Raw genomic sequence first — 211,953 nt, 5'->3', positions numbered from 1 at the left:
TTTTCTTTTATTCATTTTTATCGGTGATATTCTATATTGTTTTATCCTGCCAATAATTACCATGGCAACAAAAGTGATGAAAAAACCACATACACACACACACACAACATGAACAAGTTATTAACATCACATAGTGAATAAATAATTCTCTATTTTAAAAATTTAATAAAATTCTGATAAAACTGTGTTTTATTATTATACTAATAAGTAACTACTTATTTCAAAACCGATTACATCATTGGATAATCATCATCATCATCATAATAATATGGCTTACATTCCATTTTGTTTTATAAAGCAATTCTGTACATTTAGTGTCTTGTTTTTTTCAGTGTAAGTATTGTACTAAAAAAAAACAAAGAAGGTGTAATTTGTGATATGAAATAATAAAAAAAATTAATTTTCCTCTTCTAAACATTCAAAAGAAGTTTTCTTGAAAATCCATAATCAATAAAGTCTGATTTCTTTTTCTTTTTTTCTTTTTTTTTGAGCAAAGAATTGATGAGACAATAATAACTATTGTATACTTTTCTTCACTTTATTTCTTTTTTTAAAGTATTTTTCTCTTTTTTTTGTTTCACGTATGTCAGTGTTTGTTTGTTTATTTGTTTTCTTTTTTGTTGTCAAGTTTTCATATCAATGTACGCTTACTGAGTTCATGAATTAATCATACATGGGAAGCCTATAATAATAATAATAATAATAATAACAACACTACAAGCTTAAAACTTGTCGATTATATATATTATCTTTTACTGTTCAATGCCAAGAAAAAGAAAATAAAAAAGAAAAGGAAAAAAGGAAAAAAGAAATGAAAAAAAACATTCATTTGTTTCATTTATCATTTCACTGCTTTTTCTATTATCTAAATTTGATGCCAAATTTTCTTCCTTTTTTCTTTTATGATTTTATGTGTCATTTGCTTTAAATTATTAAAAAAAATAAACATTTTTTTAAATATTGAAAATTGAATTGTATAATTTTCTTTTGTGTATTATTTGCATAATATTAATAATAATCATCATAATAATATCTGCTAAAAATCGATTAATTTCGGGAAATATATTCCTCCTTTTTTTGTTTCTAACTAATTTTATTTGCCGATACCATTTGATCGATTCATAATGTTTTTTTCATAATTTTACTATTATGTGTGAATTGTGTTTTGTGTAATTGTGTACGTTTACAATTTCTTGTCAAGCAACAATAACAAAAATTAGATACCAATAAAATATTTAAAAACAAAAAGAAAAAGTTTATGTTATAAAGGTGTGTTAATTAAAAATAAATAAATAAGCAACAACAAGTGTTGAGATTTAGATGGTAGTTGGAGGTAGTCAACAGGAAACCCTGGACCCGGGTTTCGTGCTACTTGGCACTCGTCAGCAAGGTGTACCTGTAATCTTGAGGGAACTGGTGCTCCCTGGCGGATTCGATCTCGTGTCACCCAGCTTCACGGTCAGATACGTTACCACTGAGCTATCCGAGTCGTGACTAACCTCCTGTAGGACTGAGATGTAATCACAATTGATTGATCACTGGGTGGTGATCAATGTCGTGTCACGAGATCGAATCCGCCAGGGAGCACCAGTTCCCTCAAGATTACAGGTACACCTTGCTGACGAGTGCCAAGCAGCACGAAACCCAGGTCCAGGGTTTCTTGTTGACTACCTCCAACCACCATCTAATCTCAATACATAGTGCCCGCAGTGTCGAGTCACCTAGACTGGTGGCCACATTGCAACATGATCGATAGCATTTGATCTGCACTAATAAGGACTAGACACGCATGACATTGATCACCACCCAGTGATCAATCAATTGTGACAACAACAAGTGTGTTATACTGTGACTGCAGATTAGAGGACGGTGACTTATCGATCGGATCAATGACGCGTAAACACGCATGAGCAGTCTAGAGTCCTGGTTGACCCTGCTTTCCGCCTAGCTTAGCCAGATAAGTCCAGAATACAAGTCTCAACCTCTGCGATATGAATCGTTATATTTCAAACATACTTTGTTTATATATCAATCAAGCAAACCACATCGTACCATAAAATAGAAAATAAAATTGTACAACATTTGGCCAACAGGAGAATGACACATGAAATAAGTATTGACCAATAGGAAAATGATACCATCTCAAGTCCAAGGATAGCGTTAGACTTAACAAAATAATTTTTGGGATATTTTTCTGAATATCCCAACAAACTGAATAGTTTTCTTAATTTGAAAATAAAAAACTAAAAAATTGAAATGGGATTGTGGAAATTGTTGAATTTTATTTCAATTATGAAAACCCAGAGGTATTGGATAGTTATTTGATCGTTGCATGGAACTTAACTATTAAGGATTGAAATCAGGAACTTTGGATTTTATGAAGACTACTTAATCTATAATTCACTGAGCTAGTAACCAGTGGTTTGAATTTTTAAGTACAATCAATTATTATTTATTCTCATTGGTGGGTGATTGTCTCACAATTGGCATTATTGTGGGTTATTTTAGGTAGATCAATTAATATTGGATATAATTTTTGCCTCACAGTAACATCATTTGTGGAATAATCAAATATTATTTACGTACAATTGAATTGATGAGTGACTGATCAACAAAACTTATATCCACTGATCTCAAATGTCATCTAATTATATTTTCTTTTGTATATAAATATGCCGATTACTAAATGGAAGAAACATATTCACCTAGACAGCTCGCGTGACTTAAGATATCGGTTTAATGGAGGGAGACGGAAAGAAAGTTGATCGACAATTCGATCTCATGAAGAGTTATCACTCGATCACATCCTATCATTAAATATATTTCATTGATCAAAATTCGTTATTCAATTGACTATCGCTTCCAAATCCTTATTCGTAACCGTGACGTCACGGACAGAGATCATTCACTAAAATGATAATCATGTTGAATGATTAGTTTAGATAATTATTCAGTCAATTCAAGTAATTACAACTCAAATTTATTAATGTGCTTCTCATTTGTTCAGAAACTAAACAAAGCTCATTAATTATTGAGGTAGATTTAATGCTTCCTTGATGTCAAGTATAGTTCGTGCTACATTGTAAAATGCTATAGATTTCGAAGGAAATTAGAGTTAATAAATGAGTATTGAGGTCTTTTCCGATATAATTTCAGCCTCAAACTTCACAATTTGAATTTTTATTAGAAAATCTTTTTAACGCAAACTTCAATATTCAGTTAAGTTCATAGTAATATTCAATGAATCAGACCCTATGAATCATATGTCACCTATTTATCTGTATTGTATTCACACTGTTTAACACATTATATTATGCATTCATTCAACATTACATAAAGTAAATAATGACAGCCATCATTAAAAGTGAAAATTAAATATTTAAGTGTATATCTATTTTACCTTCAATTCATTACTTCCCATGTATGTGCTTAGAAAAGATCAGATTATCTAGTTCTTTTTGTTTCAAACGATAACGTCATTGATATCTTCACAAATTATAACTCCTAACTGGCTGTCATCGATTTTAGTTTGTTAACTCAATTATGTTCCAAGATTATTGCATAATAATATAAAAATAGAGTTACTTCATTTCAATCTTGAACTTCTGTATGGAATATAAAATTATCCTAAAAGTCTTATCTTACCTATTCACATGTGGATTCTTATCATTCAATCTATTGAAATTCCTTTTGGCTGTAACATATTAGAAGTATCAATATTTCATAAATAACATTTATTGTGAGACGGTGGAAAAGATTTGTAGCCCAGGTGGATGATTTTGGTGGAGTTTTGTTCTCTGAGCTAGATGGTTTGGTCGTGAGCTTTCATCGTTCTTCTAAACGACATCATCAGCACAAACTTCAGATAGAAGTGAAGTGTTCGAATTTCTCCATATGTGTTTCACAGCTTGTTCTGTGCACCTCGATATTGGTTGGTTCTTATTGACCTAAACTTTGTCATTGTTTACTTCTTTGTTTTGGTTGTGTCTCCCATTGGTTTGATTTTTGTTCCTATATTTGTGTATGATTTTCCTGATTTTTGACTGCGGCTGTGAAACATATATAGAGAAATTCGAACACTTCACTTCTATTTGAAGTTTGTGCTGATGATGTCGTTCAGAAGAACGATGAAAGCTCCAAGACCAAACCATCCAGCTCAAAGAACAAAACTCCACCAAAAACATTTACTGTAGACTAGCTGATAACCTGAATACTTTAATCATTCCTTTTTAAGATATAACAATGTATACCATAGAAATAAACCTTATCTACTCATTACTAATAGATGTTTATTAATTACTAAAATAAAAGCAAATCAAAGAAATAATTAACATGATCAGATCATTATTATGAACCTCAATGACTACTTAAATCTTTATCATTCAGTATATATATATAAAATTAAAATTTTCAATATGATCAAAAATATATAATGAGTAGAGTGAAAAACATTTCACTTTTATAGCATAACAAAGCAAGTACATATCAAACATTTATTTAGTATATGTACTGACAAGCTAACCATAGTGATATTTAATAAAAGTCAATGTCATGAGTAACCAAGGGTAGATATTTGGACCTATATATATATATATATATATATATATATATATATATATATATATATATATATATATATATGAGTGGTATACAGTTGAGTATCTATATAGTAGTCGCAAACCTTGAAAAAATAAAATATCAATAACCAGGAAAATAATCCGACAAAATTATTGTAATTCCACAATTCCATAAATAAACTAACTATTATTTGTTATGCTTTAGTCGGTTGTCTATAATGAAACTAACTAATGTTCATGATTTGCAAACAAACAAAAAAAACGAAGAAAATAAAAAAAATAGGTACATTAAAAACAATTCAATGCAATGAATAATTTGAACAAAAAGACATAAGTCAGTTGAAGCTAGACAACCATGGAAAACCTGGAAGCACTGAACGGCCGTTTTTGTAGTATGGAACTCCTCAGCAGTGCACATCCACGATCTCGCCCCCGCGAGATTCGAACACAGGACCTATCAGTCTCGTACCAGGCGCTTAACCAACAAGACCACTGAGCCGGCATCCAATGGTGTTATTGTCTAATTTCAACCAATCCACGAAGTTGCACCACCGTACACCATTGTCTTCAGTGAGTTCCTATCTCACAACGGCCGTCCAGTGCTTCTAGGTTTTCCATAATGGTCTAGCTTCAATTGACTCATGATTTCAACCAGTGAAATTTCTAAAAAATCTCCACGAAACCCATTCTGATAAAAATGACATAAATAAATATTTAATAAAGTTGTCTATGTTTAATTCATATGGAAAATTAAGTTTCTTTTTTAAAAAAAGAGAGAAGAACATTATAAGATAAAAGGATAAAAATATTGATGAGCAGAAAAATGTTGCGAACGGGATAATAAACCGCCAGTAACACTGGCTGCAGCCAGGTACTACAATATATACGGATGATTGGAGAGCATACCGATGCCTACATAGACTTGGCTATGTGCATCGTGTCGTAATCCACAAGTGGCATTTTGTGGACCCGACAACCGGAGTGCACAAAAGCAGTAATGAAGCCATCTAGTTGAGGCTGAAAGAGTTTTTGCGACCTTATCATGGCCCCAGAGGGCGACTATTATGGAGCTATATTGATGATTTCCTCTACCGTATGTATTACGACTTTAGAACCTCTGAAACTTTTTAACATTGACAAGTTTTTGAACCATGTGAAAGAAGCATATCCATTTTAATTCTTTGATATTGTATAATTTTATTATATACTGACTGTTTACTGATTGGCTAATGTTTCTCAAGGTCAGTCAAGACTCGTTCAAAGGTCGTCCATAAGTTATAGTCCCACCTTAATTCGATTTGAAAGTACTTTTTCACATTAAAGGACTAGACAATTTTTTCGATCACTTCATACTAATTTTCATTTGTTTTTCATCTAATGTTATATTAAAATAACTATCACAATCTCGTGAATTGAAAAAATACTAGTGCGATCAGCAACGAACTTTCAAGATGAATTGTTCTAAGTTGTAGAGAGGTATCATAGTTGATGTTACTTGCTTACGCCTGTTACTCCCAATCGAGCATAGGCCATCGACCAGCATTCTACAACCCACTCTGCTCAGGGTCTTCCTCTCTAGTTCTATCCATTTACTGTTCATTCTTCCATATCTGTCTCCATTTCTCAGCGTAATGTGTTCTTTGGTCTTCTTCTTTTCCTTTAGCCTTGAGGATTCCATGTGAGGGCTTGTCTTGTGACACAGTTGGTTGCTTTCTTCAATGTGTGTCCTATCCATTTTCACCACTTCTTCCTCCGCTGGGATCTGGTCTGTTCTCTCTCACAGTACGTTGTTGCTAATAGTGTCCGGCCAACGGATCCGAAGTATTTTGCATAGACAACTGTTAATAAACACCTGTATTTTCTGAATGATGGCTTTTGTAGTTCTCCAGGTTTCTGCCCCATACAATAAAACTGTCTTGACATTTGTATTGAGAATTCTGACTATGATGATGGTTGAGAGTTGTTTTGAGTTCCAAATGTTCTTCGATTGTAGATATGGTGCTCTTGCTTTGCCGATCTGCGACTTCACATCTGCATCAGACCCACCATGTTCATCAATGATGCTGCCAAAATATGTAAAAGTTTTCACATCTTCCAAATCTTCTCCGTCAAGTGCGGTTCGGTTGTTGCATGCTGTGTTGTATCGGAGAATGTTCTTTTCTCTTTGTGTATGTTGAGACCTACTGCTTCTGAAGCTGCTGCTACCCTGGTCGTTTTCTCCTGCATTTGTTGTTGCGTGTGCGATAGAAAGGCCAGATCATCTGTAAAGTCTAGGCCGTCCAGCTGCATCGTAGCTGTCCACTGTATCCCGTGTTTCCCTTCAGATGTTGACGTCTTCATGATCCAGTCGATCACTAGCAGAAAGAGAATGGGTGAGAGTAAATGACAACTAAAAAGGATGAATATATTTATAATATATCAGTGTATAAATTAGAAGTAAATTTAATGTTTCGCTTGGTAATTATAATTAATAAATTTTGATGTTTCATTATATTGCCTTGAAAAAAGCCTGGATCAAATTACCAGGTGGAACATTGGATTTAGCTCACAACGACATTCTTCATTCTTATTGTCCCAAATACTATGAGACTATTCGATTGCATCTAGATGAATGTTCTTATAAATATAATAATTTTTTATGAGTAGACAAAGTCTAAAAATCTATTACATTTTAGATATAATGTACTATCTTAATTAGTTTTTACAGTTAATACACACTACATCATTTTACTTGGATACTAGTTACGGTTATAAAAAAACTCGTAAATGCCCTTAAAAGAGTAAATGCATCATATGACCACAGAGCTCACCATAGTTACAGATGGAAACAATGGCTTCAATAAAATAGTAATAAGAACAAATGTGATTCGAATAAATCAACTGAATGATTCAGTGCTTAAATTGCTTCATATTTCTTCTATAACAAGAATGGATTGTCTACCGTACGAAAATGTAAGTGATTATATAACTTTATGGTTAGTTAATCTACTATCAGATGGTGTTTTTTAGATTGTATTAATTTACTAGTTGAATTCATGAGTTAATTAAAGTTAGACCACTATGGAAAAACTGGAAGCACTGGACGGTCATTTTACCATTGTATGAGACTCCTCAGAAGTTCGCATCCATGTTCTCGCCCTCGCTCACGAAAGCTTAAGCTTTATACCAGTGAGACGGCATCCAACTGTATTAATGTCTAACTTCAACCAATCCATGAAATTGCACCACCGTCCACCAATGTCTTCAGTGAGTCATTATTCAATCTATGTTATTTAACACTTCCATGTAAATTTATCTCTCTTAAGTCTATATCTAATCTAGTGTTTATTCATTCAATAATGGTATACTATTGAATTATTTCACTTCTGGTTATTCGTTCAGCATATATTTCATGTTTTACAATATTTCGACGTAAATGGTCATTTTAAAGTAGCCTGAAAATCACTAATTTTTTTAATAACTTACATTCTTCATTTTTTACTAATTGATTTAGGCCAGAAAACAGTTTTGAATTTGTGCATTAGTAAATTGTTGTTCTATCCTAGTTTTCAAGTTGTTCATAGGTTGTTAAAACATAATGTTGAAGATGTATTCTGTAGTATGACGTAGTGTTATATCCATGTCACTTATCACTTATACTTGAAAAAAAAACGACGAGTAACCATTGCAATTCCTACGACACGAAGTAAGAACATGAAAACTGATACAACTGAAGATTTATTAACTTGAAAACACGATGACGACCCTAGTCGAAAATATACCTAATATGTATTGACTGTACCCCGATTTTGATCCTTAATTAGGATGAAATCATATATACGAAAAAAATACTCAAAGTTATAACAAATCGCACCCTGTATGTCATGCTGAGAATAGTCACATTAACTTAATACAAGAATATCGTATTTTGAATAAACATAACACTCAAATAAATTGATGTTATACTGAGTAAACTATCCCACTGGAAAACAAAACAAATACCACACTGAAGCAAGATTGGATCAGATTAAAAACAGTTCTAAATACAAAAAGACGGATGATCTTAAGCATAAACGATAGAAAACACCTTACTGTCGAACAACTCAAAATAAACTTGTCAAACCTAGCTTATAAAATCATGCAAAATAGGCTAAACCTATGGTAGACTGCACATAAAAGAGCAAATAGCCTAATGATGAGGTCTCCAAATAGTAACTTTGAAAACCCACGCAACAATAGGATAGCACATACCAAAGACTGATTAAGACAACTACACCAAGACATTGACGAAATGGACGAACGACTACCTAGGAACTGAATAAACCAACCCAATAAGGTTAAACTCAATGCATATCAAGAATATTTCCCCAAGATAATGTAAAAGCACTCACTAAATCATGTATGTGAAAATGAAAGTTGCACTGGAATGTTTGCGACAATTAAAGAAATAAACAAGCATTATAGAAATTACCATCAAAACAAACCTAGTACCAAATCACTTTATAAATGTCCCTTAGCTGACTGTAATACGACATATGACTCAGGGCTGTCTTAATAAGCATATCCAGTCGTGTCACCCCACAAAACAATCTACCTAAAACTGAAACTAAAACCAGCGTAAATAAAAATAACTCCTTAAATAACCTAAATAAATGTTATTATCCTGGCTGTAATAAGAGCCTACCAACTAAGAAAGGTATAATCACCGGACAGGAAGTAAAATCAAAGACAAAAAACTTGCAAAAACAACTATTGAGCCCGGTAGTTGTGTTTTGCTACGGTGTAGTCTCTTCTTCAAAAGTGCCCACTAGGCTTCACCAACTAGTTCGGCTGGAACGAGCACCATACTGAATAATCAACATGGAAGTAATGTTGAGCAGAAATTACAATCAGTAAAATAATATCATTTTGGTTCTTAATCCCATTATATATATCACCTATCATGAAGAGATGTATGCTTCTATGAAACACATTTTTTAACATTCAATATACTATACTACTCAATTTCGTTTCCATATATATATATATATATATATATATATATATATATATATATATATATATATATATATATATATATATATATATAGTTTTCTTGGAATGATTATTATATTGCATAATTTGTTTTTTCTTATTTTCCCCCATAGTTTTCACTGTGAAACAGTTAAATACTACTCATTTCATGGATTATTCTCATTCTCTTTTTTGTTTCTTTTTTTTTGGTTACAATAATGAGTAGTTATTGAATAAATCATAATACAATATAATTGTAATGTATATTTTAATGAAAGGTATATTCTTCTTTCAATAAAATAGAAGAGCTTCAAGGGAAGAAAATGAACTATCATTTATTATGATAGAATTAATTATAGGTTATAAAGTAGAAAATATTAAGTTTTGTGTATATTATCGTATGAATTAAAAAGATGAAAGTGATGTGTAAGTACGGTAAAATGAAAAATCATTAATGACTATTTGTAACTAAGTAGGCATATACTATTTTTGAAGCGATTACGAGTTCACTTAGTCTGAGAATGGAACAAAGACTCCGTGACCAAAGACTAATAAGCTAGCGATTGTGATATGTCCCAGTCCCTCTAACCAGAGAAAGAAGTTCAAGTTCGAACGGGGAGATACATTTCGCAAGCAGCTAGAAGCACGAGCGAAAACAATAGGCACAAACTAAACGTATATATATATACAGAAGAGAGAGAGGGCAATAAATTGTCATTGGGAAACGTTACAAAATAGCATACTAAAAGATACAACTCACCAATAGCGTTTAAGATTCTCCCAAGTGGGAAAATACGACATGAAGGTGAAAATGAGCGCTTTTGGCGTGAGAACAAGAAAATTCAAAATTTTAAAATAAAATTATAAAAATAGTTTATTTACCAAGTGAGTTCTGGGGATCTAACATCTCTAACAATATAAAAATATGTAAACTCTTGACGATAGGACTTAGCTTAGTAGAAACACAACAATTGAATTCAAAACATTATCTCTTTTAGATCGGTACTTTAGTTTGTATATGATATTTTGTATAAAAGATATTTATTATAAAGACACTTTACGTTATGAATGATAACTGACTTAATGAATATGAGAAATATGTAGCCTAATCGATTTTAACATGATGAAAGAGTGATAATATGGATGTGTTGTATACTGAGAGTGATAAATGTTCTAATTGAACGCTAGATTCAATCCCTAAGCTCTTACTAGTAACCCTAAGGCCAAACTTAAACAGCGACTTGAACGCGAGAGAAAAGGCGCGAAATATAGAAAAACGTTTTATTCTAAGGTTCGTTTCTGTACAGTAAATCTAGGGTATTTATAGTATTTTACATGGCCTTCAGCTTCCGAAAATTTCTGGGACGCTGCTAAACATAATAGTAGTATAGATAATCATCCAATCAGAAACGCGGCATATTACGTTTCAATTTCTAGATGTTTCTGGTAAAACTTCTATTGAATACTGATTGGATAAGATGTTTTTCAGCGTTTTCAGAGCCTTTTCTGGCTTTCTTTTTTGAAGGATTTTCCTGACCTCCTCAAAAGCAAGGTTTCAAGTTTTATAGCTTGCGGCTTGATAGACGTTGTGGCAAAACGTCACAGAATAAGCTACAACAGCTGTTTATTGGTCCAACTACTACTGCTACTAATTATTAGTAAATATTATGTTGATTTCAGTGTTGTATTGATCTGTCGAGTGAATGTACAGTGAATATACAGATTTGAGTTTTAATTTGATACGATGTCTATTTAAGTCGCTACTTATTATCTTTTATTCACTTCCCAGCAATAATATATTACTTTTCAGTCTATAAGATATTCATATATATTTAGTATTTGAACACCACATAAAATAAAGCAGTTACGGAACTCGTATTTGGGCTACTATAGTACGATGTCTCATTTCAGCCTTAATTTAATTGTCTAGATAGGTAATTACGTAACAACCCGTTTTAGAAATATCCATGGTTTAATACACATAAATAAACAGAGATTGGATACCAGAAATCTCCTAGAAAAATATGAGCACTAATACTGTCCACATTAATAACAGTGATATTTGTTGTTTTAAAACTTGAAAATACTAGGTAGCCTTTTTGCCCTAGTATAAAACTCATCACCAGTGAAGATCCACGATCTTAGCACTGGGGATCGGAGCCAGAATCTTTAGTTTGATACATAAATGTTTAATCTGTAGACGACTGACCCAGAATTCAACATCGTATATGTTTAAATTTAATCAATTCACAATACTATTTCATAGTTTTCTGTTGCTTATAATGGATACCTCTCTGACACCCAGCACACCTGAACTCCACCTGCTTCATTGTGTTTTCGTACTAGTTAGTCATATGACTTCCGGTGTTCTAAGTAGAAACAATGAATTTCTATACTTTTTGGTTAAATTAATTCATTTTGATGATATCAATGTATAAATGGACAGGCAATTATTATTCAGCATTACTTAAACTAAAGATCTAAGTGCCTAAATATTATTCATATACACGTGTGCTTATTAAATGATAAACATTATTCTTTAATGCAGAATGATTAAAAAAAACGGTGTAACGACAATTTAATGCATTTTGTTTAGTAGATATATGCACTAAATGATATACAGATACATAAATGCTTATTTAGCCAAACATTCATATGCTAAAGAACAAGATGTATTTGTATGACTAATGGGATATTGGGTTTTTTTTTTCTTTCGAAGAGGTTCGATTATTATACGGTCAAATAGATGAATGTGTATCATTATTAGCATAATTATTTGACTAGATACATGATATTAATTAGAATTTGATTACTATTTAAGACACGTGTCGTTAACATATACTTGAATGTTCTCCTTAGCATTCTGTATATATATATCTGTTTTGTACTATACTTAAGCATAAGTAAGTTTTACTTGTACCTTCCCATTGTTATTTAGGACTGCAATTGAGTCCCGGAGTGAACATCAACTCTGGGATGCAATTACATCCAGCTGACGAGTCCCAAATAGGACGAAATACCCGTCTTGGATTCCACTGCTAGCCACTATCCATTTTTACTTGAATAAGTAACAAACGTTGTTTAAAGACTTTTGTTTTAGAGCCCAGATTAAACTGAATAACTCAATAGGTAGGTTTGTTTGAATCCAACAGGATGTGTTCATTTCTTTTTTTCATAAAGATTAAAGATATGCCTTGATAATAGATGCTTACTAATTTAAATTTAAGGTCTACAACTTCCTGCATAGTGTCTCCAATCGCTTAACATCCAAATATAGTCCACCACGATATCAAGATACTCAGATAAATTAATAAAATTGTAACTTAATAAATAGAGATTTTGATAATCTCTAAGGTCTATAAATGATATTAACTCCTATTTACAGATGGACTTGTGTAAAGTTTTGCCACTGTGAATATGGATTCGAATACCTTAGAGTGCGTTAACTATCTAATGTACATGATATTTGTCGGATTACTTAAATATAATTGTTTGTTAATACTCTCTTTATAAAACATGGTTAAATAATTGCATTTTAAAAATATGATCTAGTTATCTAATTAGGCGAGGATTGGCAAAGCATGGGCCGCATTCCTGCAATTGAAGGACATATGGAACTCAAAACAACTCTCAACCATCATCATAGTCACAATCTTCAATACGAACGTCAAGACAGTTCTACTGTATGGAGCTGAAAATTGGAGAACTACTACAATCATCATCAAGAAGGTACAAGTATTTATAAATGGTTGTCTACGCAAGATACTCAACATACATTGGCCGGATACCATCAGTAACAGCCTTCTCTGTGAGAGAACAAACCAGCTTCCAGCTGAAGAGGAATTAGGAAAAGACGATGGAAATAGATAGGATATACATTACGCAAACCATCAAACTGCATCACGAGGCAAGCCCTAACTTGGAATCCTGAAGGAAAGTGGAAAAGAGGAAGGCCTAAGAACACATTACGTCGGATAATAGAAGCAGATATGAACAGGATGAATAACAACTGGAAGGAGCTAGAAAGGATTGTCCGGGACAGGGTTGGGTGGAGTTTGCTGTTGAGCGGCCTACGCTCCTTCACGAGGAGTAACAGGCGTAAGTAAGTGAGTAATCTAATTACTAGATTTGAGATCTCGTAAGGACATTAGGTAAACCTATAGTGTGAATAATATTATAGGCGGCCTGCTTGAGCATCCGTGCTACCTGTTCCTGCCATCTAGATATTTCAGCAAGTTATCTATTTTTGTTTGTTTTAATATATCATTATGTCTATTAATCGCATAACCTATCCTGGTGTATTTCTGAAAAGTGTACAACCTTTCGTTGTCAACTTTACAAAAAGCCCAATGAGAGATAATGTGGTCTCTGGCAATATGCAGAGAAAAGTATATACATTATTCAGATGTTCATTTACTGGACTGCTAACATCTAACTGGCGATCACTCAATATCGACCAAGAAGTAAGAAACGGAAACTTGTTGAAATACTTTGTGCTGAGAATTCTATATTGTACCAAAAATATAATATTGAATAAAGCTTATAATGATGAAAAAAAAACAAAAAAAGATTAAGATTTAGCTAGTAACTGACAGTTAATATGTACTCAAATAACTGTTTATATAATTTTTGAAATCCTACTTATTATTGTCTTCAAAATATGTTGTATGCGGAAGGAGTTAAATGACTGATGACATATTTTAAAAACGGATGGTAGCTAATGATTATTCAGATACCAAGTTAAACGAACGAATGTATGTTTTCAAAGTTATTGTTGAACAGTTAAGTTTGCGTAAGAGAAAATATTTATGGTGTTTGAATATGTTCTTATGAAATGTGGAGTCGAGATAGAAGATAATTAACAGGCTATAGACTTTTTTTTTAAAAATATTCCCATATTGTAAATTTAGAACAACATATATAAGCGAACAATATTGTTTTCAATTAGATCCTCATCAGGCTTTACTCTAATATACAGTAATATTTATATGCATATATGAGATTATTAAACCAATCAAGGTAGTTTATGAGTCAATGATAACAATCAAAGGGTTGTAGGTAGACCTATTATCCTGTACTTAAAAGGGATTTACACCAAACATGATGTTACAGAAGGATGAGAATCCTATCTCATATATCTAATCTTCTATAACATTCAAATTCATAATATAGTATCTGTCAAGCAAAAATGTAATGACTGAAGTTTTAATACATATGTGTGATAACTGTGTTAGATTTTGAATTATGCTCCATGGGATTACATTCCATTTGGTACCTTCTAAACTATAATAAGAGTACGTTAAATAGAAATGTGTTTATTTCAATTTTCACTGTGCAAAATTGTGCTCTAATAGTCACCTTATTTCTTTTATTTCCTAAATGAACTGACATATTCCATGTAGTAACTCAACAAGAACACATAAAAGAGGTCAATTAACTTGGTATTATTTGAATAAATAATCCGAAAAATGATTTCGTAATTCTGAAGTTACTTTTTTAGATTAAGTTCAGCATAGTAGAAGAATTTCGTTGTACTTGATCATCTAAGTGCATTGTAGCAAACCAAACTAACTTTACTCATGTGTTATTTACAAATGGATACCCATAACAAGTTGAAAAACTATTCGCTTTCACTTAAGCCTTTCGGTCATTTGATATTTTTTTCTAAATACAACCATACTAAATTCACATTGGCTATTGATCTAAACCAGAAATTAATGAGCAACGTTATAAGGATATGAGTATTTTTATCAGTTTCTAATGATTTCGTCCTAAACTAATTGATGGACTATATCGACTAGTTTATGAGGATGGTGATGGTTACATGGTAGATGATATGGAAATTAAAGATTGCAGCAAGAAATCACTAAGTTTTTAAATTATAGTTAGGTGGAATAGTCTGTCTAGTAAATTGCGAGTTAACAACTGCTCAGTGCTGAAATAGGCAAACTTGAGAATGGTATTAAGTCTATGAAATGCGATTTACACAAGCTAATTTACATCCAGTTCTTACTCGCATGCGGAAATCAGATGACTGAGAAATAAAACCATTCTTATCAGGTGATATAATAATCAAGTATGGAATGAATATGTGTATTAATCTAAGATAATGCAGTCAAATACCAAGTTCTGAAACTGTCTGAATTTTAAATGACATAAAATTACTGAATTAAAGAGATCTGGAACTTTAAGAAACTAAGTCGTTAAAATGCGCAAAAATGTGAGGGCAGTAGTACTCCCATACAACGCCATATGAGTGTTGTAACAAAGACTTCAATATGATCTCCCCAAGAAACTTCAATGCATTGGAATAAATAGATATGTGATACAGACGTGGTAGTTTCGCATTGTCACTATAACATGAACTGTAACTACGTATTATGTGATCAACAAACAAGTTAGTAAGCACAGCTGTTCAGATCTGTGTACATGACATGTATCCACCTATATCTACATTCTCTAAACATGTTACAAATACAGTTACCAACCTGTACAAAGATTAATGGCGACTAACTACCATTGACAGAAAATACCTATTTCGGATTTTAAAATTTATTCACTACACTCTATTGCATGACAACAGTACGTCCTATTAACCGATGACACAGAAGTATTTCAAACTGAAATCAGCTGTAATTAATAAAAATCAAAGAATTGCTCCTTGTGGTGTCAAAGTTATACACATTTACATACTAAAAACAAAGTTTAGTGATAAACACTGTAATATGTTTTTTGTTTCTACGAAAATAAATAAAGGTTTGTTTAATTGGATAACGGCATTTTCTTGATTCATTGGAAGTGGATATTATCATTTCTGAACAATATTTTACACTTTACACAATTTTCTTTTCAACACATCCAAGGGAATAGAGGCTAGATTATCTCGATCGTCAACAGCTGGATGCAGAAATCAATCAACTATTATTAAATAGCCTCTGATTTTCCTGGAAGTCCTAGAATCCACTTGGAATTGACTAGTCAGGACAGTTAAAGCACTTTGACGCTATACAACTTACTAAAACTTACTAGGACTTTCTTATGAGCTAGAGTAATTTCATGTATGTTTAACATATTTGACTACAAGCTTTGATGTAATCTAGATTTCCTTTTAGACTGAAACCACTATAACACCGCACAAACTGCTTGATAATCACATGTCAACATGAAGCGGCGCAGTTTAGTGATGGAACGGGGAATAGTCATGACTTAAACATGACACGACATTATGAAAAGCCAATGTTTTGGACAATGAATTTATTCTTTGACATTCAGAAAATGGTAATCTACAGCGCAATTAATTCACCACACTTCTCCATTGTCGAAAGTGATAAAGAACTTAATCCAGCTCACATAAACTAAAATAAACAACACAAATTTAGTTAAAAGAAACAATTCCAGGTTATTTCAAACAACAGCAACTTCAATGAAACTGTAAGCTAGATGAAGCAAAACTCAGAACAAAACACGACAGCCATACAGTGGCCTCAGAAATGACTCGCATCCCACTATTAGCGCAAGAGTTTGATTGGGTGCCAAGATGAATGGTTGGAAATATGTGATATACTACCACTCATTTTATGTCAATTGGATCTGTGCTCAACATCTAATAAGGTCATTCAAAAGTTAATTGATTCATGTTCGGTTGATGCCTACTCTTAAGCCAGTCGCGTCTAGTGACTCTTTCCTTTATTGATATCCATTAATTTAAAATTGTGACCTCTTTCAATATCTTTTATTTAAATAAACCTCATTATCAATATAGGATAGATGGAATATTATAAGCAGTGAAATCCCGCATAAGCGTTTCGTCTTACTTCAAGTTCATCAAATCTAATTATTTACTATCTGTAGACAATGATTTTTATTCTAAGATTATACTGGTAAAGATATTATCCGGTTTTGAAGATTATTTGCACGAAGTATTACATTGGCATTATAATATAAATCACTAGCGATTGACATTCATAAATGATACAACAGACAATTACATTCAGATGAAATCAAGCATAAACTTTATTCCTGAAATCGTCAGAAATTACTATTATGAAAAGTTCAGTAGCAAAACTCAAATCACATCACTGTAATAACATTCAGTAAATAATAAAACGTGAAACATCGAGGCAGTCAAAGAATCTCATTCTTGAGGACTTTTATTGATTTGACTAAAGTAAGAACAATTATTGTAGCAGAATGAAATGAATTCATCATATTTCGCGGTTTCTTATCATCTGCTTACAAACTAAGCATAATAATATTAGATTCACCAAGCATTATTTACTTGAAACTTCCCGTTCATGCTTAGGACTGTAATTATTCAGTTTGTTATTGGCATATGTGCATACTGTATTATTGGCCGGATACCATCAATAACAATTTACTGTGGGAGAGAACAAATCAACCTCCATCTGAAGAGGAAATTAGGAAAAAGCGATGGAAATGAATAGGATATGCATTACGCAAACCATCAAACTGCATCACGAGGCAAGCCCTAACTTGGAATCCTGAAGGGAAGTGGAAAAGAGGAAGGTCCAAGAACACATTAAGTCGGGAAATAGAATCAGATATGAAAAGGATGAATAACAACTGTAAGGAGCTTGAAAGGATTGTCCAGGACAGGGTTGGATGGAGATTGCTGTTGAGCGACCTATGCTCCTTCACGAGGAGTAACATGCGTAAGTAAGGAAGTAACTATTCTTGCCTTCGTCAACTTTATTATTATTATTAGCTTTATTCAAGATTAGATTTTTGATACAATATAGAATTCTCAGTATAAAGTATTTCAACAAGTTTTCGTTTCTTATTTCTTGATCGATCCTGACGATAACATATTGAGTGATCACCAATTAGATATTAGCAGTCCAGTCAATTAATATCGATATAATAAGGTAAATTCTTTTCAATGTATATTGCCACCAATCACCATATCTCTAATTTTGCTCTTTCCTAACTGAATAGGTTATGCAATTCATTAACATAATAATCTGTTAAAATAAACCAAGAAACAGATAATTTGTTGAATTATCTAGATGATAGGAGCTGGTAGCCTATTATATTCAAGGAGGCTGCCAATTGACAAGTTATAACAAATGTATGAAACTTTTATAGATAATTTACATAATGGAATAACATTTTAATAACCTCATTTTGAGTATCTATTGTAAAGTATAGTAAAGATATTTGTAACAGTCTATCAAGTTATGGTATTTCATAAAACTTCATTGGATATAATTATCAAATTATAAAACCATTTTATAAAGTAATGTATCATAAAGTAAATATCTATCGTTTGTTACAAATATCCAATTGTCTTAGAATTCAAGACAGATAAACCCCTAGATGTATTCCATTTACATTACATAATGCATAAATTCATAACATTTACAATAACAAAACAAAACAATTCATGTTCTCTTAAGAAATATATAAGTAGTATAGTTAATTGGAATATAGGGGTAAATCAAAACCATAGATATATGATAATTTAAGACAAAAAATAATAATAACTAATGACTATTCAACTAAAATATAAACTTTTATAGATAACACAGCTGAAATCAATTACTGTTCATAGAACCATGACTAAATACTTGTAATGAAAGAATTAATGCCCTAAAGCAAAATATATTCATTGAATTAGTTCACTGTAGATGGTTATTATTTTGAGTTAAGTAGATTTTCATAAAATAATTTAATAGTTGATCTCATAAATCTATTAAAGGTAGATCATCATGGAAAACCTGAAAGTACTGGATGGCCGTTTCTTCCTAGTATGGGACTCCTCAGAAGTGTATACCCACTATTTCGTACATGGGATTCAAATATGGGACCTCTTATCTTGCGAGCGAACGCCTGACCTCTAGACCAATGAGCCGGGATTCAATGATGTTAATGTCTAACTTCAGACAATCCATGATCTTGTGCAACCCTCCATTCATTGTATGAGGTAGATAACTATCTCACACTCGACACGGAATGGACTCCCACTGGTTACGGCTTCTCATTAGAACTCCAGGAAATAACTCGTCAAGCCAGTCACTAGTGAGCACATGATGATTATTACCAGAATGGGGGTTGGTGGAGATTGTAGCAATTTAATAGTTGAATTCATAAGGAATCTTATACTAGAACGAAACGGCCATCCAGTGATTCCAGGTTTTCCATGGTGGTCTAGTTTTAACTGACTCATGAATTCAACTATTAACTTACTACAATCTCCACAAACCCTCATTCTGATCATAAAGTAGTCTCGTAAAACAAAACAGATAAATGTAATTACCACTATTCATTATTACAGAATATTTCAACATAAAATGATGAATTGACTATATCTGTACATAAACTACACTGTAACTGAAATAAACACAGAAATAAAAAACATTCGCTTTAGTATAGTTGTAGTTGTTTGAATTAGAAGTTGTGTGAGATGCGAATGTAATTCTACTTTAAGAAAAATGGATCATACTGAAATATTCATATAAATGTTCGTGACATGATCTAGAAATAAATGGTCTGAAGCATTCGATAAATTACATTTGAAGCATTTAAAGTTTATTGGTGATCATGAATAATTTCACTGATAAATTAATGTATACAGGACTGGATGGAATGTCAAAGGATAAAGTGTTATATCCTCTGTTTGATAACCAGTAATGATTTTGATCTGGTGAAGGTATTTTGAACAGATTTTATAGCTAATACAACAGCATTAGTTAAACATGTAGACGAACAAAGAGTTAGACTAACAGAATAATATTCGATCCATTTGTTTGTATATAACATAAAATAACCTCTTTTGGTATGTAGTGCAAACGCTTATCATCGAACACTTACAAAAAAGCACAACCGTTATATATTAATGACAGTGACACATCTGAGTTACGTTTTGCTTGAATTTCGACACTTATCATTTAGATCTAGATGTTTAGTATTGATCAGCAACTAGCGTAGAATAGAATTGCTGAAGTTCCAATGGGAATAGTGAATTGTGAAATTAAACAATATATTTGAAGTGGCACAGATATCACTGGTAGTATGGGATGATGGTGTAATGAACTCTGTTCACATGTTTGTTTGTATGTGCGGTGTGTACTACTTTTACGGACTGATATAAGTAGTATGTATCACGAATTGAAAGTGGAATTCCCACAGATGAAAGTGAAAAATGGAGAGAGAAAAACAGCAAACAATTAAAATAGCAATAAGAATGAAAAAACGACAGAGTTTGTAAGGGACAACTCAAGAAAAATGGGCAAATAATATATTTAATATATTGTTTTCATATTCTGCACATTACATTGAACTGGCTCAATCTAGGTTTTCGTTCACTACAATGTAAACATTATATTTATTAAGTAGTACGATTTATTGATGAGAACCTATAAATATCGAATTAGTGGTCTGAATTTATGATGAATGGTACTAAACCTTGAGATTTATTATTTGATTTTGGTTGGATTATGTGTATGAATTCCTGAGAAGTAATGTAATGTGTGTGAACAGCTCTCTAGTGCAATGTGACTCTCAAAAATCCTCCAAATAGCTTTAGGTTGTTACTGAAAAACAACTGTAAGCATAGAATGATGGTGAAAACTTGAAGATCAAGGAGATGTCTCTAATGGAGTTAATTTCTCTGAGTTAAACGATCAGATAGCGAAACTCTTATTTTCATCTTTGACAACATCATCAGCACCTACTTTACGTCAAGGTAAATTAATGAGTAACTAATGACGTTTTTCAGGATAACAATGAAAGGTGTGGTATTAAACTATCTAGCTCACAGACTAGAACATCACTAAAAATTCTCTGACTATTACTGAAGCTTTGATTCTCTTAAAACAGTTTTTATATTCATTCTGATATGAATGAATTGAATTACAATTTTTTAACTAATAATCTGCTTTTTAATTAAGATTAAATCCCTTTTGGGATAAAGGAAAAATGAAAAAAGAAGAAAACTTTATCAGCGTTCAAAACATCTATAAGCATAGTGACAAATCACCTAATCGAAGATGAATTAATTAAATCTACCCCCCCCCGCCAAAAAACACTACATATGAACATGTTGTGAAATCGGCTGTTTTTTTATATATTTTGTAAAAAAATAGGATAGAACTTTTAGGTTACCATTAAGTTGATCAGGCAGAATAGTTCAACATGCTACCGACTATTGTTACTATTGTAATGATTAAGTGCTCACGCGCGAAACCAGTAGCTCCTGGGTTCGAATCTCTCAGGGGGCGAGGTTGTGGATGCGCACTGCTGAGGAGTCACACAATAGCACGAAACGGCCGTTTAGTGCTTTCAGGTTTTCCACGGTGGTCTAGCTTCAACTGACTCATGATGTTAACCATTGAAATTACTATAATATCAACAAAACCCATCTAATACTATTGTAATGGTTATATGGTTAAGAGGAAGAATAAATAAACTCCGAATCATTCAGCTCAGAGAACAAAACTCCATCAAAATCATCCACCTGAGCTATAAATCCTGTTCACCATCATAAATAAACTTCACAAAATATTTCACATTATTGAATATTAAGTAAATAAACATGAATAAGAATGAATGTTTTGTTTTTCTTTAAAAGATAACACATTCCTATAACGTTTAAATACTTTACTTAATGAATATAATAAAAATTAAAAGTGTATAGAGTAAATATAATTCAATAGAGGGAAAACACAACAACCTCCAGAAAGTAAACCTCGAATATTGAATAAACAAAAATAGGAAAATGTATAAATCATGTTTCACTTGTCCTTAGATTTTTTTGTTGTCGTTGAGGTCATACTTATCATCATCATCATCATCATTTGGAGCAGTAGTGGCATTAATTGAAATATTTTCATTGTTCATATATTATTCTCACCATCATTTTGAAATGATACCTTCATTAACACATGAAAGGTTTCTTGAATAACTAAATAAATAGGTTAGCTATTGACCCTGACAGGTTTTTCTCATTACTTTTCCTTTGCTTTGTTTTTCTCTTTAAAGTTTCAATCTATAACTTGTGACATCAATAATGAGATATTAATTAAAATAATTTTTTAATCAAATTTTAATCCACCTTGTGTTGTTGTTGTTTTTTTTTCGAAAAATTTTAATTTTCACTTTGGAAAAAAAAGAAAAGAAAAAGAAGAAAAAAAGAAAGAAACGAAATGTTTTCATCTAACTAAACTGAATACGAAAGAGAATTAAATGAAGTAGATTTCATGTTTAGAACAGATAAACATAGATATATTCAGACTTATATACATTAGGATAATGATATGGGACTTAACAGCTGAACAGATGTCAAATGCATCGTTTGTATTCTGCTTAATAGATAAATAAATAGAAATAATTTTAGCTGATAAATGACTCATATTATAGATTTATAATTGTCTAATAGGAATTGAAAGTTTATGAATATATTATTGTTACTTATTTCTTACTTATGCCTGTTACTCATCGTGAAGGAGCATAGGCCACTCACCACCATTCTCCATCCATCCCTGTCCTGGGCAGTCCTTTCAAGCTCCTTACAGTTGTTATTCATCCTTTTCATATCTGATTCTATTTCCCGACGTAATGTGTTCTTTGGCCTTCCTCTTTTCCACTTCCCTTCACGATTCCAAGTTAGTGCTTGCTTCATGATGTAGTTCGATCATTTCTGTTATGTATTTCCTATCCATATCCTATGTTTCTTCTTAATTTCCTCTTCAACTGGAGGTTGATTTGTTCTCGTTCATAGTAGATTGTTATTTATGATATCCGGCCAATGGATGTTGGGTATTTTGCGTAGACAACTATTTATAAATCCTTGTACCTTCTTGATGATGATTGTAGTAGTTCTCCAAGTTTCAACTCCGTACAGTAGGACTGTCTAACCAGAAAAATAAATATATTATTAGTAGTATGTTAATAGTTGATAAAATAATCTTGATTAAAATAATAAATGATAAAAAGTCGTAAATAATGATATGAGATTGTTAGTCATTTTAAAATGTGATAAATTATATGAAATATGCCGACGATTTGATAGATAATTATCTTTATTCACTATTATCCATTCGTCGACTTCTGACAATAAATAAGCTAACTATGAGTGCATCTATTCAATAGGGCATGAGTAGAAGGTGGCTATTAAAACGGAGTGTGACAAAGAGCGCATATTATTAATAAACGTTGAGCATTGGAAATTGGAATAATATTTTTTTAGTAATGTAAAATGTGTTCGATTCACCTTCTGTCCCTATGCCCTATGACTAATAAGAAAAGTAGTTTTCTAACCGTTTACTGAAGAGTCTACTTTGAGAAGTATTGTAATTTTTCAAATTTGGCAACTAATTTTTATTTTTGTTACCCCATCACGTTATCTCGTACGTCTATTTTGAACATCTAAAGGGTAAATTATTAGGATGAATCTTTCTAAAATGCTTCAGAAAAGTTCAGTGAATTTTACTTTGAATAAGTTTTGAATACTAAAAACAAGACTTTTTTTTAAAGTTCAAAATTAATGTGCTTTTCCATATATATAGTCTTATGTCGATCTGTTTTCGTAATTTACGACCAGTTTGGTACTGATACCACCTTACCCTTCCTTTTTAAGTATTGTTGTTGGATTCCTACAACATGTTCGATTTTTAATTCATTTAAAATCTGTTTCTTTTTCAGAGCATTAATTAATTTCCAGAAGCATGGATGAGCGGTGTCAATAAGTTGACTAAAGCCTCTACGCAACCCCTTCACCTCATTGTTTGTTTTTAGAAGAACCTCCATAAGAGAGAGAAAGTCGAACATTTCAAATAACATAAAAAATGTTATTCCCCCTTTCAATGCTCATCTTTAATAATGTGCTCCCTTTTTCACTCACCCTTTTGTTCACATCCTTGTTAGTGTAAACCAAACACTAACCAGTATGTTAGTTCCACTTGAATTTAACATTATTTAACCTCAGGGTGAATTTTAAATACTTTATAAAAGCATGAGAATAAATTACATAGTCCAACTGAATAATTAGTCATTTAAAACAAATCTGAAACAAAAATACATTGATTGTAGTACAACCACAATTGAATAATCGGTTAACAGAGTGCCGACTCAGTTCATATTCTAATAATCTATTTAGGTAGATTAAGGTTATTTAAATACGTTCTAGAGATTAAGCGTTTGTATGCGCCAGACTGATAGGTCCTGAGTTCGAATCCCACGAGCGGGATTGTGGATGCACACTGCTGAGGAATTTCATATAAGTACGAAACGACCGTCCAATACTTTCAGGTTCTCCATGGTGGTTTACCTTTAAGTGACTCATGAATTCAATTACTAAATTACTAAAGTTATCACAAAACCTTCTGAAAATACTATCTTATCAATTAATCCTTTCACAGTATATTGACTCATCTGATAAATTGACATTTGATAGAAAATTTTTGGAAAACATGGAAGTTTTCATTGAATGTATATACTCTACAGAAATTCACTATTTAGTTGAATAGTACTATTACTGACAAGATGACGCAATATGAAATCATTGACGTTGGATGAATTTAAATGTCGAATTAGAAATAGTTTAAAGTTTTATTCATTTTGGAGCTAGTGTTGAACTGAAATATACAAATATGTGCTGTATTTTAAAACGTAATTGATCATTATCGAGTTATTTTTCCTCTGGCAGTCATTTACTTGATGTTTTTTTTGAGATAATGTAATTAGTTACTTCATTTTCAATACAAATGTCAAGACAGTTCTACTGTATGGGGCAGAAACCTGGAGAACTACAAAAGCCATCATCCAGAAAATACAGGTGTTTATTAACAATTGTCTACGCAAAATACTTCAGATCCATTGGCCGGACACTATTAGCAACAACGTACTGTGGGAGAGAACAAACCAGATCCCAGTGGAGGAAGAAATCAGGAAGAAGCACTGGAAGTGGATAGGACACACATTGAGGAAAGCACACAAATGCGTCACAAGGCAATCCATCACATGGAATCCTGAAGGCCGAGGGAAAAGAGGAAGACCAAAGAACACATTACGCCGGGAAATGGAGATAGACATGAGAAAAATGAACAAGGATTGGATGGAACTAGAAAAGAAGGCCCAGGATAGAGTGGGTTGGAGAATGCTGGTCAGCGGCCTATGCTCCATTGGGAGTAACAGGCGTAAGTAAGTAAGTAAGTAATTAGTTACTTCATAGATATCATATGGTTGTTCAGTTGAAAAAGTGAAAATTCCCATGTTATGCTCTGGTGTTTAGTACATTTGTGAGAATTGCTCAAATTTTGGTAATCATCATGTGACTTGAGTTAATCTATAGGAGACCCTGGACTTAGGTTTTGTCTTACCTCGAAGGAATTACTGTCCCTCAGTGGATTTAATCCCATGTCACTTAACTTCACAGTCCGAGATGTTATCACTGAGCTTTTCAAGCCTCGACTAACCTCTATCGAATTTTGAAATTCCGAAATCGATTTCCTACTGAGTAGTGACTAATGTCTTATTTGTATAGTCCTTTAAGTAATGATCGAATTCGATCAGTCAAATGATAATCTGGTCACTAGTTTAATTGGTTTAAAATTGAGATGCTAATACCGAATAACCAAGAGTAATATTCACATTGTAACTTTATCGATTGGATTCGATGAACACTAAGCTGATCGAGACAAACACAACAAGAGTCATTATTCAGTGAACAATCAATATTCATAGCGGTTAGTTAAATTTCAAATTAAAATTTCATCTTTACATTTTCAAAGAATTAACTTTCAAAATGATAGTTTTTTACATTTATGAATTGAAATAAGTAAACACGTCAACTCTTTGTCGTATTTAATATTCTGGTAAAGAGAAATAACTTCGAATGGTCTGAAAATAACATAGAGATTAGTTTGTAACCTTGTTATCGGTTCATTGACTACATCTTTTTAATGATGATTTCATTGTTTAAATACTTTTTGTTCTATTCAAACATTATCGAATTAAGCAAAGATGGATGGTGGCTAGCAGTGGAATCCAGGACGCGCGTTTCGTCCTGTTTGGGACTCGTCAGCTGGATGTACCTGCATCTCAGAGTTGATGTTCACTCTGGGACTCGAACTCAGTACCGTTCGCTTCAAACGCCATCGCATTATCCACTTAACTACTGAGTCCTGATAGCCACTTGCTTGTGCAATTGGGTGAAGTTTAATTCATTTGATATCATCAATGGGAAGATTCAAGTAAAACAATATCAAATGAATTATCGAAATAAGTTTTGAATGAAATTAAAACAAGTATTTCACCATTTATGAAAGTGTTAAACTATTTGATCCTCAAATCTGTTTGTAGAACATGCTGACAAAGACATTTATGGAGATTATATAGTTGTTCTACAGTGGAAGTTTCCACTCAAATCTATTTGTATACCTATGCATAAAACCTTATTGAACAGTTTAATTTAAATGTGCTTATAATTAGAATCAAATGAAAAAGAGAAGTGAATTAATTATCTTGTTAATTAAGATTATACGGAGTTGCAATTTCTATATATTTACCAAGAAAATCAGATAAGCAATAATAGTCATATCTTAATAGGTCTTATACATGAATATTCTGGTTAGCAATGACCTATGCTCCTCCACAAGTGGTAACAGACGTAAGTAAATAAGTAAGTAAGCATACATGAATATGTATTATTATCACATGTAAGTGTTATAAGTTATAAATACTAAGAGATCAGAGTGTTAATCTCTCTAATCCAAGACGTTTTGTCTTTAGCTAACAAACTTAAAATGAAAAATTCTTTCTAGAAAACCATTTAACTTTCTTTAATCATTCAGTTTATAGTTAAAGTATGTCTTAACCAGATACTGTGTTATATAAAATGTGTGAACAATTCAAATAACGGAAGTAAAACATTGTGTCATAAAGAAAGAATTAAGACAATTCAGTGATGAAGATTATCTTTTGAATGATATCATTTACTCAAGTTATACAATCGTATTTATAGTTTACTTACAAATGAAACAGTCTATTGGAAGATAGATAAAAGATTACATAATATTTTAAGTTAAATCATGTTGCTTAATAATCAAAAATTGTAATCAAATGTATAAAAGACAATTGCTTAGACTGACAAGTATGGGAAGAGTGAAGAATAAATCGGAGACTGATAGGTCCTGGGTTCGAATCTCACGAAGCGAGATCGTGGATGTGCACTGCTGAGGAGTCCCACAGTAGGACGAAATGGCCGTCCATTGCTTCCAGGTTTTCCGTGCTGGTCTAGCTTCCATTGATTCACGATGTCAACTATTAAAATAAATTAGAAATATCAAGATGATGATAATAACTAATAATTAAAATTAAAATTAGGAAGATTAAAAACATTAGAAAGATTACCGTTCTTGAAAATTAAGTGTTAGGGTCATAGAAGAATGATGACCTGAACATATCTCTTTTATATACAAAGTTTAAGTTTTGGAATGATGGATTACTATGTGAACATTCAATACAATAGTTGTTGTATTTTAGATTTCCAGGTCACTAACAGTTTTCTATGAAAAACTAATTGGAATAAATTAAATCACTGTGATACTTAAATTCCAAACATTTTCTTATTCATATTACTACTGTGGTGTGTGAAATGCCTGGAGTCAGAAGGTCAAGAAGATGAAAGAAAACAGAACGATTACAAAGAATGATTGGTGTGGAAACGAAAGAATAATGAATTATGAGATGATTGATTGACATTTTGCAAATGAAGTATTTATTGTATGGTTCTCAGAAATTACTAAGAAGTTCTGTAAATTTGAATTCATTCGTAAACGTTTGAATACATCCAATTGTCCCCAATTGTGTTCTCGTTCACTACATTTGATGTCGCTGCTAACCAGGAGAGGTGGAGAGGGTTCTGTTCTGTGAACTCCGTTGCGGACCTGGACCTGAGGTGTCAGTTGGAGCTATCTTGTGCGGGAAGGTGACGTCGAGCGGAGTGTTTTGGCGGGGTGGCTTTATCTATACAGAATGCTATCAACGGAGAGGAGCAGTGGGATGTGAGACTTCTGGACAGACACTGGATGTAGATGAATCAGCAGATTTTCGAAGAACTGGTGTTGAGCGTCTCGGGTGCTGGGTGTACGTCGGATTTTGATGGCCCGGTAGGTCGACGGAGCTACGAAGGTCAACGCACTGCACGTGGCACAGACTGCAGAGAAGAAGAAAGTGGCACCGCGAGCAGAACCACCACAAGAACGACTATTTTAAGGGAGGGGATGAGTGATGTAGTGTGGAATGCCTGGCGGCAGAAGGCTAAAAAGATCGAAGGAAACAGAACGAGGACAGAGAATTATTAGTGTGAAAATGAAGGGACAGTGAAGTTTAAGACGATTGGCGTTTTGCAAATGAATTGTTTATTGTATATCTATCAGATTTTAATAAGATATTCTGTAATTTTGTATTCAAATACATTTGATTGTCCCCACTTATTTTCTCGTTCACTACACTATAGGATATTCAGTTTATAGGATTTAATAGTTGATAAAACTAAAGAATACTTCGAAATTTTGAATTTCAATCCCATTTTTTCTGTTTTGTCTGGTCATTGAAAAGTAAACTATTGTATTGATTTCGTAATAGGATATAAGAATCAATAACAAGGAAGTAATGAAAACACTCAAAAATTCAAATAAGTTAACATGCAAGGTTCATCATATTCAAGAAAATAATAAGTAGTGGAATACAAGAGGAACTTTTAATTCCATTCATGACTTGTTGAATTGATCTAAAATTCAGTGTTTCTAATAAAGAGTAACCCACATCGATATTACTTTAAATGCCTAAATATCCACTCGTGATAACAGTCACCCCCTATTTAATAGGCATGATATACAAGGAATCGTAAATGATTGACATTTTCTGTCTATGGTCTTGAAAACAATACACTAGTCTTTAATGCTACATATAATTTTCTAAAACAGTATCATGAGAATTGAACATTAAATTATTACATCCTACTTGTCAATATACTCTCATTGAACAACATATATAAACGAATAATATTCTTTTCATCAGATTCTACATTATTATGCCCATAATTACTTACTTACTTACACCTGTTACTCGTATTCGAGCATTCTCCAACCCACTATGTCCTGAACCTTCTTTTCTAGTTCCATCCAATTCTTGTTCAGTTTTCTCATGTCTATCTCTATTTCCCGGCGTAATGTGTTTTTTGGTCTTCATCTCCTCATTTGGCCTTGAGGATTCCATGTGAGGGCTTGTCTTGTGACGCATTTGTGTGCTTTCCTCAATGTGTATCCTATCCACTTCCAGTGCTTCTTCCTGATTTCTTCCTCCACTGGGATCTGGTTTGTTCTCTCCCACAGTCGTATGATGCCCATAATAATGTTTCAAATAGATAGTTAAGTTTAACAGAAATATATCTCTTAAGATTACTAAGCACCAAATGTAGAATTGTTGGTAGAATTCAGTGGGATGATATAATCACTGCTATATTATTTTCATTTATTACTGAAATAAAAATATGAAGAAAATGATTGTCAAGCAATAAATCATATTCATCATTAAATCTTAAAGTAATTTTAACAGTTTACTAAACTGAATTGTATATCATCTAGTTCACAGTAGTTCTCTAAATTTATAATAAGAAAGGGATTTGTCGATATTATAGTAATTTAAGAGTTGAATTCATGAGTCAATTAAAGCTAAACCATCATTGAAAACCTACAAGCACTGGACGACTGTTTCGTCTTATTGTTGAACTCCTCAACAATGTTCATCCACAATGCCGCCTCGCGAGATTCGAACTTAGGACCTATCGATTTTCCATGGTGATCTACCTTTAATTAACTGATGAATTCAACTATTAAACTGACTATTGCTTACAAGTCAACTAGTTGAAATAACTAAATCTATATATGTATTTTTAAAGAACTCTTAATTTCCGCTTGTTTGTTTCTTTATCTTTATTATTATGATTGTAGTATGTCACTTGATTGACATTGGAGCAACATAAAACCATTCAATTCATTTGTTGATTAAAAACTAAGGTCATTAATTTTTTTGGTGTGGCTTTTTTTCCCATTGAAATGAAACAAAAAATGGTTATTGTTATAGAGAAATGATTTTTTCTTCTTTTTATTCGAATGTCATTATTAGGTTTTCAATTTTTTTGTCTTTTTATAAACCAAAATAAATAACGATAATTATCAGAAAGGGGGGTTTGTGGAGATTGTAGTAATTTAATAGTTGAAAACATAAGTCAATCAAAGCTAAGCCACCATGGAAAACCTGGAATCACTGGATGACCGTTTCGTCTTAGTATGGGACTCTTCAGCAGTGTGCATTCATGATCACGCCTAGCAGGATTCGAACTCAAGGCATTCGGTCTTGAGCGCGAACGCTTAAAGTGTAGACCACTGATCTAGCATCCAATGGTGTTAATGTGTAACTTTGACCAATCCATGAAATTACTCGACTGGCAACCATCGTCTTCAGTAAGTAACTGTTTCACAACAGACACAGTTGAACTCCATTGGTCACTGCTTTTCACTAGAACTCCAGGAAATACCTTATGAAGCCAGTCACTAATGAGCAGATGATGATTATTATCAGGAAGGGAGTTTTGTGGCTACGAAATGCCCATCCAGTGATTCCAGGTTTTCCATGGTGGTCAAGCTTAAAGTGACTCATGAATTCAACTATTAAAATAACGATAAATTATTAGTTTTCTCTTTACTCAACTTTTTGTTACCTTTAACTTTGAAATTTATTTATAGTAAGAAAAAACACCAAAAAATTTAAGGTGAACATGTTTACAGATTTTATTCATTGAACTGCAAACACTGAAACAATTTACTTATGACATAATTAAAACTCATAAATATTCCTAACAGAATAGTGAATAGAGAAAGATTATTAATAGGGTGGTGAACAAGAACACAAGTGGGGACAATTGAATGTATTAGAATACAAAATTACAGAACATCTTAATGAAATCTGAGAACCATACAATCTATACTTCATTTACAAAATGTCAATCAATTATCTCAGAATTCATTGTTCTTTCATTTTCACACCAAGCATTCTCTGTTCTCGTTGTCTTCTTTTCGATTTTCTTAACCTTCTGCCACCAGATATTTCACTTTCTATTGATGATACATACTATTTATATCTGTCGACATCAGTCGCACACACCACAGTAGGTATTTTCGGTCGAATTAAAATACAGATTAAAAAAACACATGGTTTGTTCACTAGGATAAATTAGTTGTGACTAGCAATTGGATCTAGTACTCTTATTTAGGTTAATTTGGAACTCATCAGTTGAACATATCCTATATCCCAAAGTTTAGATTCCCATTAAGAATCGAATCCAAAAACATTTGCTTCAAGTGTCATTATGTTATTCTCCGAGCTAGTGAACAGTTACTAATTTCTTTAACGTATATGAATGTATTAATTTATAATTAATCAGAGTTCGAACTGTCTAAATGCTGATATATAGAACTGAGTATTTACTTGGAAAAGAACTCGTGTACTGTATTTCACTGTTAGCCATAATCTATATATTCTATAAAATTTATAGAGAAATTACTGTATTAAGAAACTACGTACAAGATACACATGCTAACACACAGCGATTAAAATTCAGTCCTCACTAACAACAATAGGATAGATCAAATTCTTACTAATAATGGTATAATCACATAAGTTGTAATTGGGTTAGTCAAAGTATTCTAATTTTATATTCAACTGCTGGTAGGATGGTTTAATATTTTAGCATTAAAAACTGATTTGGAATCGGCGAGACTATAATTTATGAATAAACCAATCACATATAAGATAACATGTATTGGATTTTGGCGCAAAATTCATCCATACATTAGGCTAAATAGCGTTTTGGAATTATAGCTAATGTCATTTCGTGTTGAAAACCCTAAATCTAATTCCTAACCCAAACCATCAACTGTAAATCATAATCTGAATTCCTCACACTGGTTTATAACCATCACTTAGTTCTAGTCAGTAGGTGGACATTCTTAAGGTCACTTTAGCGTCGTTCAAATGTCGTCTATAGATTATAATCTCGCCTTAGAATTCACCGCATTATGGTCATAGCGATTATTCAAATAAAAGCTTGTAAAACATATATGATATCGGATAAAGATCATTCTGAAACAAACATTGTCTGGAGTTAACGCTAAGAATCATATTATGCCAACTCAATGATCGAACGTAAACATTTTGGTTGAGAGTTGTATATTTCACTGATTGAAATCATGAGTCAATTGAAGCTAGACAACCATGGAAAACCTGGAAGCACTGGACGGCCGTTTTTTTGTAGTATGGAACTTCTCAGCAGTGCACATCCACAATCCCGCCCCCCGCGAGATTCGAACCCAGGACCTATCAGTCTCCCACCAGGCGCTTAACCAACTAGACTAATGAGCCGGCATCCAATGGTGTTATTGTCTAAGTTCAACCAATCCACGAAGTTGCGCCACCGTACACCATTGTCTTCAGTGAGTTGCTATCTCACAACAGACCTTGTTGAACTCCACTGGTATATATTGTATATATTATAATATTAATACATAGGACATGTCATTTGCTAACAAATTAATGGGATAAGACAACTGGACGAATATTTTATAGTTTGAATTAATATTACATTTACATTCAGCTTTTATTCGCTTGTAGGCTGCTGAGAACAATAAGAATACATCTACAACTACTATTTATGTTTCATACAAATGAATACTTAAACATGGAGCCATGAAATAAAACATTAACTGAACTTATTTATACAAACATTAAAATACATTTGACAGTTTATTTTTTCAGGATTATACCGAGGAGGGGCAGCAAGTTGTTTTACTGAAGAATTTATGTTCCATCGAAAAAATTTTTTTGTATAACTAGAATTCCCATATTAATCTTGATGTGAATAATTTTAAAAGAAGAGATTAATTATTACTTACTTCACATTAAATAAATGACTGTCCTTATTTTTGGTATCATCAATTATCAATTGTATTGAACATTCACTTAGTGTTGTTTGTTTGTATCATTCTATTGTTATTTAGGACTGTAAGTGATCAATCTCTTATTGGCATATATGCATCCTCTGTAAATTGCCTTGATATTGTCTTAAGTTACAAGCTTTTGAATACATATGAGAACAGATGTGTTTGTTTTTGTTAAAGGTACCTCTAAAATGTTTATTTACTGTAATTTCATTTTATATTTTTGTTGGCAAATTCATCATTACATTTATTATAATAATCAATCTAGGGGTATTTTTACTGTTTCACATGGATTTCAAATACTGCTAATAGTAAATAATAGTTGATAAGAAATAATTTGTAAAATACGTCTAACTAATGACAAAAAATTCACTCGAGTCTTCCATATTGATGTTAAGGACTGCAATTGATCAGTGCCTTATCGGCACATGCGTATTCTGTTCTGATTGTCTTGATATTACCTTAATTCACAAGCATTATAGGTAAAGATGAGATATAGGTACATAAAGATGACGAGTCGTAAATAGGGCGAAACATGCGTCCTGGATTCCACTGCTAGACACTATCCATCTTTGCTTATAATAATGAAAAAGTTTAAAAAAGTTTTATTAATTAGCTCATATCGAAAATTTCTTGCTGATTGTACATTGATTTCTTGATTATCTAATTCTATATCTGGTGAAGATTCGCTTAGTGACTGGTATAAACTGTAAAGCATTCGGAAATCATCAAACACTAAACAACCGGTAAGTTGCGATGCGAGACTTCGTAATCTTTGGTTCCCACCCACTGATGAATAAGGGAATAAACTCATGAATTTTTCGGATAAACCTTAGTAGAGATAGAGCATTCAGTGGATATCCGACGATCCAAATTTGCAAACTCAGTCAATTCACTGAAGTACCCAAAATGTATATATTGAATTCATTATCCTATGTTGACTAGTTGATAATTTTGTTATGCCGAGTGGATTAAACATTTGAAATATTGGTTTTCTGCTTGATTTATAGAATTTTTCAAAGGTAAGTCACATATTTTATAGGTTTCAGAGAATTCTAAGCATAGTTATAGATACTCTCTAACATAATCCATCTTGGGATAAGTGAACCAATTCAGCTTCCAATCACTTTTGGTTTGGATTCTGTGAGCTTACAAACCACATTCCATAGGTATAGCAAATATGTAACCCAACCCTGTGAAGTTATTACTTAGAGAACTAGTTGGGATGAAATCGAAACATTTACTGAGATAATTTTAGAAGATGGAAAATATAATATTGTTAAACACTGAATTATACAAGCTGCTTAGATTTCCTCTTTACATACAATAAGATTTTATTGAACTTGTATTAATAACCAACAATGGTAGATTGATGACTGTTATTTGAACTAAAAGTTGTCTTCATCAAGAGAAAAAACAGTATCGTTTGGAAGAGAACAGTAACTGATTTTTGATTATGGAAGAAACAGTTTTCTTTAAAAATATTTATGTACGACATTTTATGTTGGCAAATATCTCTTGTTGGATATCGATGACAGACATTCAATGCTTGAGGGGAAGTCACGAGGAAAAAAGAGAAAATCCAATAGAAAAATTTAAAACAGAAAAAATTCTCATCTTAAATAAAAATTAAATTTTAAAAATCACAATAAGCTAGTAGATATGTTGATTATGAAATGATGGAGAAGATTTGTAACACAGGTGGATGATTTTAATGGAGTTTTGTCCTCTGAGCTAGATGGTTTCGTCGTGAAAGTTTCATTGTTCTCCTGAATAACATCATCAGCATAAACTTCTGATAGAAGTGGATTGCTCTCTAAATATGAGAGATAAAACCAAAATAAAGAAGTAATCAATGACAGGTTTAAGCTCAACAAGAATCAATCAAAATCAAGTTCTATAGGACAAATCATATGTGAAGAAATCTGAATACTTCATTTCTATCTGAAGTTTGTGCCGATGATGTTGTTCAAAAGAATGATGGAAGCTCCACAACCAAATCACTCATCTCAGAGAGCAAAACTTGATCAAAATATCTTGATTATTTTTCTTCGGTCTAAAATTATTTTAATAAACATCAATATACTACTTAAATAATAATGAGTATGTTTCATTCATAAATTTACCAAGTTCTAATGTTGAATAACTTGTAAATTTGTTCAACTTATTTAATGGATGAATAAATAGGTTTGTTACAAATAAAACAGACTATACAGATTAATGATTTTCAAATGATAACTTCATATGATTCAATGTTTGTTTGTTTGTTCTTCATTTGAGATTATAATGTAACGTATAATTTTCGATATTTTCATGTTTATATTATGAGAATTTTCAATGTTCATTATGTTGATTTACGAAAAGTTAAGTGTACTTAATACAATTGAACAATTTTTATTGTATTAAAACGTCCTATACATATACAAGATGATAATAATAATAAATTCTACTAAGATTTTAATAAGTAGTCATGAGGTTTGTATTTAAAAGTTTTTTAAAATACAACAAGATTCTATTTAAATTTGGGATATTTTTTTAAAACAAAATAAATTTATTGGTTCATTTTTCTTGTTTTTTGTTTTTCCATTTAAGTGGTTTGATCAGTTTCTAACGAACAATTAAAAAAATGATTGTTTTATATTCATTTCATGATTGATAGATTAAGAGTAATTTATTTATATTGTTTAAAGATCCCCCCACCTCCATCATATTAAAACACTAATACATTGAACGATGAATATTCTTTTTCGATAAATTCTCTTCCGAAAAATGTCCAGGTTAAGCGTAAAGTACATCGGTTGAAGCATGTGAATTTAGGATTGTCAAACAATCTCACGACGCGGGATTGTGGATTCGCACTACTGAGGAGTCACACAATAGGACGAAACGGCCGTCTAGTGCTTCCGGGTTCTCTATGGTTGTCCAACTTCAATTGACTCATGATCTTAACCATTTAAATTACTATAATATCACAAAACCCCCTTCTGATATTAATCAACATATGCTCACTAGTGACTGGCTTCAAGATGTATATCCTGGAGTTCTAGTGAGAAGCAGTGACCAGTGGAGTTCGACTGGGTCTGTTGTGAGATAGTAACTCACTGATGACCATAGTGGATGTGTCGCTCAATTTCGTGGATTGGTTGATGTTAGGCATTACCACCTCTGGATGCCGGTCGGCTCAGTGGTCTAGTGCTTAAGTGCTCACGAGCGACACCGAAGGTCCTGAGTCTGAGTTCTGCGTGCGGGATCGTGGATGAACACTGCTAAGGAGTTCCATACTACAACGAAACGGTCGTCTAGTGCTTCCAGGTTTTCCATAGTGGTCTAGCTTTCATTGATTCATGAATTCGGCTATTAAATCAGTGTTTGGTCAAAATGCTAAACACATGTAGAGGGACAATTTAAATATTTATTATTTTAAGCGTTATAATCCATTTTTCTTACCACTGTTATGACTATATAAATTCCAAATCGTTGAATGTTTTACCTAAATACTGTTTTTATTAGCTAAAACATCTAGACTACTGTCTATATTGCAACTTGATTGATAGGATCTAATTAACTCAAGTGTCTAGGGAAACATAACATCGACTATCACTTAATAATCAATCAGTATAGATTTACAAAATATGCTGGAAATGATATAGTTCATAGAAAAATGATAATAAACCAATGATCATACTCTGTATTCAGTAATGGAATGAATATTATCACAAGTTTCACAGTCATCATTAATAAACACTATGATAAGATATTAATCAATATAAGTATATCAGTGTTAACAGTCAGTTGATCATTATTGTAGTCCTGTTCAAAGATTATTTATCTACCTGATTGATTAATCTAATCTTTCATAGCTTCTAGTATATATTGATCTACCGTACTTTCTTTTTTAGAAATCAAAAAGCTTCTTGACCAATTCGTCTCCAAATAAAATTGATAAGATTTATTCTAGAATTGACATTCAAATTAATTACCTCAGAACAATAATAAAAAAACACTTTCACATTTACATCCAATGCTAACATTTATTGAATACTATAGGCTACTAAAATAGATTTACATTTTTTAAAATAAAAAATACCCCTGTGGTGCGTGCCACTTATATTGATATAAGTAGTATATGACGCGAGTCAGGAATGTAATGTCTGGCAGCAGAAGATGGGAGAAGATTAAGAAAGGAAGAGCGGGAATAGAAAGTATTTAGTATGGGAATGCAAGAACAATGAGGTTCGAGACAATTATCGAACATTTTGCAAATTAAGTATTATAGTATGGTTTTTCTATTTTACCCAAAAATGATTTGGTTTATTTCAAATTAACTGCAAAGTATTATCCGTCACGATAGTATAACATGAAATTTAGATAGCTACTAGCTTGCTTTAATGATATTTCATCAAGATATACATATATTCAACTATTATCTGTTGCTTAGTGACATATTTGACTTTCAGTTTCACCAAATATGTCAGCATTTCATGACTACTGAGTGAGTGTTTTCTTTTTCTTTGTTTTTAGTAAGAAATTTGATGACATCACAGTAGGGTGTTAGAAAGTTTAAATTAGAAAAACTATCCATTACATAATGTTTAATTTACTAAATAGTGTGCGCATGTTTTAAAGTTTTGGATTAAACATTGTAAAATTGTGATAAATTTTTCTGATATTTCTGTTTTTTATAAGATTTCATGGATTTTTATTTGTATGACAAAGTCAGATGAATGTGTAACTGAACTATGATGGAAGAGTTTTTGTTTCATGATTGGTTTTTCCACGTATCAATGCATTCACTTATATAATGCTAGGTTTGAAGCGGTTACGAGTTCATTTAGACTGTGAACGGAACAAAGACTCGGTGATCAAGAAACCAATAAACTAGCTATTCGATGCGTCCCAGCACCGCTAACTAGAGGAAGAAGTTCAAGCTTGGAATGGGGAAGTATATTCCACAAACTGCCAGAAGTACGAGCGATAACAACAAACGCAAATCAAAATGTATACATACAGCACAAAACCGTCCCTGGGAAGCTCCACAAAATAGCATACTAAAAGACACAACGGGCCAACGGCATTTCAGATTCTCTCAAGTAGGAAATACGACATGAAGGTGAGAAGAGCGCTTTTGGAGCGAAACAAAGAAATTCAAATGTTCAAAATAAAATGACAAAATTAGGACCTTTTCCAAGTTAATTCTGTGGATCTAACGTTCCCAACATATAATACTTGGCTCATTACTTTGAGAATACAATTTCCTACTCAGTTTGTCTTCTGCCTTTATCTAGTCTAATCTACCGTAAGTGTTTAGAAGAATCTTTAGATGGTGAACTAAACCATAAATAAACTTTTTTCATTAGATTGAAATGACTTATTCTATAATATGTTATAATAATAAGCAAAGATGAATAGTGGCTAGCGGGGGAATCCAGGATACGCATTTCGTTCTATTTGGGACTCGTCAGCTTGGTATATCGAGGTAATCCGCACAAGACGCACATATACCTACAAGAGACTGATCAATTGCAGTCCTAAATAACAATGGCAAGATACTTGTAAAACAACGCCAAGTGGATGTTTTATTAATAGTTATTTTCAGCAGTATGACATAGTTATTACATTTAAAATACATATGCTGTAATTTATCAGCTAACTACTTTGTATGATAATTAGATTAAAACATTTGGAAAAGAATCATTACATCTTCTATCTGATTTTCCAAAACATACAAATACAACTGAGTAAAGGTTTTCTTTTCCAACTATATTAATCCTAATTGATTAAGTGAGATTCAAATGAGATGAAGGAATTTTTTACGAAAAATATTTTTGTTTTAGCGTTGATCAAGAAGAAAAATATCGGATCATTTAAGTTGACTATTGAAAGCTATCAGATCAGATCAAATTAGATTTAATCAACATTATAATAAAAGAATTTGAAAATATGCTGCTTATATTAAAAAGTATTTGATCACTTGAAAATTATTTTTGATTGGAATCATAAACCGATTGATGTTAGACAACCTACAACGACTGGACGGCCGTTTCGTTTTATTGTAGAACTCCTCAGCAATGTGTATCCACGACCTAGCTCGCGTGATTCGAACCCAGGGCATTCGGTCTTGTGAGCGAATGCCTAACCTCTAAACCACTGAGCCGGCATCCAATTGTGTTAATGTCTATTGTCTGAGGTAGATACTTGTCTCTACCCAACATTCATTAGCTCCACTGGTCACGGCTACTAAATAAAACTCCGAGAATTCCCTCACGATGATAGTCTCTAGTAAGCACATGGTAATTATCAGTATGAGTTTGTGGATATTGTTAAGTTTTTGATTGAGATCATGAACCGATTGATGTTAGAGAAGCCGTGACCAGTGGAGTTCAATCTTTGTCGGGTAGAGACAGAGACATTAACACCTTTGGATGCTGACTGAGTGGTCCATAGGTTAAGCTGGGTTTGGATCCTGCGAGCGAGATCGTGCATGCACACTGCTGAGGAGTCCCACAATGAAATGAAATGACCGTTCAGTGCTTTCAGGTTTTCAATGATGGTCTAACATCAATCAATTCATGATCCCAAACAGAAACTTAATGATCTCTACAACCCCATACTGATAAAAATTATTTGTATATTACGGAAAAACTCAAAGAAAAAATAAAAGATTACAATAATCACAGACAATAAATGATTGTTATGAATACGTTTATATTCGCCTTAAGACTCTCTTTAACTACTCATAGCAGACTGAAATTACAATATATTACTTATAAGTATTAAATAAATCAAATATGATTTAAGTAGTTTGATGACAAGTTTATGGTTTTATTTCTTTTAAGACAAAATAAAGATAAATAAACAATAATCAAATAAGCTGAGAAAGATTGAAAAAAGAGAAAACAATGAATCATTATGAAAACTTGATGATAATTTATGCTCATTTAGATTGATTATCAAGAAGTGTACCGTAATAAATAAATAAAAATGTTATTAACCTAAGAGATTACGTTAATAAAGGGAAATGGAATTAGTTTAGAAAACTTATAATGAAGAAAAAACAAACACACTAGGCAATAAATTCAATATAGTTAAATGAATGATAGTCCGTGAAATATAATTTGACCTACATGTTTCAACGGTAATAAATGTTTAATGCATTATGATATAGTCTAGTGTTAGGTGGTGGTTGGAGGTAGTCAACAGGAAACTCTGGATCCAGGTTTCGTGCTACTTGGCACTCGTCAGCAAGGTGTACCTGTAATCTTGAGGGAACTTGATCGATAGCATTCGACATGTGGTAAGAAGGACTTGACACACACACACTTGACACACGCCACCGCGTTATCCACTTAGCTACTGAGTCCTGATAGCCACTTGCTTGTGCAATGGGGTGAAGTTTAATTCACTTGATATTGTTTTACTTGAATCTTCCCACTGATGTTTTAGGACTGAAATTGATCAGTTTGACAGTTTGAAGCGAACGCTACTGAGTTCGAGTCCCAGAAAGAACATCAACTCTTGGATTCAGGTACATCCAGCTGACGAGTCCCAAACAGGACGAAACGCGCGTCCTGGATTCCACTGCTAGCCACTATTCATCTTTGCTTATAATGCTTGTAAATTAAGGCAATATCGAGACATACGCACAGTATGCACATATGCCAATAAGAGACTGATCAATTCCAGTCCTAAAACATCAATGGGAAGATTCAAGTAAAATAATATCAAGTGAATTAACTAGTCCTATTGTTTCCATAATATAAGTAACCTGTTTATAAATGTGCACTGACGTGTATTCATTAGTTAACTTCATAATGTAGTATTATTCACACCTATTAATGGAAAATGTATGTTCATTTGACAATAATTGTTAGTTCAATATTCTACAATTTGTTATGTATATTTACATTATCTTTAATAATTATGCTTTCTATATTCTTGCATGAACATACATTTTACTTGACTCGTATTAATAATAACAATACTATTAATAGTAATACTAATAATAACAATAATGGTGAACGTTTCATTCAGTAACACATGTATGATTATGGTGGATACTTCTCACCATGTAGATACAATAATGCGACAGATTTTTGCTTAATATTTGATAATCACTATAGGGATTTATGGAGATTGTAGTGTTTTCATAATTAAAATCACTAGTCGATATAATCTAGACCGCCATTAAATACATGGAAGCATAGAATAATCATAAAACATTAAAAGAATTATACTTTACAACGACAATTATCAGTCATTCGTTTTGATTTGCCCTAAACGTTATTTCACCAGTTTTCTCTCATCTAACGTCGTTTTTCATTCCATTTTGTACTTGTTGTATAAATTGTTCAAGTAACGCCTGTTGTTAACTTCAAATATAATAGAAAGATGATAATGCTAATGAAATATATAACCTATTTAACTTTATAAATCTTCTGGTGTTTATTCACATTAGTAAAACATACAAATGAAAAGTTAAATAGAAGTTGTATTTAGGACATGTACATTTCAGACATTCATGTGAGCAGGCAAACAGAATAAGTGAATAGAAAAAATTTTGATGCATTCAGACATAAATAACTGTAAAAACTTATTCAATGAAGAGAATGAATGATTTAGTTTTCATATAAGATGAATAATGTATGAATTATCGATAAATAATCATAGTACAGATATCAGATATATATACGGCAAGTGGGGTATGGCAACTTGGAACGATACATATATGTGCCTGGTCCTAAGTTGTAATTGATTGACTGACTGATACGGTAAGCACAATGAGAATATGTTCAATGTTAACAATGAATAATTAACAAGAGCATATATATATATATATATATATATATATATATATATATATATATATATATATATATATATATGAAAATAGACAAAGAATAATATAAGTAAATGAGGATAGACATTCATAAATACAATAATTATTAATAAGGTTATAATTTAACATCCAAAGGTAAAAAAAAGATGTCATACAACAGTTTATATCAGGTTGTCATATGAATGCATAATACTACTGGAAATATGATTGTTTATGATTAAAGTGATAGAGGATCATTTTCAAATGAAAATATATACCAACTACTGTAATATTTTCTGTTTAATTAAGTAGTGATTACCTTTACGATAATATAATAAGCCTTTTTATGAAGCATATATGTTTCTACATGATATTAACATAAAGAATTAGTTAGTTTAAACAGATCTAAACAAGGAAACATAATGCAATAGTTAGAAAGTTGGAGAATAGATGACTCAAAAGTATATATAAAGTTACATGGACATTCATACTGAAACAACTAAATAACAATGTCTGTATAAGTAGTGAATACACATTTTTCACGTACAACCATTTAACACTGTATTCCTCTTATTATATCAAGACATCAATATGAATTCGGAGAGGCTATAATTTATGGACAAGATAATCAGAAGCGTTTGATAGATTTCAAGGTGATGGCACCAATTTCAGTACTTGATGCTAACGTACGATCGGTTCACAGAGGATTTTAGAGAAAATATGATAATTGAGCGGCTACAACAAGCGGGACTACTAAGAAATTTATTTATTTATTTGTGATTGTGGTAATCAAATGATTTGTGGACCTTGTCCAGACTACCATGATGATGTTGTTTTCCATGTAATATGTGTTGGAGGAAGAATTTTACTAGAATAGGATTTTTTCGCCTGATCCAGATTCGGACTAAGGCAAATTATGAAAATTGTTGCGAACGGGATAACAAACAGCCAGTAACACTGGCTGCAGCCAGGTACTACAATATATACGGATGATTGGAGAGCATACCGATGCCTACATAGACTTGGCTATATGCATCGTGTCGTAATCCACAAGTGGCACTTTGTGGACCCGACAACCGGAGTGCACAAAAGCAATAATGAAGCCATCTAGTTGAGGCTGAAAGAGTTTTTGCGACCTTATCATGGCCCCAGAGGGCGACTATTATGGAGCTATATTGATGATTTCCTCTACCGTATGTATTACGACTTTAGAACCTCTGAAACTTTTTAACATTGACAAGTTTTTGAACCATGTGAAAGAAGCATATCCATTTTAATTCTTTGATATTGTATAATTTTATTATATACTGACTGTTTACTGATTGGCTAATGTTTCTCAAGGTCAGTCAAGACTCGTTCAAAGGTCGTCCATAAGTTATAGTCCCACCTTAATTCGATTTGAAAGTACTTTTTCACATTGAAGGACTAGACAATTGTTTCGATCACTTCATACTAATTTTCATTTGTTTTTCATCTAATGTTATATTAAAATAACTATCACAATCTCGTGAATTGAAAAAATACTAGTGCGATCAGCAACGAACTTTCAAGATGAATTGTTCTAAGTTGTAGAGAGGTATCATAGTTGATGTTACTTGCTTACGCCTGTTACTCCCAATCGAGCATAGGCCATCGACCAGTATTCTCCAGATCAATCGGTCCTGAGCCTTCCTCTCTAGTTCTATCTATTTGTTGTTCATTCTTTCCATATCTGTCTCCATTTCCCGGCGTAATGTGTTCTTTGGTCTTCCTCTTTTCCTTTAGCCTTGAGGATTCCATGTGAGGGATTGCCCTGTGACGCAGTTCAGTGCTTTCCTCAACGTGTATCCTATCCACTTCCAGTGTTTCTTACTGATTTCTTCCTCCTCTGGGATCTGTTTTGTTCTTTCACACAGTACGTTGTTGCTGATAGTGTCTGACCAACGGATCTGAAGTATTTTGCGTAGACATTTGCTAACAAATATTTGTATCTTCTGGATGATGGCTTTCGGAATTCTCCAGGTTTCTGCCCCGTATAGTAGAACTGTCTTGACATTTGTATTGAAAATCCTGACCTTGATGTTGGTTGACTGTTGTTTTGAGTTCCATATGTTCTTCAGTTGTAGATATGCTGCTCTTGCCTTGCCGATCCGCGCCTTCACATCTGCATCAGATCCACCATCTTCATCAATGATACTGCCCAAATATGTAAAGGATTTACATCTTCCAAATCTTCTCCTTCAAGTGCGGTTCGTTTGTTGCATGCTGTGTTGTATCAGAGAATCTTGCTTTTCCCTTTGTGTATATTGAGACCTACTGCTGCTGAGGCTGCTGCTACACTGGTCGTTTTCTCCTGCATTTGTTGTTGCGTTTCGGATAGAAGGGCCAGATCATCTGAGAAGTCTAGATCGTCCAGCTGCATCGTAGCTGACCACTGTATCCCGTGCTTCACTTCAAATGTTGACGTCTTCATGATCCAGTCGATCACCAGGAGAAAGAGAAAGGGTGAGAGTAAACAACCTTGCCTGACACCGGTCTTTACTTCGAACGAGTTTGTCAACTGTCCTCCATGCACGATTTTGCAATTTAATCCATCATATGAATTCTGTATGATATTGACTATCTTCTGAGACACGCCGTAGTGTCGAAGAAGTTTCCATAATATTGTTCTGTCCATGCTATCAAATGCCTTTTCGTAGTCAATGAAGTTGATGTAGAGTGATGAATTCCATTCAGTTGATTGATCCACAATGATCCGTAGTGTCTATTCACCCATAACTTTTTGATGATTGTTTCTCTATTTTAAGAACTTACTAAAGTTTTAAATGTGAAGCGATTGATTACAATTAAGCAGTCGAAGTGTAATGTACTTGCTGAAATAGATTATTATTATTATCATTAATGGCTTTCTCCAATACTATATTTTTGGTACAATACAGAATTCTCAGAGCAAAATATTTCAACAAGTTTTCTTTTCTTATTGCTTGATCGATCTTGACAATAAATATTGAAATCTTGTAGAAATACTGAGAAATCGTCTTGCAAATCATTTAACCAGGATTGTTGAATTGTGACTGGACCACACTTAGTAGGATTTGAAGACAGTTTACCTTGCCAATCAGTGGTCAGCACATAGATGCCAGCAGTTCAGGAATGGACATATGAATAATGTTCATTCTTTTCAATATATATTGCCAGCCACCAAGATGTCTCTGATGGTACTTTTTTGTAATTTGCATGATGAAAGGTCGTACATTTTCCACAAACGCACCTGAATAGGTGCTGTGTTAAAACAAACAAAAACTGATAACTTGTTGAAATATTTAGATGGTAGGAACAGGTAACCCAGATATTCAAACAGACAGCCAGATGAATATTATGAATGTGATTCTCTGCATGTTTATGAAGCACAATTAGATAAAATCCACAAAGTAGGTCAAATCAACAGATTCAAGTTTTGTAATCTCCATTAGTTCTCCAGTTTCTAACTAGAATTACATCAACAAAACTTGATTTGATCAAATAAATTCTCAAATTGAGTTTCTGTGTCGATTCTGTCGGCATGTGTTTTGGGGATATGAAATGTAAATTCAGGCGATAAGGCTTCTGTTTCTATCTGATTTAACTTCAATGTTGATAGATTATAGAGAAACGTTTCGGGATTTTCCGGGATGCCAGAGCATAAGTGTTGCTTTGACAGAGTCTTTGACAAAGTTACTTGAAAATTCTTGCATATTTTGCTTTGCAGATTTTGTATAAAGTTGATAAATTCTATGCAACATACGATACTTAGATTGTTGACTAATTCATCAAAGGTATTAGTTTCTGCCCTCAAACATTCAATCAGTAACTTTGTTGATTCAATGTGAGATTTTGTGATGCGTCGAAGATTTTTAAGAAAATGCGGAAGTTTACATGAACGTAAAGATTTTAAGAATTGACGTGGGAAACGGCATGTTTTAAGACATTCATCAAAAAACTTAAGTCGAGTTATTTCTCTCGATATTCTGCAGCGTATTGTCACCAGGCGATTCAGTGACTTGAATGACTGTGTATGGAGACAAATTTTAGGAAATTTCATACACATAGTTCCCTTTATTATCTTAACTTGATTTCTTCCATATTTTATTCATTTATTACACAACTCATTAAGTATTTAAGTACTGCTAAGATTTAGTAGAATATAATATGAGTATTTAGAAGAAAACGAAAGAACAAAAAGTAAATGAATAAAATATGATAAATAACTCTAATATCATTCTTTTCTTCAAATTCTTTGTGTCATGAATTATTTAGTAAATGATACCAGAGAGAATCCTAATGTTTATTAATCAAAGTATTAGTTAATGGAATACCATTATTTATTCATTATGATATCATACTTTACCGTGTTACTATGTGTACGTTTCCCATTTAATTGTCATTTATATCAAATTGACAATTGAACGTTTGTCAGAATATTTCAATGAATAAATTAGATTTTTGATAGCACTGTGATTATACTCTAAAATAAAAGTGATTGGTCATTGGCATAAGATTTAAAAACAAAAGCTCAACTTTAATATGTGCCATTAGAAATAGGAAATTGAGGATGAAATTATCTGGGGTTCTTAAATAGGGACTATAAGTGATTAGAATAATTATGTACCTGTAATGTCTCAATGAGTAGAAAATGAAATTTCCAACGTTTTTCGACCCAATGTAAAGTCACTTCTTTAGATATAAAGTAATTTATTTCTAAAAGTAATTAACATAGTCAATATAATTCAACTCTATTCTTTACTATTTTAGCTAATACATGTTATGTCATTATACAAAAGCATTGTTGATGTTAGATATCTCTATTTTGTTGACAATTTCATTAGCATTCAGTGAGATATTATACGAATAAACAAGTGGAAAGGCAATTGAATCCATCGTATACTTGATTAAAACAACATATATAAGCGTACAATATTGTTGTCAATTAGATTGTCATAAGGCTTAACTCGAATATACATAAATATCCGTATGAAACTATTAAACCAATCAAGACAATTTATAGATGAACGGAATCACAATGAAATAGATCATATCACAAATTTTTTCTAAAACATATAACCTAGGATTATATGTTCTGATCTCTATAGCTTCATCTATGTGTAGAAGATGCGATCAAAATCTATTGGGGAATAATGAAGGTATACGATAAACCACTTGAAATGATTTCGTTTTCTTTACCATATTCCAACTCTTAACTAGGTGTGGTAAGATAGAGCTGCAAATTGTCTTTGTTTGACTTTTCTCAAATCAACTTGAGAGATGTTCACTCATCCATTGATTAAGTTGTTTGGTAGCATGCCCAATATACCTATCTCTGCTAAAGTACAATCAGTTTCTACTTTTTTGTATTAGGTGTAATTATGCAATCTATCTTATTGTGATTCCATTCACCCATAAATTGTCTTAATTGGTTTAATATTTTCATACGGACATTCATGTATAAGAGAGTAAAGCCTGATGACGATCTAATTGAAACACAGTTTGTACGTTTTGTTCTAATTTTCACAATCGGAATCTTTAGTGTTCCTGATTGTTACTAACCTAATCATTTATCATAGAGAGTCATACAATTTATCCCAGTCCTCTCAGAATTTGGTTTAGGTATCCAAAGAATACTATTTTATTGCTACAAATAGAACATATTACAAACTTATAAATACATCTTCCATTCGTTTAACACAGTGATCAAGATGTTCAGTCACTTAGACTAGTGAGCATATTGTAACTTGATTAATATAATTCGACTAGACAAACATGACACTGCTCACTGCTCAGTAATCAACCAACTGTTGAAAAAAATAACCTATAAAAAACGAAAATAAGCATAAAAAGCTACTATTATAGTGAATGAGAACACAAGAGGAATACAACCAAATGTATTTGAACACAAAATTACAGAATTTCTTAGCAAAATCTGAGATTCATACAGTAAACACTTCACTTGCAAAATGTCAATCAATTGTCTCAAACTTGAATGTTCCTTCGTTTCTACACCAATCAATCTCTGTTCTTGTTCTCTTCTCTTCGATCTTCTTAACCTTTTGCCGCCAAACATTACAGTTTCGATTGACCATATATACTACTTATATCTGTCGACATCAGTAGCACACACTACACTATTTCTAAACTGTCTTGGTAAAAATTAAAATAAAACTCTTATTCGATCATAAACTGGGATATTTGAATTAATATATAGGTTTTCAGTCTTTACGTTCTTTCAGTGCTAAACTTTCTATTAGTATTGATTCATTCAGGAGAGCTAATATACAAATTATGTTGTAGTATCGGTTACTATGTTAAGCCCATATAACTTATGCTAGCTTCTGGACAGGCCAATTTATCCATTCTTCTTGAGTCACTTTTTCAATACAGATATTTTGTACAATTGTTGATCGAGACGAACGGTCGAATAAATGAAGCGAAGAGAATAGAATAAAACGAAGTGACGTGCAGTAGAGATGGCGTGTGAGCCAACTCCATTTAATCAAGCGTTATAGTTGCATAAAAATAAGCTACAGATATGTGATGAGTAGAATAAGATCTACACACACATACGCTCATATAAAAACAATCAAGGTTGATAAGTGGATAATCACAACGGTCAAAACAGAACTCAAGAAGAATGAATAACTTAGCCTGTCCATAGGCTAGAATAAGTTATATGGCTTTAACATAGTAACCGAAACTACAATGTAAGAATACAACAATCATCTGATAATCTAACAATTTCCCTATGAATACAATGAAAAATGTAATAAAATTTATTGAACTGTTTATAAATAAAAAAAGTTCACATTTATATCATCTGCTACCCCCCATAACGTTATCGCTACCTCCTATAAAAGACAAAACTATATTTATAACAGTATAGAACTGTTTTAACATGTTAGATTTTGTTAATTGTAATGCGTTTTATATTCATAAGTCATTGTTAAATTTTTATTGACCCTAAGATATACTTCAACCATGTACGTTAAATCTTTGTAGTGATTCATTTAAACATTTAATTCCTTAAGTATACACGTTGTTCTGGACATCATCATTAAAATAGTATTCAACAGATTATGACATTAAAACTTTCCCCAAGAAGCTTCATTTAATAACCTAGATTCCCATTTATTTTATTACTAAGTTAAAACTATAATTTGGTTGTTTAGATTGAAATGAGTATCAAAATAGTTAAGATTTGGAAATTCCATGTGTATGCTACATTGATGTATTAAGGTTTATCAATAAACCAAGTGCTGAGTCACTTAGACTACTAATAACATTACATGTTGGTCATTGGTTAACGTCACGAAACAGATACATCAATAGTTACTAATTAGTAATTGTTTACTGTAGATTATTCAATATTTTTTTTATGTTACACAGTAACTAATCCAACTCTCTGTGGGTTTAACTGAAACCAGCTAATTTCTGAAGTCTTTTTTTTTAACAATTTTATTCACGAGTCAATTTTAGATAGACCACCATTAAAAACATAGAATCACTGGACGACCGTTCCGTCTTAGTATGAAACTCCTCAGGAGTGTACACCCACTATCCTGCATGCGGGACTTGAAACCAGAACCCTTAGTCTTGTGCGCAAACGCTTAACTTGTAGACCACCAAACTGACATCCAACAGTGTTAGTGTCTAACTACAATCGATCCATGATCACTTTTTTTGAAAAAAACAAACAAACTATAGGCTACAAAATCTTTATAACATCAAAAATCCCACACATTCATTTTACAAATAGACAGAATAATACTTATTACTTTATTAGTAGACAGCAGCTGTTTATCCGGTTAACAAAAACCATCATTCTTACTTTTCATATTTGAATGTATTTTGTAATAAATTCCTTTATGCAATAGATATATCTTCAAGCATATATATATATACAGTTATATAGTTAATGACTGTAGCAACACTATAAACATAAATATACAAACTTTCACTATAGAAAAGAAATTCTTGTAACGAAACTTGCATTCATGAATTCAAATAGAGACTATTTATTTGAATCAGATAAACCAGATAGAAAATTAAAACAATAGGAAGAAACGGCCGTCCAGTGCTTCCAGGTTTTCAATGGTGGTTTAACATCAATCGGTTCATCATCTCAATCAAAAACTTAACAATCTCCACAACCACTATACTGATAATTTTAAGAAGTTTTCACTTAATTATTGATAACAATAATTGACAATTTAAATGAAATTTTTTTTAAAAAATACAACAAACTAATTTCTAAGTAATAAACGAATGTTAATCGTCACGAAACAAGTGACTTAAGGGAAAAAAAACACAATATAATGAGAACACAGTATGCTTTATTTATTTGAATATATAAATATTGGTACAAAGGGGCACTGAATACATATGCGCCATATAAGTCAGTTGATTTGTGTGTGTGCTGTGATACTGCCCGGATGCACAAACTGAAGCAGGTGGTTTTTTCAGTGGACTACACCCGGAGCCTTCAATCAAAAGGTCTCAGCCACAAGCCAGTGAAGAAACGTCAGGAGATCCAGTCCCATGATAGCCGGTGGTCAATAAGTTCATATGTTATTCGTTCCTCCAGGATTTTGAAACCTGTGTGCACTATTGGTTTGGAATCACGGCTCTTCAACTCACCAATATGAACTGTTCGTATCCACCAACCCATTTAAAGTGCCGAATATTTGCCTCTCATCCTCTCAATTTCGTTATTATTATTGCTCCCACTGTGAGAAGGCAGTGAGTAGGTCTTCTCCAACAGTGGCTGTATACGCGTTGCCATGTGAGAGCATTTCGAGAGGGATTGTGGACTTTCCTCACACTCGGCCGTGCCACGGCTTTGAATCTTAATCTCAGAAAGGGGTTTTGTGGAGATTGTTGTAGTTTTAGTTGACTCATGTATTCAACTATTAAAAATCTTATTTGTATAAAGTAAGAAATGAAAATAATTGAAGACTGGAAAAATTAATTGGAATGTCGAGAGTGAGATAGTCGCTCTCATAGCGCATTAGAAGATGGTTGCCCGACATTATGAATCGATGGAAGTTAAAAGTGTACATTATTGAATACTGCTGACTCAATGATCCAGAGACAAGACGCTAGCGCAAGTTCAAGTCCTCATCATGGAGACGTGAATGGAGACTACTGAGAAGTCCCAGACTAGGAACAACTAATCTCCTTTTTTTTCCTAAATTAGAATGATTGTTTATTTAGTTACTTTCTGTGGCGCAGTTAAATACAATTGAAATATAGTCGAAATAATAGTCATATCTTGACTTCTCATAATTATCTCACAGAAATCTAAAGACATTGACTATATTTTTATTGTCACATTTCTACAGATTTCATATTGAGAACTGATTTCATCTTCAGATGAATCTTACAATATATAAAGGAATTTCTGATAATCATATATGACCTAACTATTGTCTATTCCATGCATAATCAGATAAGTTTCTTTTTAATAAATAACACGCAACCCAGCTAAGGTAGATCTTCTCGATGATTTCATTCTCAAACTATACAATCCTATATATTCATTCAAAATTAAAGACTGGGTTTTCTTTGGAAATATGTTTTACAAAGCTTTATATTTTCTATCCGCTAGTAACCAGGATTTAGTGTGATCGATTTCCTTCGATAGTATGAACTCAATGATATTGTTCATATTTACGAATTGACAGTATTTTGATACACAGACAACAATAGTGTCAGATACCAGTATTTTATCCAATTTAAAAATATGTTATTACAATTTACTTACATCTTACTGTTCATAATAACAATGAGAATTGAATTTAGTACTTATCGATTAAAACGTTAGTGTGTTATCTTCCAAAAATGACAAAATAACATTGTCTACTCACTTGTACAGTAGATTATGTTGTTGAATTACTATTTGTATTAGTTTGTTCGATAAATAGGACTAAATTTATTTATGAAGGATTGCATTTTTCACTTGTTAACATTATGGACAACAATTGATCAGTCTCTAAAAGACTGAATTTAATCAACGTCTACTGGCATAAGCGCTGTTCAAATAGACGCTTTGAGATTATATACATATTACTTACTGGGTTACCTACGCCTGTTACTCTCAATCCAGTGTAGGCCACCGACCAGTATTCTCCAACTCAACCCAATCTGTCCTGAGCCTTCCTCTCTAGTTCTATCCATTTGTTATTCATTCTTCCCATATCTGTCTCCATTTCTCGACGTAATGTGTTCTTTTGGTCTTCCTCTCCTCCTTCGATCTTGAGGAATCCATGTGAGGGCTTGACTTGTGACACAGTTGGGTGCTTTACTCAATGTGTGTCCTATCCACTTCCAGCGCTTCTTGCTGATTTCTTCCTCCATTGGGATCTGTTTTGTTCTTTCACACAGTAGGCTGTTGCTGGTAGTGTCTGGAATACTATTTCCCTTTTCTAAGCTTCAACAATTCAAACAGTATTCCAACTAACATTATTCAGAAAAATTTGAAATCGTGTGATTATGACATTAAAAAAAAATCTAATATTAGTAACTATGCAGGTATGTGTGTGTGCTCAATTGAGTTTATTTTTAAAAATAATTTACATAGACTCAATCAATCAAAATTAAAAATAATGAATGTGAATTCAATTTGTAACTGATATTATAGTAAAACGAATTGATTGTTAAATGAAAACATTGCTGTTACTATTAGTATCACAAAGATGTTATAGCATTTTGTGTTCACATTATTTAACACTAATATAATCTTTATCATCCTTATCACCATCACCATCATCATCATCAATGTCATGTCAAGTTTGAATACAGGAAATAGAAAGAAACTAAACGGTAAGAGATAAACACTGACTTAAAAAGATAATTTGCTTTCATGTTGAAACAATACAAAGTGAAGTTATATTTTTTCAATGTTGGTTTTGTTTCTTTACCGTTCTGTTATACTCTGAATGATTGATTTATCACTGATTATTATTATTATTATTACTAGTGTGAATAATGGTGACAGAAGTTACTAAGCTAAAATTGACCGAAAAGTATAACAGAAAAAAATCGACAAAGAAATTATTGAAGTAGATAAATAGAAAATTAATTTCAAGTTAATTTTCAAAGTTGAAATAAAGAAATGGAATGATTCTTTCCAAAAACATCGATAGATCAGTTATGTTTTAATGAAGATAATTTGCTTGGTTGGTTGGTTGATTGGTTGGAGTAAAGAATAGAAAGCCACTAAAAATAATTTATTTGTTATGTTATTTAATAATAATTAGTAAGTTTAAAATGTTGTTTAAATAATTTCAGTTGGGGACGTTAGATCCACAGAACTCACTTGGAAAAGGTCCTAATTTTGTAATTTTATTTTGAACATTTGAATTTCTTTGTTTCGCTCCAAAAGCGCTCTTTTCACCTTCAGGTCGTATTTTCCACTGGAGAGAATCTTAAATGCCATTGGTCTGTTGTGTCTTTTAGTATGCTATATTGTGAAGTTTCCCAGGGGCGGTTTTGTGCTATCTATCTATCTATCTATCTATCTATATATATATATATATATATATTGATTTTTGTTTGTTGCTATCGCTTGTGCTTCTGGCAGTTTGTGCAATATACTTCCCCACTCCAAGCTTGAACTTCTTCCTCTAGTTAACGGGGCTGGGACACATCGAATAGCTAGCCTATTGGTCTTTAATCACCGAATCTTTGTTCCGTTCGCAGACTAAGTGAACTCGTAATTGTTTCAAACCTAGCAACTTCGTGATGATTTTGGTTTAATTAAACAGTTCTGTAGTAATATCTAACCAGTTGCTAAGTTAATGAGTTTATAGATGTCAATGTCAAGGTTAGACTTAATAGTTTCAAATAAATTGAGCATTGAATAGAAAGTTAATAATGAATATATTTTTCTTCTTTGTTATATCTTATTGAGTAGAAAAATTGTATTCCTGACATCTTGTGACTTAATGTAAGCCATTTCTTAAGAGTAGATGTCCTAGCCCTGCTATCGCATACACATGAGCAAATGCAGATAAAGACAACCAGTGTAGCAGCAGCCTCTGAATCAGTAGGCCTCAACATACACAAAGAGAAAACCAAGGTCCTCAAATACAACACGGAAAACACCAATCCAATCACACTTGATGGAGAAACTCTGGAAGATGTATAGTCCTTCACATACCTAGGAAGCATCATCGATGAACAAGGAGGATCAGATGCAGACGTAAAGGCGAGGATTGGAAAAGCAAGGGTCGCATTCCTACAATTGAAGAACATATGGAAATCAAAACAACCTTCAGCAAATATCAAAGCTACAATCTCGAATACGAACGTCAAGGCAGTTCTACTGTACGGAGCTGAAACTTGGAGGTACAAGTATTTATAAACGGTTGTCTACGCAAAATACTCAACATCCATTGGCCGGATACCATCAGTAACAGCCTACTGTGGGAGAGAACAAATCAGCTTCCAGCTGAAGAGAAAAGTAGGAAAAGACGATGGAAATGGATAGGACATACATTACGCAAATCGTCAAACTGCATCACGAGGCAAGCCCTAACTTGAAATCTTGGGGGGAAGCGAAAAAGAGGAAGGCCAAAGAACACATTACATCGGGAAATAGAATCATATATGAAAAGGATGAATAACAACTGTGAGGAGCTCTAAAGGATTACCCAGGACAGGACTGGATGGAGAGTGGTGGTGAGCGGCCTTTGTTCGATTGATAGTAACTGGCGTAAGTAAGTATTTTTTAAGAGTAAACAAGTCTGAAGAGGTGAGCTCCATTAAATCACGAAACATTAGAAATATAGTTGCTCAGTTAGTTATTATTATCCTTTTTTAATGTACATAGGAAAGCAGCTTATACAATATCATTATTCTTCATCCAATTTCTGAGTTAGTAAATATTTTACGATGTGGGAGTTATTGCAATGAAATTCGTAAAACGTATCCAAACCACTGATGTTAATGTTTTAATATAGTAACGCTCATTGAATTATTGTGACTTCGTCCAAATACACACTGTCGAACCTCAATATTACTAACATGTTGATACCAAAGGATGTCGGTAAGCCTTTGGGGTATGTTTTGGTCTAACATAATGAGTCATTGAATATCCCCAATTGGTGTCAGATTTTGAAAGAATCGAGCAAAACTCCTCTAACTGATGGGGTGTAAATTCAACGTTTTCTAAGCGGACTAACATCAAAATGGCTCCAAAGGTGGTCTAGAATGTCATAAACCTTTCTGACTTTCACCATACATAAATTAATCTCATCTGTCATGTATTCATTACCACCTACGTAACTGCACAGATACATGAACGTTTAGACTACTTCTAATGGACTCTCGAAAGAGTGAGTACAGTCACAAACTACTAATAATTTTGTTAAAGTCCTTTGGATTTAAGTGGTCCATAATATATGATAAGTGAATAGGTGGGATTTGGATAGCTTGTGTATTATTCCACAGTTAGGCACCGAAACCTAGATACTCGTGGTAGAATAACCTTTCTCGAGGACACAGAGACTTTTTAGATAAATCAAAATACTGGATAGCCATTTTTCTCATTTGACGATCAATGAAATACAATTTAGACTTGGTTTAATTCGGAACTATACTACTGAGATCAAGTTTGGATATGTAAACCAACATCTGCAACAACAAGTTATTATTATCCTTCAGGGCCCCAACCACGAAGTCTGAGCTAGAATAAATAGGTTAGAGTAAACAGTCTTTACCGAATGATTCTATGATTCGCTATTAATTTTTTGCAAATTTTATTAGCTTATAGTAACTTTGATGACCGAAAATAAATCACCTTTTCAATCCAGAACTCTATTAGTTATATTCATTTTGTATTGTTTGTTTGTATCTTCCCATTGATGTTTAAAGCTGCAGTTGATTAGTCTCTTACTGGGTTCGAGTCCCGGAGTGCATATCAACTCTGGGATGCAGGTACATCAAGCTGACGAGCTTCAAATACGACGCAACACGCATCCTAGATTCCACTACTAGCCACCATCTATCTCTGCTTCTAACAGTTAAAAAACTTCTTGGTTATTGAATATATTCATAATGAGTTACAGATTATCCTTCCCAAAATTTCTATCCTATTTCTAAAGCTTATATATAGCAAATTATAAATCGAATTAATATCAGTAAGCAAGATGTTCACACGCATACTGGAATTGTTAATAGTTGAAATTTCAAGACTTTCATCAACTTTTGATAATGAAGAATCATTATTCAATGTTATAATGTTTATTTATTCTACTCTTTCAATTTCGATAAGTATTTCATTGATTTTCTTAATATATACCACTCAACAATTAAGATCACGAGGCAATCGAAGCTAGACCACCATGAAAAACCTGGAAGCACTGGACGGCCGTTTCGTCGTATTGTGAGACTTCTCAGCAGTGCACATTCACGATCCCGCCTCGCGGGATTCGAATCCAGGACTCATGATCCCAACCATTGGACTTACTACAATCTCCACAAAACCCCCTACTGATACTAATCAACATATGTTCACTAGTGACTGGCTTCAAGATGTATATCCTGGAGTTGTAGTGAGAAGCAGTGACCAGTGGATTTCGACCGGGTCTGGTGTGAGATGGTAACTCACTGATGACAATTGTGGATGTGTCAATTTCGTGGATTAGTTGAAGTTAGACACTAACACCGTTGGATGCCGGCCGGCTCAGTGGTCTGGTTGGTTAAGCGCCTGGCGCAAGAATGATATGTCCTGGGTTCGAGTCCCACGAGGCGTGATCGTGAATGCTCACCGCTGAGGAGTCTCACAATGGGATGATATGACCGTCCAGTGCTTCCAGGTTTTCCATAGTGGTCTAGCTTCAATTGATTCATGATCTCAACTGTTGAAATTACTACAATCTCCACAAAACCCCTTCTGATATATCATTCAATCTATCTAAATCAAAACTGTATTTACATTAACTATTGTACTCTAATCTAACATTTCTCTATAATAAATTTATATTCATCAACATTGACCAAGTTAATTATTGTTTTAATTAGTTTTAGGGTTAACAACTTTTTTAAATTAAAAGAAAAGAAAGAAATTTGTTGGCATTTTAGTTTCTTTCTGTCTATTTTTCTTTTCTCTTATGAAATTTAAATCCTTAAAGCTTTTCAAACGTTATAAGGATATTAAAGATTATTCAAGACATATGAAAACAGTAGAAAATTCTGTTCATTTAATCTTTTTCTTTTTTTTCTTTCTTTATTTTTCTTTTCTTTTTTAAAAAAAATTTACCAGTTGATTCAATGTAATAATGGAAAATATCCCATTTTCTTATACACACCACCAATATTTACTTAAAATAATCTCTTTAATTCAGTATTAATAATAATACCGATGATGATTCATAGGGGTATCTCTTTAAAAATAAAAAAAATATATAAAAAACAATAATAATTCAAGGTGTAGTTAACTTAACTCTCACACATCGAATTTATTGAACAATAAAAACATCCCCACCTCATCTCACCTCACCCCACTTCGCACCCCTCCCCCTCCGCTTAATTTTATCATAATGTTGTTTTTTTCAAAACTAAAAAGACCTAAACCTAAATTACTTTACTAAAATAAAAGTCATTTGTAGTTTCATAAAGAAAACACGAATATGTAAGTTTTATTCATTTGTAAAGCAGAACGCATTAAAAGTGAAGTAGAATAATGATGAATCATACAAATTATATCTGTATATTAGAAGAGTTAAGCGAATAATCCTTAATTCTGATTGTCGCCAAGATATAATACTGAATAGAAAGATAGAATTGTTTGTTTGTTGTTTTGTTTCTCTTACTCAATAGAAAAAAAGGAAGAAGAGAAAAACTAAACGTTGGAGAAGGCAACTTTGCGTGCTACATAAAAGTTAACTTCTTGTTTTCCTTTCTTTATTACATATGATTGTTAAATTTATTCACACTTAGTTTGTATTCATTTATTAAAGATGAAATTGTAAACTACGTTGATTTTTTTAAAATATCATTATCTAAGTATACATTTGAATAGGAAACATTGTTGAATGGTGTCAATTAACAGTGATTGTTTTAAAACACACACACACACAAAGGAGAGATTGTTTACACATATACAAGAAGTATTCGAATATTTTATTGTTTCAGTCCATAGTTTCTTTTTTCTTTTATCTGCGTGTATACACTTAATATTACTAATTGTCTTTTAATTACTATCTCACATCTAGTATGCATTGGAACACACGTTTACAAATGATTAATTCATTTAGGATACCATTTTCAATATTGATCGTTTCATATCTAATGAAAACAAAACTCTATATTATAAATACAAATATATTATACTACATTATTAACTATTCATTTATTCTGCTATAATAATCTATAAAACATTGATAGTGAAAGCTTTTAGGACCACCAGAAACTATACATAGAATGATTTGTTTATGTTTTGTTTTTGTTAAAGCAACTATAATCATTGATCTTTTAATTGAGATAATGATTTAAATGAATCAAATGATAGTGTAGTGTTTGGCAGCTAGTTTGCAAGTTTTATGGCTGGAAACGTAGACTTTAGAACAGCATGAGCGAGAAAAAAAAATCTGGAACAAAGGAACAAGAGAAATAATAAGTTAATGACTCAATAACCAAATAGAATTCATGTACATTTATTAATGAAGACAATCGATAACAGTCAAAAATAACGTGAGATGAAGATGATTCGACGATGAGCAGTAAAAGTGCAAGCATACGGTTTCAAATCTGTTACAAGTAGACTTATCTGATTAGTATAACAAAATGAATTTCTAATAAAGAATGCTGGCTGCAACAAAATCTGTTGTGTAATTAGTAATATATATATATATATATATATATATAATAGCAATAGTCAGAAAGATTTCCTCACTTCATATCATATATTACATGTAAAGTGTAACTGGTTCAGCTTGAAAGCATCTTGAAAAAACACTTACGCAAAGAGAATAAAGAATGAATAGGTGCTTACTTACTTACTTACGCCTGTTACTCCCAATCGAGCATAGGCCGCCGACCAGCATTCTCCAACTCACTCTGTCCCACTCTGCCTTCTTTTCTAGTTCCATCCAATTCTCGTTCATTTTTCTCATGTCTATTCCCATTTCTCGACGTGATGTGTACTTTGGTCTTCCACTTTTCCTTTAGCCTTGAGGATTCCATGTGAGTGCTTGCCCTGTGACGCAGTTCGGTGCTTTACTCAATGTGTATCCTATCCACTTCCAGTGATTCTTCCTTATTTCTTCCTCCATTGGGATCTGTTATGTTCTTTCACACAGTACGTTGTTGCTAATAGTGTCCGGCCAACGGATCTGAAGTATTTTGCGTAGACAATTGTTAATAAACACCTGTATCTTCTGGATGATGGCTTTCGTAGTTCTCCAGGTTTCTGCCCCATACAGTCGAACTGTCTTGACATTTGTATTGAAAATCCTGACTTTGGTGTTGGTTGACAGTTGTTTTGAGTTCCAGATGTTCCTCAGTTGTAAATATGCTGCTCTTGCCTTGCCGATCCGCGCCTTCACATCTGCATCAGATCCACCATGTTCATCAATGATGCTGCCCAAATATGTAAAGGTTTTTACATCTTCCAAATCTTCTCCGTCAATTGTGACTAGATTGGTGCATTCTGTATTGTATCGGAGAATCCTGCTTTTCCCTTTGTGTATATTGAGACCTATTGCTGCTGAGGCTGCTGCCACACTGTTCGTCTTCTCCTGCATCTGTTGTTGCGTTTGGGATAGAAGGGCCAGATCGTCTGCGAAGTCTAGATCATCCAACTGCATCTTAGTTGTCCATTGTATCCCGCGCTTTCCTTCGGACGTTGACGTCTTCATGATCCAGTCGATCACCAGGAGAAAGAGAAAGGGTGAGAGTAGGCAACCTTGCCTAACACCGGTCTTCACTTCAAACGACTTTGTCAACTGTCCTCCATGCACAATTTTGCAGTGTAATCCATCATATGAGTTCTGTATGATATTGACTATCTTCTGAGGCACACCGTAGTGTCGAAGAAGTTTCCATAGTGTTGTTCTGTCCACGCTATCAAATGCCTTTTCGTAGTCAATGAAGTTGATGTAGAGTGATGAATTCCATTCAATTGATTGTTCCACAATGATCCGTAGAGTTGCGATTTGGTCTGTACACGATCTATCCTTACGGAATCCTGCCTGTTGGTCACGAAGTTGGGCGTCTACGCAGTCCTTCATCCTGTTTAACAATACCCTGTTGAAGACTTTTCCCGGTATTGAAAGAAGAGTGATGCCCCTGTGGTTATCACAGTTGCCGAGATCGCCTTTCTTCGGTATTTTGATCAGAAGTCCTTCTTTCCAGTCTTTTGGTACTTGTTCCTCATCCCAAATCTTATTGAAGAGAATGTGGAGTATCCTTGCAGTTGCCGCTACGTCTGCTTTTAGTGCCTCTGCTGGGATGTTGTCTGGTCCTGCTGCTTTGCCACTCTTGATTTGTCTGATGGCCATGCTGATTTCTTCAATTGTTGGTGGGCCAACATTGATTGGGAGGTCCGTGGGTGCTGCTTCGATGTTGGGTGGGTTCAGTGGAGCTGGTCGATTCAAGAGTTCTTTGAAGTGTTCTACCCACCTGTTTTGTTGCTCTTCAATGTTGGTGATTACCTCGCCTTCTTTGCTTTTCACTGGTCATTCTGGTTTGCGGCGATTTCCAGAGAATTTCTTTGTCGTGTCATACAGTTGTCTCATGTTTCCTTCTCTTGCAGCCTTTTCCGCCGTCGTTGCTAAATCTTCCACATATTTACGTTTGTCGGTTCTGATGCTCCTCTTCACTTGTTTGTTTACTTCGTGTATTCAGCTTGTGCCTTGGCTTTTTCTGCTCTTGTTCGGCTGGTATTGATTGCTGCTTTCTTGTTCCTCCTTTCTTGAATCTTATCCAGTGTATCAACAGTGATCCATTCCTTGTGATGGTGCTTCTTGTGACCCAGGACCTCATGACATGTTGAAGTGATTGCCTCTTTATCCCCTTCCAGTTGCTCTCCACAGTAGTTCCTTCTCCATTGAGTAGATCATGAAAGGCCTGGAACTTGTTGCTGAGGACATCTTGAATTTGTTGAGTTTGTTAGTATCCTGAAGAAAGGCCGTATTGAACTTTTGTGATATTGTCTGCCCCATTGTCCAGTGTTTCTTGAGTTTCAATTTCATCTTGGCGACCAGCAAGTGATGATCTGATGCTATATCAGCTCCCTCTTGGTTCTCACGTCCTCTATAGTCCTCCTGAACGTTTTGTTGATGCAAATATGGTCGATTTGGTTTTGCGTGGTGTGATCCGGTGAAGTCCATGTTATTTTGTGTATGCGTTTATGTGGAAATATGGTGCCACCTATGACCAGTTTATTCACAGCACATAGATTTGCAAATCTCTCACCATTTTCGTTCCTTTCTCCCAGTCAGTGTCGTCCCATGATTTCTTCATATCCAGTGTTGTCCGTTCCAACCTTGGCATTTAAATCTCCCAGCAGAATGGTCAGGTCCTTTGTTGGGCACTTCTCGATGATTGACTGCAGCCTATTGTAGAATTGATCTTTAGCGTCTTCATTGTAGTCGTTGGTAGGCGCATAGCATTGGATGATGTTCATTGAAATGCCCTCTTTCTTTGTTTTGAAGGAGGCTTTGATGATCCTTGGTCCATGAGATTCCCGTCCTATAAGTGCCTTTTGTGCTTGTTCGGACAGCATCAATGCAACTCCTTGTGTATGTGGTGCATTTTCTTCTTCATGGACGGAGTATAACAGAAGCTCCCCTGAAGCTAGTCGTTGTTGTCCAACTTGCGTCCAATGTGTTTCACTGATCCCAAGCAACTCGAGGTTGTATCTCCTCATTTCTGCAGCTATTTGGAAGGCTCTTCCGGTGTCCCACATTGTACGAGTATTCCATGTACCTAAATAAATGGTTGCTCTGGTTGTCAGAAGGGGCATTGGCCTAGTGACCTCCGAAGGAATTCGGCTTTCATCACGAGGCATCATAGTTCTTCTGAATGAAGGCCTTCTGACTCCCGGGGCAGAGTTGAAAAGGTTTGAATAATTTTTTCTGGTTAGCGTTTTTTTAGCGAGTTAGTTTTCTACGGGATGGGGACGCTAACCCCATGCCCAACCCTCCTCCTTTATCCGGGCTTGGGACCGTCGGTAGCCCCCGGAGGGACTTCAGGCGGAGTTGAATAGGTGCTTTTTGTTCGTTAATAGTTTGTGTTATTTAAACTCTAATGTAGTTAAAGTTAAATCTAGTGATATCTTAACCAATAGACTAACGAGAGATGTTTTATTCAATCAGCATCAGTTTATCAAATTTTCAGTCCATCTATAGCAATAGTCGTTCCGATGAAGTATAATTGATCACTAATATCACGATATCATTATAAAATTACTGATTCAGATGCTCTATCGGTAACTGTTATTACGCAGCTTGCCCAGCAACTGAACTAGTAAAAACAAAAATAGAGAAAAGAAAGTTTCTTTTCAGTAAGTTGTTGAATATGGCGCTAGACAACTATATATAGTGTATATAGCTCTCAGATGCCATGGTGTGGCTGAGGGTGAGGAGAGTCCACAATCCCTCTCGAAATGCTCTCACATGGCAACGCGTATACAGCCACTGTTAGCGAAGTCCTAACCATTGTCTTCCCGCGATGGGAGCATTGTTTACGAAATTGAAAGGATGAGAAGCGAATATCCGGCACTTTAAATGCGTTGGTGGATAAAGACAGTTCATATTGGTGAGTTGAAGAGCCGTGATTCCAAACCAATAGTGCACATAGGCTACAGAATGCTGGAGGAACAAATAGCACATAAACTTATTGGTCACTGGCTATCATGGGACTGTGTCTCCTAACGTTACTCCACTTCGCTGTGGACTATATATATATATATTGCAACAATAAAATAATACTAGGAAGAAACGCTTGTCCTGGATCCCATTGTAGCCACTATTCAACTTTATTTAAAAATGCTTCTAGATTTATGTTTTATCGCTAAAGAACTAGTAGACAATCGCTTACAAAGAAGTATACTCACAGTCTGATATACGAATAAACAATGAATTCTTATTTTAATGCATCTGTGCTTCTTAGTGTTTTTCTACTTGTATTCTTTGCTAATTAGTTATAATATTATGCAGAAATATTTCTTCTGTCATGATACTTTACGATAAATTACTGCTTTAAATTAATGCCTTTAGGCGTTTATTTTGTCCACTAATTTCCTTCATCGTTTTGCTTTTCATTATTACTACTAAGTAAGATGTATTTTTACTGAAATTCACCTTAATTCTGTTATTTAACATAAAGAAGAAATTTGTTATGTAGCTTGACAATCATCTTATACTATTGATGGTGATTGTCTCATTTCAAAAAAATGGCAAAATTCCACCGATTACAACTTCTTAATAGAACTACGTGAACCCATACTGAAGTAAGCCACTAATGATCATATGGTTATATTCTGTATAAGAGATTTCGTTTAGACAAGTACAAATTAACATTAACTACTTCTACCTGAAGCTTTTGCTGATGATATCTTTCAGAAAAACGATGAAAGCTCAACGACCAAACCATCCAGCTCAGAGAAAAAATCTCCATCAAAAACATTAACCAACGCTTTAAATGAAATAAGAATTTTAATAAACACTTGCTGATGACATTAGGTGGAATCATGTCACAAATTACAAGTAAACTGAAGTTCAACTGATAAACCATCATTAGTTGTTGTTTATTGTCCAAATAAATACTCAAAGGTTCTAAATATGATCATACATAAGGTAATTGGTATACACAACTGAAAGGTACCAAAATCAGGACAACTCTAAGGATTCTATAATCTTCATAGGTTGATCATTGTTACATACAACATTTTCTTTCTTAAGGAATAATGGATAATCGCTAGCAATGGAATCTAGGATGAGCGTTTCATCCTATCTGGGACTCGTCAGCTAGATGTGCCTGCATCTAAGACTTAATGTTTACTCTGGGAAGATACAAGTAAAACAACAAATGAATTTTCTTTCTTATTCTTAACTAACTAAATTTTATACAAATGTATAGGCTTTTTTTGAATTATAATATAATATTCCTTTAATGTCATTTTTTAATTTCTAAATAATTGTCACTAAACCTCAGGAAACTCTGTATAAATGATAAAATCAAAACAAGGAAAACAAAGGTAAAGTTTCAGAAATGCTTCTATGTTTGTATGTATGTATGTATGTATGTATGTATGTATGTACATGGGTGTGTGCGTGTGTGTGTGTGTGTGGGTGTGTGTGTACACATATATACATACTCATTATAACATAACTTGAAGAGAATATAACTTCCTGAATCTATGTATATTTCTTATTTACCCTTTTGATTAAATTGTATCAAAACTTAAAAATTTCTTTCAATAATAAAACAATCTATTCCTTAATTCTTCTATCAGATAATTTACATTGTGTTTCGCTTTTTCTCTTTCATCATTGAATAATATATTTACGTAAATTAAAATTGTTTTATTGAATAAGATATATTTATAATAAGAATATTAGATTATTGGATTACTAGTAAACTACATAGACATTTGAAAATAATGAATAGTTGTTTCATTTTAGTAATACTGTGGTGTGTGCTGCTTATATTGATATAAGTAGTATATGACGCGAGTTATAAAACGTAATTTCTGGCAGCAGAAGATGGGGGGAAGTTCAAGAAAGGAAGTGCAGGAACACAATGCAATTTATAAGAAAACGTATGAACAATGAAATGTGAGACAATGGATTGATCTTTGCAACAGGAACAGTCCAGGTTGATATGATGGATTAATATTTTGCAAATTAACGATTTGCTATATGGTTTTTCTAGTTTACCAAGTAACTCTGTGATTTTGTGATAAATACATTCGGTTATCCTCACTCGTATTCTGTTCACTACAATACAACGTTTCGATTGCATACATGAATGATATCATTAAGGATAGAGGCTAGAACCATTGTGTAATATTGTGGTGTGTGCTACTTATATTGACATAAGTAGTATGTGATTATAGTCGTAAACAGAAGGTCTGGAAGCAGAGAGACAAGAGGATCGGACAGTAAAGAATGGAAACAGAATGCAATTTGTATAAAACTGCAAGAACAATGAAGTCTGAGTCATTTTGAGACAATTAGTGGACATTTTGCAAATTAAGCGTTTACTTTATGATTGTTAGGTTTTATTAAATACATTCGGTTGTCCTAACCTGTGTTCTTCTTCACTACAATATCAGTTTACTTTTTGAATTACAATGAAATGATTGTATAATAATAATGATGATTGTTTTAAATCTTATGATAGTGAGTTCTGTACTTTATTTAGTCTTTTTTTCATCTAAGGATTACTTATGAGGCTCCGTGGTGTGTGCTACTGATGGCAACAGGTATAAGTGTAGTGAAAAAGAACACAAGTGGGGACAATCGCATGTAACTGAACACGAAATTTCAGAATACCACTAAAATCTGAGAACCATATAGTAAATAGTTCATTTGCACAATATCAATCCATCGTCTCAAATTTGATTGTTCCTTTTGCAAATATCAGTCCATTGTCTCAGATTTCATTGTCCATGCATTTTCGTACCAATTGCTTTCTGTTTTCGTACTTTCCTTCTCGATCTTCTATTGAAATACATTCTATTCCTGACTATCGTTAAATACTACACATGTGGATATAAGTAACCCACACCACATAAGTAGTATGTGTCGTCAGTCGAAAGTGAAATGCCTCGTGTCAGAAGTTTATGAAGATCTAACCAAAGCGATTAGTATAGGAATGAAGAACAATCAAGTTTAATATTTTGTAAATGAAGTATTTACTGTCTGGTTCTCAGATTTTACCAAGAGTTTCTGCAATTTTGTATTCAAATATATTTGATTGTCCCCACTTGTGTTCTCGTTCACCAAAATATTAGTATATATTTTTTATTCTAAATTAAATATAACTTTGACACTAAACGCAATGATTTTAATCTATCATCAGATTTTAAATCTGGGTTTTAAATCTCAGTTTAATAACTGCTTTTTTAATGTTTATCTATGCAGTTTTTGATGGAAGATTTTATCCTGTAATACTCAGTATAATCTGTATTCAAAACTTGATGTTGGTATTCTTAGTATACTTGAACTTAACTAGTCAGTGTTATGTGTCTGAAGATTGAAACCACTCGGTATTGCTTAGGTCACTTATTTTTTACGTTTCAATATTTACTACTGGACTTGAAAATGTACGTTTGTTTATCTGGAATTCCAATCTTAATCAACATCCGTTTTTGTATTAGGTTCATAATCATATGGTTTCTTATACATCTTAACCATTGACCTTTGAGATTATAATGATTTCAGATAGATTAGCAGTGTTTGTGTAGTTATCATAGTTCCTGAATCCTATCACCACCTAAACAAGAACACATTAATAGTCAAAGCCTCCAGTTACAAATATGGTGGTATCCGACTGTTTGAAGTTAGTTATCTTGTTTTACGTAGTAATGAGAATCAAACAAAAGAGAATTTAAAAGTATACAGTATCAAGTAAGCCTATAGAATACACTTGGTATGATCTTCGTCACTGAGTATAGTAAAAAGATTGGTTTTTAACTAGAAGATTCTACCTTGCTTCTCTCTTTGTGTACCATTAAGAACGTATTTGATTGTCAATCGGAAGTTAGTGAACTTCAGAGATCGAGGAGTTGAAAACGGAAGGAATAAGAGAAACTAAATTGTTATAACTCTACGATGCTTATGGACTACAAGTCCCTGAAGTTCTTTTTCAGTCCACTATCAATAAATACTCACCTTTTGTATTATAATACTTAGACCAGCCATCACATTCCCGAATACGTTTTTAGGACAAACAGTATCATCTGGGATGCGTATGAGTCCGTCAACTAGTTAACTTGTATCGAGATGTATTTAACCATAACTAAAAACTAAAAATGCATGAGACGAGCGGATGCGTTGCTTTCTAATGTAAGAACTCTAGAGATATTGTTATTCATAGAAAGCGATTTTCTTTACTTATAACTGGATACATTCAAGGGTACAGATTCATCTTCAGACTTGAAGTGAGGAAATGCAAGTAGTTAAATGTTCAAATGTTGAATAGATCATCAAAGGAAAGTTATACGGGAACTATGTGCTTCAGATAAAATAATAAAATTAAGGTTTTAGTAACTAGTTCGAGTAGGGAAATAACACACAGTTGTTTCGATAATTACTATCAGGAATTTAAGTAACAAATTACGAACCTTTTTTAGGATGAAACAGTCGGGAAACTGAGCACAAAAAATTCACATGCAGTATAAACATTAATAAAGTAAGAGACAGAAAAGTAATAATAGGTAGACAAAATTTGAGATTGGCACATGATTGAAGCTGGTTTATACTAATCACTGTGTACGGACAAAATAAATTCTAGGAATAGACTCGGACTATTTACTACTAATAAAGTAGTCTGAGTAAAATATTAGAATCGTAAAATAGGACGAAATTGATAATGACCGGAGTAAACACATGGTTTCTGCAAATAGATCTTTCACTTTAAGGTTGAAGAAGAGTTGATCTGCTGATCAACTAAATCAAAATCTAGCTCATATACTGCATATTGGAACAAAATTGCTTCGACAGAGAAAAAATAGAAATGAATTCATTCTGTTCCTCAGCTTCTCGTCATCTTGAAGTCGGAAATTTCAGTTATTAATATGATTAAAATAACAAACCCAAATCCAGAACGCAACATATTTTGATGATAAGTCTACCATCCGTAATGACATGGAACATAATTTCTGCTTAACTTATCTTTCATTGATGCTCGTCCAAGAATGATATTTTGCAATGGGATGTGAACGAGGTAACAAATTTAGGTTCTTATATCTTACTGTAAGACAAAGAAAAGATGGTACTATATAAAAGAGTATACACAAGACAGAAATGTGTCAACTACGTCAACTTTTATCCCGCCAGCTGCAAACGATATCTTGTCAAAAACGCACCTTAATAGGGCTAGAATGTTGTACTCAAACGATAGAATAAATAAGAAATTGGCTTTAAAGAATAAACTTGATGAAGATGTATACTCGAAGATATTTATTGTGAAATTTGGAAAGTAATATCCTAAATATAAAAAAAATCAACTAATGGCGAAAAACCTATATTCGTCCTTCTCTATTTCAAGTGAGATAAGATATGAGAAGGAATCAATGAAATAATCAAGACGGAAATGGAAAGAAACTTCCCGTTACTCAGCTGATTACATCCTATAATACCAAGCATACTTTATGCTGTTTAATGTGGATTAGTAAACTTTTATTGTCTTGTAGTGTGATATCGAGTCGCGGTTGACTGTGACTACCACTACAAGAAAGTTGCGTACCAGATATCCGAAGGCGATTGGAGGTTGTTGCGATATATATTTGTTGGCAATCTCGTGGTATCGAAAGAATACCGAGATCGTGCCAAAGGAGTACAAGCGGAATCACTGAGCAAACCTAAGTGCGTGCAGGGTCACACACAAAGGAAGAAAGTATGTCTTTAGTACAGTTAAACAAACAAGTACAGTAAAACAAGCACTGGTACAATTGATTATAATAATAATTGTTTCCATTAAACCAATCGCGTTCTCTTGATAAAAGTAGGTCACTGCAGTCTCCCCCAATCGTATCTAATTAATTAATGTTAAATAATGCTGAGTTCATATTTTAAAAATATGGATGTTAAGTTGACAACAAATAAATAATATAAAGATTCGTGTGTTCAGATATTAGCTCAACTTATTTTTGGAGTCAAATAAATACATACCACTAATCTTTTTGCTTCTAATAAGTCATCTATTCGAGTTCTTCTGTACCAAGCACAAGTCAACTAAGTATTCCACAAATATAACGGCGACAAGCAAAATACTTTGTTGCTGAAGACATTAGAAATAGATTTTGTTTCATGACTACTTTATTGTAAACATTATGCAGTTGAAAAAATGCTTGATCAACTTGTATGTGGCTTCAAATTTGTTCGTTTTGAAACAAGCTTTAATCTGGTTACTCAGAGAGAATACGGTTCATGAACGACGCTAAAGTGACCTTTTTGGTACCCACAATTTGCGCAAGATAATGGATTGATTGGAGTTAGGCACTAACACTGTTGGATACTGGCTCAGTTGTTCAAAGGTTAAGCTTTCGCACGCAAGGCCGAATGTCCTGGGCTCGAGTCCCGCATACAGAGTCGTAGATACACACTCCTGAAGAGCCCCATACTAGGCCGAAACGGCCATCCAGTGCTTCCAGATTTTCGTTGGTGGTCTAGCTTAGATCGACCCGAGAATTTAACTGTCAAAATATCCACAATTTGTTTGCAAATACCAAGTAGATACATGTAGGGAAAATCATTGGGACGATTGGAGGATAGAAAAAAGTTTTTAGCTTAATTCTGTTAGCTGCTAGTCTATCAATGCTTATTGAATTTGAAGAGCATTAAGAACTTTGAACGCTTCTTTGGTTATTGATTTGTCATTTTTCATAATTACATTGGTCAAGCTAGTGAGTTATTAGTATTTTCAAAGAACTGCAACTTTTAGCTTCTGTTAACCACTTACAAAGCTAAAACCTTAACATTCAAGTCTTGACTGATGAACAGCTTCATGAATTGTTGCATATGGGGAACTATGTCAAATAACAATGTATAAAATGGCTCTGTGTTTAATATTAACCACTTGCAAATTTATTCATCTAATGAATTATTTATTAATAAACTTAACAGATATGCAATGTTTTAAGTTCGTATTACTTAGCACCACAAGGCATGCTAGTAGTCACTCGAATAACGTGTCACAGTTAAGCAACTTATATATTTGGTGTAACATTTTCGGCAGAACTTGTGGGATGATGAAGTGCTTCCGTTGCTTGATAATAGTTTGAAAATATTTGTAATTATTTAGTCTCACAATACTATGAACATCTGCATATGTACGTTGCAATCAATTAGTAAATAGTAACTATCCCCAATCTCCCTATTTCGGGGAAAATTTTGGGAAAATGGCACAAAAACTCTGACATTTCCCCTAAATTGGGAGACTGGGGACTGACCAGGGACACTTTGAGGAAAGCACACAACTGCGTCACAAGGCGAGCCTTCACACGGGATCCTCAAGGCCAACCAAGGAGAGGAAGATCAAAGAACACATTACGCCGAGGAATGGAGACAGATCTGAGAAGAATGAACAAAGAATAGATAGAACTAGAGAGGAAGGCACAGGAAAGAGTGGGTTGGAGAATGCTGGTCGGTGGCCTATGCAAGTAAGTAAGTAAGTAACTTAACAGAATACTCAGTTACCTTTAAGCCCCAGCTCGGACCATCGCGACAAAAACTTACCTCAAGGAAATTGTCACATAACGTACCAGTTAAAATCGCACGACAGTAACTTCACAACCACAAGGAATTGCGCACGTTGGTCTGTCATGCCATATTTGTCGGGGTCAGATTTTTCTTATCATGACCAGGCGTCTATGCTTTCAGGCCAGAATAGCACAAGCTGTAAAATGGGGTTGTTAAAGCCTCAATCTTGAACAGATCGAGTGTCTGTTTTATCACAATGAGGATAAAATATATAAGTAGACGAAAAAATCTGGGAGCACATTAATAATATTACGACATATAACAAAAGTTAGATATAATGTTACAACAACAGACCGACTCCCATTTTGTGATTTGATGTGCCAGGCTACGTCGAGCTCAGCGCCAATGATGGCTTAGACATTCATAATTTAATAACACTCTTGTCTGCGATACCCTTATGATCCAAGGATACCTACCCGGCCAAGTCAGATGTCAGGGATTTCGTGACCGTATATCTGACTCCAGTTAGATAGGACACGTGATCGCCATCGAATGATCCATAGAAACGATTGAAGAAACGAAGCGAAATGGCACGCGATGAAGAAAACGTGTAAGCCTATTCGATTTAACCAAACGTGAATCAATATTTATAGTCAGTCAAAAATAATTTCAAGACATGTGATGAATCGGATAAGAAGTGCACACGCATACGCTCGTATAAAAGTCAAGTTTTGTAGGCGAATAAGTGGAAAGGTCAAATGTGATTCGAGAAGAATGAATATATTAGTCTGTTGAGAAACTAGAACAACCTATGTGGGATCGACGTAGGACCAGTCACTACAGGTTTGAACGAGTTTGCGGATATATTTGGAAGGTTGTCGAAAGTTGGGGAGAATTCGAAAGTTGAATTATTTTTCTAAAGTGCTCTCAATGAATTCTAACACACAACAGGAGGATAATATTATCTCTTCTCGGACTACGCACACACTGAATTCATGTCGAGTATAGTGTTTCGAACGGCAGGCAATTTAAATACATGTTTGTGTTGTTTCGGTGTACGTTTTGTCGTGATCGTAAACCACGATGTTTAAGATTGGATGAAAGACCGTTAGAACCTCATATTATACGGGCCATTTTGAGCCAAAGTTTCTCAACTTCTAGACAATATTTTATGCAGCTTTTTGACGGGAAGAGTATGTCATGCAGGATGTTTCACAATCATCCTTATGATAGCTCACGGGTGACTTGTAATTCAAGAACTAGGAGATTGTCCTCAGAAAACAAAGGGAATCCGGAGTCGGTGCCGCTACGATAACCGTCAGTAGATGAAGTGATATAATTGTTAAGGAACGAGTTCGGAAGCAGATCACGGCTGTATTTGTGAAGACGATGAAACCTCAGATCTCCACAGGTAGGCGTATATAATTATCTTTAGATTGTGTCACGTGAATGCAGTTACTGAGTATCAGTCGGCTAGTATCGAGTGTATAACCTGGCACTTATGCACATCGCTCCAAGTTACAACGCATAATAGGTAAATAGAGATGAAGTTCACAAGTTAAATCCCTGAGTAGTAAAGGCAGCAACAGTAGCGATAGGACTAGAAGATAGCACGACTAGAAGACGTGACGCAAGAAAATATAAATGAGTGTGCTTTATGACTTACGGTCCAGTCAAATATCACGTGAATAAATCCCCGATCAGAATAATGATTTTTATGACTTTGTTTTTGTGAAAAACCAATAATGCGTTAACGAGCACTGACAACCTTGCATCAACTCTGAAACCTTAGCGGTCCTCAAGATAGTAAACTTTCGCCTAGTCCTGCCCGTTGATTCCAGTACAAGAGTATCAGCTTCCACTGAGTGAGTCGTCTATTTCACACATGCGTGGTTTATTTACAAGCAAACCAGATAGCATCACACTACAAAATAATAAAATCATACCGATACCTCGTCAAGGAGCATAGGCTGCCCACCGGCATTTTCCATCGAACTCTGTCCTGCGTAATCTTTTTCACCTAGCTAGCTCTTCTAACCTAAACAAAGCAACAAATGCAGATGAAGGCAGCCAACGTAGCAGCAGCCTACACAACAGGAGGCTTAGACATACAAGAGGAAAACAGCGAGATTCCGAAACGCAACACGGGGAACACCAACCTAATCACAACTGATGGAGAAGCTCTTAAAGTGGTGGGGAGCCTATACATATTGGTTGCATGATCGGATGAAAAGGAGGATCTGATGCAGATGTAAAGGCAAGGATTGTCAAACCAAGGACAGAATTTCTACAGGTGAAGAATATATGAAACTCAAAACAACTGTCAGCCAACGTTAAAGTCAGATGGTCTTATTTCGCGGGGCTGAAACTTGGGGGACGTCTAAAGCCATCAAGAAAGTACAGGAATTTGTAGACAGTTATTTGTAAAAAAATACTGAATGTCGGTTGGCCGGATACCACCAGTAACGGCCTATTGTGGGAAAGAACAAGCCAGCTGAGGAAGACTGTCTCAAACAGTTTGTTGGAGAATCCTAATGTCCATCCTATGCTTCTCCGCGGTGGTTAACATGCGCCCACTCGTGCCATTGTGTTGCACAATCTCTATGACCCCAAACAGGGAGTCCTGAAGGAACGACAAATTTAAGTCATGTACAGTTCTATTTTATATCACCTTCCCACCTTCTTCAATCAGTCCAGAGGTAAGCAACTAAGGCGCGACTGGAATACACTGGGGCGACATTTGTAGTACATGTCCAAAGCACGTAATTGACTTTCAGAATTATGGGATCAACTGAAGTATCGTCACCCTGCCTGAACAAACGTCGTCGAAAGTCGGCATTACTGGCGTGATTTCGCTACTGAATTTCACTAATCCTTAGGAGACAAACATCACTGAATACCCAGAGTTGACTAACATCCTCAATGTCCGGAGACAGACTGGATGAATTTCTGAGTATCTATAAGTTCAGTAGATTCGGCGGAAATCTACTGACTTCTCCTAGCCTTTCGATTTGAGTTACCGGTAGATATCACTGCTTTTCCACAGCTTTTTGGATATCATGCCAAGCTACCTCGAGGTGCGTATAACCTTCGTAGTTGACCAACTCCTCCAGTGGTTTGCGGAGTAAACTCTTAACCTTTTCATCATAAAACTGAACTTTAAGGTGTTTGTTTGCTGTAACTTTCCTACGTCCAGACAAATACGTGCTTGGACTAGAAAATGATTCGTGCTTAAAAGTCTGCTCCAGAATGAGTGACAGTTTTCTATAGAGCCTCTCCTGTGATGGCTAATATTAATGTGGTCTATTCGAGTCAATTGTTGAGTCGACTGTAGAGGTCGTCGTGTTGTACGATGTCTTTTTCTATGCTTAAAGTTAGTGCTTTCTCTAAATGGACGGCTATCTTATTATAGTTGCGGCAGACAATCGCCGTTATCTGTTTGCTGAGCCGCGGCACCGCAAGATTTGCCTAAGTGCCTTTCAGTTTGGTTTAGTCTACCTATTTGTGGTTTTAAATCATAGACGTCGCAAATTCAAGAGGCTAGGTTCATTGAGTGTGAAGATGGCACAATTATTCAGTGTTTGACAACACTTTTACCAGTGACACCTTCTAATATAACTCGTACCCACCAAGAGAAATCAAAAGACAGAATCGAGGTGATCAGAAGTTGTATTTGACGATTGCCAATATATCGGAGTTGTCTGATCTAGTCTGGCTAGCGATTGCAGTAGATGTTGAGCACGGCGTTTCCACACGTGATCTGGTGCGGATGCATGACCCAGCGCCTTCAGCTAAGTGAGTCCATTAAAACATGTGGTCAGCATCCAATGTCGAAAACTTACAGAGCTATTTATTTTGGGGATTTATTTACCGCTACAAGTGGAATCTGGAGTGTTCGGGCGCGTTCCTCTCTTTGAGGAGAGTGCTTTTATACCTAACGTTGTCATGTCAACCTAATGTCTCGCAAACCGGAATTATGGCCAATGTGCGTTCATGTAGTTATATGACTTGTCATATTATGATGTAAAGTTCACTAAATAACTAGATTATGTCGTGAATTTTGGTATGGCTATAACTTTTATTTGCCACGTCTAACTGAGTTACGCTGGACATGCTGGAATGATATCCCAAGTCATAGTAAGCTCAATCAAATCGTTTTTTAAATAGGCCGTCAATGAATAATGCTACTGGAGAAAGGTTTGTTGCACTGCAAACTGTTTTTTTTGCGTGAATGACTGTTGTCTTCAGTCTCAAAATATCGTTTGTCTCTGTTAGGTGGGTCTTACCGGCCTATAATTCATGTTTTTGTTTACAGGCTTAATTATCTACATCAACGTCTATTTTGATTAACATGTCTGTGCAAATGAATTAATAATGATGACACCTTAGTTTAGTATTCTTGGCTGTCGTATAATACAATTAGTCGATATAAGTATAGTGCTTGAAGTATATAATGGAGCAGCTCAGTTTAGTAAGTAGAGCTGCTCACTCATTTCTTTTAGTGTGCTTGAAGGTCAGAACTAGAAAACGATCAGTGTGAGATTATGTATGCGTTACAGCGTATAATGCTCCAGGAAGTTGAAAGCTTAGAATTTGTATAAAACAGGACGAATCACGAGGATGTTAGGTTGACGTATCATGTTTATCATATTCCCACTAACTGACTGTGGACAAACAGAAAAAATCATTTTGGCAACTGGGAATTTTAGTTTATCAGACGCCAACTCTTCTTATCTATCTTCCCGTTAAAACAGACGCAGATGCATTAGAATACTTAAATGAGGGCAAAACAATATGGTATCTTCCTAATAACAAACCTTCATCAGATCGATAGCATCCCTGAACTGTTCTCAGGTTGTCAGGTGCCTGGGTTTCATAATTCTTCCGAAAACAACACTGTGTCTACAACTACTGGACACTCAGTATTAGTTTGACTAGTTGATGGGATAGGGTTATCCATAATACTAAAGGACACAACAAACGGGAAGTCGTTTTCTTTCAATGCTCTAGATAACATCATAAACGAAAGTTGGGAACGAACATGTGAGCAGTCAGAGTCCCAGCGGTAGCAATATATATTTTAGCTAAAAAAAACTAAATTTGGTTCTCGATATCTACAAAATAATACTAAAAACACAACAGACTAACATTTTATAACACAAAAAAGCGAGCTTGACTGAGGAAATACACTGCAGTAGCAGCAAAAAAACCGAGGAAACAAAGTTGACCCAAAATAAATTTGCTCCAACGCCTTGGGTATCACATTAACTTCGGAATTTGAGCACATTGAAACATTAATTTGTGCAGCCACACAAAAAGCGGCGGAAAAATACACAGACGAGTCAAGCCGACGGCCATTGATTACAAAGATGGTGGCAATGATAATTCTCGCTTCATCCTGATTGGTCACTTAGGCGACTGTCAAAATGGCGAGACCATAATTTGTGGAAGAACCAATCAGATTTACGATAACAAGTCTTGTATCTTGGCGCGAAATTCATTCACCCGTTTGGCTAAATAGAATCCTGGTATTATAGCTGTTGTTAGTTCGTGATAAAAACCTTATATCTGATTCCTAACCCAAACCATCAACTGTAAATCATAATCCTTATCCTTCAAACTGCTTTAAGTAGGTAGACACTCTCAAGGTCACTTTAGCGTCGCTCAATGTCGTCCCTACGACCTACCAATTGCTTGATGAATCCATCGTCCAATCAGATTAAAGCGGCATTTTCGACGTTCCGGCAAGTCAGTTATTCTGTGGTTTCATTTATTTCAGTTGTGAATCAACTTCTGAATTGCTTCTTCTTTTCTGGTTCCAACAATGCAGGAGGATCAGCCGTTCAAAGTTGGTAAGTTTTAAATTTGGTCAAGTACTTGACATAAACGTTTATGTCGTGTCATTTTTAAATTAATTTTCTTGTAAATATCACTTAATACAATCATGCGAATAATTCTGGATTTAGTAGAATGTTTATTAAGCTGGCCTCATGTCAAACATCAAACCATTATGCTTTCATCACAATTTCAGATTCATATTTGTGTAGTAACCCAATCTCCCAATTTAGGGGAATCCGCTATAGAAAATTTTGGGGAAATGACACCAAACCCACAAAATTTCCCCGGAATCTTATTGCACTTTGGGAAAACCGACCTATATTTATCATAAAACCCCCAAAATCGTGCGTAGGTTTCGCGTTTTTCCCCAAAATTTCAGTTCTTAAGGACTGAAGGTTTACGACTCATGTTATTCCTTTTCTAGTGTGCTTTTATAAGTGTCTAGTCTTCTGTTGAATCAGTCAATTGAAGGTGCGGATACCACTGCTTCGGGTAACAGGTTCCAAGAATTAATGACACGGCACGAAAACCTGTATACCACGGGTATTTCGTTCGTTCTTGGCTTCTCTGCTCGCGTGTTATGTCCTGTGAGATGTCCCAATCTAGTGAGAAGAAAAAGATAATACATTAGGTCCAAAATGATTTCTCAATATTCTATGTATTAAAATCAGATCACCTTAATCCTCAATAGGACAGAGTAAAGAGGTCCTGCTTTTCAAGCCGCATTTTGTATGGTAAACCCCGTTTTCGAATTGCATGGTAGCTGCCCTCTGTGATTTTCTCAGGATATTTGAGTCATCTATTAAACAAGCACTTGCAGCCTGAACGCAGTTTTTAAGCTTAGTTCTCACTAAGGTTGTGTATACTGTAGTGAACATGGTAGTATCTAACTTTGTGAATATCCATCTTAAAGCACACAGGGTTCTAAACCCCTTAGCTACAACCTCCCGGCAGTGGGCCGTGGTCTTAATATCATGACTCACTGTCACCCAAAGATCCTTGTGAGACCGGACCGCAGGTACAAGTGCTTTCCATATGCTGTACCTATTTACCTTTATATCCTCAAAGAGCATGTGGACACACTTTGCGGCGTTGATAGGCATCAGCCACTATTTAGACCAGCTAATCACAATATTTAAGTCTACCTAAAGTGTGTATGCATATGTGTCTCTTGTTATTTCTCACCAGATTTTTACATCAGTGTATAGTAACATTGGGGACTCAACCATACTTGGGAGATCATGTACATACAGTATAAAAATTAAAGGACCTAGGACGGAACCTTGCGGTACTCCACTAAGCACTGGTCTTCAGGTGGAGCACTTCGAATTCACTCTTACTTTCTGTCTACGACCTACTACACCTTGGCCAAATGACATTGAATATCATAATTATTGGGGCCACCATATGTTGTGCGATTTGTACCAAGATTTTGGGATGTAGTTCATCCGGTCCTGCTGACTTATCCATGTCTAAAGTGCCAAGAGATTGTGCTAACTGCATTTAATATTTTCTATGAGCTTCCCGGATTTTAATTATGCACTTATTTCTTACCAACCTATAGCGTTCCATAGTAATTGCTGTGCCAAAGCTGATGGCACCGTCTCAACATTTCTTTTGCCTTAGTAAATCTCGAATATCTTGGCCTGTTTAAGGATAGAAGTGCTTTTTTGGGACTGTCCAGGGTATATGTGGTTGAACTACCTGATTGTATAACTGCCGGAAATGAGTTCATGTATCTTCCACTGATGTCCCTGAGTCGATTGGTCATTCGGCTCTCTCACATTGTCCGGACATTCTATGTACCTATATTAATTGTTGTTCTGGTTGTCAGAAGAGGCAACGGCCTCAAGATTTTCGAGGAATCTCGGCATTCATCATGAGGCGTCATGATGATGCACACTGACCATGTTTCTAGTTGTTTTCGCGATAGACCAGTCAGTTAGGCCCAAATAACGTAGAACCTGGCACAAATTTCCATCGAACCAAGCTGGAAAATCACGTTAACACAACGGCATGAAATTCTCAAGATGAATACCAAAACAATATCTAATGATAAAAATAATCACGCATAGAAAATTTGATTGGAGATGAAAGAATTAATTGAGTGAAAAACCTAAAGTAATTTTTAAACGTGAACCCCAAGGTTAAATAAAGTCTAAGTAGATATACACTGTTGCGATCGATTTTTAGCGTTGTTGCCCACGTTTTTTGACAGTTAGTAGTAATAATCGGTTCACATTAATCATGGCGCGCATTAATAAAAGGTGAACATTAAAAGTGCAAACAACGTTTTTAGTAGTGTGAAGTACATTCGAATTACCCTCTGTCCCTTTACTTTACGACCAATCAAAAAGGTAGTCTTCTGAACGTACGTTGAAGAGTCTAATTTCTCGAATTCGGTAAAAAAAAGTGCTGTTGTTATTACCCCAGTTGTGTTATTTCGTACGCTTGTTTTGAAGAGCGAGAATATAATCTGTTCAAAGGGATATTTGTGTGTTGGATTCCTAACAGATCAAGAGTTTGTTAGACAGTTCCAGGTAACCGAAAATTTAACAGTAATGGACCTAATTACGATTATGTATTCGAAGTGAAAATGTTTAGGTCGCATTGTCATGTGATGTATGAATTTATCACAAAACAGCTGACGAAACACAATCATGTTCCTTATAAGTCCAAGACAGATGCGAAAAAGACAATCAACATGATGAAAGATCGAACAGCTTTCTCAACAGACGCGGCACATCAAATCGTGGTTACAGTGTCAACTGGTTTGTCGTACGTGGTATTAGCTCAATTTCCAGCTGATAATGTAATGAAACAGATCTTTCGACGTGTACAGCATGATAGTCAAGCTTCCTTTCCAAATCCAGGTTCTTTGAATGTACTAAATTTACCCTCTGAATAATGTAAGGAGAGAGATTTTCTTACTTCATGATGGTAAGGCGGGCGACAAAAGAATTTCAATATTTTCCATATAACGGGTGTTTAAAATATTTTTTTCTCATGTATATTACGATACGTTAATAGGACTAGTCACGTTATATCAGAATTAGAATTCACGATCCATAATAGAGGTCCAGATTAACACTAGATAATACTTTATTCAATACAACTAACAAGTAGTCACACTCAGTGGGTCCGGAGTAAAAATCAATGACGGAAAGGGGAATCACATATTTGATAGTCCGTAGGCTGTGGCTGTTTGTCCATGCTCAACGATCAATCATTTTACTTTCACTGGTTAGCGTTTTTTAGCGAGTTAGTTTTCTACGGGATGGGGTCGCTAACCCCATGCCTAACCCTCCTCCTCTACCCGGGCTTTGGACCGGCAGTAGCTCTAGGAGAGTTACAGGCGGAGTTTTTTTACTTCCGCTACCACACATCAGTTTCCTACATTTAGGAATACTGAATTTTTAAGCAGTGTCGTCATTAGTACGTTGACAGGACATTCAAGACCTCGCTATCTTTGTTTAGTCACCTATACACAATTCATGCTATGAGATTCTGCATGATTTTTCCATTGGTTTACATTCTAATGAATGACGAAAGTAGGAATTCGTATGTCTACACACTTAATAAATCAAACGAATTGTACCAAACTTTAAATCCATCAGGTATCATGACTGGCCTTGAACACTCAGCACCATCAGCATTTCGTTAAGTATATCTGAATACAGTACAAGAAGGTCGTCTGTTCCATCCGAGCCAGTGTATATGGCGGATACTTCAACAATAAGCGAACCTTCAGCAACTTTATATGACAAAAGAAAATTTTCCTTCCCATATTCGTCATTTGGCAGCATTAGCTTTCGTACTGGTCACAGCTGCATTTTAGAGTCTAATAGTCATCATTTTACATATAGAATGAAAAAATCAAGGGGTTAACAAATCATTTAGATCGGGAAACCAGCAGAACGTAATGGTCGCAGTAAATGTCGTGGATCGATGCCACGTTTTGGTTGTTACTAGCTTTATTCCGACTTACTACGCTAACCAATATCATACGTCTAGGTAGTCGGTTGTCGTGTATACGTAAGCCACCTAAATTAATGAAGATTCACAACATTGCCAACTGATTTTCCTTCTTTTTCATACCTTCGGTGACTTAGTTCGAATTAAATAAAGATCAGCGATAGGTGAACTCTTCGTTTTAGTTTCATTTTTGCTAGGCTTATTGATTCAGTAGTAAGAATGGATGTTGTTTCAATTTATCTTTCAAGTGGGTAACAATTTTCCTTACTGTTGTTTGATTTCAGCCGTTGTTGGTGGAGGAATAGGTGGTGCAAGTTCGGCTTATTTTTTACGAAAAATGTTTGGCAATAAAGTTTCTATTACCCTTTTTGAAAAATCCGGACGAATCGGTGGTCGTATCAAAGCGGTACCTTTTTGTGGAGAAACTTGCGAATCTGGAGCTAGCGCTATTCATTCTAGTAATTATTACATGACTTCGTTTGCAAATCAATTCAGTAAGTTAGTTTATATATTTCCTGAATATTTTGTGAACACCATCTTTTAACAGTGTAATTGGATTCACGATCAAGTTGTTAAAATTAACTTATTGTTTCCAAACAACAATGTTCATCAGATTTGTAAAGTTTCTAATTCTTAACTGCCACATTGTTCTACTTGATTTTTTCTTAATACATTGTCTCAATCAGACATCGCACAAATGATAAGTGCATGTGATTAGTCAAGAAATGGTTTTTATTTTTCCTCAGTAGTTAGGCTCGTTTATATGAAGATTATGAAACAATATCAATTTCTGAACGCCGCACATCAGATCATTTTTCATCGAGAGTAAAATCTTCACTATACCAATAATGTATCCCTTTGACGGTGAAAACAATACTGCAGTTAGTATACAACTTTAAACCTTCAGTATACATTCATTTAAGATGAGTTTACACGTATAATTTTTTTCAATATTCTGATTACTAGACATAAAATTACAAATTAATTATCATGAATTATACATTTTCCAAAATCAGTAAAGTGTTTTTCAAACTTAATCTACCTTTTAATTTTCTCATTCAGTATCATATCTAAGTAGTACATTTAGAGCATAAATCTCTTACAGTAACGCATTGAGGAGAAATTCCTACTCTCTAAAGTATTTATTTTGCTAATGTAAGGGTATACGCATTTATTTCAGTGATATGTTACATGAATACGACTATCCACTACAATGTTCAGATTGACAAAAGTTTGAGTTGTTTTATTGATCACATTTTCAGTAATTTTATTTTCAAGTTTTCTTCCTAAAATTTGTTATCAAGTCCGGTAAAATTCAATTTCTATTCTAATGTTGATCTAACTTCATTGAATTAATTATTGTGAACAAAATAGTTTGAGACTTTTCAGTGTTTATTTTTTGTTGTTGTTTAGATAGAGGTATTGATGCTTGTATTAATACATTTTATGTTTTTGCTTTGTAGAAATACCTTTGGTTCCTTTAAAAAGTGTTGATCATCGCTTACTTCTTTTTGAAGAAGGTTATAAACCAGTATTTTCAAATATTACTGATCAGACAGCATTTCTAACTCCGATTCACTTATTTTGGCGTTACGGCCTCAACTTGCTTCGTGCAAAGTTTTATCTAATGGCTAGAATTCGAGAATTCACTCAGTAAGGATGTTTAAATGATAAATTTTATGACATTTGTCAACTGATGTAATATTAAGGATGAGATATTAGGTGTATACTACGCTACTATATATATATATATATATATATATATATATATATATATATATATATATATATATATATATATATATATATATATATATATATATATATATATATATTATTTATTTATTTATTTATTTATTTATTTATTTATTTATTTATTTATTTATATAGGTTACGATACGCTTCACATATATACCTAATTAAATGTTGACTCGTTATGATTAATGCAATCCACCTTTCAATGTGTGCCTTAAAATTTGAGTTATGTTTATTGAATAAGGTTGAAAATACTACTGGTTTACCCATATCAAAGTACCTGGAGTATAGTGGAAAACTGTGGTTTAATGGTTTATTATTGAATGTTCAACATTGGGCTATAAGAACACTTGTTCTATAGACAGTTAATATGTCAAGTATACTGCATTTTGTTTATTCGCATTATGTACTGATACACTGAAGTCACAGCCACACCCATTATGACTTATGAATACAACTTGGTATGGAGATTAACAAGATTGAGAACATGTCGGAACCCTTTTTGCTACTGGTTGAATGAATGTGTATATGAATTATGTATATGAACCTATCTATGTAATGTGCAGTAAGTTTGAGTAGGTGCGTATTTCGCTTACAATAAATAACCCATACCTTCATTCCTCACTTGTCCTGGCCTCGTAGTGGCATGTGACCTGGATTCGTCTAATTCATCAGTATTACATCATATTATAGATTCTTTTAAAATGTTATTTGATGTTTTTCTAAGTGAACCTCAGTCGATCGCTTTACCGCACTTGCTGTCTTTTTCTGTGTTCCTCTAAATCCTGGGCTTTTACCATTCCATGCTTTCCATTCTTTAATCTTAGTCATTTTTTCTAAATGACATTTCTTATAATTGGCTTTCACTACGGTGGATATTATTTTTATTATTGTTTTCCTGTTTATAATTTTCATTTTTCTTATTTTGTCTGGGTGTTAAAGTAGGATATGACCAACCTACACTGATAAATATTCGTGCCAGAACATACATTGTCTATGATTAACTGACATCTTCCTCCTTATTTTAAAGACCTTATTATTCCGCTTTTGCTCAATTATTTATTTCATCATTTGTATTTTTCCTGTATATTTTATAGCTTTCAAAATTTCAGTCAGTTTTTTTGCATGTTTCTGTGACAACCATATTCCGAAGGTTTAGTTTTCTTATTATTGCTCCTACATTATTTCAACCTCTTGTGATTTTCATCTAGTCGTGCTAATCCGGAATGGGAACTTGATTCGACAGATATCTATTTCAGGCTCTCTGTTGATGATGTCTGTCTCTGTAATAATCTATATGTTAATCAGATAACATGATATGATGTTTTCTAAGCTGGAAGACCTAGCAATGACAGCAGAGAATGGATCTCTATCGAATTCCTAGACAAGATTCAAGAAAGGAGTAACAAGAAAACCTCAATTAACAACAGTCGAACAAGAGCAGAAAAAGCAGATGCACAGACCGAATGCACAGAAGCAAACAAGCGAGTGAAGAGAAGCACTAGAACCGACGAATGGGAATACGTGAAAGACCTAGCAATGACATTGGAGAAAGCTGCAAGAGAAGACAATCTGAGACGACTATATGATACGACGAAGAAATTAACAGGGAACTATAGTAGACCATAGAAACTAGTCAAGAACACAGAAGGCAAGAGAATCACTAAGATTGAAGAACAGTGGGACTGGTGGGTAGAGGACTTTGGAGGACTGGATTGTTGAATAGACTAACCCCACTGAATCCACTACATATCGAAGCAGCACCTACTAACCTTCCTATGGGTTTCATATCATCAACAGTGGAAGGAATGAAGATGGCCATCAGACAAATGAAGAATGGGAAAGCATCAGGACCAGACAACAAACCGGCTGACACACTGAAATCAGACATGGAGGTAACTGCAAAGGTGCTCCACATGTTATTCAGAAGAATTTGGGAGAAGAAACAAGTGCCACTAACGGACTGGAAAGAAGGATACTTTATGAAGGTACAAAAAAAGCAGATTTGAGCAAGTGTGAGAACTCAGCTACAGAGGCATCACATTACTATGAGTACCAGGGAAAGTTTTCAACAGAGTGTTGTTGAACCTGATTGAAGATTATTCACTCGACTCTCAACTTCGATATCTACAGACGAAACCGCAACACTACAGATCATTTTTGAGCAATGAAGTGAATGGAATTCGTCACTATACATGAACATCATTGACTATGAGAAATCGTTTGGTAGTGTGGATAAAAGAACCTTATGGAGCCTTCTTCGGAACTGTGGTGTATCTGAGAAGATTGTCAACATCATACGAAAGTACAGTTATTTGTAGAAGATACTGAATTTCGGTTGGCCGGACACCACTAGTAACAGCCTACTATGGGAGAGAACAAACGAGGTTTTAGATGAATAGGAAATTAGAGAGAGACACTTGAGGTAGGTGTGAAGAATATTGTGGAAATCATCAAACTGCATTATGAGGCAAGTGCTTATTTGGAATTTTGAAAAGAAGAGGAGAAGAGGAATATCAAGGAGCAGATTTCGTTGTGAACTGGAAGCAGACATCATAGGGAGGAATATCAGATGGGAAGGACTATCCCTCACAGTGTTTGTTGGAGAATCCTAGTGGGCAGCCTATGTTCCTCTACGAGGGGTAACAGGCGTTGGTTGGTATGTAATATTTTGTTGGAATGGTCAATAAACATTCGTTTGTATTGGTCATATACAGGGGGATCGATCTGATATTTGTTCAAACGTTATGTGCTCGTGAGTACCCTTAATTTGCATTCTTTTTCTAAGGAATTAAATACACACTACTCTATGAAATCAATGACAATACTTCAACTTTGTAAGGGCGGTTGTTTGTGGTTTATATGACTAAAAGATTACATAATTAAATACTGACATAGCAATAACTATCTGTATCTAACAAATGTGATTCTAATTATATCTTGTTAATTGTTTATTTATAGAATTTATACTTTGCAAGAATGTGGTGAATGTTTCACTTCACCCGGTTTACTATTAAAAAAATTATCTAAACATTTCCCTGAAATGACAAAGTGTACTTTTGCTGAATGGATGCGTAAAGAAATTGGATTAGACGAGAAATATATAAATGAATTAGGGTTTGGAATATTTTCGAGTAATTATTGTCAGAATTCAGTAGATGCTCATGCATTTGTCGGTGAGTTAATGTAGAGTTGATTCATTTTCTAAATCTATGAAATTATTCAAATTTTACTTTGATGTCCTTTTGTTTATATTCTTGACTACCTGACTACTTTATTACTTTAATGTCTATTTATGTATACTTGACCTACTTCTTATGTAGAACTATTGATTAAAACGTTAACTATTTTACAATTTCTTTTCACTCCTAAGTATACCTGTCAACTTTCAATTTCTTACTTCTTACCTATTATATGTAGTTATGCAATCCATTTCATGGACGTTATGGATGTGAAACATAGAGAATATTCATAAATTACTGGTGTTCGATCCTTAGATGTCTACGGTGCATTGTTTGTTTATTTTGGGACCACGTGGTAAGCAATGTCTGAATGAGGAATAGAGTACTACGTAAAGATAGGAAATCGATTGATGAGGTAGTAAATCTTCATCAACCGAGGTGTTTGGGACATTTGTTGCATATTCCCAACCACCGCCTACTACGATAGTCGATGTTGTCTAGTGGAGGAGTAGTCTGGAAGAAATCTAGGGTCTGCCAAACTAAAAACATGGCATCAGTTCACGAAGTTACTGATAATCGGACTTAGCCATGTTAATTTGTGTAGACTAGCTGGTTGAAGTTCGCGTGATTATCATGATTAATGGCATGGCTCAAAATCGTTTACAATGGCTCAGGCGCATCCATTCTTTGTTTTCTCCCAAATCCTGAGATTATTGATTCTTCATAACTTTTATTTCACTAATTTATATTTTCTTTTCGAATCGTATATTCGATGCCTAATTTTCCCTATTTTTACTGATACTGCTACTGCTTTTACTATTCTGGGATTTGGCCTGACAACTTCATCAACTAATGAGGTATGGTAATCTGAACCGATGTACTTACGTACAGGTTCTACGTTGTGGCTGACTGACTGCATGTAATTTGTTTCAACGTTTACTCATAGTCTAACAGATAGATATTGTTTTTAAATATTTGGTTTTGAGGCTATTAGATCTCGGACTGGGTGAAATATACCAGTAGAACTTACTTTCAGCTGATTGTTCTAAGCAACAACCATATTCTTGTTTAACCTTTTGTACAAAAGTGTCTGGTTTTGCGTCCCATATCTGAATTTAGTATTGAAGAGAGATTATATTATGTAGTATTTTACTCGGTAGTAATTCACGAATATCTTCTTCATTATGAAATCTTTCAAGTTGGTCGTAAAGGATTAAAGTCCTGTTGTATCCTGTCGTATCCTCGACACAGGTGAACGTACAAATCGCAATACGCCAATAAAGTAATATTTAGTTATATTATAAGCGTTTTGTCAATTCATAATATGGACTTCGTCGAATTAGTGCATTTATTCAACCTTGTAGTGTCGGCTTCTATGTTAAGCCCAAATAACCTATTCCAGCTTCTAAACAAACCAACTTATCCATTCTCCTCAAGCTACATTTTGATCTTGTCAATTATTCGCTTATCGACTTTGACTTTTTATATGAGCGTATATGTGTGCACTTCTTATCCTATTCATCACATGTCTGTAACTTATTTTTGTTCGACTATAAATATCGATTCACGCTTGGCAAAACTGAGTTGGTTCACTCGCCTTTTCCACTGTGCGTCATTTAGTTTCACTTCTCTCTCTTCTTCGCTCCGTCATCCTGATTGTCTGCTCAGATCAACGATTGTATAAAATATACGCATTCAAACTTTATTCTCCCATTATAATTATAATTATGGATTTCTACATCATTATTCTTACTATACATTACATACACAATTTGCTCACCTATCAGTTTTCCTTTACAAACTTCATCATTCCTTCGTTCCTGTCGTTATTACAATTACTCTCTGTTTACATTCCTGTTCTTTTCAATTCAATTGTCTTAGCCTGCTGCAGCCAGGAATTCCACTTGTGATTGGTGTTACATACTACTTATATTTGTCAGCATAAGTAGCATACACCATAGTATATTATCTGTATTTTTCCAAGTTATCAGTTATACTGTTCACATCCATTTTTTATTTGTAGATAATGTAATATTAAAGCAAAGCATTGACATAACCTTGATTTTAATCTTGATCATTTTGTTTTTATTATCAATTATAGGAGTGATTTCTTCAGCTTGTACAGTATCTGATGTATATACTATTGAAAATGGAGCTGAACAAATCCCGCAAAAGTTAGTTGAAGTTGCATTGGCCGGCAATCCTTCTGGTGCTCCAAAAGAGTTTATACACGCTACGGTGAAGAAGATTACACGAACCGATAATGATAGGTAATCCTGTGTTTCTAATGAGATGTTTTTCGTCAGTAAAATAGTCATTGCTGTGCTGCTACATAAGACTCCAATAAGACTGTGTATTATGTTAAAGCCAGTCAAGTTTTAGATAAAAATAAACTTGTCTATAAATCCAACTGTTTGACTAAAATGTAGCATTTTAATTCAGTTTATCATGCATGGAAGAAGGTTTTGAATTAAAACTATAAACAAACTACTGTATTTCTTCAATAATTGTGCAGAAGATGTTTTATCATAAAGATTTTGAATTTTAGAGAAAACTGTTCAATCCATGAGGTATAAACTCGAAACCTTTTTGTTCTCTTTCCAACATAGTAGAACTTCAGTAAGAACTATTTTAGCTTATAATTGCCCAATCAGGTTATTGTAGTAATAACATACGATCGTCACTACGAAGTAGTACATGTAAAACAAAAAATGTCCTTAAACTTATAGATGTTAATGTTATATCTGAGCGAAGATTAAATCACGAGTAATTTCTGAGACATAATTATTGACTAATATTATCTATATATTCTTATGGTGTAACTATTCAATAGTTAGATTATGTATATTTATATTCCTCTTATTATAAGCTTTATTTTGACCTATAATTTATTATTGTACAAATTACGGTTCTTAAGCTATGTTCGGTTTATTGACTACTGCCTCCTACGTTCACAGCCACATTCGGCCAAATATTGTACAAATGTTATTTTCTATTTTATGGTACGTTGTGGTCTGTCTGGTTGATATATAAACCGAGTATGTCTGAAATAAACGATTCGATTCGATTCATATTGCGGAAGCTAGTATTTTTGTTCTGGCCTCAAATGGACGGGCTAGGCGGACATAGGACCAATAAGGACGCTAGGCTGCTCATACCGGCTGAACGTCATTGGTTCTGGCACAGTGCTAAGACTGTATAAGTCGTATTTTGATTGGTGGAGAAATCACGTGATAAAAAGCCGGACATCAAGTCATAACAGTTAATTATGAGTATTTTGTATTTTCCTAAGTGTAGGTACATTTAATTATGCTCTTCACCACATTCTGAATTCGAAGTTGGTTTTCATTGTTAGGTTTTAATCATTTAGTGGGATAATTTAATTAACTTATCCAACAGTGTTTTTTTTTCTGCAAAATCTCCATATTTCAACATTTACTCGTGTGAATAAAACTAAATTCTCAATTGTTACAAGTAGAATATATTAGCATTAGAGCCATTGGATCTGATCCCAATAATTAACTGATTGGATTTTTTTAACTAAAGCATGAACAACAAGCTTACTAGAATAAGGTGAATTCATTTATTTCGTGGATTCTCAGTTAACTAGCCTGACGTCTACAGTAATAAGCACTAGACTTTCCAAGTTTAGTATTTAATCTATTGCGATCAGTTTTTGATGAATGCTACCTACACATTAAACTAACCTTCACAATATACTAGCCAAGCTTACCATTGAGTTACTACAAGATGTGCTTGAAATTCTAATAAGAAGTTGTGACTGGTGGAGTTTATACATATCGGAAGGGAAACAGTTGTCACTAATAATGGCATTGGATGATTTCTGCTTTTCATCGAAAATTAAATAAATTTGAGATTGTATCATTGGGAACCGGCCCAGTGGTCCTAATGACTAGGCGTTTGCGAAACCTGAAGATCTTGGTTTCAATCCCTAGTGAGGTCTTGGGTGCACACTTCTAGGTTGAAACAGCTCTCCAGTGGCATGTGGTTCTCACTAGTACTCGAAATGAGATCGATCAGTTAGTCAAACGCCACCTACAATCTGGCACATATATGTACATCAGTTCAAGTTGCCATTATCCATTAGCTCAGTGAGATGAAATTGTCAGGGTAAACCCGAGATTAGTAGGGGTAGTAACAGCTTTAGCGATGACAGAAAAGATAATACATTGGAGATACGTTGTGAGAAAGTGTAAATTGTTAACAGATTAATGGAAAATACTTCTTTTATCAATCTTTAGAAATATTATTGGTTGTTTTGTTTACACATGTACATTTTACGTGATTATTTTGATTTTACCTTAATTATTTGTTTCAGATTACGCTTATCCTATGATCTAGCCGATAATAATAAAACTGGAGAGGGACTTTTCGATTACGTCATATTGTCATTACCACTACATCAAGAGTCCAATATTTCCACTTCAGATGATATTAAACTGCCCAGCTTACGTTATCATGAGATGTGTCGTACATTTTTATCCGGTCAAATCAATTATTCATTATTTGATCTACCGTTAAGTAAGTAGTCACAGTTTGTTTCACTTACGTAGTTCATATTTATTACTGTTGTGGCTTTGGGAACTGATTATATTAATGTTTGCAACCCATTCCGTGTTAATTTATTTATATATATATAACCTTTACTTCATTAACTTTTCAGTTGATATCTTTTTATGTTTCCAATCTTCTAGAACATCTGAAACGCACTCAGTGGGCAACTTTTCTCCCAACCTCAAGTTACTACTCAAATGAAAAGCATCCTGTATGTTCTATAACGCGCTTACCAGTTAAATCACAAGACTCAGATTTGAAAGATGGTGTTTGGAGTATATTTTCTGAATCAAAATACATACTAGACCCAAAGACTGCTTTATCGAAATTGATTTTAAAAGATCCAGATGACGATCACAATCAAATTGATGTTGTACGTTGGCTGGCATATCCAACCTATCATCCTGTTGTAAGTGAATTCAATATATGTATCTGTATGTATTTTGTATTACCTGCTTGTCTAGTAATAGTTGTATGTTTTAGATCTGAAGTGAAGAATATTTCCTCAAACATATGTGTCATGATTGATGGTTGTTATATATTTCAAATAGTCTTTGTATGACTCATTCTAAGTTATCAGTATAGGATTGTGGAGATTGCTGGTTTTTTAAATTGGGATCACGAATTGATCAGTGTTAGACCACCATTAAAAACCTGGAAGCACTGGACGGCTGTTTCGTCCTATTATGGGACTCCTCAGTAGTGCACACCCATGATCTAAATTGTCTTTAATTACACCTGTGTTGGACTGTTTAGTGATTATGTTTTCCGGTTTGGTGTCCGTCAGTGTGACAGTTTGATGTAGTACATTTTCTCCCAGTTAACGTTACTTTGACTACTGTCTTATGAATAACTGATTGAAAAATGTTATGTTACTCATGAAAATAATAATATAGGTCATCGGATAATCCGTTTAATGTACATTCAAGGATCCAAGAATCAGATATCATTTAAGCATTGCTTGCAGGTTCATCCTTACACTAACTGTTGATTAGTAAAAGTTCACACTTGCTTTGTTTTATTAGGACTGACCCATTTGTACTACTCATTTTGGAATCAGGAGCAGTAGCTCAGTGGTTCAGACGTTGTAAATTCAACTACTCTGTCGCAGGTTCGAACCCTATCCCACCTACTTCGGTTTGAGTGACCCGATAGTATTACTAGCTCTCATAATTACACTGTATCTTGAAGTCATATGTAGAAACCAACACATTAAGAGAGACTAAGATGCTTATCTCTGTGATTTCACTTGAATAACGACCCGTCATGTTGCGTTGGTAGTTAGGATCTCTATATCTCTAAATATGCGTTTTCCGCATATAGATAAATATTTTGAAAAAACACAATATTAATCAAATGTTTCAGTATTTAGAAAAAGGTGAGAATACAAATGAAACTTCGGGTATGTTTTATTGTATCTTGATGTCGAGATTCAGTACATGGTAAGCGTAATTGACATTTACGGTATTATTGTCAGTCAACAACGTAGGACCAGGTACATATATGCATCGGTCCAAGTTTCCACACCTCATTAGTACAACAAGATGAACACCAAATTCATAGAAGTAGTTACTTCAATGGTAATAATATATAAAAAAAGGTTGCATATAAGGATATAATACAAGAAGAAAGAATTCGTTGGTAGGATGTAAGATATAAAGCAATTTTAATCTCACAGTTTAATGGCAGATAAAGAGTGTATGCGCCTACACCATTGTGATCGATTCTGAGCCATGTCACCCAAAGTCTCCAACAGTTGGTTACGATAGTACGGTATTATTGAACTTATTCTAATACGAGCGGGCTCTATTACATCTCGATCATTGTTAAAATGCTGTTCCTAATGGAGCAGCGTATAAAGCCTATATTTTATCAATGTCTGAATTCTGATGATCATGATATCATGAAATGTTACTCAATGATCATCTTATTAATTTAAGAGCATATATAGTTTTTGTGTGATGTTTAACATAATTATTGTTCACCTACTTGTCGGTGCTCCTATCATTATAGTTTCAGAATGATCAACAGTTAAAAGTCAATAAATTCTACACTAATTGTATTATTTTCATATGCTATTTTGTAATCATCGTAGAATGATCCAGATACTGATTTGGGCCAGTTCAAATTAGCACCAAGAGTTTACTATCCAAATGCAATTGAATTAACTGCTTCATGTATGGAAATGGCTATAATCGGTGGACGTAATGTGGCGTTATTAATTGCAAATGAAATGAAACATTTAAAACAGGATCAAAATTCAATGTTTACAACGTTAACAAATTTCATAAAAGGAGAAGCAAACTGAAATTCACAATGTTCACAGTTTACTTTGTGATTTCGTTTTTTTCTATTTAGTGTTCATTTGTTATGACTATCTTGCTTTATGTTTCCTTTTTCTAAAATATGATAAAAAGTTCATTTACCCTGTATTTTTGCTAAGAGTATTCGGTTTCGTATTAAACTCATTCGATGAGTTGAGTAGCATTGAATTAATTTCGAGATATTTTCTAATGAGTATGTATTCTTTGCTTGTGATGTCATTTATGAAGTATCGTGGTGTATACTACTGGTGTTGACATATATAAGTAGTATGTATCACCAGTCGAAAGTGGAATGCCTAGTGACAGGAGGTTGAGAAGATCGAAGAGAAGAGAACGAGAACAGAGAGTGATTGCTATGGAAACGAAGGAACGATAATGTCTGGGACAATTGATGGATATTTTGCAAATGAAGTATTTACTGTATGGTTCTCAGATTCTACTAAGAGATTCTGTAATTTTGTAGTCGAATACACTTGTGTTCTCGTTCACTACAGCATAATATATGGATAAAATAGTCTTTTATCGTGAAATTAATTATATCGGTTTTCTTGATACATTATTACATGAGATCATTGTCAAGCTTTGATCGAACTTATTTTCACTAAACTTATAAAACGTGTAGGCAAATGATTGTGATTAGGTTTGCTTGTTAAGATTATCAGTAGTTTAATTCTGTTGAGTGTATGCGATTTAGCTTATAAATAGCCTTCACTTATGTTGTATAACTAATAGTTTGTATATTGTTTATTGTAAAGTGATTGATTGGTAGTTGAGTTGTCGTTTTTTGGAATACAGAACATCAGTTCTATGTATCTTCATATCACTGGATTGCGTGTAATATCATAATATGATTTCATGAAGAAAATTACTTGACTCCATGTGATTTGCTTTCTGATTGTCGGAGGAGATAAGTATTCTGTCTGTCATTAACTTATTTCGCTTATATTCTTGTACAACCAGTGACCGTGGGATGACGATCGAGATAAATACTTACACACCTATCAATCCACGATAAATTTTCCCTTTCTACCTTGATAGCCAGACGGAACGCGAACAAATTAGGCAGATAACGATTCTGGTGTACCATATTCATTCGTGACTCGAAACGCGTACAAGCACCTGATAAGCAGGCAACATAAACAAGAAACTTGACTGTTGTCGAAATAAGTGCAACGCATTTGACCCAAACTGGACACTAAAGATTAGATTCGGGAGAGATGCTGTCACTCACTGATCATAAAGAAGAAAATGCTACGCATACACAACGATTTGCACTGATCCTACCTAAAGAAGCACGGAAAGCACTTACAGGATAGGAATCTCATGCATCCAGTATCATCAAGGCATCCTTCAGTGCTATGCAATTACTGATGATAGAAATGAAGACAATAAGGATAAGTTCTTTGAGATTCTGCAATTGATCATAGAGAAGCCTCCAGGAAAGGACCTGGCCATTCTGATGGAAAATCTAAACGCCAAAGTCGGAATGGACAGCACTGGGTGAGAAGATATCATGCGAACACATGGACTGGTTATGTGAAGGGAACGAGAATGGTGAGAGCTTTCCAAATGTATATGCCTTCAACGAAATGGTTGTGGGTAGCAATATATTCTCAAACAAACGCAGACAAATCTACATGGGTCTCACCGGATCACACTATAGAGAACCAGATCGATCATATTTGAATGACCAAAAAATTCAAAAGGTCAGTAGAAGATGTGAGAACAAAGAAAGGAGCTGATACAACTTCAGATCACCACCTGATGATTGCCAAGACGAAACTGAAGCTAAAGAAGCACTAGACAAACAGCGTTTCAAAACTTCAATGCAACGTTCCTTCGAGATAATGAAAAACTTAACCAATTCAAGATAGCTCTCAGCAACAAAGTTTCAAGCCTTAAATGCTCTTCGATAATGCAATGAGAAGGGACTAATTGTTTTAAATTTCTGAAAAGAAGACTTACATTCTCTATTTAAAGAGAAAATTTCTATGGAGAACAATTGGAGATGAATCAAATAGGCTCCAGTTTCAATGTGCATTAGGTGCTGGACTGCGAGAAACATCGTCAGAAATGGATCTTTATCGAATTCCTAGACAAGATTCAAGAAAGGAGTAACAAGAAAACCTCAATTAACAACAGTCGAACAAGAGCAGAAAAAGCAGATGCACAGACCGAATACACAGAAGCAAACAAGCGAGTGAAGAGAAGCACTAGAACCGACGAATGGGAATACGTGAAAGACCTAGCAATGACATTGGAGAAAGCTGCAAGAGAAGACAATCTGAGACGACTATATGATACGACGAAGAAATTAACAGGGAACTATAGTAGACCATAGAAACTAGTCAAGAACACAGAAGGCAAGAGAATCACTAAGATTGAAGAACAGTGGGACTGGTGGGTAGAGGACTTTGGAGGACTGGATTGTTGAATAGACTAACCCCACTGAATCCACTACATATCGAAGCAGCACCTACTAACCTTCCTATGGGTTTCATATCATCGACAGTGGAAGGAATGAGGAACTCACTTTCCGTTAAGTTTTAGATTTTTCTGCTCAATATAACATTACTTCGATTAGTAGTTTGGAGGTTATGTGACATGACTCATAATCGGTCTTAGTGCGGCAAATGCCTTAACCCTTTATCTTGAGTTGCAGTATTCCTCAATACTTGCCTTTTCATTCCATCTTTTCGAACCGTATTTTTATTGTTTAGTCTTTCTCATAATAATTAATACTACATTATTTCCATTCATTTTGATACTTTTCAACATATAAGTCACCAGATATGATCATAAAATTAGTCGTTCACCACTTATGAACTTTATTAATTAAACGTTAACAAATTGAGCATCTCCAAAGCCTAAAAACTCATCTATTTATACTTTTCCACTGAACTCCAATTGATAATTAACTTCAGAATTACCGAATGATTTCAATATAAAGTTTACTGAAGTGGAAGTTCTGATGTTGACAATATATCTAATGCTAAGCAGTTGGTCGTTTTCGTATTTAGTTTGCTATATTTACTATATGTCAAAATGTTAGAGTTGTTCTATTACAACCCCGACTAATCATATTAAATTGATCTCTTTATTTTAGTTCTCTCTTTAATGGTGTTTAGGGGATTAATGTTAATTTTCTAAGAAGAATCTTTCTATTGTACATCATTCGGAATTACTATAAACTATCTTGAGACAGAACAGACAGTAAAAGAATATGCATACATTCCTCATCATATATTTAATACAATAGACGAATTTTTTTTGTTTTTAATAATATGTAACGAATTCTTTGTTTTCGTTTTCATATATACAATGTTCTTTCTATTGTGATACTAATAGACATAAATGAAATCATTATGCAAGGAATTTGTCTGAGGAAAAGTGAAACTTTTTTATACTACTGATTTACACATTAAAATATAGAATATTCTAATTTTTAAGTTCCAAGTAGTTAGCAGCTTATTGTTTGTTTGTTTGTTTGTTCAAGAAGAAAATGAACTATTGAATTGATTCTGTTTGGTAGACTTGTATATGAAATTTTTAAAATAAATTTACAAAGCCTTAGATTGGATTGCTTTCAATTGTTTGCAAGATAAATGATAGATGCATGTGATACGATTAGCGGATTCTTCACATATATTTACTCTTTCATGAAGACAAACCTTAAGAAAGTTAAGACTTTATTTTAACATTGTTCAATTAAATCCAATTGAGATTTTATTGATTATATCATGGTAAACTGATTGAATTTCAGTTCCAAAAAGAAAAAATCAATTATAATCTAATCCAATTAATCAATAATATTGAATTGAATGATTCAACGATGCTTTCACTTTAAATCATTATAATCTCTTGGGTTTTTTTTTAAATATCATATTTCTTACAAGTCTATGACCAACTGAATTGATAATAGAAACTTGATTTCACTATAAACTTGTACCATTAATTGTTATTAGCCTGAAAATTAATGGATGAATACAATACATGATTAGTTCAAAGTCAGTCGTGTGCTGTTATGGGTAGGAAGGATTTGAATGTGACCAACTTGGTCTCGAAAGTTGATTGATGTGAATTTCATATTACAATGTTTTTTCAAATCAGAATCATGATAATATAATGATATATTTTTTTTACTAGAAAGTTATTATTCACAATTTCTGTTGTGGTTAGATATCCATCCATCCATCCATCCATTGAAGCTTTAGATTTTTAATGAATATATAAAAATAAGTTTTGTTGTTGAGTTCTTTTCATGAACATTCCATAAACCATCTAAATGTCGGTGATAATTTCAAAGCTGTACGAATTACATCACATTCTTCTATACTATGTAGTAGAACATTATTATGCGTTATAATATTAGCATAATCGAATCCAGGACAGATTAGCTAGATTAAAAATAAAGAAAAGATAACAATGTTTGTTTTAAATTTGATTAATTTTGTGAAGAAATTTAAAAGGTTTAACTATGTTTTCAACCTACATAATGTCATAAGAATACAGTGCTTATCAGAATTTTGTTACATATTAAACTGAAACGTTTCAAATAGTGTCATATATTTTTAGTCTAAATCACGAGCTGATTTTGTCTATACTACCATTGAAAATAGGTTATGAATGGATTGCCGTTTATGATTGCACCATATCGTGAATTGGTTCAATTTAGACATTAATACAGTTGGATGCAGCAGTGGTCTAGTAAGATCAATCTTACAATCACAAATGTCCCTAAACTAATAACCTCAGATTTATTGAAACATTGGCCGTACGAAAACTCAAACCTTCAATGTGTTCGAGAAGAAAATTTGTATTAATTTTGTTTTAGCATCCAAAGTGACTTGATCTATGTTCTTTCACCTGACATTTTTATTTTTATTTTTTGGCTAATTTGACCTGTATTTCTGATATGATAATCTTAAAGTGTTGATGTGTGACCAGTTTGGCGTGGTATATTGTGAAACAAGAGTCAAAGAGAAAACTTTGTAATTGTTGTTCATTTAAAATTTTATCTGTTTCCATTAAAGGTCCTTCGGAGATTAAATTTGTTGATAGTGTGAATGTATCCCTATTACTCATGTATCTGTTCATAAATCTCATAGATGATCTTGTTTATCATAACACTAAGAAAGTGGGACCTATGCAGTAATTACTATATTAACCAATACAGAGAAAATATTAAAAGTTTGCGCAATATAATTTCTCTTAAAATGCATAATGTGTGGGACGCAGTAATTCAGATTTTTGATAAATGCTATTTTCAGATAGGGGTTTTGTGGATATTATAGTAATTTAATAGTTGAATTCATGAGTCAATTGAAGCTAGATCAACACGGAAGACCGTCCAACGCTTCCATGTTTACTGAACTACTGTTAAATATTGACAGCGTTATTATTAATAAATAATATAATTTGTCTATCTTACATCATGGTTGCATTGTCTAATCTTTAAAATATCGACATATGTTCAGAGAAGAGTTCATGCAAATATTACGTCATAAAACAATAAATTTAGTGAAGGAATTCATTTTCATCAATTACTTGATATAATTACATAAAGTCAACAAATAAGGCTATAGAAAGTATTTCAACGTATTTTATAGGCCTGGATCCTGTTATTAATTAAGAATCAATTCATTGATTGATAGCCTACGTTTTCAACTTAACGTAACAATGATAAAACTACTTTATTGTCCATTAGGTAACAAATTCATTTTCTCGCTATGTAAAATGATATCACCCAACATGTTTCTTAAATGTACTAAATAGCCATATGATATGTAGTAGTGAACGTAAAATATAATTGGTTATCGATCATGGAAAACAGGCATATGGTCTACCGATTGTGTAATATATTTCTTTCTGCTCGTAATTGTATGGAATGAAGTGCTGTCTAGATTATACTCTGGTTCTCTATTCTGAGTCTTGGATCCTTGATCTGATAGAATGTGAATGAAGTATACCTGAGAGGTAAAAATATACATAACTATCCGTTATACCACTATAAAACTGCTAAAATGTATCTTTGTGTAATATTGAACAGCTCTCACGTACAACTTAGTTCATTATCAGTAAGATTTTATAATTTCCTGTTGTTTATATTCAGGTTTGGGATTGATCAGTTCCTGTTACCATATGTGGATCCTGAGAGGATTGGCTCGGTACAACTGTGTCATAAACGTTAGTATATTTGATATTTGGTTTGCCATGGGATCCAGGACTAGTGTTTCGTTCTATTTTGGATTCGTCAGCTGGAAGTCTTTTGATTTTAATATTTATGTTCAGTCGTAGTCTTGGATATCAACGTAATAATTTAGTAATACATTAGTAATACATCCAGCTGATGATTTTCAAATAAGAAGAGAGGCTTTTCATAACTTCCATTGTTGGCCATATATTAAAACTACGTTATAACTTCAAAATCCTATTTCAAAGTTATTGAGCAATCAGAATACGATTGACTTTGTATTAGAATAATGTATAGATAGCATTACTTACTTACTTACACCCGCTACTCCCAATGGAGCATAGGCCGCTGGCCAGCATTCTCCAGCCCACTCTGCCCTGGGCCTTTCTCTCTAGTTCTATCCAATTGTTGCTCATTCTTCTCATGTCTGTTTGTCTCCATTTCTCGGTATAATGTGTTCTTTGATCTTCCTCTTTTCCTTTGGCCTTGAGGATTCCATGTGAGGGCTTGCCTTGTGACGCATTTGGGTGTTTCCCTCAATGTGTGTCCTATTCATTTCCAGCGCTTCCTGATTTCTTCACCCGTTAGGATCTGGTTTATTCTCTCCCACAGTAGGTTGTTGCTGATAGTGTCTGGTGAACGGATCTGAAATATTTTGCGTAGATAGCTGTTAATAAACACCTGTATCTTCTGGATGATAGTCTTCGTAGTTCTCCAGGTTTCCGCCAAGTGTGATTCGATTGATGCATGTTGTGTTGTATCGGCGAATCTTGCTTTTCCGTTTTTGTATATTGAGACCTACTGCTGCTACACTGATCGTTTTCTCCTGCATTTGTTGTTGCGTGTGCGATAGAAGAGCCAGATCGTTTGTGAGGTCTAGATCGTCCAGCTGCATCCTAGCTGTCCACTGTATTCCGTACTTTTGATTTTGACGTCTTCATGATCCAGTCGATTACCAGGAGAAAGAGAAAGGGTGAGACCACGCATTCTTGCCTGACATCGATCTTTACTTCGAACGGTATAGATTGTATAGGAAATTTGAAATCGTCATTACGTATATTTTGCTATTCTTTTTAATATTTGAATTCATAGTCGTCGGTTGACGTCTTAGACAGATGGATTTCGTCAATTCACATTGAAATATAATTTGCCAAATCGCATCGAAAGTTTAGTCTTTTTGTTGTCATTAACATTTATTAATACGATAGGTAAACAGTATCAGGAATCCTAATTTTCTTCCAAACACTGAAATTTAGATCAGTTCAACTTTTTTTCGGTTCATTTTTTTGAAAACATTAACATATTCTTACCTATATCACTGTTTTATAGTTGGTTAGTAATACTAAATTGATTTAAATGAGAACAACAGTAGATATTAGTAAAACATGGAGATTGTTTTACATATCAGATATGAATGGAATGAATTTGATACAAAGAATTTTGGTCACTTTGTTCACTCAATGATATACTTACTTGAAATATCCACTGGTAAAATAATTCTTTATGTGTAAGAAATATTCCTGGTAAATTAGAATCTGGTTGATTATGATTGATTGATAAATAATCTTTGTATATTCGACCTGTGATCTCAATAGCTAAAATTGATTGAAAGACTTTTGGTGTTTTAGACCATGTTAGCCATTGATCCTTAAAACAAAACAGAATTCAAAGTGTACATGTGTGATGATATAATTGCATTATGTATATAATTATGAATAAGTGAATAATGAATTAAGGTTGGATTTTTGTTAGGATAGTCGGAAAAATATACCAATAATTATCGTGTTAAGTCTATGGTGTCCTTGGACCTTAAATGTACATTTCCTATTGGTCGATGTTTATTTCACTTGTTAAATATTTTGTAAATGTTGTTTCCTATTTCATGGTACGATGTGGTATGCTTGATTGGTATATAAACAAAGTATGTTTGAAATATAATGATTCATAACTCAGAGGCTGTGACTTGCGTCCTTCACTCAACTGGCTGGGACAGACTGCGAAGCAGGGCCAATCAGGGCACTAGGTCGTCCTTACGTGTATTACGTGTCCACTGTCACAGAAGCGATCGATAAATACGCTGCTTATCAAAAACCTGCAGTCTCACACACACTCGCGTTACAACAATTTTAAAAGTACTCAATAATCTTGACCGTCTGTAATTGTAATTATATTGATGTCTAAAAAGAAATATATCCATCATCCTCTACTGCTAAACATATAATTGAAACAGGCCATAAGATTGATCTTAACTCGGCTTTTGTGGTGTTGTATAAAAGTGTAAAAGGGCGTATACTAAGGTTTATTGAAGCCTTAGCCATACGAAAATTCAAACCCTCTTTGTGTATTCAAAAACAATTTGTTCTCACCTTAAACCTACCCAGGTAACATTGACTTATTATCCAGAGTGATTAGGTTCCAAATTGTGTTCACATTATTATTATTACTTTTATTATTATTATTATTGTATCCTCTTACCCCATTTCCAGTCTAGTTGACCTTTTATTTTTATATAAAAATGTTCTTAACAAGTACATTATGTGTGTGATCAGATTGTTCAAAATGTATTGCGCTAATATATCACATAGTTCTGATAATCTTCGTCTTCTAATTACATTATCGAAATATATCTTGGTTATTTCTTTTACAGTTTGTAAGATTTGTTTGTTTATTCTATGTTTTCTATATTTCGGGTTGAGGTTATCAGTAAAGTTTTCATTTTTATCGGGTATGTGGTACTGAACGTTCCTAGCTATTTCGTCATTTGTTTATTTGATAAATGTTACATATAGTGGTGTAGTCCATATTCAAGATTTTATTTCCAATATTAACTTTGACTGAATTTGTACTTTTTGTGTCGAGCTGAGCCACACTAGAGATTCTAGTATTAGAGAGTTGTGAATAACCTCAATGGTATTTCGTTGCTTACTAGTAAATTGACTGCTCTTTATTAGTTATTACGCTTTCAGTCTATCCTGCCATATGGAACTGATCTCCTTTATGATTCTCTGTACTAACAATTGACTGTTGTTGTTGTTGTTGTTATTAAGCTTATCTCCTTGAATAGGAACTATTTTGTAACCTAAGTTAATGATTATTTTTTTGTAAAACTTTGTGTTATTATGATATAAAATTATTTTACGTACATTATTCTAGTGAATCTGATATAGTTTACTTATGTAATCTTAAATATAAATAAGATGGAATGCGTCTCTTTGTAATGTAAAGTGAATAAATATTATGCCTCTGAATATAGTGCAGATAAACAAACCACACAACAAAGTTAATTTGTTTGGGATACTTATTCTGTATGTTTATTCGATGAAATTGTGTACTTCGAACTGAATATCTAAACTATAAGGCTTTATTTCTATCAGCTGTTAAATCTAAAAATTCTTTTCAATAATTTTATTAGGTTCCAGTAATTATTCTGTGTCAGAGTATAAAGAATTATGTAATAGGAATTTTTAACTTAAAATAAAGACAATGTAACAAAACAAATAATAACTCACCATGAACTTTGAATCCAGGAGGAATTTCCGTACATATTGGTCATATTCATCATGTTCACCTTGATAGAAAATGCTTACATCCAAGCATCCTTAAAACGAATACCAATGAATTAATTTATGAATATGATATATATATATATATATATATATATATATATATATATATTCAACAGTTGAGATCACGAGTCAATTGAAGCTAGACCACTATGGGAAACCTGGAAGCACTAGACTGCCGTTTCGTCCTATTGTGGGACTCCTCAGAAGTGCGCATCCACGACCCCGCCCCACGGGATTCGAACCCAGGACCTATCAGTCTTGCGCCTAGGCGCTTAACCAACTAGACCACTGAGCCAGTCGGCATCCAATGGTGTTAATGTCTAACTTCAACTAATCCGCGAAATTGAGCGACACATCCACCATTGTCATCAGTGAGTTACTACCTCACAACAGACCCGGTTGAACTCCACCGGTCACTGCTTCTCACTAGAATTCCAAGATATATCTCTTGAAGCCAGTCACTAGTGAGAATATGTTGATTAGTATCGGAAGGGTGGTCTAGCTTCAGTTGACTCATGATCTCAACTGTTGAAATTACTACAATCTCGACAAAACCCCTTCTGATACATACATGAATTTAAGGCCTTCAGTTGGATGTACATCTGTTAGCTTAGGATAGTTGTAAGAATCTTTATAAATCACTTATGCACAACCGTTGTTTACGTTTACATGCAATGATGATTGAAACAGTTATAAGTTGGGAAAAAAACTAGAGGAGGCTCTAATCAAGGAGTGGAACTAGTCCTTTGAATCATTATTTGTTGGCCTGAGCCATGTTTGTTGAGGTCAATCAACTGGTTAGGGGCAGAGTGATTCATCTAATTAGTAGTTAGAGAAGTTGAGTCACATAACTCACAATCATCCAAAGTGAGTTACATGTACTAACCCTTTATATAAGTCTGAATCTTGAGTTCAAGCATTCATTTATAACTATCTCTTCATTTTGTCTTCACGAGCCACAGTCCTTCTCACTATCATTATGATTATAATTACAGTGTCCACTTTTCTATTGTCCTAATGATTTCATGTGATTGGATTAATTTAGTATCGTAAATGACCCTAATGGTCATATGTATTGGGCTTTAAGTAGATTATAACTGACAAATGGTATAAGGGTCAGTAAATAACTATATGTAAGTTATGCAAAAACTTTCATGTATTCTTTTTATACCATAAGATTAAATAAATCTAAGCAAGAGTGTATTCCCATTCATCCTGGTATTTTTATGAAAACCATATAAATACAGTTAGTTACTTCTAGAGAGCACACAGGAATTTCGGGAAAAAGAATTCCGAATTTCATTAGTCAGTGTTTACGCTCAAATATTTCCCCTTGAGATGCATTCAGCTTGAATTCCTGATGAGTTATGTTCGACACCCAAGAAACTTATATTTGTAAGCTTTGTTAAAATGGTCGTAGAAATTTCTTAGTTGCATACATTTGATCCATTCATGACTATTTGTAAAACATATTATATACATAGGCTTGTGATTTATTTTCGATAGTTTTAATCTGCTAAATATCTTACAATTAGCTTCACATACAAATAATTTTTTACTATCTCATATGCTTCATTTATTTGTTTTAGTTCTATTCGGGCTGCCTTGGTCGATATGCATTAGTAAAATGAAGTGGGAGATTTTTTATAAATAATATCAGAAAATACCTAGTAAATAGTTCACACTACTGATTTCAAAACGTGACTAAATTGTTTTATGGATCTCAAAGTATTTGTAATGTTTTGTTTGACTGATCGGTATCAAAAACTGAATAATACGAATCCCTGTAACTGATTTACATCACTTAAAAATTTAAAACTGTCAGGTAGTTGAATAAACTTACTTAAAGTAATGAAAAATTGAATTTTTTTTTCAGGAGGAAACACACTGAACATACCACCTTTGATATAAAGACCTAAAGTCAATACTACCAAGGTGAGTTTAATGTAAGAACTCACTGTTTTCTGAATACACAACAGACGTTTACATTTTTATATGGTTAGCAATTTATCATTCTCAAACACTCGGTTTTGAACTGTAGATAATTTAAAGACCACATTTATTACAAACTAATTTAAACTGGGGGAATAGAGTATTGAACAGATGACTTTTTCTTGCGCGTAGCGTTCATGGTCGGGTGCATATGCAATCAAAACTAGGACCTTCAAATGACTCTGTACAAATATTTTATACGAATTGTGAAATAATAACCTATTGGCCGAGATATTCAAATCTAGTATAATCCATATTAAATGAAACAGTCATCCATTGAGATTGTTAAATAATGTTTCTACAGATGACATAGGTGAGATCCACCAAATACTACTAAGTAGTTTAGATTATTTAAAAACTACAGTAGACCTGTTGAACATGACTTTAATCTCTAGAAATCCGTATCTACATAAGAAAATAGTCTTTTAACTATAAATAGAGTTTAAACTTTACAATCATGATGATTTCTAAAAAAAATATTTTTATACTTACTCTCATTGGTGAGTAAAACTGATATAATTTTTGTCACTGAATACCATAAATATCCAAAATTTAAATATCTAATGTGAGGACAAAAAGACATTTACAGTAATAGAATGTTGAATTGTTCATCAATATTGAATGTTAGTGTAGTTCAATATTTTACTGTAAAAACGTTTTAACATAGGGCTCTCCTAAATACCAATATACATCCTATTGAGGAACTAGCTGGGTCATAATAAGAAAAAAACAGTGATCCGATTTGGGGACTTTTCGAGTGAATTGGTGTCCATGATTACTAAGCAATTGGAATAGCTGGGTCATAATAAGAAAAAATTATAACACATTTTGTACTTGTTTCATACATAAAATACTGTATTCATGATACTGATGTATGAATAAGCATGAAATCTGGATGCATAGCTTCTTATTAAAGCATATATATATATATATATATATATATATATATATATATATATATATACTTTAATAAGAAGCTATGCATGTGTTATAATTTTTTCGTATTATGACCCAGCTATTCCTATAGCTTAGTAATCATGTTCACCAATCCACTCGACAAGTCCCCAAATCGGAACACTGTTGAACAGGAAAGAAATTATAACCCAAATAACAAGGGTAGATGGAAATAAGAAGTACAATAAGAGAAACGTTAGTATATCTATAGTTTTCACATGAGAAGATTCTAGAGTCTGCTCCAAGTATCGACTAGCGCGGATTGGATAAGAAATAGCCAATCAGCGTTCACCAACACAATCATGCATGAAACATGCTTTAATTCAGTCTATGTCCCGCTAACACAATGTAATCGTTTTTGGTTATCTATATAACTATATTAAAAGAATTCGGTCAATATTCAAATCATAGACAACTCATTTATCAAGCATAGTTTTATGTACTGAACTTTGAGGTACATTGTTAGTGATAAAACTCGATTGTTGAGATCTATATAGGTGGTATGGTGTTCTAGTTTATAATCAAAGCGTTGGAACCAATTAATTGAATTACCAGTATCATAGTTTTATATAACATTTATCAATCGCTAGTAAACAAGTAGGTTAATTTTAGTTATGTTTCCCTACATATTCTGTCGTTCAATAACAGCATAAACTGAATTCAAACTTTTAAATTCCTGTGCCAATTTTTGAGTTTTTCTAAGTTGTCAGAGACAGATTTGTAGTTGTGTTTTTTTGTAGTAAGGGATTCATTATTTTGAATAAGATCAGTTATATTGTAGTTATCTGTAATGTAAAATCTGATTGGTTATTTTAAAGAATGTTAAGAATCTTGTATTGTTTTAGTTATCTTCTGTTATTGATATTTTGTTTAATGTATGACAATGTAATGCTTTCATAAATAACTGAACTTTGATTAGAGGGTTTCAATCATCTTGTTATTGATATTCAAGACTGAATTTTTATCTAGTGTATAACACAATTTGGTTTGAAGTGAAATGTACTTAGTTCAGGTATCAATCTAAGCATTAATTACGAGATTTAGGTATATCCAAGTTATGAGTCCCATGTATAACAAAATGTTAGTCATAGATTCCATTAGAAATCACAATTCATTCGATACATGAAAGTGAGTCCTCACTTTTTATCATAAAGAAAAATTGATAATAACATAAAAATGGTTTTATGTAATACTAAATATATATTTAATAGATCTAATCAAAAGTCTACGTCAAATCATTACGAAGACCTAAGTCTTTGCTATACAGAAACATACTTAAAACAACATTCTCTTTACATATTCAAGACAAATTGAATGCATATTCAGTATAATATTATTATTACCGTTGTTACTTTGAGATGGTGGAAAGAATTTGTAACTCAGGCGGGTGATTTGGGTGGAGTTTTATTCTCTGAGCTTGATGGTTTGGTCATGGAGCTTTCAGTGTTCTTCTGAACGACATCATCAGCAAAAACTTCAGATACAAGTGAATTGTTCGAACTTCTTCACATACGGGAGATGCAACCAAAATAAAAAAAGTAAACAATGATAGATTTAAGGTCCACACTAACGAATTAACATCGAGGTCTACACGACAAGCTATGAGCCGTATGTGAAGAAATTCGAACACTTCACTTCTACATGAAGTTTGTGCTGATGATGTCGTTCAGAAGAACGATGAACGCTCCACAATCGGACTATCCAGCTCAGAGAACACAGCTCCACCAAAATCTATGATACTAGACAGTTAGATAAACTATATGAAACTCATGATAAAAACAGTTTTATTTTTTAATAAAACACATTTTAATGCATAAAAAGCTGTTAGAAAAAAGAAAATAGTTTCTTTTATGAATTGGAAACAAAATACTCATGTTCATTTACTCGCTTACCTGGGTATTGATAAATCTGGCATAAAATAAGGCCATTGTAATAATAGAAGTGAGATTTCTTTTTTGCAGAAACATACAAGTAAGAAAACAAAACATATTGTAATATATAATGAAGAAATAACTAGATATTTTAATGGTTGAGATTATGAGTCAATTGAAGCTAGACCATTATGGAAAACCTGGAAGCACTGGACGGCCGTTTCGTCCTAGTATGAGACGCTTCAGCAGTGCGCATCTACGATCACACAACGCGAGATTCCAACACAGGACTTATCAGTCTCGTGCGCGAACACTTAACTCTTAGACCACTGAGACAGTCGGCATCCAACGGTGTTAATGCTTAACTTCAGCCAATCCACGAAGTTGCACCACCGTCCAACATTATCATCAGTGAGTTATTATCTCACAACAGATCCGGTTGAACTCCACTGGTCACAGCTTCTCACTAGAATCTCTTAGAGACCGTCACTAGTGAGCATATGTTGATTGATATCAGAGGGGTTTTTGTGGATATTATAGTGATTTTAATAGTTGAGGTCATGAGTCAATTAGTTTCCAATTCATTAGTTTCAGATGGGTTTTGTGGATATTATAGTAATTTCAATGCTTAATATCATGAGCCAGTTGAAGCCAGACCACTATGGAAAACCTGGAAGCACTTGACGGCCATTTCGTCCCATTGTGAGACTCCTTAGGAGTGCGCATCCATGACCTCGCCCTCTGCTAGATTCTAACCCAGGACCTGCTGGTTTCGCGCACGAGCACTTAACCACTAGACCACTGAGCCGTCCAGTGCTTCCAGGTTTTCCATGGTGGTCTAGCTTCAACTGACTTATGATCTTAACCACTGAAATTAACTAGTTGCCAAAACGACGTTTTCTTATGATACAGAATAGTCCAATGAAATAACAATTAATGTTTTATGAGACATAAATGAAACTTCCTAAAACGCCATTGAAAACTGCTAATCATAAATAATAATGATGATTATTTTAAGTATTACTTTGAAATGACCTAGACGTTTGTTTTATTTCTTGAAGTAACACACATACTGTTCATTAAACTATTACTTTACGAGTTCGTCTTTTGCAAATTGCTGAAGCCATTGCAATCCATGTTCACAAACTAAACATCTGCAGCCAAATGAAGTTTGTACAACTACTTTCACTAACATGGCCATCGGTATAAGAGAGTTTGTAGCAGAATTTTGATAAACTATTTTCGTATTTCTTCCATTTCTTGCACTTTTGTATTTTACTTATTCTCAACATTTATCTGTTGATTCCTACATAATTACTATACTACTGACCATTCATAAAAATATCTTGTTAGTTTCTTCTTATTTTATTTATTATGCAACGTAGCAACTGCTTGATTTTCGAATAATTACTATGATTATTATAATCCTCTTTCTTCCAATTACTCAATGTTAGTTTATAATCGATATGTCATTATATAGTTATTACGTAACGTATCTTCTACTCGATGTGTATCATTCCATTATTGTTTACTACTCTTGGATAGTTCAGTATACTACAGTTAATCAATGAGTAATTTTTATTTAAAAGGCACTTTATAAATGAAATTGTAGTACATAAATACAAAGATTTTAATACAAATTTGAGACAAATATTTGGCTGAAACTAGTTAATAAACAACTGTACTCTATATGGACTATTATTACCCTTGAAATTTCTTGGAACTACATCACTAAGGTCTACACAGAATGGGTCAAGTTGAATGGTCATATAGTTTTAGTCACTCAGACAGTACGATTAGTCTACTATCACATTGAATATCACAAGTATCAACCTTCAAGAAATATCCTATTTTTCGAACTTCCTATATTATCGAACTTCTAGCATAGAATATAACAACTATTATAATCATCCTATTTAGCAAATTACAGAGTTAGTTAAGGTAAAGGTAACTAACTAATTATTTATTCAAAAGTAAATAATTCAGGAAAAACTTAAGCATACTATAAAATGGGTATATATATTTATGGTATAGACTTACCCAATATATTAGAATTGTGGATATATTGAAAAAGTTTACTACCTCCGGAACTAAGACTGAAACATAAAAAGATCAGTAAAAAGTAAGTTAACCCTTTTGTATAACATTTTGATTATGTAGGTCAGTCCGAATGAATCTAGTCATTTTTGTATAGACTGTGTTTAATTAGAATTATTTATATAATAGGTCATCATACCCATACTTTATTCAATGAAGAATTTTATCGATGCTTAAATGAATTAGAATAGTTTAAATAAACATAAACACAGATTATATTTGGAGTGTATTAGTATGCGAATACAGAACATCAATTTCGTCTTATTCAAAACTCGGCAGCGAGATTTATTTACATCTCAATGTAGAGTGTTAAATCATGAGTAATATAAGTCCTGCATTCAATCGCTATTCGCTATCAATTATAATCTAGTTAAAACAAACAGAAATTTAGAAAGCTTATATAATTACTACGCTTACTTGTACTATTTTGCATCTCACTATGGTAATATAATGCAGTAATTCAAACCGACCTACATATATTCTGGGTTGTACGTTGCTGATGACTGACTGAATGGTGAAGTATTTTTAATATCCATAAATTTTTTATTGTGAATTTACCATCTTTATTGCTTTGATAGAGAATAATATATACTGAACTAATGTAAATTCATAATTTTATTTACACTTGGACCTAAACATCAAAATCTTACTCAAACTAAGTTACGTTTTTGAAGTACAATTGATTACAACTAATTGGTGCAAACACTTTGCCTTTTGCCTCTCTAAAGTTACATTGGTCTTAAGGTCAGTTTGTGTACAAAGTCAGCAGCCCGACTTCTCAGAAAAATAATCTCACGACAAAAGTAGTAACTGGAAACATCTGTGTTAAATGTGTTTTGAAGCACTTTATTGTTTTTCTTTCTATATATCCCCACACTTCGTATTACATAGATAAAATGAAAGGGTTACAAATACTACGGTAGCAAGGCATTGTCATTTATAGTATTTATCAAGATAAAGGTCAGTAAAAGCTTGTAATGAAATATTATTATTTAGGTTTTCGGTTTTTCAATCGTTCACTAGTAACGTGACATATTGATAAAGACTTAAATATCTTGAAGATTTTTCAATAACTTATATTCTTGTTAATGTGTTTGGAAGTTTTGAGGTGCTCAAAAGGAAACCCTGAATCTAGGTTTTGTGCTAATCGTCATCCTTCACTAAGGCGTACCTGTAATTTTGAGGAGACTGATACTCGCAGTGGAATTTGATACCACATCACCCAGTTTCTGCGTCCGAGCCATTACTACTGTGTTATTTGAGCTGCTTCTGATATTCTATAGAAGTGACTAATCATTTGATAAGGATTAAGCAACTGCTTTTGTAAATATGTTATATAATCATGTGATTTAGGACTATATAAACTAATGTGTACTTTTTTAAAGACAGCTACATGAAGGTTTGAAGACGGATTATTATTCCAATCTACCATCAACCAGAGAAAAGTTGAAAATAGTGAAATTTTGTGCACCCATTTTCTTTTAGACAGAAATTTTCTAATGATATACACTCACGAGATTTCCTGAAGTTCATTGTGGAATCATTATATCAGTTGGTAAACATGATCTATTTAAAAGAACTGAATAAAAATTGAACTTCATTTTATTTGCTATATGATGTAGTAATCATCGATTGTCATTTGTACGTGACTCTCCAGTTTCCATACGTCTGAATTCTGTTAGTCAATCCCTCCCATTCTTCTCAAATTCTCGTTCTAGTCATGGAATCTAACTTTTTTATATTCAGTCTTGTACAGAGTCATATATGTATTTTGCTGATTAGTTACGAAACATAATAAAACAACAGCCTAATACTTTCTAATTTACAATGTTTTTTTTCTTATAAACATAAATCCACAACTAATATTAATCTCTTGGTAAGCAATGATGGATAGTGGCTAGCAGTGGAATCCAGGACGCGCGTTCCGTCCTATTTGGGACTCGTCAGCTGGATGTACCTGCATCTCAGAGTTCGTGTTCACTTTGAACTACTCTAGGATTCGAACCCAGTACCATTGGCTCCAAACGCCATCGCGTTATCCACTCAGCTACTGAGTCCTGATAGCCACTTGCTTGTGCAATGGGGTGAATTTGAATTCACTTGGTATTGTTTGGCTTGTATCTTCCCATTGAGGTTTAAGACTGCAATTGATCAGTCTGTTATCGGCATATGTGCATACTGTGCATATGCCTCGATATTGCCTTAATTCACAAGCTTTTTGTAAGCAATGATGGATAGTGGCTAGCAGTGGAATCCAATGGGAAGATACAAGCCAAATAATACTAAGTGAATTTAATATTATTCTCTGCCTTTTATTTGAGAAATGACAGGTTTCTTATTACAGCAGTAAGACGAAATGTTTTTTGTTTACGTTTCGTGTAAACCTTTGTAAACAATCAATAATAATAATACTATTATTATTAATATTGGTGTTCTTGTTTTCATTAAGGATCTAACATATATCATTATTACTGTTATTATTATTATTAGTAGTAGTATCACTATTATTAACGGATAAGGTTCACTAATAGTAAGTTCACTAACAATGTTGCTATTATTAATTATTTATTCACTTTTTAGTGAACATAATAATAATAATAGTAATAATAATAATAATAATAATAATAATAATAATAATAATTAGTAGTAGTAGTAGTAGTAGTAGTAGTAGTAGTAGTAGTAGTAAATAAACATGTTTATCTTTACTGTTTAGTTGAATGATTTGTGTAACTAATATGTAATTTAAATGTGAGTCTTTATTACGGGCTAACAGACTATTACCATACTCAATTACAAAAAATGTACTTTTAGAAATATCTAAAAATCTCAGAATGTTTACATTTAGGAGTTAAACTTTATGCTTATAAAGATGAATTCGAATAATAAAAAAAAGAGAAGCCACTTAGTTTTTACAGAAAGTTAACAGATGAGGTGGAAATATCGATCGACTAAGATGGTTGAGACATGTATTAGATACCCTCAACCATCAACTACTGTGACGATTAACATTTGCCAGTATGGAGTCAAGTTGGTAGAGAAATAACAGCGGTCAAATCTAGACGTAAGATCTGTCCATGAATTCGTTGTCCGTTAGTCTAAAACATGTTGTTAGTTAAGAAATACCTGGTTGGGGCCCGCCCAGTAAAGTTATGTTAGATAACACGGGTCAGAAATAATTATAGTGTGGTAAGTCCATTTATGACGCCTCATGATGAAAGCCGAATTCCTTCGGAAGTTACGAGGCCGATGCCCCTTCTGACAACCAGAGCGACCATCTATTTAGGTACATGGAATGTTCGTACAATGTGGGACACCGGGAGAGCCTTCCAAATTGCCGCAGAAATGAGAAGATACAACCTGGAGGTACTTGGGATCAGTGAAACACATTGGACACAAGTTGGACAACAACGACTAACTACAGGAGAGCTCCTGTTATACTCCGGCCATGAAGAAGAAAATGCACCACATACACAAGGAGTTGCATTGATGCTGTCCGAACAAGCACAAAAGGCACTTATAGGATGGGAATCTCATGGACCAAGGATCATCAAAGCCTCCCTCAAAACAAAGAAAGAGGGCATTTCAATGAACATCATCCAATGCTATGCGCCTACCAACGACTACAATGAGGACGCTAAAGATCAATTCTACAATAGGCTGCAGTCAATCGTCGAGAAGTGCCCAACAAAGGACCTGACCATTCTGCTGGGAGATTTAAATGCCAAGGTTGGAACGGACAACACTGGACATGAAGACATCATGGGACGACACTGACTGGGAGAAAGAAACGAAAACGGTGAGAGATTTGCAAATCTATGTGCCTTCAATAAGCTGGTCATAGGCGGCACCATATTCCCACATAAACGCATACACAAAATAACATGGACTTCACCGGATCACACCACGCAAAACCAAATCGACCATATTTGCATCAACAAAACGTTCAGGAGGACTATAGAGGACGTGAGAACCAAGAGAGGAGCTGATATAGCATCAGATCATCACTTGCTGGTCGCCAAGATGAAATTGAAACTCAAGAAACACTGGACAATGGGGCAGACAATATCACAAAAGTTCAATACGGCCTTTCTTCAGGATACTAACAAACTCAACAAATTCAAGATAGTCCTCAGCAACAAGTTCCAGGCCTTTCATGATCTACTCAATGGAGAAGGAACTACTGTGGAGAGCAACTGGAAGGGGATCAAAGAGGCAATCACTTCAACATGTCATGAGGTCCTGGGTCACAAGAAGCACCACCACAAGGAATGGATCACTGTTGATACACTGGATAAGATTCAAGAAAGGAGGAACAAGAAAGCAGCAATCAATACCAGCCGAACAAGAGCAGAAAAAGCCAAGGCACAAGCTGAATACACGGAAGTAAACAAACAAGTGAAGAGGAGCATGAGAACCGACAAACGTAAATATGTGGAAGATTTAGCAACGACGGCGGAAAAGGCTGCAAGAGAAGGAAACATGAGACAACTGTATGACACGACAAAGAAACTCTCTGGAAATCGCCGCAAACCAGAATGACCAGTGAAAAGCAAAGAAGGCGAGGTAATCACCAACATTGAAGAGCAACAAAACAGGTGGGTAGAACACTTCAAAGAACTCTTGAATCGACCAGCTCCACTGAACCCACCCAACATCGAAGCAGCACCCACGGACCTCCCAATCAATGTTGGCCCACCAACAATTGAAGAAATCAGCATGGCCATCAGACAAATCAAGAGTGGCAAAGCAGCAGGACCAGACAACATCCCAGCAGAGGCACTAAAAGCAGACGTAGCGGCAACTGCAAGGATACTCCACATTCCCTTCAATAAGATTTGGGATGAGGAACAAGTACCAAAAGACTGGAAAGAAGGACTTCTGATCAAAATACCGAAGAAAGGCGATCTCAGCAAGTGTGATAACCACAGGGGCATCACTCTTCTCTCAATACCGGGAAAAGTCTTCAACAGGGTATTGTTAAACAGGATGAAGGACTGCGTAGACGCCCAACTTCGTGACCAACAGGCAGGATTCCGTAAGGATAGATCGTGTACAGACCAAATCGCAACTCTACGGATCATTGTGGAACAATCAATTGAATGGAATTCATCACTCTACATCAACTTCATTGACTACGAAAAGGCATTTGATAGCGTGGACAGAACAACACTATGGAAACTTCTTCGACACTACGGTGTGCCTCAGAAGATAGTCAATATCATACAGAACTCATATGATGGATTACACTGCAAAATTGTGCATGGAGGACAGTTGACAAAGTCGTTTGAAGTGAAGACCGGTGTTAGGCAAGGTTGCCTACTCTCACCCTTTCTCTTTCTCCTGGTGATCGACTGGATCATGAAGACGTCAACGTCTGAAGGGAAGCGCGGGATACAATGGACAACTAAGATGCAGTTGGATGATCTAGACTTCGCAGACGATCTGGCCCTTCTATCCCAAACGCAACAACAGATGCAGGAGAAGACGAACAGTGTGGCAGCAGCCTCAGCAGCAATAGGTCTCAATATACACAAAGGGAAAAGCAGGATTCTCCGATACAATACAGAATGCACCAATCTAGTCACAATTGACGGAGAAGATTTGGAAGATGTAAAAACCTTTACATATTTGGGCAGCATCATTGATGAACATGGTGGATCTGATGCAGATGTGAAGGCGCGGATCGGCAAGGCAAGAGCAGCATATTTACAACTGAGGAACATCTGGAACTCAAAACAACTGTCAACCAACACCAAAGTCAGGATTTTCAATACAAATGTCAAGACAGTTCGACTGTATGGGGCAGAAACCTGGAGAACTACAAAAGCCGTCATCCAGAAAATACAGGTGTTTATTAACAATTATCTACGCAAAATACTTCAGATCCATTGGCCGGACACTATCAGCAACAACGTACTGTGGAAGAGAACAAACTAGATCCCAGCGGATGAAAAAATCAGGAAGAAGCGCTGGAAGTGGATAGGACACATTGACGAAAGCACCCAACTGCGTCACAAGACAAGCCTTTGTATGGAATCCTCAAGGCCAAAGGAAAAGAGGAAGACCAAAGTACACATTACGCCGAGAAATAGAGATAGACATGAGAAAAATGAACAAGGATTGGATGGAACTAGAAAAGAAGACCCAGGACAGAGTGGGTTGGAGAATGCTGGTCAGCAGCCTATGTTCCATTGGGAGTAACAGGAGTAAGTAAGTCCATTTACTCTCTATCTTGATCCAGACCTTGAGTTTTAACGTTCATTCACATATACCTATTCTTCCTATCTTTTTGAACCATATTCTCAGTGTTTAATCCTTCTGATCTCAGTTGTTACTAAATTATTTCAGTACACTTTGCTAATTTAATCTTGTCGTGTTTATATAGGATGCTAGTTTGATCTAACCTATATTAATGCCAAACTCAACAGTGATCATAAATGACTGACTAAAGAAGGTATGTCACTATTTGAAAATTGAAAATTTAACGAACCAACTTCAGTTTAGTGAATTACGTAATTACAAATCACTTTTTGTCTTTGGAGATAATCTTATTCCTACAAACACGTTGTTGTTTGACATTTTTATTCACTAAAGATATTTTATATAATAGGAAAAACATAACAACCGAAAATGCCACTATAAGGTTCTGGAGATTATTACGTTTTTGAATGACATCATGAACCGTTTGATGTTAGACCGCCATTGAAAACCTGGGAGCACTGGATGGCCGTTCCATCCTAGTATGGGACTTCTCAGCAGTGCGCACTCCCGATCTCGCTTGCGGAATCAGAACCCAGGACCTTGGGTCTCACACGCTAACGCTTAACCTTTAGACCATTGAGCCAGTCGGTATCCAACAGTGCTAATGTTTAATCTCAATCAGTTCACCATCTTCCATTGTACTAAGATAGATACTTGTCTCTACCCGACACAGATTGAACTCCACTGATCACGACTTCTCACTAGAACTTCAAGAATTCCCTTACGAAGCTAATCACTAGTGAACAACATGAAAATGTTCAATTTCATTTCTGATTATTAAACAAAAGTGAAGTAATACAGGTTCTTCAACTAATCATAAATCAAGAAATTAACTATTCAGTTTTACAAAGAAAAAAAGGGTTGAAAAACAAACACCCATTTCAAATAACTAACTATCTACTCAAAGCACAAATAAATTTTACTCAAATTTTTTTTGTAATTTTATTTTACAATTTATGATTATAAATCATATCTTCAGTTTTCATGACCATTATGAGAATTGACCAACCCTACCCCTACCCCCACCCCCAACCTACTTATGTTATCAACTAAATTGAAAATTGTTTTCTTTTTTTTTAAAGCATGTTCAACAATACAGAGTCTAACATGTTAATAGAATAGTTATGAACAATTATTAAAAGATAATTCATACACAAAAGGTAGACATGTAACTTACCCAAGATCTGGAATTAATGCAGACAAATCAGTAGATATTGCTTTTTGTGATAAAAAATTATTAAATTGAACTAATTGTATTAAAAGACTTTGTTTAGATTGAATTTTTAACTAAATAAATAAAGAAAAAATAAAAATAAAAAAGAATGAAAGAAAAAAGAAAAGAAAAGAAAGATAAACAATATACAGCAATCTTAATAAAGGGAAACAAATATACATAGAAATATAAGACAATTGGAATTATTTCAATTTAGATGAGTAGATTGGGATGAAATAGAATTTTTACAAGAATTTGATCAGATATGAAATTTTAACAAATAAATTAAATTATATGTGAATTATGATTAAAAAAGAGAAAAAAATTAAAGAGAGAAAAGTAGTTTTAATTAATCCGATAAGGGTTTTGTGGATATGATAGTAATTTACTCATTGGATTCATGAGATGGTCTCCATGAGGTACGTTTTGGAGTTCTAGTAAGAAGCAATGATCAGTGGAGTTCAAACGGGTCTGTTGTGAGATAGTAACTCACTGATGATAATGTTGAGCAGTGGCGCAACTTCGTGGATTGGTTGAATTTAGACATTAACACTGTTGGATGCCAACTGGCTCAGTGGTCTAAGGGTTAAGTGTTCGCGCACAAGACCGATAAGTCGTGGGTTGGAATCTCGCGTGGCGGGATCGTGAGTGTGCACTGCTGAGGATTCCCATCATAGGACAGAACGTCCATCCAGTGTTTCCAGGTCTTCCATGGTGGTTTAGATTCAACTGACTCATGAATTCAACTCTTAAGTCTTAATTAAGTTTACTAGATTATCATTAATTCAAGATGATGCTTTTAAACGTAACTAACTTCTAGTTATCATGATAATTAGTTTGTCTTCATGTCAGTTCTGTCCTTATCTCCCCTATTTTTTTGGGGAGGGGCATTTCTCCAAAATTTTGACAAAACGGCTAAAATTTTCCACAAAACAGGGAGATTGGATTGTTATTGCTAATTTTTGTCGATTGTTTTCGTTGTCAAATGTAAGTGTATACGATATGGTTATTTGTACATTAGTTCACGTTTTACTTACATTTTTCATTTTTTCCTGATTTTCTCACTTACATATTGCTCACCATATTCCTCCCAATAACACAAATTACTTTCAAATTACACACACTTATTTGTATCTCATCAAATGAATTGATTTTTAGGCAATAATTGTAATGGGAATTTAATGAACACATAAAATGATAATTGTTCATAGAAAGATTATACCTGTTTAAAATGTCCATTGCAATTATGATTGTACGTATAATCAGCATCCAACATGATTATATTAGTTATATCGAGTTTTTCTATCCGTAAATGTACACCATTTCAAAAAAACAGTTAATTTAAATCCTTATTAGAATGAGAGAATATGTTACTGGACCTGAACAGATAACTAGATATGTAGGGAATAAATTCTGGAATATAATTGCAAATGAAATGTGCATATACAGGAGAAATGAAAGGGATTTCTTCAGAGAATAAGCCATAATTTGTATATATTTAATATTTTTGTGGTTTAAATTTTGAATATGCATCATAACTGTGTGTTAATAAATGTTAAACACTTTAATTTGCAGATTATCTTGAGTTTAATCTGATTAAGAAGCTTGGGTATACTCAGTTTATCCTTAGTTTACTCACAGATATGTTTAGTTGACTTCACAACGACTGGACGCTGTGTAGTAAGCAATGTCCTACTTGTCTATTCTTCAGTGCTAATCGAATTCTATTGACTAAGTTATGATATAGACTCCAGGATAGGTGATATGACGTCGCTTGTACCATGTTTAAATGATAGGTAGTTGAAAGTGACTGAAAAGCCTGTCGACTGCCTTCAACCAACAAACGTTAGATTATTAAGCTTCATTTAGTCATTTAACAACTGATTGCATTTTAAGTATTTGTTGTTGTTTAAGACAATATAATATCACCAAGTCTTGTTTTTAACCATATTTCGTTTTTTTTTAAAAAACAGGGAAATTCTTACCTCGGAATAAAAATCTCCCATCGAATCATGACCATTGTATGACATGAGTTGAATTTTCATACTACTTATCTGAAAGTAAGTAGGCAAAAATTGTTTGAATCAGTGTGTATTCTGGTTTATTTTTTGTATACATTAAACCCTAACTTAAGAACCGTTGGGAAAATTTAGAAGTTTACATACAGAGTTAGATTAAAAATATATTGAGGATAAACTATGTTGTTATCTTACTTAAAATAATACTAATTCAGTTTAAATGTATTGAAAAGCAAATACGACTGGTCAGCTACTTAAAAAATATATAACTGGGATACTTCAGAAGGTCATGTTAACACATATACACACTCAATCAAACATAAAACCTTCAGATTTTAATATGAATTCGTTTAATTTAAATCACTGATGTGGAACTCAATAGTTCGAACGTTAGTTCATTTAAAACATTGCGACAACAACCGACAACATTAAGAACAGTTTCTGTCCGAACCTTATTGAATTGTTCCCTTCATCGTTTCCACTAGAACATTTCAGATACAGTGGCACTTTAGTTGACGTCATTATTGAAAACTAAACCGAAGTCAACTTCATAAAATTATCATGTCAATCTGGGTACTTGTTGAATCTATATCCATTAATTTAGATACATTAAATATCAACGTTAATTTTAAACTTTGGTGTGTCATTATTTAGGTATTTAATTCATATAGAATAGGTTTGAACAATCTTCATAAAAACTATACTGAATTAAGTTGATTTCACTGTTTCTTATGAATGTATACATATTTTCATGCAATTTCTTCATTTAAATTCAGACCTGATTAAAAGAGTAGGCGACGAAAATTAGTCAGACTGATGTTTAAGCATAACAGTTAGTGTTTAATGTCTTTATCAAGTTGATAAACATAGTTATTGTTCAAAAACAATTCACAGAACGAACTGATCTCAGTTAAAAAAAATCACTGGAAACCGGGTGGTCAGTTGGTAACTGTTTTGTCTTAACATGAACTTTCCTTGACTTTTGTATGCCAATGTAAATATTTCCAAAATGTTATTCAACAAACCAGTGATTAATTGTAATTGACAAAACAATAATTTATAAGAAAGCGATTACTTTTACTGTTCAACACGAGTGATTTAGTGTAATAAGGTATAGTTACCATAGCTATACGGATATTGATATAATATCTTCGTTTAATATAGTTCTCTCACAAATGGCCTGGCACGGACGAGAGTGGGGAGAGTCCGCTCTCCCTCTCGAAATGCTCTCACAAGGCCACGCGTATGCAACCACTGCCAGGGAAGTCCTACTAAATACCTTCACGCGGAGGGGGTGTTGTTTACGAAATTGAGAGGACGGAAAGTGAATGTCCGACACCTTAACCGATTTAGTGGATTGGGAGGATTCGTTTAGGGGAGTTGGAAAACTTTAGTTCTAAACCAATGGTGAATATGGGTTCCGGTATTCTGAAGGAACAAATGGAGTGTGAACCAATGGTTGGTCACCGGCTACCATGGGATTGCATCTCCTTACGATGCTCCGCTGCCTTGTGGATCAGACCTTTAGCTGGAAGTCTCCGGGTGTGGCTCCCTAAGAAAACCACCTGCTTCGGTCTGGGCACCCGGGAAGTAGCTCAGCCCACACACAAATCAAGTGACTTATGTGGCGCATATGTATTCGGTGCCCCTTTGTTAAAATATTTGTGTTCAAATAAATAATAGTAAATACAATATAGTTTTTTACTGGATATGAAAACAATTCGCTTAAATAATCTACGGCTTTTTCCAGTTAAAAATCATTTCGCTCACCTTATTTAATAACTGATAACATTTTGTTGTTCCAGGCATTGATCTATTTAACAACTTAATGATTATCGATTGTACAGGAGTTAAAATTTCATTCTGAAACTAGAATTTAAAAAAAAATAATTTAATGATGTAACTAATGTGAAAATATTCACTTGAGGTTGTTTGCTTGTATCTTCCCATTGTTATTTAGGACTGCAATTGATCAGTCTTATTGGGATATGTACATCATGTGCGGACTGCTTCGATATTGCCTGAAGTCACAAACTTTATAAGCAAAGAAGGATAGTGACTAGCAGTGGAATGTAGAAATCTCGTTTCGTCCAATTTGGGACGCCTCAGCTGGATCTACCTGCATCTTAGAGTTGGTGTTCACTCTGGAACTCGAATCCAAGTGAATTTAAATTTTTCTCCATTGCACAAGCAAGTGGCTATCTGGACTCAATAGCTAAGTGGATAGCGGGATGACGTTTGAAGCAAACAGTACTGGGTCCAAAATAGGACGAAACGCGCGTTCTGGATTCCACTGCTAATATGAAAATAGTTTTAAAAGTGATGGATCACAGTAAAATAATTGATCAAATGCAATCCAATTTATTAGTTAATAAATTTACAACAAAAAAAACTATTTACAATGATCTGTCATTGAATAGTAAATAGTATCGTTTTATTCAGTAGTAAATTTTTAATTGAACATCTTAATTTTACAGAACAATAGCCATGGACTGAATTACTCTGTGCTAATTAGTCTTTGATTCTAATAAATAGTAATGAATTTCTGAATCTCTGAATAAGCATTCAGTACCCTGAAGATTTTGGAATACCTTTCTACTGATGAATTGTATTCATTAAGAAATCAATGTTTGTGGCATTCTGTCCATTGACTTTAACTTTCTAAAAATATGATATACAGTATAAATAAGAAATGGAACTTCTCTATTGTTCTGACCTATCTTTAGACGTGAATTTTATTGAGTCTTCTATTTAATTCACATTAAAATATACAACTAACATAATCGAACAATTCAACTGAGTGATTATTTAGTAGTGGCCAGTGTTTTATTTGTTTAATTCTTTAGTAGTAAGTAAATGCTGTCGACCAAGTTACAGTGTAGCCACCACTTTAAGACACTGAATACCGTATACAATATTTCAAGATGTTAGGTGACTTGAGATAGTCGTAAGGAAGATCCACTCGACATAGGTTTCGTTCTGTGTGATATTAATAGGCAATGTAAGCTGCGATATTAGGGAAATTAGTTTGGCCTATGGGGTTTAAACACACATCACCCAGATTCACAGTCAGGTTGGAATTGACCATTAACAATTTATTACTTGTTACCGACAAAATCGTTGACATGTAATAAAGTACTTATATTTAAAAATCATAATATTAAGAAACTGATCAAGTTAATTTTGTAAAATGATTCAATGTGTTATGTCTACGATTAGAAATATAGAAATTAGGTATTATTTTTAATTATCTACTTGTTTAATTCCATGACTGAGTTGAATGGAACTCCATTGACTTTGAAGAATTTGTTGTAATCCTGGTGAAGCTAAATCTAACAAAAATGGCCAATAAGAAACTTGATCAATTCCAAGGCTTTCTAAAATGAAAAAAAAATTTAACAAAAAAAATTGTGTGTACACTGGCTATTTTCCAAGCTTACAGTTACTTTTTGGAATAGAAGTGAAGATTATCTTAGCGACTGAATATACATTAGACCCGGTGATAATCTCTCTCTATCTCTATCTATCTATCTATCTATCTATCTATCTATATATATATATATATATATATATATATATATATATATATATATATATATATATATATATATATATATAATAAATTTTCATGAAGACTTTAATTTGTGACATTTTTAACTGGCGACTCTTTGAAGTCATTTATTGTAAAGAATGTTCCGAAGTATAATTCCACCGATTTATTTCATTTAATGTTTTGTGTAAGAACCAGTATTTCATAATTCAAATCGGTCTATAAATTTTAGAAAAAAATTATTGTTTGTTGTTGAGACTAGTGAATAGTTAGTGCATCATATACTTGATTCATCTCAATTGGAATCGAGATATGAGGACCTCGTTATAAAGATGATAGAATGAAGCATACAAAAAATTGTATTCTATTGATTCACATGACTGTTAAGCGTAATATTAACTGACTTAAATACAATTCATAGTAATCAGTATACTGTGTTCGATAATTCATTTTTAATTAAGATCATGAACCGATTGATGTTAGACCACCGTTGGAAACCTGGAAGCACTGGATGGCCGCTTCGTCCCATTGTGCGGCTCCTCAGCAGTGCGCATCCACTATCCCGCTCGCAGGATTCGAACCCATGGCCTTTGGTCTTGCGCGCGAACGTTTAACCTACTAGACCACTGAGCTGGCATCCAATGGTGATAGTGTCTAACTGCTGAGGAGTCCCACAATAGGATGAAACGGCCGTCCAGTGCTTCCAAGTTTCCAAAGGTGGTCTAACATCAATCGGTTCATGATCTCAATCAAAAAACTTAATAATCTCCACAACCCCTATACTAGTAATTCATTTTTAAATGAACCAAACTATTAGTTTGAAGACCTTTAACCCTAAATTATACTGGATCGGTAAAATGGGATTTATTTTGACTTAAAACTTTAATAGAAATAGTAAATCAACAATATTTTCTGATAAGTACCTGCATATGGTTTTAGAAATTTATTCTTTAATTGTGCAGTTTCTTGATCAACGTATCCTCCATATTTGTGAAGTATTGCAAATGTAATGTAGTCTTGTAACTCGCTAAGTAAAGAGAATAAAAGACACAAACTGTTCAGAAAAAAAATACTGACCATCAATTATGGCAATTAAACAAAATCCTCTAAAAAGATATCTGTTGCATGAATGACATTGAGCTTTGATTGAAAAGTATAACTTATGTAATCAACTATATTGAAGTTGAAAATAAATATTTATGAATAATGTTGACTAGTTAATTGAGGTGGAAATATTAGGACTTGGACTTACGGAGAATCGGTAACTCCTGAAAGTATTGAATTCTACATGTAACAAGTTCAAGATATGAAAGAGAAATATGTCAAGAACCTTTTGAATTCCATTGATCATCTAACTTAGTCTCACCAGTATTCCTACCAGTTTCCGTGATTGGTTGACATATTAATAGAAATACCTTGTCGTTCGTTGATATCGCAACTTTAAAACTGATTATTTTTCTAAAACGTTTTTCACATTTATCATTGTTTTTACGATAAACTAATTGTTGGATTATGTTTACATAAAAGTGACTAGGTTATTCATTCTACATTTTGACCATAATTTGAAGCCAAGAAATACTAGTATACTCAAAAAAGACTTATTCGTACTCATAAAACTTGAATCAGTAACTAATCCGCTTCATGTATGAAACATTTCTATAAATGTCTTTGAATTAACCGTTATCATATATATATGGTTGTCATTTTGATCAGTATAAGATTAAATAATCATGTAAACGGTTGCTCTTTTGGTATAACCTTCTAAAAAATTTAACAAACATTTCTACATGGTTTGTTTTGAAGTTTGATTACGAAGTTAATGGATCTTTATCCAAAAGTTTACCTTTATATCATTGATGAATTAACATATTGTATATGTCGCAGATCGATATCAGAATACCACTGAAAACCAAAAAAACACATCGGATAAACATCCGGGTATGAGACCCTTCAGTAGGGCATACTCACGATTCATCAATGAATTAAAGACGATTATCTTTCCCCTGTGGTTTTATGATGAGTAAATTTGTTGTTATAACTCCGCCTGTAGCTCTTATAGGGTTGCTGCCGATCCCAAGCCCGGGTAAAGGAGGAGGGTTGGGCATGGGGTTAGCGTCCCCATCCCGTAGAAAACTAACTCGCCAAAAAAACGCTTACCAGAAAAAATAATCCAAACCATTTTAACTCTGCCCTGGGAGTTAGAAGGTCTTCATTTAGAAGAATTATGACGCTTCATGGTGAAAGCCGAATTCCTTCGGAAGCCACGAGGCCGATGCCCCTTCTAACAACCAGAGCAAAAATCTTCATAGGTACATGGAACGTTCGAACAATGTGGGAAACCGGGAAGACCAGTCAAATATCAATGGAAATGAGGAGATACAATTTGGCAGTACTGGGAATCAGCGAAACCCACTGGACCCAAGCTGGACAGAAAAGGCTAGCTACGGGGAGATGCTGCTATACTCCGGTCACGAAGAGGACAATGCTCCACACACTCAGGGAGTTGCCGCAATGCTGACCAAATAGCACGAAATGCACTTGTAGGATGGGAATCTCACGGATCCAGAATTATCAAAGCATCATTTAAAACAAAGAAGGAGGGGATCACAATGAATATTACCCAATCTTATGCACCCACCAATGATAGCAACGACGACATTAAAGATCAATTCTATGAGCAGCTGCAATCAATCATAGAGAAGTGCCCAAGATAGGGCCTCACCATTCTGATGGGAGATCTAAACGCCAAAATCAGAATAGACAACACCGGATATGAAGGTATCATGGGACGACATGGATTGACTGGGAGAGAGAAACGAAAATGGAGAAAGATTTGCAAATCTGTGTGCATTCAACAAATTGGTCATAGGAGGCACAATATTTCCACACAAGCGTATACACAAGGCTACATGGATCTCACCGGACCACACTACAGAGAACCAAATAGATCATATTTGCATCAACAAAAAATTCCGAAGGACAATGGAAGATGTGAGAACCAGGAGAGGTGCTGACGTAGCTTCAGATCACCACCTAGTTGTAGCCAATTTAAAACTGAAGCTAAAAAAGAACTGGACAAGTGGACAAACAGCAATACAAAGGTTCAATACAGCCTTCCTTCGAGATACTGTCAAACTCAATGAATTCAAGATAGCTCTCAACAACAGGTTCCAAGCCTTACAAGATCTACTGAAGGAAGAAGAAACTACTATGGAGGACAACTGGAAAGGCATCAAGGAAGCGTTAACTTCAACGTGTCAAGAGGTTCTGGGTCTAAAGAAATACCATCATAAGGAATGGATCTCTATAGAAACACTGGACAAGATCAAAGAAAGGAAGAACGAGAAGACAGCAATTAACAATAGCCAAACACGAGCAGAAAAAGTCCAAGCACAAGCTGAATACATAGAAGCAAACAAAAAAGTGAAGAGGAGCATTAGAGCCGACAAGAAGAAATACGTTGAAGAACTAGCAACGACGGCAGAAAAAGCTAATAGAGAAGGAAATATGAAACAGCTTCACAATACAACGAAGAAACTAACAGGGAAATACAGTAAACCAGAGAGACCGGTCAAAGACAAAGAAGACAAGCCAATCACCGAAATTCAGCAACAGCGTAACAGATGGGTAGAATACTTCGAGGAACTCCTGAATAGGCCGGCTCCAATGAATCCACCGGACATCGAAGCAGCACACATAGATCTTCCTATAGATTTCAATCCACCAACTACGGAAGAAATTAGAATGGCCGTCAGACAAATCAAGAGCGGGAAAGCAGCAGGACCCGACAACATACCAGCTGAAGCACTGAAATCAGACATCGAAGCAACCACAAGCATGCTTTATCTTCTATTCAAAAAGATTTGGGAGGAGGAACAAGTGCCGATGGACTGGAAATAAGGACACTTCATCAAGATTCCAAAGAAAGGAGATCTGAGCAAATGTGAAAACTACAGAGGCATTACACTACTGTCCATACCAGGGAAAGTCTTCAATAGAGTGTTGCTGAACCGGATGAAGGATGCAGTAGACGCCCAACTTCGAGATCAACAAACTGGATTGCATGAGGATCGGTCGTGCACAGACCAAATTGCAACACTACGGATCATCGTCGAACAATCAGTTGAGTGGAACTCGTCACTATACATCACCTTCATTGATTATGAAAAGGCATTCGACAGTGTAGATAGGAGGACATTATGGAAACTTCTTCGACACTACGGAGTTCCTGAGAAGATTGTCAATATTATCCGGAACTCATACGACGGACTACAGTGCAAAGTAGTGCATGGAGGACAGCTGACAGATGCATTCCAAGTAAGGACCGGAGTCAGACAAGGCTGTTTACTCTCTCCCTTCCTCTTTCTTCTGGTGGTCGACTGGATTATGAAGACCTCAACATCTGAAGGAAAACACGGAATACAATGGACAGCTCAGAACCAATTAGACGATTTGGACTTCGCAGATGACCTAGCCATCCTATCACGTACACACGAACAGATGCAGATAAAGACAGCCAGTGTAGCAGCAGTCTCTGCATCAGTAGGCCTCAGCATACACAAAGGGAAAACTAAGGACCTCAAATTCAAAGCGGAGAACAGCAATCCAATCACACTTGATGGCGAAACTCTGGAAGATGTAGAGTCCTTCACATACCTGGGAAGCATCATCGATGAACAAGGAGGATCCGATGCAGACGTAAAGGCGAGGATCGGCAAAGCAAGGGTCGCATTCCTACAATTGAAGAACATATGGAACTCAAAACAACTTTCAACCAATATCAAAGTGAGAATCTTCAATACGAACGTCAAGGCAATTCTACTGTATGGAGCTGAAACTTGGAGAACTACAACAACCACAATCAAGAAAGTACAAGTATTTATAAATAGCTGTCTACGCAAGATACTCAACATACATTGGCCGGATACCATCAGCAATAGCCTTCTGTGGGAGAGAACAAACCAACTTCCAGCTGAAGAAGAAATTAGGAAAAGACGATGGAAATGGATAGGACATACATTACGCAAATCGTCAAACTGCATCACGAGGCAAGCTCTAACTTGGAATCCTGAAGGGAATCGGAAAAGAGGAAGGCCAAAGAACACATTGCGTCGGATAATAGAAGCAGATATGAAAGCGATGAATTACAACTGGACGGAGCTAGAAAGGATTGTCCAGGACAGGGTTGGATGGAGAGTGGTGGTGAGCGGCCTATACTCCTTCACGAGGAGTAACAGGCGTAAGTAAGTAAGTAAATTTGTTGTTATAAAATTTTGCTTTACACCATTATTATAAATATCTTCATTGGAATTGTTGCTTCAATGAAACAAAACATTAAGTTGTAAGATAAAACCATAAACAAATATTAAGAAACTAACCTGAACGATGTTTGTTGTAACGCTCGACCCAATTTATCATAATAGTCAATATTAGTAACCCATACTTGCATATCTCTAGGCATTATAGTCAAATGATTCCGTGAAGTTAATTTACCCAGATAACGTGGAAAGTTGATCTAGATGTAGAAGTAAATAAAATAAAATAAGTTAACAAATGAATTTAAACTCCACCCCATTGTACAAGATAGTAGCTATCTAAGTTCACTAGCTAAGCGGATAATGTGATGGCGTTTGAAAAGAACGATATTGGGTTCAAATCTCAGAGTGAACATCTCTGAGACGCAGCCACACTCAACTGACGAGTCTATAATAAGATGAAACGCGAGTCCTAGATTCCATTGCTAGCCCCTATCCATCTTTGCTTAGGTTATATAGAATAATTTGTGATGATCATATAAATCACACCATCATTACATAATATTATTTTGTAAATTGGATTGAACTGATCTTATTGAAAAAAAAAGAATTTGCATATTAATCAGTATTAGTTAAGTATTGCTAAGTATGAAACTAAAAAGTATTATGCACTTAAATAAAGAATTGCTGAAAAAGGCTGATTTTTTACGTAACATATAATTATTTATCATTTTTATTGACTACTGATTTGTGAGTAGTTTAAAGCGTTTGTAAATATAATAGGTTTGGCTATTTGCTTTTATACTTGAAGTACAATAAGGAATTTGTATATTGAAGTATGTATTTTAATATGTAGGTTGCAATTTTATTGGTTGAACTCATGAGCTGATATAAGTTACACCACCATTGAAAACCTGGAAGAACTGGACGACCATTTTGTCCTGGTATGGGACTCCTCGACAGTGCATATCTACGATCCCATACCGAAAGAACTCGAACACATGACCTTCGGTCTAACGCGCGAACGCTCAACCATGAACCAGCATTCAACGATCTTTATGTCTAACTTCAATCGATTCATGATCTTGCTCAACTACTCGTGGATGCGCATTGCTGAAGTATCCCATACTAACATGGAACGGCCGTCTAGTGCTTCTACGTTGTCAATGGTGGTCTATCTAGCTTAAATCGACTCACGAATTCAATAATCAAACACTCTACAATCTCCACGAACTCCATTCTGACTATAGTTTGTAAGTTATTAAATACATAATTTATACTGATTTGCTTTAAACAAAAATTAACAAACTACTTCAAGGCATCTTGGTGCATAAATAAGATATGTTGTTCGGACACAATTTTTTTGGAAGTTAAAATATTTATTTTAAATGTTCATGTACAGTATATTAGCTGATATAATTGCTATACGAAGATATACTTTTGGTTAAACTGAATAACGACCATTTGATTGCTAAAAATCAATAAATGGTACCTCAAATATTGGTTTGTCAAAAGTAAAGTAGAACATCAGTAATAAAAAAAAGGACGTGTAAACTTGGTAACAAATGAAAGGTATGCCTAGTATACTGTAATATAATGTCCATACTAGGTAAAAACAAAATGGGATATCTTCTCAAAATAAACCTCTAAAGATACGTCCAATATGTTAAGAGCTCACAACCCAACCAAGAATCTGATCCAGATCTGTGTCAAGTCTCATGAAAATATATTTAAATAAATCAGAAAAGTTATTATTCTTTCGTGAACTAAAATATAATCAATTTTTGTGTAATGATTTAGGAAACTGAACAGAATACTATATCACTTTGTTGATGGAAACCTAAAATACTTTTGCAATCCAATACAAAAATTTTCAACTTGGTTACAACATACATCAATTTTTCGAATAGTCTTAAAATATTATTTTTTATTATAAAGTAGTAAATTAGTATTGACACTTTTATAAACCTTACACTATTCTAATGCTAAATTGAACTGTTTCATAAGGCTTTAGACCAATAATTGGAAAAAAAAGTACATTTATGTCAGATACTGTAGTGTGAGCTACTTATATCCACATAAGTAGTATATAACAATAATCAGAAATAGAATGTATTTCAGTAGAAGTTTGTGAAGGAAAGAACAGTAATGGAAAGTAATTGTTATGAAAATGCAGAAACAATAAAATCTGAGATGATGAACTGATATTTACAAATGAAGTATTTACTATATGGTTCTCAGATTTTAGTGAGTTATTCCATAATTTTGTGTTCAAATACATTAGATTGTCCCTATTTGTGTTAGTTTTCACTACATAACTACTATTAATTGGTATATAAGTACATGTAGATGATATAAATTCACTTTGTTTAGAATAAAAAATTATGATTTGAAAATACAATGGAATCGATATGCAATAATATAGACATAACATTGTCTATGTCTATATTCAGTATTCATCTGATTTATATAATGAAAAAAAGATCATATTTATGCTGATACCAATTTATGAAAGATTATTACATTGTTGGTAAAACTAAGTATCATTTACAATTGAGATCATTTATGTGCAATAATAATAATAATCGTAATGACAATAATTGTCGCCAGAGTAATCTAATTAAAGTGAATGAATGAACTATCGGTAATTTATTGACAAGGAAATATCATCTTGAAAAATCATATAAATGAATCCATAAATAGCGACATTGTTTCATTAATTATATTACTTACTTACATACTTACTTACTTACTTACTTACTTACTTACTTACTTACTTACTTACTTACTTACTTACTTACTTACTTACTTACTTACTTACTTACTTACTTACTTACTTACTTACTTACTTACTTACTTACTTACTTACTTACTTACTTACTTACTTACTAACTTACTTAATTACTTACCATACCTGTTGCTCTCATTGGAGTGTAGGCTTTTGACCAGCATTCATTAATTATATAATGAATGAAAACTATGATACAATAAACTAGTTTATTGTTTCATGTAAAATTACACAGTCAATTTGTAGAATATATGAAAATTATACACTGAATCCATCATTTGCATATGTGTTTTTTTGTTGAGTTGTATCACCATTCTTCTAATTTTGTTATTATTCTGATTGTTCTTTATTTCAATCTTCTATTGATAAGCATTAAACTTTCGAATACTGTTACATACTACTTATATCTGTTCATATAAGAGGTGTATACCAAAATTATTACTGTTGTTTGTACGAAATATTGATCATTTATGATTATTTCAGCTTATTGTCCGTTATTTTGAGTATTAAGAAATGTAACGTTACATTATGAAAATATATATTTGTGTTTCCTAATAGTCATGTGCTATCAAACTGCTATAATTTCTAAGTGTACTTATTATTATTTTCAAATGAATATAGTTTCGATAAAGGAGTTTGTGAACATTCACTTAGTCTGTTGGTTGTATATATCAAATACACATTTAGAGGATACCTTATAGATTCAGACCTAGTAGTTTTAATGAATAAGCGTTTACTATAAAAAACTAAAGGTCCTGAATTTTATTTTTGGCTGGGACATGAATATGAGCTTTTGAGGAATTCTATGCTAGGAACAGACAACTCTCCAGAGCTTTATGATTTCCAATATTACTATCAATATAATCAATCAGTAAAGAATGCTATTTACAAGGTAAGTGTTTATTTTACTTAGATTTCATTACTACAAGTTACAAAGTATATTAGAAATGATAAGAATATCGAAACTTTAAACATTTTCAAAAGTGTCTACCATTAAAGTTTCGATAAATAGAATGTATAGATGTATTTCTATCCATCCTACACTGAGATCTTGATCAATCATGAAAATAAATGGTTATATGTGAAAATTGGTTGAAAATTAATTCTATTCAATTTTGTAGCTATCCAAGATAATTTCACTGTGTACATATAATTTAAATAAACGCAAATATTTCATATTATGTCATTTGAGTGGTGTCAGTTGGACTAAAGAGGAAAAATATACAGAGACGAATGAAAATGTTTTTAGTAGTTGAATTCATGAGTCGATATAAGCTAGACAATCAGTGAATGGAGTCCAATCCGTGTCGAGTATGATACAGTTATCCACCACAAATAATGGATGGAAGGTTGCACAAGATCATGAACCGATTGAAGTTAGAACGAAGATCATGAGTTAGAATCCTGTATGCGGATTGTGGATGGGCACTTTTGAGGAGTCTCATTCTACAACAAAACGACTGTCCAGTGCTTCCAAATTTTTATTGGTGGTCCAGGTTCGATAGACTCATGAATTAAACTATAAAAAATTACTACAATCTCCACAAATCTCCATACTGATACTGAGATGTGCGTTGCTTATATCTATATAAGTAGTATATAGTAGTGGTCAGGCATAGAATGTATCTCAGTAGAAGATCGAAAAGGAAAGAACGGAACCGTAACGCGATTGTTATGAAAATGTATGAAAAATAAAATTTGAGACAATGAACCGATATTTGCAAAAGGAACAGTGAAGTTTGAGACCATGGATTGATATTTTATAAATTAACTAGTTACTAAATGGTTCTAAGATTTTAGCGAGATGCTCTGTAATTTCATGTCAAATACATTCGATTGTCCTACTCGTGTTCTTGTTCCCTACAATTCTATGATCAAATGACCAATTAAGAGAAGTATTCAATCAGATTGATTAGTTCATTTTTATTTTATAAGTAAACACTGGACTATAGCAGTGTATCAAAATTTTCATACACAATAACTTCGTAAAGATGTTTTTATCGGTTTCTTTGTCTACAACCATAAATAAATCTATATGAGCCATAGATAGTTCCCTTGAAAGTTTTCTTTTCATAGTTAACTAGAAAAGTATTGCACTGTTATAAAAAAAAACAGACGTAATTCTGTATAATTTTACATTATACTCTTGTTTACGTATTACATATGAAGAAGAAAAACAAAACAAGAAACAAATGAAGATAAATAAATGAAAATTGTTAAATTTTTATCTCTTTTATCTTGGCTGATGCAAAAAGAAACATTGTGCTCATTGGAAAAAATATACAATCAGTGAATTGAATTTTCATCTTATAAATGTAGTAAAACTAAATTCTTTTCTCAAAATAATAAATATCATGTATAAGATGGTTGTTAAAGATAGTCAACAGGAAACTCTGGACCTAGGTTTCGTGCTATTTAGCACTCGTCATTAAGGTGTACCTGTTATCTTGAGGGAACTGATGCTTCCTGACGGATTCGATCCCATATCACTGAGATTCACAGTTAGAGACGTTACGACTGGGCTATCCGGGCCGCGAATGACCTCCTTTCAGGTCCTTCTTAGTGCAGGTTCAATTCTATGGAGTCGAGTCACCTAGACTAGTGGCCACATTACAACTTGGTTGATAGGATTCGATCTGCACAAAAAAGGAACTAAAACACGTGACATTGATCACCACCCAGTGATCAATCAATTGTCATTATTAGACATAATTATCACATAGTGAATAAATCCATTTACGAAAATATTATCAAGTGAAAAAGATAAAAGAATTGAATGAAAATTTTATGCTGAACATTATCAATTCATTATTTTAATTACAAGTGTAGCTATTTTCGGAAGTAAACATTTTGCAATAATCCTTTTGTGCTCTATTTAAAGTGATGTTTTGTAGATAGTAAGATGTTTTAAAGAATGAGTACTATCGTAAATTTGGGAAAAAGCAAAGCCATAGATTTCAATGGTTAAGATTATGAGTTAAGAAGTTAAGTGATATAATTAAATCTGAGACATTAAATAGAAGTATGTAAACTTATGTTTAGCTGATAAAGTAACTGATGCGAATCTAAAAGACTAAAGGTAGTTAGCCTTATTCCACTAGATATATTTATCTTGCGAATAAACATTTATGACTTTAATATCAGATGGGTTTTGTGGATATTATAGTAATTTTAATGGTTAAGATCATGAGTCAGTTGAAGCTAGACCACCATGGAAAACCCGACCGTCCAGTGCTTGCAGGTTTTCCATGGTGGTCTAGCTTCAACTGACTCATGATCTTAACCATTAAAATTACTATAATATCCACAAAACCCATCTGATATTAAAGTCATAAATGTTTATTCGCAAGATAAATATATCTAGTGGAATAAGGCTAACTACCTTTAGTCTTTTAGATTCGCATCAGTTACTTTATCAGCTAAACATAAGTTTACATACTTCTATTTAATGTCTCAGATTTAATTATATCACTTAAATTCTTAACAGTCGTCTCTCATCATCTCAAAATGATATTAAACTAATCATATAATCCCTATTAGTCAATATCAGGTTTGTAATCATTCAGCATTATTAATTTTCTTTGGCCATCTAACTTCATGTATAATAAGCATGAAGTTATAAAATAACTGGTTGTATGTTGATTAAATTTTGTGAATACTATCATAAGATATTTTGGAATTATCAGCATAGAGTTTGTGGAGATTATTAGATTTTTAACCGGGAACATGAACCGATTGAGGCTAGACCATCATTGAAGACCTGAAATCACTGGACGGCCGTTTCGTCCTATTGTGGGATTCCTCAGCAGCGTGCATCCACTATCCCGCTCGCGGGATTCGAACCCAGGGCCTTCAGTCATTTGCAGATTGATAGGTACAAAACAATCCTATATTTCAATAGTGGGGCAATGCATTTTGGACAATGGTTTATTAAAGCCTTATCCATATAAAAAATTCAAAACCCCTTTGCGTATTTAGAAACAGTTTGTTCTCACTTCAAACCAACCCTGGTAATATTAGCTTATTATCCAAAGTGATGAGTTTCCAAATTGTTTTCACATTATTTTCCTTATTATTCTTGTCTCCTCTTACCCCATGTATATTATGTGTGGTCAGATTGTTCGAGATGTATATCACATAGTTCTTATAATCTTCGTATTCTTATTACACTACTGAAATTTATCCAAGGGACTAATTTTTTTAGATCCTATCTGCTCACTAGTGACTGACTTCAAGAGATACTCCTGGAGTTCTAGTGGGAAGCCGTTACCAGTGGAGTTCAACCAGGTCTGTTGTGAGATATCAACTCACTGAAGACAATAGTGTACGGTGGTGCAACTTCGTGGATTGGTTGAAGTTGGACATTAACACCGTTGGATGCCGACTGGCTCAGTGGTCTAAAAGGTAAGCGCCTGGCCGAGACCGACAGGTCCTGGGTTCGAATCTCGTGGGGTGAAATCGTGGATGCGCACTGCTGAGGAGGCTCATACTAGGACGAAACGGACGTCCAGTGCTTCCAGGTTTTCCATAGTGGTCTATCTTCAAATGACTCATGATTTCAATCTGTGAAATCTTATATTTGTTATTACATATTCATTTACAGTTTAATATTAATACACTATCTCAGTAATACCAGTGAATTGAATTACTTCAGACTTTGATTTAAAACTTCTATTCTTTTTTCTTTCACACACCAAGTAACACAATGTTGGATTCAATTTCACTTTATAATTTATGAAATGATGGCAGAAATGTGTATGCATTATTTAAAACTGCTGCCAACAAATAGAAAGAATTTATTATATTTAGTATTTGGTTACCATGATAATCAAGTTTATATTATAAACACTAATGAAAAAGTCTTGTGTAGTATACAGAAAATAAGTGGGCACGATATAAAAATGGATACTTTTATCTATCTCCTTATAAAAGTTATACATTTTTTTTTAAAAATTGTAACTGGTTGTAATTAGTCGACAGAAAACTTTGATTTAAAAATTTGTTCATCCATATTTCATATTTACAATGTTGAAGCAATTGTTACTGTGCCTTTATCCAGGACACAATTACAACGTATACAGTTCATTAGTAACTTGTTGCAAGTTGACTGTAAGTGATATATGTGTAAGTTACTTGTGGACTTCAGATTGTTGGATTATTGTCAAAATTATATTCTTTATTGAATTAACTAACTCAAAACTTAAAGCCAATGTGTTTTTACAAACTTTCTGTTTACTGTTTTAAAGAGTTATTCATTCTAATTTTGAATTCCTTGAAATACATTGTTACATCTTTGATCTGTCTACCCACTGATATGCAGAAGATAGCTTGTCTCAAGCTAGATTAAGACCTTCATAAGATGGTTGACTGGTTTAATCGTGAGGCTAGTATGCGTGAGTTGGAAGTGAGACTAACTGCTTGGAGTAGAGAGACGAAAACTGTTCCATAACCTGATTGGTTGACAATTGCGTACGAGAGAGAAGACGAGTCAACCTGAACACTACTCGATTTATTCCCAATTCTAATTCACACTCCGATCTGGTTCTGGTTCAAATTAATGTAAAAGATACATGAATAAATAGATGGCTGACATGAACACAACTCCGCCTGTAGCTCTTCTAGAGTTACTGCTGATTCCAAGCCCAGGTAAAGGAAAAGGGTTAGACATGGAGTTAGCGACCCCATCCCGTCGAAAACCAACTCGGTAAAAAACGCTAACTAGAAAAACTAATCCAAACCATTTAAACTCTGCCCTGGGAGTTAGAAGGTCTTCATTTAGAAGAATTATGACGCTTCATGGTGAAAGCCGAATTCCTTCGGAAGCCACGAAGCCAATGCCCCTTCTAACAACCAGAGCAAAAATCTTCATAGGTACATGGAACGTTCGAACAATGTGGGAAACCGGGAAGACCAGTCAAATATCAATGGAAATGAGGAGATACAATTTGGCAGTACTGGGAATCAGCGAAACCCACTGGACCCAAGCTGGACAGAAAAGGCTAGCTACGGGGGAGATGCTGCTATACTCCGGTCACGAAGAGGACAATGCTCCACACACTCAGGGAGTTGCCGCAATGCTGACCAAATAGCACGAAATGCACTTGTAGGATGGGAATCTCACGGATCCAGAATTATCAAAGCATCATTTAAAACAAAGAAGGAGGGGATCACAATGAATATTACCCAATCTTATGCACCCACCAATGATAGCAACGACGACATTAAAGATCAATTCTATGAGCAGCTGCAATCAATCATAGAGAAGTGCCCAAGATAGGGCCTCACCATTCTGATGGGAGATCTAAACGCCAAAGTCGGAATAGACAACACCGGATATGAAGGTATCATGGGACGACATGGATTGACTGGGAGAGAGAAACGAAAATGGAGAAAGATTTGCAAATCTGTGTGCATTCAACAAATTGGTCATAGGAGGCACAATATTTCCACACAAGCGTATACACAAGGCTACATGGATCTCACCGGACCACACTACAGAGAACCAAATAGATCATATTTGCATCAACAAAAAATTCCGAAGGACAATGGAAGATGTGAGAACCAGGAGAGGTGCTGACGTAGCTTCAGATCACCACCTAGTTGTAGCCAATTTAAAACTGAAGATAAAGAAGAATTGCAGTACAGCAGTACTAACAAATTCAGCGAATTCAAGATAGCTCTCAACAACAGGTTCCAAGTCTTACAGGATCTACTGAAGGAAGAAGAAACTACTATGAAGTACAACTGGAAAGGTATCAAAGAAGTATTAACTTCAAAGTGTTAAGAGGTTCTGGTCCTCAAGTAGCATCATCATAAGGAATGGATCTCTATAGAAACACTGGACAAGATCAAAGAAAGGAAGAACGAGAAGACAGCAATTAACAATAGCCAAACACGAGCAGAAAAAGTCCAAGCACAAGCTGAATACATAGAAGCAAACAAAAAAGTGAAGAGGAGCATTAGAGCCGACAAGAAGAAATACGTTGAAGAACTAGCAACGACGGCAGAAAAAGCTAATAGAGAAGGAAATATGAAACAGCTTCACAATACAACGAAGAAACTAACAGGGAAATACAGTAAACCAGAGAGACCGGTCAAAGACAAAGAAGGCAAGCCAATCACCGAAATTCAGCAACAGCGTAACAGATGGGTAGAATACTTCGAGGAACTCCTGAATAGGCCGGCTCCAATGAATCCACCGGACATCGAAGCAGCACACATAGATCTTCCTATAGATGTCAATCCACCAACTACGGAAGAAATTAGAATGGCCGTCAGACAAATCAAGAGCGGGAAAGCAGCAGGACCCGACAACATACCAGCTGAAGCACTGAAATCAGACATCGAAGCAACCACAAGCATGCTTTATCTTCTATTCAAAAAGATTTGGGAGGAGGAACAAGTGCCGATGGACTGGAAATAAGGACACTTCATCAAGATTCCAAAGAAAGGAGATCTGAGCAAATGTGAAAACTACAGAGGCATTACACTACTGTCCATACCAGGGAAAGTCTTCAATAGAGTGTTGCTGAACCGGATGAAGGATGCAGTAGACGCCCAACTTCGAGATCAACAAACTGGATTGCATGAGGATCGGTCGTGCACGGACCAAGTTTTGAAACTACGGATCGTCGTCGAACAATCAGTTGAGTGGAACTCGTCACTATACATCACCTTCATTGATTATGAAAAGGCATTTGACAGTGTAGATAGGAGGACATTATGGAAACTTCTTCGACACTACGGAGTTCCTGAGAAGATTGTCAATATTATCCGGAACTCATACGACGGACTACAGTGCAAAGTAGTGCATGGAGGACAGCTGACAGATGCATTCCAAGTAAGGACCGGAGTCAGACAAGGCTGTTTACTCTCTCCCTTCCTCTTTCTTCTGGTGGTCGACGGGAATATGAGGACCTTGACATCTGAGGGAAAACATGGCATAAAACGGACAGCTCAGAACCAATTAGACGATTTGGTCTGTAGGATAAACTATGGACAAAAATAAATTTTAGTATTTTACAAGCTTCGAATTATATGAAATAACGTCCCCAAGAGTAGCTCACGTTGTTTGTCAAGATTACTTGTTTCTCTTTCAAACCATACATATTTTTCAAGATAGCTAGAAGAATCTCCTTTTGTATACATGTATTTGACATCAAGGATGGAACTCAGTTAAATCACTACTGAAAACAAAAAGGGGTTGGATAAATCTTTCATTTTAGTCTGGGACAATCTATCGGTGAGGACCCACGATTCCGTCTGATATCTAGCCTAAAACAATCGTGGTTCAAGCGAGAGCATTACTTATCAAAAATTTCTATCAAGTTACTACGTACTGCGACTACTATTGATCGTTGTTGATGATAACTGTTCAAATCTGAAAATGTCAAAATCCTAACTGTTGCAAGCGAGTTTTACCACGTGAATGTATATAAAACAAGTTTAATAATTTTCATATTGATGAGCGTACCCAATTAGACTGTCATATGTGATCAACTATACGTGATCATACAGACATGATCGTAAAAATCATACAAAGATATAGACGAATTGTTTCTATTCAAATAACATCGTCTGTTAAATAAGTTAATTCAAATGCTTGATAACATTAACCATAAGCAAACATAATTATAGGAGTGATGTTTTACTTATAAAAGCTTCTATATCATTAATACTCTTTGAATATATACTAACTGTAAGAACTCATAAAATTATTTTATTGTGAATATGTATATATCGTTTACAATTATGTTGTTACTATGCCGACTAATTTCTTTTAATAAGAAATTAACCGCATTCAATGTTGATGACTGACTTTTATTGATTTTTCACAATAAAGTTTCATCAGTACATTTTCGTATTTGGTGTACCTTGTTTTGTTTTTTAAAAAGTTATAATTTTTCTCACGTCGGAACATAATTTTATTATGAAATTTCACATGTATCTTTCCTGTTTACTATCGTTTACGATGCTACTAAGTAAAGAAGTAGTATATTGTTTATTAAATAAATAGAAGCTGTAATAGTTTATGTCTTATTTATAGGGACTTCATTTTTTTATAGAAAAAGGAAGCATGAATAAAAAGCGGAAATTTAACGACAGTCTTTATGTTACAAGAAGCACAAAAAACAAACGACGGTAAACTGAAAGATATTTAAGAAAAAATGTGCATGGAATTTCAACGAATATGCCGAAACTATGCAGTGAAACATTAAGAAAGTTGTAATTTTTTCTTTTAGAAATTATAACATTCAAAATTATTAGCTTGTAGGTTGGAAATTAATAAAGATTGTTAAATCTTGAATTATTATTAAACAACAAGAACTATGAAAATACTACTACTACTACTACTACTACTACTACTACTACTACTACTAATGCTACTACTCATACTGTGGTGTTTACTACTTATACGGACAGATATAAGAAGTATGTAGCGGGAATAGGAAATGGATTCCTTACCAGTAGAAGATTAAAATAAAGAGAACAGGATAGAAAAATGGAGAACAATCGGAATAACAAGGGGATTGAAAGAATGATGAAGTATACATGAGATCCTTTTATTACAATACTACTACTTATACCATTACTAAAACCTTAAGATTACTGAGATGAAAAGAGGTGGTGGTATGATGCCACTGTCACATGATAATCACTTTAGTCCTTCATCTTTCTTGTTACACAGTTTTTGATATTAAAGCTTCAGCTGTTATTTAAGATAAAATTAAAAAGATCAACTTTAAAAAGAAACAGGTTACTACAATATTCATAAGCTTGATCACCAAAAAAACCCTATATTCATCGAAAATTTCAAATCAGATGTAAGTTATTAAATAAGGTGAAAAGTGTTATGTTAACTAAAATGTAAGGTATTAGATCGGTCGAAAAAACTTTGAAAATGAATCTGTGCTCACTGATAGCTGTTAAATTGCAAGTTGATAGAACAAGTAATAACCTCTTTAAAATTCCATGCTTATTATGTAGTATATAAAGACGAGGAAAACGTCACCATTGACTCATTGAACTCAAATTATTCAACACTAGTATTGCAGTGTTCGCTACTGATGTCGACATATTTAAGTAGTATGATCATCAATCAAAAGTGAAATGCCTGGAGGCAGAAGATTAGAAAGATCAAATAAAAGAGGACGAGAATAAACACTGATTGGTGTGATAATAAAAGAACAATGAAGTCTGAGACGATTGATGATTGACATTTTGCAAATAAAGTATTTACTATATGGTTCTCATATTTTACTAAGATGTTCTGTAATTTTACATTCAAATACACTCGATTGTCCTTACTTTTGTTCTCGCTCAATTTGTTATGATAGATAATATAAAGTTTACTAGTCCACTAAATTCACAGATTGTAGAGCAGTGATAATGTTGAAAACAATTTCGTTCATAATGAATTAAATTAAACTTGAATAAACAAGACTTAATAATTACTACAGATTTATGTTAGCTATTCCTTCTGCATAAATGGTTACTCTGGTTGTCAGAAGGGGCATCAGCCCCGTGGCTTCCGAAGGAATTCGCCTTTCATCATGAGGCATCATAACTTTTCTAAATGAAGACCTTCTAGTTCCCAGGACACAGTTTAAGTGGTTTGAATAATTTCTTCTGGTTAGCGTTTTTTAGCAAGTTAGTCTTCTACAGGATGGGGTCACTAACTCCATGCTCAACCCTTCTCCTATATCCGGGCTTGAGACCGGCAGTAGCCTCAGACGGGCTATATATATATATATATATATATATATATATATATATATATATATATATACCATATATACCATTATTGATTTGCATTACCATTATTCAATATGCACTAATTTAATGAATAATGACTCTTTCGTTTTAACTGCGTTTTTAACGAATTATATATCATTAAAAAGGTCAATAAAAACCAATCAGCATCGAGGTCCACAGAACAAGCTGTGAAACACATATGGAGAAATTCGAACACTTCACTTCTACCTGAAGTTTGTGCTGATGATGTCGTTCAGAAGGACGATGGAAGCTCCACGACCAAACCATCCAGCTCAGAGAACAAAACTCCACCAAAATCATTAAACAAAGTATAAATGATTTATTTATTTCAATGCATGAAGTACTTGATGGGTATTTATTATGAACAATTAAATCCATCCATACAAATATAAAGCGTTTTTTTTTAGTAAAAGGGGTGACTTGTAGTCTAGAAACTTACTGATTTTAAAAAAAACGGTGTATAGATTTAAACTCCAAGTCAATTATCTCAGTTTTTGAAGTGGCATAGTTTTTACGTAATTATGAGACACCTGTATAAACTTGTACTCTGTAAAAATGAGGCATATTATCTAACACCTATTAATGAAATTGTTGTAACCTTAATCCCGGTTAGTTATCACATGATTTATTCATCAATCGAAATATGACTTATTCAATCTTAGTACTGTGCTAAATCAATGATATTGGACCGGTATGTGCAGTCTAATGTCTTTATTGGTTTTTGTTCGACTAACCTGTCCAGTTGAGTCCAGAATGCCAATAACAGCTTCCTTTATGTGGATCGTTTATTTTAAAAATGCTTGGTTTGTATACTAGTCACACAGACCTCATCACACTATAAAATTGGAAATAACATTTATACAATTTCAAGCCAAAAAGTGACTGTGAACGTGGGAAACTGTAATCAGTAAACTGAACATAATTTATGAACAGTAAATCATATAGTAAAAATCTATGGGTCAAAATGAAGCTTATAATAAGAGCGATATATATATATATATATATATATATATATATATATTACCTAGTTACTGAATAGTTATATACGATGTTATATAAAAGTATATAGTATTGTTACTTTATCCATTACTTCATACTTAGATGTTATAATAGAATACTAATCATAGTATTGTGATATGAACTACTTATATCCACAGAAACAGTATATAACGATAATCAGGAATAGAATGTATTTGAGGAGAAGATCAAGAAGGAAAGGATAGGATCAGGAAGAAATTGATATGAAAATGCAGGAACAATGAAATCTAAGACGATGAACTGATATTTGTAAAAGAAACAGTCAAGTTTGAGACAACTAACTGACATTTTGCAAATGAAGTAATTACAGTTTGGTTCTCAGATTTTGGTGAGATATTTTGTAATTTCATGTTCAAATACATTCGATTGTCCTCATTTTTGTGTTCATGTTCACTATAGTATAGTCAATCTACTATAAGCATTATTGAGTATGCTCATAAAATAAAAAGAATAAAATAACAGGTTAACAACACTGGAATGTAATATTCATATTAAGCTGAAATAATTTCTACCGAAATCATTTATAATGAAAGGAATAATTATTTTGTAAGTAGCAAATAGCACTAGCACATTGTTTGAAGAGATAAAAGGAAAACGATTGATTGGATACATTCAATGAAGTTAGTTATTATTCATTGATCATTAATAATTAATTCATAGTTATTATGACAAATAATAATTAATCAACAGAAATAATTATAAATATTAATAAGTGTAGTTTTATCATTATCTTATTGAATAGAAAAATTATATTTATGACGTTTCGTAACTCCATTTATGTCACTTCTTCAGAGTAAACAAAATAATAACTGAAATAATATTAACATGAGGTTAAATAACACAAAGGAAACAATGCAGAATATTTTTAGTACTATCAAAGTCAGAATAGGTCTGAGCATGTCAGTGCCAAGTAATTTTTGGTCAATCTGAATTTGTATGACTTATCACTGTATTGATTTGTGAACCGGAAGGTGAGTATGAAAAATGTATGTATTTATCATATGAATTAGTATAGTTGAAATTAGGTGGCTACATTGTAACTTAGTCGATAGGAATCGATCTCCAGTAATAAAGAACTGACATACATGAAATCGATCACCATCCAGTGATCAATCGATTGTCAATTTAATTAGTATCAAATAAAAAAAGTACGAATAAATAACTGTGAATGGGAAGAAAATAGAAAGCGAGAAAAAAGAAAAGAAAGCATAAAACTTACAGTATGCTGTGTAATTTGCATTAATTCACGTATAGTCATTTTGTGAGCATTTGTTCTATTGATTTGGCTATGATGATTTAACTAAATAAAATGTATAAAGAAAAAGAAACAAATAAAATTAACCACTGATATGTGATTAGACTGAAAGAATATTTGATTAAGAAATATCTGTTTTTGATGTTGTTGAGTTCTCCAGGCTTCCAGAATTGTTCTGAACAACACCATTGGTGCTTATTCGTTTAAGTATCTACAAAAAGAAAGTGTTATTGATGTCGTTCAGAACAATAGTAAGGGTTCAGCAATCAGACTATACAATTCAATGAACGAATTGGCACCAAAAGCATTCGGATGAACACAAAAATATTATTTGCATACATAGATTAACTTTATTTATTTAAGTGTTTTCTTAAACCAAAGAAAAAATATATATATTTCAGTACAAGGTTGTGAGGATTGTTGAATTCTATAAAAATCATGAATCAATCGTTGTTAAATCACCAATGAAACTTGAAAACAATGGAGAGCCGTTTCGTCGTTGTATAAAAATCTTCATCACTGCGCATCCATGATCTCGCATTTGAGACTCAAACCTAAAAATGTTCATCAACATACAAAATTTACAGATTTTTCATTTTATCAAACCACGTTTTGTGTACCAGTTACATAAATAACGAAAAACTAGTTCATATTGCACTTAATTTTATTAATTCCCAAAACGTATAAACATTATCAGTATAGGGGTTGTAGAGATTACTAAGTCTAGACCACCGTTGGAAATCTGGAAACACTGGAAGGCCGTTTCGTCCTATTGTAGGACTCCACAGCAGTGCGCATCCACTATCCCGCTCGCGGGATTCGAACCCAGGGCATTCAGTCTCGCACGCGAATGCTTAACCTACTGGACCACTGAGCCGGCATCCAACATTAAATTGAATAGTTATTCTAAAGAAGATGACAAGAACTAAATGAAGATAGTCAAACATTATGATCCGAAATTTTCTTTATGTGTTTCATAGATATAAAATAATAAAAATGATATAATATTTATGAATAATTAATTACTCATGAGATTAGTCAATGTAGAAAATTAGAATGACTTTGTTAATGTACAAGAATGTGGTAATAAAACATATTGGTGATAATATCAAAAACTTTTAAGAATAAACTATGATATATATACACTTGCTTTGAGATTACTTCCAGTTTTAAAACAGTTTTCAATGCAGACTAACCTTAATTAAGCCACAATTGCAAACCATGGGCATGGGTGAACTGTTTGATACCATGATAAACAATTTTATATTTGAATAAACAACAAGGAAGACTTTAGCATTACACTATGTAACTATTAACTTTCAAAGAGTACAGTTGTTCTGGAGAACAACTGTATTTTCTCCACGAGTGTCTTTGTCAGTATGCTCTACCAACAAGTTTAAGATACAGATCTCCAATCAATTGGATGGTTAAAAGCTGAGCAAAGTGGAAGAAAAATGGTACACCTGATGATAATGGATGCACATCACAGGACCTGCAAATACTAACACGTCATAGAAGAACAAAAGCTGAGGCTACAAAGGACATTCACGTCAGAATACTTGGAAATCTTAACAATAGCCATCGAAATATTATGCAAACGACACGGAGAACAATGAAGTAACTTTCAGAGAGTATAACTTTAAATCCATTGCTACTATTCTAATTACAACTTAGTTAATATAAATAGGCAGACATAGTAATTTGTCACTAGTTTTGAGAAATCACGGTGTTATGGTGGCAAACATTATTTTTCTTTCCCTGAAATAAATTGATTGATCATTCATGTGGTCATCATAGTTTTTTAATAAATAGTAGTATGAGAGATTTGAGTGTGTAAACAGTAATTAATACACACTTAATCTGTTCATGTACACGACAACTTTGTATTCAGTTACTAGTGTTGAATAATATCGTCAGTTTGGAATTAAACCTGTAACATGTTATGATTTTGTTTATTTTTAGACTCATCCAGCTATTTTAGAAATTGCTAATTTTCTTAACATGAAAATAACGTCAAATATTTTGTTAATGGCAGTAAGTGGGATAGATGGATCGTGGCAAGTAGCAGAATTCAGGATATATATGTCGTCATATTTGTTATTTGTCAACCACCAGATATACCTGTAATTAAGTGTTAATGCTGATACAAGGACTCCAGCTCAGTACACTACTTGTCAAACACCGAGTACGTTATCCACATAGGTATTGACTTATACAGCGGTTCGTGTCACGGCGTGAATATCAATACTGATATCTACAATTACATCCAATTGACGAGTCTCAAATATGATGGAATGTGTGTGCTGAAATTTCTTTTTTAGTTACAATCGATATTTTCTGTAAATCATGTGATATTGTGGCTATATGCAGGCTTAACTTGTAGACCATTGAACTGGCATCCAACGATGTTAATAAATCACATGCGAGGCCGAATGTCCTGGGTTGGAATCCGGCGAACATGATCGTGGATGAGCACTGATGAGGAGTCCCATCAAGTGCTTCCACGTTTTCCATGGTGGTCTAGCTTTAATCGATTCATGAATTCAACTATTAAATTAAAATTTATTCATTTATTTTGCAGATTCCCTTCAGCTACTTACAACTTATACATAATAGTGTAAATCATTTAAAAGATGGTGTACATACGTTGTGTCATAATATCACAATTCTTAACAATGAAGATTGATAAATTGAGCGTTATGTATGAAGGAATTAAAAGGGATATTTATGAATATTTCTGTTAAATAATTGTTCAATAATTTTGTGTCAAACAAAGACAGGTTTTATTTATTTATTTCGGTAATCATTCAATGTAGGATAGCCTCTATCAGTAATCATGGAATGCTTTTCTTAGTGATATAGTCAAACAATTAATTGGAAACGGGTCTACAACATCGTCGTTAAACTTTAAGTTATAATATTTATGGTTTTTTTACTTGTGCGTACAATAGTAAATTTTTAATTATCCCTCGGCATTCTATACAGTAAAACCTTGATGTGAAATTTAAGATTCTTGGATAACTTGATGGTGAACTTATTTTAAAGGGCCAGATGAAGAGTGGAAGACAGTAGTAAACATTTCGACCAAATGTCTTCATCGATTTTATTATTATTTTTGATACAAATTCACAACAGTGATATCTGCATACAGACTATTTAAGTATCGAAATTGTGTTTCTGAGGCATTTTCAGTTGACTGTAATATATTCAATAGCTAAACAATAGAAGTTCTCTTTCTGTTCAATGAATATTGTGGTACTGATAAAACAAAATTGGCTCCATATTGTCACCGAGAATGTTGAGAAAGTTATTTTTAAAGAAAAGAAATGAAATAAAACATTCTAAATTGGAGACGGTTTGTAAAGTTATTCTAACTGGCACCATTTTTATTCAAATACTGTTTACGCTTTATTAACTGCAAAAGCTAGATTGGTTGAGTATTAGAAAGCAGGAGTTAAAGTTTCGATATGTATATATGTTGCTTTAGTTAGGCATATAGTAATATTGGAAGAGAATTAATATGTGAGTAGCAGAGTTATTTAGAAATCTCTTTGAATTTTTTTGTCAATATTAGAGTTACTTGTATATTTGACTTAGGATCGTAAGGTGAGTGTTCTTGTGTTCGAAATAATGAATGAAAATGAACTGAAGTGGGGCATTTACTGAGTATTCACTGCTACATATATGTATATAACTTCGCCTGTATTTCTTTTACTGTAACTGTTGGTTCCATGACCGGGTTTTATGAGAGGTTGCAATCGATCATAGAGAGGTGCTCAGGAAAGAACTTGATCATTCTGATGGGGAACCTAAACTTCAAATTCGGGATGGAAAACACTGGGTGACAAGATATAGTTGGTCGACATGGTCTGGGAGAAAGAAACCAAAATGATGACAGATGTATTTTGACTCAACAAAATGGTTATTGGTGGCAATATATTCTCAAAGAAACGCAGAAAAAACTACATGGGTCCTACCGTATCACATTATAGAGAACCATATCCATCATTTTTGAATCGCCGAAATATTCAAAAGGCCAATGGATGATGTTAGAGACCGATATAGCTTCAGATCACTACCTGATGGTTGCCAAGGTCAAACTGAAGCTTAAGAAGCACTGGACCACTGGAAAAACAGCGTTTGAAAACTTCAATACAACCTTCCTTTGAGATACTAACAAACTCAACGAATTCAAGATCGCTCTCAACAAAAACGTTTTAAGCCTTACAGAATCTACTTAAAGAAGAGGAAGCGTCTATGGGAAACAACTGAAGAGGTTTCAAACAAACATCAATCTCAGCTTACATTAGATGCTGTGCTGTTATAGATATCATCGTCAGAACTGGGTCGCTATCGAATTCCTGGATACGAACCAAGAGGGGAAGAACATGCAAACCTCAATTAACTACAGTCGAACAGCAAAAGTGAAAGCCGATGCACAGACCGAATACACAAAAACAAACGGGTAAGTGAAGAGAAGCATTAAAATCGACAATTCGAAATACGTGGAAGACTTAGCAATGGCTGTGGAGAAAGCTGTAAGTCAGGAATGTGATAATATTGGATAACATCAATGTACTGCGAATGCATATTGATGAATTTTGATACGGACTTGATAGCTGTAGTTGTATTCTCCTCCTGATTTATTCACCGTTGAGCGTTATCTATTAAAGGTTATCAGGACGAGCAGTATACGAAGTTTAAGAATTATATCAAGTACCAAACGCCACTCACTGCTTTTCAATACTTTACATTCATTACTCTCCCAGGACTTTGATCATTTTGAAAAGAATTTTGTCTACAACTGAATTGTAATTCAATTTTTTTATTTTTTGATTGAAATCATGAGTCAATTGAAGCTAGACCACCTTGGAAAACCTGGAAGCACTGGACGGCCGTTTCGTCCTAGAATGGGACTATCTATTGTATATCTTGACATATCACTTTAATGCATGAAATGATTTTTCATGGAGTTCTAATTTATTACCTGTTGAATTATGTGAATTGTTTAAACGACTTATCATAAGAAAATACTAGATTACATTGAATTATAGTGTTAAGTAGTTTATTCTACTTCAGTTTGTTATTTCCAAGATTTTGTCCTCTCTGCTACAACTTTTGGATCAGTTTATTACTATTCTATCATATGTTTATATTTAAGCCGATTCATTTAAGACATTTATCTGTTGTAAGGAAAATGATTCCTTTCTTTCAGTAGTACTGTTAGATTTATCGTTTTTTCCTCGCCAGCATATAGTTGATATGGAAATCAAGCTAAACTTATTGGATATGATATTAAGTTTCCTATGGATGAAGTTGGTAAATTAAACCGGTAAAGTTATAATTTAAGGACATCCTTTGAGCAACGCTAAAATGATTTTGTAATGTTCACCTACTTATTAGAGTTAAATAAAGTTTATTTATTAATGTGAAGAATTAGGATTAAGATTTACATTTAAATATTAGACATAGGAATAAAATTTAATATTTTCATCATAAATTGACATCAGCTATAATGTCAAAATGAGTGAATGAATTACGCGCCAAAATACAAGATCGGCTATCTTAAATGTGATTGGTTCATCCAAAAATAGAATACAGGACAACTAATATTTTCTTTATCAGAAGGGGTTTTGTGGAGATTTTAGAAATTTCACAGATTGAAATCATGAGTCAATTAAAGCTAGACCACCATGGAAAACATGGAAGCACTGTACGGCCGTTTCATCCTAGTATGGGACTCTTCAGCAGTGCGCATCTCTGAAAAATTCCCATCACTGAAGACAATGGTGTACGATGGCGCAACTTCGTGAATTGGTTGAAGTTAGACATTAACACCGTTGGATGACGACTGGCTCAGTGGTCTAAAAGTTAAGCGCCTGGCGCGAGACTGATAGGTCCTGTGTTCGAATCTCGTAAGGTGAAATCGTGGATGCGCACTGCTGAGGAGTCCCATACTAGAATGAAATGGCCGTCCAATGCTTCTAGGTTTTCCATGGTGGTCTAGCTGCAGTTGACTCATGATTTCAATCAGTAATATTCTGTTTGTTTAAAATACTAAAATTTATTTATTCAATGAAAAAAGACAAAATAAACAAAGTAATTTTACACAATCACTTAACCTGTAGTGGAGATTTTTTAAAGATAAAGAAAGAACTACAGAATATTTCATATTTGTTTGCCCTGAATTTGGACAATTTTTAGGGTATGTAGTGAAACTTATATTTAGTAAGCACTGTAAAATTCAGTTGCTGAAGAACATTAACTCAGTCTTCATTAGTTGTGGATCTAGTAAACAAAATAGACTATGATCAAGAAATATATTATGATCGTATAGAAGAAAATTTTACCCATATACAAGGAGTCATATTAATACTCTTTACAGAAACGCGAAAAGAGTTCATGGGGCAGGGAACTCATGATTCCAGAATCATACATTTCATTTTAAACATAAACAGAGAAAGTTAAGTCACAGGTCAAATATACGGGAGCAAATAGATGAATGAAAAATAACATGAGAGCATCTATCAACGATTACAGATAAAGCTGTAAGAGAAGGGAATATGAAAAAATATTATGAAACAATGAATAAGGTAATGGGTAAATATAGTATATCTAAGCGATCAACTGAGGTGCCTAACACCTGGAACAACATGCTGGATTCCGTAAGGGCTGATCGTGCATCAACCAAATCTTGACACTATGGAGCATTGTTGCACAATTAATTGAACGGAACTCATCATCATTTATCAACTTCCCTGACTATGAAAAAGCATTTAACAGCGTGGATAAGAAAAATTTATGGAACCTTCTTTGATAATATGGAGTATCCATGAAAATTGTCACCACCATATTGAGTTCCTAAAAAGTACTGAATTGTATATTCACGCATGGAGGGTAGTTAGCTAGTTCCTACTACTGCTTATTCTCTTTCTTCTAAAATGTTAAAATTATGTGTGTGTGTGTGTGAGTGTAGATTGTTTGTAACTAAATAGAATCAAATGTGATTGTTTGAATAAACAGTTATCCAGGATGAATGAATATTCAGGTTTTCTTTACGTCAATTAACTTTTCTTTTCGTTTCGTTTTTCTTTTAACTCTTCACTTGAATGTAATTTGTTATTGCTAATTAACCCACCAACAAAACACTTGCACTTCTTTTTGTAGTTACTTTAAAGATTTACACTTAGTACAACTTTATACATAACAATGAACAAACGAAGAAAAAAAACAAGGAGAGAAAGAAAACTAAAGAAGAATGTAGTAATCTCTTTTAAAGTTGAATTTGTACTTCGTTTACAAAATTAAAGAAAAAATATATATTGCCATTCTGTTTATTTTTGTTTGATAATCAGTTGTTTGAATAAGTTGTGTTACCACTAGTTACAACACGTTTACATTCATAAATATTCCTTTACATTTTGATCTTGAAAAAAAAGAACACTTTTTGAAAGAATGTTAAACGATTAAATGAACCTCATTGATCATGGTTGTTATTGGATAGAAAATTCAAAAACATTTTTTTTGTTGCTTATGTACTATACTCCTCAAGACGTGACTGAATATAATCAATGTAAGGAGAACAGAGGGATTTATGGAGATTGTAGAATTTTCATAGTTTATATTACGAATTGATGTTAGCTAGATCAATCTTAAAACCTGAAAGCACTGGACAGTCGTTTTGTTCTAGTATGGGACCCCTTAAGAGTGTGCATCAACTACCCCGCACCCAGGAATCGAACTCAAGATCATAAAACTAATGAAGCTCAGCTGTCATAAGTGAGTAAAGTTTCTCCAGTTGTGTACTCATGTTTTATCGTTGATTAATTGGTTAAGTCAAGCTTCCGACTGAATGTTTGGCTGACCTTTGTCGGATATGTTGATAAATTAAATTTGTATTGATAAGTCGGCTATTTGAAGATCGATCTGAAGTTCTTTAATATTTCTGTGTTTTTGTTGATCAAGAATTTCAACCTCCCTCGATTAAACTTGTACCTATGATTATCTGTATGCATTGGTATTATTGTCATCATATAATGTCTACTAATTGGTGATCAATGTTCTTATATATTTAAGTAAATGACACATCTACTTTGTCCAATGTAGTGCTTCATTCAGTTGCAGATAACCAGTATGTTTTCTACCTACCTTCCTGATTCGTTTTAGGGTTTATCACTAATTGATCATATTTGGTTGACATTTATTATTTCAAGGTAATTAATATTAATAGGAATATCACTGAATGTCGAGGTGTTCTGTATAACTGTTTTATGCATGTATGTACATTGGCAGTAGTGTGGGACCAGTGTATTTAACATATAATTAAGATTGAGTGAATAATTTTGGCTAGTTTCTGATCAGAGTAATATTTCATTCGATACGTTTCATAATAATAATTTACATATGAGTGGTTTTAACAGACCGTTAATAAAACATCACGTAATCTAATTCAGCAACAAACAATTTAAATGACATTTCACTTTTATAGGTTACATCGTTGAAGACTTGACCAGTGAAGTTTAACTAGGTTGTAAAGCACAGTGTATGATAATCTGGTTGAAGCTAGACATGTAAACCATTGGATATTAACCGCCTAGTTCAAAGGTTATACCCTGACTATGAAAGCTTAAAGAATTGTATTCTATTCCGAGTAACTTCATAGGTCTATACTACAGAGGGTTGTCATACAGAGATGAAAAAACTGTCCAAATCTTCATGATAATCAATAGTTATCTAAGCAAAGTGATTCTGTGATGTCAACTTTCAAAACCTATTTGTTAAGAAAAAAACATACCAATTTAAAAAGAGTCATTTATATTGTTACATTAATAGTGAATCACTCATGACAACAGAATATTTCTTCTAAATAAATAACTACATTGTTTGATATCATTTATGTGTTTGTTTTAATTTGGTCACTTTGAGTTATAATTAATGATTTTTATTTTCTAATTTAACATAATGGTAATATGAATGTTTCAGGTGTCAGGCAAGGTTGTATACCCTCACTCTTTCACTTTCTCCTGGTGATCGACTGGATCATGAAGACGTCAACATTTGAAGGGAAGCATGGGATACAGAGTACAGCTAGAATACAGCTGGATGATCTAGACCTCACAGATGATCTGGCTATTCTATCACACACCCAACGATAAATGCAGCGGAAGACGGCTAATGCAGCAGCAACCTCAACAGCAGTAGGCCTCAACATACATAAACGATTAAACAACATTCACCGATACAACACATCATGCACCAACCAAAGCACACTTGACGGGGAAGATTTGAAAGATGTAAAAACCTCTACATATCTGGGAAGCATCATTGATGAACACGGTGGATCTGATGCAGATGTGAATGCGCGGATCGGAAAAGCAGGAGCAGCATATCTACAACTGAACAACATCTGCAACTCAAAACAACTCTCAACCATCATCATCGGCGGAATTTTCAATACAAATGTCAAGATAGCTTCACTGTATGGGGCAGAAACCCAGAGAACTAAGAAAGTCATCATCCACAAGATACAGGTGTTTACTAACATCTGTCTACGCAAAATACTTCGGATCCGTTGACCAGACACTATCAGACACTTACAACCTACTGTGGGAAAGAATAAACCCGATCCTAACGGGTGAAGAAATCAGGAAAAAGTGCTGGAGTTAGATCGGACACACATTGAGGAAATCATCCAACTGTGTCACAAGGCAATCCCTCACATGGAACTCGCAAGGCCAAAGGAGGAGAGGAAAACCAGAGAACACATTTCGCCAAGAAATGGAGACAGACATGAGAAGAATTAATAAGAAGTGGATAGAACTAGAAACGAAGGCCCAGAACAGAGTATGTTGGAGAATGCTGGTCGATGGCTTATGCACCATTGGGAGTAACAGTCGTACGTAAGTAAGTAAATTAAAAAATATAATTGTTACAAACATTTTTTTCGCTGGATTTTAATTAATGCTTGTTAGTTTTCTTTCATAAATTTAAATTACATAACAACCTTAATCAATTGGTATCTTGGTTACTTATCAATCATGTTTGTTTTTTGTGTTTCATCGAAAAAACACACACAATTTTCATATTTGATTTGTTTTTATACCTGAAAAAAAAGTTGATTGATACATTGAACATTGAATTTAATTTTTTTGATTTCTAATTTGACATCATTTGTTTATTCTTTAATTGTTTTTTTTTAGAAAAAGAAGAAACTTGAATTAAATTTAAAGAGAAAGAAGTGAACCATAACGAAATTAATTTCAATGATATGTACATATGAGAAGGTTTTAAATGAACTTCAATAATGGAAAATAAGACAAAGTTGATTTGGCGGTTTATTTTAACCTGATAAGATTTTAGTAAGAAATAGTTATAATTTATAATTAATTTTTTTTATTGAGATCATGAACCGATTGATGTTGGACCATCACTGAAAACCTGGAAGCACTGGACGGCCGTTTCGTCCTATTGTAGGACTCCTCAGCAGTGCAATTAATCTAATCTGTTTGTTAGTAGAAGTCAATTGAACTGAAAATAGTCGATAGAATGGTTAAATGATCTTAGTTTTACGAAAGAAATGAGTCGTTTAGTTGTTTTGTAATGAACGAGAATATAGGTGGAGATAACCAATTGTATTTTAATATAAAATTACAGAATATGAAAACTATATATTAAATATTTCATTTACAAATTTCCATCATCTACGTTTTACATTCAGTATAATCTTTTTCGATTCATAATTCCTTTCTAATACCGTTCCTGTTTTCTTTAAGTCAACTTTCATAGCCTTCTGTCGTCATGTTTTTCACTTTCGACTGGTGTTGCATACTACTTATAACAGTGGATATAACCAGCATATACCACAGTTTTATTTTTCATCTTTAGTTGCATAATGAGCAAAGTGTTTATTTTAGTAAGAAACAAGAAAAATCACTATTTTCAAGTTGTTCTTTTTATAAATACTTGGTTTCTATGTACACAACAGAGTACCGTCATAAAATGTATGAAAAACAAATGGGTGATAGAAAATGTAACACCATAATTAGATAGTATTTCTTAATTACTGGGATCGTAATAATGGATTGAAATTTTGTGGTTTTATAGATTGCAATCGATTATCATAAACTGATGTAACGAATAAGGCTGAATGATAACTAATCATGCATATGAACTGTTGACCTTAACCCTCATTGTATGATTGTCAACATACAAAAAAACTATTCAACAAAAGTCCTTTTTCTACAGACAAGCGATAAACTTACACATAGAATATACTTCATGAGAACAGATATATTTAAATGTTATAAGCAATAATTCTAGTGCTGTACGATTGCATAATGATTTTCTTTTCGAGGTTATTTATGAAATTACAAACAACCTCACAGCGTATGGATTATAAAGGATAACCACTTGGCAAATAACACATCATTTAATGTGAATATCATGTTCAGAAAATTTATTTTCTGATGATATTCTAAGGCAGAATACTGTTCCTTTCAAGACGCATTAAATGTTTTAGCACCTGTAAGTGTATCTTATTCCACAAGTGTGATTATAGGAACTTTAAATGTTTAACCATTCTTATTAGTGAATTCCTTAATTAAAACCACCTGTCACTTCACGTTAACACCGTCTCCAGCAAGTTTGTTTAATTTGAATAACATCAACAGTATATCACTGTGTCACACTGCTCATGGATTATGGTAGACCTGGTTGACATATTTTGGTAATTATTGCTTTGTTGTTCCGTGCTCTCTGTTTTCGTTTTAATTTCTCTAGCTGTAGATAATTATCATTAATTCAATCTGGCACACGAAATGACCTGAATTACTCCGTTCATAAATCAACAGGCTGTCCATTTAAGAAATATTAAAAATTCCCGGCTGATGCATTGGATCGCTGTAATACATGTACTACCTAAACAACTACTGAACTAGTATACTTAAAACTTTCTTCTATCACATGTTTGTTCTGTACATCTAATGTTACTATTTATATAAAACTGATCATGCGTGTAAACTGGCGTGAATTCTGTAATTATTGTTTTCAGAATATATATATAATAATAATTATTATTATTATGAAGTATTTAAACAAGCCGTGACGCAAATTGTTCTCAAATTTATTCATTCCAAGTTCATCCACTAGTTACAGACCATACATTAGAGAAAAACTTCACTTTATATATAATAAGACAAACTACTGATTTGATATGACTTCCCTAATGATTAAATATACGTTTGCAACAAATTATTGATCATAAATTATTTTCAATCATCTCTGATCGTATTGTATTAGATTAGAGGATTTCGATGCCCAGCTGTTTCTTTCTTTAATCTTGAATACGTTACAAATGAATGTCATTAATCGGTGTAAATTCATTTAAAGATGAATCTATGGTAATTCTAAGCTTAGTAAATCAAAGCATATACATATAAACAATGAATTCAATCAAAATGATAATACTTAACACAGCAATTTAAAAGACTACTATATTCTAAATGGGTAATTGGTATAGAATATATCAAATTTAAAATAGATATACAAACATAATATACACGTACCATTACTTGTAGATTACTGCAAAGATAGTTCATTCTCTTTGTTGTATATGTATAAATATACATATATGAAAATCAGAACGATACACTTTTGATGGAAGCCATTTACATTTTGTCAAAGAAACATTCATAGATCGATGGAAGCTAGACATTAACGATGTTGGATTCACGTTAAATGGTCTATAGGTTAAGCTTTCGCATGCGAAACTGAAGATCCTGGGTTCGAATCCCGCGGGGGAGATCGTGTATGTGCACTGTTGAGGAATCCCATACTAGCACGAGACGGTCGTCGATTGCTTCTACGTTTTCATTGGTGGTCTATCATCAGTCGATTCATGAACTCAATCAAAGTCTTAACAATCTCCACAACCCCATACTGATAAAAGAAACATTTCACTATTCATTTTCTTATGGATGACAAAGAACGTTAATCGATTTTTTCCAAAGCATGTAGTTCCATTTAAATTTAGCGCTTCAGCTAACTTACATTTATATAAACGAGAAAAGAAAACTAATTAACTAATTGAATCCCAGTCAGATTGTTGAATATAATATTACATTTTTCTTTAAAACATAAAATAAAACATTTCAAGAAGTCCTTCAACTACATACCTTTTGAAGTTTATATAAAACAGGTAGAACTCCAGAAAAATTTAGATATTTAGATGATCCATCAGAAAGATATTGGTCCGGAATATTTGAATATCTTGCTTTCCAAGCTAATTTGCCAAAATGATGAATGTAGTTACGTAATTCATGAACACGATTCCATAGAAACGGTGTTGACGACGATGATGATGATGCTAAGTTATCCAGAGGTGATGTATTGAATAATCTTGACGATGAGGAAGTTACAAAAGATTTCGATTTATCTGTAATATAATTTTCCAACTCTTCATACGTTGGTAATTCTGGTTGTTCACAATTATCCAACTAATAATAATAATAATAAGTAGTAAATAAAAACATGAAATAAAATGTCTAAGTAAATAACACGTGAATCAATGTTGACTTTATTTTATTTCACATTGATGATATAAACAATCATTCTAATCTACATTGATATGATTTATTACTGATAAAGTGAACGAGATAATGAAAAGAAACCGATGAAAATTTAGAAGAAAAAGAAAACAAGATTATTTGATCGTGATTTTCCGTAATTAAGTAAACAGTATACAAAGATATTATTGTAGAGATATGGATCAAACCAGGTGAATGTTTCCATACAATTGACAATATAGAATAGTTCATAGATCTATTCTTAATTGTAGGTAAAGTTCATTTCATGGAATAATATTATTTACATAGTTTTATATCAATAATTTATGATCTAACGAAAATTCAAATATATTCTATTATTTGTTGTTGTTAGGTGATAGGCTTTTTAAATCACATCTTAGGGAAAATTAGAAATTTCATACACACAGTTCCCTTTATTATTTTAAAGAAAGCAAGAACAAAGGTTAGTGCAGAATAATATGAATTCATTTTATTTCGTTAGGTTCTCATCAGCTGCTTACAACCTAAAATATTTAAAATTCAACATTATTACAGATATTGACATACTTATACATAAGGGGGTGATTAAGGATGAATAAATGTATCATGGTGTAGCAAAGATTCGGATAAATAAAGTTTGAGAGGGAAAGTTCCGGAACATTGAATTAGTGATTAGAACTCATGAAAGTAGATTATTGGTAATAAAGAAAATATGAATTGAAATCAGTCAGTTATGTATGATGTAATTTAAACTTCAGAAAGAGTTGGAATAATGACGCAATAAATAAATAAATAAATAGGAGCAAATGAATAGAAGGGGTGGGGTTATTGTTATCAGGGTAAAGAAAGATTTATTACTGTTTCTTTTTGTGTACATAGGTCTGGTTTTAGACGTTTGATTGCTAATGCTTCAGCAAATTTCAGAAGGTTGGAGGCTGATTGTTTATTAATCACCTTGAAGGACTTCAGCGTATCGACTTCGTGTCCTGTGTCAAGGATAATATTTGCTACACCATAATACATCTATTCATCCCTAATCACCCCCTTATGTATTATTATTATTAGAAGCTTTATTCAACATTATATTTTTGGTACAACATAGAATTCTCAGCATAAAGTATTTCAACAAGTTTCCTTTTCTTATACCTTGATCTATTGTGACGATAAATTTTGAACGATGACCGGTTAGATGTTAGGAGTTCGGCAATCCACATTTGATTAATGTTCATTTGTTTCAATGCATATTGCCAGCCACCATGATGTCGCTGATTGTATCTTTTTGTATCACGTATAGCGAAAGGTTGTAAACTTTTCATAAACGCGCCTGAATAAATTGTGCGCACAATAGACATAATGATGTGCCAAAACAAACGACAAAACAGATAACTTGATGAAATATCTAGATCGGAGGAACAGGTAGCCCAGATATTCAAGCAGGCCGCCAATCCATAAATATGTCAATATCTGTAATAATGTTGAATTTTAAATATTTTAGGTTGTAAGCAGCTGATGAGGACCTAACGAAATAAAATGAATTCATATTATTCTGCACCAATCTTTGTTCTTGCTCTCTTTAAAGTAATAAGAAACTTTTCATGATGCGTTAAACTTTCAGATACCAAATTGATTCTTATATTAGGTGCAGAGAAAACATTTTAGGTTAAATTGAGAGTTTTTAGTTTATGTTATTAGGTTTTTGATTGAGATCATGAATCGATTGATGTTAGATCACCACTGAAAACCTGGAACTACCAGACGGTCGTTTCGTACTAGTATGGGACTTCTTAGCAGTGTGCATCCACTATCCCGCTCGTGAGATTCGAACCCAGGAACTATCGGTCTCGTGCGTGAACGTTTAACCTCTAAACTTATAGATTATTATATCAATCAAAAGTTTAATAAGCTCCATGACCTCATACTGTTAGTTTGATTACTTAGGTTATATGCATAAGAATCTTTCATCTTGTCATATGATAAAGAAATTATGTTAACTAAAATGATTTGTTATGTCTAGAAGGTTATTCTTGATATACCGCGTATAACGTCAGCACTGGAACGCCAGAACTATTCCAAGTCGCAATAAGAAGACAGAAGACCAATGAAAGGAATATATTCCCAGACAGTGTCAATTGTAGTACAAAACTGTCAGGTATTTATAGTTTTTAGTAAGAACAAAATCATCATAACAATCCTCCAACCCGCATATAAGGGGTTATTAGCATTGTCCAATCGGGAAGCTACATGTAGGAATTCTAGAACACTCTTCCGAAAAGTCATTGGATGGAATATCTTCGGCTCCTTCTGAGCTTCCTACAGCTTCCTCGAGTTCACCCGTGGTCCGTCGTAACATTTATAAAATCCAATTTCAAATAACACGAAACCTTCTATTCAAGGCTTCCTATTATTAATCATCAACCGTTATGCATCCCTACTCATCGACTAGTCGATGAAATGAAAATTTTCAGTGTATAATATATTCATTCTTTCTTGTCAGTAATACTTATCAGATATTTTAATGGACAGAATGTAAAAGATTTGATCTTTAACGAAGACAATAAGCAATAATCGTACTATATGAATTAAATCTAATTCAATTGTACTATTTTGGGTGTATTCGTCAATTTTCTGTAGATAACGTGAGAAATAGAGAGATAGAAGTAAAAGAAAAGGAAGAAGATACTCGTCATTAGCTTTAAAACATAAAATGAAGTCTGTAAACGTTGACCACTTCAATCTTCATTTCGGAAGTAAGTTCAATTTCATTAGTTCAAATGATTTTTTTATCTCAAATTAATGTTCAGAAAGTGGAAAAAAGGAAGCAGTAGAAAGGAGGCAACGACTGTTTATTGTTCACTAATAGTCTTGAAATAAGATTCAGTTGTTTCTTATATATAAACTCAATTTATTACGTAACACATCAAAGTAGTTGGTGAATACGATTCCTAATGAAATCAGGAAACAATATGAGTTATACGCTAGATATTTGTAAATATTCACTTGGAAAATATAAAGTTTATTCCCAAATAAATGTTACTTCTTATAAAGAAAACCAGATAAAAAAATACCTACCATTGGTATAAGTGAGTCCATTAAACCAGGAGTATGAGAACGTTCAATCCATGCAGAAAAAAATAATGGTACACGTAAATTTAGTTGAACATTGATAAGAACATTGTCTACAATGAATAGAAACCATAGACAATAAATATATATCGATATTTATTGTGTAGATTGATACAATGTACGTTAAAAATAGATAAAATTTACTATGATTCTGAACACAAGTCATTTAGACGATATTTGACGTTATCTATTTATAACATAATAACTTGACTATATAGGTTTTAGCTTTTTAGTGGACCGAAATCTGACTCCAGGTCGATTGTATTGTAGTAAACAAGAACACGAGTAGGGACAATCGAATGTGATTGAACACGAAGTTAAGGAGCATCGCACTAAAATCTCAGAACTATATAGTAAACAGTTAATTTGTACAATATCAATCCATCGTCTCAAACTTCACTGTTCCTTTTGCAAATATAAGTCCATTGTCTCAGATTTTATTGTTCATGCGTTTTCATACCGATTGGGTTCCGTTTCCGCTCTTTCCTTCTCGATCTTCTACTGAAATACATTCTATGTCTGACCGCCATTATATACTACTTATATGGATATAAGTAACCCACACCACAGTATGAATGATCGTTATTCATCCTGACTATTCGCGTCTATTATTATCGACTTAAATCGCATTATTGAATAACGGAATAAAATAAGTCAACTACGAGAATGAATTTCGGATACGTACATTTTGTACAAACATTGATCCCGACAATTAGCAAAGAAGCAAAGCGAAGAGGAGAGAGCGAAGCGAAATGGCGTGCAGTGGAGATAGCATGTGAGCCAACTCCATTTGATCAATCGTGAATCAATATTTATAGTCACACAAAAGTAAGCTACAGACATGTGATAAGTAGGATAAGATGTACACACTCATTACTTACTTATTTATTTACGACTGTTACTCCCAATGGAGCATAAGCCGTCGACTAGCATTCTCAAAATCACTCCCTACTCCGCCTTCCTTTCCAGTTCTATCCACTTCTTATTAATTCTTCTCATGTATGTATGTCCATCTATCTCGATTTTTCGGTGTGATGTGTTCTTTGATCTTCCTCTCATCCTCTGGCCTCGAGAGTTCCATGTGAAGGATTGCCTTGCGACACAGTTGGATGCTTTCCTCAATATGTGTCCTACCCACTTCAAGCACTTCTTCCTGATTTCTTCCTCTACTAGGATCTGGTTTATTCTCTCACACAGTAGGTTGTAAGTGTCTGATAGTGTCTGGTCAATGGATCCGAAGTATTTTGCGTAGACAGTTGTTAATAAACACCTGTATCTGGTGGATGATTGCTTTCGTAGTTCTGTAGGTTTCCACCCCGAACAGCGAAACTATCTCGACATTCATTCGTATTAAAACTTCTGACTATGATGATGGTTGAGAGTTGTTTTGAGTTGTTCAGTTGTAGATATGCTGCTCTTGCTTTTCCGATCCGCGCATTCACATCTGCATCAGATCCACCGTTTTCATCAGTGATGCTTCCGAGATATGTAGAGGTTTTTGCATCTTCCAAATATTTTCTGTCAAGTTTGCTTTGATAGGTGCATGATGTGTTGTATCAGTGAATGTTGTTTAATCGTTTATGTATGTTGAGGCCTACTGCTGTTGAGGTTGCTGCTGCATTAGCCATCTTCCGCTGCATTGGTTGTTGGGTGTGTGATAGAAGAGCCAGATCATCTGTGAGGTCTAGATCATCCAGCTGTATTCTAGCTGTACTCTGTATCCCATGCTTCCCTCTATATGTTGATGTCTTCATAATCCATTCAATCACCAGGAGTAAGAGAAAGGTTGAGGGTATGCAACCTTACCTGACATCGGTCTTTACTTCGAACGAGTTTGTCAACTGTCCTCCATGCACAGTTTTGCAGTTTAATCCATCATAGGAATTTTGTATGATATTGACTATCTTCTGAGACACGCCGTAGTGTTGAAAAAGCTTCCTTAGTGTTGTTCTGTCCACGCTTTCAAATGATACACTCATAAGCTACAGATATGTGATGAGTAGGATAAGATGTAAACACATATACGCTCATATAAAAACAGTCAGAGTTGATAAGTGGATAATTAAAAAGGTCAAAACATGACTCAAAAAGAATGAATAAAGTGGCCTGTCCAGAAGCTTCAATAAGTTATCGGGGCTTAACATAGTAACCGACACTAGAGCCTTTTTTTGTTCACCTGTTCATATGTATTTCTAAAGAAAACAAAAATGAAACCTTAAAATGTATAAAGATGACTTGAAATAATAGATAAAATTTGAAGCTGAATTGAAAGATTTTGATGTTGTTCGATCTTCTGAGTTAAATAGTTTAATTAAGGAGCTTTTATTGTCGTATCGGAGTAGATTTGAAGTGTCATGTCTACAACCGATGTTAATCAGCAGTGAACAAAACTAATTATCACTCTAAATTATTTATCATTTAGAGTTTTATGTCTTGTTCCAGCACAATGCATTTCAAGCGTGGTATCTTTAAATCAGAGTACTTAAATGTCAGTTCAAATTTACAATCCAAATGGTTGATTGACATATGTTTTGACAACTGAGCAACCACTTCGCCAAGCAGTGTAATTCAACCATTTATTAATAATCAAACTTCTAAAGATTTAATCCAGTAATAATAAGAACAACCAATTTTCTACGTAGCACTTTCATGTCTTATACAATAATTCGACTGGTTTATGCGAAGTGACACTAAGAATATATAACTACTGTCATTGTTTCTACTTCAAAAATGATATGATTTAAGTGGTAAGATTCAAAAGTTTATTATTCCACGGGAAATTACAGACAAGCACTGAATTGACTTCATTGTTCATAGTACAGCAAACAACAATACTTAACAAGTGAAATTCATTATACAAATCAAATTAATATCAAGGATGTCAAAACTAACTAAGTATTACAAATATGAACTATGTAAAGTAATTGTTTCTACGATCACATATATCATTATACAACAGAATGTATTCAAAACTTTAAAGAATTTCTTAATGAATGAAACTCTTGCAAATCGGATTATAAAAGGTGTGGGTTTAAAACGAGAACAGATCTATTAATTATACAGAAGGGACATAGATAAGGGAATAGAATTATCGGGATGTCAAACTAACGAAACATTTGCATTCAGTTTACTGCAGTTCAAAAGTATCAAAAGTACAATATCTCTTGAGGCTGATATTTTCACAACTTGTCAAAAACAATCTATAAACTATCCAAATTATTTATGGGGTCGTGAAACATTTTTACTCGTCCATTCGATTCAGTTTTTAGATGTTTGCTAAATCTTATAAGTATCGAGAGCAGACTCAGTTTATGGCTGGTAATAAGATAATTAACTGAGAAATGAGGAGATTTTATTGAATATGAAATTAAGTTGTAACACCAGCTAGAATGGTGTTTTCTGGTTGCCTAATCCAGTTAAAAATAGATGTCATCTTCATTTGGGTGAAGCATCAAAATCAAATTATATTTGAAATAAAGGAAATCGAGAAATAAACGGTTTTAAAGAGATAATAATGGATTATTGATATTTAAATTCATGAGTCCATTAAATCTAGAGCACTATGGGAAACCTAGATGCAGTAAACGACAATTTCGTCAAAGTATGAGACAACTCAGCACTGAGCATCCATGATCTCGCGGGTGAACAGTTAACCTCTAGACCACTGAGCCGGCATCCAGCAGTGTTAATGTTTAATTTCAACCAATTCACGAAGTTGCACAACTGTACACCATTGTCTTCAGTGAGTAACTGCCTTTGCAACAGATAAGGTAAAATTCTACCGGCCACGGTCTCTCACTAGAACTTCAGGAAATATTTCTTGAAGCCAGCCACTAGTGAGCACATGATAATCATTGTCAGAATACGCGTTCTTGTATAGTGTAATAATTTTTAATAGTTGATTTCATGAATTATTATTGATATATTAAGAATGAACGGAACGGAAATAAATATTTGATAATCTGTGGTTATTAGCTAATGGTAAACCCAATAGAACTATTTGAACCCATGAGAAGCTGTACATCTGTTCCACTCTGGTTACAAACGTCACAGCAATGAACATACAATCCTGTTGTGGCCAGCCTTACAACCTACAACCTTACAACTACGATACTTTCCAACCATAGGTGAAAATTCCGATAATCCGCAGCTTAAATTTCACTCTATCTATCTTACACAGAACAATTATAAACTAATGTTACTTCAGTGCCATTCAATAACAGGAAGACATTGTCATTTAATTAAGCATGCTCAATGATTAACGAATTTTCAAGAATAAATTTTAGTGTTATATATATATATATATATAATTAGTTAGGAGAGGTGAAGATTTGTAGCTCAGGTGGATGATTTTAATGGAGTTTTGTTCTGCGAGTTGTATGATTCGATCGTGGAGCTTTCATTGCTCTTCTGAAAGACATTACCAGCACAAACTTTAGATAGAAGTGAATAAAACCCCATCAAAATAACTAGGGGTCGGCCAAACTAAGACGTGACATCAGTCCTCAAAGTCACTAACTTCTGGTCTGAACATGTTGGTAAATGTGGACTACTTGCTTGGGGTTCGTGTGATTATCGTAACCAATAGTTGCAGACTTTGAGTGACATGTCTCACAATCGATCACAATGGCTTCGATGTTCATCTTGTTGTTCTAATCAAGTATGAAGGAGGCACCATTTATTCATTTGAACACATAGATATTGGTACAAGGAGGCACCAGAGAAATATGCGCCACACTAACCTTACTTGATTTATGTGAAGGCTGTGATACTGCCCGGGTGCCAAGACCTAATAAGTGGTTTTCTTAGGAAGCCACACCCGGAGCCCTCGACCTGAAGGTCTGATCCACAAGGCTGTGGAGCATCGTAAGGGAATGCAGTCCCGTGGTAGCCGGTGACCAACGATTGGTTCATACGCCCTTTGTTCCTTCAGGATCCTGGAGCCAGCCCATGTGCACCATTGGTTTGGAATCCCGTTAAAGCGCCGAACATTCGCTTTTCGTCCTCTTATTTTCGTAAGCAACACGCCCGCCACGAGAAGGCGATGAGTAGGCATTCCCTGGCAGAGGCTGTATATACGTGGCCGTGTGAGAGCGATTCGAGAGGGAGGGCAGGCACAGCCATGATTTGTAGTAGATGTAATCAAGTGTTTCACATGTATGTAAGCAAAACAATAATAACATGTTCCTATCAATGCTCAATCAATGATTACATCATAAAGAAATATAATTATGGGTAATAAAAACAAATAACATCGATAAAATGACAAACAACAATTTTTTCTCTAAAAAAAACAAACTGATTAATTTGAATAACGAAACAAATTTTCTTTATTTTTTTATTCTCCTTCTCATTTCATTTATGTTTTGTTTATTTATTGACTTCTCATCTAAATGTTTTTTTCTACGTATTTAATGAGTTTATGATGATGAGTTTATTGTTGCGTACGAAAACTAAAAATAAACTTTAAAAAAAAGAAGACAAAATGAAGAATAACAAATAGTACGATATCAAAGGTTTAGGTCATATTCATTTATGATGCATTTTGTTTAACAACAAAGTGTTGTGGCGATCATGACAGGATTGTGGGTTAAATTATTTCATGTTACAACAGTTGAGGAAACCTGGAAGCACTGGACGACCGTTTCGTCCTATTATGGGACTCCTCAGCAGTGCGCATCCACGACACCGCCTCACGGGATTCGAACCCAGGAAGTATCAGTCTCGCTCCAGACGCTTAACCAACTAGACCACTGAGTCGGCCGGCATCCAACTGTGGTAATGTCTAACTTCAACTAAGCCACGAAATTGAGCGATGCATCTACCATTGTCATCAGTGAGTTACTATCTCATAACTAACGCGGTTGAACTCCACTGCTTCTCACTAGAATTCCAGGATATACCTCTTGAAGCCAGTCACTAGTGAGCATATGTTGATTAGTTGAATTCATGAGTCAATTAAAGCTAGACTACCATGAAAAACTTAGAAGCACTGGACGGCTATTTCGTGCTAGTATAGAACTCCTCAACAGTGCGCGTCCGCAAAAACTCCTAATTGTATTTATTTGTATGAATGAAAACGGACGCAACTGCTGTTGAATTTAATGCATTTTTTCAATCTGTTGATAACCGATGGAATAAGTAATTCTTTTTAAGAATATGGTGTTATAAGCAAAGATGAATGGTGACTAACAGTGGAATCCAAGACGCATGATTCGTTATATTTGTGACTCGTCAGCTGGATGTATCTGAATCTCAGAGTTGATGTTTACTCAGGGATTCAAATCCAATACCATTTGCTTCAACATATATATTCCAATAACAATCAATTACTACGATCTCCTTGGAGTCAGATCTACGGGCCACTAAAAACTAACACTAATCTATTTTGTTTTTCTTGTAAATAATTTCCCCTTTTTAAAAAAAATTCTATCTTCATTGTTAATAGGTTTAATAATAATAATAATAATAATAATAATAATAATAATAATACTGAATTTTATCGATTGTAATGTGATTAAATAGTTTTTGTACAATAAAACGTAATTGAATTCCAATTACTGGTTAATGTATTGCGTAATCATCTTGAATATAATAGAGATATGAGAATTTGTATCCAAGTTGGAAAGAATAACTTTATCACAATGGACTATTGATGAATATATACGCATTGTATTTATTAATTAATCGAATGTCATTAATCTAGGCCTTTTTATATATATGGTTTTTAGAGTTTATTTCTATCTTATTCATTATTATATGTCTGAAGTTTATATTAAGTTAAAAAAAAAGAAACATTTCATTGCCAAATTCAATATGGCATGATCTCATTTTCTTCATCAGTTCATTATGTGTAAACGTAATGTGTAGAAACTCTGCCTGAAGCCCTTCTCAGGCTACTGTCGATCTCAAGCCCGGATAAAGAAGGAGTGTTGGGCATGTGGTTAGCCACCCCATCCTGTAGAAGACTAACTCGCGAAAAAAAAACGCTAACCAGAAAAAAATAATTCAGATCATTTAAAGTCTTTCCTGGGAGTTAAAAGGTCTTCATTTAGAAGAGTTATGATGCCTCATGGTGAAAGTCGAGTTCCTTTGGAAGCCACGAGGCTGATGCCTCTTATGACAAGCAAAGCAACCATTAATTTAGTTACATAGAATGCTCGTACAATGTGGTAGACTGGGAGAGTCTTCCAAATTGCTGCAGGAATAAAAGAGATACAACTTGAAGAATACTAGTCGGCGGCCTATTCTCCAGCGCAAGTAAGTAAGTAATGTATAGAAAGTTTTGATTCCAAATAGATATACTTTACGATCAAATCAGCAAGAAATCTGACAACCAAGAACGAAATTTTATGCAACATTCAATTAATAATGCCAACTTATATTCACTAAATTAGAAATGCTACCAATATATTGAACAATACACATTGTTGATAAATATGAACATTTAGATATATGAAGATAACATGTATGAATTTTTAGTTGTCTAGAAAGATTTTGGAGGTGTGGTGTGCGCTACTTATATACACATAAGTAGTTTCTTTATACACCAGTATTCCCATTGATAAATGCTTAGAATTCATTAGTGGTTTACTTGAGAACGACAATACTCTTTTTGACAGAGGTCCTTTGAGCATCAGCCTAATCATTAGATCCTTAAAACTCTGCTTAAATTCGACTCTATTCACTTTTAACGGGATGTTATACAAATAAACTAACGGTGTAGCAATGGGATCCTCCGTGTCCTCGATTGTAGCCAACCTTTGTATGGCACATGTAGAATCAAATATCGTCGCCCACGATATTATACCACGAATTTGGCTTAGATATGTAGACGATACATTTGTTGTGGTAAAAACGACTCACCTAAGATCTTTTTCAAAACGAATAAATACATTTTTATCGCACATCAAATTCACGAATGAAAATGAAAATGCACATGGTGAGCTACCATTCTGAGATTGCTTAGTGAAAACAAATTTAAATGGAATTCTAAATCTATCCATCTACTGAAAGCCTATACACTCTAATCGCTATATTGACTTTTATTCACCACATCCTTTCAGTGCTAAGACCTCGCTAGCCTTAAATCTTTTTAGAAGAGCTAACAAGATCATCACATCAGAAAACAAACAAAAAGAACAAAAGAATGCAGTTAGCATCTTACAATTTAATAATTTTCCTATAAAGATTATCAGAAGTATATTAAAACAAGACGGTTTAGGGTGTTACAACAATAATTCGAATGCAATGCCATGAATTGGTACTGCGGTTCTACCATATCGTCATGACACAGCAGAACTCCAAAGAATTTTGAAACAACACAGAATTAAAGTAAATTACAAAATAACGAACACTCTACGTAATACTTTAGTGAGCCTGAAAGAAAAAATCCCTTTCATGTCCACACAGAACTGCGTCTACAAATTAGGTTGTATCGATTGTGATATCTATTATATTGGAGAGTCATCACGAGAAATCTTGAATAGAGCCAAAGAACATATTAGGTACACAAAGAAGCCTCCTAACAATCCCGTAGAATTGGATAAACTTCAAATTAGATCGGCAACAGCAGTTCATGACATTTTCAACAACCACCAAATTGTTTTCAAAAATATCAAAATATTGCAAAAAGGCTTTCCAATTACAAAGAAAGGAGAGTAACTGGAACGTCCCATATAATGTTTAATCCTACTTCTCTCAATAGAAAAGAAGGCCTTACCATACATCCTACTCGGACTATCTATCCTAGCCATTCAGTCTGATCTTATTTACAATTCACACTATCATCTCACAAACTAAACTCTATCTTTTCTCACCATAAATGTTATACAATTTTTCATCCTTAAACAATACACACATACATACACACAAATTTACATACATATCACTTATGAATCACCTTGACCGAAATGACATGACATCAACTTGTTCAGACCTGTCTTTGGTTGATCAAATATTATTCTTGCATTGTTCCGTTGTACTATTTAAACTTGGATTAATTTTAAGTTGGCTATTTATTCTCTGAAGAAGCGACTTACACTAAGTCCCGAAACGTCGGAAAATCTAATTTTTCTACTCATTGGGATATTACAAATGTATTACTTATTTATAACAATCTACCCAATGCTGAACTTATTCGAACTTATCGAATCAAATCTTGGTAATCATACCTACATAAGTAGTGAATAACGATAGTCAGGTCTAGAATGTATTTCAATTGAAGATCGAGAAGGGAAGAACGAGAACGGGAAGCAATTTGTATGAAAATGCAGAAACAATGAAATCTGAGACAATGGACTGATATTTGCAAAAGAAACAGTCGATTGTCCCCGATCGTGTTCTTGTACACTACAGAGGTAATATCTAATAGTTTATGAATTTATTAATGTGTTTATAAATGTTCCGTTAAATAGCTATTGTCCATTGATGCTGGTGATATTCATTTTGATCGAGGTGATTAGAGATTACAAATCATTTGATAAGTTTATAAAATGCAATTAGGATAGTTGAAACACGTTTTACGAATTACTAGCTAGCAACTGTCTTTGATTCACTATGGTACTTCTCACAGAAGTTGATTGTGAAAAGTTAAATGATGAGTGAACTAATAATTTATATAACTTAATGAAGTAATTTTTGTAAAATACAGTCCTTATTGACAACGTTTGTGATGTAATGATAATATCTGAATAAATATGATTCAATAATTTCATCTCATCTATCAAATCTTGCAGTTCACAAAGGAAAATTTTTTTAAATTGTTGAACAAATAGTTGTTGGTAGTTTTAAATAAACAGATCCCAGCAGAGGAAGTAATCAATAAGAAGCGCTGGAAGTGGATAGGACACACATTGAGGAAAGCACCCAAATGTGTCACAAGGCAATCCCACACATGGAATTCTTAAGAGCGAAGCAGGAGAGGAAGACGAAAGAACACATTACACCGAGAAATGGAGACAGACAGACATGAGAAGAATTAATAAAAAGTGGATAGGACTAGAAAGGAAGGCGGAGGACAGAGTGGGTTGGAAAATGCTGGTCGGCAGCCTATGCTTCATTGGGAGTAACAGTCGTAAATAAGTAAGTTTTAAATAAAAACTGTTTTCAAATGTAATAAAAAATGTGTGAAAATAATAAACATTTAGTTCAATTTAGTTAAAGGATTAAAATAAGCAAGAATAAAGAACACTGCAAAGAAGAAAGTTCATAACATCTCATGATATATAAGATATAACAGAAATTTTACAGATTATGATCTCTTTAACTGTTAAGTATATATATATAACTCCACCTCAGTCAAATTACTTCATTTAAACTTGTAAACAAATAAAATTAAGTTAGACCACCATGAACAACCTAGAAGCACTGGATAGTCGTTTTATCCTAGTATGAGACACTTAGCAATGCTCATTCTTCGGTTGGGATCGTAGATACACACTGCTGAGAAATCTCATACAGTCATCCAGTACTTCCAGGTTTTTCACCGTAGTCTAATCATAATAGACTCATGAATTCAATTTATAAACTATTATAATATTTACAAAAATCTCATTCTAAAAATAAAATGTTAATTTATTCAATTCATTTTGTTTCTCAACTACTATTAATTAATTAATTACACTTACAATTAATCAATTTTCTTTCCTGTTTAAAGTCATGAAAGTAAAAATAAAATTTTATTCATGCCAACATTATAGTGATTTTTTTGTTTTTTTTTTAAAAAATTTTTTATTGGGTATGATTTACCATGTCAACATATATATGCAACTATTATATAATAATAATAATAATAATGGATTCCTTCTACTCAGATACAAAATACAAAATTAAAAAAATTTTTTTTTCTACAAAAGAAAACAAATGAAATTCTTGATTAATAGAAGAAAGAAACAAAAAATAAACGATATTTTCTTTCTCTCTTAATCAATTTTAATCAGCTAATTATAGTGATGAATCGAAATTAATAAATAAAAATCAATAAATCACAAAAGTACATTAAAAAAATTTTTTTTGCATTGAGATCATGAACCGATTGATGTTAGACCATCTTTGGAAACCTGGAAGCACTGCTTCCATTAAACTCGTCTTATTCATTACTTTTGATTAATTTTACGAATAATAAATTGTTATAACTTGTGGCTTGTGTGCTTTGTTAATGTATAACGTGATGGTACCGCCAATTAGGGAGCAGTGAATTATTGATCGAACCAATGACGCATAAAACCCGTGCGAGCAATCTAGAGTCTTTGTCGGTCCTGCTTCCTGCCTAACCCAGCCAGTTAAGTCAAGAACACCAATCTCAGTCTCTGAGGTGTGAATCATTTATTTCAAACATATGGGGTTTATATAACAATCAAACAGACCACATCGTACCATAAAATAGGAAACTACATTTGTACAAGATTTGGCTAAATGTGGTTGTTAATGTGGGAGGTAGTAATTAATAGACAGGGCATAATTCAAGAACGGTAGATCGAAAAATAATAGTTTAGTTATTTAACAATTATACGATAAAAATATACGTATAGTATTGGCCCATAAATGGATCCCAAAAGTTACCATTCATTATTCTTATAGGGATATAACATAAATCATATATTTACAGCTGATTTTAATTCCTGTTCTTAATCATATGTAACTATATGTAATAATTAACTGATTACAAAAATGTATCTTAATTTTTCAGATGCTACGTAACTATTTGACTGTTATATTGTTAATGTGATTCATCACCATCTATTTGATACCGGCTTTATACTCTGTTGTAATATATATTAGTGCACAGTCCTAGTAAAGAATTTCTTCGCTTATCTTTTTAATAATGTATTAAGCAAATCTTTCAAAACAATTTGAGCGAGATGAGTTTTGAGTCAGTTGAAGCTAGACCACCACTGAAAACCTGAAAGCACTGGAAGGCCGTTCCGTCCTAGTATGGGACTCCTCAGCAGTGCGCATCCACGAACCCGCCCCCCGCGGGGTTCGAACCCAGGACCGACTGGCTTCGCGCGCGAGCACCTAACCATTAGACCACTGAGCCGGCATCCAACGGTGTTAATGTCTAACTTCAACCAATCCACGAAGCTGCGCCATCGAACGCCATTGTCTTCAGTGAGCTGATATCTCACAACAGACCTGGTTGAACTCCACTGGTGACGGCTTCTCACTAGAACTCCAGGAGGTTCTCCTGAAGTCAGTCACTAATGAGCAGTTGATTATTATCAGAATGAGTTTTGTGAAGATTTAAGTAAATTTCACAGGTTGTAATCATTTGTTAAATTACAATCAAACAGTTGGGTTTCCGTCTAGGCCTAACTTGATTACTGTTTAAAAACGATCAAGAAGATTCTAAAATAAACAATTTCAATGAAGTATAGGACAGAACAATAACGAATATATGGCAATACTTCAGTGATAATAATCTTTAGGTTATTATGAGAAAGAGCAGATTGAACTTTCAGGTAATTTCATATTTCGAATACAATTCCAAAAGTAAAATACAATAAAACAGTTTGCATTGTAATACATAGAGTGACTTTGAAACACAATAAAATTAGCAGAGTAAAATGATAATGTAAATCTAGTAATAACAAATATCGTTGTGGGAATATAAACTAGAAAATTGTAATTTAGATTATGCTTTAAAAATAAGAACTAATATGTCATAAAAACAAACTAGATGGTATGTGCGCCCCCAAATGCCCTGGTACGGCCGAAAGTGGGAAGAGTCCGCTCTCCCTCTCCAAATGCTCTCACATGGCCACACGTATAAAGCCCCTGACAGGGGAGTCCTACTCACTGCCTTCTCGTGGCATTACTGTTGTTTACGAAATTGAGAGGATGAAAAGCGAATGTCTGTCGCTTTAACCAGGTTGTTGGAAACGGAGAGTCCACCTAGGGGAGTTGGAAAACCCTGATTCCAAACCGATGATGCACATGGGCTCCAGTATCCTGAGGGAACAGATCGCGTATGAACCAATCGTTGGTCACCAGCTACCATGGGACTGCATCTCTTTACGATGCTCCACTGCCTTGTGGATCAGACCTTCAGGCCGAAGGCTCCGGATGTGGCCCCCTAAGAAAACCACCTGTTGGGTCTGGACACCCGGGCAGTATCACAGCCCTCACACAAATTAATTGAGGTTTGTGTGACGCATATTTCTCTGGTGCCTCCTTGTACCAATATTTATGTGTTCAAATAAATAATAATGATAGATTGTATGTGCTCTCCTCAGACGTTTTTTGGCGAAAAAACTCTTTCAAAGGTATTAAGTTTAACCTTTTTTGTTAATCAAATTGGTAACTGAACTCCAGATCAAAATTGTTTTAGATGGTGTTTAAGTAATCGAGATTGAAAATCAAGTTAAAATTGTCATTCATTTTTCGGTGTCTATAATACAAAAAGACAATGATTTCTGTTACAACCTGACGTTAGGCGATAAAATGATTGAGATTTTTGAAAAAAATTATTCAATCAATTTTGTGTCAAATATATAGTTCGATTGTTATAATCAAAATGGTACATTTTCATCCAATTTTTGACAGATCATAATTTTTTTAAAATTCAAACAACTTTGTATTTATCAGTATGGGGTTGTAGAGATTATTATGTTTCTGATTGAGTTCATGAATGAACTGATATTAGACCACCACTGAAAACCTGGAAGCAATCGATAACCGTCTCGTGCTAGTACGAGACTCCTCGACAGTGCGCATACATGATCCCGCCCTCGGGACTCGAACCTAGGACCTTCAATCTCGCATGGGAACGCTTACCCTATAGACCATTTAGCTTGAATCCAACTTTGTTAATGTCTAACTTCCATCGATCTTAGATGAGTTTCTGGAGTTTTAGTGAGAAGCTGTGACCAATGGAGTCAAGCCCGTGTCGAGTAGAGAAGAGTATCTACCTCAGACAATGGATGAATGGTTGCGCAGCCACTCGTGGATCAATGGAAGTTAGACATTAACGCTGTTAGATGCCGGCTCAGTGGTCTATATGGTAAACGTGAGCGCTTGAGACCGAAGATTCTGAGTTTGAATCCTGCGTGCGGGATCGTGGACGCGAACTGGTGAGGAATTACATACTGGGACGAAACAGCCGTCCAATGCTTTAAGGCTTTCAATGGTGGTCTAACATCAATTATTAGTTACCACTCTCACTGCATTAAATACTACTGTAGTGAACAAAAACACCAGTGGGGACAATCGAATGTATTTGAACACGAAATTACAGATCATTTCAATAAAATCTGAGAACCATATAGTAAATAGTTAATTTGCAAAATATCAGTCCATTGTCTCAGATTTCATTGTTCATGCATTTTCATAACAATTGCGTTCTGTTTCCGTTCTTTCTTTAACTATCTTCTGCTGAAATACATTATTTGCCAGACTACCGTTATACACTACTTATATGAATATAGGTAACCCACATCACACTACTTCTGTTGTTCTACTATTGCATGCTTTTAGTCTTTATGGAATCAAGCAAATATTTAAAGTAGAGGTGAACGTATCGAGTTGATATTCAATAGTTTTGTTTATTACAATTTCAATATCTATAAGAGTGATTTAATAAAACAATCTTAAGCTATCAATCAAATAATGCCACCTATGTCTTTCTCATTCAAGTCAGATTAATCTACTAATGGATAAAACAACTGGCATCAAATTTAAAATGAACAAAAATATTATATTTTCTCGTGAATATATGATAAATCCTTGTAAGCATTTAGGCTATAACGACTAGTTTTAGCTTATGTATATTACCACAAGTTTTCAGTAGCTTTTCATAGTAACTCGAGCGATCCCTGGAAAAATTTGTTTGCATAAACAGTTTTGTTACGTAGGTTTGAATATAATTGGACACAATAGAAACTGCTCACAATAATAATCCCAATTTATGCAGTAAAGTAATAGATACGAATTCAACAAAGATTCTTGAAGATTTAACGAAATGAGTGTAACTTTTATTATTCTGAAGAATAGTTAAAGTAGTTTCGTCATTGGTCGTAATGATTACAGTAACACACTCATATATTTTGTGTTGTCAATGTTTATAATAGAACAATAGATTAGAATTCATTTACAATGAAATTTAAATAAATACTGATTCTTTTATCGTCAAAATCTATCAGTTGTGTTCTCCTGTTTTTTCTTCTCAAATGAAGCAAGACCACCATGGAAAAGCTGGAAGCACTGGACGTCTGTTTCACCCTATTATGGGACTGCTCATAAGTGCGCATCCACAATCCCGCCCTGCGGGATTCGAATCCAGGACCTATCGATCTGTATCAATCAAATCATTGCTTAATGGTTTAATTTATTAATTTCTGTTGTTATATGCTGAAATTATTATACATATTTCTGAAATTTTATATTGTTTTAAAGCTTAAATCACGAACTAATATTAGCCTGATCAATATTGAAAACCTGGAATCAATAAACGGGAGTTTTGTTCTGGTATGAGACTCTTGTTCAGTACGAATGGAGTTTTTATTTTAGTCTGAATATAATTTTCATGGGCTTCATATCTCAATGAACAGTTTATTGTACTTAGTCTAGTATGCAACTGAATGCTGAAATAATTACTCTTAATTGAATTTCATTTCGGATTTTTAAAAACCATTTAAATATATTTAACAAAAATCAACCAAATTTATTTATAGTTTGTAACATTGCTTTCATAGGCTTACTTTTCGTATTATTGGAGATGAAGTACGCATTAGTTATCAGTACGAGGTTGTGAAGATTATTAAATTTCATTGACAATATGAACCGATCTAAGTTAGACCACCACGGAGAACATGGAAAAACTGGACTTCTGTTTTGTTCTAGGATGAAACTCCTAGATAGGTCTTCAATGGTTGTCTAACTTGAAGTGGTCTCTGACTACCAGAGTTCTAATAGGAAGCCGCAAACATTGTAATTCGAATATGTTCATTGTAAGGCAGTTATCAACCGCAGACAAAGGTAGATGATCATGCAATGACGTGAATTGATTAAAGTTAAACAATAACACCGTTAGACAACGGCTAGGCGGTCAAGGGTTTGAGCATTCGCTCGCGAAACCAAAGAAACTGGATTTGAGTTGCGCTTGCGGTGGCGTAAACATGCACTGTTGTGGAGTTACATTCAAGGACAATACAGCTGATCAGTGCTTCTAGGTTTGAATGGTAGTCTAAATTAGATGGATTCATGATATCAGTGAAATATATTATATTATCTCCAGAAATCTTATTAACTAATAAGTACTGGATTTTTTTTCATTTTATAAACAGTCATTAGTGTTTACCAATTACATATATATATCAGGATGATTGAATAGTTCTTATTTAAACTACAAGTTTTTCACCTATTAATACTACAGAAAGAATAAATTAACAGTATATTATGAGGGAGTTATTTCTGCTGTACTCTATAAATTAAATAAGTATAATATATGTCTCCCTTCAGATATGATGAATATTAAAATTACTACTAGTAATAATAATAATGTTAGTGCTAGTAGTAGTAGTAGTAGTAGTAGTAGTAGCGGTAGTAGTAGTAGTAGGAAAAGAGTGATGTAAATCTTAAACGTATAAACATTCAATTGAACAATTGTTCGAAAAGTTAACCAGAAGTAAATAAAGATAATCAAACATTATGATCGGAATTTCCCTTATGTATTTTGTCAATGTTTGTTTGTAGATGTATAAACTAATCTTTATGAATAAATAATTACTCATGAGATTACTTAATGTAGAAGGTCTGAATGAAAGAAACAAATTAAGAAAAATAATACGAAATACTATCTTTGGACTACTTTTGTTTTATAAGCAAAGATGGATAGTGGTTAGCAGTGGAGTCCAGGATGCACGTTTCGTCCTATTTGGGACTCGTCAGATGAATTTACCTGCATCTCAGAGTTGATGTTCACTCTGGGACTCGAACCCGGTACCGTTAGCTTCAAACGCCAAGTGAATTACTTTCGTTTTTTTCATTTTAAATTACTTTGTTCATAGTTGCATTATGTTTATGATAATTCAATACAAACTGAAGAAATTCAAATACCTCGATGTCTACGGTAATTTTCAGCTAATTAGTTAGCCATTGACCTCATATTGTTTGGAATTCCCATAATAGGATGAGAAAGGTGGGATTAACTCAGCTCTAGTTTAATATTTTTGTTTTGAACAATATGCATATTGTAGAAGAACGATTTAAACGAACACGGGAACATGTAAATTTGTCGCTTATCCAGATGTATAACGGAAAGCGGCCAATGTAAGATATCCAATATCAGTGCTCATAGAATGCTTGTTTTGTCCAAAATACTGTCCTTACCTTTCAAATTATATATACATTACGTACAGAAATAAATGTTTAATTATCCCTCGGCATTCTATACAGCAAAACCTTGATGAGAAATTTAAGATTGTTGGATAATTTGATGCTAATCCTAATATTAAAGGGCCAGATGAAGAGTGGAAGACAGTAGTAAACATTTCGACCAAATGTCTTCATCGATTTTATTATTATTTTTGATACAAATTCACAACAGTGATATCTGCATACAGACTATTTAAGTATCGAAATTGTGTTTCTGAGGCATTTTCAGTTGACTGTAATATATTCAATCGCTAAACAATAGAAGTTCTCTTTCTGTTCAATGAATATTGTGGTACTGATAAAACAAAATTGGCTCCATATTGTCACCGAGAATGTTGAGAAAGTTATTTTTAAAGAAAAGAAATGAAATAAAACATTCTAAATTGGAGATGGTTTGTAAAGTTATTCTAACTGGCACCATTTTTATTCAAATACTGTTTACGCTTTATTAACTGCAAAAGCTAGATTGGTTGAGTATTAAAAAGCAGGAGTTAAAGTTTCGATATGTATATATGTTGCTTTAGTTAGGCATATAGTAATATTGGAAGAGAATTAATATGTGAGTAGCAGAGTTATTTAGAAATCTCTTTGAATTTTTTTGTCAATATTAGAGTTACTTGTATATTTGACTTAGGATCGTAAGGTGAGTGTTCTTGTGTTCGAAATAATGAATGAAAATGAACTGAAGTGGGGCATTTACTGAGTATTCACTGCTACATATATGTATATAACTTCGCCTGTATTTCTTTTACTGTAACTGTTGGTTCCATGACCGGGTTTTATGAGAGGTTGCAATCGATCATAGAGAGGTGCTCAGGGAAGAACTTGATCATTCTGATGGGGAACCCAAACTCCAAATTCGGAATGGACAACACTGGGTAACAAGATATAGTTGTTTGAAGTTAGATATTAACACCGTTGAATGCCGGCTCAGTGATTTAGACTTTATGGGTTCACACATGAAACTGAAGGCCGCAGGTATGAGTTCCGCGTGCGGGGTTCTGAATGCGTAGTGCTGAGGAGTCCATTATTAGCATGATATGAGAGTCCAGTGTCTTCATATTTTTAGTGGTGGTCTAACATTAATTGATCAGTGATTTCAATGATATTTAACAATCTTCTCAAGTCCTTACTGGCAAAGCTTCAATATATGTTTCCAATCAGTAGTATCAAAAGAAATAGAGGATTAGTTTCACAACCAGAAGCCAATTAATTTATGATAAACGCTTCTCCACTCTTATATAAGATATGCGAATATTTGGACAACGTAGGGAATTATCCAAGTCTATCTCAGCTATCAGTAGTTGTAAATAAATTCATAATTAGTTGGACAAGTTAACGCTTCACGTTTCATTTATAACTGAATTCCCATAATAGTCTACTGACGATAAAAGTGACAGAAATAAGAATTATAGAGATCTTTACAAATTTATCAGTAATGCTAAACTTTATCCTAAAGACTCATATCTATCTTTATTCAAGCTGATAGACTGTAATTTGATCTGGTATTATACTAATATATCAATTTTTGAAAGATTTATTAATCAGTTTTTAACTGACAGCTCATCAAAGCCATACAAGCTAAATGATAATTAAACAACTAATACATTACTATATCTTTAACAATATCACTATGCTTTTAACTCGAATGAATTAAATCAAGATAATTGTTGTAGAATAATGAGTTGAAAAAGATAACATTGTGCTCATCATAAGATCATCATGACTTGAGATTGATATAATATCATCAAATGATATCCCTTTACACAGAAGATTCAAGCTAAAACAAAATGTTTTCGTTGAGTCATCTCATTTTCATTTTCAAATCGCACATGGACATGTTTAGGTATATAAATTATTGTTACAAAGTATTCGGCAAATGAGTTTTATTGTATAACTCTATATAACATTATATCCAATAATCATTCTAACTACACCATTTGTATTATCATTCTAAATTAATGGAAACATAAAAAACAAATTGATTCATTAATCACTTCAATGTATAATGAATGAACATTTATGCCTATGAAGTCTGTTTAGTGAGGTAAGTGAATTAATACGTTTCAGTAAATGATACTGTATATGATTATGTACATTAAACTTAGGATATGACATCAATGTAACAGATACGAATAATCTATTAAATAAGAAAAAAAAATCACTGAATGAGGGTAGTGATAAAATATCAATATTAAAGCTTATGATGAACAATGAGACGTGAATTGAATCCTAAATACCACTGTAAAGGAATATTAAAAATGTAATCTACACATAGATCAATTATTCCATACATCAAGAGTGACAGATTAAGTGCATTGCCCAATATGATGTAAGCTCTTACTTAAACTACTCTATCGTTTTTCTATGAAATTGTTTTTAAAGCAAATTTTGATAGTAGCTAGAAGTGTTATGGACGTGAATGTCATTGTGTTTGAGACTTAGTTGAATTTTCGTGTATCCAAGTGCTGGTATTTGCACAAGAACTTGGATCTAACACCTTTACAAACATCCAGTGCGTTGCCCATTTAGTCAGTGAGTCCAGACAGCCACTCAGTTGTGCAACGGTTCGATTTACGGTGTGACCATCAATACTGGAATTCAGATTGATAAGTCTTCTAATTGAACGCTAGATTCGGCTATTAAGCTCTTCTAGTAACCCTCAGGCTAAATCTACACAGCAACCTGAACACAAAAGAAAAGGCAAGAAATGTGGAAGAAACGTATTACTCTAAGGTTCGTTTATGTACAGAAAATCTAGGACATTTATAGTACTTTAGATGGCCTCAGGCTTCCGCGAATTTCTGGAACCCTTCCAAACATAGTAGCAGGACAGGTATTTATTCAATCAAAAACGCGACATGCGATTTTTCACCTTCTAGATGTTTCTGGCGAAACTTTTATTGAATGCTGATTGGACAAGATGTTTCTCTGGGTTTTCAAAGATTTTTTCAGCTTCTTTTGAGGAATTTTCTGGATCTCCCCAACATATATATATATATATATATATATATATATATAACAGGACCTAAAAATTCATATTCATTCATCTATGGATGATATCTACATTTGTTTTATCATAAAGATAAATAGATATTCTATAATAATATTTTCCATTTTTCTCTTGGAAACGACCACCCATTTCACACAGTACTACTATTGTTACTTTTATTATTGTTAACAAAAATATTTAGAATTGAAAATATTACAAAACAAAAACAACTGAGATTTGGTCATGATACTCGTAATTGTTACAGTCACAATTAACTTTTTTGTTTAGTAGATGACAAGGAAATAGTAATTTGTGTGTTGTATTTATTAAACGTTACCATTAATCCACAAAAAGAGAATAACAGTTAATTGAACAGATAGAGATTAACGTTATTCGAAAAAAAGAAGATATTGTTGAATTAAGCAAAGATGGATAGTGGCTAGTAGTGGAGTCCAGGACGCGCGTTTCGTCTTATTCGGGACTCGTCAGCTGGTTGTACCTGCATCGTAGAGTTGATGTTCATTCCGGGTCTTGAAACCACGAGATTGATCATTTGACGTCCTAAATAACAATGGGAAAATACAAGTAAAACAACACCAAGTGAATTTAAACTTCACCCCATTGCACATGCAGGTGGCTATCAGGACTCAGTAGCTAAGTGGCATTTGGAACGAACGGTACAGGGTTCGAGTCGTGGAGTGAACATCAACTCTAGGACGGAGGTACATCCAAGTAGTATGAAACACGCGTCCTGGATTCCACTGCTAGCCACTATCCATCTTTGCTTAAAAAGCTTGTGATTTAAGGCTATATCGAGACAATCCACACAGGATGCACATATGCCAACATGAGACTGATCAATTACAGTCCTAAATAACAATGGGAAGATATAAGTAAAACAACACCAAGTGAATTTATACTGTTGAACTGCTTCAAAAAAGCTATTTTTACGTAGTCTATGCTCGAATATTATAAATTTGGATTATGGCTATTCATTTATTAATGACTTTGAATCAACAAAAGTTCGTGTTATTATGAGGGAGTTTGTATAGACTGTTATATTTTATAAATTAAGCTTAAGATCATTTAGCCGTTAAGCTGTCGTCCGGAGAGAACTTAATATTTGACCCAATATGTAGGTCATGGATATGGTTAGTTGAGGAGTTCTATACTAGAATGAAAATGTTTTCCAGTGTCTTCAAACAATTTGTACTATAAATAGTGAAAAGATTTTATAATCCTTATAAGTGAAGATTAGTTGAATTATAGACATCAAGATTGCCTCGAGTAATGCTTCATAGCTAGTGTTTAGAACTATATATATATATATATATATATATATATATATATATATATATATATATATATATATATATATATATATATATATATATATATATATATATATATATGAGTATATTGTGTGAGCTATAATGTATATTTATGTGACTTCGGTAAAACTACTTTGAATGTACTTTAAGTATAGAGTGGTTGCTTAATCCTTTGGTAAATTAACCAAATTGCGTGGAAAAGAAAACATTCAACAGCTAGAAAGAATAAATAAACAAATTTCATTTTAACTGTTTTTTGACAAGTGTCTGGTGGTGTAAAACTTAGTTTCGAGGCTTTCTATGAAATGTCTCCGATCTAGAGACATACAGTGTACATAAATTATAGAATCACTTAGGTTCATAGTCATTTTGAAGTCGAATCTTTTGGCCAATTAGTTGCCATCACTCATTCAAATCAGTTAAATAACAAACGAAAACCATTTCGCTCAGTAAGTAATAATTTTTATACTGTATAGTTTCCACATCATACCGCTCTTGAAACCGTTTTCTATACAAATCTGATCTAGCAAACAGAGATATATATTAAACTTAATGCCCTGGTATGGCCGAGAGTTGAGAAAGTCAGCTTTCCCTCTCGAAATGCTCTCAAATGGCCAGGTGCATACAACCACGGCCTTCTCGAGACAGGAGTAATAATTACGAAATTGAGAGGACGAAAAGCGAATGTCCGGCACTTTAAACGGGTTGATGGATTAGGAGACTCTACTTAGGGAAGTCCGAGAACCCTAATTCCAAACCAATAGTGTAGATGGGTTCCATGCTCCTAAGAAAACAAATTGCTTATGAACCAATTGTTGGTCACCGGCTGCCATGGAACTGCATCCTCCGACGTCGCTCCACTGCCTTGTGGACTAAACCTTTGGGTCGAAGGCCTGGGGTGTGGCCCACTGGTGCATGTGTATTCGGTGCCTCCTTATACGAATGTTGACGTGCTCAAATTAATAATAATAATAAGTAATAAAAGAAACCAGGTAATACAAAATCATTATTAAACTAACTTAATGTAACTATTGAGTATTAAATGATGGTTTCGACTGTTTGCTCAGAAGAATCAAATCACTTTCCTATAAATATAAAAAGTCTATGAATAATCCAACATAGAATACTGGTTGGTAAGTAGCAATGGAACGCGTAAACTACTTCTCTGATTTTATCGGTTACAGAGGTTCTGATCTCTTGACAGTCGTTGAACTATTGAAGTGGAAATAAAACCCTGGTTTAGCTTTATCTAAAATTCTTTACATGTGGTTTTATAACGCATTGATAATAAATCCAGTTTAGATGAATGTATGACAATCTTATCGAAATATACACCCCATCTATCCTCGTATATAATTATCGATTTAAATAACGGGATCAAATAAGTCGAATACGAGAATGAATTCTGTATACTTATATTTCGTACACTAATCGATCAGCACAGACAGAGAAGCGATGTGGAGGAGGCGAAGTGAAGCGGAGAACATCGTCGGAAATATGAAAACCAAAGCGATACGAAGGTAAGTAAGCCAACTTGTTTTGATAAAGCGTGACTCGATATTTACAGTCAGACAAAAATCAGTTACAGACACGCAATGAATAGGGTGAACAATTAACATATATACGCTCATATAAGAAGTCAGTGTTAATAAGCAAATAACTGACACAGTTGAAATATAACCTGAAAAGAATGAATAAATTAGTTTGTTCAGAAATTAGAATAACTCCTGTGGGTTTAATATGGTACATATTCATGTTGTATCATTTGACAAATAAACTATTCTCAGAAGGGGTTTTGTGGAGATGTTACAAATTTCACTAGTTGAAATCATGAGTCAATTGAAGCTAGACCACCATGGGAAACCTGGAAGAACTGGAAGGCCGTTCCGTCCTAGTATGGGACTCCTCAGCAGTGCACATCCACGATCCCTCCAGACTCGAACCCAGGACCTATCAGTCTTGCGCGCGAGTGTCTAACCATTAGACCATTGAACCAGCATCCAATGGTGTTAATGTTTAATTTCAACCCCTTCTGATAATAATCATCTGCTCACTAGTAACTGAATTCAAGAGGCATTTCCTGGAGTTCTAGTGAGAAGCCGTTACCAGTGGAGTTCAATCAGGTCTATTGTGAGATATCAGCTCACTGAAGTCAATCGTGTACGGTGGAGGAATGAACTATTCAACAATGTAGATTTTTACCATTAATATTAGTTTCCTATATATAGATGTTAAAGAGAAAAAGAAATCTTCTATTCCATTATATTTATTTAAATTTGACAATATCAGAATAAATCGATTTTATTTTGTTTTTACATTACATATAGTTTACTCAACAGATTCTTTCTCAAACTACCATCCCATTAATATATTTATTCTATTTAGTTTTGTATGGTACAATTAGTCTATCTCTTAGAATTACTATAAGTATTATTTTGTTAATTTTTAAAGCAATAATCTATTTTGCCTTCTCATAATGAAATACAGTATTATCAGAATGCGTTTTGTAGAGAGTTTTAGAGATTTCACAGGTTGAATCCATGAGTCGATTGAAGCTAGACCACCACGAAACGGCCGTCCAGTGCTTCCAGGTTTTCCATAGTGGTCTAGCTTCAATCGACTCATGATTTCAACCTGTGAAATACAGTATGACTAGATTACTATTTATGCTTATCATTTATACTATGAATAAGATACCGCATTATTTTCTTCCTTTAAATTTACATTTTGTCTTATTTGATTGTTTTCACCAGTCGCCTAAAAGAGAATGAAAGACTAAAGTCATAATAGAAAGTTAGTTATATGCTTTAAGCTTAATGATTTGGCTCTTTATAAGTGAAAGGTTTTATTTCATTTAATAGTCAATTATATGATACACAACTGTTTCAAAAATTCAACTTGTTACGCCCTTATCACAATTTATTAACAATAAAAGAGACCATAATTGAACCACTTCTTTTCTCTACTAAACTATATTCTCTTTGACTAATGATTCTACTGTAGTGAACATGAATACAAGTGGGGACAATTGAATGTATTTGAATATAAAATTACAGAACATCGTGTTTACTACACTACATATTTAATTACGATTTCATCTATATTACAATAATATCCATGTAACTTCATTATCATGGCCATTAGCATAACATGTTTAGTCTTCTTACAAAAAAGGATTGATTTAATTTGATAATTCGATTAAATTTATTGCGTAAGGTAATTAACTACCTATTAATGATAAGGGTAAATAACTTATTTCAAATGATTATAAAAAAAAGATAAATGGATAATAAAATAGTGCTATCTATTTATGTGATTTATTTACCATCTGAAACAAGATATTCCTCACAAAAAAATTGTCGGATACAGTGAACATAGGTTTCGAGTGATTCATTCAGTGGTATTTTGACTACTGGGAAAAACGTAAACCCTTGATTTGATCCATTCAGTGTAACTGAGGTATTCACAATTAGTGAAGTTTCAAACTTGGATGAGATTGATTTCCAGTTCACTTTGATTGTCAGCTAATATCAGTTTGTGATGTACAATACACACAAATAATTGATGGGTTCAGGAACAGATAGTTTTGTTGTTTAAAAACACTATTATGAGTCTAATTATGAATTTGTAATAGTCGGTTTTCTTTAGTCATAATATATCGTGAGACTTGTTGACAGCTACTTCAATATCTTATATTTAAAGTTCTATCATTGGAGCAAAGTAGTTATATGTAGACAGATATGATGAAGAAGACTACAAGTATAAGCTTGATTGTAGCTTTCATTCAAGCTATTAACCAGTCGCGGATTGTCTGTGATTTCTATCATCGTTATTGTAGTCAAATTAGTTATTGGAATAGCTGAACAGTTGCTTGTAATGTTAACACTTGTGTTATAATCTACAGAAATAAAGTCATTTCTTTGTTTTTTGAAGTAAACTGATATATCCCCAATATAATTTATCACATACATTAACATCTTACAGTAATCATTATAAAATCGCTAATAAAAAATTGTATTCCGAAATTTTAAATTATCAATGTGAAGAGGACCATGAAGTTATTTAATTGGTGACTAAGATGAATTCTGTAATTGGCTTACATAAACAAATAAACAAAAAACCGATAGGTCCTAGGTTTGAATCGCGTGAGTGGGATCGTGGATGTGCACTACTGAGGGGTCCGATACTAGGACCAAACAACCGTCCCGTGCTTTCAGATTTTTCATGATGGTCTAGTTTAGATCGACTCATGAATTCAACCAATAAACCACCACAAAACCCCTTTCTGAAAATACATATGAATCGGTCATAATCTAACTGCAAATCTTTTAATAAATAATAAACATTAGACAGTTAATAAATCGTAGCTAAAATTTAACAATAAAATATTTCAAGTATTCTGTTTAATATAAGTTACAAATGCTTTTAGGTGAAGAGTTATGGGCTTCAATGGATAACTTTTTAATTTTTTTAGCAGAGGACCAAGTTGTTACTGTATGAAAACAAATTTGCTTATTAAACTTCAAGAAATGCATCTATTAAATTATGTTGTAAACTTTCCAAAATTATTCGAATTATTTCTCAGCATATCTAGAGTCTCGATAGAACAATAAGAAGATGGAATTGGTCTAAAAAGATCCGATAAAATTGCATTATATATTTCGAACAATCTGCTCGAACATATTCTTTTCTGGTTAACGTTTTAATGGTTGCTGAGCAAGAGCAGCATATTTACAATTAAAGAACATCTGGAACTCAAAACAACTCTCAACCAACACCAAAGTCAGAATTTGCAATACAAACGTCGAAACAGTTCTACTGTATGGGTTGGAAACGTGAAGAACTACGAAAGCCATGATTCAGAAGATACAAATGTTTGTTAACAGTTGTTTACCCAAATTACTTCTGATCCATTGGTCAGACACTATGAGCAACAACCTACTGTGTGAGAGAATAAACCAGATCCTAACGGGTGAAGAAATCAGTAAGAAGGGATGGAAGTGGATAGAACACACATTGAGGAAAGCATCTTACTGTGTCACAAGGCAATCCCTCACATAGAATCCTCAAGGCCGAACGAGAAGAGGGAGACATTACACCAAAAAATGGAGACAGACAGACAGATAAACATGAGAAGAATGAACAACAATTGCATAGAACTAGGAAGGAAGGTCCAGGACAGAGTGGGTTGGAGAATGTTAGTCGACGGCTTATGCTCCATTAGGGGCAACATTCCTAAGTAAGTAAGTAAGTTAGTGACACATATATACTTATCTAGGCATTTTATAAAGGTCAATTAAGTCAATGTTCACCTTAATTCATTCCTAAATGTTACACTCGTAAACAATAATAGAACAGAACAAAACTTGTATTTGTTAATTAATAATTATTAGAAAGATTTTGATCAATTTAAGTCAACTGAAACATTTTATTCATAATTATTGATATGGAGTTATGGAGATAATTAGGTTTTTGATTAGGATCATGAATCGATTGATGTTAGACCACCATTAAAAACGTGGAAGTCCCTGGATGGCTGTTTCGTCCTTAACAGTACGCATCTACAATCCTGCTCGCAAGATTCTAATCCAGAGCCTTCAGTCTCGCACGTGAACACTTAACCTTAACAATTAATCATAATTATCCATATGTTTTGTACTTACTCTTATTAAACAACTCATTAGAATCACACGTATACCATTTTAGTAATGAAAGTAAGCAAAGTAATTTTAAATATAAAGAACATATTTCTATAAATGAAAGTATCTTACCTAATCCATGAAATGCAATATTCCCTAATTGTAATAAATCATTTAATTGTTCTAATTCTGTTTTATATGACATATTAATAGTTGTTTCTAATTCATTTGGTTGAATCATTTTCATTGTTGAACTTATAAATGATGAATATACTTCATTATTAGTTAAAATAGGTTGAATTAATCTAGTTTTATTCAATTGAATGGGATGATAGATTACACTGGAATTTCCATGAATTATTGATTGTTTCTTTTGATCATTATTATTATTATTATTGGATGATTTAAATAATAAATTATCATGATCAATATCTTTATCCTTATTATGCCTGAACGTTTTATGGTCACTATGATCTACATTGGTACTTCTATGATCATCAGTACTATTAACCGTCATAGTTGTAGTATTTGTCATAGTTATATTTGTTATATTCTTCTTATATATATGCTGATCAATTAAATGTTGAAATAGATAAGCTAATTTTTCTATCCATAGAAACAATGGACGTTTTTTATCTTCTATAATATATCCTTGTAATTCATTCATAACATATGACCATAATGTGGATAAACGTTTTTGTTTAAATTTATATAAACTATTTTCATGAGTTGCTAAGTGGAATTCATCACCAATATAAAATATTTTAATAATTTCATCAATATCTTCCATTGAACATTGATTATTTAATAGATTTATGATAATTTTCGGTCGATTATAACGTCCTAAACGTTCAGCTAAAATTGAGGCAATTTGTAAACAACTAATATTTAAACAAAATTTTTGTATTTTACATTTTTGATCTATACTACTATTATTACTACTGTTATCATGACTGCTAATATTATTATTATTATTAGTTTCAATGGGATTAGTCGGTGAAACCTTAGATGTATTAAGTTGTTTGTTAAAATTTGGTATTCGTTTTAATGATGTAGACAATGTAGACTGTAATGGTTCTAGATTGAATAACTCAGATGATAATCGTAATGGTGATAATGATGATATTGATGATGATGTTGATATCGGCAATGTATATGAAGTGATTGATGATTCATCATATAATTTATACAATATTATCATAGTAATAATAATAATAATCAATAATAAAATCGATAATACAATAATCACTATGATCATTTGTTTACGTCTATTATTTGCATGTATATAATCAGATAAATTTGCACATAAATTAGAATTCATATTTGATTTACAACATGGATATAATCTATTATGTAATAAATTGTCAAAGATTGATTTCATTTTAGTTTTCATTTGTATATATTCAGGTTCATGATATACATTATCTATAGTATCTAATTTATAATTTCCACATTCAATCAATGCTACAGATTTATTCGATGTTTTAATGGATGTTAATTCATCATTTGTAGAAGGTTTCATTAGTACATCGATTGTTTTATATTGTTTTGTTAATAATTTACGTTTTGATAAAGATTTTAAATTATTATTATCATTATAAACTTGTTCTTCATTAGATGATATAAGTGGATGGTAACATTCATATTTACTTCCAGATGATAGATAACCTTTATTATTGTTACTATTATTACTATTATTATTAGTAGTAGTAGTAGGAGGAGTAGTACCACAATTATTATTTATTGAATTGGTTATATTATAAAACATTTTTGAATCTAATAATTCTTTACAATCTAATAAACCATTTTCAATTTGTCTACTAGCCATAGCAAATGGTGGTCCAGAATACATTGAGGTAAATTCAATTCTATCAATATTTCCTGTTGTATTAATAGATTTTAAACTAAATTGTTTATTGAAATGTTTAATTTTCATTATATTTTATTGATTATTTATTTGTAATTCGTCATAGCTACTAAAAGAAAAGAATAATAAAATAGGTAATATCAAAACATGTAAACAAGATCATGTAAATAGTAATAATAATAATAATAATAATAATGGTATTTACTATGAATGTTTCACCTTTCTTCACCTGATTTAAACAAAGTTCTATAATACATGATAAATAGATGTTTCTTTAATAATAAACCAATCACAATTGAGCAAGTGTATAACTATATATATATATACATATAAGATTTTAAATAGTATTGGATGTACATTTATAGAAATGTATTTTGTTGCTTATTGGTTAGAGAAAAAAAGTCATAAGTTGTTTCTACTTTTTTTTCTTCTCATATCAACTATCTTGATCACGTTTTTTATTGAAAAATATTTGAGATTTAATTAGTTTAAAACAAAATCTTGTGTTGGTGGAGAAGATTTGTAACTCAGGTGGATGATTTTGATGGAGTTCTGTTCTTTGAGCTAGATGATTTGGTCGTGGAGCTTTCATCATTCTTTTGAATGACATCATCAGCACAAACTTCAGATAGAAATGTAGCGTTCGAATTTCTCTATATGTGGTTCACAGCTTATCCTGTACACCTTGATGTTGATTGGTTCTTGGACACAACTAAAACAAAGAAGTAAACAATGACAAATTTATGGTCAATAAGAACCAATTAACATCGAAGTGTACAGGATAAGCTGTGAACCATATATGGAGAAATTTGAACGCTTCACTTCTATCTGAAGTTTGTGCTGATGATGTCGTTCAGAAGAACGATGAAAGCCTCACGACCAAACCATCCAGCACAGAGAACAAAAATCCATCAAAAACAAAATCTTGTATTCACGCGTAGAAACTTTTTTCTGATACCTACGATAAGATCTATAAATAAAAATGGGTGGTGGGTAGCAGTGAAATCCAGGATGAGTTGACTAAATATTATCATTCATGTTATAATGTGACCGGTTACGTTGGCGATTCAACATCAAAATAAATCTTTTATCATGTTAAGTCCCGTAGTTCGACGATCGGTAGAATAAAACTTGAAAATAAAAACCTGGTTTATAGCTAAGTGATCACTTAGCGTTAGGTCAATATCTCCATGACTACTGTAAAATTGTTTTCTAGACTGCAAAAGTAATTAATATAATTACCCTATGAAGGTGATCACATAGATGATTGTCCTTTGAAATCCTTAGTCTAATAAAGTTTGAAATCTAAACAAATATTATCCTTACTGACTTATATAAAGATAACTCACTTTGTGCATAAATTTTACATTCGATTCCTGTAAAGTTAATAGATCGATAATGAAATAACTATGTATTACTCTCAGTTATTTAAATGATAATAGACTATAATGACAATGAAATAAAAACTGAATTATATCTTTGTTGAATTATCCCTTTACAACAACAAGAAATGGATAGATTAAAAAACAAAAACGAAATATTAAACGATAAAAATAAGTATGATTAATCAACAATAATAATTTAAAAAATTATACTATTTAAATTCACTTGGTATTGTTTTGCTTGTATCTTCCCATTGACTCCCAAGTAGAACAAAACGCGCGTCTTAGATTCCACTGCAAGCCACTATCCATCTTTACTTAGAAAGCTTGTGAATTTAAGCAATATCGAGGCAATACGCACTGGACGAACTTGTGTCAATAACAGACTGATCAATTGCAGTCATAAACATCAATGGAGAGATCCAAGCAAAGCAATATAAAGTAAATTTAAATTCACCCCTTTGCACAAGCAAGTAGCTATAAGGACTCAGTAGTTAAGTGTATAACGCTATGGCGTTTGAAGCGTATGGTATTGGGTTCGAGTCCCAGAGTGAACCTCAACTCAGAGGTGTAGGTACATCTAGCTGATGAGTCCAAAATAAGACGATACTCTCATCCTGGATTCCACTGCCTGCCATTATCCATCTTTCCTATACTATTCAAGTTATCAAATTATTGACCCTGTCAAGTAGTATAATTAATTTTCTAGTTTCATAGCTCATAAGATCAAATAAACTAATTAAGAACTATATATTATATAACTAAATGTATAAATGACATTTTTCTTTTTTTTCTTTTCTACATGTTGCTGTATTAATTTATTATAGTGAAAAGAAAATAAACAATAAAAATGAGAACAAATAAATAAGTGGCATAATCCTACAGAAGTTTGTTTTTGTTGCTGATTAGTTTTTTCCATATGTTGTTTTGTTTCTTGTGACCTTGAAATTATATTATAACAGGTAAACAGTGATTATAATAAAATATAACTCCGTGTTATGTTTATTTTATTTTCTTTTTTTCTTCAAAAAGGGAAATTAATTACATGACCTTTCTACATGATAAATAAATGCCTTGTCATTATATATAAATAAGGTTTTCATTTCCTTAAAATGAAAACTATATATATATATATATATATATATATATATATATATATATATAAGGGAGAGAAGAAGAGGAAAGATGAGGGAAGGTGACAAAGAGTTGGAAAATAAGATTAATATGAGAAATCAATACAAGATAATATAGAACTAGATGTATTAATAAATTTCAATATGTTCTTCATCACCAGATCATACTCTAAATATAATCTATACTGAATATCTATTAAGTTTTTTGATAAGACAAAAAAGGAAATCTGTACACCTTAATCCTTAATAATGTAGAACAAAACCTCTTTGTGCGATACGTCCTACTTGATATATATATATACTAGTAAATGAAATAAACATTTTAAGAAATTGATCTTAAGAATATTTCAAATACAGTTTTTGTTCTAAAACTCCGTTTCCTATATACATCTCTATTTCTAGAGCGTAAAAACTTTCTATGTATATGTGCAAGTGAACTCTATTTTATTGAGAGATTTTCTCGATTAAAATATATACTGAGCTTGTCGACTATGTCATTCATTCTTATTAATAATCCATTTATTCATATAATTGTAAAGTAGACTAATCGTACATTACAAAGGAAATCAACTTTGACTATTGTTATGACTTTAAGTTGGGTCGATTTCTACCCTGTGCTAATTGTTGTGTCCTTCACTGGAAAAATTAGAGAGCAGTGTATTTATCGATCGATTCAATGACACGTAAACACGTACGGACGGCCTAGAGTCTCGATTGGTCCCACTTCCCTGTCTAGCCCAGCCAGTTGAGTCCAGAACACAAGTCACAGCCTCTGAGTTATGAATCATTATATTTCAGACATACTCTATTTATATACTAACCAAACATACCACATCGTACCATAAAAATAGAAAACAACATTTTGTACAATATTCAACAAGTGAACAGATATCGACCAATAGGAAATGTTCATTTAAAGTCCAAGGACACCAGTGGACTTAACATGATAATTATTGGTCTATTCCTCCGCATCCACAACAACTATATATCAAATGTCATATTTTGACGCACGTTCAACTGAACACCGGTCAGGGAAGACTCAAACAGGAGAATGGTTTACCAAGAAAATGACGTAAAGGGTTCAAATAGTATATCTAAACTTAAATAAAACACTCAAGTGATTTGTAATTAGAATCTATATGATTATTCTTAGCCCTTCCTGAAGCCCTACTAAGGTCACTGTCAATCCAAATTCCGATTGAAGTTGAGAGGCTGGGGATTAGTTTAGGAACATCAACCCGTAATAATGAGTCTTACTAACAAAACGTTAATCATAATGTAGTTTTTCTTGTAATAACTCTTGATATGGTTAGCAGATGGTCTATATTCGATTTTTTTTCCAGTGAAGATAGAAAACTATCATCTGTGTTAATCGTTTATTCTTTTATTGTTGTAAGTAGTATACTCCACATTACTCAAAGTTATCACTAACTATATGAACAGGACAATTAGAAATATGTAATTGCCGAAAGATTTTGAATTATATATTATTCTGGATAATTATGTTACTGGCAAATACATTGTTTCTTGAAAATTCAAATGCAATCAGTAAGAATGGATCTGGCAGTTGAATTTTTAAAACATGAATGTACCATTAAATGAATAGTCATAAAAATCCCATTCACAAAGTTTGATTTTGATGAACATCAAAGAACTCCATAATTATCCTTTCATTTTTTTCTTCATTGTATCATCCATCGTCTGTAGTAGCAGGAATAAATCTTTATCTCTTTTCCTTAGTTCAATATTAAGTTACAAGAATTATTATAAGTATAGTCCCAGTTCCGTTAACATTTCGATTAACATAGCTAGGAACAGATCATAACATACATTTAAAAAAATCTATATCAAAACATTCTACCCCCGATAAAACTTGTTGACAGGAATCTTTTTTCATCTCTATTTTATGGATACTTATTTCTAACATAATGTTCCAAAAAAGAAAAGAACTTTGGTCATAAAACAAGCAAAATAACAAATGAGCAAACGGTTGCTACACCTTAAGACGTAATATTAGTAATAGTAATGGTAATAATAATGATAATAATAATAATAAAATCTGATTAGAGTCGGAACAATCATTTGCTCTTTCTCGTTGTAACAAGCGCATTTATAAAAAATAGTCTTCGTATATTCTCTCTATTTTTCCCTCTGAATGTTCATTTATTTAAAACTAAGTCGATTTAAAATGTTATTTCTTCTCTTTAAAAGTAATAAATAGTCTGTAGTTTTTATTTTTTTTAAAAAATTAATTAAATTCAATGTTGGAGGCGACTCAAATAGTTTCATGTTGGAACGGACACTTAAATTAGCCAGCAACTGGACATTTTATGCAATCCAACTTGTCATTATTGGAATAATATTGTCCGACCGGCCATTTTTTTAAAAAAAAAATTTTCCACCCCCAAATTACAATATTTTTCATCCCGTGTTTCGTCCAATGAAATGGCTAGTTTCAAAAATTAGATTTAATTGGTTAGTTATGTCTTGAAAATTGTTATAAATTATCAGTACTTGTCGACGAAGCACAATTTCAATCGTCATTATGGAGCAGGGTAACGTGCTGAGTACAAGCGCTGGTGTTTCTCACGTAACGGAAATGGAGGAAGTCTTTTTGACTACCTTGTTTCTGGTTGCGTTTCCATCGGTTGAAGCGTTAAAGACCACTATCACAAATTTTGAAAGATCGACTTACAGTCATTATGTGAGAGAGTCGCATATTGGCAGAGATCAAAAATCGTACATTAAATTTGTGTGTTGGCGAAATGGGCGTATAAGATCTCGCGGTTCGTCACAACGTATTGGACGGAGGAGGTAATTTGGTAAATTGTTTTATAATTTTTTTAACGAAGGGCTTCTATGAACACCCAATGTCCGGCCTTTATGTTTTGTAAGATTATAGACGGCTATTGGACTGTTGTACGTGGGAATGTACATCACAATCACGAGCGCAATTCCCTGAGGTACCAAGGTAATTCATGGGTGCGCAGGTTAACGGATGGGGAGTTTGAAACTGTGAGACCGCTGCTGATTTCCGGTACCGCTGCATTCCACATAAAGAATTTTGCTTACCAATCTTATGGGAAATGTCTGACCGACCAAGATGTCTGTAATATGCGGTACAAAGTGTTCTCACACGCGAACCTTCCTGGTACGGAATTCGCCAATTCATAATGTACACTATAGGTGATTACGGGAAATTGAAAGCTCACATAACATCCTTGGGTGGGCTTTGCGAATACGAATTGGACGATGAGAACTGTCTATCGTATTTCTTCTTCATGACTGCTGAGCAAGTGAATTTGGCCGGTCACTTTTGTGACGTAATTGGTTTTGACGGGACGTACAAAACGAATAACGAGAACGTCCATTTATATCAAGTCGTTGCCCTGGATATGAATTTTAAGGCAATACCCATGTGCATTACCTTTTTAAGTCGCGAAACGTCAACATTCATTTCTGCATTCCTGCGTTTTTTCCAACGGTGTACCAACAGTCGACAGCTGGTAGGCATTGTGACCGATGATTCACCTGCAATTGCTGCTGCTATTACGCAGGTGTATCCGGATGCACACCATATTCTGTGTCGCGTACACCTTGTTCGAAATGTGATAAAGAGGGTAAGTGTTTCGTTCATTAACATTAACCCAGTAATCGTTATTGTAGAGGGTGCGATCAGAAATTGTACAACTGTTCTTTCGCCTCATGCTCACTCGAACGGTTGAAAGGTAAATCAAAATCATGCAACGAGGAACTGTTGATTTGGATGAAACGCTCAGTAACGATGAGGAGGAAGTAATTTCTATTAACTCCGAAGAGTTAACTGAACGGGACATAGAAAATGAAGAAGAGGGTGACGAGAATCGACTCTGCGACATCTGTAATCTTGCGCAGCCTCCGTGTGAAACCGGTGATGCGGTTGGTTGGGTTTTCTGTAGATGTGAAGCAATGTTTCATACCTTCTGTGCCTACGACCCATCGCCGAACGTACGAGCAGTGCACTGTCCTATCTGTGGCGCCATTACAAACTAATAGTGACGACGTCCGACCGCGAGAACGATTGAAGGCCCTTTTGAGGGCCACCCACAATTTGATTTCCACTATTTTTTATCTACTACTTTTCCGCGGCAAAGGTCAAGTGATTAAGCACTTATTAATGTCTCATGAATTCAGATATCCCTTAGAGATTAATAATGGAAAAGCGATTATCGCTCATGTATTCGTAAACTTGTTTCTAACGTTTATTAGATATAAAGGTTAAGAAAACTTAGACAAGATTTTGTCATCTAATGAAGACTAATCTAGTAATTTTTTTATTTAAAATAATGTGATTACTGTTCATGTTTTAGTAACACTTTTGTAAACTATCTAATAATAGTACATTTTAGTCAATTTTAATAAGAATATTGCAATATAGTGAAAATTCTAATTTGCTCATTAGGTCAATAAGTTTCTGAGAACATTTATTAGTGATTATCATTACGAAGATAAATGTGATTAAAGCTCATAGAGAAAATTGTTTTCCTTATGAATAAAATAATGACATTAGAAAACAAGTTGAAACCATCATCATTGAAATGATTCATGTGATAAAAGGTCATATAGTAAGTGTAAAAAGAAATAAGAATATTAGCTGTTTCATGAATACAAAATGCAAGAATTTCATATTCCGGTTTTATATTAAAAGTACCAGAACTATGCGTACGTAAGAAGTACTTCTGATCGTAAATTAAGCCTCCATTGTTATTCATAACTACTGATTATATCACCGTATTCATTTGCACACCTCTTCAACTATTTATTACTGGTACAATCACATTGTACCAGTTAAAAATTCCCTTAAAATATTCAAAAATAAAAAATAATTTAGCAAACAATCGTTTTCATTAACTTCATCATCACACTATACAGTTATTAGTCCATAATTTTAATATTTTATAAAGTCCAAAAATAAGGCATGACATTTATGAATTTGACAATGTAATGTGTTAACAATGGTTAACGTTTACATCTGTAACGATATATATATTTACAAATTAAAAAGGTCATTCACTAAAGGTCGGGATGATTTGCAGTAAAGTGTTCAGTCACAATAAGTGACTAAGCATTATAGGAAAATTGAAACTGCAAAAAATTTTGTGTCAATGAAATACATAGTACAAGAATTGAATCTTTTCAATTGACATAATAATAATAATAATAATAATAATAAGGAAAATAAATAAGAATAGCATTGTAAATGTTCATTGATACAGTTGACCTTATTCATATTTATACGTTTAAAGACGATAGATATTTGTTGAGTCAGTCAGACGACGTAGGCTTGTTCATTTACACTTCATGAAACTGATATTTCAAATGCTTGTCAAAAATGGTTACATTCATAATGTCTAGATATAGTTCAGGTTTCATATTACGGTTAACAATATTCACAGATGACTGATTAAACACACTAGTTCTTATTACGACCAAAAAAAATTAATTTTAAAATAAAGAACTACAAATAATTTACAAGTGAAAATAATGAACCGTTTCAATGGATTTCCAAATTAACCACATTCAACTCTAACGTTGTCTAATTCTCATTATGAATGACCATTTACAAAATAATCGTTTACTAAATATTAAGTGTCTATTTCGGAAAATTTATTACTACTTTCATATACTGTCAAAGTCAGTTCATTAAATGATGGTCTATGGTTGCTTCACCTGAATTATAAATATTGCAACCAGTAAGTTATCATAATGATTTATTGATATGTTGATTTCTTTTTCCCATTAACACACCGTGTGTTACAAAAAAACCTATGCACACACTTTGGTGATAATTTGTTTATTAATTTGGTATTAAATATTTGACTACCGACCTCATTCAGTAATCACTATTATCAAATATTCAAACCGGTTTTCAGTTGCTTTTTCAAAAAAACTTTCTTTTACTGAGATACATATGATTATTCCTGTTCCGATAACTAACGACTTCAATTCAAGGTATACTTGATCGGAAAACAAAAATTGATCCCAATACACATTCACTAACAGTAGGATTGCATGGTAATGCAATTAAGTTGGTGTCTTTTTCTTCAAAAGTCTAAATTTTTTTCAAGACTAAGATTACACAAAAAAAATTATTCATTATCATTAAATTTCAAATGTCAAAAATGATGTTATGAACGGGGAATTAAGAAGCCCAGACAATTACGAAAGCTATTTTCTTGGGACGTTATTGCATTTCATTCAAAACCTGTAAAACACTTATATTTATTTTTGTCCCTATCTTATTCTACATAACACGAGCTTTCGTTCTATGTATCATTCACTAGCATACCCTTTTTTGTTCCAAAAATATTGTAATTTAAACATTATATTTTGCACTATAATTTCTACCCTAATTCCCTGTTCGGGCATAACTGTATTTTTCCAAATTATCCTACGTCGTGGTCAAGATATGCACTTATTTATTCATGTACATTTTTGTAGTAATCCGAATTCAGAGAATCCAGAGTTTAGTGTTCCAACTGTCTTGTCTTCTTTCACGTGTGTGCTTGCCAACCAATCAGGATTTAGAATAGTTCTCTCTACCCCAATCGAACTCACGCGTATTAGACTCAAGGTTAAGCCACTCAGCCTAACGCGTCAAGGTCATAATTTAGACTACACAGACCAAGGTCAAGTCATAACAAGTATCACGGGGTAAAAGCGATCCAAGGTCATAACAACTGGCGACGGAGAATTTTTTTTCTTTCCTATATTGATTGATCCAGTACAAAATGCCTGTTTCATTGGATGACCTTAAAACTATTCTTCAAATGCAGCAAGCACAAAATGAGGCAAATCAGACGAAGCTTTTGGATGCATTCGCACGAATGTTCTCATTACAGTCGTCCTCAGCTTGTCAATCAGATAAGCATGAAAGCATCATAAATTCTATTTCTGAATTCCAGTATGATCCTGAAGCTAATGTCATTTTCAGTTCGTGGTTTCACCGCTGTGAAGATATTTTCCGCGTTGAATGCTCGCATCTTGATGACGCAGCAAAAGTCCGCTTACTCTTAAGAAGACTGGGAACACAGGAATATAATAAATATGTGAATTTTATCTTGCCGCAAAATCCACGAGATGTATCATTCAAAGATACAGTCCAGATTTTATCTGATATTTTCGATGAACAGTCCTCATTATTTAATACTCGCTATAAATGCTTCCAAATAACGAAATCTCCAGAGGACGATTATCTCACGTATGCCGGGAAGGTAAATCGACAGTGCGAACGCTTCAAAATAAACGAAATCACAGCGGACCAATTTAAATGCTTGATTTTCATATGTGGTCTAAAGAATGAAGAAGATGCAGATGTCCGTACCAGAATGTTGGTACGCATTGAACAAGAACCAAATATGACATTACAAATGGTCACAACCGAATGTCAGCGGTTACTTAATCTCAAGCATGACACTGCGATGGTGCAACAGAAGGGTAAACCTTCCGGTTCTGATTCAATTAATGCGCTCCGATCCATAAAATCATCGAAACAAAACTGTACAAGCATGAAAAAACCTGCCAACCCCCCATCACCATGCTGGTTCTGCGGAGCATGGCATTTTGCAAAATTCTGTCCGTTTAAGAATCATAAATGCCGCAAATGTCATCGCATTGGCCACAAAGAAGGTCATTGTTCGTTAAATAAACGCAAGACTAAACATCGTAGTGAAAATTCAAAGCAACAATCAAATAGTCAGATTAAAACCACGTTTGCAACCTTTAAAGTTGGATTTAAAAATAGGCGGAAATTTGTAAATTTATTAGTAAATGGAAAACTTATACGACTTCAGTTAGACACTGCTTCTGATGTCACGTTGATTTCAAAGAACACATGGCACAAGTTAGGATGCCCATCCATCCGACCGACAGAACATGTCGCCCGAAATGCGTCAGGAGACATAGTAAAGTTGACAGGAGAGGTCCTATGCAATGTTCAACTTATGGGAAGTAAATTTACAGATGTTTGTTATCTAACAAATCGACACGATTTAGATCTATTGGGATTAGATTGGATTGCACATGTTGATACTTTGAATAAATTATTAGATGAGGTATGTTCTCAAAATGTTTCCTATGATTCTATCCAAATCCCTAATGATATTTCTAAATCAAATGCCTCCGACGAATCATCCTCTCTGGATATTAACGAATTAAATGCTTCTGATGAAACATGTTCTTATGATCTTTCTGAATCAAACAATTCAAATGTTATGTGTTCTCACCATGTCAAATCAAATACCGCCGATTCATTGCCTTCTCATAAAATTTCCAAATCGAATACTTCAGACAAAGTATGCGCTAGTGAAACTTCGGAATCTCATGTACTTCTTTCTAATGTTATGTCTACATCAAAGTCTTCTGCTTCCTCTCAATTGTCGTCCGTATCTTACATAAACCATCTTCGACAAATTCTTCCAGTGACAGCTGCTCGAATCGCTGAACACACTCGCCGCGATCCTATCTTAAGACGATTATCTACATTTATCCAGCGTGGTTGGCCCCCACGTATAACATCTCATGAACTGAAACAGTATTATCAACGACGCCAATCTTTATCCATCGTCAATGACTGTATAATGGTTGCTGATCGCGTAGTGGTTCCGTATAACTTACGCTCACTCGTCCTGAAACAACTGCATACAGCCCATCCAGGTACTGGAAGAATGAAAGCTATTGCTCGAAGTTATGTATATTGGCCTAATATCGATGAACACATCGAAGATTTCGTGCGTGCGTGCAGAAAATGTGCTGAGGTTTCTAAGTGTCCACGAAAAGCTGAACTACATTCCTGGCCATCTCCAGAAGAACCTTGGTCGCGTATACATGTTGATTTTGCTGGCCCATTCCAGGGTACGTACTTCCTCGTTTGTGTTGATGCTTATTCAAAATGGCCGGAGATTTTTCCTATAAATCAAATCACTTCGCAACAGACTATCATGAAGCTACGGCAGTTATTCTCCCGTTTTGGAGTTCCAGATGTTCTCGTGACAGATAACGGCACTCAGTTTATTTCTTCCATCTTCTCAGATTTCTGCAAGAGGTTTGGAGTCAAACATGTCCGTTCACCTCCGTACCATCCACAATCGAATGGTCAGGCCGAAAGGTTTGTAGATACCTTCAAAAGAGCGCTACTGAAGGCAAAAGGGGAGGGAAAGATAGAGGAGATTCTTGATGACTTTCTCTTGGTCTACAGAACAACTCCAAACCCATCAACACCAAATCAAATGTCCCCAGCAGAAATTATGTTTGGTAGAAAAGTAAGAACTGCCCTCGATGCCATGAAACCACAGCAAAGAGACATCGGAAAAAGAAACAGAAAGATGGAAAACCAATTTGATCGCCATCATGGGGCGAAACGCAGAATTTTCCAGAAAAATCAAAAAGTATACGTCCGCGATTTCCGATATTCACCTCCACAATGGACCAGTGGACGCATACTTAAGAGACAAGGGAACGTAATGTATGTGGTGGAAGTTGAAGGACAGAAGTGGACACGCCATGTCAACCACATACTGGAAAATGCTGGCACTTCACAGAAAACCGAGAAATTAGACTCAATGTGGAGAATCATTCTGGACAGTTTTGACATAAAATGCTCAGCGACTCAGAAGACCACGCAACCTGAACAAAGTCCTATTAGGAAAGCATCACGGAAACGCAGAAGACCAGATATTCTACAGGTAGACCCAAAGAGGAGAACATACGTTTCCGAAGGAAGATATCAATGATGATATCTCAGCACTTACCTGTATATAGTAACTAACCATTTTTTTTTTCTTTTTTTTTAAAGGGGGAAGGTGTTATGAACGGGGAATTAAGAAGCCCAGACAATTACGAAAGCTATTTTCTTGGGACGTTATTGCATTTCATTCAAAACCTGTAAAACACTTATATTTATTTTTGTCCCTATCTTATTCTACATAACACGAGCTTTCGTTCTATGTATCATTCACTAGCATACCCTTTTTTGTTCCAAAAATATTGTAATTTAAACATTATATTTTGCACTATAATTTCTACCCTAATTCCCTGTTCGGGCATAACTGTATTTTTCCAAATTATCCTACGTCGTGGTCAAGATATGCACTTATTTATTCATGTACATTTTTGTAGTAATCCGAATTCAGAGAATCCAGAGTTTAGTGTTCCAACTGTCTTGTCTTCTTTCACGTGTGTGCTTGCCAACCAATCAGGATTTAGAATAGTTCTCTCTACCCCAATCGAACTCACGCGTATTAGACTCAAGGTTAAGCCACTCAGCCTAACGCGTCAAGGTCATAATTTAGACTACACAGACCAAGGTCAAGTCATAACAAGTATCACGGGGTAAAAGCGATCCAAGGTCATAACAAATGAAAATTCTGACATCCAATCACAGCTCCAGATGCGATTTCGATTTCAACTAATCAGATTACAAAGATGAACAGTTTACGACCAATCACAAAATTATTAAAGGTAACAAAATGTTTGTTCATTATCACTTGAGTACACACTTGCAAAACAAGTCCACCAATCAACGATACCTAAATTTTTCATTCACACCCCACAATTTTTTTAAAAGGGGTGGTAAGGAATCATATAGGCCGGTCACTTAATGTCAACCTCATTATTGAAAGCACAAGCTCTATGTTTCACTAAAAGCCCAAACAACACACAAACGATTGTGTCACATCCCATTGTGTCTATCAATTTACATGTATTTGCGGAAACATGTACATAGGAAGGAGCAATCGTGATCTACAATTAAGAGTGGGTGAACACTTATCAAATTTGAAAGATAATTTTCATTTAAATGTTAAAAATTAAACACACGAAGTTCAGCGAAGGGATCTCTTTTCAATGAATTTATTATCAAGCTGTATATTTGTATATATATGAAAATTTGTTTTAGTACTTTAACAAAAAAATTTGCATAAATATACCATTATACGGCTTGGAAAGAGATCCCTTCGCTGAACATAGCAAAATGGCTTCAGAAACAAATGAACTCCAATGGTCAAATAAGATCACATCAGTCTTCATTTCGAAACATTTGATTGAAACACGAAGTTCAGCAAAGGGATCTGTTTTCAACGAATTTAATATCAAGTTGTACAATCGTATATGTATGAATAAAGTACTAATTCCGTGAGGAAATGTGAACACAATTAACCAAGATGATGTAATAGAAAGATTATAATACTAGATTACGTAATATGAATGATAACAATAGATTTAGTGAATATAATATGAAGATTAAAATGATTAAAATGTTTTTGCTATAATAATTAAAGGTCATAGAGGTGTAGAAATGAACAAGGCGATATCATGAGCATTTACGAATAAAATAATGAGAATAGAAGACATAAGTAAAGGGGGAATACAGTAATAATAATAATAATAATAATAATAATAATAATAATAATAGGATAATCAAATTAATTAAGGCCAAGGTAACGATAACGATAAGACGTACTTCTTTTATACGTATAGTTCTGGTTTAAGCTCCTGTATGGTAAGAGCTTCGGCTATTTTTAAGAGCTGGATACGAAGAAATCTGAGCAGATTTGAACGAATCATAGAAACAACCTTAAAATCAAATTGTGGATCTGTAGAATGGTTACAGTCGATTAGGTGTTCATGTACAGAACTCCTAACTGCTTTCCTTTCACCCTTATAGAACCAAGCTGGGATATGTTCCAGTATTCAAGTTGAAAGCGAGCGCTGGCTACGGCCAATGTACCTTGCTCCACAAGAGCAAGACTGGTCATAAGGTTGACAAAAAGTCAGCATCTGTAGTGTTGTCTAAAAGCATTCAAGGACGTATACTTAGGTTTATTCAATCATTGGCTATACGGAAACTGAAACCCCCTTTATGCGTTTAAAAACAATTTGTCCTAACCTACCCAGAGTAGTAATCATATTGTTTTTGTGTACTTTATTTTTTCTCTTTGTTACGGCTTACCTTTAACCTGCCTAGTTGACCTTTTAATTTTCTTATAAAAATGTGATCAGATTGTTCGAAATGTAGTGCACTAATATATCACATAATTCTGATAACCTTCGTCTTCTCAATGTATTTTCCGAATGTTGTATTGTTTTATTTTTTCTTAAATGCTTACGAAATAGAATGCACATCAATAACTCTAGGATCCAGTTATATGTAGTTGATGAATCCCAAGTCAAGAAAATGTGCATTTTGAATAGTATTGCTGATCATTAACTGATTTATTAAAACAGGCAGTTTCTTTAAGTTCCATATGTAGGAATACGGTCCTTGCTTTGCTAATCCTCTCCTTTACGTCTGCATCTGATCCTCCTTGTTCATCGATGATGTTTCCCAGGTATGTGAAGGATTCTACATCTTCCAGAGTTTCGCCATCAAGAGTGATTGGACTGCTGTTCTCCGTCTTGAATTTAAGGACCTTGGTTTTCTCCTTTTGTATGTTGAGGCCTACTCATGCAGAGACTGCTGCACTCTGTTAAAGACTTTCCCTGGTGTTGACAGTAGTGTAATGCCTCTGTAGTTCTCACATTTGCTCAGATCTCCTTTCTTTGGAATCTTGATGAGGTGTCCTTATTTCCAGTCCATCGGCACTTGTTCCTTCTCCCAAATCTTTTTGAATAGAAGATAAAGCATGCTTGTGGTTGCTTCGATGTCTGATTTCAGTGCTTCAGCTGGTATGTTGTCGGGTCCTGCTGCTTTCCCGCTCTTGATTTGTCTGATGGCTATTCTGATTTCTTCCGTCGTTGGTGGATTGAAATCTATAGGAAGATCTGTGTGCGCTGCTTCGATGTCCGGTGGATTCATTGGAGCCGGCTTAATCGGGAGTTCCTCGAAGTACTCTAACCATCTGTTCCGCTGTTGTTAAATTTCAGTGATTGGCCTGCCTTCTTTGTCTTTGACCGGTCTCTCTGGTTTACTGTATTTCCCTACTAGTTTCTTCGTTGTTTCGTAAATCTGTTTCCTATTTCCTTATCTTGCAGCTTTTTCCGCCATCGTTGCTAGTTCTTCCACGTATTTATGCTTGTTGGCTCTAATTCTCTTCTTCACTTGCTTGTTTGCTTCTATGTATTCAGCTTGTGCTCGAACTTTCTCTGCTCGTGTTTGCCTATTGTTAATTGCTGTCTTCTTGTTCTTCTTTTCTTCGATCCTGTCCAGTGATTCTATAGAGATTCATCCCTTATGATGAGGCCAAGAACCTCTTGATACGTTGAAGCTAACGCTTCTTTGATACTTTTCCAGTTGTCCTTAATAGTAGTTTATTCTTCCTGTTGTTGAGAGCTATCTTGAATTCATTGAGTCTGTCAGTATCTCGAAGGAAGGCTGTATTGGACCGTTTTATTGCTGTTTCTCCAGTTGTCCAATGTCTCCTTAGCTTCAGTTTTAAATTGGCTACAACTAGGTGGTGATCTGAAGCTATGTCAGCACCTCTCCTGGTTCTCACATCTTCCATTGTCCTTCGGAATTTTTTATTAATGCAGCATGATCTATCTGGTTCTCTGTTGTGTGGTCCGGTGAGATCCATGTAGCCTTGTGTATACGTTTGTGTGGAAATATTGTGCCTCCTATGACCAATTTGTTAAACGCACACAGATTTGCAAATCTTTCTCCATTTTCGTTTCTCTCTCCCAGTCAATCCATGTCGTCCCATGATACCTTCATATCCGGTGTTGTCTATTCTGATTTTGGCGTTTAGATCTCCCATCAGAATGGTGGAGCCCTATCTTGGGCACTTCTCTATGATTGATTGCAGCTGCTCATAGAATTGATCTTTAATGTCATCGTCGGTATCATTGGTGGGTGCATAACATTGGATAATATTCATTGTGATCCCCTCCTTCTTTGTTTTGAATGATGCTTTGATGATTCTGGATCCGTGAGATTCCCATACTACAAGTGCATTTCGTGCTACTTTGAACAGCATTAGAGCAACTTCCTGAGTGTGTGGAGCATTTTCCTCTTCATGGCCGGAGTATAGTAGCATCTCTCCCATATTTATCCTTTGCTGTCCAGCTTGGGTCCAATGGGTTTCGCTGATTCCTAGTACTGCCAAGTTGTATCTCCTCATTTCCGTTGCTATTTGACTGGTCTCCGCGGTCTCCCACATTGTTCGGACTTTCCATGTACCTATAAAAATTGTTGCTCTGGTTGTTAGAAGGGGCATCAGCCTCGTGGCTTTCGAAGAAACTTTAGTGGAGGCCCGTAGTTTGATTTTGCCCTCATTTAGATCGACGATATTCGTTGAAGGGCTCATCAATTTAGTGGCCCGTGGATCTGACTCCGATTGGATCGTACGAATGATTGTTATCGCCTATTCTCGTATACAATCATCGACTTAAATCGCGTTAGTCAATAACGGAATTAAATAAGTCAAATAACGAGAATTGACTTGTGAATACACATATTTTGTACATGAAGCGAATGAGATAGAGCAAAGCGAAAAGACACGTATGGAAGATGGCTGGGAAGCCAACTCCATTTTAGTCAAGCGTTACTCAATATTTATAGTCAGACAAAATAAAGCTACAGACATGTGATTATTAGGATAAGAAGGGCACACACATATACGCTCATATAAAAACAGTCACGGCTAATAAGCGAATAATTAACAGGATCAAAATATGACTCAAGTAGAATGAATAGAATGGGATGTCCGAAAGCTAGAATAAGGTATATGGGCTTAGCATAATAACTGACACTACAAAACTCGGCTTTCGCCATGAGGCTTCATAGTCCTTCCAAATGGAGACCTTCTAACTTTCAGGGCAGAGTTTAAATGGTTTGAATAATTTTTTTCTAGTTATCGTTTTTTTAGCGAGTTAGTTTTCTACGGAATGAAGTCGCTAACTCCATTCCCAACCCTCCTCCTTTACCAGGGCTCGTGACCGGCAGTAACTCTAGAAGAGCTACAGGCGGAGTTGGAACAATAACGGAGCGGATTTGCATGCATATAGCATATAATTCTCTTTGAACCTAGCACACAACAATAACATCATGCACTTTCTCTTCGCCCTTGGCAGATCAGGTAACCCGAAAGTTACGAGAACACCATCAGGGCATACGACAGTCCAAGTACCCCGATTTTACGAAAGAACTCTGTAATTTCATATTGAATTATAAATTGGTCTACCACAACTGAGTGTTTGTTCACTTCACATATGCCAAATTAGACTCATGGGTTTCAGTCTATAATATCAACAACCCGTAATATACTAAATCTTTTCATATAATTGACATATTTTTACTAATTGTTTTGTTATTATGTAGGATAGTGACAATTCCAGAACTAAAATAACTAGGATAAATTTTAATGAACTAGACAAATTCATTTCGTAGAAATAACAAATATTACTTAATGTTAACTAAGCATTCCATATATGTATATAAATAGTTGAAATAATTTTGATGCAGTTTTGTTCTCTGACCTGGATAGTTTGACTGTGGAGCTGTCATCGTTCTTCTGAACAAAATTATCAGTACACACTTCTATCTGAAATAGCTTCACGAGTAAACCATCCAGCTCAGAGAACAAAACTTCATCAAAATCATCTACAAATCCTCTCCAGCATTAAACAATGTTTGTTATTTGTACGAAATAAATTCATTTAGTTGATAAAATGTATTTATAGGTCGGTCAAGAATTAATCCCGATGGGGATATCTTGCTTTAATTAACACTTATGTGACTTAAAAAATCCAAATCATGTAATCGCTTATCTTTCATTTAACTTATAATCATGTTTACTTTTATATCCAATAGATTGGATATAAGTATGTTATTTTATCTGAGAAAAACTTATTTATTTAACTACTGATCTTGTCATGGCATTAGTTTGCATTGATAATTGAGTCTGATAGATAGTTTTCACTAACTTATATCGTATTATCTGTCGATTATCATTCATTCTTTTAATTGATTGATTTAAAACATTTACACACCATGATTAATAATAAAATACCGCTCCACTGCAGTAACAGTAATGACTTATAGATTGCATTGGTAAAGTTGGTTGTACTCAACGTTTCCAATGTTCTTACTTATTAACTAAATACAATAAAAAAGTATAATTTATCACAAGATTTTACGAACTTAGTAATTAAGTTTAAATGGCTTAATTTGTTTAATCTGGTTGGTGTCTTTTTTTGGCAAGATTTTTTTCTCTACGGGATGGAGTTGCTGACTCTACACCCAACCTTCCTCCTTTACCCTTGATTTAACTCGTCAGTAACTCTAAAAGATCGGAGTTTTAGTAATTCGATGACTAGTTAAAAATGTTTTAATCTGATAGAATCTTCTGTAAACTGAGATTTACACAAAATACTGATGAAGATAAAGATTGATTCCAACTTTATTCCTTCTCTGAAGCAACACATTTACAACTTAATAAATTGAATACATTTATTCACATACATAGTTTATTTTTTCTAACTGGGATTCAATAAGTCAATGACTATTATACGTAATTAAAAACAATGTAAATGAAATAATGGATTTTTCATTGAATCAATGCAAAAGAACTCTGCGTGTTCTATTGAATGATTATCATATTCATTTAAAACAATTAATTGTTATATTCACTTAGTGTTATTTGCTTGATTAATTATTATTCTGAACGGAAATTAAACTGAATAAAGATGATAGATAATAAATCGATATATAATCAATTGGATAATAGCCTATGGTGACACATATATCATTTATATCTCTATCCATTGTAATTCTCATATTTTATGGAGAAAAAAGAAACCATATCTTCTACTCTTAACCGATTATTCACTATCGTTTAATTATAAAGTAGTAAACTAGTGTGAAAATTTGTACCAGAGAATATATGAAATCTTCAATTTGGTGTTATTTTGACTTGTGTACTGTTACATATACACCAATCAGAATACGACTTATACAATCTTAACACTGTGCCATGACAATGATGTAATGACCGATATGAGCAGTCTAGATTCCTTATTGATGCTTTTTCTGCGTAGACTTAAAAGTTGAGTTCAGAATGTCAGTAACAGCTTGTAGTGTCTGTGATTATGTTAAGCCCATATATTTTATTCTAGCTTTCGGGCAGCTCAATCTATTCATTCTACTTGAGTCACATTCTGACCTCGTTAACTATTCGCTTATCAACCCTGACTGTTTTTATATAAGTGCATATATGTGTGTACACTTCTTATCCCATTACTCATCACATGTCTGTAACTTATTTTTATGTGCCTATAAATATTGATTAACGCCTGACTAAAGAGGAGTTGACTTACCCGCCATCTCCACTGCGCGTCGTTTTGCTATGTTCTATTCCATTCGCTTTATATACAAAATATATGTATTCATAAGTCCATTCTCGTTATTCGACTTATATAATTCCTTTATTGACTAACGCGATTTAAGTCGATGATTATATACGAGAATAGGTGACACATATATTTCAACAACAATCATCATTACAATCACCTTGGCGTCAGACCTCGGGCCAGTAAAGTGGAGAGCCCTTTCGACAACATCGTCCGATCTAAATGACGACAAAAATAAAGGGCCACACAAGCTTCTACTATATGAATCATGTATTTTGAACATACTTAGGTTATATACAAGTCAACCAGACCATATCATTACATGAATGAAAAATAACAATTGTAAAAGATCAAGCCAAAAAGTGGTTGTGAGTGTGAGAGACTATAATTAATAAAGTGGGTATCACTCCAGCATAGTAAATTGTACAGTAATAGTCTATAGGTCAAAATAAAGCGTATAATAGGAGGAATATAAATATACATAACTTAGTAACTCAATAGTTATACAATGAGAATGTATGCGTAATATTAGTCCATTAATAGCTTCGCTAGCTTATAACAAGTGTATAATATTAATTCACAGAGAAAACGAGTACTTTTTATAAGCAGAATATGAGTGATTCAACATTAAGACAATACAATATTATTATCAAATGTTCTAAAGTTTTTTGAACGATTATAGAGTTCAGAATTGTCGCATAAGCAGAGCATAATGCTACGAACTTTCTTATCGGCTATATAAATTCAGCTAGTCATTTCGTTATGCAATTATGACAATCTGTCTACCATGCTTGAGGAATTCTCTCCAGTATATTTGATGGATAGTGATTCTTCTTTGTATTTAACAAATATTATTTATAGACTTCTTTATAGAATTTTCAGATGGTTCAAATAGATTCATCATCAGATATAATCACCAACTAAGATGTTTACTTAAACAAGATTTATTTAAAATTCTAATGACAGACATTATTCATTGTTGTTATGCTCATACTCTAGGGGATCAACAGCAACTTTTTAACACCTCATAACATAAATAAACTTCAACCCTTGACAATTTCAATATGGCATAACAATGGGATCCTCACTTGGTCCATTACTAGCAGATTGCTTCATGGCCAGTTTAGAAAACAATCAACTAAAAACGATTATAGGAAACCTCCACTTGTATAAAAGGTACGTAGATGATATCTTTATCACTTGTGACAACAAAAATAAATTGAGTTATCACCTAAAGAAATTTAATAATTGTCACCCAGCAATAAAATTCACACTAGAAGTCGAAAAAAATTCACTTTCTTGATGTGGAAATGACGAGAAAGCAATATGGTACTCTAAGAAGATCTATCTACAGGAAACCCGTGTGGAATGGCCAACTATCAAGTTTCCACAGCTAGGTTCCCATCAGTCGAAAAAGAAACTTATTAATAACACTCACTACAAGAATACGAAGAATATGTAGTCCCGAAGTCATAGATGAAGAATTGGGCCTTTTAAAGGAGATACTTATCAAAAACAAGTATCCTTCAATATTCAATGATATGAACATGAAGCCAAAAACACAAATAATTACAGTAGAGAAGAAAACTCTATACATGAACATCGACTTTAAGGGTGACAGAGTCACATATATCTTGCGGAGGAGAATTTCGGATTTTTTAAAAAGAACATTCTTCGCAGAAACAATGCGACTATTATTCTCCAACCGATCAGTGTTCACCAATAATCTTAAAGACAAATTATCGCATCTGACCAACTCAGTATGCATTTACCAATTAACCTGCTCTTGTGGAGCTAGATATATAGGTCGTTCGATGCGTACTTTATCCAAAAGAATTCAAAAAGATTATTCGGTGTGGCTAAAAAGAGGAGGCAACGGCTCAATAAGAAGTTCAATAATCGAACACCTTGTGAACGCAGGTCATTCAATCAAGACAGACTCTGCGTTCAAAATCATCTACAAGGTAAGTAGATGTCTTCCAAAGACAATTAAACTTCATCTTCTTTGCATTGCCGAAGAAATAGCCATACATCTGGAAAAACCAGAATTGTGTGTGGAAAAGAGACTGGTACAACCTCTTCTTCTACCATGGTCTTAAGGTCTTATAATTTTTTTTCTCTCTTTCATACTCTCCTTCCTTTACAACCATCTGCTTTACCTTCCCCTTAAATCCTCTACACTCAAATGGTTTATTTTGTTCCCACGATCATTCTGATCACATTTAATCTCAATTTCAACATTTTATCCTATCGTGCTGAGCCATCCTTTCCCAACGATAATTTCCCTATCTATCTTTTGATGAATAATTAAGGCATTAACAACCAAACGACTATTAAACTTTCCTTGTTTAAAAAAAGTTTTTTTTATTACCTTTGTTTATTCAACCCCACTGTCACCATGTCTAACGGAAGTTTATTATCAGTATTATTATCATCCTGTAAAAGCAAGCATATATAGTTGCGATTGTACAGCTTTGAAAATGAATTCGCTGAAAAGAAAACTCTTTGCTGAACTAATCTTTTCTTATTCAATTTCAATATAAACGATGCCTACAAACATTCATAGAGGAAATACTAAACCTCAAAATGATAATTGTACTTGTATGCTATTTGATCACTTGTTATAAACATTTTCGTGTTACTAGATTTCATTCACGGAGTGAATATCTCAAATTTATATTTTATACAACGAGGTTTGCATTTCTTTGAGATTAACAAAGTTTCCGGATAACTTTCTCTAGTCAAATTACATTAAGTAACTGTCTATTAAATAACATCAATAAGCCTTAGTGACAATAACATGAATTTGTACTGTCTAATGAAACTATACCAATGTTACATGAATTTCATTAAACCACGTTTTAATTTCTTTGATAAATTTATATTTTTTTCCAAAATGATCATTCCCATCCGTGTATGTTATGCTGGGTTTTTTTTTAAAAAAAGGAAACAATAAATTACATCATC

The 211,953-nt window shown here is 33.7% G+C and overlaps 2 protein-coding genes across 3 annotated transcripts; one reads left to right on the top strand and one right to left on the bottom strand.

Annotated features, from left to right (window-relative positions):
• Window positions 1-76,090: 76,090 nt before the first annotated feature.
• Window positions 76,091-95,066, top strand: PCYOX1L_1 (Prenylcysteine oxidase-like). Of its 2 annotated transcripts, XM_051214338.1 has the most exons (9): window positions 79,153-79,564; window positions 80,884-81,093; window positions 82,063-82,252; window positions 82,490-85,109; window positions 85,316-85,530; window positions 87,638-87,806; window positions 89,876-90,078; window positions 90,252-90,520; window positions 92,125-95,066. In XM_051214338.1, the coding sequence occupies exons 4-9, from the start codon at window positions 85,102-85,104 to the stop codon at window positions 92,209-92,211; spliced, it is 951 nt and encodes a 316-aa protein (XP_051067492.1). In that variant the 5' UTR covers window positions 79,153-79,564; window positions 80,884-81,093; window positions 82,063-82,252; window positions 82,490-85,101; the 3' UTR covers window positions 92,212-95,066. The 2 variants fall into 2 exon arrangements, with proteins under 2 accessions (XP_051067493.1, XP_051067492.1); XM_051214337.1 differs by lacking the exons at window positions 79,153-79,564; window positions 82,490-85,109 and adding an exon at window positions 76,091-76,638 and having other exon boundaries at window positions 92,207-95,066.
• Window positions 95,067-95,324: 258 nt separating this feature from the next.
• Window positions 95,325-191,015, bottom strand: MS3_00000239 (uncharacterized protein). Its single transcript, XM_035732730.2, has 17 exons — window positions 190,499-191,015; window positions 187,415-189,258; window positions 159,894-160,000; window positions 156,435-156,755; window positions 143,227-143,307; window positions 127,529-127,665; window positions 123,074-123,177; window positions 121,856-121,977; window positions 120,371-120,469; window positions 118,568-118,636; window positions 116,547-116,656; window positions 109,052-109,107; window positions 107,033-107,090; window positions 104,679-104,746; window positions 102,138-102,226; window positions 100,102-100,275; window positions 95,325-96,832 (listed from the first exon to the last, which is right to left on the bottom strand). Exons 2-17 carry the CDS (start codon window positions 189,216-189,218, stop codon window positions 96,695-96,697), a joined length of 3,537 nt encoding a protein of 1,178 aa, XP_035585895.2. The 5' UTR covers window positions 189,219-189,258; window positions 190,499-191,015; the 3' UTR covers window positions 95,325-96,694.
• Between the last annotated feature and the right edge of the window lie 20,938 nt (window positions 191,016-211,953).

Source organism: Schistosoma haematobium, chromosome 2 (assembly GCF_000699445.3).
Source record: "Schistosoma haematobium chromosome 2, whole genome shotgun sequence".
NCBI classification, from domain to species: Eukaryota; Metazoa; Platyhelminthes; class Trematoda; order Strigeidida; family Schistosomatidae; genus Schistosoma; species Schistosoma haematobium.
This window is presented reverse-complemented; position numbering and strand designations above follow the sequence as displayed.

Excerpts from the sequence above, each read along its gene's own strand:
- MS3_00000239 (XM_035732730.2), bottom strand. The coding sequence starts at position 189,218 with ATGAAAATTAAACATTTCAATAAACAATTTAGTTTAAAATCTATTAAT. Across the intron at positions 156,756-159,893 it reads TGGACTCACTTATACCAATG|TTGGATAATTGTGAACAACC; the intron begins GTAGGTATTTTT and ends TATTATTATTAG. Across the intron at positions 118,637-120,370 it reads GTTATCAGTTATTAAATAAG|ATAAGTAGTATGAAAATTCA; the intron begins GTGAGCGAAATG and ends ACTTACTTTCAG.
- PCYOX1L_1 (XM_051214337.1), top strand. The coding sequence starts at position 76,611 with ATGCAGGAGGATCAGCCGTTCAAAGTTG. Across the intron at positions 76,639-80,883 it reads GGATCAGCCGTTCAAAGTTG|CCGTTGTTGGTGGAGGAATA; the intron begins GTAAGTTTTAAA and ends GTTTGATTTCAG. Across the intron at positions 82,253-85,315 it reads AGAATTCGAGAATTCACTCA|AATTTATACTTTGCAAGAAT; the intron begins GTAAGGATGTTT and ends GTTTATTTATAG.